This window comes from Marmota flaviventris, chromosome 1 (genome assembly GCF_047511675.1).
Source record: "Marmota flaviventris isolate mMarFla1 chromosome 1, mMarFla1.hap1, whole genome shotgun sequence".
Classification (NCBI taxonomy): domain Eukaryota; kingdom Metazoa; phylum Chordata; class Mammalia; order Rodentia; family Sciuridae; genus Marmota; species Marmota flaviventris.
Window position 1 is genome coordinate 202,102,944 of NC_092498.1, and position 259,543 is coordinate 202,362,486.

At 43.1% G+C, this 259,543-nt stretch overlaps 1 protein-coding gene and 2 long non-coding RNA genes across 9 annotated transcripts; 2 read left to right on the forward strand and 1 right to left on the reverse strand.

Annotated features, from left to right (window-relative positions):
* Nucleotides 1-49,763: 49,763 nt before the first annotated feature.
* LOC114089998 (uncharacterized) lies at nucleotides 49,764-56,685 on the reverse strand. Its single transcript, XR_003582291.2, has 3 exons — nucleotides 56,627-56,685; nucleotides 56,314-56,505; nucleotides 49,764-49,965 (listed from the first exon to the last, which is right to left on the reverse strand). It is a non-coding gene; the product is annotated as an uncharacterized lncRNA (long non-coding RNA).
* Nucleotides 56,686-60,333: 3,648 nt separating this feature from the next.
* LOC139705161 (uncharacterized) lies at nucleotides 60,334-63,944 on the forward strand. Of its 2 annotated transcripts, none has more exons than XR_011707015.1 (4): nucleotides 60,334-60,459; nucleotides 61,789-61,875; nucleotides 62,275-62,533; nucleotides 63,480-63,944. It is a non-coding gene; the product is annotated as an uncharacterized lncRNA (long non-coding RNA). The 2 variants fall into 2 exon arrangements; XR_011707016.1 differs by having other exon boundaries at nucleotides 60,335-60,459; nucleotides 62,275-62,436.
* Nucleotides 63,945-98,362: 34,418 nt separating this feature from the next.
* On the forward strand, nucleotides 98,363-237,935 carry Lars2 (leucyl-tRNA synthetase 2, mitochondrial). 6 transcript variants are annotated; one of them, XM_071600406.1, is made up of 22 exons: nucleotides 98,363-98,466; nucleotides 100,169-100,249; nucleotides 102,763-103,017; nucleotides 109,279-109,407; nucleotides 125,332-125,423; nucleotides 127,606-127,666; nucleotides 155,133-155,222; nucleotides 164,095-164,238; nucleotides 174,527-174,634; nucleotides 176,689-176,848; nucleotides 185,331-185,435; nucleotides 188,655-188,770; nucleotides 190,991-191,274; nucleotides 194,008-194,106; nucleotides 196,844-196,981; nucleotides 210,203-210,303; nucleotides 213,528-213,710; nucleotides 215,397-215,566; nucleotides 217,602-217,679; nucleotides 220,667-220,778; nucleotides 230,784-230,911; nucleotides 234,570-237,935. In XM_071600406.1, exons 3-22 carry the CDS (start codon nucleotides 102,784-102,786, stop codon nucleotides 234,747-234,749), a joined length of 2,712 nt encoding a protein of 903 aa, XP_071456507.1. In that variant the 5' UTR covers nucleotides 98,363-98,466; nucleotides 100,169-100,249; nucleotides 102,763-102,783; the 3' UTR covers nucleotides 234,750-237,935. The 6 variants fall into 6 exon arrangements, 5 of the variants coding, with proteins under 5 accessions (XP_071456507.1, XP_027788365.2, XP_071456510.1 ...); XR_011704029.1 differs by lacking the exons at nucleotides 100,169-100,249; nucleotides 230,784-230,911; nucleotides 234,570-237,935 and adding exons at nucleotides 222,733-222,836; nucleotides 222,982-223,146; XM_027932564.3 differs by lacking the exon at nucleotides 100,169-100,249 and having other exon boundaries at nucleotides 234,570-237,934.
* Nucleotides 237,936-259,543: the final 21,608 nt, after the last annotated feature.

Here is a 259,543-nt window from a genome sequence, read left to right on the forward strand (position 1 = left end):
CGAGAAGGGGAATAGCTGGGTCAAATGGTGGTTCCATTCCCAGCTTTCCCAGGAATCTCCATACAGCTTTCCAAATTGGCCGCACCAATTTGCAGTCCCACCAGCAATGTACAAGTGTACCCTTTCCCCCACATCCTCGCTGGCACTTGTTGTTGTTTGACTTCATAATGGCTGCCAATCTTACTGGAGTGAGATGGTATCTTAGGGTGGTTTTGATTTGCATTTCTCTGACTGCTAGAGATGGTGAGCATTTTTTCATGTACTTGTTAATTGATTGTATGTCCTCCTCTGAGAAGTGTCTGTTCAGATCCTTGGCCCATTTGTTGATTGGGTTATTTGTTATCTTATTGTTTAATTTTTTGAGTTCTTTGTATACTCTGGATATTAGGGCTCTATCTGAAGTGTGAGGAGTAAAAATTTGTTCCCAGGATGTAGGCTCCCTATTTACCTCTCTTATTATTTCTCTTGCTGAGAAAAAACTTTTTAGTTTAAGTAAGTCCCATTTGTTTATTCTTGTTATTAACTCTTGTGCTATGGGTGTCCTATTAAGGAATTTGGAGCCCGACCCCACAATATGTAGATCGGAGCCAACTTTTTCTTCTATCAGGCGCAGAGTCTCTGATTTGATATCAAGCTCTTTGATCCATTTTGAGTTAACTTTTGTGCATGGCGAGAGAAAGGGGTTCAGTTTCCATTTTGTTGCATATGGATTTCCAGTTTTCCCAGCACCATTTGTTGAAGATGCTATCCTTCCTCCATTGCATGCTTTTAGCCCCTTTATCAAATATAAGAAAGTTGTAATTTTGTGGATTGGTCTCTGGGTCCTCTATTCTGTACCATTGGTCCCCCCGCCTGTTTTGGTACCAGTACCATGCTGTTTTTGTTACTATTGCTCTGTAGTACAGTTTGAAATCTGGTATCGCTATACCGCCTGATTCACACTTCCTGCTTAGAATTGCTTTTGCTATTCTGGGTCTTTTGTTTTTCCATATGAATTTCATGATTGCTTTCTCTATTTCTACAAGAAATGCCGTTGGGATTTTGATTGGCATTGCATTAAACCTATAGAGAACTTTTGATAATATCGCCATTTTGATGATATTAGTTCTGCCTATCCATGAACAGGGTATATTTTTCTATCTTCTAAGATCTTCTTCTATTTCTCTCTTTAGGGTTCTGTAGTTTTCATTGTATAAATCTTTCACCTCTTTTGTTAGGTTGATTCCCAAGTATTTAATTTTTTTTGAGGATATTGTGAATGGAGTGGTTTTCCTCATTTCCATTTCAGAAGTTTTGTTGCTAGTATACAGGAATGCCTTTGGTTTATGCGTGTTGATTTTATATCCTGCCACTTTGCTGAATTCATTTATTAGCTCTAGTAGTTTCTTTGAGACCCTTTTGGGTCTGTTAGATATAGTATCATATCATCCACAAATAGTGATAATTTAAGTTCTTCATTTCCTATTTTTATTTCTTTAATTTCTTTTGTCTGTCTAATTGCTCTGGCTAGTATTTCAAGAACTAAATTGAATAGAAGTGGTGAGAGAGGGCATCCCTGTCTTGTTCCAGATTTTAGAGGGAATGCCTTCAGTTTTTCTCCATTTAGGATGATGCTAGCCTGAGGCTTAGCATATATAGCTTTTACAATGTTGAGGTAAGTTCCTGTTATCCCTAGTTTTTCTAGTGTTTTGAATATAAAGGGATGCTGTACTTTGTTGAATGCTTTTTCTGCATCTATCGAGATGATCATGTGGTTCTTATCGTTAAGTCTATTGATGTGGTGAATAACATTTATTGATTTCCGTATATTGAACCAGCCTTGCATCCCAGGGATGAATCCTACTTGATCATGGTGCACTATTTTTTTGATATGCTTTTGTATTTGATTCACCAGGATTTTATTGAGGATTTTTGCATCTAAGTTCATTAGAGATATTGGTCTGTAGTTTTCTTTCTTTGAAGTGTCTTTGACTGGTTTCGGGATCATGGTGATGTTGGCCTCATAGGATGAATTTGGAAGAGCTCCTTCTTTTTCTATATCTTGAAATAACTTGAAAAGTATTGGTATTAATTCTTCTTTGAAGGTTTTGTAAAACTCTGCTGTATACCCATCCGGTCCAGGGCTTTACTTGGTTGATAGTCTTTTGATGGCTTCTTCTATTTCCTCCTTTGTTATTGGTCTGTTTAAATTGTGTGTGTCTTCCTGACTCAATCTGGGCAAATCATATGACTTAAGAAATTTATCGATATCTTCACTATCTTCTATTTTATTGGAATATAGGGTTTCAAAATACTTTCTAATTATCTTCTGTATTTCTGTAGTGTCCGTTGTGATATTGCCTTTTTCATCCCGTATGTTAGTAATTTGAGTTCTCTCTCTTCTTCTCTTCATTAGCATGGCTAAGGGTCTGTCGATCTTATTTATTTTTTCAAAGAAACAACTTTTAGTTTTATCAATTTTTTCAATGGTTTTTTTGGTTTCAATTTTGTTGATTTCCGCTCTGATTTTAATTATTTCTTGTCTTCTACTACATTTGCTGTTGTTTTGCTCTTCCTTTTCTAGGGTTTTGAGATGAAGTGTAAGCTCATTTATTTGTTGGTTTTTTCTTTCTTTGAGGAATGAACTCCAGGCAATGAATTTCCCTCTTAAAACTGCTTTCATTGTGTCCCATAGATTCCGATATGTTGTGTCTGTGTTGTCATTTATCTCTAAGAATTTTTTGATTTCCTCCTTTATGTCTTCTGTAACCCATTGATCATTCAGTAACATTGGTGATGCAGAATTTTTCCTTCCTTCTTTTATCATTGATTTCCAGTTTCATTCCATTATGATCAGATAAGATGCATGGTATTATCTCCACACCTTTATATTTACTAAGAGTTGCCCTATGGCATAACATATGGTCTATCTTTGAGAAGGATCCATGTGCTGCTGAGAAGAACGTGTATCCACTTGATGATGGTTGATATATTCTATATATGACGGTTAAGTCTAGGTTATTGATTGTGTTATTGAGTTCTATAGTTTCTTTATTCAGCTAATGAAGCTCAAATAAAACTAAATATTCCTGTCCTCTGTCAAGCTAGCTAGGTTTCAGATGCTCAGAAGTCACATGTGGTTCATGGCTGCTGTGTTGAGCAGTGTGAGGACATTCTGGATACTTAAGCTCATCTTTATGGCACCGTGTTAATATGTGGTGCAGAGTGTACACTACAAGACTACAAGATTCACCTGGCCACAGGTCAATCACCCTAACTTCTCTCTTTTTTGGGGGGCACCCAGTAGACCACTGAGCCACATCCCCAGCCCTATTTTGTATTTTATTTAGAGACAGGGTCTCACTGAGTTGCTTAGCACCTTGCTTTTGCTGAGGTTGGCTTTGAACTCGTGATTCTCCTGCCTCAGCCTCCCGAGCTGCTGGGATGACAGTCACACACCACCACACCCAGCACCCTAACTTCTCTCAGTCCTCCATTTACTCATCTGTCATGGAATGGAGTTTGATCTCAAACATCTCTTCTAGTTCTCAGATGCTGCCTTCTTTCTCTCTTCTGAAAGAGGAAGAACGAGTTTTATCAAAGCCCTGAGCATACAAGGCATATTAAAATTCTTGTCTGCACCGTGTTTTCCTAGTTGTGACACGCCTTTGGGACACTGCTAGGAATGCAGGGGCCACAGGCGATGAGGGATGCCACAGTTTTAGAAGCACTGCTACTTCATTGCTCTGCTTAAATCCACTTGGACTTACATACCTAGATTCTATTGCTGGGTAGCAGATCACCCCCCAAACATGGTGTGTTATGTGACCATTTATTATGACACTCGTGGATTCTGTGGGTCAGGAATTGGAGCAGGAATTAGCAAGTACCAGTTTCCCCATGCTGTCTTAGAGCCTCACAGGCAGACTCGAAGGCTAGGGTGACCTGACATGCAGGAGCTGCCATTGCTGCAGGCCCAGTCAGTCACTCCTGTGTCTGGTGGTTGGGCCCTTAGGGGGGCTGTTGCCAGAACTCCTACAGGTGGCCTCTCCAGGTGACCAGGCCTCCTCTTAACATTGCATGGGTTCCAATACCAAGTGTCCCACAAGAGAAAGTCAGGCAGAGGTCTTTTCTAACCCTGCCTCAGTGATCAGATGGTGTCATTTTCACCCCATTCTCTTTTACCAGGTCATCTGAAAGGACTTCTCAAGTTCCATACGAGGAGAAAGCAACTCTACCCCTGATGGAGGAATGACAAGGTTCTGCAAGAGCATGTGGACCTCAAAATATTGCCGCAGACGTGTTGGTAAATGCAATCTGCCACTTACCTCCCCTGAAATGTCTGTTCTTGGAAAAACTACTGAAGCAAATGTTTCCCTGGTCACTTTGTGCCAGGCTAAAGGAGCTGGGTTGGAGGAGCACAATTCTTCTCATGCCCTATAGATTGACCATGACTTGTCACAGCAGGGGAGAGACCCATGTGCATTAGCACATGCCATGGGAGGGTCTGTGGGGCAAAGGGTGGGGGACCGAATATTAGGGACAAGACTTAAATGGAATCCTACATTATCTCTGAGAGGATGAAAAACCTCAGAAATTTTCATCCCAGTTCTGGTATTCTAAGACTTTGGTAAACACTGGATTGATAATGACGAGAAGAGAAAGGAGAGGAAGTTTCTCAGAGAGGAAAGGAAGAACCTAAATGAAAGTAGAGGCTGCATCACATCAAGACCTGCAGGAGAGAAGAAGCTTTGGGGACAGAGCTCTCTAATAGAGCACCATTGGTCATTGACTGGGGGAGGAGCAGTCCTTCTGAATTTTAGCCAGAATTCACTTCCCTGAGTTATGCTGCTGATGCTAAGACATTCCCAGGAACCCATAAACCCCTCAAAATAGTTCAGGTCCAGATTATGGGCCTTTATATTTCATTCCAGAGCTAGCTCACTAGGACATTAAACTAGCAAGCAATCAGCAAAAGTAAGGCATCCTATCTTAAAATAAAGCAGCCAGAGTGTTTTCTGGGCAAGTTTTCCTCTTGGCAGTTACGTCAGAGGAGCTTTAATTGAGATAAGTGTTCTGTGTCTTGCTCTGTGACTCTGGAAAATTGGAGAGGAGCTCCACAGGTATAACATCTGGATCCTTGGCTTCTGTAAAAGACACTGCAGGGCTGTCAGCACAACTTGGAACTTCTCTTTTCTGAAAACTCCCTCCCACCAACAGGGAGGCAGCATATTTGTGCCAACTGAGGTGCGACTCGAGTAGCCACGGTAGGTTGGACCAGAAGCTGCCGGATTCACACTTCCTCTCAAGGAGGGATTAAGATGCTCAGACTCTGCTATTTTCTGTGTCAAGGATGATAAGCCAAACACCTGAGTAGCTGGTTCTGGCTCTGTGTCTTTCATGAGATTCCAGACAGAGATCAGCCAGGACTGAGGCCATCTGAAGGCTTTGGTCATAGGTACAACTTGGTAATGGATATTGGTTGGGAGGTCTCCATGCCTCTCCACATGGTTGCTGGAGTATCCCCACCACACAGCGTGTTTGGCTTCCCCAGAGCAAGGATCCCAGAGGCCAAAGAGCTTTTATGACCTTGCCTCAAAAATCACACCCATCTGCTCCTGCCATATTCTGTCTATCGCACAGGGCAAGCCCTGATCTATAATTGGAGGGGACCATGTGGATGTGAATAGCAGGAAGAGAGGCTCCCATTTGGGAGGCTGGCTACCAAACCTCCTTACATTTGCACATATCCCATGATTTATAAGGATCCTTGATATATACCCATCTCCTCCAGATACTCAGAACAGCCCTGGCCCCTGCTTGTCTGTCTTCAGTCCTTCTATTTCTATCTACCTACTGTGCCTCCTAGGCCCAGCTCCTCAGTCTTCTAATTTCCTTACACACTGTGCATTTTCTCATACAGATGTTCCCCTTCCACAAATGCTCTTCCTAATCTAGAATGCTCTTCTACTATCTCTTTGCCCAATTAATCCCTTCTCTTCTTCGGAGCTCTGCTTTTGACACCATGGTCTTGGTCTTTGGTCATGAGATTGCCATAGAGCCCTTCCTGACCCTCCATGTCTGGTTTAAATGTCCTTCCTCTGACTCCCCTACTTCCCTCATGGGTATTACTTAATGACTCTAATATCTACTTCCTTGACCAGAGTGCCAGTGCCAGAGGTGGTCTCAGTACCACCCCCAGCCTCTGACACAGGGATTGATATGTTTGCCAGTTGACTGTATTAATGGGCTAGGTGAGCATCATTATTCCTATTATACAGAGGCAGAGGACAATAACATTCAGTCTGAGTCATGGTCAGTGTATGACAGAGCCGAGTCTAAGCCCAGTTCACACCAACCCCCAGCACCCCCGAGTATCTCAGAAACACGTCGCCAAGCAAATTTGCTGCAAAACCATTACTGCTTTGATCTTTGGTACCCTGACAGCTGTGTCCCCTATCTTTCCAGCTTGGACTTGCCAGGTTTCTGGGCCCATGGCCGAAGAAACCTGGTTATTAGCCTTTTTAAATTCATTTGCCTGTGAACCTCCCAAGGGGAGAACATGTACATGTTTTGTTGAGACACAGGACCCAAGCTCTATTCCCATCATTAAGACTCCTCCAAAACTCAAATATTGCTCTTCATTAAGAAACAATGCCTAGGTATTAGGGGACAGTGGCAGGAGGATGTGGGGACAACAGGCTGCCATGAGAAGACGGGAAGATGGCAGTTCCGTCTGTTGCCAGCCTTTTTTATATCCCACTTAGAGCCGTGACAAATAGTTTTCTTTTTGTCATCTGCGAAATTACTTCACTCAGGGAAAAGGAAAAAAAGAAAAAAAAAAACAACTAGAACAAACCTGACAGCCAGACAATGGGATCACCCTATGGCCTTAGCCTTAGCGGCTGCTTTGAACGGGTGTTGAACCCATACCTGGAACCCACAGACTTCCCAGAGTGGACACTTCCAGATGCGTGTCTCTAAGCCACAGGGAGCTGGGAAGGGAGGCAGGGCTGGATCCACCAGAGCTGGGCCTGAGAGACAGTAACCAAGCAACAGGCCCAACTTGCTCTGAAGGACAGGGCGGCCAGGAGCTTGGGGTGGGATGGCAGTCAGAAGGCAAGACAGTGGCCATCGAAGCAGGGAAAGAGAGAGGTCCCTGCTCAGGGAGCTGAAAGGTCCAGAAATACAGGAGGAAAGTGCACCTGGTTATTAGAGATGAGCAATGCAGACAGTCAGGCACGGGGATTTATGAATTTAGCAGCAACCAAATGATATGGAAGCCAGATCCCTCTCTACAGAGGAGCTTCCCAGACACTTCCTTTTAAGGATAAAGTTATTTTAATACTCAATAAATAACACATGAGAATGCTTAACAAAAGAAACTGTCCATGTGGCTTCTAAACATATGAGGTAGTCCTCAATTTTTTTTAGTCATCGGAGAAATAAAAAATTAAAATACCATTTCATGCTACTGGGATGGCTAAAATCAGAACAACGCTGGGGTTGGTGAACATGTGGAACGACTGCTGGTGGGAATGCAAGATGGTATGACCACTTGAGGAAACGGTTGAACAGTTTCTCATGAAATCAAACATATGTACAGCTTCCTTATGATCCATTAATTCCATTCTTAGATCTCCACTCAACAGAGACGGAAGCACAGGCCCACGAAGTGATTTGTATATGAATGCTCATGAGCAACTTTATTCAGAATAGTCCTGAGCTGAGAACAATCCACATGTCCATGCAGGAAAATGGATAAGTCATTTTTTCCACGAGTGAAATATACTCTGCAATGTATAATGAACTAATAGTATATGCAAAAGGATGAATGAATTTCACAGACACTACACTGAGTCTAAGAAACCAGATCACAGGAATCCCTATTCACTTTGATGCCATCCAAGAATAGTCAAACATTAATCCATGGTGATTGGAAGATGGTTGGCGGATGAGGACGATGACTAGGAGGTGACATGGAGGAACTTGCCAGGAGGCTGAAAATGTTCTATGCTTCATTTTGGGTGATGGTTCAAGGGTTGTAGATATTTGTCAAAATCCATCAAGCTGAACAACCAAGATCACTGCCCTTTGCTGTGTCCTAATTATGCCTATTATTTAAAAATTAATAAGCCATGGGCACACAGGTCTGCAATGGCAAAAACAAAGCTCACATACAGCTACTTCCACTTCTGCTCTTGTGGCACACTGTGAACTCATTTCAACATTCTGTGCCCCTGAGCTTCAGTGAGACTTAAAATACATCACAATGTAAGCCCTGCACAGTGGCACATGCCTATCATCCCAGCAACTCAGGAGGCTGTGGTAGGAGGATCCCAAGTTTCAGGCAAGCCTCAGTGACTTAATGAGACCCTGTCTCGAAATACAAAATGAAAAATGCTAGGGATGTGGCTCAGTGGTGAAGTTCCCCTGGGTTCAATCCCCAGCGCCAAAACAAAACAAAACCAATGTAGCTTTCTAAGCAACCCTATCAATTCACAGATCTGTTTGGAGTCAAAGCCAATGAGACTTACTACAGCTACTCTGACCTTCAACCTGTTTCTCTGGTTTGGTGAGACCTGGGTGAGTTCAAACTATCCACTAAAAAAAAAAAAAAAAAAATTTCATTACAGAAAATTTTTTCAATAATTCAAAATCCTTGGGCTGGGATTGTGGCTCAGCGGCAGAGCGCTCGCCTAGCACGGGCGGGACCTGGGTTCGATTCTCAGCACCATATAAAAATAAAAAGGCATTGTGTTGTGTCCATCTACAAAAAAAGATTCTCTCTCTCTCTCTCAAAAAAAAAAATTCAAAATTCTGTTCCCCAATGACTACCTCTAAAACCATTTAAATGTGCCTTCTTTCTTTTATGTTGTCATCAGCATAATTTAACATAGTGTGGGTCCTGGTTTCACTACTCTTAAGTATTTTTCTGAATTACTTATTAGTTTTCTTATTTCTTCTTTATTTTAATGGTGGTATAATTCTCTGAGCAGCCATACTATCAATGTCTGACCCTTCCCTGTGATTGCAACTATTCCTGCTCCTTTTTCATTTATACATTTGGGGGACAGGCTTTGGGTTATGCGCTATGGTTAACCTTCATTGAGCACCTGCATATGTAGGCACTTGATAGATATTTTATTTACTCTTTAAAACCACCCTATAGGATAGCTACAACTTAGGTCTTACAGATAGGGAAACTCTTACTTATGGTGGCTTGCTTAGGTGGGACATTTTATGATATTATATTGTGAGTTCATAAGGGATGAGACTTTCCCTGAGGGAACTTTATGAGGCCCGGGCTGAGGATACATGCTTGCCTGGCAGGAGCTTTGGGAACTGCAGATCTAGATTCCTTTTCTATTTTGTGGGGGTACCGGAGATTGAACTCAGGGGCACTGGACCACTGAGCCACATCCCCAGCCCTATTTTGTATTTTATTTAGAGACAGGGTCTCACTGAGTTGCTCAGTGCCTTGCCTTTGCTGAGGCTGGCTTTGAAATCACAATCCTCCTGCCTCAGTCTCCCAAGCTGCTGGGATTACAGGCCTGAGCCATTGCACCTGGCCATCTGGATTCCTTTAAATTAAGTTCTCATTTTGGAAATTTGGGGTATATTTCAGTGTACATATAGCTACATTCACAGAGACTGTATTCTATGAGAAGTTTCCTGTTTGAACTTAAAATTGTTGATGGTGAACACTCCTCCCATGATTAGAAGAGACACAAAATGGAAATAAAGATAAGCCTATAGGAAGATAAGCCAATGACCTTGAAATCTCAAGGGAAGCGGTTTTTTTTTGTTGTTTTGTTTTGTTTTTCCTCTCTCCTTCACCAGAATTGACACAGGAGTCTGTAGGTCTGCAATGGCAAAAACAAAGCTCATATACAAAGCTCACTGTAGTCAGCCTCTGGAAGACAGAATTTTTTCTACTTCACCTGTTTTCTCAAGACGTAACCCCTTTTGAATCCTAAATTTATGCAAGGTTTTGCTGCTCCAGATCTGTGTTACTGCTTAGGTGCAAGTCTTGATATATTGTCCCTGATCCCCTGTCCCTTCAATCTGCTGGCCTGTAGAGTAACTGTAGGCCAATTATCTCTAAAGAAAACCCCAAGTTATATGATACTTTTGGGTTCTTATCTACCTTCAAAGACTGATGTTCCTATTGATTTTCCAAATCATAGATTATGTTCTTGCAGACTATTTTATTGCTTGCTATAAGAGAGATCGTGTCTGCATGCATGTGTAGTATATCTAGAATATTAAAATATTTTTTAGCTAAAAGGTTTCAGGATGTTTCAATTTTTGTCTTTTTGGGGCATTCCAATTTTCTTTTTGTTGATCCATCTGTGTGTATAATATTATTATTCTCTAACTGCATTAATATCTTTGTAATTTTCCTTTGCATCATTATGATTATGATAGCAATTTGGTTTTGAACCTTCTATCTTCTGTTTCTTACTGTTTATCTTTATTAATTCCTTAATGGTCTTGTTTTGGTCCTCAATTTGTTTTCTTAATTCTGAGAGATCTATTTCGATTCAGTCAATGGATTTATCAACTCACCTTTCAGTTCTTGTCTTATTGACTTCATGTCTCATTAGAAGTAGCAACCCGTGTGAAATTTTCTTCTGTTCTCGAGTTGTGTTTTCTATTAGAATGTGTTCCTTAGCTATCTCTGGTGTGCCTTGTTCTTGACTTTCTTTTTGTTTATTATGAAATGTTTTCACAATTACCATGATGTTCCCATTGATTTGATCATGTACATATAGCTACATCCACAGAGACTGTATTCTATGAGAAGTTTCCTGTTTGAACTTAAAATTGTTGATGGTGAACACTCCTCCCATGATTAGAAGAGACACAAAATGGAAATAAAGATATTATGATTTTCAGGTCCTCGATGGGGAGCAACATACTTAAAGGCCACACACAGAGGTCAGATAGGGCAAGCAGAGAGAGAGAAAGAAAGGGAGGGAGGGAAAGGAACTTTTGGGACAAGGCTTCTACTGGATCCAAAATTTATTATCCAAACATGGTTTCTCATGAAGAATTTAAATTAATGGACTTAAGCAAGCAGATGTGAGTTCCAAGAGGTCACAGTGATAGACACAGTCACTGCTTAGTCCACAGGTGGTGTTCGGACTAGTGGGGGCCAAACAAGTTGCATTTATCTAACTGTCCTGCAGCGAAGTGGTCCACATCAAGGAACCGGAGGAAATTGCAGCTGGGGGTATTGAACTGGAAACTGTGTCAAAGGTGACTGAACCCTGGTTCCAATATGAGATAGTGCATGTTCTCTCTGCTTTTCTGGAAACTGAGAGCCTGGGGTAGGGACGAGTGTCCTATTTCACTGTGGAGTCCTGAAGCCCTTGCTTTTCTCTGAGAAATTATCTCCCCAGTTTTATGAGAGAAATTCTCTCTCCGTGACTGAGAAGCCCCTCTTCTCTCTCTCTCCCACTTCCCACCCAAATAGAAAGAGGAAAAGAGAATGTCGCTTCTCTCCAGAGGGGACTATGAGAATTCTCAGGATTGTTGTCCCGCCAGAGCCAGGGGGGGAGGGATGGATGACATCTTCTGAGTTACTTGTCCCTCTGTCCCCACTTCTTGAATTCAAGAATTCATTAAATTATACCCTTGCCTGACTCCTATTGGTAAAAATTCCTGGTTTATATATATTTTTTCACTGTTTTTGAACTTTCCCTAGGAGTGAAGACAGCTTCTGTGATCCTGCTTCTCTTTGCCAACCCACCCAGACTCATGCTTTCTATATTCCAGAATTCTCTCAAATGTCCTGTTTGCTGGAAGGTACCATTCTCACCTCCCAGGACATTTGTCGTTTCATTCCTCACACACACAAACACACACACCACAGACGCACACAAGACTCTTGTTACTTTTCAATGCAATATTAAGCGGAAGGTAGGGGACATGTCTTGGTCTCCATCTTGAGCTCAAAGGCTTTTGGCTTTTCTTGGGGGTTGAGACATTAAGGGATCATGGGAGGATCACAGTAGCATTCTGTAGATAACACTGTCCCTCCTGTTATTCAGCATCCTTTGATACTCTCGGGACATGTCCCTCTCAGAGCTACTGGCAGACCACAGTCCTTCCCAGTATTAGTCAAGGAGGCCTCAGTGTAATCTCTATTTCCTTTCCTTCTTTTCTTTGGCTACCAAGAAATTAAGATACATGTTTCATTTCTCAGAAGAAGCTTACAGCATTCTAGGGTTTTTTCCTATTATCATTACTTTTTTGTGACTAGGATTCTATATTTTATGCTTTTTGGGGGGGAAGGTAGTTTTCACTTGCTGCTACTAATCAAATCTAAAATATATGATATATGAAGACTATTTCCCCCTTTTAAATTGTCACACCTCCTGCAGCACATAACATACTATGTCCCTCAATATTTATTGAATAAACCAGCACACACGGAAGAAGGAGATTGATTAGTAATGTTTGATCTTAATCTTATGACAAGAAAGATGGTAAAGATTTCCGGACTGGGTAGATGTTAAAAGGTCTGCCTTCAGCCCTCTCTTTCTAACAACTACTAGCAGTCTTGAGCAAGTTACTTTTCCAATCTGGATCTCAGTTTCTTTGTCTATATTTCAGCCATCCATCCATCCACTCATTCATTCATGCACTCACTCATTCAACAAACTTCTTGTACATCCCTACAGCATCCCATCTCAGCTTTAAAACTCTAATAATTTAGCACACGTTGGTGTAGTTCATCCTCATAACAATCTTTTGAATTTCCATTTTAAAGATGGGGATACTGAGTCCCAGACAGATTATGCAACCTGACCAGGATCCCTTAACCCCAAGTTCAGTATCCTTTGCCAAGAACTGGAGGGGTATATCTGTTTAAAGCTTACTCACGGTTCCCAGCAAGAGGCTGGGCACCCAGAACAGGCTGAGCATTTGTTTGCTAAGAAAAGATCTTTTCTTTAAGATCTCATCAAAAGAAAGAATTACCTGAGTCTGTCTTCCTAATGAGGTTCACAGGACTTGAGAAAAGCAAACGCATTTCCATTGGCTGACTATATTTAAAGAGGCAACAACTTCTCCTTACAGAGCTGAACAGTGTTTGTGCCTCTTGAACAAAAGAGCTGTGTAAACCAAAATGCACAGGAGTAGTTGCCTGGCCACTCTTCTGCTGCCACGAGTCTGCTTGCGCCCTTGGTGGAGCAGCTGGAGAACAGGAGAAACACGAGCCACGTTGCTCCAGCCTCTGGGATTCAGGTTCAATCTGTCGCATAGCTCTAGCTGATTCTTTCCCCCAAACAGGTCCAGGCTAAATATAATGAAGATGCCCTATGGCACATCTTGCCAATCTTGCAGGTGAGTCATAGACCTTCCCTTAAGGTCGCTCCGGGGATACAGGAGGCAAAACCATACTGTTTAAAATAGCTACCATGCTGGGATCTGATAGCCCAGGTGGATTTAATGAGCCCACCTGGGTCCTCCAGAGACTCAGAGAAGCATGGGTTGAGCCTGGGTGGGTGGGTTGGCTCTGGATCCCCTCTGAGCCACCAGAGGCTTGCTAAAACTCACACAGGAAGCTAGGCAAGGGGTCAGAGCAGCAGGAAGAAAGCCCCAACCCATGCACTTGTTCTGTTCTGCAGAGTCCTCCTCCTGTGACAACCCCAGAAGAACACAGCCCAAGACAGGGACTGACTGGGGACTCTCCAGGTGAAACCAGTATTAAATAAGTTAATATGTAAAAGCTTTTGCAGCTATATCTTGTACATATTTGCTGTTATAATTTCCCTTTCTAATTCATACTGAAAACTCCCCAAAGGGAGTGAGAGACCAAGGGGGTCTAAATGGTGCAGAGAAGAAGCTGAAAAAGCATGTTGGTTCAGCTCAAATCTAGCTCAGTCTGATCCCTTGGGGAGCTCAGAAGCACTAGTTCTTCTGCTGCAGGTAAAGACTTTAGCTTTTTGACCCCATATCAGTCATCCCTGGCTGTGGACTTCCCCTGGGGCTTTTTGCCCTGGGAGGGCAAATCTGTGCAGATGTTATCAGCTGGGAGCCAGTGGTAACTGACACTCACTGGGGCACCGGTATGCTGGCTAGGTAAAGAAGAGCTAGTTGGACACCAGCTATATCTACCACCAATACCATTTCTAATGTGTCTTGGAGACCAAAGTGATGTCAAGCTAATCATTCATAGCAAATCATCATTGTCTATCTGTCCCAAAGACAGGAAGAAGCCAAGAATGGCATCTACTCATTTAACTTGCTATACATCTGATTTTTGCATGTACGGTGCAAACCCTGTGATTGAGGAGGAAGCAAAGCATAAATGCACTGACTCATTCCTCCCCCTTTCACACTGGGTTCCTACTGTCCATGCTCCCTCTCACAGGGTATATGTCCCAGGTTGCTCCCTTGCCCACATTCAGGTCAGTCACAATTGCCTTGGCTATAGTCAGAGGTCTGCTGAATAACACAATGCTTTCCCAATGTCCAGGCTTAATATTACTCCAGACCAAGTTCAAACCTAGAAACCTACTCCCTGAGCACTACAGCCCAGCAGCAGCCATAGTTGAAGAAAGAAGTAGCCCTTGACCATGGCATTGACAGCAGTAATATCAACCACTTTATATTAATGCTCACAAAGAGAAGGATCCCATATGCCAAGCCCTGTTCTGATTGTAATTTACTTAACTGCATTTATTTAGTGGAGCATTCAAGTATCAGTTAAGGCATATTTGGCCAGCATTAATTCTCTGAGTTTCAGATAGTGTAAATAATAAGGAAGAATCCTAGTTTACATAACAAGGAGTCTAGAAGTCAGATAGCTCAAACTGACATCAGTTACTCATCTAACTGTAAAGCCAGATTACCTGGGTAACACATATGCCCCCTCTGAGGTCCTCACAATCCTATTCTAACACCCTATTACCCATGGAAGAAATCATAAAAAACTGAAAGGGAACAGGTAAGGGGGAAAAGAACTGTAAAACATACATACATGGTAAAAAATATGGATAGATATTAGCCTTCATTTCTTCCCCCCGACCTCCACATTGCCTTAGTTGGTTTTTATGACCTCCATCTTCTCATGGAACTTACTGTATGTTCCCCCTCCCTTTGGGGAACCACAGCTGGATAGAGTTCTTGATCCAGGGAGGTGCTTCAAACTGTGCTTTGAGGAGTCAGCCTTTGGTGCTCCTACTTGAGTAGAGTCATCACAGACTTCTATTAATGTTTCTGTTTTTAAACCTCGGACCTGACACAACCAGGTGTTATGTTACCCTCCCTATCATGTGGGTGCAATTGCTCCCAGCCCCTATTATATAACAGCATCTGTCACGACAGTCTCGCTCTTACCCTCTTTATGCCCGTTCATCATATGGCATGGAGATACAGAGATGGACGGGAGGCAGCCTGTTTTAAATACAATGAAATTATTCTTTTGTCTCTTTTCTAAGGTCTTAGCCCTTGATGCCAGCAGAAATAACGTGTCAGTCAGGATTCCAGCAGGGAAACCGAATTCAACTCATTTGATTTAAATGAAGAGACTTCACTGAGGCATCACATATAGAAGTGTGGGCAGGGTTAAGGGAACTAACAAAGGGTGCGGAGGCACCCGGAAGCCAACAAAGAGCAGGAAGCCATTACCAGCCCTAGGTTTGAGAGGATATGCGGAGGAAATTGTGCTAGCTGAACCCAATGAGTAAGGAGCGGAGCTGAAAGTACCCAATGGTAGCTATACAGTTACAGGAAGAAGTAGCCCTTGACAAAAATGTAATTCTAAGCAGGTGGTGAATGAAAAAAAAAAAACAAAAAAAACACCCTGCTCACCCCTCTGCCCTGCACTTACCTGTGATGCTGATATAACAGAAAATGATTGACCTGGCAATCACAGGAAGAATGGGTCTGGGGGAAGAAATACAAGAGAACCAACAAAAATAGGAAATAAAAGCATTGGCCAATGCTCATGTGAAATACTAAGAACCACCATCCCACTTCTACCCACTGGCTCCCCAGACTGGTGTATTCCACCCGTGGGAGACTCTGAGCCTTAAACTGGTCTCTAGTTCAGAGCATGAACTCATTCTATAGGACAGCACCTCAACCTTGCATGGGTGTTTTTCTTAGAAAATGCAATCACTGCATTTTGTCAGCTACTCTAACCCTCTGAAACCCAGTGGATGCCCTGTTTTTTGTTTTTTTTTTTAAATCTCATTTCCTTACTTTTTTCACTCTGAAATAAATTCCTTACAGAGATACAATGCAGGATGGGACTATGGTGATGATGGACATGTGCTTGAAAGACATATGGCAGCCACAGAAAGCTAAGTCAAATCTGGAGTGTAACTAAGGAAGAACAAACCCTAGTCCCCTTCAAGATGAAAAGGGACCAAAGGGACCAATATAAATCATCTGCTACCAGGCAGCTGACTATTCTCCTGCAGTAGGTGCTAAACAGGTGCTCAGTAATAGCCTTTGCTGCTGGCAAATTGGGGAAATAGTAATGGAAGATCACTTGATACAGGAGAGTCTCTGTTAGAGATGTGCATAATCTCTGAGCTACCATGGCCACGTTGTTCAAGAGTCCACTTGGGTGGCAGAAATGATTGGCATCAACAGTCAGATTGTCCATCTCATGTTTGAAAGTACTTCACAGAAGGGCCCTTTTCCTGAATATTTACACATTGGGCGCCTACTGTCCATGCTCTCTCTCACAAAGTATATGTCCCAGGTTGCTCCCTTGCCCACATTCAGGTCATTCACAATTGCCTTGGCTATGGTCAGATCTTATATAACTAATCCAATGTTATCACATGCTCGTATCATTCTTAGAGTCCTGTTCACACACCTCCTTCCCAAATTTCCTTGAAACCAATTCTCCAATAGTGTCTCATCAAATGTCTTCTCTTGGTTCAAAAAAATATGGAACATGGTGTGCATGCGAGAGAGGAGCGTTTTACAGATAGCATCAGCCTTCCTGAATTCCCAGCATGCATGAGAGAAAGCCAGTGTTCTTATTTACCTAGAAATTCTGGACTGGACTCATTCCCACTGTTCCCTTGGCTTGGACGAGGTTCTTGAGAATGGAGAGGGGAATTTCAGGGACACACTGTTTTATTGTTCTCTTTTCTCCAAGGATGATACACCCATCAATGGAATTCTTAATATTTTGGCAAAGGCTGTCTTTGGTTCCCCTTCAAGAAACATAAGAAATGAGCAAGCAGATCTCATATAATTAATCCAATCCAATCCAATGTTCATCTCTTCTCTCTCTACATAATCTTGGGTACATATTTTAATCACTTGGGGACTTTGGGAAAATACTGATTTCCAGGCTCTGTGCACCAATATTCTGATTTAACTGGACTGATGGGGGACCTTGGCATCAGTATTCTGGAAAAGATCCTTCGGCCATGCTAATGAGCAGCCAGGTTTGAGAGGTGCTGTTCTACCTCATGCTGTGGAATTTCTGGAACTTCATTTCATTTTGGCTGCCATTAAATCTAGGATTCGGTTAGCTAATCAATTAGAACTGCAGCCACCTGTCGAGAAAGCATATTACACACAGAATCTGGTTACTCCTACTCATAAATCCAGCTCTAACTAAAGTATGTTCCTCTTTCCTTGGTTTAGCATCTTGAGAATCAATTTCCATACACACCTCCATGCTTATTTCTGGCACAAACTAGCAAGTATTTGCAATTCTTTTAATCTATATATGCACTTTCTTTCTAGGTTTGGCTTTGTATTGGGCCCCCTGTGATGACTGGGGTCTGATTCTAGGCCTTGAAGCTCTTAAGACAGGGACAGTGGCAGGGGTGTGGGGAGTTTGAAAGATATGGCTGTCCTCCTCAGTAAAGTCACTACTGTGAGTGAGGCATTACAGGGCCTCAGGCGAAGCAAGGAGAGCTTCTTGGAACAGGGCTGGAGTGGGTACTGTTATGACACAAGTGGATTAGTGGGGCTCGGAGCCTCTTGTTAAACTGCTCAGTGTAGCTGGAAGCATCCAGTTTATCCCCACAGGCCTTGAATCCCTCATTCTTACCATACCATAGATGGCTGCACCACTAGATCCCTCCTGAGCTTTGCCTTCAATGTGTACTTTATTCCAGGTCAGTTCATACCCACTAGGGCATTCTTTTTTTTTTTTTATTGGTTGTTCAAAACATTACAAAGCTCTTGACATATCATATTTCATACATTAGATTCAAGTGGGTTATGAACTCCCATTTTTTCCCCAATTACAGATTGCAGAATCACATCGGTTACACATCCACATTTTTACATTATGCCATATTAGTAACTGTTGTATTCTGCTGCCTTTCCTATCCTCTACTATCCCCCCTCCCCTCCCCTCCCATCTTCTCTCTCTACCCCATCTACTGTAATTCATTTCTCTCCTTGTTTTTCCCCATTCCCCTCACAACCACTTATATGTAATTTTGTGTAACAATGAGGGTCTCCCTCCATTTCCATGCAATTTCCCTTTTCTCTCCCTTTCCCTCCCACCACTCGTCTCTGATAAATGTTAGTCTTTTATTCCTGCTCTTCCTCCCTGCTCTATTCTTAGTTGCTCTCTTTATATCAAAGAAGACATTTGGCATCTGTTTTTCAGGGATTGGCTAGTTTCACTTAGCATAATCTGCTCTAATGCCGTCCATTTCCCTGCAAATTCCATGATTTTGTCATTTTTTAGTGCTGCATAATACTCCATTGTGTATAAATGCCACATTTTTTTTTATCCATTCATCTATTGAAGGGCATCTGGGTTGGTTCCACAGTCTAGCTATTGTGAATTGTGCTGCTATGAACATCGATGTGCCAGTATCCCTGTAGTGCGCTCTTTTAAGGTCTTCAGGGAATAGTCCGAGAAGAGCAATAGCTGGGTCAAATGGTGGTTCCATTCCCAGCTTTCCCAGGAATCTCCATACAGCTTTCCAAATTGGCGGCACCAATTTGCAGTCCCACCAGCAATGTATAAGAGTACCCTTTTCCCCACATCCTCGCCAGCACTTGTTATTGTTTGACTTCATAATGGCTGCCAATCTTACTGGAGTGAGATGGTATCTTAGGGTGGTTTTGATTTGCATTTCTCTGACTGCTAGAGATGGTGAGCTTTTTTTCATGTACTTGTTGATTGACTGTATGTCCTCCTCTGAGAAGTGTCTGTTCAGGTCTTTGGCCCATTTGTTGATTGGGTTATTTGTTTTCTTATTGTTTAATTTTTTGAGTTCTTTGTATACTCTGGATATTAGGGCTCTATCTGAAGTGTGAGGAGTAAAAATTTGTTCCCAGGATGTAGGCTCCCTATTTACCTCTCTTATTGTTTCTCTTGCTGAGAAAAAACTTTTTAGTTTGAGTAAGTCCCACTTGTTGATTCCAGTTATTAACTCTTGTGCTATGGGTGTCCTATTAAGGAATTTGGAGCCCGACCCCACAATATGTAGATCGGAGCCAACTTTTTCTTCTATCAGGCGCAGAGTCTCTGATTTGATATCAAGCTCTTTGATCCATTTTGAATTAACTTTTGTGCATGGCGAGAGAAAGGGATTCAGTTTCATTTTGTTGCATATGGATTTCCAGTTTTCCCAGCACCATTTGTTGAAGATGCTATCCTTCCTCCGTTGCATGCTTTTAGCCCCTTTATCAAATATAAGATAGTTGTAATTTTGTGGATTGGTCTCTGTGTCCTCTATTCTGTACCATTGGTCCACCTGCCTGTTTTGGTACCAGTACCATGCTGTTTTTGTTACTATTGCTCTGTAGTACAGTTCGAAATCTGGTATCGCTATATCGCCTGACTCACACTTCCTGCTTAGAATTGCTTTTACTATTCTGAGTCTTTTGTTTTTCCATATGAATTTCATGATTGCTTTATCTATTTCTACAAGAAATGCCGTTGGATTTTGATTGGCATTGCATTGAACCTATAGAGAACTTTGGGTAATATTGCCATTTTGATGATGTTAGTTCTTCCTATCCATGAACAGGGTATATTTTTCCATCTTCTAAGACCTTCTTCTATTTCTCTCTTTAGGATTCTGTAGTTTTCATTGTATAAATCTTTCACCTCTTTTGTTAGGTTGATTCCCAAGTATTTTTTTTTTTTTGAGGACATTGTGAATGGGGTGGTTGTCCTCATTTCCATTTCAGAAGATTTGTCGCTGATATACAGGAATGCCTTTGATTTATGTGTGTTGATTTTATATCCTGCCACTTTGCTGAATTCATTTATTAGCTCTAGTAGTTTCTTTGTAGACCCTTTTGGGTCTGTTAGATATAATATCATATCATCTGCAAATAGTGATAATTTAAGTTCTTCTTTTCCTATTTTTATGCCTTTAATTTCTTTCGTCTGTCTAATTGCTCTGGCCAGTGTTTCAAGAACTATATTGAATAGAAGTGGTGAGAGAGGGCATCCCTGTCTTGTTCCAGATTTTAGAGGGAATGCCTTCAGTTTTTCTCCATTAAGAATAATGCTAGCCTGAGGCTTAGCATATATAGCTTTTACGATGTTGAGGTAAGATCATGTTATCCCTAGTTTTTCTAGTATTTTGAACATAAAGGGATGTTGTACTTTGTCAAATGCTTTTTCTGCATCTATCGAGATGATCATGTGGTTCTTATCGTTAAGTCTATTGATGTGATGAATAACATTTATTGATTTCCGTATATTGAACCAGCCTTGCATCCCAGGGATGAATCTTACTTGATCATGGTGCACTATTTTTTTGATATGCTTTTGTATTCGATTCGCCAGGATTTTATTGAGGATTTTTGCATCTATGTTCATTAGAGATATTGGTCTGTAGTTTTCTTTCTTTGAAGTGTCTTTGTCTGGTTTTGGGATCAGGGTGATGTTGGCCTCATAGAATGAATTTGGAAGATCTCCTTCTTTTTCTATTTCTTGAAATAACTTGAAAAGTATTGGTATTAATTCTTCTTTGAAGGTTTTGTAAAACTCCGCTGTATATCCATCCGGCCCAGGGCTTTTCTTGGTTGGTAGTCTTTTGATGGCTTCTTCTATTTCCTCCTTTGTTATTGGTCTGTTTAAATTGTGTGTATCTTCCTGACTCAATCTGGGCAAATCATATGACATAAGAAATTTATTGATATTTTCACTATCTTCTATTTTATTGGAATATAGGGTTTCAAAATAATTTCTAATTATCTTCTGTATTTCTGTAGTGTCTGTTGTGAAATTGCACTAGGGCATTCTTTAATACTAGATCTGTTCCTGATCTAGTGTTGTGATTGGGATGTGAGGTGTCCCCCAGAAGCTCACATATGAAACAATTCAAGAAGTTTCAGAGGAGAAATGATTGGGTTGTGAGAGCCTGAACCCAATCAGTGAATTAATCCCCTGATAGGAATTAACTGAGCGGTAACTGAGGTGGTAGGGTGTGGCTGGAGGAGGTGGGAATTAAGCATGGTTATGGGGTATATGTTTTGTATCTGGAGGGTAGAGTCTCTCTTTCTCTCTGTGCTTCCTGATCACCATGTAAGCTACTTCCCTCTGCCACACTCTTCTGCCATGTTCCTATCTCACCTGGAGTCCTGAGGAATGGAGCTGGTTGTCTATGGATTGAGACCTCTGAAACTGCGCGAGCCCTCAAACTCTTCCTCCTCTACAGTTGTTCTTGTGGGTCATTTAGTCACAGCAGTGAAAAAGCTGACTAAAACACCTAGGTCAGATAACCAGGCCAATGCCCCCACATGGTTCGATGACTGGCAATGACTTCTGATCCCAATCTTGTGATGTTAGGCGTCTCATGGTGGGAAGTAGATTCTAGGTAGGAGTTTAGTAAGAATATCTCGTATAGCTCACAGAAGTGTTGTGAGGTTGGAGAACCATACCCAAGGCTAAGCTTCCAGAATCACACTGCAGAACTGACCTGGTGGGGACACCCCCACCTCTGGCTGAGAAGAACCCCACTGCACACTGACGTCCCTTCACCCCAGGAAGTGACCTTGCCATCACTGTTGACCTTGAAACTCAGAAATTTTTTTTAATTATTTTATTTAAATTAATATATATGACAACAAAATGCATTTTGATTCATTGTACACATCTGCAGCACAATTTTACATTTCTGTGGTTGTACATGATGTAGTGTCGCACCATATGTACAGTCATACATGTACTTAGGGTAATGATGTCCATCTCATTCCACCATCTTTCCTGCCCCCATGCCCCCCCCCCCATCCTCCCTCCCCTTTGCCCAATCAATGTTCCTCTATTTTTCCCATGCCTCCTCCCTCCCCATTATGGATCAGCATCCATTTATCAGAGAGAACATTCCGCCCTTTGTTTTTGGGGATTGGCTTACTTTACTTAGCATGATATGCTCTATGCAAATGCCATAATTTTATTCTCTTTTAATGCTGAGTATTATTCCATTGTGTATATATACCACACTTTCTTTATCCATTCATCTATTGAAGGGCATCTAGGTTGCTTCCACAGTTTAGCTATTGTGAATTGAGCCACTATGAACATTGGTGTGGCTGTATTACTATAGTATGCTGATTTTAAGTCCTTTGGGTATAGACCAGGGAGTGGGATAGCTGGGTCAAGTGGTGGTTACATTCCAAGGAATCTTCTTACTGCTTTCCAGATTGGTTGCCACCAATTTGCAATCCCACCAGCAAAAGTCAGAAACTTCTGCCACCACCCTGCAGAAGGTTCTAGATGCAGCCTCTTTGGGGTTGTTCATTTCTGAAATCTCACACAGATAAGTCTCAGAATTAGAAAATAGGTAATATGCCTGTGTTCCAGCAGCACAGGAGGATGGGGAACCAAGTTTTCTGGGTCCTACCCTGGATGGGTAGAATTAACAAGGCTGATACATGAGACTGAGTTCAAGAAATTGGCATATGTGATTGCAGGGACTGGCATGTCTGAACCCGTAGGACAATTCAGCAAGCTAGAAACTTGTAGGTAAGAACTATGGCTAAAGTCTTGATGCAGAACTTTTTCTTCCTCTGGGAAAATTTAGTTTTGCTCTTAAGAATTTTCTGTGGATTAGATAATCCTGCTTGAATCAATTAATGGTAGATGTTAACAAAATATACAGAACTCATCCACAGCAATACTATAGGAGTATTTGAATAACTAGTTACTACAGCTGACCACGTTGACACATAAACTATCCACATAGCTGGTTATTTCCCAAAGTTAGCAATGGTGTCCAAAGGGAAGCCAGAGGCATGGCTAGTGTTTAACCATATACTCCAAACTCATGGCTAAAGACAATGCTGCTGCTGGATATGGCAGTTTCTATTACGACTTTGCCAATGATTTGTTAAGCCCTGACTCTGCAGGAAAGGCCTGTCATATTATCTCAATCAATCTTTACAATAATCCCATAGAGTGTTCAAATTGTTTCTGTATTATTAATAAGGGATGCAAGGCTCAGAAAGGTTCATTTGTGGTCACAATAACAAGTGAGATCCACTCTACCAGAGTTTAAAGCTTATTGCTGACCCCACCCTGAATGGTGTCTCCCCATATGTCATGTGAAGCCTCTTTGGTAATTTAGCAAGTTCTCAATACTGAGCAGGGAAGGAAGGAAATTGCTTAAAACAGTGAGTCTCAAGCTTTAATGCAGATCAGTGTTGTCAGGTGAGGTCATTAAAGCACTGATTTCTGAGTTGATCTTTCTCCCAGTAAATATTTTGACCTAGGCTGGGTGTGGTGGCATATGCCTTTCATCCCAGCAGCTCAAGAGGCTGAGACAGGAGGATATTGAGTTCAAAACCAGCCTCAGCAACTCAGAGGGGCCCTAAGCAACTCAGCAAGAACCTGTCTCTAAATTAAAAAAAAAAAAAGTGCTGGGGATGTGGCTCAGTAGTTCAGTGCCCCTGGGTTCAGTTCCCAGACGATTTTGGCTTAGTGGGTGAGGCCTCTTAAAGGCAGAGGCCTGAGATTCTGAATTTTCAACAAACTCCCAGATGATGCTGATGTTGCTGCCCCTGGCCAGAATTTGCATAGCGGTTGGATAAAGAACTTCCTGTGTAATGTGAGCATTTCTCCCTGGTGACACTGTTAAGGGCGACACCTGTCAACAGCAGAAAGGCTCACAGGAGCGGCCTGTCTCCTCCCCTGCTTCGGGCTGACAGGGGTGATCAGCAGTCAGAGGGTGAACAAGGAAGAGAAGACGCGACAAGGACAGCTTGCTAATCTCTTCGTCAAAGAATGGTCGGCTGTCAGAGAGGGGAAAAAGCAGATTTTCAGATTTTTGTGAGTCTTTCTGCAAGCCAGCTCCTTGTTCTGAGGACCCCTCCCTGGTCAGAGAAGAGTTGACCCAGCCCCGCTTTCCCCACTGAAGAAACGCAAGGCAGATCAGCTCTCAGAGGAGAGAGAATGGGCTCAGTGCAAAGAGAAAGGTCAAAGCCTCCTCCGTTATGTTCTGTAAGCTGTAAGTGGGGCTAATTTCCACTTCCGTCCCCGATCTCCCAGTTCACAGACTGTTCTTTCTTACACACAGTAATCTTTTGCAATCTTTCTACCTTGATCTGATTTCAGTTTTTACCTCCCACATTTCTGCACAGTGTCCTCTAACCCTTTAGTGGCTACACAGGGCACTCCATGGTTCTTCCAATTCTGAAAGGGGAGGTGAGCTAGGACAGCAGAGGCTGGGCTGTGGACCACAGGACAGAGGGAAGAAGGCCATCAAGGAACCTGAGAAGGGGTACAAGGATCTCTCTGGACACAGAGCTCTGAACTAACTCATGTCTATGTTTCAGAATTGACTCCAATCACACCACAAAGCTTTATTCTGTCAGTGGGGAGGAAGCCTAAAGAAGAGAGCCCGTTCTGGACTCTCAGAACTGGGAAACTCAGTTTTTCTCAAAGGACTTTTAATGGCCAGGCTCCCCAACGTCCTCATCCTCATGGCTATGAGAGTCCACGCTTTTCAGACACAGACCCTTGATTTGGCCCATGAACTGTACCCAGAAGGAGGAAGAGCCTTATCACGGCTGCTCCCAGTCTCAGTCTTTGGCAAAGTTCATAAATTGGTCTGGAGGAGTCCCGGATCCTGATTGATATTGGCCATTCTTATCACAAAGACAGATCACAGCAACGTGAGCCCTCCATCGCCAGGTGTCACAAGTTTGCTTTACCATCTGTGTTCGTCTGCTAGGACTGCCACAATAAACCCTGTCTCATTGGGTGGCTTACACAACAGAAATTCATTGCTCATAGATCTGAAGGCTGGAAGTACCAGAGGCAGGTCTGGCAGAGTTGGTCTGTGCTGAGGGCTGTCTTTCAAGCTTGCAGATGGGAGCCTCCCTGCTCTATTGACACATGGCCTTTTCTTGCGGTATTTACCAGAGTTGGGGTGGTGTGGGGATGAGAGCCCCTCCAGTGGGTCTTCTAATAAGGTCACTAATTCTATGTGTTAAGGCCCCACCCTTGTGACTACATTTCACCTAATTACTTCCTTTCTTTAGGGTACTGGGGATGGAACACAGGGCACTCGACCATTGAGCTACATTCCAGTTATTTTTATGTTTTATTTTGAGATAGAGTCTCACTAGATTGCCGAGAATCTCACTAAGTTTCTGAGTCTGGCATGGAACTTGCGATCCTCCTGCCTCAGCCTCCTGAGTCTCTGGGATTACAGGCATGCTCCACCATGCCTGGCCTTAATTACTTTCTTAAAGACTTTATCTACATAGCCACATTGTGGGTGAGGCTTTCAGTGCATGGAATTTTCCCCCTTAACACTCTGATCAAATAAACCACATTATTTTATTGATTCAAAGAGTGGTCCATGAACCACTAGTTCAGGTTCTCGACAGAAGGTTTTTGAGGGGGATACAAATATTTGGTCTATAACACCATCCCTAGACAAGAAAGTACATGCACCATCTGACAGCTATTCCACAAAGCCTGCCAGAAATTGTTGAATTTCAAACATGTGAAGGGCATATATAAAGCATACACACTCTCTTTCTCCCATCCTTTGCCTAAAGCAGACATTGCTAATCAAACAGCATTTTCTCCACTGATGCAGGATGCAGCCTTAACTGAGCTTCAGGCAGCTGCTACCAATTGGCCGGTGTTGGCATCTACACGTGTAAGTGATAGAAACACCACTTACACTGTCTTAAGTATACAGGGGACTTTACTGGCTCCTATAACTAGGAACTCAAATGACATGATTAGTACCTCAAATACCACCATCTATGGCTCTTCTCTCTGATGGCAAAGATGATTAACAGCTGCTGCAGGCTTTACCAGCTAAGCAACATCACTGGAAACGGTGGGGTACATTTTCAGAATTTTCTGACAGCCTCCCTGGCTTTCTGGTTGGCCTGGCTCAGGTCTCACTGGCCTTCTTGGGTCATGTGCCTACAGCTGAACCAATTAAGAGGCCAGGGGCATGTAGCACTCTCACTGGCCACACTTGGGCCACATGGCCAACTAGGATTAGTCCCACTTGAGTCAATGATGAAGCAAGGATGCAGGACGAGTTCCAAAAGAAACTATGGAGTGAAGATTCCAGAGGAAGGGCAAGGGAGTCTTGGCAACCTAAACAAATTCAAGCTCTAGTGGCTAGCAAAGTGCCACCACCCCAGTGCTGGAGTCCTCTGATAAGCATGGGTCCCAACACAGTGGGGAGCCATAGCAGGGACCCCAGACCTGTTGCATATCGAATGGGATCTGGAAAGCTCTGGTTCTCCTCTGCCATTCCTACTACTTGTACCTCTCCCATTAGAGTATTGGCAGGGCACCTGCCCAGCCTCTGTCTCAGAAGCATTCCATGGCCCCGTGTGCTCTTTCCCTGCTCTCACATTTTGAAGGTGAAACCCAGTATTCACCCCAAATGTCTTATTGCTCATCTCTGTCCACTTCACCATTGTATACCAAACCTCGTAAATAATAATAATGTAAAAAAAAAAAAATGACTAGCCCTTACAGCCAGGGTTCCAATCAGCGGAAGTTCCTGTGTTCCAGAAGCAGGGACATGAGGGTTCAAACACTGGCTCTGTCATCTACCAACATTATAGCCTTGATCAAGTTTTTCTATGCATTGTCTTCTTATTCGTAAAATGGGGATGTTAATTAGAGATCATTGTGAAGATGAAGTGAATATTCATGTATGGAAGTCACTTGGTAGAGTTGATAAGACACAGTAAATTATTAATCGGTTATAATTAGAATCATGATAATCCCTAGCTCCATTTCCTTGAAGCTCAGAAAAAAACAATGGGAGAATAATAAGAGTGGGGGTTATGAGAAATTTTGAGGGAGAAGGTGAAAAACTAAGGCAGGATTATATCAGATTCAGAGCTTACGATACTGAATTAGCATCAAAGCAAAACGTCTTTCTTTAGGTGGAATGAAGAATTCATGAATTTTCGTGATTGTTCCAAGTAGACATTTATTGCTTTGTTTGCCCAGAATAGCATTTTCCTCTTTCTCCTGAGAAATGCCCTATGTCCTACTCTAACCAGGTGCTTTGATTAGGAGCTGCCATATTGGAATATGACTCATCCTCCCTAACCAGAGGAAGGGCATGATTAGGAGCTTTATTTGGGGTGTTCTACATTGGTGGGATTTTCTCCAACTGTGGACTCTCTCCCTTGGTGTTCCCACTAATGCAATGAATTGGGTATCAGAACCAATCTGAGCCAATAAAATAAGGATTTTGGCAATGAAGAGAGAGAGAGAGAGAGAGAGAGAGAGAGAGAGAGAATATCTGTCTGTAGAGGTGCATTTGGAGGATAATCCAATGGCACAGTTCTGTACACAAGGAGAAACAGGAAATGAAGAAAGAGATAGAGACCAAAGGTGGAGAGAAATCTGACAGGACTCAAATCATATTTCTCTAGCCTGACTGCTAAGGCAGCAGGATATGTATGGAATTGATAATGGGGCTGGAGAGAAACAGAGAGACACAGAGAGAGCACTTGCACAAATCCATGATTGTAGCTGACCCACATTAAATAATGTCAATTTAATCCTGAGTGAACAAACATAGCTGTAAAAATTAAAAGAGAGAAGTTTCCCATGTGGACTCTGCCATTCTCTTCATTTCTTTTTCTGTTCCCTCAATCCTTCTTCCCCTTCACCCTGCGTGTCCTTTTTAAAGTCTCCAGTCTAGAGTTCCAATATTCCCTTAAGCCATCTCTCTCCTCTCATTGAGCTCAACTTCTGTATAGGAGGAGTTTACAAGGTCATCTTCATGAAAGGTGGGGGAACGTGAGTGAGGGCTGCAAGTGTGTTTCACAGCATGATTAGGAACTTTATTTGGGGTGTTCTATGTTGGTGTGATTTTCTCCAACTGTGGCCTCTCTCCCTTGGTGTTCCCACTAATGCAAGCTAAGGGGGGAAAGGCTTTACCTCCTTCAGTCTTTTGTGTTTTGTAAATGTGGGCATCTCAGGCTTTGGCTAGATATTAATTGATGTTCCCTGGCCCTTTTAGTAAGGGCGATGGTGAATGCTCATTCCACTCCAGTGTCCCCACCATGAGAGCTACAGTTGGTTGCCTCAATAGTTATCCTTGAAGCAGGCAAACTTACCAAGGCAAACACTGGCCTGGTTTTCCTAGAGACAAATCCAGTCTCAATATTGGAAAAGTCTTAGGGCTGGGGCTGGGGCTCAGCAGTAGTGCACTTGCCTAGCATGTGTTCAATTGGGTTCAATTCTCAGCACCAAATATAATTAAAAAAATAAAGGTCTATCAACCACTAAAAAAAAAAAAAAAATTGGAAGTCTCTTCTTCCATGAGCACAACTGGCTTGGGCCCTGGTATAAATATGCCAAGGAGCTTTAATATTTTCTTCCCTAAAGAGTTGCCAAAATGGCTTTGCTATCAGCCACCCGCATGGGTGATACCAGCTTGGATTAGAGTCTTCTTTTTTGGGGGGTGGGGTAATGGGGCTTTAACCCAGTGGTGTTTAATCACTGAGACACATCTCCAGCCCTTTTTAAAATATTTTATTTACAGATAGGGTCTTGCTGAGTTGCTTTGGGCCTCACTAAGTTGCTGGGGCTGGCTTTGAACTCCCGATCCTCCTGCCTCAGCCTCCTGAGCCACTGGGATTACAACCGTGTGCCACTGAGCCCAGTTTAGAGTCTTCTTGATTCTAGTTCATTCTGATACAGTAGCTGATTCAAAAGATCTGTCCATCTCTCTCTCTCTCTCTCTCTCTCTCTCTCTCTCTCTATATATATATATATATATATATATATATATGCATATGTATGTATATGTATACGTGTGTATTTATTTATTTATTTATCCTTTATGACTCTTCTTATTTATGATTATGTTAGTGAACAAATCATTAAATAACCATCGTCTCTTTCTCCTATCATCTTCTGCCTTGCCTCTGCTTTTGTTTCCAAACTCATCTTTGTTGTTTGACCTTTTCTTTGTGATTGTTGTGTATCTATTATAATTATGAAGTGGATAATTGGTGTTCGATTCTTGGGAAATTCCCACCAGAGAAGATTAAGAAATTTAAGGTCTGCCCTCCCCATCTCACCAAGGAGCTTTGGTGCTGTTTGCATCAGTAGAGTTGTAGTCATAAAGGACTAAACAGCCCAGATTAATGCTTCAAACGGCTTCTATGTGGGTGGGAAAGGCAATTAAAAACTAGACATGCTCAAGTCTTTTAGCAGATGTCTAGGCGATAAAAGTGCTGTCAACACATCGAAGCAGAATTCTGCTAGCTTTTGTGGGAACCACACAGTTCTGATGTCCGCCAAGGAAATTCTCATCTTCTCATCAAGTCTAATGTCAAACTGGAAAGGAGTATTAGTGGGAGTGGGAGAATAACAAGAGAACAAAGACAGCAGGTGGCTTTGTATTTAAAGGACAGCCAAAGAAATACCCACTTAAATTGAGATTATGCTAACAGGACTTTTTAAACCAAAATTTCTGGATGGAAAAAGAAATGGGTTACTGTAGGATGTCTCCAAAGGCCTTCTTCAAACACTTTGAGGATCCTTCAGAACTCTCAGTCTGCAGCTTGGACTCATTCATTGTCATTGCCCTTTATGCTGTTGAGCCTCTTTTCTGAACAGGGATGCTGCCGTGAGTTTCATGGATACCCTCTTACCCTGCCCAACAGTAGGCATCACGGTCTCCATTAGGCAGATGTTGAGAGTGGGTCTCACCAAAGTTCAAAAGTATGACCAAAGTTACTCAGCTTCCAAAGACAAGATTCCAATCTAGGACTGAGAACTAATTCCAATGCCCTGGAGGTATTTGACATTTCCATTTCCTTTCCATAACTTTGTGTTTGGAGCCTCCAAGCTCTTCTCCTCTAGGTGTTTGTAACATACTTAATAAGTCATTGCAAACAATAGTCACTCCACTGTACCCTAATGTGACCAGTACATATTATGTACATGTATTGAAATATCATGCAGTACTTCATAAATATGTGTGATTTTTTACATTAGTAACTTTACAAAAAATATTTAAGGAAATGGAAATGTTAACTGCCCTGACTTGATCATTATACATTGTGTACATGTATTTAAATATCATACTTAGTCCTCCAAAAAAAAAAATATATATATATACAATTAAAATAATATTTTTTAAAAACCCTTCATGTTCCCATCTTATCCACCTGTGGAGGGCCATTGTGCAGACACCAACATCCTTCCTCAGGGGACCGACTTTTAGTGCTCCTGAATCTTTTAGGCTCTAGGAACTAGAGAGGAGTTGAGATTCTCATACCCGTATGTGCCACCCTCACCACCAGGCCATGAAGCAGCCCTGCTGGTCCCTAGAGCCTCCCTAAAGCGTTGCTTTCTGAGGAAGTTTCAATTTCTGCTTCTGTCACCTCACCCAGGACCAAGACTGGCCCAAGAGCCGAGCAGAGAACAAACCCTATTCCATGTACTTCCTTTAATTCATCTCTCTACTCCTCTCACCCAACCCCCAGGTACTGGTACCTCTTCCTTCCTTCAATAGGCATCCGAGAAGGACTTCACACATATCAGCTAATTTAAATGGATAACTTAGGCACCTTGAAATGTCAGTTTATTCTTAACTAAGATACCTCTTAACCCGCTCCATGCACACACAAAGATAAACATTTGTTTCTGTGTTTTACCAAATTGTATGTATAGTTTTAGATTCCTTTTCCACTAAACATTGTATTGTGAACATTTCCCATATAATTAAATATTCTGTAAAAACATTTTTTACTAGTTGTATAACTTTTTAATCTCATGGTTAAATTATTATAATTTATTTAATAATTCCCCATGACAATATATTTAGCCTTTTCTAATATCTAGTTATTATTCCAATGAACATTCTCTGGACATTTTCCATAGGATGAGATTCTTAGCAAGAACCACTACATGTAAGGATATTACCATTTTAGAGTATTTTAACAAATGTTGTCAAATAGATTTCCAGAATGATTGCACCAATTTGTAACCCAAAAAGAAATAAAGGAGTCCAAGGATTGAAAGTAGAGCTTAGTGTAAAGTACTTTCCTAGCATGCTTGAGGCCCCGGGTTAATCCCCAGCACTGCAAAGCAAGCAAGCAAAGAGTCCAGCCTTGACATTGACTTTGAAAAAAAAATCTTTATCAATTTTATGTGCAAAAGCGGTATCTTGATGTTGTTTTCATTTGTATTAATGAATGAAAATATAACAAACCCTTTTGTGTTCCCACTTGAAAAAGCTATTCTGCAGCTGATGAACATCAACATCACTTTTTCATGTCTCTATTTTGTGGAAAGCCTATATAAATTGAATGGTGGCAGTTGTGTAATTGTTTTTTACTTCACCCTGTTTTGTAAGAAAGATCTGGTTGGAGCAGCTGGTGACACTACATAGCTGTGTTTCAGGAGAGCTGCTCCAGTGGACTCAACAGCCAAGTGACAACTCTCACATATTTCCAATTCCTAGGACCAAAACCTCTTCTGAGTAGATTCAGTAACCAATGAACATTAGCTGATCCTATCCTCTATGACTCTTAATTTCAGAAGATTCTGAATGCAACTTGCATTATTCCTGTCTCTATCTCTACTTTTTTCCTGTATCACAGGGAGGACCAGGGTGAGATATCTGGTGAAGAATGAGTTCCCCAATTCCTACCCCCTCACCCAGCTCCTTAGAGCAGAGATTCTTCCCAGTGGAGAGTTGAAACAAGTCTCAAACCTAGCAACATTCTACCCCAGCCTAAAGGCTTGACTTCAACTGAATCAAACAGTAATGATGCATGTCCCAAGGCATCTTTGAAAAATAGTAGACCAATTTGCTAGCAATCTGTGGAGGCTAACAACTGGGTGTGATACCATAGGTATAGACCCAGTATAAATTTAATGGGGAGTTCAGGGAAAGAGATAGTCAAATAGAGCCCAGCTAAAACCATAATCATCCTAGTAATCAAGAAGAAAATGTGCATACCCAAGGCTATGCTTTTTGAAGAGCAACACCAGGGTCTACACACTAGGGGATGTAGACTTCACTGAACCAATCCAGTTAAGTCACTATACAAATAAGCAATTAATAATCAGCTCTGGGGGAGGGAAGATCAGCATTTGGAGTTGACATGTTTTCTAAAAATGTTCAGTTCTAAACAAGTAATTATCAGACATGCAAAGAAACAGAAAACTGTGACCCATATATACACAAGGTGGGAAAATGCAGGCACGAGACATGTCTTTGAGGGGACCCAGATGTTGGACTTAGCAGATAATGATTTCAAGGCAACTATTGAACATATACTCAAAGATCTAAAGAAAATAATGCTTAAAGAATTAAGAAAAGTTATTATTACAATTTCTCCTCAAATAGAAAATATCAGCAAGGCTATAGAAATGAATTTTTTAAAAAGGAGCCAAATGAAAACTTTAGAGTTAAAAAGTGCAGTGACTTAAATGAAAAATTCAGTAGCAGAGATCAACAATAGATTCAAGATGGCATAAAAATTAATCGGTCAACTTGGATATACATTCAAGTTGAATATGCAACTTGAATATGCAACCTCAAATATTGAAAGAGAAAGACAAAGGGAAAATCTTGAATGCAACAAGAGAGAACAACTCATTATACAAAGTCACTCCAATAAGACTAACATGAATTTGTAATCAGAAACAACAGAGATCAAAGACAGTAAAATGACATACTCAAAATTCTGAAAGAGAAATCTCTGAATCAAGTACCTTTGAAAAACAAAGGGGAAAAAGCTAAAATAAAAGCATTCCAAGATAAACAAAAGCTGAGAGAAATTGTTGCTAGCAGGCCCACTTTACAAGAAATACTAAAGGTTCTTCAGGCTGAAAGCAAGTGATACTAGACAATAATTGAAATCCACACAAGGAAAATAAGGAGTCTGGTAAATGTAATTATGTATGTAAATACCTCATCTAAAAAAAAAAACAGTATAATTTATCATTTCCTCTACTATCCCATAAAGCAATGTTTTACATAATTGCATTGCTGGATCTTTGCATAAAGAAATATAAACTGGGCATATGCCTATAGAGCCATCTACTTAGGAAGCTGAGGCAGGAGGATCAATTGAGTCCATGAATACAAGACCAGCTTGGGCAATATAGCAAGACTCTGTCTCTAAATATATACATATATTGTATATATTATTATGTATGTACTATGCATATTATAACATATGCATATTATCTATACATGTGTAGTATGTCATAATACATTATATTAATATATTACACAAGATATATTGTATACTATATATTACACATCATATATATTGTATGATATAGATGTAAATATGCTCATACTAACAATAGCAGTGCACATGAATGGCTTAAACAATCCAGTCGGAAGTCAGAGATAGTCAGAGATATTGCGTTTTTAAAAGGATCCACCTATATGTTCCCTATAGGAGACACACTTTGGATTCAGAGACATCAGTAAAAGAAAGAGATAGAACATGCAAACAGCAATTAAAGCCGAAGTGGCTAGATAAGTATCAGACAAAATATTTCCTAGGATTAGATAAGGACTATAATGGTAATAGGGAAGATACAACAATTATGAACACATAGGTACATAACAGCAGAAACCTAAATCCAAATTAACAGAATTGAAGAAACAGGACATTCAACAATAATATTTGGAAACCTCAATACCCCATTTGCAATAATGAACAGAACAACTAGGCAGAAGAGCATCGGGGATATAAGACTTGAACAGCACTACAAACATGTGGGTCCAACAGACATCTGTAGAACATTCCACCCAGAATATGCATTGTTCTCAAGCACAGGTAAAACATTTCCCAGGTTAAAGCACATGCTCCCCAATAAGACAAATTTCATTAGATTTAAAAGAATGAAATCATACAAAGTATGTTCTCAGCCACATCGTCAATCCCATTTTCTACCTATTCTCACATTACATCTTGACCCTCCCAAACATAGACCCTGTCCTCCCCTGGGCTTCCTGGGCGGCTTTTCCTACCTTAGTGAATTTGCATATATACTGCTCTGTCTGCTGTGGTGGATCTCCCCTCCTGCTCTGTTTACCCCCTACCTTTAGCACTTATGAGCCCACTCAGCCTTCATCTCTTCCCCGAAACCCTAGTTAATTCGCAACTCTTTTGTGTTATATCCACACATTTTACACATTTCTCATTGTATGAATTATGTTGTAATCATCTATATACCAGTTCTTCCTGGTGGACTGCTGGCTCTTCTAAGACAGGGACCCTTTCTTATTTACTACTGTACTCTAGACATTAAATATTCATTGAACTGAACCACATGAACAATATAGCTCTGTTCCTCTTGAACCAGAAAAAGCATCAAAGACCAGGTTGATTAATGCTTTGGTATATACTGGAAAGAGTTAAAGTTGGCATACTATAAAGATACCTTGCACGCCCATGTTTATCACAGCCCAGTTCCCAATAACCAAGTCACAGAATTAGCCAATTTTTGGACAAACAAATGAGGTATATAAACACAACAGAGTATTATTCAGTCATTAAGAAAAATGAAATAATGTCATTTGCAGGAAAATGGATGGCACTGGAGATTTCATGGTAAGTGAAATAAGCGAGACTCTAAGATAGCTATTACAGTTTTTCCCTCATATGTGGAATCTAGAGGGGCAGAGGGTGAGGGAAGATGACACCAAAGTAGAAAAGAGACCATTAGAGAAGAGGAAGAGGATGGAGGGGGAGGGCAAAGGAAGGGAGGGGATGAACAAAGTGTTATATGCATGTACAGATGTGCCACAATGTAACCCATTATTCTATATAACTAAAATGCTCCAACAAAAAAGGAGAGAACAGTAGGTTAGCACATTGCAACTATGAGGTTACAAATTGGACACTAACTGGCCATGATTGTCAGCAACTCGATATCCGTGAACATCAGCTTCCTAACCTGGAAATGGGGGTGATAATAGCAATCCCCAAAGAGCTGTTGTGAGGACTACACTGTGCATCAGTGTCTTTGACTCAGTAGCATTTGGGGAAAGGAATGAGATGCTTAAATGAGAGGCAAAGTCGACCCACAGAGTCTGCATGCCCACATGGTGTTGTAAAGACCTCTATTAAATGCAGTTGCTCTTTGGAGCCACGAAGGCCAAAGACAATAGAAGCCTGGTAGCAACCAATGCTACATTGTGTAGACTGAGATCATATCTATGACCAGGCATTTCTTGAAGCACCTCACATATTACTCATCTACCTTCACTGCAAGCCTATAAAGTACATAACCTATTATAATTATCCTATTTTCTGATGAATAAGTAGAAATGGGCCTAACTGTGTGATGCATAAGCTGAAACGCAGAGATGGGAAGTGGGTTGCTAGGGTAACACTGGAGATGGTGGTAGAGCAGAGATCTGAGCCCAGGCATCGTGGCTCCAGAGTCTAGGGCCTTAACAATTAAGCTAGTTAAGCAAGTTGAGCAGCTTCTCTGTGTCACAGACTGCACTGAGTGTTTTCCATAGACATATTGGCTCATTCAACACCATTTCTAACATCTTACTTCAGTACCTTCCTATATGGCAAAGTCTGGAAAGCTATCGCAGTATAAGTTCCATGTGCCAGATGCTCTTGTGTGAGACTTTTATTTAGAATTGAGTTACCAGAATAGAAGAGCAGGGTGCAAGACATCCATTCTGCTGGCACACCTTGGGCAAGAGGTGACATGGTTCTGGGAATCAGCAAGTGGCAGCCTCTTGACCCTATAATTCCCCCATTAGGAGCAGCTCTTTAGTGGTCCAGTTCAGCAATATGGTTTTAGTAGCTGTTCATGGAAGCCCAGCCCAGATTTAATTTGTCAGTTTTCTATTGTTCTTAATAAATTCCTCAGCTAGAACAGATTCTACTGTCTGCAACCAAATATTCATTAATATACAATCAAATATTCATTAATACACAATCAAATATTCATTAATACACATAGGGTTCCTTTCTCATGGGTCCAGAGCAATGGAGTTGGCCCACCATAGACTTAATCTCCAAAACTGAGCCCAAATAAGCTCTCTCTCCTCTTAAGTTGTTCTTTTTTGGATATTTTGGTCACAGTAACAAAAAGCTAATACTGTCTATCAACAGTGGAACAGAGGAAGGTGTATGGCACTGGAGATGGGAGTTATGGTGCTGGCTCGTCACTGGCTTTATGGCTCTGAATGAGATGTGTCACTCAGCCTCAATTTCCCCCTCAGTAGAATGAATGGATTGGATGGGCCATATCCACCATTGTTCTAACTTTGAATGAGACTTTGACTATGCTACTTGCCTTGATTATACTTTTGTCTAGAGCAGGAATTTTTAAAAAATTATCCTTTTTTCAAAAGACAGATTACCTGGAACACCAATATATTATTCAGAGAGAAAGAGAGCTTCTCTGGTTGGAGGCAGGAGAGGAGATGGGAGCCCAGTCTCCTTGGCTTGCTGTGTGCTATCCCAATTTCCTGGGGTGGCCCCTATAGGGTGTCCTGGGACCTTAGGTCCCTGTAAAGCATACTTGGAAAGCAGATGCTTAACCCACAATGGATGCCCCCAAATGTGAGTGCTTGCGTCTCCCCAGGTAACTTCTGGTTTCATTATTTTACTCCTTCTTCCACTGAATCTTACTGAGTACCTATTTAGGGAGTAGGAAAGTGTAACAGGCAGGTGGTGCCAGAACCTGGGTGTAAGTCTTGAATCTGCTATTTAATCACCAACAGATTGGATTTTGTGTACGTTCTTTATGTCTATTTCTGTTTTCTCCTAGAATACGGGAAAATGATGACACTTCTCATCAGCTTGCTCTACCTGCTTCCTCAAGTTATCTTTCTCCTTAGCTCAGAACACCTCGTATTACTATAGCATCTAATTTATTCACTCATCCTGCTTAGAGTCCGTCTCCTCCATCAGAATGTCAACTGTACGAGAGCAGCTTCTTCCGTCTGTTTTGTTCATGGAAATGGTGGCATGAACTCATTGCTCAGTACCTATTTGTGAAATGATATTGATAACCTTCAAGGACTCCTTTTTCTTTTTTCCAGTGGGTAGAGGGCACTCAAAGATGTCCTCTCTGAGGCAAAACTGTTTCAGCTGAGCCAGGCACAGAGGTGCAATGCTCCAGGCAGGGGGAGAAGTTTGTGGGGCCTCAAGGAAAGAAAGAAGGTAAAGGGATCTGAAGGAAGACCAATGGGGCTGGCACCCATTCAGGGAAGGAAACAGAGATAGAAAACAGTTGGAGAGCTACAGAACCCCATAATCACCAGAGGGCTGAGTCTGCTCAACAAGGGGTCCAGCGATTTGATTTAAGTAGAGGAGGATATGGTCATGTTCACAAGACCCTCTGGCTGCTGTGTGGAGAGCGAGCTGGAAGGGAAGAGGGAAGCAGCTCAGAGACGGCAGTTCCCAAGTTGTGCCATGCTCCATCTGTCACCCTTCTCTCTGTCATTTGTTTTTCCACAAGTTTTGAATTGCTTAGGCATAACTTTTCTTCTTAATGTTTACTATTGGAGTTCTAGGGCTTGATCTTGAAACTGCGGGCTTTTCTAACTGCTGGTGAAAGAATGCTCATCATAAAGAAAGAAAAATGTTGCCTCCTTCCCTGCAGCAGCAGAAAAGCAGACACTATTCCACATCCTAAAACCAACTTTGAAAATGCTATTGCTAACAAAGTATTTTCTAAGATGCCTAGATTTGGAAGATGGATGCCCTGCCCTATAAGTAAGTTTGACTTTTAGCTTCTAAAATGTTTATATTCCTAATCAACTGTCCTAGTAGATAAGATTTAAAAATGACTGCTTTATTTCTAAAAGCAATAGGGACCTAGGTATGGTGGCACACACCTGTATCTCAGCAACTTGGGAAGCTGAGGCAGGAGGATGGCAAGTTCAAGGCAATCCTCAGTCATTTAGCAAGACCCTGTCTAAAAAATCAAAAGGGATGGGGATGTAGCTAAGTGGTAGAGTGCCTCTGAGTTCAATCTCTTTTTTTTTTCAGTCAAAGCATATTAATTTTATCAAAGCACATGAACTTTAACAACTCCCAACCCACCAGAAAGCACTCAAAGTAATAAAAACCGTAAGAGAAAAGAAAAAAAAAAATCAGTTCATGAGGGTAATAATTTTCTTTTGCTGTTAGAGCAGCCCTGTTCTATAAAACTATCAGCCCCAGGCATACTGGAATCTCTCAGGCAACCTCCCTCCAACTCTGCCAACCCCCTGGGTTGAGAGAATCCTTCATTTCTCTCTCCTCAGCCTTATTCAAGAAGTGCGGGTGACCTAAGGGACATTAGACTCTGAGAGACCATAAACTTCTGAGACTAAGATATTATTCAAAGCACCCTCACTGTGAGAGCTCTTGCCACTGCCTTCCAAAGTCAAGTTAACACTTCATGCTTACTATGTACCAGGCACTGTGTACTTTATATGGATTATCTCAGGTTAGCCCATGAGTTATACTCCATTTGCCTTATTCTACAACATTAGAAAAATGAAAGTTGGACAACTGGCCCAAGTTCACAGAGCTGGTTCATCGCCCTGAAGAAATTTGAAGGTCTAATTCCATTCTCAGCACTATGAACCACTGTTCTAGTCCTTGGGGTTAGAGCAGGGTGTCTGTGGATTTCCGTGAAATCCCCAGATCCACACACAAGCACATACACCAGCCCAAGTCTGGCCACCAGCATCACCTACCATTCCTTAACATAGAGAGGCATCTCCCATTAAGGAAGATTCCTTTAAAGATTCAGACTGAACCTCACAGAATGGCTCTAATAAATACATGGAAAAAAAAAAAGTTCAAAATGCCTCACATTCAAAAGAGCCCAAGTTAAATACCACCATTTCGTATTATGGAACTGACTTCTGATTTCCTGAAATCCACCCAACAATGAAAAAACAAACAGGCCGTTCAGACCATTTGTGAGCTTACATGAGCTTTGAGACTTCATGGCTCTCTACAAAACAGCGGAACCATAAAGAAACCCATTCTGTTCTTGGGCCACGGAGCCTATTTCATTCACAAGGAAAAAACACCCCGGACTTGGGAAAATGTTTTTCAAGCATTGATTCTAAACAAAATGCTGATATCTCAGACAATGTCATTCAATAGTGGGTCCTCTTCACCTATAAAATTGTCTCCAGTGCAATTGGAAAGTGACAACTAACTCCATGTGCCAACTTCCAAGTAAACCAAAGTACACAATAGCTTCCAAAGGACAATTTTTGAAAAAAAAAAAAAAAAGACAGCTTGCAGACATCACGTGCCTTTGTTTTATATGAAGTTCTATAACCATATGCAGCATCCAAATGAAGTAAAAGGGAAAGTACTCGCTGTACAGGACAAAAACAATACCCTTTTATTTTTTTTTAAAACTCTGGTGAAATAGTTTTCAATATGACATCCCATTTTTTAAAAAAATTAATGTAAACCAACCTGTGGGTTAGTCACACTATACAGACTTCATCAGAGTGTTTACAGATGCCTAGGATATTTACAAATGCTATTTGTTAGGTAGTAAAGTTTTGTTGCAATTTTTTCCAGCACGTATTCCACAGTAAAAGAAAGGGTGTATGTAGGTGTTCTTGTATAAAAATTCTTAACAAATGGAGAAAGGCAAATTTTCCTGAGAGAAGATTTGTTCTTGAAATAGTTTTTCTATTGGGAATATAGAAATGGGATGTGGATGTACAAGAAGCATAAGAATGTCTAAGTTAACATTTTTCTTTTAAATTATTTTAAGTACCATTAAGTTAAAATGTTTACATTCATTATAAAAATGCTGTTAAATCTTATGCAAATGATTTAACACTGATTGCTGCAACGCAAATTGCACATTTTAAAAAAATTATTGTATACATGGAAGAAAAATATCTTGTTTGCTACCCTGTTTACAAATTCCGACTGACCTCAGATCAGTCACACAAGATGAACTTCGAGAAATGTCAGTCACAGTGTACATTAGAGTTTACTATGCAGTCTTGCAAATTGAGGAATTTTGACAAAGAGTTCCAGGAACCCACTCAGCCTCCAGGATGTGTACCAAATGGCCTCCAATGATCTTCTCCATGAACATTTGTGAAATCTGCGTGTGGAATGGGTTGAGTTCAATCTCTAATATCACACACACACACACACACAAAGATTAAAATAAAAATAAAAAAGAAAAGCAATCGGCACTGAGTTTTTTTTTCTTAAACCTAGAGAAGCATATTAACTTTCCCCTCATTTTTCTTTATAAGAAAAATATATCACTTCTAGTTCTTATTTAAATGGAGTTTGGTACTTTCTATTGTTGAACCAAGGAGATTCCTAGGGCGCTTTTGCAAAAGCAGATGAGAGGTGCTGCAGGTTTGGGGGTGGAGAGGATGAGAGAACTGGGAATTGGCTGGAATCAGGACAGATTTTAGAAGCAGAACTGATAGGACTTGGGGAAAAACTGAACTGAGCGTGGGAGGTGAGTGGGCAGTGAGGGATGATTCCCAGGTTCTTTGCATGAACAACATGGAGGAATGCCCATGGAAAGAAGTGGAAGACAGAATGACCCTTTAGAAATTTGTGTATCCCACAATCAGTGATATCAAGGTACTCTTTATGCAAAATTTCACTCCTCAGAGGCCCTGGATGAAACTTAAAGGTCATTGGCTATATCTGCATGGCACTAAAGGAGATGGAGGTGGGTGAGGGTGACTCAGGAGGTGGATTTTCCTCCACAGATGTCTCTGATGATGGATTGGGACTTGAATGGAGGGAGAACTCCCTTCCAGAGGCTCCAAAGAGGAGGAGTTTTGCTGGAGCTCCATTCAGTTGTCTCCTCTGAATGCTGGGAACTGGGGGTGGCATGAGGGTGGGGGAATATTTCACATGACATGGAAACTGTGACATCAGATTATTTGGGGGAAAAGTAAGAACAGGGCTGAACAGCCTAAGAGAAATGAATTCTCCTTGAAAGACTACATATACAAACAGATAATGGCCAGACCATATGTAAAAATAGAACTTGGGCTCACAATCTGCAACCGCCAGTTCAGGAAGTTATACCACAGCCCCTGTGACAATCAGCCCTAAATAGCTGGGACTTAATAACTGTCAGCTCCTCTAATTTGTGTCTTCCTTCCAAATTAGAACCAACCACGAAAAACCAAATATGTGCCCCTAATCAAAAGGATGCTCCACTTCTAGTTAGATTGCCCCAAGAGACCTCCATGCCAACCCCATTCAGTCAGGACACACCCAAAGCCTTCCTTTTGGTCCACTAAGCCTTTGAGTCTCTACCAAATGCAGGTAGTGGTAACTGATTCCTTTGCTATTGCAAGCTCTGAGTAAATAGCCTTTATTTGCTTTCATTGTGTGTTCTTCATTTATTCCACACCTGGCCCCATCTGGACCCTCATCAAAGCTACCTTGCTGGGGACTTGTGGGGGTGGAAGGCAGATGTTGGCCTTGAGCTCTATTTATCAAGCTGACTCTCCATCAGAGGCTATGTGGCAACATCTGGCAATCAGTAAAAACCTGCTCAGCATAGTAGAGAAGGATGACAAATAGTAGGAGGGCTGTCTGCTGGGACAGGCTCCAAGAAACAGCTGTTTAAAGGTGTGTGTGCACACCTGTGCTTTCCTGAAATCGTTTGCTTTCTTTGTGGAAAGCAACCCCATATGGATATGGGTATACTCCTAGTTGGAGCTATATGCATGGCTGCGTGGTTATGTTCTTCTCAGAGAACATGCAGAGTATGTGCGTGGCCATTGGAAAATGAGTCTTATTCTGGTATTATTATCACTCTGTGGGACTTTGGACCAGTCATTGGACTTGCTGGGTCTGAATTCTCTCATGCTTATTTCTATGTTGCAGTGTTGATCTAAGTGTGGTTCTTACTTCAGGTGCATGCGAGGTTCCTGAAGAACATGCTAAGCATTCCGATTTCTGGACTCTACCTCAGAATTAATGACAGAACTTCTGACAGTGGGCTGGGAATCAGCATGACTAGCCAGCTTCCCAGATGACTTGTCTGCCCATTCAATTTTGAGAACTTCAGGGTACACGAGAGATTATAATAATGATCAAGACCCAAGGCCCCTCCTCACTGAGGACTTATGTATGAATACACCCAAGGCAAAGCAAATAGCAATAAACCCAGAAATTGAGAACCAAGTGCTGTGGATGAGATGGATTTCAGCCTGGGAACTCTGAGAAGGTAGCATTCCAGGAGGAGGTATAATTTCATTAATCATACAGACTTGAGGAAAGACACAGAGGGGACCATCAAGCACAAAGACACTGTCTCTGTTAGCTTTTGCTGCCTAAAAAAATTATCCCAATACTTTGTGCTTAAAAGACCCACTATTTATTAGGTTCCTGAGTCCATGGGCCAATTGGGTGATTCCATGGATCTGGACCAGGTATGACTACTGATTTCTTTATTTTTTTTTCTTTCTTCCTTCCTCCTCCTCCTCCTCCTCCTGTTTTTTTGTTTTTTAAACTGGGGATTGAACTCAGTGGCAGAGCACTGAGCTACACCCTCAGCCCTTTTTATTTCTAAGACAGGATCTCACTAAGTTGCTTTAGGGCCTTGCTAAGTTGCTACAGCTGGCTTCAAACTTGTGATCCTCCTGCCTCAGCCTCCATTGCTGTGTCTCCATGCCTGGCTGTATGGCTGGTTTCAACCTGACTTACTGAAGCCATCTGGCAGGGCAGCTGGTGAGTGGCTGGTCTCGAATGGCTTCATTCATACCTGCAGGGTTGGGTCATTTTTAACTGAGGTGATTGGGAACCCAGACCATGTGGTCATCCAGCAGGGTAGCCTGGGCTTCTGCACATGGGGGAGGCAGAGTTCCAAGAGTCAGAGAAGAGCTTGCAAGGTTTCTTGATGCCTAGGCTTTGAACTTACACATCCTCACTTTTCTTGGTCAAAGCAAGTCATGGGCTAGAGCAGATTTTAAGTGTAGACAAATAGCCTCCTTGTCTTGCTGGGACAAGATGCAAAATATGGTAGCTCTTGGAATTGTACCACAGACCCTAAAGCAGGAAAATTCTGTGCAGTTTCCCAGAACACAAGAGAACAAGGTATTGGTGGCAACAATGAGAGATCTGAGGGCTATGACTGGGTCCAAAGCCTCACCATAACTGGCTCTCTCCTTTAACTGTTGAACATGCAGAGGGAGGGACAGCTCCGTCAGAGGCCTGCTAGGAGAAGGACATCCTAGAGGGGAGGAATATTTTATCATCGACAAAGTTTAGAATCACCAATGTAGGGATTCTTTGAAAAACTAGACCAACTTTTAGCCAGTCTTATTTTTTCATTTTAAATTCCCTACAGAATTGGTCCTTGTTGCTGGCTCCCAAAGCAGACCCTGTCCACAGAGCCTCCCTTGGTTCACTACTGTCAAAAGCAAGTCCCAATCCACAGATGGGAGCCCTGCCTAGAGAGCTGATATTAGGGAAGATGAAGGGCTTTTTTGTTTTTGTTTTTTTCCCTTCTTTAGTGAAAGAAACATAAATTCAATGCTTTGACCACAGGTCACTGATTACAGTTACATAAAGTTCGTTTAGGTGTTGGCTGCTCATGGGATGAACAATATCATCTCTTTCATGGATGAGAAACCTGAGGGTCCCAGGGGCTTGCCCAAGGGCATCCAGCTAAGGAGAAAGAAACCTGGGGTTTGACTTGGAATTGGTGAATCTGGAGAAAGGGAGGTGTTTCTGTCCCACAGACCATTTGAGGAAATGGGAGCCCCTGTAGATGTGGTTTGTGGGGCTGAGTTGATACTGTGGAAAGCCTGGCCTCAAGTAGGGGAGGCAGATGCACAGTTAACAGCCTGCCTTGGGGAGAGCAGTAGTCCTGGTTTATAGTGTTTGCTGGTCACTGTGGTGTAAATGCTCCCATCGTGGCCCATCGCGTACTGTCCACGTGATGCCCCTGAATGAAGCTGAGCCTGCTGCAGCACTGGCCGAGGGGTGTGGGTTAAGAAGTGAGCCTGACACCCCAGCAGGAATGAAGCAATGCTCCTGGCTGACGGTGGCCTCCAGCTGGTTCAGAGTGCCCAGAAGTCTCCAGCAGCCTGCACAGTCCGATGGCTTCTCGGTTACCCCTTTCTGAAGAGCTTGAACCATTGCAGCTAAGAAGCCCTGGCAGGGCATGGGGGAAAGAGGAGAGAGTGTCTCTTCTTATCCTCTACCTCAGAAGGAAGAGCATCCAAGATCCTGAAAAGTCTGAGTTTTAAAAAGAACTGGTTTCAAGATGGTGGAAAGGGAGGCAGGTCTGATGGAGGAGCCTGAGGAGGATGAGTTTCCAGGTTCCAGGGGCCCAGGAGGAGAAGGGGATAGACAGGCAGCTAGAAGTAATGGGAACCTCTGTTTTTACTGTATTTTCTTAGGCTCTGAATGTGTCTGAAACCCTCTCATTACAGGGTCAGTTGCATGAACTGTCTTCTTATTTCCTGTATTTTTGAGGTTCCTGGCATTTCTGGCCTTGTTGACTGAGGAGACCCTGCTCTTCCTAGGGCTACCCAATTCTTAAAGCTATCAAAGAGTTCCCAGAGTACATCTTTCATGTGTAAACTGACCATCCCAGAGCCCTGGGTTTATTATTACCCCTGTCCTAATCAACCGAGGAACCAAGTACCAGACAACTAGGGTCAGCTCCTGTGCCCCAAAGCCCACCAGGATGACTGAATCTCTCTAACCCCAAGCTGTTTACCCTCTCACGCCCGGCCTTACCCACAGAGGCCTCAGTGAGGCTCTGGCCCAGAACTTTCCTTCATCATTTGCTTTTGACTCAAGAATTACCTGACTTGAGGGGTAGTTAGGTAGCCCCAGGCCTAATGAGGGCTGTACAGGACCCTTGTGTAAGAAGTGTGATCCCTGGGGCTGTGAGGTCCAGGAGTCCCACCATAGTCCCAGGACTGGGCTTGGTCAGGGCTGAGGTGGGGACCACAGCAGCCCCCTCTCCACACCCTGATGAAAGTATGTTGGGGTGGGGTAGGGGCCCAACAAATCCTGTCTGACACAGGCTCAGTTGCTCAGCCTCCTCTAATAGCCTTAGTCCTGGTCTGTCTGGGAGCTGTGCTTAGACTAGGATCACTCCAAAGTCCAGGGGGCAGCTGATCCTCCGGGACCCCCGGACACAGCAGACATGACTTTAGATACTAGAAGGCGTGGTTCCAGTCGTTGACTTCACCATTTAGCCTCAGTGCCCCACACCCCACTCCATTTTCTCTCAAGGCCTCCTCACACGAGAACATTTTGTTCAATATACTCCCACGCACTGCTCCCTGTGCAGCATGTTCCTGCCACTTAGCTCGTCACTAGGTCCCCTCCCTGGCATTGAGACAGAGGCAGAATGAATGTTGTGTCAGCATCACGGGGGTGGGGGATGCAGTCCACAGGCCGCAGGACCCACGGTGGGCAGGTGTCTGAAAGATGCAGAAAGCTCCTCCCTATCCTTGCAGCCCTGCCCTGTCCTTAGATCCCTGAGGATCCCTGTTCTGTTCATTTCCTCCTTGTTCCCCAATAATTGACCGGGAGATGAAGATGAGCTCTGCCTCTGAGAAGGAGCCAGATGCTTCCAAGGGATTGTGGCTGCTGCTAACAGTGGGCCTGTTTGTCCTACAAAGCCCCGTCTGATTGTCCCCAGTGCAGGTGGCAGCTGGTGTGATGGGACCCTAATTGGAAGAGGATCCTGTGACCTCCAAACCAATTAAATGATTTCTCCAGAGCTGGGAACAGCTGGTGTGGCCCAAGCCTGTGATTGCTCTGGGAAACAGGTGATTTTTTTTTTTTTTTCCTCCCACAGAAGTCATCTCTGCGATCTTAGGAGGTATTGACTGTGGGTGCTGTTCAGGTCCAGAAAATTGGCCTCAGGAGGAGCAAGAAAAGTGACATTAGCAACTTGGCTTTTTCGACAGCGGCTCTAATGAGGCAGAGCTGGATTGTTGGGTGAATCGTTGCTTCCAACTCTCAGAAAAGTGGTCCACGCTAGAAATAGAAGGTACCTGGGACACATTTCTTTCAGGCAGAGGATTGGGGGTGGGGAGAATCGTGTTTGAAACCTAAACCGTGTCACTGGAACTGCATTGGAAAGCATCCCTTGAGAATATTTTGGGCATTAGAACTGATCCGAATCTTGATTGTAGCCATGATCACACAATTCTATCCATCCGTCAAAACTCACAAAGCTCTGAACATCAAAGGGTCAATTTTACTATCTGTAAATCATTCCTAATTTTAAACACACACAAAACACACATACACAGTGGTCCAGAGCCAGCGAGCCAGCGTCCTCACCCAGACCTGGGCAGACCCCGGTGTGGTCGGAGGTGAACCCTATGCCCTGCCCATACCTTCCAAGATTCCCTCGTGGACGTTTTTAAAAACAGGGAGGAGTAAGAAACACCATCATAGAACTATGAAAGCTCAGAGAGTGGATGTCCAGGCCACACCCAAAGGGTGCAGTCAGGATCTTGGGATTTTTAAATGCCTCTGCCCCTTGGTAATAGATTGAGGCTGCTGCCATGAATTTAAGACGCTTAGTCTCTTCCCTCCTTCACCATATGGTCCTTGAGAACAGTGTCACTCTCTCCCCTGCCATATTTACCCTCAACCTTTCGTCTATCCCCACCCCTGCCCACAGAGGCTGGGATTCTCATGGTAACATTATCAGGACACGTTCAATAGGCTCCTCTCTCTCCCACACAGGGGTCAACCTGGAAGTGTGGCCCTGGGCTTTGACTGCCTCCTGCCACCCCTCCCTCATTCCCTGGGAATGTGTATGTGTGTGTCCACAGAGGAAGGAGCATGGGACTTGGAATTGAGCTCTGCTCCAACCCCTCCGGTGGGTGAGATTCCTTGATGTTGCTGGGTTGGAAGCAAATCACTAAGCCTCTGGTTTCTCTTCAGCAGGATGCGGGGAGTTGGATAAGAAACCTCCTAAGGACTCATTGTGGAACACTTAAGCATTCAAGCCCTACTTAATATGTTTCACTGACAGCTCCCCAGAGGATGGGACCTCATGACTTTCATCTTTTGATTTCCTACAGGAAGCTCTGCGGTGTTCACACATGAATGCCCAATCGCTGTTTGCCAAATGAGTTATTAGTAAATCCATTTCTCATGGGAAAAAGAACCCAGCTATTGTGAGGCTGCTAGGGGTGAGCAGGAATGGGGGGGGGGGGCAACCACAGAGGAAGGTGACTATAAAAAGACCCTGATTGGCAACTGACCCAGAGGCATCCATACCATCATACAACTCTATAAGGACGTTAATTCCCCCTCCCCTGTATGGGTGGGACTACAGAAGGAGCCCCATCTTAGGAAGGTGGGCAGATTACTTAGAGCCACCAAAGGGTACCACTGGTCTTCCCCTGCACTCACTCCTGTGGTTTTACGCACATATGCCATATTTTCAAGGCAGTGCTGGTGCCCACAAGCTCCTCCCCCAAATGGTCAGCAGCTGCCCAAACTCCAGGCCCAAAGAGGCGTGGCTGCCTGCCACTCCACGGTTTCACACCACTGCAAGCTCCCACCCCCTCCTAATGCAAGCTTGAAACCTAACCACGGAGGCATGTTTCAGTCCCCAGCCGCCTGCCCACCCACTCTCTGAGTTATATCTCACTTTTTTCTTGCCTTTCTCTTGCCTTGCTGTAAACCACTCTCATTGCTGTCCCTGCCTTGCTGAGCAACGGCCCCAGTCTCAGGCATTCCACTCAAGGACCAAGGACCGCTCCGCAGCCGACTGGCAAACTCTGAAAACACTATGCCCCGCTTCCCAGTAAGAAGCAGTGGGTTAACTCAGAGCCCAGCGCAGGCCTCTGGAACAGCAGCCGGCTCCCCTGGACCATTTCTAACATGGCTGTATTTCTAAATGCTTCTGTCCTAATGGAAACTCTGGCTGTGACTATGCCCACCCATAGAAAGACAGACGGTGGCCCTGCCCTCCCCTGCGTTCTGTCCCTGGCACCAACACTGAATTATTCCATTCCCTGTGTAGCATTGATGGGGCCTGAGGTTGTCCCCTCTGGAGGGGAAAATTAGGAGGCACAGCAGAGAGCTATTTTGCAAAGCTTTCCTGGAATTGATTTGGCTAGGGGACATTAATTTTTAAAGTATCCCTTCTTGAACATTGGCAAAGCAGACAGACTGCCAAAAATATATATATATAGCTAGGATAGGGACACCTTCCTTCTGCCTTTTAGATTACCCGGGAGGCTGCACATCTCTTAAAGGCATCGTGATTCCCCCTGTGATTCAGGAAGTGAGCTGTACCCGGCACAGCTGCCCATTCTGCACCTGTGTTGGCTCCTTGGACTGCCGTCTGTCTGGTCATCGCAGTTCCAGAGGGTGAACGTTAAAAATCAAGTGTCCCATGCTTTTTCTTTTCTATCTCTTCCTCCCTCTCTCTCTCTTTCTTTCTGAACCAAGGGAGGATTCTCTCTCTTGAATCCTTCTCAAGAATCTTGAATTCTTCCTATCTTCTGGTGGTCACAGGCAGTCCTTGGCAGTCTTGACATCATGCCAGCCTGCATCCGTCATCATAGGGCCATCATCTGTGTGTTTGTGTCTCTTCGTTCACATGACTTTCTTAGCAAAGAATATAAGATTTAGCCGGGTGTAGTGGTGCATGCCTGTAATCCCAGCGGCTGGGGAGGCTGATGCAGGAGGATTGCAAGCTCAAAGCCAACTTCTGCAACAGCGAGGCCCTAAGCAACTCATTGAGACCCTGTCTCTAAATAAAATACAAAATGGGGTTGGGATGTGGCTCAGTAGTCAAGTACCCCTGAGTTCAATCCCTAGCACACACACACACAAAAAAAAAAAAAAGAATACAGATTTAGATTTAGAGCTCATGCTAATCCAGGATGGCTTCATCTTGACTAACTACATCTATAAAGATCCTATTTTCCAAATAGGGTCCAAGTTGACCTAACTGGGAGTGTGGTCCCATTCAACCTCACGCTGTCATCCTGAGATTCACTCACTCCAGGTCTGTGGAGGCTCTTGGCACCACATAGAGGTTATGTTGGAATCACAGTGAGGCAAATTGCTTGCCATGAGTGACTCCATCTTGTGAGAACATTTTGTGGGAAGCGGCACAGGGGGAAAGGGTTATGTCAGGTTAAGGACGTCGCTGCACATAGCCAAGATTTATCTAAGTTCTGCAAACAGAACATCCCAGAAGATAGAATACTGCTCCAGAGAGAAAGTTTGTTAGACTCAAAATATTAACATATTGTACTAAACCTTAGGGACGATGATTACCAGTTAGTTATTTTTGTCCTTCCACCCTCAAACAGAAGTTTTTGAATCAAATAACAGAAGTTAGTGAGATAAAATTGGCCACTTTATTGGGAAATTCTGGGCCTTCGACCAAAAGTTTCTACTGTTAATTAGAAACAGACACACCCACAACCTCTCCTGGGTCCACGATTGAGTTGGATGATGTCAGTGCGGTGGAGAGAAGCTGGTGTGGTGGTGGTGGGGTCTCCTCCATCTTCTTCTGGCCAGCCTCGTGCCTCCTGTCCCCACCATATTACGAGTCTTGGGAAGAATTACCTGTGCAAGCAGCTAAAAAAACTGATGTTTCATTGATGGGTACCAACGGAAAGTGTAGCAAATCTAAATTGATTTTAGGTAGGTCCTGATAGGTATATTACGTAAAATGGATAAGAAAAATATGCTAGTTTGAGGTTGTGCAGAAGTCTTGTCATGCTGGGGAACTTAATGTGATGGCTTCTCTGGGTATCTCTAATACGGATCATAGTCCTGGGGTGGGTGCAGGTCAGGGAGCTGCAATCTGTCGTGTGGCCGAGGGAGACAAAACATCAATCCACACTCAGGTCTCCTCCACCATCTCCACTGTGTCTTTCAGAGCTGGCTCTTCATCAGGACAGGACAAAGGTATAGATGCTTCATTGAAAACTGCCTTTCCTGAGTCATCTAGCATGACTCTCCAACCTGATTGTCCCTTGTCACACTGGTTTTTGGAACCAATGATCAGTTTCTTTATAGAATGTCCTGCATTTTGTGAGATTGTTTCTTTATAGTGACAGTGTATTCCTCTCATGCAAACTGAAGTTGGGACTCAAGTCTTGATTCGATTCATTTTTTTTTTTTGCAAGAATACAGATTTTTTAAAATGATCTTTTTCTGATAACAAAACTAAGTCAAATTCATTATAGGAAAATTTAAAGCGCGCACACACACGCACACACATGTGCGCGTGCACACACACACACACACACACACTAAAGATAGCCCATAATCCTACCATCCCAAGGAAAACTATGTTCAGTGAATTTCTTCCCAGTCTTTTCTTCTCTGCATGTATATAAAGACAGAATGGCAGAAGAATGAATAAATATTCTTTTAAAAACAAAATTATAACTATGATAGTTTCTCTGTGGCATAAGAGTGTGTGTTTTCTATCCATTGTTTGACCAGTTTTCCTACTGTAAGTTGTTCGAGTAATTCCCAATTTTTGCTCTGAAGATACAGATTGTATACTTTGATGAGAAACATCAATGTATACAACCTTATCTATCTTTTTTTACAAATGGAAATACTGGACCAATATAATGCATGAGACTTTCTATGCACATTGACAAAATGCCATTATTGTATAAACTGGTGCAGCTACCAGCCATGAATGAGCTCCTTTTACCAAAACTTCACCAAACTAGGATTTGCTTTAAAAAATTTATAAGAGATGAAAATATAATGGTGTCCAATTTTAGTTTTCATACCTGACTATTTAAGGAATCAGAGCAAACTTCCATATGTACATTAGATGTGTTTCTTTTTAGTCTAATCTATAGATCTTGTTGATTTGTGGAATCTTAACCATATAAGAAGAGTAAATCTGTGTAGAGGCATGGCACAGAGAAAGCTCTTGGCATGGTGCTTGGCACAGGTGAGATGCACACTGTCTTTACAGAGGTCCAATCAGGGGATCTCAGTAACCCCCCAGGACATGTTCCCTCCTGCAATCACAGGGACTCTGTAATCAACCCCCAGGATGAAGCTTGGCGCTCCTCCTGACCTTGCCTCCCCACCTCCCACTCCATTCTTTCCTCTCACTCCAGCTGTTCCTCCTGGGCTCAGACCCATCTGGATTTGCCTCTTGGCTGAATTGCAGATGAGCTGCCCATGTACACTGGCCTGATCTGCAAAGGTGCACCCAGCCCTGCCCTGAAATCACGGTCAGTATTAGTTGCCTGGCTGAGACGATGTCACTTCTGAAAGCAGCAGAGGGTGGGAGCTGGGGTGGGAAAGGAGGGAGGTGCTGATCTAAGGCACGAGGACATCCTGGGCAGCCCAGTAATATCCCACCAGGATACTTTTTAAAATTCTGTAATGGGAAGTAGAGAGAAAGTAATTTTCTATTTTAAAAAATAGCATGCCGAGAGAGCATTTTTTTCCCTCTGTGTTCCCAGAGTGGTTTCTCTACAGCTTTCTTCTGAGGTTTCTACACAGCAGTCACTGCCAACTTGTCTGTCTCCTCCAATCAGACTGTGAGTGCCAGGAAGATGGAGGACACTTTCCCTGTTTATCTTACAGTCTCTGTCGCCCTGTGCAGTATCTGGCACATAGAACATTCTGGAATGAATCACTGACTCTCTTTCTGTAAAAGGCTAGAGTAGTCAGAAGGCTTGAAGGGAAGAGCAAGAAACCCAGACATTACTGACGTCAGGTCCCTTCAGATGTGGATGCGCTGCTCTTGATGGCTGTCCATCTGCAAACAGCAGAGTGAAGTCCAGGGACCCCCGTGTCTCTAGCTGTTCCCAGGTCTTCACTTCCGCCTCCCAAGTCACATTCAGCTCATCTTGTCATGCATACAGCACCTCAGCTCGGAGAAAGAGAGGGACAAAGAAAGATGGGAGGGCAGCTAGGGAGGGCCACGGAGCTGCCCTGGTGGCCACCAGGAACAGGAAATTAGATTCAAAGCAAAGAATATGTAGGTGGAGGGGGCTTTGGAGAAGGCTTTGGGCCAGTTTGACAGCCTGATCCAGTTCTTCCCCACCCACCTGCAAGCTTTAAATCATTTAAGCTCTCTTCATAGTAAATGTTCTCCAAAGAAAACAGTCTTGTCAGAAACCCACGGTGGACAAAGAGAGAAATAGAAATCAATCAATTCCCTCTTTATTTTCACTCCTGGCCCCAAGTTGGCAAAATACTCTCCCCATATCTGGGCTCTTCCCAGGATAGAGTCCGGCTGCTAGGAATAGGTTCAGGAACATACCCAACATCCCAGTCCAGACCAGAACAATTCCCTCAACCTAAGAAATCGCCCTGCCTCAGTCGAGCTGTTCCCTCCCCCACCAGACTCAGGCTCCTCTGACCTGCTTTCTGCCATTAGAGTTTCTAGAATATCACATAAATGTACTCATGTAGCACATCATCTTTTGTGTTTGATCTCTTTGACTTGGGCATTGTGTTTTGGAGATTCATCTGAGTTCCATAGATTGCTGTCTTTTCCCTTTTTATTGCTAAGTGGTATTCCATTATGTGCATAAAATTTATTTTTAAACTGAAAATAAATCATGTTGTAAAATAAATAATTTCTGTTTAAATTTATTAAATACATAAAAACTATATATCAATGGGATACCATGTGATGTTTCAATACATGCATACATTATATAATATTTAAATCAGGGTAAACATCTATCTCCTCAGACATTTATTGTTTCTTTTTAGTGAAAAGATTCAAAATCTCTTTATCAAGGGAGAAGTGCTGGGGAGTGATATTGGACAAATTGTGTTGTTATTTTGGGTGCATACACGGATATGTAACAAATCCCATCATTATATACAACTGTAATGCACCAATAAAAATGTGGAAAAAATTAACCTATTAAAATAAAAATAAATCCCTTTTTCTAGTTTTTTAAAAAGTGTATAGTACACTATTATTCTCTGTAATTTGCAATTTATTGAATGATTCACCAGTTGATGGACACTTGAGCTCTTCCCGGTTGGGGGGGTGACTATTTCAGATGATTGGCCATTTGTATATCTTCCTCAGTGAAATGTCTGTTCAAATCTTCTACTTATTTTTGTGTTGGATTGTTTTTTTTTTTAAATCATTGAATTATATAAGGCTAAATTTTTGCCAACTGAATTTTCCCTGTGGCCCAGTCTGAGAAATAAATATCTGATTTCTGACTTACCTGCTTTATAGTACTTAAAGAGACAGATTTAATAAGAATAAAATTCAAAATATGTCCCCAGGCAAGTCTTGCTGACCTTCAAAAAGTTATCTCCAATTAATTGTGCATTTAAAAAACTACACACAAAATAAGTGTGTGATCTGAGCCCTAAACCTGGTCAACATGACTTCTGTTTCCCTTTTTCAAGAACAAACACATAACAATTACCTGTGTAGGAAAAACCCCAGTAGTCACTGACAGCTACTTTTTCTTATCTCAACAAATCTGACCAACCACTACCAAATCCCTCAGCTTCTTGGCATGCTGATGGGTCAATGCTGCAAGTGAGACAATTCTTAGCTGCAGGAAATTTATACCTTGGCTTACATTCCTGGAGTTTCTGATCTTAACATAGAGTCCTACACATTCCAGAGGACTTTTCTGTACAGCTCATCTCTGCCTCTGTGTTTCATCCAAATCCCTACATGACAGGACACAGAATAAACTTCGTAAGGTTGATAACTTAATAGAAGTTCCCATCTGCAGGCTGCTTACTGTGTGCCTGGCCCTGGGGACTTTAAGTTCACTGCCTCACTTTAGTCTTCACATAAACCCTGACCCTGAGAAGGGGCTGCTATTAGTGTTCCCAATCACAGATGTGGAAGCTGAGGGTTATAGAGAAGTAACTGACTATTCCAAGACCCTGCTTGGGGCAGGACCAGAGTTCAACCACCAGACTTCCCCCCCCCCCCCACCCCAGAGCTGCTGACCACTCTGGAGCACTATCTCTCATTCTGTGTATCACCATTGCATAATCTATTCAGCCAGACATAGCAGTGCTTACACGGTAGCCTCTTGTGATGGGCGCACGGGATGGGCTCTCCTCGCTTATTTGCCCTCACTGTATTTGGAGAGTTGGAAAACTGACCCTGCATTTCCCAGTCTGCCTGGCTGCAGATCTGGAGGTGACTGAGGTTCTGCGGGTGAGATGCTTCCATACAGTTTAGAAAAGATCCGTGAGTTAAATTGTGTCCCCTAGAAGGATGTGTTGAAGTTCTAAAGTCAAATGCCCAAGGATGTGACCTTGTTTAGAAATAGGGTTTTTGCAGTCGTAGTCAAGTTAAAATGAGATCCTAGGGTGGACTTCCATCTCATATGACTGGTCTCTTTATAGGAAGAGGAAAATGCCATGGGAAGACACATGGGGACAGTGCCATGTGATGACAGGGGCAGAGTTCAGAGCAATGTGCTGTAAATCAAGGAATGCCGTGATTTGGTGGCCACCCTCACACTAGCAAGAGGCATGGAAGGATTCTACCCAGAGTCTCTGAGGGTCTCGAGACGGCCCTGTGGTGACCTTGACTTCAGAGGTCTAGCCTCCCAAACTGTGAAGGAATCATCCCCTATTGTTTTAGGTCACCCAGTTGGTGGTACTTTGTTTTGGAAGGCACAGGAAAGAATCCAGGAGGTGGCATGGGACAGAAAGGGTGACGATCAAGCTGCAATAGGTTTGAGCAACTGCAGGAGCCAGTTCCAGCTGCTGTCATTTCAGCTTCATGGCAACAGTGTCCTGACTCAACCACAGGAAGTGGAAATCTCCAATCTAGCGCTGGCCCCTGGACTCCACTTCCCCACTGCTTCTAGTGACTTGTGTGCATGCCCACTTCACTGTATTAGAGAATACAGGGCTCTGTTTCCTGTGCTGAACCCTGACTGACACACACTCACGCTACTAAATGTCTGGAAGACTTAAAAGAGAAGAGTCTCATTCAGAAGTCCAGGTGAGCTGAAATAGAAACGCAGCCGTGGGGCGGAGGATGTCATCCCTGCCTTGACCTGCCGCTCTCCCCTCTCTGATTTCCAGGTGAAGCGTCCTTCCCTCCCTCTGACAGTCTGTAGACAGACTGCATTTTTTTTTTTCCAGAGCTCATACCCTAATCATGCCCCCACCCAGGTTTGCAACCTGGGCCGGCTTGTTCTTCTGTTAACCTGTTCACTCTGGAAACTATGTCTTTCAAAATCCGGCACTAGCAGGGCTGGGGATGTGGCTCAAGCGGTAGCGCGCTCGCCTGGCATGCATGCGACCCGGGTTCGATCCTCAGCACCACATACAAACAAAGATGTTGTGTCCGCCGAAAACTAAAAAATAAATATTAAAGATTCTCTCTCTCTCTCTCTCAAAAATAAATAAATGAATCTTCTCTGTTTTAAAAAAAAAAAATCCTGCACTACCTAGATGCGGTGGTGCATACCTGTGATCCTAGTGGCTCAGGAGGCTGAGGCAGGAGGATCGTGAGTTCAAAGCCAGCCTCAGCAACTTAGTGAGGTCCTAAGCAATTTAGCAAGACTCATCTCAAAATAAAAAGTGGTGGGGATGTTGCTCAGTGGTTAAGCACACCTGGGTTCCATCCCCAGTATCAAAATAACCACCAACAAATTCTATCCTTTGTGTAGTTTTAAGTTCCATTTGGCTAAAATGGAAGTTCTACATGATCTGAGAGGTAGAAGCAAAGCAGCAACTCTGAAGGTCGTTGTAGGGGCAGAGGTACAAGAAATGGACTGGGGGCACACTCCCGTCTGCCCCTATGTCCCAGTTCTCCCCATCAGTGCCAGACCCACTAGCCACACTGCCCAGTCATGCTTTACTGTGAACTCTGCTGTGTGGGTCACACTTTACAATGGCAAATCCCTTCTCTTGATGCCCTATTTTTCCTTGTGTCCTAAGACAAAGGGCTCCCTCTGCTTGGAATCCCTGTGTTCTCACCTTTTTCAGGGCTACATACTCTTCCTTCTGGAAACAGGATGCAAGAAGGTAGATTTAGTTTCAAGCCTTCATCTTTCCTCTCTTGGCTTCATGTGATTAACGTGGCTGTGACCCTTGTCGTATTTTGAGGTCAGAAGCTGGGTGACGGAGGACAAGCAGGAATTTAAGGGTCATTGTTGGCAGTAGGATCCACTGGGGGAAGATCACGGGGCTAATTAATGCAGGTTCTGCATCTCAAGATGCCAAGAAAGCACAAAAAGATTAGAGGGTTGAGAACCTGCCCCCCACCCCCCCGCGCCAAGAATCATCTCACCTCCTCATTATCTTTCTTGTTAGTTGCTGTTTTTATCAGGAGATAGGGGATGGAATAGGGGATGGAAAAGGCTGAATTAGAAAGGGTTTCTATTCAATGTCATCATTTATAGACATGAAAATAACCTATATGGGCTCTTACAAAGGATTTCTTCTTTGAGCTGGACCTGAGTCACGTTGCCTTACCACGAGTGGACATTAGCAGGGAAGAGGCTGTCATGTTGTCAGGATTCCAGAGCCAAGTCACCCTCTATCTTTATGGCATTGTCCCCAAACCCCTGGGGAGGAAACAGGAATGACAGATGGCCTTGTGACTAGGCACTGACACATTTTATCGGTCATTTTTCATGCCCCTCTTTGGACTCTAAATTGCATGCATTTTCATGGAGTGTGTGACTAAACTGGCCACAACCCCTGGATAAGGACAAACTGTTTTTGCTCACCAAAGAGACACAGCCTGACTGGAGAACTCACTTGTCAGGCTTGGGTCATCTGTCCTCAAAGAGATTCCTGGACTATGGAAATCCTTTCTTGATACCAAATTTATTTACCTGTTTGGAAATCCTTGGGAAATACTCGCAGTAGCGGTGGCCACACATCTGTCTCCACCTGCAATCTGTCTCCACCAGCCTTTCTCACCCTTGGTGTCCACGACTCAGAGAAGAACCACATCCCTCCCAGCTCCAGGAAGGCTTGGGCTTGCTTTGTGCACGATCCACTTGACTGCTGGCATTATCCTCGGGAGACAGAATCTGTAATTATACCAGTCACTCTGCCGGATAGACCTGGAGTATCCCCATGATTAATGGAAGAGATTTACTCAAAACACAAGATGTCTCATTTTATAGTTGGGTGTACAAGCAAAATACTGTAGAATCATAGCCCCCACTCTTCCAGCTGAAATGCCTCGGCAGCCTTCCTTTTGTTCTCAGGCAATTGAAAGCAGCAGGGATGTCTCCTTAGAATCCAGCAGCAAATTTAGGATGGTGGAGGGCAGTCCTTAGAGGCCTTTTGGGGGTGGGGGTGGGGTACCGGGGATTGAACTCAGGGGCCCTCAACCACTGAGCCACATCCCCAGCTCTATTTTGTATTTTATTTAGAGACAGAATCTCACTGAGTTGCTTAGCACCTAACTTTTGCTGAAGCTGGCTTTGAATTTGCAATCCTCCCGCCTCAGCCTTCTGAGCTGCTGGGATTACATGCATGCACCACTATGCCCAGCCTACTTTTCTTCTCCCCTCAAAAATTCTTAAAATATCTAATTTCCAAAGTCATTTTATATGAGTTCAGAATAGAAGTTGGAAATTATAGGAAAAAAATTTGTAAAATAGACTAAAAGTCCTCCATAATCTCATCCAGCCACAGATAACACTTATTGGCATTTTTGAATATCTATTTCCGTCTTTTTTCAGTATGTGTGTGTGTGTTCACATGTGTATGGATACGTGTGTATATCCTCACCTGTGTATATCCCCATCTGTGATCTGGCTTGCAGTGCCAGCTCCTCCACCAATGAGCTACTAAGTCTTGGTTCTGCTGGTCACAGCCCATCCAGGCCTGGTACTAAGGCCTGCTGTGAGAACCTACTCTATGCAAAGTGCTGCTCCTAAAATTTTAATGAAAGCATGGGCCTCCTCAAAATCTATAAGGAGACAAACACCATTTCCTAAAGCATGTCCTTGCTCTCATGGCGGGAAGCCAGGAAATTCATGGAAAGACTTCCACAGTGATTCTTGGAGGCGAGAGTGAGCGCAGGGACCTGCTGTTGAGGTGACCTCCAAGGCTGACCAGCAGCCCAGCTCTCAGTGCCTGAAAGGGGCTCTTGCTCTGAAGAGTTGTGGATCTTCTACGGGTCAACCTGGACAGCTCAGGGCAGTGGTGGCATTTAGAATTAGGTGATAGAAGTACCATGGTTCTGAGCGATCCATCTGTTGCCATGGTACCCAGACAGCAGGAGGGGACCAGCAAGAGACAGCACCCGCTGTGTCTTCTGCCCCTTCGGCAGGAGGCAAATTATGGGGGGAGGGCCAGCCCCAGGTAGGAGTCAGGGCCCAAATCCAACCCAGGGAGACATTCCTGGCCACAGTCAGGTCTCATACTGAGGACTCTGGAAGGCTGAGCTTCGTGTGTGTGACAAGGATGCTCAGAGCAGCCAGCACCAGGGCTCACCATACCACACTGCCAGTCATGGCCGGGCTGCTCTCCTTAGAGCCCACAACAGAGTGAGACAGCTCCCCTCTTCCATCCATGAATCCTACTTACCTCACTGAGGAGCTATGCAGATGACAGGAAGCGGAAATATGGAAATGCTTGGAACAGCTGAAAGTAGTCAGCCAACGAAAAGTGTCTGAAGGGGCACTTGCATCTGCAAAATGTAGGTCATCTTCGTTAATGCATGGCTCTTAGAAATTGAACCTGGTCCCTTCCAGGTGGGTGGCTGAGCTGGGTCCTCTGTTGTCAGGGAAGTGCTACTGTCAGGGAAGCATCTGGTGGCCATATGTTCCTGTTAGTAAGGGTCATGACGGTGGCCCCCAGACACTTCTTCCAGGTAGGCCGTAGGCCAAGAACCTTAGGTACATTGTCTCACAGGTACACAGTCTCCACACTCTCAAACAGGTAAGGAAATGAGACTCAGAGAAGCCAGGCTTCTAGGCCACTTGGTTACTGAGGGGCAGAGCCCAGACTCAAACCCGGAGCCGTCTGACCACAAAGGGCTCCCTCAGCTGTGTTGTGGGACTGTGTCCAAGTGTGACACACGGAGCGCCCTTCCACCTGGGAACAACCCAAAACTTAAAAGTCCCTCAGGCTCATTTGGGTTCCTCTTATTCAGGGAAAAGTGTTCCTGGGCCTGGAGAGGTGGTAAGTAGAGAGGTAGAGGGTGGGTTCTGTTTCCATCCATTCTGCAGGTACCTGCAATTCTAGTCCCACTTCAGCACCCCCAGTGGCTCCCAGGAGAGCTCTATCCTGGCCCATGTGCTCAGCGCTCCACCAGCACACACTGAAAAGAGGCTGCAGACCTTCCCATCCAGTGGCCAAGCTGCTTCTCATTCTGTGCCCCAAGTCCTGCTCCACTGAAAGCCATCTACAACCTACCTCTGTCCCACCAACTCCCTTTGCTTATGACATCCTTCCTACCAGGCACACCTCTGCACACCCTGTCACCAAGCAGAGCCCAGACTCTTCCTTCTGAACAAACTTGCCACCCGACTGATCTCTTCCACATGATCCTTGGCACACCTGTCCGGCCCATCCCTCCAGAAGAGCCTCTCTCTTCTCACTCCTCCCCTCCACCCTCCCACTTCCAAGGTCACTGTCACCATTTCCTTCTTGTAAAGAACTGGGCTTTGGAACTATTGTATTGTCACAGGAAGTAGGAAATTAGCAAGAAGCTGAGGAAACTATCAAGACACTGCATTTTTGCAACGATGTTTGCAGAATAAAACTAACACTCGGCATATTTTAGTCCTAGCTTCTTTTAAAAATAAGATTATACATTCCAAGACTAATTTTTATATACGCACTAAGAAATTTCTCATGAGCCTGCATGGGTACTATCCCCACTTTCCTGTAAGAGCCATAAAGTCCAATCCCAGTGCTTCAGGCTTACTCCCTGCCGGACACGCAGCCTCATGGAGATATCTCCAAACATACGCCAGGGCCTGTCTCTGTAAAGAGAGCTAAGTCAAAGCAATGAGAATAACACCCAGCTCCATTCACTCATTCACTGACTCATTCACCAAACATTTGCTGAGCATCTACTACGTGCCAGGCACTCTTGTGGGGACTCAGCTCTGAACGGATGTTCTGTCCAGGGAGCCAGAGAGGAGCAAGCAGGTGAGTGAGCAGACAGCTGGCTCTGGGAGGAAGGAGATGCAGAGAGCAATAGAGTCAGGGACACAGAACCAGGAGCCCCGAGCCCGGTGCTGTGGAGTGAAGAGGTCTTGCTGCAAGTCCCTGGACGGAGGTCTGAAGGAGTCAGGAGCCCATGATGCGCTCCAATAGAGGGATGCACAGGAGCAGAGGCCCTGGAGTGGGCGTGTGCTCTGAAAGCCAGGCACACTAGAAAGCAGTGAACCAGGTAGAGAGAGAGGCCTGAGCGCAGGCCAGGAGAGCAGCAGACCACCAGAACCTGGCAGATGCCTTGAAGCGTCTTTGGCTTCTGTCCACCTGAGCCACTGGAGGATGATTGCTGTCCATCCCCAACCCTCATGCTAGGGTTTGAACCCATGGTGGTCATGTTTTAATTTATACTTTAAAAAAATTTCTCTTGCAGCCCAGCGAGGTGGCGCACACCTGTAATCCCAGTAGCTCGGGAGGCTGAGGCAGGAGGATCATGAGGTCAAAGGTAGCCTCAGCAAAAGTGAGGCACTTAGCAACTCAGTGAGACCCTGTCTCTAAATAAAATACAAAATAGGGCTAGGGATGTGGCTTAGTGGTTAAGTGCCCCCGAGTTCAATTCCGGGTTTCCCCACTCCAAATTCCTCTTGCTGTTTGGTGGAGAGCAGACTTGAGGGGGGCAGGGACCCAAACAGAGATAGGAAATCCAGTTTGGTGGCTATTGGTGCAGTGCTACCTATATTCTAGGGACATCTTGAAGGTCCAGCTGACAGGATTTCCTGAGAACTTGGATGTGAGGTAACAGAGAAGAAGGGGCCGCACCGGTGATGCAAAAATAATTTTCAAAGTGCCCTGATGCATGCATCTACACTAAAGTCTAGGGTAACCCTGGGAGGGAAAGGTAGGCAGGGCATCTCTTTATAGATAGGGAAACTGGGGCCCAGGGAGTGAAGGGGCTCATCACACATTATAGGTTATTATAAGAGGTTGCCTAGGGATCAGAATGGAGTTTTCCCAGGATCAGGTACCTTGCCTCATTGCCTTGCTTTCTGTTTGAAAGAGCCCTGGATGCAGGGCTGTGCAGGGCAGAGAGGGGGGAGAAGAGGTTTCACAGGGGCCAACAAGTAGGACTGAGCACACCAAGGCAAGTTCTGAGGAGGTGGGGGGGGGGCATGGCTGGAGGTTGTCTCTGTAGCCCCCACCACACTCTGCAAATGTCCTTCCTCATCCATAGAGGGGCCACATCCATAGAGGGACCATCATCTTCCCCTGGCACTAGACAGTGAAGTAGACTGTACCTGTGATCACTCATAACTTCCATTCCAGAAGCTTCTCCACAGTGGCACAGCAGCACAATTGTCCACGGAAGTCCTGCTGATCTCGGAACAAATGGGGAAGCCTCGACCTTTGGAGGTAACCCAGGGAGCAAATGGGATACACTTGATACCTGATGGAGTCCCCTGATGCTGGCCAATGCTAAGAGGCTTCAGACATCTTGTCACCCTGCTCCTCAGGCAGAATTCTGCCCGGAAACAGAATCCAGCCCTTAGGGTTCAGAGACTTCAGTGATGGGGCTGTTTAGAGAGTGTGGGCAGGTTAAGGAAACCCAGAGTCCACCCACAGTCAGGGCTGCTGCCACTTCTGGTCCTAAAGACTCCAGAGAAGAAAAGATATTCTCAGAGACCTGAGAAAACTGGCCCCATGAGGAGGGAACCACCCGACAGGAGCTGAGATCATGGGGCCACCACCGTGGTCAGAGTCAGGACCCAACAGAGAAGACCTCTCTGACTTCTGTCTCCTCCTCTGTGCCAGTGCCTCCCATTAGCCGACTCTCAGAATCCAGAGGCAAAGGGACCCCTGGCATTGCCGTCCTCAGGCCTCCTGGTGCCCACGCAGAGCAGAGAACAGATGAGGGGAGAGGTGGAGACGGCATGACCAGCACACCTAGAGATGCCGTCGCCCTGGGAGAGAAATGTACTTAAAACCACGTCGATTATTCATTACTGCTTCCCATAGACCTGTGCTTAAGTCGCAGCTGGAGAAAATCAACTTCTCTACAAAGAACATCCTGGTAAGAATGGTGATTAGGTACTAAAAACCAGACACTGTGAAATCCAGATTCTGGAGGGCTTTCCAAAACAGAATTAAGCTGTCATTGGCTCAGATGTTGGTGATCTTCCAGGAGGCACAGGCACAAAAGCTGTCAGAAAATTGAAGTCATTCCTAGCTCCAATATTAGCATAGATGGGTCAGTGTTTTCCAAAATGGCCTGTATTATTTCTATATTTCTACAATGGAAATCGATGTCATTTTCCAGGCAAGTCATCTACTAGAGTATAAACTGAGACGGCTCTGCAAATCTTTTCAGGGAAGGCACATCTTGATAATCGGGATGGAGTAGATGGGTCTTCAAGTTCCTATAAATTCCAAATCATCAAGATGTTTTAAGACCAAAAGGAGCTGACACCGTGGCACAAGGCTGTAATCCCAGCGACTCGGGAGGCCGAGGCAGGAGGATCACAAGTTCAAAGCCAGCCTCAGCAAAAGCGAGGCACTAAGCAACTCAATGAGACTCTGTCTCCAAATAAAATACAAAAATGGGGATGTGACTCAGGGTTGAGTGCCCCTGAGTTCAATCCCCGGTAGCCCCTCAAAACCAAACAAACAAAAAACAAGAGGAGCTGGCACCATGGCACATGCCAGTGACTCAGGAGGCTGAGGCAGGAGGATCACAAGTCCAAGGCCAGCCTCAGCAATTTAGCAAGACTCTGTCTCAAAATAAAAATAAATAAATAAATAAAAGAACTGGGGATGTAGTTCAGTGGTAAAGCACCCCTAAGAAAAAGAAGGAGAAGGAGGAGGAGGAGGAGAAGGGAGAGAAGGGAGAGAGAGAGAGAAAAAAAAAAACACCAAAAGGAATTTATTGCATACTATGAATACATTGTCTTATTAGTTTAAAATATAATTTTTAAGCATAATCCTTTTTTAATTCCTTTTTCCCCCCAACTAAAATCTAGGTTCCCACAAGAGACAAGCTGGCCTTTGGATTTGAGCAGAATTTGCAACCGATTATAAAGTCAAAGATCAATGTCTAACAAAGATCAAGTCAGCCTGGAAATCTTGTCTTTTTGTGAGTCGCATAGGCAGCTTTCCTGATAACGTGCCCTTGCTCTCTGCTGGCATTTTGAAGGTGTTCTGCATCTGAAAAGCAATCTGATTTTCCTCCCAAGGCTCAGGCAGGGTGCAGGAGCACTTTCCATCTGTCCTTTCTAGACTGGTTCACCAACTCTGGACTCGCTGCGCAGATCCAGAGCAAGACGAGATGGGTCCCAGTGCTTCCAGAGGTGCATCATCTTTAGCTTTCCATCACCTCTGCCTTCTCCCTATTTCTACAGCACAATATTTCTATTTTCTCACTCATTTTTTAAGTTTCTCCTGTGACAAGCATTGTTTTAAGAAAAATAAAGTTTTTCTTTTTTTTATTTGTTCATTTTAGTTATACATGACAGTAGAGTGTATTTTGACATATCATACATACATGGAGTACAACTTCCCATTCTTGTGGTTGTACATGATGTGGAGTTACACTGGTCGTGTGTTCATATATGAACACAGGAAAGTTATGTCCAATTCATTCTACTGTCTTTCCTATTTCCATCCCCCCTTCCTCCCATTACCCCCCTGTCCAATATGATGAACCTCCACTCCCCACCGCCCCCACCCCCCACCCAAGCCTATTGTGAGTCAACATCTGCACATCAGAGAGAACATTCAGGCTTTGGTTTTTTGGGATTGGCTTCTTTCACTTAGCATGATAGTCTCCAGTTCCATCCATTTACCTGCAAATACCATACTCTTCTTTATGGATGAGTAATATTCTGTTGTGTATATACCACATTTCCTTTATCCATTCATCTATTGAAGAGCACCTAGGTTGGTTCCATAGTTAGCTACTGTGAATTGAGCTGCTGTGAACATTGATGTGGCCGAGTCATAGGATGCTGTTTTTAAGTCCTTTGGGCATACCACGAGGAGTGGGATAACTGGGTCAAATGATGTTTCCATTGGAAGTTTTCTAAGGAATCTCCACACTGCTTTACAGAGTGGTTGCACCGATTTGCAGTCCCACCAGCAATGTATGAGTTCCCACACCCTCACCAACATTTATTATTACTTGATAATTGCCATTCTTACTGAAGTGAGATGAAATTTGAATAAGAAAAGATTTTTAATCATAAGAGTTTGCACTCCAGTTCCTTCTAAGGAGGGAGGATTTGGGGTTGACAGATCAGCTGGGCACAAGGAGGAAACGGCCCTTCTCCCTAGTGCTATTCAGTTGGTGGTAAGTCCCAGGACTTACAAAAAGACAGGAAAGATGGACCTGGGACCAGCATCTCAACACACTCACTTTTTACCAAAACACTCAGTTGGACCCCCTTTCCAGGCCACCTATGCTTCTCCAGGTTCCCTTGCAACTCCACTACTGGTTAGCCCCAGGCCCTTGGTTCTACTGACCCCAACTCTAGAATCAAGAGCCCAGCACTTCCCATGAAAGCCATGTGATGATATAAAAAAACATCCATTCCCAATAGCAAATGTCTGAAGTCTTCTTAGGGAAGCCAGCCTCTAAAAAATACCCAGATGAACTTCCTGAGGGCAGAGAGGAGAGGCTCCAGGGGAGGAACCAAAGGGGATGGATGGTTGAAGGAACGGATTGTGCTCCCCGAGAGGAGAAAGGAGGCCAAGGCAGAGGGAAGACCTGGGGAGAGAATTTCTAAGAGCAAGATGCCCAGTGGCAGCCATGAGTGTGAAACTCTTCTACGACATCCCACCATTCTCCCAAAACACACACACACACACACACACACACACACGGATACAATACATTCACTAATGCCTTGAGCTCTTTTTTGGATAATGATCTCAGTCTCCTACCTAGGGTGAGATGCAGAGGCAGATCAAGATTTCACAGAACCTAAAGCTCATGCATTGGTGAGATCTCCATCAAAGAAAAAGAATATCAAAATGTCAAACTTGGACACAGCTTACAAAAACAATATGACCCACAGGAGCGCTTTGCTGAGGCCTCCCATCCGTGAGTGGCCCTAGAGTGACAGCCTCCTTATCTTCCCATAAATCTTCCTCTGAACCAATATGACCAGGGGAAAGCCAGGCCCCACCTGGAAATTCTCAGGAATCTCAGAAGGGGACTTTGGGCTGTCACGCTCCGTGCACTGGGGGAGTTCGAGCCAAGCTGACCTGGACCGTAGGGCCTGGCTGGGTACAAGTGACAGCTGGCTCATAATCATTTTCCTAATCTCAACAGCAAAGGATTATCTCCGAGGAAAGACCCAGGAGAAGGAGAAGCTAAAGCAGCAGTTGCATGCTGGGAGGGTAACTCTGAGAATTCATGTTTACAGAGGGGCTGACAGAAAGATGACCGGAGGCCTGCAGGGTGACATCGGCCTGCTTTTTAGCAGCTCTTACTGTCTTATTGGAAAATTGCTATGGAGAGATCCCCTGCCCTCTCCTCCCTCCAGCACACATGGTCAGATCTTTGCTCCACTCTGATTACCCTCGTTTTGGAGTTCAGGAAAAAAGCTAATCAGAGGGCTAACATCGCACAAGCTACTTCAAGTGCAATTTGGACTCCAGCCGGTTGAAGGGAGTCATCGGGTGTGTGATTGTAAGGAAGCATTTCCAAGTAATTAAGGAGGGAAGGTGCGGGCTCACTATCCAGGAATGGGAGAGCGGCTGGGGGTGGTCCTGAGAAAGGGGGACACAGCTCATCTTGATCAGATCCCTCTGCACACCAACTAACAAGGACAGCCAGCTTCTTTCATTCTGACCACATGTCTTTCATTCCTACAATTCTTGAGAATACCCACCATCTGAGATGGGTGTATTAGTTCCCCACCGCTGCTGTAACAAACTATCACAGATTTAGTGGCTTAAAACAACACAAATTATTTTTCTTAACATCCTGGATATCAGAAGGGAACATGAGTCTCACTGGGCTTAAAGCATCAGCAGGGCTGTGTCCCCTCTGGAGGCTCCAAGGGAGAATTTGTTTTCTCGCCCTTTCCAGCTTCCAGAAGCCACCCGCATTCCTCTGGAAAGCCATCCTGCAAGTGGGCAACATCATGTTCCTGTGGCACGTGCTCTCCTGCCTTCCTCTTCCACGTTTAGGGACCCTTGTGATTAGGTTCATCCCACTCGAATCATCTGGAATAATCTCTTTGAAGTCAGATGATTAGCGACCTTTGCTCCTCTTTGCCCTAGAGTCTCACATACTCACATGTTCGGGGGATTCGGGGATTAGGATGTGGACACTTTTAGGGTCGTTATTCTGCTTGTTATGATACTGGCAGTGGGTTACTGTCTCATCTTCCTGGAACGTAGAGTTAAACTAACCTCTCCTGGGACACTTGTTGGCCCCTTGTCCTGGAAAGCAAGGAGAAGCCTTGATTGACTGTCCCTGCAGAGCCTCTCCAGAGGACAGGGTGGGGTTCCCCAAAGAAGAGCCCAATAAAGGATAATGGGAATGGATGCCAGCAACATCACCCCTGCACTTCTTACACAGCCTCTCCAATCCAGGCCCCTCCTCCAAAACATTGGCATTCCCAGATTCCTTCTATTTTAAATGCAAAATTCTATTCTTAACTATTGCCATGAATTGATGTAATTAAGAAAAAATAAAACAAGAAAAAGGAAGGCTTCATGCTTCTTGTGCTTATGAGAGGGAAATATTTTATTTATGTTTCATTACAGAGCCCACCAAGTTTGGTCCAGATGGAACTTTTTTTAAAAATATTTTTTAGTTGCCAATGGACCTTTATTTAATTTATTTATATGCAGTGCTGAGGATTGAACCCAACCAATGCCTCACAAATGCTTGGCAAATGCTCTACCACTGAGCCACAACCCCAGCCCCCAGATGGGACTCTTAACATAGCAGCCTCTTGTTGAGTCAATCTGGAGGAAAAAGGAACTAGAATGTGCTTGGCTGTGACAAAGGTCAATCTGCCTTAGCTCCATACTTTATGATCCCAGAGGTTAAGTGACCTACTCAAGGTCATGCATCAATGCAGAGGCAATATCAGTACCAACTCCTTCCAGTGAACAACCTTGCTCTGTAGGGTTGCAAGTGCCTTATGGAGAGTAGGGCCTTCCCTTATCTGTCAGGTACAGCTTTGCCCCCATCATGGAGGAGGTTGCAGATGGCAGCAATATGGAGCGTGCAATATGAAAGCCAGCACTTGGGCCCATGGAGCTGGGTTAACTGCGCGTGGGGTTTGCACACAGGCAAGCTAGAGCCAAGCTGGGGGGTCCCAAGTCAGACCCACTGTCTTCACAGTCAGTGTCTCTTATGGTTTAAAAAAGGAGAGAAAGAGTTAGAAAAGAGGAACCCCTCCAGTCTCTAATCTTACTAAACAAGGCAAATCCTTTGTGGTTATAGAATCAAACCCAAATCTGTCTTACAAAAGACCAAAGGAAGAGACAAAGTTCGGTACATTCTTTTTTCCTTAAACACTTGAAAGGGAAAGGATTTCATTCTTTAGCAGGAGAAATAAGTAAAATAAGTATCCCTCTAACATCAAGAATTCAGAAGCATGGCTTGTCCCCATGTACCCAGAAACAGAGGGCAGGTGGGCGTGTTTCAGGGTGTGGTTGACAGGTCATTTGGGCAGAGTCCCTGAGCCCCACCTACAACCCTTGGGCTTAACTGTCTTGCTCCAAAATAGAGGGAATCTAAACCTGATCTCTAGGCTGTTCTTTCTTTCCCAGGTCACAGAGTCCACCAAATGTCACAGACTGGGGCTTATACTTAAGACTGGCTACTTAAGGCACCATGTCCATCAACTGATAATAATGGGTAGAGACAGTGCTGCGACTCCAATGGGACCAACCAGTGTCCTTTCGTGGAATTGCAAAAGCTTTGGGAGAAAGATGGACCCCCTCATGGTGGTTTCAATACAAGCCCACAAATTCTTTGTGACACTCCACCCTTAGAACGATAGCCTGTGTAGCCCACGGTGCTCTTCTTGAATCTGGGCGGAATTGTAACTGCTTGGACGGCAGAATATGATGGAAGTCAAATCATTTGACATTTGAGGCTCCAGTCTTAAAGATCTTGTGGCCTCTACTTTGCTGAAACACTCACTCTCAGAGCCCTAAAGCCCTGAACCACGGGCTGAAGGAGGGAGGGAAAGAGACATTTGTCATGCTGTTCATGGTGACAGACATAGAGTGAATAAGCCCTTAGGTGAAACCAGCCCTCGGCCACTTGAGTCTTCCCAACTGTCGGCTCTTAATGGCATGTACGCCCCCACCCCCTACAGGAATATGTTGAAGCCCTAGTGCCCGGTGTGATCAGTGTGACTGGTACGATCCTGTTTGAAGATGCAGCCTTAAGAACATAAGGGTTAGATTAGGTCATAAGAGTAGGGCCCTCATTTCCTATTGGTATGCAATTCAGACCATAGCATTTGTTATGTAGAAATAGGTAAAGAACACTCCCTTCCAGAACGTGGGTACTGAGGACCATTAGGGACCTTGAGTTGCCAAATATGCAGCTGGTCTAGGAAATAAGCTGGCAGGGAGCTAGTGAAAGAAAAGAGGAAAGATCCAATCCTATTGGAAGGTACCATTCAAACGTTTGGATCAAGCTGGACCAAATCTCCCCCTCGGTTCTTCAGTTACAGGAGTCTATAAATTCCTTTATTTGGGGAAAAAAAAATGTTGTTGTTGTTGTAGATGGACAGAATGCCTTTATTTTATTTGTTTATTTTGTGTGGTGCTAAGAATCAAACCCAGTGCCTGACACATGCTAGGCAAGTGCTCTGCCACAGTTACAGCCCCAGCCCTCCCAAAATTCCTTTTAAAAATTAAGCCAGTGTGATGGGTTTATGTGCCCTGGGATTGTGACTAAAACAAAAAGATAAGAGGGATACAAAGGAGCAGTAAAGAAATGGAAGATGGGGCTGGGAAATGGCCCAGGGGTAGAGCCATTGCCTAGCCCTTGTAAGGCCCTGGATTCAATCCCCAGCACTGAAAAAAAGAAAAAAGAAAGAAATGGAAGATGGGAAACAGAACAGACACATCCCATTTTCCACATAAATGTAAATGCTATGTATAGCAGACACTGTTGGTTGCCTACTTAACACCCATCTCCATCCTTCTCCTTCCTTAACAGAACCTTAGGATTTCGCAGGAGCCACCTTTGCCAATGATTCAGGGGAAGGTGATTCCATTAAATTCAGAGTGGTTCCAAGCTAATCAAATTGTCTCATACCCCTTGCCAGTGATTGGCTTAGGAGGAAGCCTGCAACCTCCTTCCTCCAGTGAGACGTGAGGGGCAATCTCTGGGAGGAGCCTTCATGATTGCCAGGTGAGTTGGGCCTCTCCACATCTGAACTATACTGATCGGAACCCAGTGTATTAGTCAGCTTTTTGTCCCTATGACAAAATACCCCCCAAATAGGCTACTTATGAAGATAAAAGATCTATTTAAACTCACAGTTTGAGAGGCTGAAGGGCATGTGCCTTCATTGGCTCAGCTTTGGTGAGGACCTCATGAAAAATGGTGGCCAGTAGAGCCTGTGAAGAAGAAGAATCATATTTAGAGCCAGGAAGCAGAAAAAGGACTAGAGGGGCTGGCCTTGCTACTTTAAAAAACAAAACAAAACAAAAAAAAACCTTCTCTGGAGACCTACCAAGGGCTCACGTGGGAAGTACCTATACGCCACAATGACCTAAAAGCTTCTCACTAGCCTCACCTCTTAAAAGATGCCACCACCTCCCAATAGCACCACCCTGGGGATCAAGTTCCCAGTACATGAACCTTTGGTGGGGTTGCGGGGGGGGATAAAGCATGTTCAAACCATAGCATCTGAATGGCCGGCCACAGCACCATGGGACCACAAGGCAATTCTGAACAGGATAGCTAGCAGAAAAGGAACCTGAACCTCTGATGACATCAGTCTGCTGATGGAACCCTGCCCAAAGCAACCTCTGGTGACAAATCAGTCTGAACTGGTTTTCCAGCTGCTTACAGCCCAAATGTTGCAGAACTGGAGGAAAGCTCACTCACCATCTTATTTCACTGAGAAAGGAATGAATGACCAGAGGGCTAGCTGGGTGTTCAGGTCACACAGATAACTATGGCAGCATGAGACAAGAAACTTTCCTCCCTTCTTCTAACACAGGCCTCATCCCATCACATCACTGGTTTTAGAATCTTCCCAGTCATTGTAATCCCCCATCTCCACTTGCACCCCAACAATCAGCCCAGGGCCTTCAGTACCAAGGGAAGTTCATCTGATTTGCATCCAACCAGCAATATTCCATCTTTGAGCAATTAGGAGTAGGAAGATTTCATCTCTGGAGACTTCCCACACTCTGTGATGTACCTCTATAAACCTTCACTGATTATGGGGGCTTCAGAGATCTCTGGAATCCTGCCGGGTTTCAGTGGGAGCTGTGGCTGTCCATAGCATCCAGTCTGCATATGGCTAATTATCTCCATGTGATTATCAGATTAATGTCACCTGGGCCAGAAGGTCTTTTTTTTTTGCTTAAGGGAGAAACAAACAAAAAAAACCCCAAACCCTCTGGAGATGCCCATTGACTGTGAACTTGGAAAAAGCCTGACTCCTAAAAGTTAGGGATCCACTGTGGTGAGGCCAGAGCACAGCCCCACGGTCAATGCCAGCAACAGCTTGAACAAGGGTGCTTGTGGATGAGTTGGGAGGAGTCAACTGCTTTCCTCTGACAACACACTTACCCACATCCATACACAAACACCAAAGTGTGTGAAAGCAGTGGGTTTCTGATTACGGTACCCTCTGTCATGGAGGACCACTGTCAAGAAGAATTCAGGCTGGGGGAGTCAGGAAGAAGATACTTGGGAGAAGTCAGGTGCTGGAGAAGCTACTTCCATCTTGGACACTAGAGCTATTGTAGTCACCCAAGGTCAGACCTTCAGCTCAGATTCATAGGCAGAAACATTCCAGCACCCAGGCAGGGATCCTTCCCTCCAAAAAATTCCTCAAAGGAACTTGTGCTGATGGTAAAGGCACAACCTGTCACTCACTTGGCCAGACAGACCAACGCTGATCTGTGGATTAGAAGCACCCAACAGATGCTCTCAGACAGAATTTTCTCTTGAGGCCAATGAAGAGGGATGAGGTCCTCAGGTAGCACCCCATGGAAAGGACTGAGGCATTGTGGACCCTTGTGACCCAGGAGCCTGTTTCCCTGGTTGGCTGTGCGTATGGTGTGGGCATATGAAGTAACAGGAGCAGAGGGTGTAACTGACTATTTGGGTTTGGATCTTAAATGTCCCCCAAAGGTTAATATGCCTAAGGATTAGTCTCTAGTTTGGAGCATTACTGGGGGGTTGATGGAACCCTTAGGAGGTGGAGTCTAATGGAGGGAAGTTAGATCACTGGGGCATTGAGGGCATTGAGACCCTGGACTCTTTTCTCTCTCTTTGTTTCCTGCCATGAAGTAAGTAGTCTTCCTGCCATGATGTACTGTATGCCCCAGGCCCCAAGCAATCAGGTCAAGTGACTATGAATTGACATCCCTCAAACCATGATCCAGAAGAAATCTTTCCTCCTTTAAGGTGACTTTTATAAAGGATTTTGTCATAATGACAGAAAGCTAACATAGCAACCCTGTATGAGATGGGATTGTGTGTTTGTGTGCATGTGTGTGTGTGTAACTTGCATAAAGGAACCTATAGGGATTTGTGTATTCCTGAATATGGAAAATGCCTGGTGCTTGAGGCGGGGAATCTCTAAAGGAGCCTAGAGCCACGGGTTGATAGAAACAGAATGTGAGCTAGATAATGTGACTTCTAATAGCTACACTAGAAATAAATGAAACCCCTGAAATCCATTTTAAAAATATACTGTCATTGTCATTTCAATATATAACCTATATAAAATCACAAATAAGATATTCTACATTCTTTTTTTTCTCCTTATTAAGTTTTCAAAATCTGGTGCATGCTTTGCACTTTATAGCAACGTCTCAGTTTGAACATGTCTCATGTTCAATAGTCACTGTGTGGCTCATGGACAGTGCAGGTCTGCAGACTCAAATTTGGAACCCCTGCTCTTTCTTTCCAACTTTATGACCTTGAGAAAATGATTTTTCTGTTCTGAGCCTCGCTGTCTCCATCTATGCAATGCTGTTCACAATAGCCTACCTCATGACAGGTGTTTTACTTTACTTAGTTTCTTTCTAATCCAACTGGGTTCTTGTTCCCTCTCACAGTCATGAGAACAATAAAAAAAAAAAAAACAAGGGCCAATTATGCAGTGAAGGAAAGTTTATTGTTTGGCTTGAGAATAAGGAAAAGCCCAGAGAAATAACTCGCAAATTAGCTTCTCACCTGAACAAAGGATGAAGGTTCTTTTAAGAGTAAACGGGAAGAAATCTTAGAGTAGTTTTGATTTGCATTTCTCTAATTACTAGAGATGTTGAACATTTTTTCATATATTTGTGGATCAAATGTATATCTTCTGAGAAATGTTTGTTCTGCTCCTTAGGCCATTTATTGATTGGGTTGTTTGTTTTTTGGTGTTAAGTTTTTTGAGTTCTTTATATATCCTGGAAATGAAGATTTCATCTCACACCAGTCAGAGTGGCAGTTATCAAAATACAGACAACAATAAATGTTGGCGAAGATGTGGGGGAAAAGGCACACTCATTCATTCCTGGTGGGACCACAAATTGGTGCAACCACTCTGGAAAGCAGTATGGAAATTCCTTAGAAAACTTGGAATGGAACCACCATTGGACTCAGCTATCCCACTCCTGGGTCTGTACCCTAAGGACTTAAAATCAGCATACCAGAGTAATGCAGCCACATCAATGTTTATAGCAGCTCAATTCACAAGAGCTAAACTGTGGAAGCAACCTAGATGCCCTTCAATAGATGAATGGATAAAGAAATTGGTATATGTACACAATGAAATACTACTCAGTATTAAAAGAGAATAAAATTATGACTTTTGCAGGTAAATGGATGGAGTTGGTGAATATTGTGCTAAATGAAGTAAGCCAATCCCAAAGCTGAATGTTCTCTCTGATAAGTGGATGCTGATCCATAAGGCGGGGGGGGGGGGGGGCATGGGAAAAATGGAGGAACTTTGATGGGGCAAAGGGGAGGGAAGGGTGGTGAGGGGAGAATGGCAGTAGGAAAGATGGTGGAATGAGATGGACATCATTACCTTAGGTACATGTATGGCTGCACAAATGGTGCAACACTACATTGTGTACAACCATAGAAAAGTAAAATTGTGCTGCAATTGTGCACAATGAATCAAAATGCATTATGCTGTCATATATACCTAATTAAAAGAAATTTTTTTAAAAAAGAGTTAAGGTGAGGCCAGGTGCTGTGGCGCAGTGGTACAAAATAGTGCTAGGGATGTGGCTCAGAAGTCTAGTACCCCTGAGTTCAATCCCCAGTACCCCCCACCCCCCCCAAAGAAAGAGTAAGGGGAGAAAAATCTATTGCCAAAAGATACTTTCAGTGATAAAAATAAAAAGAATATGGGGAGAAAGTAGAGGATGTTGTTAGTTAAAGAGCAGGACTATCCATGACTTCTTGGAGAGGAGGTTGTCTCTCCCGGAACTGAGGGCTTGCTTTTTTTTTTTTTTTTCCATCCTTTCATAGGTTGGTTTCAGTCTGGGTCAGAAATGAATCAGATTTAGAAAGCACTGGCAGGTGGGAATTTTATTAGGGTCATATATTACAGTGAGATGATAATTAGTCTGGGGTGAGTAGCGGGACCACACTGTGGCCTTTATGACTAGAACCCGTTCCACCTGGTTCCATTCAGCAGCCACTGAGTTCCCAGATGTTGCATGGCTGGCCAGGTGGGTATCTAGTCTGGAACAGAGCATTAGTTAGCAGAAAGAATTGTTTCTCAGGGTTTGAGAGGGTGTTTGTCCAATGACAAGTGTCTAGCATGTTACTTAGAATCTAAGGGGACCAACAGGTGCTATTGGACTGACTTGTACAATAGTGTGTGGAAGACAATTCATATAGGATCACAAGAACCCATTGTCAAAGATTCAGGAAATTTTGCAAATTGGTGTTAAAGTATTGGTCCCTTGAAATCCGCCATCGCGGGAGTACATTTACACCATGGAAATTGGCAAACACATCAGGCTCCATCACTCCAGAAAGAAGATTGTCAAGCCTTTATGTGCACACCACTGAACTTGGGGACGTGTGTGTGGGTGTGTGTGTGTGTGTGGCTGGAGGGGAGAGTGTGGGCAAGAGGCTGCTTTCCTGGCTGACTTTCCCTCACCAGGCCTCCTTGTCTCCTTGAAGTATGCCATTTAGTAATAGCCCCTTCCTAATTACTCTCGCCCACTTCCAGAGGCACCAGAAGTAAAGGCAGGCCTAGGGGCTCCTCCACACGCCCTGTCATCTGGCTTCCTGAATTTCCAGGGATTTCTTGAAGACATTTCCTAAACTATTTGCATGGAAAGAAAAACCAACCCATCTGGGCGACTCTGGAAACATTGCTGAGAACTGCAGGCGTCAAAGGGATTTGGGGCTGGAAATTTCCAGGCCTCCTCTTCTTTTCTTTCACTGTTGACAGCATCGAGTGGGTGTCTTGCTCTTAAAACTAGTCCTGCCCACTGGGCCAGGCTGGAGATGGAGACTCTCAGATTCCAGCCCAGCCCAGAGGATTGTCCCTTCCTTCTTCACCCTGCCCTGCTCCTGACCTACCCTCCATGCATCCTGTTTCCTCTAGGCTCCAAGATGTTTTTTTCCACCCAAAAGATATTGTCTTGATTATTCTTACCCATAAGAACTCATAAAGGAACCTCCACCTCCTACCTAACTTTTCCAGGAACTCTGGCTCTGATATTGGCCATTGACTGATGGGACAGGGAGACCTCAAAGAAGCTGAAGAGTTTTTCCTAAAGGGGCTTTGAAGTATGTTATATGTGCCATCATTGATTTTAAAAATGCCCAAACTAGAGCTGATCATATTCTGGTTTGTCTTCAGACCAAATAAATCTTTCACCTTTTAACAAATTAGAGCTGGTTAGAAAGCGGAAAACTACTCTATGCCAAACTCAGAAACTTACAGAGAGGACAGACTGTTCTGGTCAATTTGCTCCACACCCTGAATTCTCTTCCATTCCAGACCAATATGGCTCTGGGTGTCTCTCCCTTGCCCAGTTCCTTAAGGATCATTATTAGCATCTGAACAAAGTCCTGAGAATGACATTCTTTTTTGGGGGGGTGGAGGGGGAAACCGGAGTTGAACTCAGGCGCACTTGACCACTGAGCCACATTCCCAGCCCTATTTTGAATTTTATTTAGAGACAGGGTCTCACTGAGTTCTTAGTGCCTTGCTTTTGCTGAGGCTGGCTTTGAACTTGCAGTCCTCCTTCCTTAACCTCCTGAGCCGCTGAGATTACAGTCGTGTGCGACCACATCTGGCTGAGAATGACATTCTATCAGTGCTTCTATCCCCTTTAGGACCATTCTGACAATGACTTCTGATGTGGAAATGATGTTTTAAATGTAAACTTCTTAATTATGAAAATAGTTTCACTGAAAAAAATTTTAAATGGAGAAAAGGGGAAAAATCCACTCATAATTCTTCCACCCTAACACAACTCCTGCCATTGTACTAGGATCTTCTTTTGCATTCTCTATGAATACATTTTTCCCATAATGTCCTGATGTTTGCTTTGGCCTACTTTTCCCAAATAGCAGAGACTAAGACAATGATTTTTGTGCAGGAATTTTCATCAGAAATGTGATTCCAGCCAGGTGTAGTGGCGCATGCCTATAATCCCAGCGGCTCAGGAGGCTGAGACAGGAGGATCACAAGTTCAAAGCTAGCCTCAGCAAAAGTGAGGCCCTAAGCAACTCAGTGAGACCCTGTCTGTAAATAAAATACAAAATAGGGCTGGGGATGTGGCTCAGTGGATGAATCCCCACTACCAAAAAAAGAAAAAAAGAAAGAAAAGAAATGTGATTCCAGGGAGCAAGAATGAGACATGAGGAAACAAAGAGCACAAAGATGTATGATGGAGTAGACTGCAGCTGAATGACACCAGGTACTGTCTCTGGAACCATCTGGGGAGCCATATGAAGATCTCCAAGGGAGGAGAGAGAAAGTGGCATTTCCCATTGGCTGTCAATCCCCGTCACTCAAAGGCTTGCCCCATGGGGTGTTAATTCCCCACTCACTGGGTTTCCCTTCCGTGGTGCTGAGGGGGTTCCTCTAGGTACACAGACAATGGTATCAATAGAGAAGCCCCTGGGGCAAGAGGCAAGGGGCATGGGGTGTAGATCAGGCTACCCCTGGGGAAAGGAGATTGGAGTTGACACAGTATCAGTTTCCCTGGTAGTGACTAAGGGACAGATGGAGCCAGGAGGACCTGAAGAGCTGTCCAAAACAGTTGTCATGTGCACGTGTAATTTTATCCCTGCTTTTCCCACTGAAAATTATATATTTACATATGGATCAATAGTTCTCATGATTTTTAAATTATGAATTATGGTTGCTTAGTAATTTTCTAATTAAGTGGAGAGAAGATTTTGTGTGTGTGTGTGTGTGTGTGTGTGTGTGTGTGTGTGGTATCCAGGGTCTTGCATATGCTAGGCAAGTGCTCTGCCACTAAGCTGCATCGCCAGCCCTATTCAAATTTTTATTTTGAGACAGGGTCTTACTAAGTTGCCTAGGCTGGCCTTGAGTTTGTGATCCTCCTCCTCAGCCTCCCAAGTAGCTGGGATTACGGGCATGCACCATCACACCTGAATAAGAAGCACATTTTGAATATAACTGATTTCCGAACACTGTGAGCTTTCCCTGCCAAACCAATAATAAGTCGGCTCTCTGAAGTGACCTCTGAAGGGTCACTTTATACCTTTGTGATTTAGAAGGAAGTGCTATTCCTCACCCCAAGTGGGCTGTGGGAGGACATTGATTGCCTTACTAAACACACCTGCTTCTATTTCAAATACCTGTGGAACGCACTGATTGGAAATTAAAAGAAATAATGATTTCAGGGTTCTAAATATCAATCCCTTTTCCTTCTCCCCACTGGCACTGTTTTGTAGGTTTGTTTCAAATCCTACAAAGATAAAGATAGGTTTAAGAAGCTGGGGCTGTAGCTCAGGGGTAAAGCACTTGACTCGAAAGTGTGAAGCCCTGGGTTTGATCCTCAGCACCACATAAAAATAAATAAAGATACTGTGTGTCATTCTACAACTAAATAAATATAGTTTTAAAAAAGGTATAAGACTCCAATTCTCTCTCTGTACTCATCCATTCAACAAATATTTATTGAGTGCCTGCTGTATGTTAAGTATGACAGCAGATACTAGGCGCCCGGAGATAAAGGACCATCTCTGTTTTCAGGGGATACAGGCATGTAAACAACTAAATATGGTCATGACAAAGTTATGATAGGAAACATGGGGCACAGGAGGGGAAAATGAGGTCTGACATTCATTCATTCATTGTATTATTTATTTATGCACAAATTACCCCAATACTTAGCCACCTAAAACAACAAGTATTATCTCACACAATGTTAGCAGGTCAGGAATTTAGGAGTGGTTTGGCTAGGTCGTTCTGGCTCTGGGTTTCTCATGCTACTGAGACAAGATGCCAGCCAGAATGCAGAATGCTTGACTGGGACTCAAGGATCTGCTTAAAAATGGCTCCTTTCAGTGGCTGTCAGCAGGAGGGTTCCATTTCTCACCAAAATAAATAAGGAGAAGGGTCAGTTCTTCTTTACAGTAAAACTCCAACTAATAAATGTATAAGTAATGATGGCTACAAGAAATCAGCATCAGGCAAACAGCACAGTAGTAACTTATCAGAAATCATCACCAATGGATGTGAATCCATGGGTGTCCTTGTGACATAACAGCTACCTGTCCCAGAGCCAGTGATTCCAGCAAATGTGGCTGAAGTCACAATGCTTTTTATGACCTAGCCTTGGAGTACACACGCTATCACTTCCACCATATCATATTAGTTTCACAGGACAATATATGGAGCAACTCCCCAGCATGTGAGGCAGGAACTGGCAATCACTGCAGCCGTCTTGGAGGCTGACTACTACCCTGAGTAATGAACTTGCCTAGAGCCTGGCACTCTACTTAGGACCAGAAATACCAACACAGTGTTAATAATTGAGTTCAGGGAACAAGTCTTTGTTTAAGTTTTTATCTCCAGTGTCTGGAACACAGAAAGTCTCAATAGATGCTTATTGATTTGTCAAAAGCAAGCAAAATGTAGCATGTAGGTTCAAATCACAATTCTTCTTCCCCACCTGGGTGCTTTCGCAATAAACTTTTTTCTAACCCCAAAGTCAGTTTCTGTTGCTTATAACCAAGACTCTACTTTGTGTACAACCAGAGAAATGAAAAATTGTGCTCCATTTGTGTACTATGAACTGATTGCATTCTGCTGTCATGTACAAAAAAATTAGAACAAATTTTTAAAAGGGCTTTGACAAAAAATTATTCATTTCAAATGAAAAACAGTAACCAAGCAGACCTCACCTTAAGCAAGGTATCAAAGTCAACATCACCAGGAGTAAAACATATCGAGATCAGGTATCCCTGATATAATTCACAAATCGACAACTGTTGTATTCCTTTCCAAAAAGCATTACCTCAAACTAATCATGAGAAAATCTCAGATAAACCCAACCTGAGGAGAATTCTACACAGTACCTGAACAGGACTTGTCAGAGTGGCACGGTCATAAAAGACTAGCAAGATTGAAGAGGTGTCTTAGATGAAAGGAGACTCAGGAAACAAGTCAGTGACATGCAATGTGAGATCCGGGATTGGACCCAGAGCGAGGTAAAGGACACGAGTGGAAAATTCCCACCAGCGAGATGGGGATTAATAAAACCATGAACACGCCCTGCGGTCTTCTGTGCGTCCATCCCACACCCTCAGTACCCCCTCTACCACTATGTGCTGGGGAGGGTGGTGTGGCCAGTGCTGATCAGCCAGAGTAATGAAAGAATCTCAGTGGAGTGTGTCAGGGAGAAAAAGCGAAGCTAGTAAACAGGAGTTAAGCTGCTAAATTCAGAATATACGCAGGTCAGGCTGAGTTTGCAGAAAGTAGGAGGGAGAATGGAGAGGAGGAAGGAGATGTTATCAGAAGGGAGAAAACCTCCAGAAAATGTCAGATTTTTACATTCTTGCTACCAGAAAGGAGGGCAGCAGAACCCAGTGGGTGTTTCACCAAACAGGGTTAAGGTTTCAGTCAAGGATGGACTTCCTGCCTCCTCTCTGGGTTGCCCTGACAACCTCCTCCTTCTGGTATTGACATTAGAGTGAGAGAAGGAAAATCAAGCAAATGAAGAAATCAGTAATTAGAGGTGGAACCAGCTGTGGTCTGGCTCTTTTCATCTTGGAGGAGGGTGTGGGGAGGAGTTGGGAGCAGCAGGGGGCTCTGGGGCTGGTGTTGCAGAGGCCTGAGGACTGGAGGTACTGAATGGGTTTTCAGGACAATTGGTAAACTTGAATTTGTGTGCTAGGGTTGTCTGAGGCCTCTCTTCAAATTCCTGGGTACAGTCAGTCGGTGTAAATTAAATCTCAGTGGCTGTATATCCTCATTGTCTCGCCTGCTGTCTTTGAAGTAGTCCAAGATGCTCAGAGAGAAACCCCAGAATCCCAGGTTCATGAAGTGGCGGCTGCTCATTCTTCTGGGTGGACTCAGCTTGGGGCTTCCCTCTGTGCTTTTCCATCACCCAGAAGGGTCAGGAATAGCAGAGGGAGTCAGCAATAGTTTCTACTCCCCGCCCCCCCCCCCCCCCCCCGCAAATTCGGAAACTGAAACTGAGATGTTAAGTAACTCCCTAAGGTGACAAAACCAAGAGATGGTCAGGATTCAAAGCTAAGTCTGAGCAATTCAAACAATTTACTTGGTAATGACCTCCCTCTGTAAAATAGAGCAGCGGTTCTCAAACTGTAGCTTGCATTAGAATCCCCTGGAAGAATTTTTGATTTGGTAGCTATAGGGTTTGGTTAGAGAATTTGCATTTCTAACAAGTTTCCAGATGTGAGACCACACTTTGAGAACTACCTATATAAAGCAAGCCATTAAATCCTTGGACCGCTAGTATGTTCTTTGTAAAATAAGATATAGTTTAGGCTAACTGAACCCAAAATGAGGATCCTACATTTTTTTTTTTTTCAGAGATACCTTAGCCACAAGACAGGGATAAGGAGTTTGAGGGAAGTTGGATGTGGTGGCACACACCTGTAACTCCAGCAACTTGGGAGACCGAGACAGGATTATCACAAAGTTTGAAATCAGCCTCAGCCACTGATCGAGACCCTATCTCAAAATAAAAAATAAAAAGGATTGGGGATACAGCTCAAAGTGTCCCTGGGTTCAATCCCCAGCAAAATAAAAAATAAATAAATAAAGTTTGAGTGAGTTCCAGACCCTGCTCCTGACTCCTGACTTCAGGCAAAGTAACTCCTTTGGATCTCTTCATATATTAGGATTCCATGTGAGATTTTATTGGGAAAGAAGTTTCTGCTATAAAACATAAAACCAAGAATTATAAACAACTGAACTAAAAGATGTTAGAATACTGTTTGTTTCTGTTATTATCTCTTATCTATTAAAACTATTTTAATGTAGCTCATGCTTTTATGGGTGAGGAATTTGGGCAGGGCTCCACTGGACAGGTCTGTGTCTCATGGTGCCCAGGAAGGTTTTCAGTGTGGTCCTCAGCGGGTGTCTGGGCTGGTCTAGAGGGTCTGAGATGGCTTTGGGGCGGGGGTCATGTTTGGATCCTTGCTGGAGTAGTTGGATGACTGGGATCAGCAGTGACAATTGACTGGAGCATCTGTAGGTGGCCTCTTCAGCACAGTGGTCTTCAGGGTTATTAGAATGCAGCGTGCTTCCAGTCCAGAGGTAAGTGTTCCAAGAGACAGAGAGTAGAAAGCCCCAGTCTCTTAAGACCCAGGTCCAGCGTCACCTTGCTGTCTTCTATTTGTCAACATGGTCGACAGAGCTCCTCCTCCCAGGCTTTTTTTTTTTTTTTTGTATCCAGGATTGAACACAGGGTGCTTACCACTGAGCCACATCCCCAGCCCTATTTTGTATTTTATTTAGAGACAGGGTCTCGCTGAGTTGCTCAGTGCCTCGCCATAGCTGAGGCTGGCTTTGAACTTGTGATCCTCCAGCCTCAGCCTCCTGAACCACTGGGATTACAAGCATGTGCCACCACACTCACTTCCTCCCAGATTTAAGGGGAGAGGAGATGATGGTGGAAGGTGTTGTGGCCATTTTTGAACTGCACCTGGGAAGCCACATCCACACCCAACCTTATTAGATGATGAGATCTGCTCCTCACGCCTGACATGGGAGAAGGATGAGCCATTTGGGAGTAAGTGTATTTCACATGTGAGGAAAATATAAATAACTGAGTTCAGAGGATGGGTTGCAATATGTCATAGAACCTGTGAAGTCCCGTCTCCTTGCCAGAAGAAGCCCAGGCAGTCCCAGGAAGAAGCCCATGAGAGAAACTAGGCCAGCTGAGATCCAGCCCTCAGCCAGCTCAGACTGGCTGGGCATCACAGTGAGCCCACTTAGAAGGTTTGGCTCCTCCTGCCCCAGCTGGACTCCCTTACTAACACCACGTGCAGGAACATGACATGACATTAGGCACTGTGATGGTTAATTTTAAGCGTTAACTTTGGGTCCTGGTGTCTAGATATTTGGTCAAACATTATTCTACTGTGTGCATGTACAAACAGGTAACAACAAATCTCACCATTATGTACAATGATAATGCACCAATAAAAAATATGGAAAAATTATTTTAGCTATTTCTTGTGAAGGCACTTTAGATGAGATTAACATTTAAATCAGTGGACTTTCAGAAAAGCAGATTACCCTCTGTAAGGTTGGGGATAGTCCTCATTCAATTAGTTGAAGGTCTTAAGAGAAAAAAACTGGTGGGGGGACAAAGGTAACAAGCGTAGAAGAAGGGTGAATGGACATGATCAATGCACAATATATGCATGTATTGAAATATCATAGTAAATTCCATTAATCTGCACAGTTCATATGTGACAGCAATTCATAATAGCTAAGCTATGGAGCCAATCTAGGTACCCTTTGACAGATGAATGAATACAGAAAATGTAGTATGTGTACACAATGGAGTATTACTCAACCATTAAGAAGAATGACTTTATGACATTTGCCAGTAAATGGATGAATCTGGAGACTAAGTGAAAAAAGCCAATCCCCCAAATCCAAAGGTCAAATGTTTACACTGATATATGGAAGTTAATCCACAATAAGTTGGAGAAGGGAAGAATAGAAGATCAACAGATTAGACAAAAGGGAATAGAGGGATGGTGGAGGGATGGAAAAATAAAAAATAATGGAATAAATCTGACATGATCTTTCTAGGTACATATATGAGAACACCTCAGCGAGTCCCACCATCATGTACATCCACAAGAATGGCATCCTAATTAGAATAAGATATATTCCATGCTTGTATAATTATATCAAAATGGATTCTACTGTCACGTCTAACCAAATAGAACCAGTTAAAAAAAATGAGTTGATAATTTAGAAAATGGAAAAAGACCATCTTCCTTGAGCAAGAGGGAAATCTGCCAGCAGACTGCTTTTGAAATTGAACTTCAACTTTTCCCTGGATCTCCAGCCCACTCGCCTGTCCTGCAAATTTTGGACTCCACAGACATGTGAGCCAATCCCTTAAAATCTCTAACTCGAGCCCTGATTAATACTGGAAGCTAGGCAGCACCCCTAGAGTAAACTCTACAGAAAGCTAGTTTCCAATGAATGCTAATAAGTTCCTCAGCTATTTAAAAAAAAAAAAGGAAGGCTGGGGATGTAGCTCAGTGGTAGAGCACTTGCCTAGCCTGTGTGAGGCGCTGGGTTCCACCTCCAGCACCTTAAAAAAAAATAGGGCAAGATATTAGTGTATAGCAGCACAATCTATCACAGTAATATAGTCCCCCTCAATAATTATACAAGATAAAAAACCAATTCCATGGCCAACCATGTTTGGGATGCCCTTCGTTAAATGCTGTGTGAAAGCCCTCTGTGAGGCCAAGTTTCTGTCATTTGGTCATGGATGTCTTTCTGTATAGCACATCTGGCATCTCAAGGAAGGCAGGGCCAGGCTTATTTTCAGCTTCATGACACTGAATATTCTGTCGGGAAAGCGGTCACCTTGGTTCATTGCCCCTTTTCTGCAGATCTCCTTTCTAGGTCTCTTTGGGAAGCGGCTGCATTGCTTTGGGCTTGGTTTATCAGAGCAGTCCTCATGCCCCAGGGAAGCCTCCCCGGGCTGGGAGCAGGACAGCCTTCCCCAGCTGCTGAGGCTTGGCCCTTCTGCAGGGGAGTTCAGACCCCTTGGTTATTCTAGAGCAAAACCAATGAATTATTTACAAGCTGTCTTCTGGCAGAGAGTGTTAATGAGATGCTGGTGCATACATTAGTGTAATTTCAATGCAATTCCTGGAGACTTCTGCTCATGGCCACTATTGGTGGGGCAAGGGGCCTGAAGATGTCTCAGCCAGCTCTTCATGACTAGAGAAGCCAGAGTACTCTACAGACTTCACTACCCATCTTTTTTTTTTCTTAATCCTTATCATTTGCTCAATATTGTAGATACTATAAAATGAAGCAAAACTTCAACATCCAATATTTTTGCTTGAATATAAATGTAATTATTTGACTTTTAAGTATTTTGTGAAAGTACAGCTAATCATGTTTCCTTTTTTATAATAATATTTCCTATTATCTTATAATAATATTAAATTTGACAATGCATTTTTATTAATTAGTATAATATCACAAAAATGTAATATTTAATAAAATCATTAATTTTTATATTTATTTTTAGTTGTAGTTGAATACAATGCCTTTATTTTATTTATTTATTTTTATGTGGTGCTAAGGATCGAACTCAGGGCCTCACTCATGCTAGGCGAGTGCTCTACCGCTGAGCCACAACCCCAGCCCCAAACTATTAATTTTTATGTATAGCTTCCTTTTTAAAATTCTTTTTAGATATACATGACAATAAGAGTATGTTTTGATATATCATACATACATGGAGTATAACTTCCCCTTCTTGTGGTTGTACATGATGTGGAGTTACATTAATCTCATATATATATATATAAACACAGGAAAGTTATGTCTGATTCATTCTACCATCTTTCCTATTCCCATCCTCCCTCCCTTTACCCGTCTTCCTAGATTTCATTTCGGGACCTTGAAGAATGAACAGTCAGAATGGCCTTTGCTATCACAGGAGGGGGATTACACTGAAATGGCCTCCTCCAGGATGCCTTTCCTGATCTATACCTCCCCTGACTGCCCTCCCCATCATCCCCAGGTTGAGAAAAGTGTCCCTCCTCTGTGTTCTGACACACACTTATCACAGGTGAGGGGGTCCCATTGCCTGTCTCCACCATCAAACCCTAGCTCCTGAGAACATATGTCTCAGGAGTGTCTTCTTTCTTCGGATCCTCAGGATTGGAGATGGTGCTTAGAACAATACAAGATGTTGGGACACGGTTGGATGGATTGAATTGAATAGATGATCTGCGACTAGCACAATTCAGTCCAAATCCTGGTTATTTTGATTGGGATTAGTCGTGGTCTTCAGATCTGTTGAGCAGAGTCAATATGGGAAAAAGACCCAGGTGAAAAAATGGTAAACACTCTTAAAAAAAAATCCCTTCCACCAGGCGCTTTGGCAGTCTCCATTCCATGAACAGTTGCCTAATGTCAGACTATTTAAAAGGATTTATTCAAATAGGATCAACAGGACCAACCTCTACTTGGCAAAATTTTTGTCAGCATTTTTTCTTTTTACTGTTTGGATTTAGAAGTGATTCACTTACATTTGGTTTCTCTCCCTCCCTCCCTTCCTCCTTTCCTTTTCCCTTTTTAAAATTTCATTATTCAAGCTCCCCATTCATTCAGATGGGCCTTTCCCCCTACACACTTCATAGAATAAGGAAGCACTGGGAAGGAAATTAGTGCTAATGTATCTTGGCTTGACTTCTGCATTGCTTTGATTTTGCTGCTGACTCTGCCAGCTCCGTCACACCAGTGATATCTGTTAGCTCTTTGCTGCTGACAGCATTGCTCCTGGGTCATGTGCATGAATATAGACATTTGACAAGCAGAAGTTGAACCGAAACAAGGACCCTGCCCCAGCCCATGCTTTGTAGACGAGTGAGGACCTACCGAGGAGAAGGGTGTTGAATGGGTTTCTCTCTGCAACTTGTCATCCCGAATGATCCGGCACCTTTGCTCAAAGTACACACTGCAGGCCTTGCCTGCCCCACTCACACAGAAGGGACAGCCCGACATGAAATACCAGGGCTGGCCATATTGGGAGCTCCCATTGTGCCAGGCACTGCACCGACTGCTCCATATATGTTCTCTTGGTCCCCACCTGATGAGGATGGGAAGAAAAAACTGCTTATTATCTCCCAGTGCAACCCATAACCCGGCCTGTGATGGGGGCTCTATAATGAGGGCTGTTAACATCCTTCTCCTCCTTCTGGGAACAGAGTGGTCCAGATTTAAATGGCATTTCCCTTCCCTGGACTGAGGGCCAGGAGAGTCAAAGCTCATTTCCTGCCCCATGTCGTGGATCTGCTCTTCCTCAACCATGCCCGTCTTTTCCTTCTAGTTCTTCTCCTCCTTCCACTCTTTCTCCTCTTCTATTTCTTCCTCCTTTTCTTGTCTTCCTCCTCCATCTTCTCTTTTTTTTTTCCTTCTCCTCCTTTGACCAGGCATTGGACTAAGCTCAAGTTCTCTTTTCTCCTTCCCTTCCTTCCCTCCTTGTTCCTTGGGCTCCAGGTAGCGAATTGAGATGCTAATGATGGTGACAGTGATTTTGTACCTGTTATTGTTCCAGTCACTTCTTCTCCTTAATTCTTATCTCTCCATCCCCCGTGAAAAGGAGATCACTCGGCTTATTGGAGGGCAATCAATATTAGGAAGAGAGAAGCTGGTTTGTCTTATAGATTTAGAAACTATGTCGGGGGAGCAGGGAGGACAAAAGGGTCAAAAAAAAAAAAAAAAAGAAACTATGGGATATGAGAAGGAAGAGAAGAGACTAGAAAGAAGGGACTTCAGTGATCCTTAGATATGAATTCTGAAGGGTAATTAGTTAGAGGGAAGAAAAAGTACAGCCATATTTGATACTGTCCTCTCTACCTGAGATGTTTGTCATCAGCCACTGGGAAGCCACAGACAGGTAAGGGACACGCCAGAGCCCTTACCTGAAAGATATTATGGGGAATTGCTTTATTGTTATTATTAATTATTATTAATATCAACTGGCCAGTTCCCAAGCTCTCTCCATGCATCTGGCACTGGTTACATTCTTTGCACACCCAATCTCTACACCCCACAAATTAAGCAGAGTAGGAAACTGAGACCTGTGAGCTCTGTACTTGTCATTTGGGACGGACCACTGGAAGTAACCAGATCTTTGGAAGTAACTTTGTTGACCTCTGTGTATGAAATGATTGCTGATCGAGGATCAGAGGAGTGTGATAATGGATTGCATTAATTTATAGACTACTTGGAAGACAAGATACATGCACACAAATTCAAAGGCTAATTAGCTCTACAAGAATACAAGAGGTGCCAAAAGGTGGTATGACTGAATGCCAAATCATTAGTGGAAATATAAGAGCTACAGGATCTTAGGAAAATTTATTCATTAAAATTGAAGATATCACCAAAGAATGGGGAATATATATTTAATATCCTTGGGGGGAAAATGTGTCACCTATAGCCCCTTCTGAGACTAACAATAATGAATTCTGAATATCTTTAGGTCAAATGTAACTCAGTATTGTTTTATGAATTTGGTATATCTTCAAATAGGATTATCTTTTTCTAGAAGCAATCACAAGGCCTAAGGAGATTTGTGGCAATGGAAAGGATTTTCTCCTCCCCTGTAATAAACAGATTATAAGCTTAATCCCAAAGTCTGTTTCTGTGTCCAAGAATAATTGTGATGTGAGTCACTCAGTGAGTTTTTTTCCTATACACTCAAAAACTATAAAGCATTTGGGGGAAAATAACCAAAAGTTTTAAAAGTTAATGAAAGAGATAACTTTCGGTAGTGGGTCCTTTCTTTAGTATCAGGCTCTCAGGAAAACACAGATTTGATTTCTGTACCCTCAAGGTCCAGATACTTTGTAACAAATTTCAGAAGGGCACTCATCCTCATTTTCTTAGTTACTGACCTCTGGGACTTTAGATTTATAAAAGTCACCGTGAGTCTTTGGACCCATAGATGCCAGCCTTAACCTTCATGTCAGTAAGAACCAAGGTGAAGACACAGTTCACCCGAGCCCTGAGTTTACTTCCTAAGAAGCAAAGATGATAGCTAGTAGGAAACTGTTTTTTTTAGTCAGTGCTTAACAGTGATGGTTTGAAGAAGCTGAGGCTTGACTTGAAGAGAACCAGGACAGATGATCTTTGGAACAAGAAAGAAAGTGTCCCTTTCATCTTTGTCTTTGCCTGTGCAGGGGGCAGGCTGGCCGGGTGGGATGATGGCCAGTTGACAGGTGTGTTGCTTTCTTTTTCAGCACATATTTAACTCGTCTTTAACAAGCAGGTTTGTGCAGCAGCAGGAAGGGAGGCAGCCTGGTGCTAGTGGTTAGAGCAGAGGCTCTGGAGCCACACTGCCAGGGTTCAAATCCCAGTTCTAGCACTTAGTAGCTGTGTGCCCTTGAACAGTCTTTTAAAAAAATCTCCATGTCCCAATGTCTAATTTTCATAAAGTATCTGGTACAGTGCCGGATACATACTAAGTGTGCAACTAATATCAGTTGCTAGGATTTCTAGGTGCTAGGGCAGATATAAAGATAAGTGCAGAGGTTGGGATAGTACAGGACTTACACACAGTTGAACATCCAGACAGGAATTTCAACTTTAAACTGCTTCTTTCCTACCTCATGACTCTGCTCCATTCCTAACAAAACAAAAGAAGAAGAGTTGGGGGCTTTTCTGGAAGGGGTTCCTAGAGGAAGATGTGAGGGGGTGGCAGTCAGTCCAGCTCCTCCTCACAGGACAGTTTGCTGCAAGTTCAGCTCAGCAAGCAGGACCCCTAAAGCCCCATCAAGTCAAGGCACAGCTAACTCAGCAGATAATTTATTAAGTGAGGACTATAAGCCAGGAAGCTGGCTGGCTGCTGCAAGGGTAGGGAAACCAGCATTTATTGAAAGTTCCACATGTCAGACATTGTAGGGGATTATTGTAATGATAGTGACACTCTATTGTACTTATAGTGACACTGTCCCTACAGGATGGACATCATTATCCTGTTTATAAGTGAGAAAAGCAAGGTGATTTGTCCAAGTTGGCACAACCAGCAAATGACAGCTTCAATTCTACCCCAGTGTGTGCTCTCTCTCTCTCTCTCTCTCTCTCTCTCTCTCTCTCTCTCTCTCTCTCTCTCTCTTTCTCTCCCTCCCTCCCTTTCTCTCTGTCTTCTAAGCATACTCATTTGCCATGGTGTCTACCAAGGAATGGGCAAGACTCAGTTCTGGTCCTCAAGGAGCTTACAGTCTGGTGGGGATATCACAGACTCACACTCTGTACCACTTTCTCCTTCACTGAGCAGGTCAATAATTGCGGGGTGTGTGTGTGTGTGTGTGTGTGTGTGTGTGTGTGTGTGTGTGACTTCCTTCCCTAGACAACCTGGCACTCCCCAGCCATTTCGCAGTGTGTGCAGACTGACTCTGAATTCAATAAAACTAACAGAAGTTGTAACGACTACTTGTTGAGTGTTGACTCTCTCTGGAACTTGGCCAAGTTCTGTGATAATATTGTTTAACTCTCTCAGCACAATAATCCTCATTTTACCAAAGGGGCAACAGAGGCTCAGGCAAGTTGAGTGGCTTGTCCAAGATTGCTCATCTTGAAAGTGGTAGGGGCTGAGGACCGAGTTCAGTGGTAGAGCATGTGCTTATCAGTACGCACAAAGCCCTGGGTTCAACCCTTAGCACCAAAACAAGGAAGGAAAGAAGAAAGGAAGAAAAGAAAGGAAGAGATAGGCCTAGGCTTCAAAGCCAACTGTCTCCACCCAGAGTATGAGCTCTTGATGACACGATGTGCCCTTAGAAGGACGGGGTGAGGGCGTCTCTCTTAGTTGCTATATATAATCAATAGTCTCTTGTGGTTCATTGTAGTCACGATCTATAAAGTCACCTCAACTCTAAATTAGCAGACTCTCAGCCACTGTCCCTAGGGATACACAAGGCTAGGTTCCCATGAGCCTCTGCTCATAACGTTTTTGTCAATCAATCAGTTCATAACCTTCTTTTCTGCATGTTTCTGTCTCAGGACACCTTTTTAGTATGTGCTGTTGATTTGTTCACGGTTGGCAACAGCTCTGTACACGTATGTTCCTTCTCATGTTGCGGAACACCAGACTGCACTGCAGCACCAAGCTTGGGAACCATTTTAAATGGCAAAAATCTCTGACAGATATCACAAAAATGTAAAAACCATGACACGGAATATACTGCAGAAAGGACATTTACAGCATAAGAGCTGAAATGAAGAAGTAGAACGTCACCTTGTTCAGCTTCTGCTGAGAATATACACATCAGGGAACTCTTGTTTCATTTCTTTGTTCATGTCAGGAAATCACCCCGAGAGCCCATGAATACTATCATTTTGGGGGTCATGCATCATTTTTAGCAACTGGAGAAATTCCCAAAGACATCATCTTTGACTAATGAGAATCGATGTTACTTCCATTTTAAAAGATTGCATTTAAAAGACAGGTACCGAATACTAGTGAATGGTGAAGAGAGAGTCTGTTGCGACAGTCCAGGTCAAGGTGGGGGACAAAGGCCAGAATTGGAAGATTGTTACAGGTGCAGAAGGCAGTGGAGGAATACAGAAGATATTTGAGGGAATAGTTAACACAACTTGGAGACCAGTTCTGCACGGAAATTGGAGAAACGCAGAGACTTTGTTAGCTGGGTACATGGGTATAGAGGTATATTTTTTTATTGCGATAAACCAAAAACTCAAGTGAAGTGGCCTGGACAATTAAGAGATCGCATCAGCTCCTCTGCCTGGGAAATCAAGGGGCAATTTGGGTCTCAGGCAGGGCTTGATCCAGCATACCCTTTCACGGTGCCAAGTCCCAACTCCTCTCTCAGCTTCTTTCTTCCAACTTTAGCAGTCTCCTCATTGTGGCTCTGGAATGGTAGTTTCTGGGGGTTTTATTACCACACAACAGGAGAGAAAATCCAGGACCTACTATTCCCAGCAGAGGTCCTGTACTGTACTTGGATTGCTCTAGCTTTGGTCACTGTGACTAGTTGAACTATTGCCAAGTTCAGGGGTCGGAATGAGCTCATTGACTGAAGCCAGACCTTAGACCTGGAGGTAGAGGTCAAGTCCATGGAAGAATAGATGATAAGTCTATCTCCACCTTGAGTCATTTGATTATTATAGATATGGCATTTTAATAGAAAAAAAAAAAACTTCTGCTCGTTTAGTAGCATGAATTTTTGGGGCTTGGCTTCATCTCTTCAAAATCAAAGACTGAAAGTTATTCCCAGAAGATCTGAATCAATGTCTGCAATGTGACAGCTCAGGTAGGGATTTCTAGCCAACCATGCCAGGGATCTGTTTTTGGAATGGTCACAAAAGCATGGATATTAATATCCAGTTGGGATTTATTTATGACTCTGGCATTTCTAGGTTGTTTCTAGTGAGTTCGCCTTGCTTGCCTAGTGAGGTAAGAAGGGAGGAATAATCTTGCTTTTACACTCAAGGTAAGAATTGTCAAGGTGACAGAGACTCCCACTCCTGAGGATGTTTGTCACAGGTTTTATACTATAAGAGTGCAGAGAAGAAGCAGGAAAGGAAGGAAAATGAACAGAGGGGAGAGAAGTGACACTTGTACCACTTCAAATGACACTCCTGATGTTAAGGGAGGCCAAACAGAACTCAACAAATTGGCCATTAAAATTTTTATAGTACTACCTGTTGAGAGCTGTCCGTGGGCTGTGTTGCATCGTAGCCTAGTGAGGGGATAAGGCTGGCATTGATAACTTCCTGTGGCACCCCCACAGGGATAGATCGCCTGATGCAGGTGAACTTCCCCCTCACACTCTGCCAAAGATCCCACACAGCACCTGAGATGGGTGTGAGCTGCCGAGATGCCAAACAACCTGTTGTCGGCAAGACATCACAAGCAAGACTCCGCCCTTGAAACCTTATCCCTGCCTTTGATGTACCCCCTTAAATAAACCACTGGGGCCATCGTTCCTTTGTCTAGTTTCAGCATCCATGTGGACTAGATCTATCAGGGGCTCTGCTTTATGAAAATATATTTGTGACTATTTGTGTTTTGTTCTTCATTAATTATTTGAGACATTAAGTTTCCAGGTGGCTCACACCCTCCTCGGCAGGAAGAAGAACCCTCCAATGAGACACGGGCCAACACCCAAATTATTCCAGAATGTCTAACCTTTAGCATGTTCCAATAGGAAGAGGGTGAAGAGGTGGCAGGGTAGGGGAACAGATAACCTGAGAAGATGTTTGGAAGGAAACAGCGTGTGTGTGTGTGTGTGTGTGTGTGTGTGTGTGTGTGAGAGAGAGAGAGAGAGAGAGAGAGAGAGAAACTTGAAGGATCAGGTCCCATAATAAGGAAGACACACAGTTGGGGAGAAAGGCAAGGTACCCAGGCAGCGAGGAGAAGTAGGGAGGCAAAGACCCGAGCTTGAGTCTCCCTGAGGTCAGGGAGCCTGACCTTGTCAGTGTCCACCCACTTCCTGATCTGGGGCATGGCTGGAATGAAAACCAAGGCAGAGGAGGCAACCAGAGAAGGACGACAGGAAAGTGGAGGGGGACACTCAAGGGTGGGAGGAGTGGTTCCTGTTGAAGATGAAGTGCCCGAGAAGAAACAGGAGTAAACGTGTTGGGAGGTTTTCCAAGTGTCCACTGCTACAGAAGCCTCTTACGATATGTAAAGAAAGGCAATGCTATTATTTTTGAGAAAGGGCTGAGCCTAGAGTTAAAATAATAATAATAATATGCACTTTTGTCTTTTAATCATGAAAGTAGCATCTCTGTTGCAAACATCTTCAATGTCTTAATACAGAGAATAAAATAGTAAGTTCATGAGCTTCCAGTTCCTTTGAAATGCACCGAAAAAGATGCAACCTTCACTCTGGTGGTAGCACTGCTAAAACGAAAACTCAGGAGAGACACTCTACAAAATACCTGACCGGTCCTCATTAGAAGTATCCAGGTCATGAAGGGCAAATGAAGATGGAGGAGCTGTCCCAGACCAGAGGTGAAAAAGGAAAGGCAATAACCAATGAAAAGTGGTCCCTGGACTGGATCCTGGACCAGATGATAGAAGGAAACAGTGTACTTGTCTTTTTCGGAGAATCCAATTATCTCCAAAATGTAGCAGCTTACAAACTCTACAAATGCACCGTGTCTCACAGTTTCTGGGAATGGCTGAGCTGGTAGTTCTGCCTCGGGGTCCTTCATCAAGTTTTGGTCAAACTGTCAGCTGGGGTTGCTTGCAGTGTTTGAAGACTGAATGTGATTGGAGGGTTTCTCGCCTTACAGCTCTCTCCATAGGGTAACTCCTGGCAAGGCCGCTCTCCCGGCCCATGTATATGATGCAAGATGGGGAAGGGGGAATGCAAGATGGAAGCTGTAATACCTTTTTAAAAAAATCTACTCTAGAAAATAACATCCCATTACTTTTGCTTGATTCTATTGTCATGCCAACAGCCTACAGTACAATGTAGGAAGGATTGATACAAGTATTTGGATACCAGTAGGTGGGACTCATTGGAGGTTATCTTGGATGTGGGAAACCACATACACACAAAAACTACTTAAAACTTACTTATTTATTTATACTGGGGATTGAACCCAGGGGCACTTTATCACTTCGTTTTTTAAAATCTTTTGGGACAGGGCCTGGCATGGTGGTGCACACCTGTAATCCCAGCAGCTTGGGAGGCTGAGACAGGAGAATCACAAGTTCAAAGCCAGTGTCAGCAACAGTGAGGTGCTAAGCAACTCAGGGAGACCTTGTCTCTAAATAATATACAAAACAGGGCTGGAGATGTGGCTCAGTGGTTGAGTGCCCCTGAGTTCAATCCCTTGTAGCAAAAAAAAAAAAAAAAAAAAAAAAAAAAGGAAAAGAAAGAAAGGAAGGAAGGAAGAAAAATTGGAACAGGGTCTTGCTAAATTGCTGAGGCTGTCTCCAAACTGGTGACCCTCCTACCTCAGCCTCCTGAGTACTAGAATTACAGGTGTGAATGCACCACCACATCTGGCCAGATTGGCGATTTCAAAGTTACTTTCCTTCTAAGGCAGGGACAGAGAAAAGGAACACTAGGAAAATAACTGATCAGTTAACATCAGGTTATTTCAGGTTGTTTCTTTTGTGTAAGGATTAAAGCACAGGGAACTTGATTATCATTCCAATTTGGGCCTGTTTGGGAAATTTGCCTGTTACTTCTCTAATCCTGATTTCTCAGAACTCAGATAAATAGCTTAGTTTCAGTTTAGTGATGTGGAACTTTAGTGTGACTCCACTTCGATTTTAAGCCTGCTCTGTTGGGGCCTCGTGTAGGAGTTTTGTCCAAACAATAGCCTCTTGTGACTCATATTTAACAACAGGAACACGCTCCCTATGGAAGCTGCAGAAGATCTGTTTTCTTTTCTTTTCTTTCTTTTTTTTTGCCAGACTGGGTTTTGAATCTAGGGTCTTGTACATGATAGCTATGTGCTCCCACTGAGGTACACCCCCAGTTCTTCTTAAAATTTATTTTGAGACAGAATCTCACTAAATTGCTGAGGTTGGCCTGGATTTTGTGATCTTCCTCCCTCAGCCTCTGGAATAGCTGGGATTATAGGACGGGGCCACCATACCCAGTTTCTTTTGTTTTTAAAATTGTGATAAGCTACATAAACATGTGATTTACTTTTTTAACCATTTTTAAGAATACAGTTCAGTGACATTAATTGTATTCGAATTATTATAGAAATATCACCACTATCCATTCCTAGAACTTTTTGCCTTCCCCGACTGAAATTTTGTACCTGTTAAAAACAAACAAAAAAGCTACCCAGTCACTCCCAGTTCTTCCACCCTCTAGCGACTTCCATTCTAATTTAAGGTCTATAAACTTGACTGCTCTAAGTACCTTATATGAGAGGAATCTTAGAATACTTTTCCTTGGGTGCCTTAGCATTAGATTCATCCATGCTGTGGCATATATCAGAATTTCTTCCCTTTTTAAGGCTGAATAATAGTCCATTCTATGTATATACCACATTTTGTTTATCTGTTCATCAGCTGATGGACACATGGGGTTGCTTGCACCTTTTGACTCTTGTGAATAGTGCTACTAGTACCATAGTGTACAAACATATTTTTGCAATCCTGCTTTCAATTCTTTTAAGTGTATATGGAAAGCAGAGCTGCTGGACTGTATGGGAGAATCTGTGTGCTTGGCTTTTTCATCTTTTAGAGCAATACTCCTTGTCTTCCTTGGCTCATGCTCTCTTCCTTCATCTTCTAAGCCAACAACATAGTGTCTTGTGTCATGGTCACATTGCTTCTTCTTCTGTCTCAAATTTCCCTCTGGCTACCTTTTATAAGAACATTTTGGCCAGATGTGGTGGTGTACATCTGTAATCCCAGCAACCTGGGAGGCTGAGGCAGAAGGATTACAAGTTCAAAGCCAGCCTCAGCAACTTAGCAAGGCCCTAAGCAATTTTGCAAGATCCTGTCTCAAAATAAAATAAAATAAAAGGGCTGAGGATGTAGCTTAGTGGTTAAACATTTATGGGTTTAATCCCAGTAAACCCCTCTTCACAACCCCCCCCTCAAAGTGCTTGTTGAGCTGGGGAAGTATTTCAGTGGTAGAACATGTGCCTAACATTTTCATGGCTCTGGGTTCTATCTCCCAGCACCAGGAAAGAAAAAAAAAAAGACACTTGTGATTGCATTGTATTCAGGGCTACCAGTACAATCTCCACCTAAAGATCTCTAATTTAATCACATGTACAAAAACTTTTGGGGGGCATATAAGGTAGCATTCACAGGTTCTAAGGAATAGAACCTGGGTTTCTTTGGGGGTCATTCTTTAGCCCCATATAAGCTACTAAAAGAGTAAAAGAAATATAGATACCATAAAGGAAAGGCCCATTCAATCTCATTGTCCCTAGAAATTATCACAGGAAAAAAAAAGTAGTTTGAGACATTTATTTTTTTCTGTATTTCCTTCCATACTTATTTCATATTGTTAAAAAAGGTATGACATTCTATATAATCCAGCAACTTGTCTCTTTCATTTAATAATGTACCCTTGCAGCAAGCTCCTTAAGAGTGAAAGAATTTACTTCAATGCTACTGTGTTGTTTGATGTAAAAACAGCAACTTTTCTATAAGGCAAATGACTTTTAGAAAAATTCCACTTGAAATAATCTTCTAGAAATGTCAGTGTTATCTTTAATCCATAAGAAGAAAATGCTTTTGAACCAGAATAAGGGTAGAGGTTGTGGTTTGGGTACAATAGAGATAGGGGCAACTCTAGTTAAGTATGGATGCATGCCTTATGTGTGGCAGGTTAATATGCCAGTCAATTCCATAGTATCAGCTTAAATTAAGTACCCCATGTTATAGGATAGAGAGATCAACAGATCTGGATTGGAATCCTGGCTCTGCCATTAACTAGATATATGACCTTAGGCAAGTTGTGTCTGATCTTTGGGTCTTAGAATCATCATCTTTGAAGTAAGAGAATCCTGGCTCTGCCATTAACTAGATATATGACCTTAGGCAAGTTGTGTCTGATCTTTGGGTCTTAGAATCATCATCTTTGAAGTAAGAGGATTGGACTAGAAATTCTACTTATAATCTCTAATTCTTCTATTTGGTCAGAGCACTATTCTGGTAGGCACCATGACCTTGAGCAAGACAGCTCCACTGGGCCTCACTTTATACATCCTTAAAATGAGCAGGTTGGACTCCAATTTTCTTGGGCAGGTTTTTCAATATCTTTTCTAATTTTTACATTTTAGAACAGGAACCCTCAAACTTGAATGTGACTGAAATCACTTGTGGATCTTGTTAAATACAGACTTTGATGGTCTGGGGTACAGGCTGACAGCCCAATTTTTAGTAAGTACCCAGGTGAGGCTGCTGCTGATCTGGAGCCCACTTTTGGAGTAATAAAGTATATAGGTGTTGAACTGTCAGGAAACTTGATAAGCCTGGAAAGGGGCAAAAGAAATGACTGTGTATCCCTTGGCTGGAGTGTAGGTTGAAGTCTTTGACTACAAAAAGAAACTGCATCTTTTTCTTGACTTCCTAATGACTATTGTTCATCTTAAGAATAGAAGCAAATATATAGAATATAGATAATAATGAGCCCATAGGGGTGGCACACTCCTGTAATCCCAGCAGTTCTGGAGGCCTAGTCAGGAGGATAGTGAGTTCAAAGCCAGCCTCAGCAAAAGTGAAGTGTGTACGATGAATCAAAATGCATTCTACTGTCATATGTACCTAATTAAAAGGAAAAAAAAATAGAATAAGGTGAGGTTGGGCATGGTGGCAGAGCGGCTGGGGAGACTCAGGCAGGAAGAATGCAAGTTCAAAGCCAGCCTCAGCAAAAGCTTGGCCCTAAGCAACTCAGTGAGACCCTGTCTCTAAATAGAATACAAAAATAGGGCTGGGGATATGGCTCAGTGGTTGAGTGCCCCTGAATTCAATCCCCAGTATTATAATAATAATAATAATAATATAGTAATGGGATGAATTTTGGCTGATAAAGGTACAAATGACTTCAGAAAAAGATGGTTCTGGAACATTATTTTTTTTCTTGAACTATAGGATATCAACCATTTTGCATGATTAGCAAATTAATTTCAGTATCCCTGATTGCCAGTGTGTATGTGTGTGTGTGTGTGTGTGTGTGTTTTCGGTTTCCAAATTCTCCTTTCAACAGATTTTTTCCTTTTTGAAAAGTATACTTTCACACCACTGGTTCTCGGCAATTCATCACTCATTGATTTATTACAAACAAGAAATATTTGCTGGTGTGCATGCAGTAGCTTGGTGGGTTTGGATACAATAATTTCTCCAGAGGTAGATGGGTGGTCAGGTATCCTGCTTTCAAACCTCCCCTCCCATTTACTGGGTGAGAAAAGTATTTTGCCCCTAATCTGGTTTTGGCCAGCAATTCCCCTCCCAGGATTAGAAGATCAGAGAATACTGAAGAAGAAGATGCCTCCGGGATCAGGAGGTGGAGACCTGCCCAAGTCCAGTAGACGATTGTTGCTAAACTGGAGTTTTAATCCAGGTCTCCAGATTATCCCAGCGGTTTTCGCCACCTGTTGCCTTGTTTATCCTGGTGTCACCAACCTAAGGATTCTCACGCCATCTGCTGCATTGCCCCCCTGGAACTGGGGATTGAACCCAGTAGCGCTCTATCATTGAGTCCTTTAGCCTTCTACACCCCAGTCCTTTTAATTTTTTTGAGACAGGGTCTCATTAAATTGCCCAAGCAGGTTTGGAACTTGGTGATCTTCCTGCTTCAGCCTCGCGAATAGCTGGGATTACAAGTAAACACCCACCAGGCCCCGGCCACATTGTAATAATTTGACCCACAAAACCCGCGGCACGGCCGGTGGGCGGGGCAACCGCCAGACGCCCCGCCCCACCCCGCCCGCGTGCTGCTGGGAGCCGCCCACAGGCCAATATCCTCGTCCCAGGCCCCGCCCGCCTGTTCGTGTCTGCGACGGCCGCGACCGATAAAGTTGTTGTTCTGCCAAGATGGCGGCGCCCATGGTGACTGGCGGGGCCGTGTATGTCTAAAGGTTTGAGAAACGAGGCATAGAGGAGCTGCAGGCCAGAGCCTGTGAGCAGGTAAATCCCTGCCGGAGCTCAGCGGGACGAGAGAGGCCCTATTGATATTCTCATCCCGGATCGGGAGATTCCGTTTTGCTGGGGCAAGAAGGAAAGATGGGGGCTGGGTTACGTGGTCCTGAAACCTTGCAGTTTCCGACCTGGAAAAGTCTTTGAGATCCTAGTCTTCTGACGCTTTAAGCCTTGGATCCCGTTGCTCTGGACCCCTTCCCAGAGAAAACTCACATCTTCACATGGTTATATACTCGAAATTCCTCTCTCTGCAGCTTCTCTACCTTGGTTCATCCCTGGCTCTTTACCTCTGGACCGGATTGGGGCTTAGATCCAGTCAAAGATAATTCATTGCATCTTTGGGGGCTCACAGGTCATTGCCATAGCTTGTTAGAATCTGAAGCGCCTTAAAAATCATCTGGGTCCACATCTTTAGCTTACAGAGAGGGAAGATGAAGTTCCAGACAGGAAACAAGTTGCCTGAGGTCACACAGGGAACTAGCTGCAAAACACAAGCATGTCTTTTTAAAACTTAGTTTCATTAAGAGGAATTTTCCCAGAGACTTGCTTGCACTTTATTTTGGGTGTAAAGAAATGCCTTCCTGTAATTCTCCCATGTGGCTGTTTCTTTTTGTCTTCTACTCTTCTAGGTTTCTCTGTCTGTGTGATCATTATTTTGGGTACAGATCTCAGATCCCTTCTATTCTCAAAAACTTCAGCCTGAAGCTCCAAGTGAGATGAGGTCAGGACTGAGAAGGATGGAGTAGCAGGAATTGTTGCTTTGAAAGGAAAGAGAAGACAAGATCACAAACAAGTGAAGGAACTGGATGAGCCAGAGTTAGGGAAGATAAAGGCCAAGTTGAACATAAGCATAGGACATGAGCTACACCTTTCACATTCATTGTATCCACATAGTTCTCTGATACAATTATGGCTTCTTGATATCAGGAAGAGGCAGTACCCATTAGGCCTTCCATGGAGAGATATTTGGAATGACCTAGAACAGGGCCTGGAAAGTAAAGGAAGGGAATAAGGCAGAGACCCAGGAAGTTCTGTAAAAATCAGAACTATGAGTACAGACTGGTTCCTAGTGAGTGCTGGTAGTGTGTAATAATCTGAGAATGGTATGGGGACCTCTAAGATAAAGGGTGTGAGTTTATTTTTGTATGCTGGGGATGGAAGCCAGAGCCAGGCACATGCTAGGCAAACACCATAACACTGAGCTACTTCCCCAGCCCCAAAACTTAAACAGTATTTCCTGTGCATCTTTGTTCTTTAGTGCTGGGTATTGACCCCAGGGCCTCACAAATGCTGAGGGGGTGCTCTACCACTGAACCATACCCCTATCCCTTGGACTTTTATTCTTAAAAAGTGTGTGTGTGTGTGTGTGTGTGTGTGTGTGTGTGTGTGTGGTGTGAGGTATCAAATTCAGGACCTTGGGCATGCTCAGCAGTTCTACTACTGAGCTATACCTCCAGCCCATACCTTTGCCCATTTTTAACATTAGGTTTTGAGTGTTTCTCTTCTCATGTGAAATTTTTCTAGTGTTAGATAACCTTGTGTGATTGTAGTTTTGGTCTTTCAGAACTGTTTGCCCTCTAGTAATTTTGTTCAGATTTTTTTTTTTTTTTTTTTTTGGTACTAGGAATTAAACCCGGGAGTGGTCTGCCTCTGAGCTATACTCCCAACCCTTTTTATTTTTCACTTTCAGACTAAATCTCACTAAGTTGTCCAGCCTGGCCTCCAACTTGAGATCCTCCTGCCTTAATCTCCTGAGCTGCTGGGATGACAGGTGTGCACCACTGTGCCTGGCTTATGACATTTTGATATACAGACATTATTACATTTTTAGAGCTATGTTTATTAATATTTTCCTTTGTGAAAATTTCCATTGTTTTTATGATCAGGATAGAACATTGTGTGCCTTGTAAAAGTTTATTAAATACCCATCTGTTTTTATCTTGTTTTATGTTTAAGAAAAACATTCTTTATCTGGGATTTACCCCAGTGTATGATTTGAGGTGGGGCTCCAGTTCGAAAGTTGCCCCCATTCATTGAATAACATCATTTTCTCATCAGTTTGTGCTTTTTTCTTTATAAACTTCAAATAAATTTATATACCCAGTTCTGTTTCAGGATTCTTTAGTCCATTGATTGATGCAAAGGAGAGGTTATTAGGGAGTAAAGTTTATTCTTATGTAGACAGGGAGTTGTACTCTGTATTGCTTATGATTTGTTGTATAGAATAAGTAAGTTCTAGAGACAGGATTAGAATTTTGAGTGAAGGAATGCCCTTCATGTTACTCCTATTGGTGATCTGTCTACATTCTTATATTTCATTCATCACAATGGCTAACCAGCAATGAAACCAAAACCTTGTCAGATTGCAGTTCAGGTCAGTTTGTGTTTTTATGATTTTGTTACTTTTCATTCTTTCTGTTTGTGAGGACAGCCCAGAACACTCTCCTTACATAAAAGACAGGTATCTATGTGCCTTCTGTTAAACAGACATTGTTTGACTTACAAAAGTATGGAAATGCTGACTTAGCAAGAAAACCATAAACTCTATCACACCTCTAGATAATTCTAATTATATAGAAACCTAAACCCTAAAAATAAAATGTAACAGATGTCATTATACAAAGTCTATGTACATTAGGTTGGTTATATAGAATTGCTAATATTTAACCAGTTTCATGTGGTTCACCCTAATGCCTATAGTCCCATCTACATATTGTAATATAGTCAAACCCAGTTGATAGGGAGAATTTTTTTAGTCTGTCTCTGATTTCATCCCTAAAAAAGCAAGAGGTGTTAAATGCAGTGAGAATTGGTATGTCAAGAGCTTTGGCAGATAAACTAGTAAAGTGCCAACACTGGAATGCCATTTTATGTGAGTGTGAATCCCACTTTTATAAACCTTTAATGACCCTCCTGGCAACATTGTGATCCAGTATCTTTGTGGAATAGGCCAAACTCTAGTAGCTATGGAAAGAATTTTGAGAGAATCAGAATTAACGTCAGTTTAGCGTACCAACTTTGTTTTTCTTTTGTAATACCTATTTTCATCTGTTGTTTTTCCCCGCTCTCACTCTAGCAGCTCTCCAAGGCTATTATGCAAGAAGGCAGAAAGTGTAAGGTATTTACTCAAATTGTACCTCAACCCTTTAAACAGTAGTAAAAACAGAAAGAAACTTCTTCAATGAGGTCATTTCCAGAATTCGCTTGTGGAGGAAACCAATGACACACTAAAGTTAAATTTTGAATTACAAACAGATATTCTGGTGGGTCCAATATATGGGTTGTATTCTAAAATGTTACATAGCACTCCCCACTGCGGCACGTTATGTTATGTTTATTTGTAGGTTTCTCTTCTAGTATATGATTGTCCTGAAAGAAAGGACTTCATTTGCTTTTGTTTTTTTTACCATGCTGAGGGTTGAACCTAAGTCCTCCTGCAAGCTAAACACATGCTCTGCCACTGAGCTGCACCCGCAGCTTGGGACTATTTTTTTGTTGTTGAAGTTGTTCCCAGCTGTATCCATTAGGTCCATAGGCACTGAATAAATAAATATTTGGTAAATGAATGAAGAATCAAATGAATAAATAATTTTCTAAATAATGAGGATTCCTGGTAATAAAGTCTATTTAACTTAGAATATGTATGAAGGGGCTGGGGTTATGGCTCAGCGGTAGAGCACTTGCCTTGATTTGATCCTCATCACCACATTTAAAAAAAAATAAGTGAAATAAAGGTATTGTGTCCAACTACAACTAAAAAAAAAAAAAAAAAGAAGAAGAAGAATATGTATGAAAAAAAATGCTATAATAGCTTAGAATCTCTGCTTCTTCTAGGAGATTTGTGTTCAGATCTCTTCTGCTCTTTGAGCCTTGGGCCAAGGCAAATGTGCTTAGAGTTCTGCTGAGGCCAGGAGAGAAGGCAAGTGAAGCCTGCTGGACAGATCTTGGGCTGGCAGAGAGAGAAGGGAGGGAGGAGGCTCCATTGCCTTCCTGTAATCTGTGAGGTTGTGCAGGAGCTGGCCCAGGCAGCAGGCTCCCTTTGTTCCTATAGGTTATTTGTGTCTTTGGTGTTTGGGGGCATGAATCACTTTTATATTTTCCACTCAGGAATTTGTATGAGCTGAATTGAACTTCTAAAATATTCTTTTCGGGAAAAAACAAATGAAGAAGAAGAGGAAAAAGCAAGTGAGCAGTCAGGAAACACAGGGCTGTGCTGATGGGAAAGAAGATCCTTTGAGAAGGTTCTAGGCAGCTTGTGAGCTTGTCTTCTGTCCTCTTTTTCAGTGCCTTCCTGTGTTCTGAAGAATGGCTCCTGCTTGGCAGAGACTGGGTTTATATGCTTCTCTTCTGAGAAGGCAGCTAAAGGGTGGGCCAGACATCATCAAATGGGAAAGGCGAGTGATTCCAGAATATACCAGAAGTATTTACAGTGCCACGGGGAAGTGGACGAAAGAGTATACATTGCAGACAAGAAAGGATGTTGAGGAATGGTGGCATCAACGAATAAAAGAACAGGCCTCCAAAATTTCAGAAGCTGATGTGAGTACCGGGCTGGGGGCGTAAAGCAGAAGGCATAGGGACTTGGACTCTGTGGTCAGACTGCCTGGCTTCTGTGTTCTTATCTAAAACAAGCAGCAGCGTTCACCTGCTTCCTGGGTGGAATGTGAGGAATAAATGAGATGACACAAGGATAACGCTTAGAAAAGTTCCCAGCATGTGCATGTGTACGGGGCAATATTGTCCACAAGGTGCATAGCAGACAGCACCACACCAGGCATTTGGGAGTAGCATTTGTCAGGGGAAACTCATCAAAACAAGAGCATCAACAGGTTTGGGGTCCTTCGTGGTTCCTTGTGGGCAGCACACAGAGATCTAGCAGCCAGATGTAAGGCTCCAAAAGAGGAGCCTGGACCCCTCAAATGAGCACGTGTTGAACAGGATCTGCCCCTCCCCTGGCATGACCTTGGCCTCCAATCCTATTCTTTCACTTCATCCTGGTTTGGGTGGGGAGGGTCCCAGCCTTCTTCCTATGTGATCTGGAAGGCAAGTGAAGGCTGCTGGACAGATCTTGGGCTGGCAGAGAGAGAAGGGAGGGAGGAGGCACCATTGCCTTCCTGAATCTGTGAGGGATTACAGGCATGTGCCATCTTACAGAAGTGGTCAAAGAGTTAGTGGACCCTTGGCTTCTGGTCCACATGTACCAACTTGATACTCTGCCAGAATTGGTTGTGTTAAGTACTTGGCAATGGTTGATTTCCATGGAGAGCTCTTTGCTCCTCCTCTGGGAGGTCAGCCCATTGGGGAGGAGTCTTAGACATATTGATCCTTTCTTCTTGATATTGGTCAGAATGACAAATGGAAGATAATGGTTTGTTACATGATATATTTAAGGGTTTATTATTATTATTATTTTAGTTGTAGATGGACACAATATGTTTATTTATTTATTTTAAGTGGTGCTGAGGATCACACCCAGTCCCTCATGTATGCGAGGCAAGTGCTCTACCACTAAGCTACAACCCCAATCTGATCAGAGAAATGCACTGTAAGAGTTTTACTCTTAAATTCTGACTGTCCCTTTGTATTATTAATAGTCAAATAGTCCTGCTCTGTTGAATTAGTGATTAGGTCCCAGGCAAGCAGTTGAATGTGGCTATGCCAGACACACTCCATGAACTTGGCTTTCCCACCACCTGGTTCCCACCCCTGTCACACTCCTCCTTGTGAGATGGATGCTTAAGAAAAATGGACTTGAGGAGGGGAGCTACTGTGTTCACCTGATAGATAATTTTGGCACTGGGTAGGAAGAAAATTTAAAAATCAAGAGAGGTGTAGCATATAACAAAATGAAATAATAAAAAGATAGGCTTGAATTTATTGCATAATTTTACAGTAAAAGCTTGACTTTTACCTCATTAGGAAGTGAAAAGCTTTTGGGTCAACATGACCAGACTAACATAACTAAGTGTGTTTTAGACTCTAGGGAGCAGTTTAGTTCTGAACAAGTAAAGTAAGATTTACTTTTTTTTTTTTTCAGTTTCAGTTTAGATTATAATTTAGTGACTTCTAAACATTTTGAAGTTGTAGCTTACTGCCTTTGTGACATCTCATTCATCTTAAGCATATAATTTTTTAAAAATATTAAATGGAAGAAAATAAACTATGGTTTGATAATGTGGGAAATGGCCTAAGGGATATTGTGTGGGACCCTGTGGGTACTATGTCAGGAAGAGGGAAGTAGAGAGTGCACCCAGTGAGGACCTGAGGGGTTGTCACACTGCACATCCCAAGAAGTGATTTCTTATGATCTAGGGCTATCATTTTACCTCCTTGATTCTCAAGCTCTTTGCATTGTTTATCTCACAGAATTGTTTTGAAAATGAAATGAGAAAATGTGTCTGACCACATTTTACAAACTGAAGTGTTATATAAATAAAAGATACAAGTGGATAAAAGAACATGTAGTTTATCTTTATCAGGAGCTGAGACTCTGACTGGGTGCTGGGGGATTTTTGAAGCATTTATATATAGTCAGTCTCCTTGTGGTATTGGGTACATTTGAAATCCACCCCAGTGAGTCAGATGTCTTATCATCTCATCCTAATCACCATTTAAAAAAGAATTGCCATTTGATGAGCTCTTTACCATGTGCCAGGTGCCATCTTTCCATCAATTATTTCATTTTAATCCTGGAACAACCCTGAGCATAGGTATTGTTCTTCTCATTTGGGGAGTAAGAGAGCCAAAGCTCAGTTGTCATTTGCCAAGATGCACAGCTAGCCTATGGCAGGGCCAGGATACCACTGAGCCACATCCCCAGCCCTTTTTTATATTTTATTTTGAGACAAGGACTCATTGAGTTGCTTAGGGCCTCACTAAGTTGCTGAGGCTGGCTTTGAACTTGTGATCCTCCTGCCTCAGCCTCCCATGCCACTGGGATTACAAGCATGTGCTACCGCACCCAGCTGCTTGGAACTTTCTTTTGCCTCTCTTTTGATTAATAGGTAACAAACTGAGCCCAGAAAGGCACAGGAATTTGTCTAAGGCCTTACAGTTGGTAGCAAAGCTAGGATGACAGCTAGGGCCCTGCACTCCTGTGGGGTGCTCCTTTGATTCTGCCACCCTCTAGTCTGAGCGACAGCTTCAGAGCATGAGCCACACAGAGGTAGACGTCATCTTTTGAAGTCAGAAACTGACAAAAATAATAGGACCCAGTTATAAAAATCCTCCTTTCCCCAATGCTTATAATCTTAATTTATCTTAAAGGCTTAAATTTTTAGACTTTTATATAATTTTGAAAATTTCCCTTTCAATCAGATTTCTGCTCAATCATAACAAAGTCCCATAACTTCTCTCCTTTCCACCCCCAAATGATAGAACTCATTTCATTGTCACAGAGGAAAATGACTTAATTCAAATAGAAAAGCAAAAGGCAGAGACAGGCAGTAGGCTGAATACATTTATTGCAATAAACAAAAATATTCATGAATATTAAAGACTTGCTAGCAGTCCTTCTCTGTACATCTTTTATAAGTTTGGAGTTTGACTTAGTTTGATTTTGCTACTAATTAAATCTTCATTGAACAAACAGGAGATGCTAGAGAAGAAGATGTATAAGGAAAATGTTTGAGGCAAGATTGTTAAATAAGGGTAATGTAACAAAGTAAATGTTAGTATAATAAAATAAGGTGATTATAATATAAGAAAAATGTTTTAGGAAAAACTACAGGAAAAACTAGAAATAGCATATGTCAACAAATAACATTCTATTTCTTTCATTCCCAGAGAACTCTAACAATGTGTTTTCCCATATCCCTAAAATTCCAAAAGGAAAGGCAATAGGCCTCATCCGTTGTAGGAAAGAATAAGATTTTAAGCCAGGTGTGGTGGCGCACACCTGTAATCCCAGTGGCTCAAGAGGCTGAGGCAGGAGAATCATGAATTCAAAGCCAGCCTCAAAAAAGTGAGGCACTAAGCAACTCAATGAGACCTTGTCCCTAAATAAAATACAAAATAGAGCTGGGGATGTGGTTCAGTGGTCGAGTGCTCCTGAGTTCAATCCCTAGTACCAAAAAAAAAAAAAAAAAGATTTTGGGAAAAATGAAGAGTTTTCTTGCTTTGATTTTTGCATTAAGTTAAAGAATAAGTTGTTGCCTTTCCCTTGAGGGACTTGTTTATAAGCTGAGAGGATTTTCTGTCACCTGTTATGTTTGCCTGGTGCTGTGGATAGAAACCTGGGGCTCTGTGTGATAGGCACACGTTCCACCCCTGAGCCACATCCCCAGCCCCACTCCCCTTCTTAATAGCTGAATTCCCACTGACCCCTGAATCTCAGCTGTCACACTCCTGAGCTTTTTCTAATCAAAGGACATGACCTGTATCCTGCTCACCACCCCATTTGGTTGTCATTTCAGCAGTTTCAGATGATTTTCTAGATTTTCCAGATGCCTTATTTGTTCCCTTCCTCCAGGCAGTATTCCTTACCTTGGTAACTTCTAAAGGATAGTCAGTGCAAGGAGATGTTCCATTTTAGTTGTTTTTTTCCACATATTAGTGCTTCTGTTAAAGTTTTATACCTTCTTTGTTGAAGGAAGTCAAAGAACTTCGAAAGAACTGGGTGCCGTGGTGCTTACCTGCAATCCTAGCTGATCCCAGTCTCTCGGGAGGCTGAGGCAGGAGGATCACAAATTTGAGGGCAGTCTCAGCAATTTAGTGAGCTTTTTTTGTTGCTGTGACCAAGAGACCTGTCAAAAACAATGTAGAGGGGGGAAAGTTTATTTGGGACTCACGGTTTCAGAGGTTCTGTCCATTGGTGGCTGACTCCATAGCTCTGTGCCTGAGTTGAGGCAGAACATTATGGTGGAAGGACAGGGCAGAGAAGAGCAGTTCAGGACATAGCAACAAGGAAACAGAGTTCTTGCTCACTGGGAACAAAATGTAAACCCCAAAGTCACACCTGCAGTGACCTACGTCCCCTAGCCACACCCTCTCTACCTGCAGTTTTCACTCAGTTAGTGGATTAATCCAGTGATTAAGTTAAGGCTCTCACCACCCAATCATTTCACCTCTGAAATTTCTTGCATTGTCTCACACATGAGCTTTTGGGGGACACCTCATATCTAAACCATAAAATTGCCTCAAATAAACTGGACTGGGGATGTTGCCCAGGGGTGAATTGTCCTTGGATTTTATCCTTAGTACTGCAAAAAATGGAGAAAGAGCCGAGGATAAAGCTGGAGGGTAGTGTGCCCCTGGGTTCAATCTTCAGTACCACCAAAAATAGAAAAACAAAGGAAAGACAAGAACTTGGCAAGAGCCTGATTTCTTTTGTCTTCTACTCACCTGAGTACAGTTGGCTCTGTCTGTTGTCAGTTATGCATGTGCTTGGCAAACAATATTTTAAAACCATTCTCCTGTACCTGTACACAAGAAGGGTTATGAATATTCTGTTTTTCCTTTGTTTCTATTACTTTGGGGAAAACAAAGCCTCAAAGAAGTCTTGCAGTCCTCTGGGAAGAGACTAAGGACCAAAAGGGAGACCTAGAAGGCAGAGAGAAACCCAACAGAGGTAGCAGCAGATGGTCCCCCCTCAGTGACCAACAGAAGCAGTTCCTGTTGTCGGGGGACCTCCCACCCCCAACACACACCCTGGGAGGGTTTAAGGAAAGCCTCCCATTACCCAGACAGGATTTGTAAGGTTTTTCTGGGGGAAAATGCCCTTTGGTAAAAAGTGTTCCCACAGAGGCTAACAAAACATTTATCCAATGGTTATTAAACTCCTGTTGGGAGGCTGGAGAGGTGGATAAAGCAGTCCTTGGGCTGGGGTGGAACTCAGTGGTGGAGCACTTGCCTAGTATGCACAAGGCCCCAGTTTCCATACAGAGCACCACACAGACACAAACAAACAAACAAAAATGAAACCACAGTACTTGCCCTTGAACAACAGGTTCCCCTAAGAAGGTTCCCCAAAGAAGAATCAATTCAGTGACTCCCACCTTTCCCTTGGAGCATTTTTTCCTCATGTGTACAGATTCTTGACAGCATTTACCATTTTACCAATGCAATAGCCCAGGTACCAAAAGTCAGTGACCCAGTAAAAACCACCTGCTCTGTCTTCACTCTGTTCAGGCCAATGTACAGATTTCCTGTGTTTCTCATGATCTTGCTGCTTTGGAAGCTGGAGAGTTCCATAATTCTGTCTGTCATCCCTGGAAAACAGCAACCTTTAGCTTTTGTTGGTTAAGATTTTTCTCATGGCTTTCTACTTCAACTTTTTCTATTGAAAGATAAGCTCACAATACAGTGGGGAAATTCAGGATCCAAACAGGTATTTATGATCCTGCTCTTAATGTTGAATGCACCAAAGGGAATTTAGGAAGGGGCTCCATTTTTAGAGATGTCTCATCTATGTAATTCACCTATTGTTTCCTTGAATCATATGGATATATATGTTAGAGCTTCATTTGAAAAAACAGTTCTTTATGACCTAGATAGAAGCTGTCTTAAAAAAAAAAAAAAAGAAGCTTTTAGAAGAGAAAAAACAAAATTAAAAATATATACAGGTAATTAGTACTTTGAGGTTGTTCAGTGTTATTTTGGACATTTTTTAGCTTAAACCAGGGCTTTGAATTTTGGTTTTTAATGTTTTTGTCAATTTACATAATGAGAAGAGTTATTCAAAGGAAATTTTTTAAATGTTAAATTGTTACCTTGAATAAAGTGCCAAAGTATTACTGCATGCAGAGTTCCCAGAAAATGCTTAATAAATACTCATTGTCATCCTTTGTTATTCTTTCCTAGAAATCAAAGCCCAAGTTTTATGTGCTTTCCATGTTCCCTTATCCTTCTGGCAAGCTGCATATGGGCCATGTGCGTGTCTACACTATCAGTGACACCATCGCACGGTTCCAGAAGATGAGAGGAATGCAGGTAAGGAAAGATGCCTGCTGAGACAGCCCTCTTCTGCCACTCAGGACAAGAGTGTAGTGGCATGTGCTCAAGATAAATGATGACAGCCAACTTTAGTTATGATTAGAATGACTTTGAGGATTGAATTGAAAAGCTTGGTGTTTCCTTTTATGCATAGAAGACATCATAATCAAGCACTTACATTAATTGGGAAGACAGCCATGAATTGCATGTTGCGCTAAGGGTGGAGATACAAATGTGGGTAACCCTCATGTCTTCCCAGAAGGAGTCACCCCATCCATAAATAGTCATTATATAGGGGAATGAAACCCACAATAGAAAAATGAATCAAATCCTGTGTGTTAGTCAATTTTCTAGCACTTTGACAAATATCTGAGATCATCAACTTATAGAGAAGAAAAGGTTTATTTTGGTCGTGACTTTAGAGTTTCCTTCTCACCATTAGGTGGACCCACTGCTTTTAGACCTCTGCTGCAGATGGCAAATGGTGGGCAGCACATGGCACAGCATGGTTCATCTCATGGGCCAGGAAGTGAAACATAGGAAGGAAAGGGTCTGGGTCTCACTATCCCCTTCAAGGGAACACCCCCAGCCCCTGAAGACCTCTCACTAGGCCCTACCTCTTAAAGGTTCCATCAGCTCCCAATACCACTAATATATGGGCCTTTGGGTGACATTTAAGATGCAAACTAGAGCATGCTGTGAATGGCAGATGGGGCCACGAGAGAGATTTTTCCCTTTATGTTAGATGTTTTTACATTCTCTAATGAGCAAGCATTTATTTTATAATGGGAAAAAATAAAATTTTATAAGAAAATATATTTGGAAAATATTATTTGGGGAATTGGGAAAGCTCTGATAAAGAGGAAACTTCTGACATGAATCTTAAAGGCAAGGTGAAATTTATCAGGAGAGAGGAGGAGAAACGCCCTTCTGTGGCTGATGTAGGTCAGTCCTATTTACCCCACTGCCCACTACCCTAGAACCTGCTCTTTACTCTTTAGCAAGACATCAACTATAAGATGGGGTGATAGTAACCAAATTATCTTTTAACCACCTATGGAAAGAGGCAAGATGGAGGAGGAGCTGAGAGCTTGGACCATTGAAGTAGACTCCCAGGATTCAAATGCCAGTGCAAACTTTGACTAGTTAATTAACCTCTTCAAGACCAAGTTTTCTCTCATCTTTAAAATGAAGATAAAATTGTACCTGCCCTATTGGCCATGACTAGGGACCACAGTATGTTACCAATAAATATTGGCAGTTGTCATCTGTGGGCAGGATCCTACTCACATCAGATCCTGAAAGCTAGAAGTATACATCCCTGTTCGATTTTGTTTTTAGTCATCTGGGTAGTTTGAAATCCACTATGGTGGGAATATTTACACCTTGGAAATCAGCAAACCTACAAATGAGTGCTTTTCCCCCTGAAAGCCAGTTGTTCAACATTTACTGGCTCTCCACTGGTGTTTGCTGTTATTAACTTGTCAGGGTCTATACAGGTGTTATCTGCCACCTCCCAGTTTTTTTTATAAAGCTTTTTTTCTTTAGAGAGGTAAGTGCATCTTATGTCATAATTAGTTTGAAGGTTTTTGCTGAACTAAAATTGACAGCAAGAAGTATTCCTTAAAAATGAGGTCAAGTTGTGATGTGTCTGTCGAGGAGTTAATAGCTGTATACTGCCAAACTTAGAGATTTGCATTCTGTCTCAGATGGTCAAAAGATTTATGGTTATATCACATGTTATTTTTCCCTCATATTGCTTGCCATTATTTCTGTGGTTTGTTAGAAAGAGACAGGTCAGAATGAATTGGCTTTTTTACTAAAATAAAATTTCTTTTCTTCCTTCCTTCCTTTCTTCCTACCTTTTTTACTTCCTTCCTTCCCTCCCTCCTTCCCTTTGTTCCTTTCTTTCTTCCATCCTTCCATGACTGGAGATGGAACCTAGGGCCTTGCAGATGCTAGGCAAATACGCCATTGCTAAGCCACACTCCTAGTCCCTTAAAATTCAGTTCCTTAACTAACAGTGATCCTTCAACTAGATTTGTCTTGCTGTTATTGTTATTATTACTTATGCCAACTTATTTTGAACAATTAGTGAGTGCAGGCAAATTGTTGAAGGTTAAATATTTATAGCAAAGCATAAGCATTGATGATAGGGTACGGGGAAGGTTGAGGGTATATATGTGGGATTCTAATTCCTTTGAATGAGATGAGATGCTGCAGAAGAAGCTCATGGCAGAGCCCTAGGTCCAGAGGAGCTGGATCCTTCCAGGCAGCTCAGACTCAAAAGACAAGTGTTAAATGGTGTCTTCCTACCATCGCTGAAGTTCACAGTCAGGCTGGACCCAGGAATTGGACATGGTTTGAATGGTGTTGTACCACTTTCTAGCTGTGTGATCCTGTTTAGTCATTTAGTGTTTCTGAATCCCACTTTGCACATTTAAAAAATAGGGATGGACCAGGGCTGTAGCTCAGTAGTAGAGTGCTGTCTAGCATGTGCAAGGCACTTGATCCCCAGCATGAAAAAAAAGAAAAAGAAAAATGAAAGAAAGAGAAAAAGAAAGGAATGGAAAGGAAAGAGGAAAATAATGATAACAATAATTCCTCCCTCTAGGGTTGTTGGAAGGGTTAAATGAGATGGTGCATGTATGGTGCTTGTATCTAGCACATAATAATCCCTTTATCAAGTGATAGCTGTAATTATTATTTATACTGATCTGATTTACTCTGAGCTGCTCAGGAAAGTGATTCACTACCATTTAATAAATGAATCCCCGCTCTCTTCTGCGTGGTGCCTGCTGCACAAAGCTGCCCTCTGAGAAGCAGCTTGACTGCATATTCTTGTCTACAGTTCATAGTGTTTGTGCTCAGCCTGGATCTGGGCCTTATTCTTGAAGTCACTATTTGTTATTTGGTTTAAGGTATCTTAGGCTATGTGATCAGCAGACTCCTAGGTTTTTTGTTTTCTGTTCGTCGATTTAGTTGTTGTGTTTTAAGATGAAAAGCTGTCCTTTGGAGATGTCCTTTTAAGTTACATTGCAATTAATTTCTTGCTAATTTTCATACTTCATGTTAAGTCAGAGCATTCCATATGTAACCAGCAAACTTGGTCAGGCTGTTTTTAAGTGATGTAGAAAGGGGGGGGGGAAAAAGAGAAAAAAAAACCCACCTCAGTTTACTGTCAACCATATGAAAGAAGACTTATTGAACTTCCCTGTCATTTTCAAATCCTGCCCAGTGTCTGGACAAGTCCCTGAGATCATGTGGGCTTGAACTCAAGTTGAGCTTAATGATCCTCACTCTAAAGAGGGCAGAAATATCTAATCTGGGACTGCCAAACAAGATCTGAAATGTGTATTGATTAATTCATCAATAAATGGTCAATGAACACCAGTTTTATTCTAAACCCTTGGTTTTCTACTCTATTAAATAGAAACACTGGAATTTTAGGTTGAAAATCAGGCAGTAGGCCTATGAAAAATTTAGCCAACTCTACCCTATTAATTTGTTAGTTTGTTGGCTTGCTTTGTTCTTGAATGAAGATGTGTGAGGTACTTCTAAGACACACCAAGAACAGCATTATGGGAAGTATAATGTGGAGTACCTCATGTAGTGAGTCTTTCTGGCCACAGTGACCTCTGCAGATGTGTCCCCTGTCCTCATCTTCCTCAGCCTCGGCGATATGCAATCAGTGGCATGTTTCTTCCTTGAACCATTCTGTTCTCTTGGCATCAGACTCCACTCTCTGAGTTTTCCTCTTGTATCTTGGCTTCTTCCTCCCAACTTACTCCATAATTTCCCCTATTTCATTCCATCTTTGCATACTCACAGTCAGGTTCAGGAAGTTCTCTTTTATTACTAAACTTGCTAAGAATTTTTATCTTAATGTTGATTTTCATCAAATGCCCTTTGTTATCCATTAATGTGGTATATTATCTTAGTTTACTTTTAACAATAGTAAAACATTCTTGAGGAACATTACCTTTTTTCCATGATTTAAAGATGTTTAGGGGCTGGGGTTGTGGCTCAGCAGTAGAGTGCTAGCCTAGCACACACGAGTCCCTGGGTTCGATCCTCAGCACCACATAAAAATAAACAAATGAAATGGAGATATTGTGTCCAACTACAACTAAAAATAAATAAATAAATATTTTAAAAGATGTTTATATTGTTATATTCAATTTGCTAATTTCCCTGTGTATATGAGAAATATTGATCTGACATTTTCTTGGGAATTAAGGTTATGCTGGCTTCATAAAACAAGCTATGGAATTTTCCCCTCTTTCTAGGCAACGTAGAGGGGAGTCCTGGGGATTAAGTCCACAGCCTTATGCGTACTAGGCAGACATTCTACCACTGACCCACAACCCGAGCCCTTTTTATTTTATTTTGAGACGGGGTGTTGGTATGTCACCCAAGCTGGCTTTAAACTTTGAGATTCTCCTGCCTCAGCCTACTGAGCAGCTGGGGTTATGGGCATGCATCACTTTGACCTACAAAGTATTCCCTTCTTCCTATTTTCTGAAAGTGGTATATGTTATTATTATTTCTTTCTTAATCGTTTGTTAGCGTTCATGAGTGATGCTGTTTGGGCCTAGAGTTTTCTTTGGGGCAAGTTTTAAAATTACAAATTCTGTTTCTCTAATAGGACTATTTAGATTGTCTATTTCTTTCTGTGTCAGTATTAAGATTCTGTGTTTTTCAAGGAATTTGGCCACCCTGCCTCAGATTCTGTTTTGGAGCACTTCATCTTTTTTTCTCTACTCACTTTCCTAGGTAGTCTCATCTGTTCCTTTTATTTTAATGTGATACTTTTAAAACTACGGACATTTCCAACATAGAAGTATTCAGATCCACAGATACTCAAACCTATCATCCTGATGTAACATATAGTACCATTTAATCCTGTTAGCCTCAATACTTTAAAAAAAAAGTATTCAGCTATTCCTCTCAACAGTCACATTCCCATCCTTCACTGCTAAGTAACCACTCTCCCAAGGCTTTGCCTTTATATTTTCATGTGTTTACTCTATATATTGTTTAAGGATACACACACATACCACACACACATTTACATGTAGTTTTGTGTTTTTAATTTAATATAGAAGGTATCTGATTAGTATTTACATATATTTTTACTCACTAGTTCCAGATTTATCCTTTCTGTGGCTCTAGAGTTAGTTCATCCATTTTGGGTGCTATTTGACAATATTTAATTAACCATTTTCACATTGATTTTCAAGTTGTTTCCCAAGGATGTCCAGTGAATACCCTTGTGCTGGACCTGTCAGCCTGTGGAAGTGGCCTGGCTAGGTAGAGTGTGAACAGCCTCAGCATTACTACATCCCACCCAATTGCTTTCCAAAGTCTTGGTGATTTGTATGTCCATTAGTAAAGAATGATATATATATATATATTTTACTGTTATATATCCTTGACAACAAATACTAGTGTTGACTTTTTAATCTCTGCTATTAGTATATAGGAATTAGCATCCAACTGTGTTTGTTTGTTTTTTTGTTTGGTGCTGGGGATTGAACCCAGGATGCCCACTGAACTATACCCCCAGTTTTCACTTGTGCTTTTAGTTTATACTTTCCTGATTACTGTCTGTGGGAGACTGAGATGTTTTTCTTGTTTATTGTCTGTGTAAGCTTCCTCTTCCCTGATTGGCTTGCTCACATTATTTCTAAATTCCTCTTGCATTGTGTGTCTTCTTCCTATTGCTCTATAGGAGTTTTTATATAGTCTGGATTATTGATTCCTTGTTAGCTGAATGTAGTATCAATATCTTCTTTCAGTCTGTGGTTTGTCTTTGCATTTTGTGAGGCTGGCCAGACTATGGATCATAGTTTAGCTTTGAGAATGGGCAAGAATGATGACTCAAAGTTCAAGGTAGCTTTTTCTGTGGTTTCTTCCCATAGCAACTAATAGATTGTACAAAGGAGAAGAATGAGATCATAGTGCAATTAATTACCCTCAATCCCAGTGACCTCCTGTGCCTTCACAAACATGCCTGAAAGCTGGGATCATCTCAGTTCCCCCAGTGAAAGATGAGTCCCCCATCCTGCCACACCACCCAAGAGTGAAAGAGAACTAGGGTGTGACTCAGAGCTGTTGGGTCCCAGTGGTCCCGCACTCAAGCATGCTGTCATGCCTCATTAAAAGGCAACTCTGTCACTTGGGGAGCTATGTTACTTGGGCTCAGATTTCAGCCTTTGGCATTTTTACTGTGCCAGCAATGGAGCAGTCTTTCTTTTTCTCTGCCAGTAACCAGGAAGCACCCGTGCCACTCTCCCTAATTGCATCCCTCCTCTCTAGTACCCTTAAACTATGTCCTGCATGCTTCATATAAATATTTTTAACAGAATCCAAAGTTGTTCACTGCTTCAGTTTTCTTTTTGCAATGATCCTACCTAACCTGTCCTCCCAGGCCTTCTGAATCCACAACCCTTAACTAAGTACAAACTCATCTCAAAATAGAGGAATGTCCTTGTTCTCACTTTTGTGGTTTTTACCCGTGTTTCTCCTTCTTGGAGTACCTCTCACTGTCCTCTGTAAGCAAGCCTCATCATTCTTCAAGGTCCCTTAAAGTTATACTTCTATCATCAATTTATATCTCAATTCTCCAGCTCACATTTATCAAGAAGTACACTTACAGTCAGAACTGAAAACTCACTTTAGCTGAGTCCCTGTGTTCTCCATGTGTTGTTGTTTTTATCTGTCCAATAATATATTGTAAACTTCACAGGGGCAGGAAAGGTCTCTCTAACTCTTTTTGTGTTTAATGCATGTCAAGTGTTAATGGTCACGGGGACCATCATTTTTGGTATATCTGCACCCTATGGGGTCCTTTGTTGCTGTGGAGTTCACAGTTTGGTAAGCCTCAACCATTTTTGAGTTGATGGAGTCCCTGGATATTCTTTAAAGCATACAACTCCTTTCTTTAAGTCTAGAATAAGTTCTAGAATAAGTGTTTATTACTCAAATATAATTTTTTTTTTTTTTCAAATTTGAAAACTCTCAAATGCCCATGACAAAGTTTTTGGGCTCATGTATGGCAAATAATGAATGAAAAGTTAAACTCTGTGGGGTGCAGTGGTGCACACCTGCTGGAGAGGCTGAGGGAGGAGGGTCACAAGTTTGAGGCCAGTCAAGACCTGTTTTCCAATTAAACAAAAAAATAAAAAGGGCGAGGGATGTAACTCAGTGGTGGAGTGTTTGCTTAGCATGTGCAGGGCCCTGGAGTTTGAGCCTGTAACACAAAGTTGCTGCTGCCAGTTTGGGCATAGAGGCATTTATGCTTGGTCAGCTTTTCTGTGTCCAGCAGTGGTTCTTAAACATTAAGTTCTTAAACATAATGATCCTCTGAGGAATTTGCTGGAAAGGCAGGCATGGGGCCCAGGAATCTGCAGTTTAAATGATCCATCAGGTAATTATGACACAAGTCCTCCTCCAGGTTTGGCACTGAAATGAATAAGATGGAGTACTCTGCAGGGCAAAAAGTGGATGTGGTTCTCTAGGTTCAAACATAGCTCACAGCCGGGCATGGTGGCACACTCCTGTAATCCAGTGGCTCAGGAGGCTGAGGTAGGAGGATTGCAAGTTCAAAGCCAGCTTCAGCAACATAATGAGGCCCTAAGCAACTCAGTGAAACCCTATCTCTAAATAAAATACAAAAAAGGGCTGGGGATGTGGCTCTGTGGTTAAGCCCCTCAGAGTTCTATCCCCAGTACTTTTAAAAAAAACAAAAAAGCACACAGCTCACATGGAAGTGAGAAAAAAACTAAAGGTCATAAACAGTTAATGCTGCTGGGGACATGGATGAGATGTGGACTGTGCAAACCGAGTGGCACAGGTCAATCAGGAATCAACAGTGACGACACCTGCCTTACCCATCTCACAGATTTGTTGCAAGATTTGTGTGAGACAATCGATGAGAAAACCCTTTAGAAACTGTAGTGCACTTTTTGAGGATAACCCAATTAATAATAGCCATCAAAGGGCGTCTTGAGCTCTGCACATTTGAACATGGCCATTTGAAGCCAGAGGTAAATCTCAGTAATCAGCGAAGGCTGCAGTGCCTGCCAGTCGGTTGCTTCTCAAACTCATAGAACGTCTGATGACATATTTAAAGCTCAGCTCCATATGGTGATTTTGTTGTGTTTTCATATGTTGTATGCACAGATGGTTAGAAAATAAAATTGCCCGCCTCCCACCTCGGCTGGTCTCCCCAGCACCTTCTGGTCCAGAATTCTGGGTGATGAAAGCATCAAAGTGCCAAGTCCCCCTCACAGAGTTGGGCTTGGACTAATTAGTCTTAGGCAAAAAGCCACCAGGCATTGTCCAAATAGTTTTCTGCTTGGGCCTTTTTGCTATTCACTGTGGAGGAGGAGGAAAATTGAGGCTATGAGTCTGGCAGCTGCATAACCATAATGTAATTACCCACAAATATCAGGAAGCGAGGGGAGTTCTTAGCGAGTGAACGGTAGTGTACATCTCCTCGGCCTTTCAGTTGCCAGTGAACAGGTGTTTATGAAGTGCCCAGAGAGTGCAGCGTATGGCATTTAGTTTTCAAATCTCTGTAGCATCAGAAAGTAGATAGTGGATTTCCAGGGCTTATCCTTGCAGATGTAATTTCAAGGGGAGGCTGAATTGCCAGTCCAGGCCCTTGTTTGGAAACTGACTGATTCATCTGCCCATCACGTCCCTCCACATTCCCAGAGGAGGTCTGCTGCTTTGAGTTTAGGTACCGTCATTTGTTTTGTTTTTTATTCTGAAATATTCATTTGATTTTTATATCCAATCTGTAATAATGCAGGTTATTGTACTTGCTAACAAAATTAAATGTTCTGTTTCTTATTTCTTGGAAATAGTGTTGAACCTACTCCAAAGACGCCACGGTACTCTGAGAATAGCCGTTTTTGAGAAGCAGTAACCATGGTTGCTCTAAGTCTGAAGCTGCACTGATTTCAGATGTAAAGTTTTGTCTTATGATGAGAGGGAGAGAGCTGGCTATTTCCAGGGAACTGGCTGGCCCTTGGTAGTGAGTGACATGGCGCTACCTCTGTCCACCGGGCAGTTTCCTTCCCATTGGCCTCCACACTCTTTCGCTCTCTCTGATCTTGCTTGCTTCCTGTGTTGGAAAACAACTGTCCATTTGCCTGTTTATTTTTTTTTTCTTCTTAAAGTATTTTTAAATTGTACGTAAAATTCTGTAGTGCCCCTGTTAAAAAGAAACACAACGTAGATAAGGCTTGGCTTCCTTTGACCACCCTCCCACTTTGAGCAGACTCCTCCAGCCAGTGACCCTGGCATTTTCCACAGCATGTCCTGCCAGAGTCTTTTCTGTACTCTTTCATATGGAACGTGCTCTCTCCTCTGTCCCTCTCTTCTAGACTGCTTGTCCTCCAACCACCTGCCAACTCTGAGACACCCTGGCTCAGCTGTAGGAAGGCAGGCAGTCTTGCCTGGATGGCTATTAGTCAGCTTCCAGGCCTCTCCAGGGCTGGACCCTGGGCTCTGCCCTGGCCTCTCCAGGGTTCTACCACCATTTGCCTCCATCCTTGATTTCTGGCCTGCATCTTAGCTTTCCTGACTCCTCTGAGATCTCACATCATGGTAGGGTTGTGGTCCTATTAGTGTTCCCACACTGTCCTTGGCCAGTTTGCTGTCAGAGCCATTCCTTGCTTTGATTTCTGTGGCAGAAGGCTGACCCCTCTGGTTCTGTTTCCCAAGCTGTGATGTCCATTGGCTTCTAGCTGGTTTTGAACAATAGGAAATCTGGGTGAGATTGGAGGGCAGGAGGAAGGGAGAATCCAGGGAATTTCTGGCCCTCCCTCCCTGCCCTGGTTCCATCTCTCCCACTAATCCAGTTCTATCCAGGAGCCTGTTCGAGCTACTGAGCTGATGTCACCCTTTGGGCTCTGCTGAATGCTTCTCCCTTTGTCTCAGTGCAGACATTGCAGTGGTATCTTGTTCTTCTGACTTTCTGGGTGGTCCCCTGTCCCCTTGGCTTCTCACTCAGTTTAACATACTTTAAGTATTTGTTATAAGAACTTGGTGGAATTGATGGTTTTTCAGACTTTGGAAGTTTATTGTATGGGTTTTTTGTTCAGCTATTGGGACTTCTTAATTCAGTCTCTGAATATTTTTGCATTTATTATTTTAAAATTATCATTCTAGTCATCTGCCACTCTCTGCAATGTCATGTTCCCGTTGTTCCAAATTGATATGATGTATGTCTCAAAGTATGTCTTCTTCAATAGATGTAAAAAAGAAATGAAATATCTGGAAAAATATTCTACAGCTGCAGAAAGTACTCATACCCAAGAATAGGTTAACTCCTAGGAAACTGAGACCACTCAGGCGAGCCCTAGTGTATAAATCCAGATGCCAGTTGTTTTTTTTTTTTGGTGGGAGTGGGGTGGTGTAAATTGCCTAGTTAGCACATGTAAGTTAGAGGTGTAGTTACTTCTTTTTAAAAAAAAAATTTTTTTTTTAGTTGTTGATGGACCTTTTATTTATTATTTATATGCAGTGACTGAGAATTGAACCCAGTGCCTCACACATGCTAGGCAAGTGCTCTACCACTGAGCCAAAACCCCAGCCCCCTGCAGTTACTTCTTTAACTAAGGAAGAACTAAAACAAGTTAGGGTGATAGAAAGGATTATGAATTTTAAAACCAAAAGGAGGGTTTAAAGTTTTGTTTTTTCTTTTTTTTTTTGTTACTGGGGATCGAACCCAGGGCCTTGTGCACTTGTGCATGCAAGCAAGCACTCTACCAACTGAGCTATATCCTCAGCCTGAGGGTTTAAAGTTCTAGTGAATGATTTGGACAGTCTTGGTATAGAGAATCCAAGGACAAGAAACTGAAGAAACTACAGTTTTTGTTTTTGTTTTTTTCTGCAGGGCTGGGGATCAGGTCATGGCCTCTGCATGCTAAGTACATGCTCTACCACTGAACTACTTCCCTAGCCCAGAGCAGCATCTGATGCCTAGAATGGGGTAATTAGTCTGAATAACATTTAAGAGACCAAGACATGAATGAGGCTGGCAAAGGAAGCATCTGTCACATTGTCTCTCACGTAAACGAGCCATAACAATTTTACCAGAAAATAGAATCTGCTGTTTGAGAGACAGAAGCAGGTTTGAGTATGTTGTAATCCTGCTGCAGGTCCTCGGTTTATCCCCCACCCCAACAGGAGTGAATCATTTTATAGCATAAGAGTGAGCTCTGCACCTGCTTATGGGGCTCTGGGAAGCCAGGATATAAGATCAAGGAGACCCTTCCCAGATCACTGGACCTTTATTTCAGTGATCTGACCTGTGGTGGACAGAACTGCTGTTTGACTTCATGATGCAGAAGGTCTTTCTCATACTCTGTCTTCTTTTCTTCTGCCTAGTGTGATTTTTTTTTAAATTTCAATAAGAATCTGAAATATTAAGAAACTTTGAAGATTTTTCTAACTTCATATTCATAGACAGCTTGGAAAACATGTGAACTAAGAATATCTTTTCATGTTCATTCCATCTGAAAACAGAAATAGAAGTGAATAAGTATATTACGTAAATCCAGACGGGTTTTTTGTGACAGTCTCTGTATTGACTTTATTTAAAAATATGGATGGCGCCTAACAGAATGTTAATAGGCAGAAACATTGAATCCGTGCCATTTTGGCAGTTCTGACAAAGACACCAAGTGGTAATTAAGTTTTCCCCTTTCTGTGGAACAGTTACACAACAGTTACATTATTCTGCCAGTGAAGCAGTCCTAAGAGACTCTCAGCGCAGCTGGAAGCAGAACTCAGGTGTTGTCCGTGGAAGTATTATAGAACTTTCAAGTAATCCAGCACATGTCCCCTAGCATTGGATTTTTTTTCTTCTGAAACTTTAAAAGAAAAAGAGAAAGAAGTGCAAAACTTAATTGCAATCACAGGAGAGTGTTTGTCATCTATGGATCAAGCAGTATTCAAGGGAAAGCTGTGTCCCAAAGGGTACTTGTCTTAGGATTCTTGGCTGCCAGGGATTGTAACCCAATTCAGATCAGCTTAAGCAGAAAGGGAAGTTTTGATTGTTTGGTTTTACAGATCCTGATGTAACTCACAGGATCCAAGGAAATGCTGTAGGAACAGGCTCACCAGGATTGGGACCAATTCCTTGAAGCCAGCTGCATTCTAGCTCTCCTAGCTCCTTCTGTTTTGTTTTCTCAGACATCTCCATGAGGTGAGGCAGAGTCACCTGGAGCTCTTGGGGAGCCACCTGGACTAAGGAGAAAAGAGAGTCTCCTCCTGTCCCAGCACTCGGCCTGGCTTCAGACCAGCCTGGAAAAGGAAGGATTCAGGCATATGCTTCCCCTGTAGCCAGAGGAAGGGTCTTTATGATTGGCGGTCCAGGCCAGAACCCTGTGAGATTGGAAAAACAGTTTCCAGATGAAGAGATGCTGTTTGGGAGGATGAAACCCCGGGTCTGTCACATTTCACAAGAGAAAAATAGACCTCAGGTTCTCAGCTGAAGTGGGATGTGTCCAATTAGGTTGCTAAAACTGCATGGATCTGTTCAGGGATTGGTAGAACTTTAAATAAAAAGACATATATGCATATTTTCAGATTTTATAAAGAAATCCACAATATAATGTTAAATGAAAAAATGCAGGTCATAAAGTGATATATTATAAATAGATTCTATTTCCATAGACATAAGCAAGTTCCTATACATGTCTTCATGTTTGTGTCTGTGTTTGAGGGTGGAGGCTTTGAAGAATACAAAGGCTGGGGTTATTGGTTATATTAAGGAGCTGGGAATGGGCAGAGTAGTGGGTAAGGGTCAGCTTGGCCTTGATTTGTCATTGTGTTGTGTTGTTCTACTTGTTAAAAGCAGTTTGTTCACGCTAAGTGAATAAGCCAGTCCCCCAAAACCAAAAGCTGAATGTTCTGTCTGATATGCGGATGGTGACTCACGATAGGGGTGGAGGGAGGAGTGGAGGTTCACTGGGGTGGACAGGGAGGAATCGGGGAAAGGTCGGGGGTGGAATGGGAAAGATAGTAGAATGAATCAGACATAACTTTCCTGTGTTCATATATGAATACACAACCAATGAAACTCCACATAGTGTATAACCACAAAAATGAGAAGTTATACTGCATATAATATGTCAAAATTCATTCTACTGTCATGTGTAACCCAAAAGAACAAATTAAAATTTTTTTTTAAAAAAAGCAGGAAATATGGATTCAGCAACTGAAAATAGTAGCTTAGGAGTCATCTCAGGGAAGTCCAGGGCATCCCTGATGGCCCAAACTGGGAAATACAGCACAGAACCTGGCAAACCAGGCTGCCCTGGAGCAAGAACCAGCATGAGAGATCCATAGCATGTTTGTTTACTGAGCCTGTGTCCCTTCCAGAGAGCAGGTCTGGGTGAGACCAGTCTCCCACCACCTCCAATATGGTGACATCTACTTCAGGGCAGTGTCCTTGCCCAGGGCCATCAGACAGGCTCCTCCCTGACCAATTCACAGATGGCTGCCTTCTGCTGATGGACTGCTCTGCTCCAACCAGCTGCGACAAGAACAGCTGGGCTGCTTTCCATCGAAGCACCTGGTGTGAACCATTAACTATGTGGGAAAGAAGAACTGCTCGGTTCCTTTCCCTGAAAGGAGGGCCAAGGACCTCTCCCTTTGAGCCTGTGTGGTCTGCTCTGTTTAGGTAAAAATTTCTGATGCCTGGCACTAACCTTCTTCTGAGGCTCCCTGTAAGCAACCCACCCTTAGGGAAGTACATGGGTGTATCTCACATGAATATATGTGAAGTAGAATTTTAAGTGAGTCTTATTTCTTATGGTGTATGTCTTTAGTTGAAAATGTCCCATCCTGATGTAGGGGTAGGTGATGAGGTGGCGCCAGCAAGTGCCTCTGAATATTCATTATCCCAGGAAGTGGGAGCATGAGCTCAGGTTCTCTGCATGGTTACACACACTCCTGCTGGTGGCAGTGGACAGCCAGTCAGATGGCCCACTGGAAGGGGCTGCTTTCTAGAAATCCTGGAAACTGGCTTGGAGAGAAGCTGTGTCTGTGGCATTGTGGCTGGATCATTTTCCTAGACTAGTGGGGAACTGATGGGGCAGAGACCTGGCTGTCTGAGGCCATCCTTGGTGTCTGTAAACAGTGTTTCACGTCATTGTTTCTATATGCAGCATGTTAAGTTAGGTTTAGAGAATTTGCTGTTGAAGCTGCCAACTACACTCTAACTAATCATCCATTTGGAGAAAGGAGTTTCTTAGTGGCCTATCCTGGCTCAAAGTGGTTGCTCCTCAGTCTTGCTGGGCCACAGTTGCTTACACTTCAAATAAGGGGGTAAAATAGAGGATGTGTCTCAAAAGAATCTTTAAGCTCCAAGATCTTGAGATTTTGCTCTTAAGAGAATGGAAATATCTTATAGGAAGTGGTTTGAAGGCAGTAATCTTTAGGAATAAAAGTAATAATGGTCAACACTACACACAGCACTTTACTTACTACCTGGCAGGCACTATTCTCCGTGCTTCTCCTATATTAACTCATTTAATCCTCACGATGATCTGATGAAGTTACCAATTTATCCCCATTTATAGAAGACAGACTGAGGAAAGATGAGGAAACTACATGTAGAGCATTCCTTATGCCCAAGTAGTTTGCAATTAATTTAAAATATATAGGACATTTTACAAATTAGTATAAATGCTGCATAGGGCTTGCTCAAAAGATCTACTTAGATACAGTCTCAGTGGTTATTATGTGGAGGCCTACTGTCTGCTGCTATGTGTTCCCACATCCCTGGTAGTGGTGTATTCCCTTCCTTACTGTAGGAAGAAAGGGATGGATTTCAGGAAGAAATGGGGAGGGGGCCTTTCAAAAGAGTGTGTTGGTTCAGGTAGGGGAAAAAGAGGGAGAGGAAGAGAGAGGAACAACAGAATTCTCGGATCTGGAGTGAGCTCAGGTAAGGTGTTGAGTGATACTCAAAAGATGGGAATGGGTGCTGAACTCAGGTGAGTTCAGGAGAAAGACAGTGGCCTGGGCCTCTCCAGATGGACCTGCTTAGGTGAAGGTAGAGCTGGATCTCTGGTTATCAGTCATGGTGCACATTCAGTGCAGCTCTGTCCAACAGGACTTTCTGTGGCGATGGCATATTTTATATCTCCACCATCTGATTATGTAGCCATCGGCCATTGTGGCTATTGCATATGTGGAAAGTGGCTAATGAGCCTGAAGAACCAACTTTAAAATTTTATTTTGAGGGGCTGGGGATGTGGCTCAAGCGGTAGCGCGCTCGCCTGGCATGCGTGCGGCCCGGGTTCGATCCTCAGCACCACATACAAACAAAAGATGTTGTGTCCGCCGAGAACTAAAAAATAAATATTAAAAATTCTTTCTCTCTCTCTCTCTAAAAAAAAATAAAAAAATATTTAAACAAAAAAATAAATAAATAAATAAAATTTTATTTTGATTAAGCTTGAATGTATAGCCACATATATGGCTACCATATTGGACAACACAGCCCCTTAACTGGAAAATTCTGACATGAATGAGTATTTTGAAAGTCTATAAATTTTATGTGCACATATTTTTGAAATTGAAGAAAGCTTTTTGCAATTTCAGAAAAACAGTTTGGGTTCATTACAGACAATACAAACAGGAGAAAGTAAAAAGTACTTATGAGAACAACTAAGGACTCAAGAGATGACTGCCATTGGCGCTTTGGCGTATAACCTTAATTCTCTTCCATGCGAACATCACAGGCAGCCTGCTGGCTCTCAGACACATAGTTAGAAATCACCCAGAAGGAATCAAGAATGTTAGCAGGAGGGGATGCTGTTTGTTGCCCAGAAGAGAATACCCACATAGCTGTTAGTGATTTGCCGTGGCTGATGTTTGTCTTCTCGGTGCTAGGTCATCAACCCCATGGGATGGGATGCATTTGGATTGCCTGCTGAAAATGCTGCCATAGAGAGGAATTTGCACCCAGAAAGTTGGACCCAAAGGTATGTGTTGACAGGTATATTCAAACACTTGTATGCAAAAACCTGAAACATTTTTTTTTCAGGCTATGCATGAAAAATAAAGCAAGCAAACAAAATACTTCAGCCTGCCAAGAAATAAACAGGATTGTCTGTATTGGTGTTTGTCTTCTAACACACTGTGTTCTCATCTAAGAAATATCAAAGAAGGAGGGGTGTTTTCATGAAGATGCTCTTTTGATGTTTGTTATTTACCAAGTTACTCGTCCTTTGAGCGTTTGCATTTGGGAGAAAAAAGGACAGTTACATTTGTTAAATTTCTCTAATGCTTCTTGTCTTGTTGATCATAGTTTGACCTGTATTCAAACACTACATTGTAATTTTCTCTAAACGTTCATTTTGTCTTCATCATTGACAAGCAAAGGGAACTTAGTCAATATGGAAATACATGGTACTTGATGCTGGCTGTGGCTTTCTCCCAAGCACGCCCCCCCACCCCCATCTTCCATGTACAGTGGGCCAACAGTGTCCATCCCTCTTCTTCCTGGTAAAATCTTGAGCGCCTCACACCAGAACACAGCAGAATCTTCTGGGCCCACAGCATCAGCCCCTTTTACAAAGACTTGAGACCTTTTTCTCCTCACTCCTCAGAGATGTAAAAGGGCACTTCCTGGGTTTGTCCCCAGTGTCTTTCACCTCCCTCTGCTTTCCCTTGCCCAAGGCTACTTTCTAGAACTATTGGACTTCTACTGTTATATCTACTTTTCTTTTCTTCTTCTTAACCCCTAGTTTCTATTCTTCCACTTATGGTGAATTCTAGATTAATAGGAGTAATAAAAAAAGGAGGTGATATTTTAAATAAAATGATCAAATATACCTCAAATTTGATGTAAGCTATAGTAGGGATTGGGAAACTATGACCTATGGGCCAAATCCATCCCTACTTCTTAATATAAATAAAGTTTTATTGGAACACAGTTATGTGCATTTATTTACATATTGCCCCTCACTGCTTTCATGATACAATGGTGGAGTTGAGTAGTTGTGTCAGAGACCATGTGACTTACAAATCTAAAAACATTCCTCTAGCCTGTTACAGAAAGTTTGGTGCCCCTTTAGTATAGTAGTTAGCACCTAGATGCGAATCCTGCCTTTCCTTCTTGCTAGCTGTTTATTCCGAGCATACTTCTTAACTTTTCTGTGCCTTTGTTTACCAGCTATAAAACTAGGATAGTCATAATTCCTACCTCATGTGACTAGATAAAGATTAGCACTTTTCTACAAAGTGTTTGGCTCATAAATAAGCTATTATTAGCTAATCAGAGATGACAGAAGACTTTTCATGGTTTTTCATATTTTCAAGTCTGCTTGAATTGAAAGAGGCAGCATTGAAATGTGTTAGTCCTTTTAAAAAATGATGCATTTCCTTATTCCATATTATAAATTAATTAACTCAGTTTCCTCCCTACTTCATAGATATTGGACAGTTTTAGTTTTCGTTTTCTGATTGACAAAGTACTCTTATGATTTTCTTTGAATTCCCACAATTTATTCATTTAGATTTTTAATTTTCTTATAGTTCTTGGGATTGAACCCAGGGCCTCATACATGCTAGGCAAACATTCTATCGCAAGCCATGTCCCCAGCTACCTGCCACACTCACACACATTTTTTTTTTTTTTTTTAAATTTTGAGACAAGCTCTCACTAAATTGCCCATGCTGGCCTCAAACTTGCAATCCTCCTGTGTTGTCCTCCTGAGTTGCTGGGATTATAGGCATCCACCACTATACCCAGCTCTAATCACTTTAAGACTTATAATTGTTTGACTTAAATCTGTGCTAAATTCAGGCATGTGGATGGGCCAGGAGTTGTTGTCTATCTGAATGGCCCAGGAAGGAGCATCTCCCAGGGCCAAGACCACTGTTATTTCTATTGATTGTGTATGTCTCCAAATAATGAGTCTCTTCTAATCCAAGAAGATGGTAACTCTCAAAAAAGAAGAAAAAAAAAAGTATTTTCTAATACATTGGTATTTTCACTGATTCTTAGTGGTTATTTTATTTCTTTTTTGCCAGAGCAAAATAACACTTAGAGCCCCTCTGAATCATCTATACTTTTCCAGTTTCCCTCCATGTTCTCAAAGAATAGTTTCTTTATGGTTTTAACCCCTCTCAAAATCAAACTTGCTTTCCTTTGTTTCACAGTAATATTAAACACATGAGGAAACAGCTGGACCAACTGGGCCTGTGTTTCAGCTGGGACAGGGTAAGTCAGCCCTTCCTCTTGGGAGGTCAAAATTCTTAGGAAGGGCCTGATTTCAGGGGACTGTTCCTCTTGTTTGGATTGGGAGAAGAGAAGGGAGGGAGGTGGGGAGCTGGAGGGAAGGACTAGCTCTCCACAAATACCAAAGTATCCTGAGTGGATAATTTGTCTGCAAACAAGTAATTTTCTGTGGGATTAAGCTAAGAGAATTAACTTCTTATTTAACTATGTTTATTTTGTGTGTGTGGCAAAAGCTTTGAACAAGGATTTCTTTTGCTCTCTGCAATGGTTTAAAAAGTCTATTAGAATCTACATAAAAGTGATTAAATACCAACTCACTGGTCCTTTAGGTGATTAGTGTTCTTGATTGACCATTTAGTTACATTTTTGTACCAAGTTCATAACTGAGGCTCATAACAGCCTATAATGATTCAGTCACATATTACCTTTTTGGTGTATAACAGTTTTACTGTTATGCCCCCGCAAACAGTGGAAAATTCCAGACCCAGGAGGAATTCATGGAAGACTGTGAAGTGAGTCTTTCAAAGCTCTGGTCAGAGACCACTTCTTAGACATGAAGGAGTATCTGTTAGATATGGTGGACTGCTGCTTGTCCCCTCCACAAAGGGCCCCTTCCATGCCATGATACCTCTCAGCATTTCCCGTACTCCACAGAATATTGGGGATTCATTGCTTGTGCCATTAAGTTTATAGCCCTTTACTCAAGAGAGCCCTGAAATAAACCTAGGTGAGATCTCTTCTTCCCCAACAATTTCTTAAATGATTAAAATTTAATGAGTACAGTGAAAAGGCCTTGAATTTTTTTTTCATCACTCCTTTAGATTAAGGAGGGTTTAAATCAATTTCTAATTGCACCTCTGATGCCCTTTCTGTCATCGAGTTGCAAGACCATCAGTGTTTCATTTGACAGAGGTGTTAAAAAGGCCTGGTGTCTGGGCCAGGCTATCCTAAGGTGCCAGTGGAAAATCATTGATAGAGAATGAAATACAATCTCATGCAGAGAGAGCTGAGTCATGTCCAGAACATGTTACATGTTAATATTCCTTAAGGGAAAAGGTAGATTCTCTAGCCTCCTAGAACGATAACTGACCTAGTCCTATACAGGAGAGTTAAACATAAATGACTTGAGAATTGTTTTCCTGATTATCATAGAATATTATTCAGAAAAGTATAAAGAACATAGTATAGCTAAGTTAATATCCTGGTATGGTTCCTTGCATTCTTTTGTTCTGCAATTATAAACATTTATATGATTTACTTTTATAAAATTTAATTTGTAGTGTGTGTGTGTGTGTGGTACTGAGGGTTGAACCCAGGGCCTTGTGTACTTAGACAAGTAATCCATAACTGAGCTGTGCCTTTCCTACATAATGCATATTTTAAAATCTTGCTTATTTTACCTAGTATTCATGAATATTTCACATTTTGTTAAATATTCTTTGAAAAAGCTATTTTTGCAGCTATGTATTTTTCCTTTTTATGAATATAACTTTTAAAATCTATCCCTTATTCCTATGCATTTAGATAAATTCTAATATTTCTGCTATAAATACAGGTTCTCAGTCCCTCTTGTGCAAATCTGAAGTCCAGAAAGCTGTGAAAAAATGAAAGTATTTTTGTAACTTATTGGACTGCAACACCTGACCTGAATTGATATTTCACTTAAAATTAATATTCAAAGATTTTTAAATAGGAATAGTAAAGTTATCAGCTATTACCCCAGACCTAGTTAGGTAATTGTACTGTTATTTTTGTTTTAATATCCAAAAAAGGTCTTAATTCTAAAGCATATTAGACTGCAGGGGTTTCACATAAAGGATTTTGAACCTCTAGTGCTATGGCCAAACATCACTGTTCTCTACCGCTGTCGCCCACGGTTGCTGTGCCAGGTACCATGTAGGTTATGATTATCTCAAGGCTCTAAAAGCAGATACTTTTACTGATGTCATTTTATGGCTGGTCACCCAGTTGGCAGGCTGGGGTAATCCACTGACCACACTATGGCTGCTCTGCACATTCTCCACACTTGGAGCAGAAATCTAAAATCTCAAAAAAAAAAAAAAAAAAAAAAACCACCAAAAAACAAAAAAACAAGAATAGGCTTAAGGCTGGTGGTACTTAGTGCCAAATTATCCTCCATAAAGGTTGTATAGGCTTACACTCCCAAGATACTGTGCAGTGTTTCATTGGTATTTCTTTTTTTATTTGTGCTAGGAGGGGTGTTTTTTTTGTTTGTTTGTTTTGTTTTGTTTTTTTGTTTTTTGTAGTGCTGGGGATTGAACCCAGGGCCTTGTACATGTGAGGGAAGCACTCTACCAACTGAGCTATACCCCTAGCCCTTGATAGGAAGTTTTTTTCATGTGTTTAATGAATATTTGAATTTAGGGTGTATGTGAATGATCTAATCAAATCTTTTGCCCATATAGGTAGAGGGTATTTGTCCTTTCCTTCCTTTTTTTTTTTTTTTTTTTGGTATTGGGGATTTAACCCAGGGCTGTTTTACCACTGAGCTGCATCCCCAGCCCTTTTTTATTTTTTATTTTGAGACGGAGTCTTGCTAAGTTGCTTAGGGCCTTGTTAAATTGCTGAGGCTGGCCTAGAACTTGTGATCCTCCTGTCTCAGCCTCCTAAGCCACTGGGATTACAGGTGTGCTCACTGCACCTGGCTTATATTTCCTTTTCTTAATGATTTTTATTTTGTTATGAATACTATTTTTTCTATATTATCAATTGTTTCTGAGTTAGGGTTTTATGAGTCATTTTTGTATTTTCCAATAATCCTTTTTCTCCTCATTGACTAAAAGGCTACTTTTATTGTAGAGTAGAATCTTTTATACTATCATTAAACACTAAGTTCTATTTCTATTTATTTGATCTACTTGTTATGTCTTTATGAAACTACTTTTTGACTATAATTGCTTTATAACTCATTTTAATACCTGACAATAAAATAAACAATTTGGGCTTTATTTATTAATTTCTTTTGGTATATCAATTGGTAGATGTAATTAATCTAAAATACAAGCAAAATACATGGGGAAATCTCTTGACTAATCTGGAATCCTTGTGTCTAATAGGAAAGTGAAAATTATTTTCACAACATACTTATTTTCCAACTAGACTTTTTAAAACATAGTTTTAAGTGTTCTTCTTTTGTCATAGTATTTGAAATTTGGATTTTTTTTTCTCTAGAGATTTAAAAAATATTAATTCTATTTTGTACTCTGCTAAGAGATAATTTTAAAGGTTTTTGTTTTGTTTTGTTTCATTCTTAAACAACACATCCTTGGTATCAACATAAAAAAATAAAGCAGTGTATTTTTCTTGGTCCCCTTGTAACATAAAGAAAGTAGTGGGCTGGGGATGTGGCTCAAGCGGTAGCGCGCTCGCCTGGCATGCGTGCGGCCCGGGTTCGATCCTCAGCACCACATACAAACAAAGATGTTGTGTCCGCCGAATACTAAAAAATAAATATTAAAAAAAAAAAGAAAGTAGTAACAGTTCCACTTTCCACTTTCTTAATCTATTCTAAGGGTTTGTTTTTGTTTGTTTTTATATTCTGAGATCCTAGGCCTAATGTACTGTTGTGCTACAATTTTTCAGATCATGTCTATTTCTTTAAACATTATATTTGATATTTGCTTCCAGTTTTATAATCATATCCATAACAATTAATTAAATTTAATGATCTTAAATTCATTGCTTATCAGTAGACCTTTTACATCTGTCCTTTAAAAACTGTTTTTTGCATCTTGTTTTAAGTCTTCCTTCGGATCCTCTAATATTACTCACTGTTTTCATAACCAAGAATGACTCTCTGCTGAATATGAATAGCAATATTTTGGTTTTATCTTTTTATATTTTTTCTTTCACATTTTTGTGGTGGATCTCAATCAATTTTCTTCTTTTTTTTAATACTTACAGGCTCACAGGAAGTTGTCAGGATCATAACAGAAATCATTTGGCAAAATATAATATTGAAATCAGGAAATTGATACCAGCATAATACTAGTAACGAGAGCACAAATCTTATTCAGATTTCTTCAGTTTTTACTTGAAGTCACTTGTGTGTTCATATTTATGATAGTAATAGTAGTTGTTTTATGCAATTTAATCACATGTAGAGATTTACCTAGCCACCACTACCTGATCCATTGTCTTTTGATAGAGAAGTCTAAGGCCAGCCAGAATTAAGTCTGTGTGTATTGTACTCTTCTACTCCATTCTGATCCTTGTTGGGTTCTTTCTTTCTCTGCCTTGGCCATTTGACATTCTCATCAGAATGTATCTCAGAGTTGGTCTTTTGGCTTTAATTTGCCTGGGGCTTGGTCTATGAACTTGTGATCCATAGTTGGGGGCGGGATCTTTCCTGTGGATCTTACATGGAATCCTTTGCAGAGTGCTGACCATACCTGTGCACTCACTGACCTTCATGAATTTGATTTCCCAGGTCTGTCATGATTTTGGTCACCTTGTGCTCAATTTGGCAGCACATACACTAAGATTTTGATCATCTTTTTTTTCTCCACCTTCTAGAAGAACTTCTCATGCTTGGTTTCACTGATTCTGTTTATGTAGAATCAGTGTTGTTTAGCATAGCTTTTAGTAGAAATATTAATTTTGCTGTTATATTTTTAGATTTATTAGAATTTTTCCTTATCTTGTTCAATTTCCATTTTCTTTCTCAGGAAAAGAAGTGGTGCTTTTTCTAGACCAGCTCCTGCTGCTGCTTCCCCCGCCCCTCCTCCTCTTTCTCCCCTCTTCATCTCCACTTCCTTCACCTTCTCTCCTTCTCCTTCTCCTCTTCCTTCTCCTCTTTCTCCTCCTCCTTCTTCTCCTCCTCCTATTCCTTCTTCGTCTTCTCCTCTTAGTCATCTGTTAAGACCATTTATCTTCAAAAGTATTCTTTAACACAAGGAGATGCTCTTGAAAATGTGTTTTGGCTTCTTGTAATAAGTCTTTTTTACAGTTTGCAATGCTATGTTCTCCTTATTTGTTCCAGAATCCTGTAGACACTTCGTGGACTGCTCCCTTCCCCCATTCCCAAGTAAGGTGGACTAGTATGCCAATTCAGAGATCCCTTCAGCCCCAGGGGAGGGGAGGGGAAGCTCTGTCGTGTTCTCTGCGTCATTTCCTTAGGTCTGGGTTTGGAGAACTTACTGCTGTGGTGCATCGTTCTCTTAGGTCTGATCTTTGCTCAGTATGAGTTGGTGTCATGGATGTACTCTGAACATGAGTGCTCAAAGTGTTGCTGAGCTACCATGCCAGAGGGGTCCAATTTATAGACTTTGCCTCTGCCCAGAGCCCCATGGCCTCCTCTGCCTTCCCCTTTGAAATAGGGGCGCCAGAGCCCTGCTTCTCAAGAATCAGCCAGTTCCTAAGAAGGGGATATGTTTTTGGCTTGTGGCATTTTTCTTCTGGACCTATCTGCTATAATTCCTTGGCATTTCTGGCATGTTGATGGCACCTTCTGTTGTTTCCAGCATTGGCATAGCCCTGTTGAACACCCTCACCTCCATCTTTATATTCTGTTAGTCATTTTAATGAGAGTAATGGAAACAAGTTTAGATGTGTGTGTTCATGATGCCCTCTTGCCCAAAAGTCCATACGCATTTTTTGATTAAACCTTTGCCATCTGCTTGGTGCATACAAAGCAGAAAGTGAGGAGAGAGAGGAAACTGTTTATTGAATTGTTGAGGCAAATCTGTCCCCTTCACAAACAATATTCCTAAAGTCTCATTAAAAAAAAAAAAGATCATTCAGCAGATGGCTAGCCAACAATTAGAAGAGTTTTTAAAATACAGTGGCTCAGAAATGTTATCTTCCTCCTCCAGACAGAAAGCCATCTTTAAATCCAACTCATGACAGCCTTCCTTCTTCCTGCCTCTCCTTGGGCAAGGAGTCCCGTAGAGTTGTCCTGCTCTTGAACTGCATCCTCATCTTCCTTACATAAAAGCTTAATTCTCTGGATTGAAAAACATGTATGCATTCCTGGAATTAATGCATTTCTGGTGAGCCAGAATGATAATCAGAGATCCTCTCTTAGCATGGTACAGTGTTTCACTTTCTCAGATGTTAGTCTCCAAACAGCTTGTATCATACTGAGGAGAAGGAAAGTAACAAATTGGAAGCTGAATGTGAATAGTTGAACATCTACTGAGAGAAGAGTAAAGAAGAAATGAAATTCCAAACTGTGCACTGAGAGAGAAAGGTGGGGTGGAGAGTAGGATGTTTCTTTGTGGAACACTCAGTCCCTTTTGGGAATAGTCAGCAGCCTTCCTGAGAAAGTGTGAATTGCATTTGTGTTAGTCAGCTTTGCATTACTGTAACAAATACCCAAGACAATCAACTTACAAAGAGAAAAGGTTTATTTTGGTTCACAGTTTTGGAGGTTCTAGTTCATGATTTGATGGGCCCAATACCACTGGGCCTGTGGCAAGTCAGCATGTCATGGTAGGAAGCATGTGGCATGGCAAAGCTGTTTATCTCATGGCCAGGAACAAAAGAGAAAAGAAAAAGCAACCAGGGACCCACAGTCCTCTTTGAGGACACCCTCTTCCATAACCTAAAACCTCCCACTAGACCCTGCCTTCTAAAGGTTCACCCACCTCCAAATAGTGCCAAACTGGAAATGAATACCTGGTCTTTAATATATGGGCTTTGGGGGACATTTAAGATCCAAACTGTAGCAGCTTTCTATATTTTAAGGTTCAATTATAATTGGGTGATAATGAACTGACCCACGGGGATGGTTTTGTGAGTTCCATTTCATGTTACAGAGTTAGCTTCTAAGTCATTTGATGAGGCCCTTTGAAGCAGATGTGGCTCTGACTTTGATCTCTGCCACCTCCCCAGTGTCCTGGTGCCTGAGGTGGTTCTGGTGATGATTCTTGATTGGAATAGACTCAGGCCTGGTTTTCATCAGGAATCATCTGAACAGTCATTTTAGGAACAGTCCCTAGGAGTTCCCTTCAAAATCAGACAAGTATAAAAAGAAAAAGAAAAAAAAAAGCTCAAACCAAATAAGATTCAAAGTATTGACTGTGGAACTTTCCAGAGGAGAACCTTGTTGTTTATTTATGGTGCTTACTGAGCAATCTCCACACAGCCATACTTCATTGAAAATTAAAGCAAAGAGGGAATATTCCAGGACTGAGCATAAATGATGTTTGGATTAACTCAACTCTTCTGGTTTTCTGTCAATGACATAATCAAAAGTTGACTATTTTCTGAGTTTATTGCAGAGATCTTGCGTTTTTATTTGCACTCATTTTCATTGTGTCTGTGTCTGATTTCTTTCTCTTACTCTGTCTCAGTCTTCTGTACATTCTTGTGCCCAGCAATAAGGTTGACTGCTTTGCCCATTTCTAGGCCAGGCGAGCACAGAATTGCTGCCCCCTAAGACTATTATCCATTAAAACAAACTGAAATGTGACCTTGTACTCTCCCCATGGGCCACGTGGGCTAAGAGGGACTTGTCTGCAGAACTGTGGGTGAGGTCACATGTGAAGGGAAGCCAGGGATGGCAGAGCCACATGAGTGCTGTACTCCACCCGCATTTCTCATGAGAACAGGGCTTTGGGTGACTTTGACCTCTTCCAGTTTTTGGCTATCAGTACCTTAAAGCCTGCATAAAGTAGGGTAGCTTCTTAGGGTCATGGCATCCGTAGCACATGTATCTTCATTTCTGTTTCTCTCTGATCATGATACAATTCCATATGTAAAGAATTTAGTATATGTTGCTAAAAATGCAAAGCCTCTTATCTGTCTTACTTGCTCGTTTTCTTGTAATCACAACTCGAATATCATAGCATAGAACAGTTAACAGTACCTTAGGTCATGGAATACCAGTTTGCACATTTCTGTAGTTATGTTAGATATCTTTTTTTTTTTTTTTTTTCCCTACTGTGGACTCATTTGCTCGAGTCTGCAGGTCTTTGTTTGATCCTTTTCTTTCCCACCCACATGTTGTTACCATGGTGGAGGAGCATACCCTTTTTCCATCCCCAAAACAGTCTCTTTGCATCATCCATACCTGAGTTTATTTTCAAAGTCAGCCAATTTATATAATTGCAAAGTTAAGATTATTATTGTTTCGGAGTGCTTACTACCTTGGCACTTCATGTAGAGGACTGGTCTGATAGGAAGGACTCAACTCTAAGAAATAATGAGGCCTCCAGAAGAATAGGGAGATATATTTTTTTAAAATTTTTTTTAAGTATTTAAAGAATAGCTTAAAACAAAAAGAACTTGGGAGCCGGTGAGCACCTGAAAACATGGTCGAGAAGCTTCCATTGTGAGAGCCCTGAGCTGGTTGCCTTGACAACTGGTAACAGGCACTGGGAGTGCTTTACTCTCCTAGTCCCCTTTCAGAAATCCTCACAGAGGTGAAGCAGTTTGGCAGATCTCTGGCTCTGGATTACTGGTTCTCCCTCAGAGTCTTTTACCAGAGGATTTCCCTTTGGTTGGGACCGGATATTGGGAGGGGACAATGTTACCTTTATTTTAGCTGATATGATTTGGCTGGTTTTCTTTGGGCACTTACCTGTTTATTTACAGGAAAGTCCGTGCTGCTACAGAATGGTTGGTGTTCCGATCTGTGCCATCATCTTGAGGTCAGGACCTTGTCTCCTCATTAATAAGTGGCACCCACCCAGTTGACCTCTGTGGTCAGGCCAGCTCAGTGCTTGCCAGTCTGAAACATGGAAGGTGGATTTTTCTTCGCCTCTGCCAAGGTAGTAGTTTTCTTGGACTCTTTGACCCTAACTAAAGAAAGAGGTCTCCTGAGGATACTCAGTAAATGTGGCCATTTAAGGAAATTCTTTTGTTTTGTCCACAGTCCCCGCTGGTAGTCATGAGCCTGTCCCTATCAAAGGGGACATCTGACTAATGGAAGAGAACTTCCCCATTTAATGTTTGATACTTGTTTTCAGGAGGCAAGACCTATGCCTATCTTGAAGGCCTAGGTTTTGGTGATGGATCGTGCCTTTAACACATGGTCAGCATGATCTATTTCCCCTCTGAGTCATGGCTCTTTTCCAGGAGAATGCTTCTTGTTATTGGGAGACATTAGATTACTCTTTAAATGCCTTTGAAAATAAGTGCACAAAACCTCTCTCCCTACGGCTGAATTAGCCTGCAGATTAGTTTTGCACATCAGCCAGCTACAAGCTCTGATAGAATGCATGAGTGTGAATGGATGGTACAGTGAGCTTTAGGTATGGTGGAAGCAATATTTAAAAGGTCTGGAAGATGAAGTCATTATTTCATGAAAATAACAAAGATGATTTTTTTTAGTGTACTGAAACCAGAATGAGCACCAGAATCACCAGGAGAACTTGTTAAAACTTAGATTTCTGGGCTCCACCCCCCAGAATTTCAGTGATTTTGTTTCTCTTCTTTAGAAAGAAGAAACATAGGAAAGAGTAAATATAAACAAATAATAAAATCAAAACTTAAAAAATAAGCCTGGCACAGTGGCTTATGCCTGTACATAGTCCCAGCTACTCTGGAAGCTGATGTAGGAGAGTCCCTTGAGCCTAGGAGTTTAAGGACAGCCTGGTCAACACAGTGAGACCTATCTCCAGAAAAAGGAGGGCCAGGAGGCAGATAAATATTAGACAGTATTTTTCTAAATACAGGGATTATTTTTATTTATATTTATTTTTATCACTTCCTTTCACTATAAAATATAGACTAGAGCATAAACCATGTACATATAGCTTAATACATTGTCATATAGAAATAAGCAAGGCACAGTGGTGCATACCCATAATCCCAGCAGCTTGAGAGGCTGAGGAAGGAGGATAGTGAGTTCAAAGCCAGCCTCAGCAGCTTAGTTAGGCCCTAAGCAATTTAGCAAGATCCAGTCTCAAAATAAAATATAAAGAAGGGCTAAGAAATTGGGGCTTAGTGGGTAAGTACCCCTGGATTCAATCCCTGCCACCAGAGGGGGAAAAAAAGAAAGAAAGAAAACATCACCAGCTCCCAGAAGCTCAAAATATGCCCCCCGCCCTTTTATACTCCATCTCTCCTCACTGCAGGTGACCTCTGTTTTGACATTCATGATCATTACTGATAGTACGATCAATATAGTTTTACCACCTACATATGTGTTTCTTTTAATTTTTTTTCCAGATGATTTTTTGTTGTGGTAATATGCACATAACATAAACTTGACCATCTTAACCAGTTCAGTGGTATCAAGTACATTCATATTGTTGCACAGGTCTCTTTACCTGTATCTCTAGAACTCTTTATTTACATCTGTGTTTTGTTTGATTTTTTTTTAAACAGATGTTAACAAAAGTTACAGAAATTGAATTACTTGGTATGTGTTCTTTGATGTCTACCTTCTTTACAACAATTTTTCTTCAGTTTTTTATTGTAAAAATAAAATTTTTTCAAACATTCAGAAAAGTCGAAGAAATAGTGCAACCACCATATGCTTTCTGCCTAGATTCAATAACTGTTGCCGTATTTGCTTTTGTATAAATTCATTTTATTTTTTTTCTCTGAATTATTCAAGTGTAACTTGTAGACCTCATGGCGCGTTACCCTGTGTACTTCAGCATTCCTGTCTCCTATTAACCACAGTGCTGTTTAGACAACCCAGGAAATTAACAGTAACTCCATAATATCTAATCTCCAGTCTATATGTGAATTCTCACTTGTCCCAGGAAAGTCTTTTATTGCTGGTTTTAATCTAGACAGGTCCCCTGCATTTGTTAACCATTGCCACCACAGCAAAGTACCTAAGGCTCGCCTCTTAAAACAGCGTAAACTTATTATCTCACAGCTTCTGTAGGTCAGAAATCTGGGTGGGCTCATTGGCGACATCTGCCAGGGTCTTACAAGGCCACATTCCAGGTGTAGACAGGTGGATACTCTGGGGGGGAATCCACTTCCAAACTCATTTGGGATATTGACTGAATTCATCTCTTCAGCATTTGTAGGGTGGCTCTCTGTGTCCCTGCCACTATTAACCAGGGCTGGTCCTCGCTCCTGGAGGCTGCCTGCATTCCTCCTCCAGCTTTCCACAGGATCCTCTAGTAATACATTCATTCCCTCTTATGCTATAAATCTTTCTGACTCCAGTTAAAGAAAGATACCAATTTTTATAGGCACATTTGATTATTATGTGCTCACCTGGATAATTGAGTATACTCTCTATTTTAATTATAGCTGTAAAATCCTTTTTGCCATTTTATAATGGCATGAAAGCTATACACATTCATTTGAAATGGCACTTTGAATTTTGAAATTTGGTCTCTTCCCAGGCTAGCAATATGCACCATGATACTCTCTGTAGATGCTGGGTGGCTACAGCAAGCAAAAGTTCCCAGTCAGCTGTGATCACAAGAGGAAAGAGCTGATATGTGCAGTGTTACTAAGCTGTGCTCTTTGGTAGTTTAGATGTATGCATTTGCATTTGATTTTTTTTTTTTTTAAAGGCAGGGCCTTGCTAAGTTGCCCAGGCTGGCCTTGGGCTTGTGATCCTCCTGCCTCACCCTCCTGAGGTGTGTGCCAGCAGCTGGCACCACTGCCTCTCTTAAAGAGTTATTCCATCCATCACTTTCTTTTTATGTTTAAAAGTAAGTTTTAGGGGGCTGGGGTTGTGGCTCAGTGGTAGAGTGCTTGCCTAGCGTGTGTGAGGCACTGGGTTTGATCCTCAGCACCACATAAAAAATAAAATAAATATATTGTGTCCATCTTTAAAAAAAAAATCTTAAAAAAAAAAAAAGTAAGTTTTAAAAGTGGCTGATCATCTCCTGGCTCCTTCAGCTTTAAAATAGTAGTTAGAGGCCATTTCTAAATCCTACCCATCTTATCACCCAGAAACTAGCATTGCTTTGCTAACAATGATGACTCCACCAACCACTAGGGCCAAGGCAGTGGCTGCAATGCTACAATGAAACTTTACATACATGAGTTCCTGAATTTATAAGGCAGATAGCAGCTGTTGCCCAATGTGCCACCTTCTTCCCTAAACCACCTCAAGCTACAACCACAACTGCCATGGTTCCTCGTTCTTTCTCTTCTCCTGACTTTGCATTTTTGAATTATCATATTTTCAACTTTGGGTAGATTAATTAGGACATATCTCATTGTAAATCAAGGAGTATCTGTATATGTAGAACTCCCAAAAACTCAACAAGAAAAACCTAAACAACCTTTTTCAAAAATGAGTCAAGAACTTGGATAGATGCTGCTCCAAAGATAAGATGTTCAGCATCACTGATCATTAAGAAACTGCAAATCAAAACCACAGTGAGATACTACCTCACTCCCAATTAGGATGGCTACTATCAAAAATGAAACAAAACAGAAAATAACAAGTGTTGATGGGGACATGGAAATATTGGGATCCTTGTGCACTGTTGGTAGAATGTAAAATGATCCAGCTTCTATTGAAAACAGTATAGCAGATCCTTCAAAAGTTAAAAATAGAATTACCAACAATTATCAGCAATTCCACTTCTGGATATATCTCCCCAAAATTGAAATCAGGGTCTCAAAAAGATGTGTACACTAATGCTCTGTTGCATTATTCACAATAGCTAAAATGAGAGGTAACCCAAGTATCCATCAGTGGACAAATGGCTAAACAAAATGGCATATACATACAGTGAAGTATCATTCAGTTTTTAAAAGAAAGGGATACTGGCATAATGGTACATCATAGATTAAAATTGTAGACATTATGCTAAATGAAATAAGCCAGTTGCAGGAAGACACATTGTATGATTCCATTCATATGAGGTACCTAGAGTGATCATATTCATAGAGATTGAAGGAAGAATGATGGTTGCCAGGAACTAGGGGGAGAGGGAAGTGGGGACTTACAATTTAATAGGCATGGAGTTTTAGTTTGCAAGATGGAAAGAATTCTGGAGATGGATGGTGGTGACAGTTGCACAATAATAAGAATGCACTCAATTCCACTGAACTGTACACTTTAAAGTGGTTAAGATAGTGAATTTTAAGTCATGTATATTTTACCACAACTTAAAAATATTGATAGGCGGACACTTTGGGCTGTGAAAATAAAATCTGGAAAGCTGTTTCCTATGCAGAAAGGATAAAACTTGCTCAAGGACATAATATTTCAAAGTCCACAATAAGCTGCTAACTCCATAAGATTGTTTAAGGTGCTCCAACTCAGCCCCCTTTCTCTTCTTCATATTCTTGTTGCCCTCCCTCTCCCCTCATTCCTCCATTTTGCCTACTTTGACTTTTATAATTTCTCTCAAAGAAATAGTCATTTGTATATGTTCATTTTTCTATCCACTTTTCTGTTTTATATTAATTTCATAACCAGAAATCTTGCTAACTCCTTACTAATTCCAATGTCTTTTGCAGATTCTTGACAGTTTTCTGAGTCCATTAATACAGATTTCTCTTCATTTTTTTAGGTCTTAAATTGTTGTTACCAATGTTTGAAAAAAAAAATTAAGTCTTTTATTATTACATGATTTCAGTTTGGATAGATATTCTTCATCAAGTTGAGATAGTTCCCTCTGTCTGATTTTCTGAGTTTTTATCATGAACGGGTGTTGAATTTTGTCAGATGCTTCTTCTGCATCAAATGAATTGATTTTTCTTTAGCCTCCTGAGACGGTAGATTGATTTTGAATACTGATTTAACCTTTCATCTTTAGTATAAGCCCCACTTGGCCAGGGTATATAAATACTACAGTTTGCTCAATTCTATTCACTAATATTTTGTTGAGAATTTTTGCATCTGTATTCAAAAGGGGTATTGGTCTATAGTTTTTGGTTCTTGGGATGTCTGTCTGGTTTTGGTATTGGGGTAATACTGGCTTCAGAACAACTTGGGATGTGTTCCGTCTTCTATTTTCCAGAAGAGAATATGAAGATTAAGAGTTAATTCTTTAAACATTGGGTAAAATTCTCCAGTGAAATCATCTGGTCCCAGGGATTTGTTTTTCTAGAGGTTCTTAATTATGACTTCAATTTCCTTAGTAGCTATAGGCTGTTCCAATTATCTGTTTCATATTGGGTGAACTGTGGTATTCTATGCTCCTTGAGGAATTGGTCTATTTCATCTTAGATGTCAGATTCATGAAGGTAGAGTTGCTAATGGTATTCTGTTTTCTTTTGATGTCTATGGAGTCTAGTTGTCTTATTCCTGATATTAGTAATTTGTTGCTTCTGGTTTTTCTTTTCCCTTTTTCTTTGTTAATTTTATTGATCCCTTCAAAGAAAAAAATCTTCTTGTTTGATCAATTTTCCTATTGTTTTTCTATTTTCAATTTCATTGATAACCACTTTCTTTATATTTTCTCCCTTGTTTACTTTGAGTCGATTTTGTTCTTAATTCGGTCACTGATTTGAGACTTCTAACATAAGCACTGCTTTAGTTGGGTCCCACAGAATTTTATCTATTTTATTTTATTCTCATTTCATTAACTATGTTCTGAAAATTTCTTCTGAAACTTCCTCTTTGACTCATGGATTCTTCTGATATGTGTTTAGTTACCAAATATTACCTGATCTTAATTTCTCAATAATTTCTCGTTTGATTCCACTATGTGAATCAGAGAATATAATGTGTATGATTTCAAGGTGTTTTTTTGAGTTTGGGTTTTTTTTTTTATTTTTAAAATTTTTTTTGCACAGGGGTTGAACCCAGAGGCACTTAACCATTGAGTCATATCCCCAGCCCTTTTTATTTTATTATTATTATTTTTAAATTTTTTTTTTTTTTTAGAAACAGTTCTTGCTAAGTTGCTCAGTGCCTTGCTAAGTTGCTGAGTCTGGCTTTGAACTTCGATCCTCCTGCTTCAGCCTCCTGCACTGCTGTGATTACAAGCGAGCACCACCACAACTGGCTATGATTTCCATTGCTGAGGTTTGTTTTATGGCCAGGGATATGGTTTGTTGTGGTACCTGACTTGAGAACAACGTGTATCCTGCTATTGTTGGGTGTCTTGTTCTCTAAATGGTCAGTTAGATCTTATTGGGTGATGATGAACTCTTCTGTTTCCTGTCTAGTTAGGTTGTATTGATTGTCGAGAGAGAACTGGTGAAGTCTAACTGTAACTGTGGACTTGTCCATTTCTCCTCTCAGTTTTATCACTTCTTGCTTCACATAGGATTGCTCTGACTTCTTGCTGATTAATCTTTTCATCATGGCATGATGCCCTTCTGTCACTGGTTTTGCTCTGAAGTCTGTTTACCATATTTTACTGTGAAGTGCATTTTTCTTTGAAACATACATGCAGCATACTTTATGATATGCTAACATAACCCCTCCCCTTAGTTTACTTTATCTTACATTAATATAACCACTGTTTCTTTTGATTAGTTTTTGCATGGCTTTCTTTTTTCAACCTTTTAGTTTCAGTCTGCCTATATCATTATATTTGAAGTGGGTTTCTCATAAACAGAATATCCTAGCATGCACAAGCCCTGAATTCAGTCCTCAGCCCTGGGGAGAAAAAGAAAGGAAGAAAAAAGTCCAAAAAAAGAAACAAAGTAACAGCAGAATATGATCAGAGCTTTTTTTTTTTTTTTTTTAAATCCATTCTGCCACTCTTTTAATGGGTGTGTGTAGACCATTTATATTCATTGTAATTAAGTCTAGGTTGGTACAGTGCTTGCCTCGAATAGCACAAGGCTCTGGATTCAATCCCCAGCACCACAAAAAACAAAACAAACAAACAAACAAATAACCTGGAAATAATGGCTGAAATATTCTCAATGTGGCACAATAACATAAAGGGACAGATTCAAGAAGCCAAGTGAATCCTAAACCAGATTAAGTCTAGCTTAAGTCCAGCATTTAATTTATTTTTCTAGCTTTTTTGTTGTTGTTTTTATTTTTCTGTCTTTGTATGGTTATTTGAATTTCTTTTCTAGAGTTTTATCCTGACTTAGCTGTAGTGCTTTGTGTATCTCATTGTATCAGCTTTTTAATGTCTGCTTAGGTATTGTATTGTATTTATGGTATCACAGCCTACTGGTAGAACACTTTACTATTCAATTGAAATGTAGAAACTTTGCTTTCCTTTACATACCCTTCCTTAATCTTCCCTTTGGGTATTATAATTAATTATTTTAAATGTACATTGAGAATCACCTGCAGCAGCATTATAATTTTTGCTTTAGCCATCAAATATAGTTCAGAAAACTCAAGAGAAACAAATTTTATTTATATACTCACATTATAGCTTCTCTCCTTCATTTTCGGTGTTCTCAGGTTCCTTCTTTTATAACATTCTAAATAGAGGACTTTCTTTTTTTTTTTTTTTTTTAAGAGAGAGAATTTTAATATTTATTTATTTTTTTTTTAGTTTTCAGCAGACACAACATCTTTGTTTGTATGTGGTGCTAAGGATCGAACCCGGGCCGCACACATGCCAGGCGAGCACGCTACCACCTGAGCCACATCCCCAGCCCCTAGAGGACTTTCTTTAGCCATTCTTTTAGGGTAGATCTAATCATGGCAGAGTCTGTTTTTCTTTGTTTTAGTCTTGATTTCTCCTTCATTCCTGAAGAATATTTCCATAGAAGACAGTTCTGGATGGACAGTTCTTTTCTTTCAGCACTTGAGAAATAGTGTACCACTTCTTTCTGGCCTCTGTGGTTTCTGATGACCAATCTATCTTTCGAATTGTTTTCTCCCTAAAGGTGATACATTATTTCTGTCTGGCTGCTTTCAAGGGTATTTTTTTCTTTGTCTTAATTTTAAGAAGTTTGATTATGGTGTGTTTTGGAGTGGGTTTCTTTAGGTTTATCTGGTTTAGGATTCACTTGGCTTCTTGAGTTTGTCACTTTATGTTATTGTGCCACATTGAGAATATTTCAGCCATTATTTCCTTTGTTGTTTCTTTTTCGAGTGTGTGTGTGTGTGTGTGTGTGTGTGTGTGTGTGTGTGGTGTGGTGCTGGGGATTGAACCCAGGGCCTTGTGCATGTGAGGCAAGAATTCTACCAACTGAGCTGTATCCTCAGCTATTATTTCTTTGAGTCGTTTCAGCTTTACTCTTTTATCCTCACCTTAAGAGACTCTGGTGACATCCTTGTTAGATCTTTTGTTATAGTCCCACATGTCCCTGAGCTTCTTTTATTTTTTTTTCCCCAGTCTTTTTCTCTCTGTTGTTCAGATTGGGTAAATTTTATTGATCTGTCTTGGAGTCCACTGATTCTTTCCTTCATCCCTTCCATTCTGCAGGTGAGACCATCTGTGTTTGTCAGCTTCCCATTCACAAATACCTGAGATAAGCAACTTAAATAGAGAAAAGGTTTATTTTGGCTCTGGGGAACAAGTCTTCAACATGTGGGTCTGTGGGGGACATTTCCAGACCCAAACTATAATATTCTGCTCTGGCCCCCAAAGGTTCATGTCTGTCTCACAATGCAGAAAAATACATCCAGCCCATCCCCAGGAGTTACCAAAGTCTCAACTCTCAGCGCTGCTTAAAAGTACAAACCCAAAGTTTCCTATGAGATTCAAGGCAAACTCCTAGCTGTAAGCCCCTGTGAGAAATTAAAAACATAACTTACATACTTCCAAGATATAATGGCACAAGATAAACATTCCTATTCCAAAAGAGAGGATTAAGGGAATAGAAAGGAAGAATCAGACCAAGGCAGATATGAAAAACAGCAGGGCAAACCCTAAACTCTATAACTCCTTAGCCAACACCTGGGGCACACTGTGGCAGGATGTGGGTTTCCAGGGGCTTGGGCAGCCCATCCCTATTGCTCTGCTGGTTGCAGCCCATCCCTATGGCTCTACTGGTTGCAGCCCACATGGTCTCTCTCTTGGGCAGGTTTTGATGCTGCCTTCAGCTTCCCTCAGCAAGCAGTCCCATTCCTAGCATCTCTTCCTTCCTGGGGTCTCTATTGCAGCTTAAGCTTCACTCCTAACATTCTACACATCACCCTGTTGGGAGCTGCTTGCAGGGATGCTCATGGCTGCCACAGACTGCCTGGCCTCCCAGGCTTTCCTCTGAAATCTTGGTGGAAGCCTCTTGCATTCTGCATGCCTGCAAAACCAGCATCACATGGCTGACACTGGGGTCAGCCACCGTTGCCAAATGTACCTGGTCCCACTCAAACCACAGCTGCAGCAGCCTCTCTATGCTTGGGTAGCTGAAGAAGGGAAGAAGTATCCCCAGGTGCTTTGGGGCATATGGGGCATCCCCAGGGATCCCTTCTCAAATGACTATGACCTTGAAAGTCTTTGAAACAAATTTGGTTTTCCACCTTTGAACCTGCAGTGGGTGTGGTCTTGCTGATCCCTGAGATGATCCTTTGAATATGTAATCCTCGTGCCCCTCCCCCTTGCCTGTTCTTTCTTTTCTTTTTTTGCACTCACCTGTGTTTCTAGAGTATTGGCTTCATTAGCTATAATTCTGGGACTTATGGGGCATTAAAAAAAAAAATCTATGGAATTCAACACTCTCATTCCCTGGATTCTAAGGTCCGTAAACATTCTTCCTTCTCTACCTTTTAGGATGTTATGTTTATTCATACTTAGTGTATATGTATGTGTATACACACACACACAGATACATACGCACTATACATGTGTGTATTTGTGCACACACGCCCACAAGCATGTGTAGATACTAAGCATAGCTAATAACTCTGGAAGAATATAGCCCAGAGTTTTGGGTTGTATTTGGTAGCAAGAACAGTGAAAAATACAGCTACTCCATCTTCCCAGAAGCAGAAGAAGGTATGTACAGTTCTAAAAATCCACCCCCTACCACCTCCTGGGAGATTTTGATCTAGGCTTCCCCATTCCTGCCTTGACCCTTAAAAATCACTGGGCTAGCAAAATGATTTTCTAAGTTTCTGGTTTTATTTTTTGGTCTACGTCTCATGAAATCTTTAAGCCATAGCCAGTTTCTACTGCTCATTGCTTAATGGAGCTTGCAGACAGCTGAACAGCTCCTTTTGGGTTCTGCTGTCACTGTTTGCTTCCATGGGATTGATGGATTGGTATTTCCTCTTCCTCTGAATCCATGTCCATATCTAACAAGTAGCCCGCATATTACTCAGGAAACTTAGAGGACAGGCCTCATGAAAACATTTTTCAGATGATTCTGTCCTATCGATGCTGAAATTTTTAAGGATGTTGCAGATTACAACTAATGCTCTTATCCTTCTAGAAAAGAGTTCATGTTGCTTGGGCAGCTGAAATACTGGCATCTGCCCAACTAGACCGATAATAAATTACAACTCAAACCAATTAATCTCATCTGTAGCTTAATGGAAGGGTGTTTTGTTCCCAAATGTCTAGTTAGAAAAGCTGTCTGTATTGTTAAGCTTCCTTGATGAGATTCTTGTCAGCTGGCAAAGAACAATTACCAAGAAATTCAACAAATTGCTGCTTGTCTGACTATGGATATTCCATAGAATCTCATGTAGTGTGCGTGGGATCACTTTCAGGTCACCGTAAAAATGATCATATTCAAAATATTGATCAAAAATATACCAGAAAAAAAGGGTTCTCTGATCAAGCCACTTTCAGTAAGAAAGACAGTATCTTTAAACTACAAAGATCATGATTGCCCTGCCATTAACACGCGCTCTAAATTGGCCTCAAGAGCCTGTGGAACACGAACCTTTCAAATTACGTAAGAATTTTGCTTGTAGCCCTAGATTTGAAAAGCAAGACCTTTAAGAATAAAATGCAGACTCTATAAAAGCACAGTGTCTAGCACTTGTCATTTGCACTTTTCTTTAAACGCTCATTTTCAGTCTAAAGTTGGTCCTGAGTAGAGGAACATAATGGCATAAAAATGAGCTGCTCGACAAATGTTAGGTTCAAGATTAATTAACTACCCTGATCTTAACACTTGTTCCCTCGGTTCTGCAAAGAGGGGAACATGGAAGGTAAGAGAGGCCAGAGGCAGAATCTTGGCAAAAATGGAACCTGAAAAAAGAGAAAAAGGAGAAGAGGCCAGACAGTGAGGCTGAGAGCGCCTGGCCATGGGACACGTAGGGATTCATAGTTCAGAAAGGAGGAGTGGGTGGCCAGGTGTTCTAGGCTGGGGACCCTGGCTGTAAATGACAAGGGAAGATACAAATGAGATAGAATGCCACAGAACCTGGAGAGGTAGGAGGGTCCAGGGCCCAGAGTGCTGGTGGGGGTGCAGGTGTGCAATAGATTGTCTCTCTTTTCCCTCAGAAAGAAATGGGAAGGAATGGGATGGGGGGAGGATCAAAATGCTGAGGGACTTTGCTGGAGAGTGGTGAGACTGCAAAGGCCTACTGTGGGTGGCTGATCTGCTCAGTAATGGAGGAAGCTCATCTTCATGTGCCTAGCCCATGTGCCTAGTTGAAATTCAGTTAGTCTGTGGAAGGACTCTGAGCGAATGAACATGCAAAGCCTTGAGTTAGGTAGAAAATCTCTTTCAGTCTCTGCATCACCATTTTCTGGGCAGCAGATCCTTGGTGATGTTCTCTCATTGGTGTCCTAAGTGGGGGAGGACATAAAATGCTACACCAGTATGACACCAAGGCATTGAGACCTGCTCTAACTGCACCCTCCTTCTGAAAGGCCATCGTTTTTGGTGGTGTGGAAATTGTTAACGGAGATAAATGTGGTTCTCTCATTTTCCTTTGGAGTTTTGAAGGTTTTTGTTTTGTTTTGTTGTTTTGTTTGCAGAACTAGAGATTGAAGCCAGGGGCACTCTACCACTGAGCCACATCCCTAGCCCTTTATATTTTGCATTTTGAGATAGGGTCTTTTTATGTTGCTGAGGCTGGCCTTGAACTTGTGGTCCTCCTGCCTCCGTCTCTTGAGCTGCTGGGATTATAAGCCTGCACCACAGTGCTGGGCTCAAGTTTTAGATATTCTGCACCCAGGTTTCCTCAAGCACTGTGTCTGAGTGTGAATTGAGATGGCATTTCTTATGTGAACCTATATTTGACAGTCATCAGTGTTCCAAGAACAATGGCCCTCTTGTTTAGAAAGCCTATTATAGTTAAGAAGTATAAATCCTGAAATCCTGTCTCTAGGATTTCATTTTATTTTTTAAAATACGGTGACTCTTGCTCACCTAAATTAACCTTAATTAATTAATTATTATTATTATTATTTTCTTTTGCTTTAATGAACATCTGTTATGCACCTATAGGGGCTGCCAGTGTTGGAAAGGCGGGCCAACCCTCTTCAGATCCCTTGATCCTTACAGCATTTATAGTATCTTGGTTTTCAAATGAGGAAAGAGAGGCCCAGAGAGACAAGTCATTTTCTGGAATAGCGGGTGAGTCCCTGGCAGAGCCAGTGTGCAGGTCCAGCCCTTCAGCCTGCCCACCCTGTATTCCTTCCCAGTGTGCAGGCCCAGCCCTTCACCTGCCCTTTGGAGCTGACAGCCTGTTTGAGAAGGTGAACGAGATTTGGAGGCTTAAATGACACAGCCAAATGGTCTGTTTTAGGTCCCAAATGAGGAAAAATAGTTGGCATTTAAAACCTAGCTCAACTGGGCAGGAACCTGGAGTACCAGGTCTCCTGTCATTTTTTTGTACCCTGGGCAGCAAACTGATTCTGCCCCACATATTCTCTTATCCTTCCCAAGATTTTGTCTAGTTATTGGTCCCTCTTACTAATGTATCAGTATATTGATTCAAGCTAAATTGTAACTTAAATTTAGTAGCTTAAAATAATAAGCATTTATTACGTCCCAGTCTCTGCAGACTGTGAATGCAGCGAGGCCTACCCGGGGCCTCCAGTACAGGCCCCTCACAGGGCTGCTGTCAAGGCTGAGGCTGAGGCTGAGGGCTTCTGGGAAAGCTTGGCTTGGGTGGATCTGCCTCCAGGCTTGTTGCATGGTTTTCAGCAGCTGACTGAGAGCTGGCTCCTTGCTGGCCTGTTGGCTAGAGGCCTCTCTTAGTTCCTTGCCACATAATCATCTCCCTAGGGCAGCTCATGACAGCTAACTTTCTTCAGAACAAGAGAAAAAGAGAAAGGCCCAGATAGAAACCTCAGGAGGGGCTCATTCAGATTGGAAGCCAGGGCTGTGGGAGCTGTCTTCTCTCACTCTCTAGGTCCCTCTTCTGCCTGAGGATCATTTAGGAGCATATGAGGGAGGAACTAACCATCTTCTCACTTCCTCTTCTCTGGAAGCCCCAGGCCAGGCTTCTCTTCCAGGAAGAGAAATGAGCTGTCAGAAGGTGCAGCCTTTTAAACAGCTAGTCACTGAGTACAGGTAGTTGCCTAGTAAAATTTGTGTATCTGTTGCCGTGAAGGTGGGCTTAAAGTGGTTTTTCTTATTTATATACTTGGTTTTCTTATTATATCCATTTTCTGAAAACAGGGTAGGACCTAAGAGAATCTGAGTTGGGATGGGGCTGAATCACACAGGGAGCGTGTGGATCAAGGGCAGGCTCATAGAGAGACCCTTAACACAAGTCCCAGAACCCTGGTGGAAATGCCACAGGGATTGAACAGTGCCCTTAGCTCCTGTTGAGCTGGACTCTGCTTTCAGAATCCCTCCTCTTCAGAATTGAAGAACCGGGGACGGGATAAAAGCCAAGCTCATCACCACATGTCTCCTTTTGATCTGTTGCAATAGAGAACAAATGACAAAAATGCACATTACCAAAGATCACTTTTTAAGAAAAGTCTGTGAGTATCTTTCTCCTGTTTCCAAGATTCATTGTTTTGATGGCAGGAGGCTCACAGGGAGGAGACGGGGAGGCAGTCTTATCACTGGGAACAGTGATGCATGGTGGCTGCTCAGCTTTCTAACTGTGCTTATTTTCCAGTGTACAGGGCCACCAAATGACTGGCTTGATAAACATGTTGCGTCAGGTTTTTGTTTGTTCTTTTAGATCCCTGATAGATGAATCTAACTATTGTGAGGTGGCGATACCTTCCTAATGCATGATGGCCTTGAGTGGTTTGGGCTGTTCTGTGATCTGGGACCAATCACTATCGAAGATACAAATGGACCAGGAAACACGGACCCAATTAAATCTTGCAAGAGCATAAGAGGGTGGGGGCGGAAGTGATCTTGTACCCTCCCTGCAGTGGGTCACCATCAGAGCTGCCTGGGAGCAGCCTGGGCCACGTGCTTTGGTCTTTGCTCATAAACACCATCTTTTTTTTTACTGAGGAAGCCAGTGCCTGGTAAGGGGTATTAAGCTGTTTTTCTCCCTCTTGCCTGGCCCCAGGAGCCTCACGGGTACATCAACCCTCCCTTAGGTGGTGTGGGGCCGCACCAGCTTCACCCTGTCATAACACGTTCTGACTCATGTCAAGAGGATGGCACCCCTTGGTCCCTCCCACGTGCCCAGCCTGTGCTTTACATCCGTTATTGCATTCTATACCACCTCTGTTTTCTAGACCATGTGGCATGGCCACCAAGCTAGTGATAATGCAAGGACTTGAACCCAAGTCACATGACTCCAGAGTGGATGTCTTTCCCCAGGATCATGTTCTTCCAGATACTTCCAGGTTGAAGAGATCCCATCTGGGTACTCAGACAGTGGCCTGGAGGGATTCCTCCTCACAGAGCAAGTGTTGTTTTCATCAGCCTACTTTCATGAAAGTAGGCTCTGTGGCTGAGCCTTCCTGGACTTTGTCATTGTCACATCACTGTGCCACAGGAACTACTGGCCAGGCTGGCTTAGTTATTAAATTATGGGAACAGTGATGCATGGTGGCTGCTCAGCTTTCTAACTGTGCTTATTTTCCAGTGCACAGGGCCACCAAATGACTGGCTTGATAAACATGGTACATTGGGTTTTTTCTTTGTTCTTTCTTTCTTCAATCTCTGATAGATGACCTAAATATTTGGGCCACTGAGGTGTGGGCAGCCAGGTGTCTGTTCAAAGAGCATGCATTGAGCCTCTCATGTTCTGAGAGAGCTCACTTTCTGTGTTGGGCTCTGTATTTGCCTATAAATATGCAAAATATTTTTAATGCTAAAACCAGATATTGTAGGATGTAAAATTGCAGTGTGGAGGAATCATTTTAGTTGAGATCCCAAATGCGTAAATTGAGTCTCTTGGCAGCTAGATTGCACTTTCTAGAGCTCAGGAGGATATAAAGTTGACACCTTGATAGAAATCTATGTGGAGTGTGGCTGAATCGCAATCGCTTTTAGAGCCATAGGTTTGAATTACCTGACTTTTCGTATTAAAAACAATGGTACCTTTACATAGATGTGGGCTTATTTGAAAGCAGGAAAAAGGAAAGTTCAGGAATGGAAAGAGGTTTTGGAACACAGTGAACAGCACTGGTCTTTTTTTGTAGCCTCACCAAGAAGTCTTACCAAGTTGGTGCCATCTCACAGCTTGTAGACAGAGGTGGGCAATAGAGAGCCCCCGCCCCAGACACAGAACTCCCCCTTGGGGATGCAGGCAGGGTTGGGTTTGAACATATGGGTATGGTGCCAGATTTTTTTTTTAATTTCTAGTTATAGATGAACACAATAATCTTTATTTTCTTTACTTATTTTTTATGGTGCTGAGGATCAAGCCCAGTGCCTCACATGTGCAAAGCAAGTGTTCTGCCACTGAGCCACAACCCCAGCCCGGTGCTGGATTTTTATGGATGATCTTTTTCTTCTTTTTTTTTCTGGTTAAATGGATGATCTTTAAACAGTTCAACAACTGTTTCATGGGAGGGATAAACTGTCGTATCAAGAGAAACCATATGCCTCTCTCACTTCAAAATAGAAAATTTATTACATGAATCTATTATGTGAAATTTTCCAAGTCAGACCACTACTTGGAGGCATATTAAATGATTTAAAATCTAGATGGTAAAATCAGTCGCTCATTCTCAGCGAACAGCATTATGCATGCATAATAGAGCTTCAGAATTGTATCCATCTGCACCTCCAGCCCTGACTGTCTGTCTCTGCTTGGAGTGTGTCTCGGAGGAGGGCTGGTGGTGGCATCATGCAGCATTTCCGTGTGCATTACAAGTCGTGCTCAAAGAAATAGGACCACATCTAATGGAGAGGCGTACTAAGTTAACTGACTCCATATTTCCACTTTGCCCAATGACACTTTATCCTTTGATCACTTTTTTATGAAATGCCCATCAGAGAGTTGCCTGGTTAATTCTCCTTTAATCTGCCTGTGGTTTCAGAATCAAATGGAAATAGTTTAAACCCTTAGATCAAGATTTCTCCTATTTCTCCTCTCTCTATTAACATTTACAGCTGGTTAATTTTTTTGTTCTGGAAATTGTCTTGTGCATTACAGATTTTTTATAGCATCTCTGGTTTCTACCCACTACATGATGGATAGCACATGTGTGTACACACACACACACACACACAGAGTTGTGACAAAGAAATGTTCCCTGGGAAGGACTGTGAACATCTCTGTGGGCACTAAACCCGCCAGTAGACTCTTGTCTATGGAATTGGGTTTGAATAAGTAGTTCCTAGTGAAAATATGAAGAGGGTCTCAATTTCTAGCCAGTTGGGTAAAATAAAAGCTTTTAAGCAATTTAATTCAGAAGGATGTCTTCAAGATAAAGTGTTAGAAGTCTAGAAATAACTTTTTGTTTTGTTTTAATGAACATTTCAGGGAAAGTTCCAGAAGGGCTGTATAACTCAGAAACTGTGTCTCTGAGCAGTGTCTATCCCTGACCATGTCCCCAGCCTTCCTAATTAGACAACAGCCTGATTCATATAATGTAATACCTGGAAAATAATGAATCTACAGGAGCCACCAGCCCCAGTTACATGTAGAAACACAAAATTTGTTTTGAAATAAGGACTATGTGAATCAACAAATGGGACTTACTCAAACTAAAAAGTTTTTTCTCAGCAAGAGAAACAATAAGAGAGGTAAATAGGGAACCTACATCCTGGGAACAAATCTTTACTCCTCACACTTCAGATAGAGCCCTAATATCCAGAATATACAAAGAACTCAAAAAATTAAACAACAAGATAACAAACAACCCTATCAACAAATGGGCGAAGGACCTGAACAGACACTTCTCAGAGGAGGACATACAATCTATCAATAAGTACATGAAAAAATGCTCACCATCTCTAGCAGTCAGAGAAATGCAAATCAAAACCACCCTAAGATACCATCTCACTCCAGTAAGATTGGCAGCCATTATGAAGTCAAGCAACAATAAGTGCTGGCGAGGATGTGGGGAAAAGGGTACACTTGTACATTGCTGGTGGAACTGCAAACTGGTGCGGCCAATATGGAAAGCAGTATGGAGATTCCTAGGAAAGCTGGGAATGGAACCACCATTTGACCCAGCTATTGCCCTTCTCGGTCTATTCCCTGAGGACCTTAAAAGAGCATACTATAGGGATACTGCCACATCAATGATCATGGCAGCACAATTCACAATAGCTAGACTTTGGAATCAACCCAGATGCCCTTCAATAGATGAATGGATTAAAAAACTGTGGCATTTATACACAATGGAGTATTACGCAGCACTAAAAAATGACAAAATCATGGATTTTGCAGGGAAATGGATGGCATTAGAGCAGATTATGCTAAGTGAAGCTAGCCAATCCTTAAAAAACAAACGCCAAATGTCTTCTTTGATATAAAGAGAGCAACTAGATCAGAACAGGGAAGAAGAGCATGAGGAAAAGATTAACATTAAACAGAGACGAATGGGGGGAGAGAAAGGGAGAGAGAAGGGAAACTATGGAAATGGAAGGAGACCCTCATTGTTACACAAAATTACATATAAGAGTTTGTGAGGGGAAAGGGGGAAAAAAAAACAAGGGAGAGAATTAAACAACAGCAGATGGGGTAGAGAGGGAAGATGAGAGGGAAGGGGAGGGGGGATAGTAGGGGATAGGAAAGGTAGCAGAATACAACAGTCACTAATATGGTATTATGTAAAAAGGTGGATGTGTAACCAATGTGATTCTGCAACTTGTATTTGGGGTAAAAAATGGGAGTTCATAACCCACTTGAATCAAATGTATGGAAGATGATATGTCATGAGCTTTGTTATGTTTTGAACAACCAATTAAAAAAAAATTAAAAAAAAAAAAAAAAAGAAAAACCAACAACCCCCCCCCCAAAAAAAAAAAAAAAGAAATAAGGACTATGTAAAAGTGGGCAAATATTCCTCTTGAATTTTGTGATTGTTTTCCAAATGAGCTTATATTCATGGCCCCCAATGTATGTTTATGCTGACAAAACTGTAATACCTCTTTTCCTACAATATAATTCACCTTTTAATTGCATGGGTGGGGTGGGCAAGGGATGTACAAAAGACTTGAAGTTGTTTGTCACCATTGAACATGACTTAGGAAAGGGAGGAGGCGTGTCCACAACATCTCTCCTTCATGAACAAATGACTGTGTCTCATACTTTATGAAGAGGAAATACTATAGGCTGATAGCTATTTTTGCAATTTAATTGTTTTCAAAACTGAATAGCAAGGGTGAAGCATACATTGCAGGGGAATGCTTACAAAGGCCTTTACATGTTGTTTTTTTCCCACATTGACAGGAAATAACTACATGTTCACCAGAGTACTACAAGTGGACTCAGTACCTATTTATTAAACTCTATGAAGCTGGTCTGGCTTATCAAAAGGAGGTAAGTTAAAGTTAGCTGCAGCTGGAAAAATTTGCAATTGTTCTCCTTGTCCTTGAGATACATCATTTTTATGTAAGAAAAGAATAAACCTTGTTTGCACAGTAGCAGTGAAAATGGATACTACTTCAAGTTCATGGGATCAATTGCAGCAGACCCAGAAAGTAACTACTGCCTGGCCAGTTTAGTGCCTCCAACACCGGGTCTGGGTGTCTTTCACTCTTGACTTCCTAACACACGACACAGTGTCTGGTACTTGTGATGAGATCAAAGAGACAGAGTATAGGAGGAAATGCAGGCTTCTTAGCTCTGTTTCCTCTCCCAGCTGTGTGACCAGTTGAGTAACAGAATCTTCAGGAAACATGGTTTCCCATCTGTTCAATGGGAGTGCTAGCATCTTTCTTTAGGGTTCTTGGGAAAATTAGAGGTACTCTTTATTTTATTTGCAGTGCTGGGATAGAACCCAGGGCCTCATGCATGCTGAGCAAGTGCTCTAACTCTGAGCTATATCCCTAGCCCTAGAGGCACTCTTTACTGAACAACTGCCAGGCTGCAGGTATAGCTGAGTGGTAAAGCACATGCTTAGCATGCCTGAGGCCCTAGGTTCAATTGCCAGCACCACCCACTAGACAGAAATCCCAGTACCTACACGGAAATGGACATGTATGTTATGGCAGGGAGCTCAATAAGTAGATAAAGCTTGGAATGGTGGGAAACAAGACAAGAGTATCATAGAGGCTTGGAACTGCACTGTCATGTGATTTATAGCCACTAGCTGCATGTGGTTGTTAAATTTAAATTTGAAGTAACTAAAATTAAATAATGTTAAAAAGCCAAGTTTTTAGACACACTAGCCAAATTCCAGGTGCTCAATGCCCTCATTGCTGGTTGGTAGTGTTGGGCAGTACAGATGTAGAACATTCCCATCCTCACAGACCATTCCATCAGACAGCACTGGTCTAGAAGGTTGAGAAGTAACAAGTAGGAAATCCACTCTGCCTTTATGCTTGGCACATTCTCCTTTGATCAGGGGGATTTGATGGCACCGAATCATGATTTCTTTCTGTGAGTCCCACTGCATTGCTTGTCTTACGGTGAATAATATGTACATAATTATTATGTGCTAAGATTTTAAATTTAATTTTTTGAGAGTGAAAGGAATAGGATTTATTTAAGTGAGAAGAAAAGAAACTGTGTGCTTACCTGGTGAGGGGGACCTGATAGCAGGTTTTCCCAGATTTTAAAATTTTTGGAATTGATATGGAGATAGACACAGAATTTCAAAATAAAACAAAAATGTCCTAAACCTTGACAATATAAAAATAATAACAGAAATCTAAGGGAAAGGAGAGGGGTTAGAAATAGGAAAGACAGTAGAATGAATCGGACACATAACTTTCCTGGTTGTATATTCATATATTCATATACAACACATAACTGGTTGTATATTCATATATGAATATACAACCAGTGTAACTCCACATCATGTACAGCCACAAAATGGGAATTTATATTCCATGTATGTAGGATTGTCAAAATACACTCTACAGTCATGTATATCTAAAAAGAACAGAAAAAAATATATTAAAATAAATAAATAAAACTTTCAAACTCCTTTAAAAAAAAATAACAAAAATCAAGAGGTAAAATGGGGAGAGAGAAGTAGAAGAAAGAATGATGACAGGAAAGACTAAACAATTCTATGAAGAGTGTGAACAGTTGTGTGTGACATCAATAAGATTATCTAGTGTTTCCTATCCTTAGTTGTCTGGGTGCCGCTTATTATTTTATATGCATGGAATATGAAATGATGTGACATATTAATATAATAGCATCAACATTTCTCACAGGGAGCCCTATATGTACATTTAATATTCCTGTACGAGACAGTTTATTTTTGTGTCTATTACATATATAAGTTGAATTTTGAATTTATTGCATATTTATTATAATTTCCCTTTTCAGGACACTTGCTTCTCTCTGTCTCTACACTCAGGGTTTGTGCTTGCTACCTCAATTCTACAGCCTTCAAACCCAAATAGTAAACTGAACCTCATCACTGTTGGATTAGATCCAAAGCCAGCCTCATTCAGCATCTTAGGAGCTGAGAAACTTTTCTAAAGATGTAAGAGGTTTTGGGAGGATCCCATTATGCATGCACAGCCTTCTGGCTGGCTCCAGAATATCTTTCTTGTTTTCCAAATCAGTGTGACTGACGCTCCTTCCACCTACCCCAATAGGGGTGCCCTGGGGAACATAACAGTTGCATTCTGCTCACCTGGGTAATGAAGGACAGTCTCCCCATCCCAAGAGCCTTCACTTTATCACATCTGCATGTAGGTAATGTGTTTATAGGTTCCAGGGATTAGGACATGGACATCCTTGGGAGGTTGTTATTCTGCTCACCACAGCACTTTCTCCCTATTTCGTAGAGTTGTTTTTGAGGACTAAACAAGTGAATGCTCATGAAGAACCCAGAATGGTGCCTGGAACAGACTAGGTACTCAGGAAATGCCCCACCTGAGCATACCGTTGGAGTTATGGTATGGAGTGCTTATGGTGTTTAAATTGGAAAAACAGGAAACAAACAAACCAACCTAAGGTTACCTGGCTAATTCTGAGGCAGCCTATTTATGGACAGATATTAGGAAAAAATAATTTAGATTATTTTATTTTTATTTTTTTTTAATTTAAACTATTTATTTATTCTGATTTGTTATACATGATGGCAGAATAAAATTCCATTTTTTTTTAAATGATGTTTTTGTTATCAGTTGCTGATTTAAATTGTTTTTGGAGCATTGATTTTCTTTTTTTTTTTTTTTTTTTTAGTCATAGATGAACACAAACACAGTATCTTTATTTTATTTATTTATTTTTTGTATGTGGTGCCAAGGATCGAACCCAGTGCTTCATACATGCGAGGCAAGTGCTCTACCACTGAGCCACAGCCCTGGCCCCTGGAGTGCTGATTTTTTAAAATTTATTTTTAAATTTTAATTTGTTATATATGACAGCAGAATGCATTACAATTCATACTACACATATAGAGCACAATGTTTCATATCTCTGGTTGTACACAAAGTACAGTCACATCATTTGTGTCTTCGTACGTGTACTTAGGTAATGATGTCCATCTCATTCCACTGTCTTTCCTGCCCCCACTCCCCCTCCCTTCCCTTTTTTCCCTTCCCCTCCCTCCCCTTTGCTGAATCTAGAGTTCATCTAATCCTCCCATGCCCCCCTTAACCCCATTATGAATTAGCATCCTTAAATCAGAGAACACATTCGATATTTGACTTTTGGGGATTGGCTAACTTCACTTAACATTATATTCTCCAACTCCATCCATTTATCTGCAAATGCCATGATTTTATTCTCTTTTAATGCTGAGTAATATTCCATTGTGTATATATACCACATTTTCTTTATCCATTTATCTAGGTTGGTTCCACAGTTTAGCTATTGTGAGTTGTGCTGCTATAAATGGAGCACTGATTTTTAAGTCACCATTGAAGTATCATGATCTTAAGGGAAAAAATAATAAACAGAATGTAAAAAATGTACCTTTGGTGCATTGTTCAAAGATCAGTCCTGATTCAAGATATTTTTATCAGGTAGATCCCCTTTTATTGGATAACTATCTTCAAATTGACTTTAAAACATAAAACATTGGGCTGGGGTTGTGGCTCAGTGGTAGAGTGCTTGCCTAGCACTGGGTTTGATTCTCAGCCCCACATATAAATAAATGAATAAGATAAAAGTCATCAACATCTTAAAAAAAAGTATTAAAGAAAAAAAACATAAAACATTTCCATGAGCATTCTCAGTTTGTGGTTTATTCCTAACTATAAACTTTTGAAATTAATTTTAGAAAGTTAGTTGATTTTAGAAGGTACCTGATATACTTTTTATATATATATAAAGCATATTCAACCAAAAGTAAATCAAATATTAGTACTTTTCCTTTAACAACATTGTCATAACTTTTTGTTTTTTAATAAAAGATAGCTTCAGCCTTTAAATTTGCTTCTCACATGGCTGTGTAAATAGCATTTAGGGTAGGGATTAGGTCAGCGTTACTGAATGTACTGGGAGGCAGTAAGTATTTTGTTCCAAATCGGTATTGTCCATGGAATACTCAGTTCCACTGCAAAAGGAATCTACTCTTGTTCTCACAAAACAAAAACATTTTCAGTAATAAATATGAATGTAAAGACCTTACTTGACGCAACATTAATTGCACCTCTGGTTTAAAAAAAAAAAAAAAAAAAGGTTTTATTCTGTGGACAAAGAAGGATGCTTGCATGTTATATGTGGACATCCTAGGAGATTGTAGAGAATCCCTTGATGGGAGTTTGTGTTTGACTGTCTCTGTGTTTTCAGTGGCAGCTGGCTAGTGCTAATTCACCCCCCTAAGCTAGGTCTGCAGCATGGCTCCAGCTTCAGGAAGTGCCCTGAAAGATCACTTTGCAAACACATCCTCTTCCACTGTACACCTGTGGCTTAGGGAAGTGGCAGTAGTAACAGATGAATGGTAACCTTGGGGACCTCTCCTGAATTCAGGCCCATTTTGGATGGAATGGAGCAGGATGGATTTTGAGAGCAAGGTCCTTGAATGAGATCAACATGATGTTACTTAGTGAAGCATGCTTTTATCAAGAGGAAGCAAGTTGATCTAAATCTATTTGCTAAAATATATACTTTACCAGACTTCTGGAACCTGAAACTGTTTGACAGTAGATTCAGAAAAGGTCTCAGGTAGGGAAAAAGCAGAGTTTGAGGAAAAAGAAGCAAGGAGAGCAGTGGTGAGTAGCCAAGGGCCTGGGAGTGATGTGTTCATTGCCAGGGACCAAAGCATGCTGATGTTTATGTGTGCTGGGAGGCATTGGCGCCTTGTGCAAAGGCTTAGGCCAGGGAGGCCAGGACCCTCAGCAAGATGAGAGACAGCAAGGGTTGGAACAGGAGATCTGACAGTGGCCACAGGCACCACAGTTACTATATAGTGAAATAAGGATGATACTGCCCAGATAGTTCCCAAGGGAGTCCAAGGAGTCCCCAGCAGCAGAGGACAGAGGGAAGAAACAAAAGTGATGGGACCGAGCTGGCACATGCCTGTAATCTCAGCAATTTAGGAAGCTGAGGCAGGAAGATTACAAGTTCAAGGCCAACCTGAGCAACTTAGCAAAGCCCTGTCTCAATATAAAAGAAAAAGGGCTGGGGGTGGGGGGTGACTCAGTGGTTGAGCACTTGCCTAGCATGTGCAAGGCCCTAGGTTCCATCCTGAAGACCACAAAAGAAGTTTTTAAATAATGGATGTGGGATATCACTGCAAATTTGAACTCTTGTGAACATGGCTTCTTCACATTTGCAATGGTGTGCATTTCTGAAATGCTTTCAAAAAGCTTCTGCTAACATATTAATCTAGTGTTCAGACCTTGATTAACTGGGAAATTTTCTTATTTGGAATGACTCATTCTGTGACATTGCTTGGTAACTGTTAAGAGGGAGGCAGTGGGTAAACCTACTCAGAGTTCAGTGTGCTTTCTTTTTGGTTTTGTTTTGTTTTCTTAATTTTTTTTTTCAGTATGCTTTCAGATGTTTTAATGACGTCCATCTTCATGAAGATTGATTTCAAAATGCAGATATAAAACAGTATTTTACAAATAAGACTAGTTATCAACCACGGAATATAGAATTGGCTCCAGTAGGTGACAGACAACTTAGATGTCAACCAGGGAAACATGTCATTAGTAAAATTGTATACAAATTAGATCCTATTTGCCAAAACTGTATTTGCTTAAAAATCAGGGTGTCCATCACAGTAAATATTCAAAACTGAAACTCTAGGCAAAGGGAAGTCCTGACTTCAAAGGAAGCCGAAGGGTGGAAACAGTCGGAGGAGAGGAGACCTGGGGGAAGGGATATGGAAGATGACTTCTGGGGTTCTCAGGCTGCACCCACTGTGCTTCCTGGACCCTGGGGGCCCTGGATTTTGACCAGCCCTACTGCCAGTCTCAGCCTGCCTCTGCGGCTTCAGTTGAGGTGGACCGAAGCCTGTGGCTTCCTGTAGCCTCCAGCCTCTGCATCTTTCATCTGAGACTGTTTCCTATGGCATTTTGCCTCCTCCCTGGAGTCTTTTATTGGGGAAAAAACATTGCTTTTGTGTCATGCTTTGATTTGTCTTTCATCAACACCCAGGGTTTATCATAACGTGTAAACCTCTTAGGAGCCCCTCTTCCTCCTTGCGCTTAGTTACCTACAGCCTTAGAGATGCCAGCCCGTGTGGGAAATGTCCATAAGAAAATAAAGTCCTATTTGTTTTTGCAAATCTGCTAGTACCAAGCATTTGCTTCTCCTGAATCCTCTGAGGTTTGCAGAGAGCAGGAGGTGGAGGTAAATAGTGCTTTCCCCCCTCTTTTATATATTATACAATTTTAGCTGTGTGTGGGTTTGGTATTTTTTGTGTGTTTGAGTGGAGGTTTGTTCCTTGTATAACTTAAGTTAATACTTGCCCCTCCCAATGCTTTTTGCTTTTTTTTTTTTTTTTTTAATGGTGCTGGGGATTGAACTCAGGGCCTCGTGCATGCTACACAAGCTGGTGAGCTACATTCCCAACCTTGGGTCTTTCTTTTCTACCTAAGTAGAACCTTTTTCTCCAACCCCTTGATATAGGCAGTGATAGATAAAGAAGTCATCTTTGGTTTATTAACCTAGAATTTTTAGGTCTAAAGTACTTTGTCCTATGTTTTATCTCTGTTTATTTATCAATTCAAGACTTAGGGGGGGCTGTATTGAAGGAAATAAATTATTCAATGCATGTCTTTCCTACCCCAACTCTAGACTTCACAACATTAAATTTTTCCGTGGATGTACTACTTTCAGTTGTAAAATCACGCCCTGTAAATCACAACTCAGAGATAGATTAGACTCCCTAGATTTTCTGTAATTGTTGGTTAGCTATGTCTCTGAATCAGCCAGTTCCCAGCAGGAAATAGAGGGTGCACCCAAAAGGAGTCATTGAAGAAAATGTAATAAAGGGACTATTTGTACCAACTTCAGGGAGATTCAGAGATGCTGGAAAACAACTGTCAGCAGCAACAGAAGGAAGTCTGTACCACCCACTGCTAGGCTCAGGGACAGTGTCAGGGAACAGTTACAGGAACCTGGCAGAGTAGGAGAGGCAGCAGCAGGAAAGGTCTGCCCAAAGGGGCAGTGGCCTTTGGTAGCAGGAAGCAGCCACTGCTAGCCCACAGCCCTATCAGGAAGAAGCCAGGGCACCTTTCATGGGTCAAACCCAGACAGAGGGAAGTATCTAAGTTAACCTGTGTTGACAGGTCAAAGAACATGATGGAAAGAGGGCCTGGAGGGGCAAATGGATAAGAGTTAGCACCTTCTCTTATTAGAATGACTTTTCTTTTCCCCCCTTACAGTACTAGAAATTGAACCCCTGGGCGCTCTACCACTAAGACCACTGAGCTACATCCTCAGCTTTTTTATTTTTAATTTTGAGACAGGGTCTTGCTAAGTTGGTGAGGTTGGCCTCCCTTGCAATCCTTCTGCCTCAATCTCCCAATTTACTGGGGTTAGAGATACGCACCACCATGCCTCCGCAGAATTATTTATTTAAAAAAAAAAATTTGTGGGAGGATGGGGCTGAGGATTGAACCCAGGGCTTTGTGCATGCCAAGCACATGGTATACCATAAAAAAAACATTTAAAACAACTGTATCAGGTCAGAGTATCTTAATGCCCAATCACATCTTTCAGTACTCACCTTCTTGGACCCAGAGGCACCTGAATATCATAAAGCAATGGATGTAGATGACAGAGGTATTTATTTTAAATAGAGATAGAAACTAACTAGAACTCTGTGAGGGAATTTTCATAAAATTTAAGATTGCATATTCTATTGGCCAAATGAATCCTAGAGCCAAAATTCCAGAGTAGTTATCTTGTGGGGGGCAGATGTTGATTGATAGAAAGCCTAAGAGTTTCCTGTGGTTTGAGTGAGGGTTATGTGAGTGTCAACCTATGCAAAAATTCATCAGTTGTACACTTAAGAAATTTTCATTTTATGTATGTTACATCTCAATTTAAATAAACATAAAAAATTTAAAATTTAAAAAATTGCTAAAATAGTTTAGTTTCTAGAGACCTGAGTTTTGCCCCTCTCTGTCACTCACTGAGTGGGTTGGGTAAGTTAACTTCTCTAGTCCTCAAAGTCCTTATCTGCAATATGAGGGTAAAAATATACTTATCTCAGAGGGTGGTTGTGAGAATTTTAGACCCACCCATAGTCACCCACTCAGCACAGCAACTGGTACATGGTAATCTCTCAATCAAAATTAACAATTTTATTAAAATTAATACATGTATTTCCTCTACAATAATCCCAGTTTGCTAAATGCAAAGTAGGTTCCATTTTTTTTTTCTTTTTTCTCTGTTTACTAAAATATCTAAACCCTTCTAATTCATTCTTTCTTTCAATAAGATACAACAGGTCTGAGGGCACAGCTTACTGGTAGAGTGCTTGCTTAGTATTCTTAAGGCCTAACCTCCATCCCTATCCCTGCAAAATAATAATAATGATAATGATGATGGAAGAAGAAGACATCAAAGTTGAGTTAGACACATGCTTAAAGGTTTCCTTCCCAGTCCTTTCTAATGAGATGCAAGAAAAGAGGCAGTCTACCTCTTCTTTTGGCAGCTAACTAGTGGTTTCCTGGCCAAGCAGGCCTTCTGGGAGATGCCTTTAGGCCTCAGAGCAAAGCTGCTACATTCACAGGTTTCTTTTCGTGTTAGAAAACACCTTGAAATGATCCTAGTAGCAGCTGTCACCAGAATACATCATTTTGTCTCCTGAATTTTCCAGGCCTTGGTTAACTGGGACCCAGTGGATGAGACAGTGCTTGCCAACGAGCAGGTGGATGAACATGGCTGCTCGTGGCGCTCTGGAGCAAAGGTGGAACAGAAGTACCTCAAACAGTGGTTTATTAAAACAACTGCTTATGCAAAGGTGAGTGTCCCTGGTCCTGCCTGGTGAGTTGGCAGTTACATCAAGGTCTTCTGAGTGTTGGGAAGCCCATGGGGAGGGTGCTGTAAGAGGGGCCACCAGAGCTGTGGTGGACAGATGGGAAGCAGACAAACCTCAGCTTCACCCACTCAGAGGGTGATGAGTTTGGGTCACAATTTTAAAGTCAAGAATGGCCCACTGTTGTGCATTATTTGCTGATCTTGAACTCACTGCCACAGAGGTTAAAAAAAAATCTGTTAATTACATCAGCAATTATATATAAAAGATGAATTGTATATTTTAAAAAGTGAAAAGTGTCTTTCTCTGTCTGGTTCTGATAAGACCTACAGAAGGAGAGAATGACATTTCAGAGGGTCCAGCAAAGATCCTCTGGAAGGACTGAAGACATGGCTGTCTCCCTTTGAGAAGCCAGAGTGAGGAGGAAGAAGCCGAAGACCAAAGTTCTGGTGCCAGCTCCTCCTATGTCCCTGGTTGACAGTGTAAACTGGCCCCTGGCCTTGGTTTTCTCATCAGTAAAATAAGGGTTTTGGGCCAGCTGGCTTTGAAGGTGCCTTCTGGCTTCTTCTATGTTCATAGATTTAAGGCAAAGCCATTGTAAGCAGGGACTTGGTTATTAAATCACAGTCACCTGAGCAAAATGATCAGTTCTATATGTACTGGAATCACTCTGGGGGCATTCTGTGAGCTCACGCAGATCCCAAGTTAGTCACCACAGCAGCCCCTGGTTGCTCTGTCAGAGACAGGGTGTTGGTCTGAAGTGGACTTTGGGTCAAGTCCAATACTGCAGTTCTCATGTGCAAGGAAAACACAAAGCTCTGAATAACCTCTGATCACTGCAGAACTGCTCAATTAAAACTGCAGTCCACCTCCTCACAATACCCATGCCATATGGAAGTGTGACCTCCAGTTTTCACACTCAAAGACACATCTTAAATGAGGCTCTTTTTCCATTATAATTTATTCAGAATGCAGCAGAGACTAGCATATGGACTCAGGAAAGTGCTCATTAGAACTTGTTAGCACAGTGCCCTGCTCCTTTTGAGCACAGTAATATTGGAGACTGAATGAGAAGAACAAAGCTGGGATGTTGCTTTCTGTATCATCCCAGGCAGTGCACGCCCCTGTCTGCTGGCAGTTGGGGTCTGCTGCATTACTGAGAGGATGCCAGGGCATCTCCTGGACCTGTCAGATGATTTTGTAATAGGCATTATTGGAAAGGCCACCTGATTAGCTCTTTTGTTTTGACCTCTGCCTCTAGTTGGAAATGTAATAACCTAACTGAGAGGCATTATTCTTTAAATTGTCAGCTGTGAATTTTCAGCTGTTCAGCAGAAATGGTTAGTTTCCATGGTGACTTGCCTGGTTCTTACTGAACTCCTGTGCAGATTTATTGAAAAAGCAGTCTTTGGAGGTCAGTGCTGAAAATCAGGAGAAGAGCGAGCACAGGGCTCCAAAAGGCCTAACAGAAAACAATTGCTATGGGGCTGAGAGCAGAACAGAGACACCAGAGGGCTGCACAGTACTGGAACACCATGGAGTGATGGCCTAGCCAGTGATATAATTGAGACCCCACAAAGGTCATGTATTAGAAATATAAATGACACCCTAACACTGAAGACAAAATCAAAACAGACTTGCCTTAATAAAAAATAAAAGCAAAGCTGAGAGGTTCAAAAGAAATTTCTGTAACAAAAATCAAATCTTTAAAGGGGGACAACATAATTCAGACTGCCTACAAGGTTTCATCTGCAATGTCCAATGTGTAACAAAAAATTACTAGACTTGCTGAGAAGCAATAAATATTGATCCCATAATCAAGGAAAAAAACTTAGCCCAATGGAAATAGACCCTGAGATAACCCAGATATTGGAATTAGAAGATTAAGCCAAAAGCATCTGTTATATAAATGGCCTGAGACTTAAAGGATAAGATGGTCTTAATGAGTGGGAAGATGGGGACTCTCAGAAGAGAGTGGAAACTATTTTTAAAAATGAACCAATTGGAAATCTAGAGCAGAAAAGCACAGTATTTGAAATAAACAATTCACTGTTGGGGCTGCAGAAGGATAAGTAAGAACTAAGTAGACCATAAAGCTGGAGGAGCACCCCCCCACACACCCATAGAGGAAAAAGCATGTGTGGTGTCTCTAAAACAGAAATAGAGGAGATGGCTTTGAGAAGTTGAAAGGGCTCTATAGCTTCCAGAGAGCCAGGTGGGGAGAGGTGCAGAGGGGTCAGATCAGGCCTTTTCAGTCTTGAGGAGTTTGGACTTTACCATGGGGAGTGTATGTAATCATTAAAAGAGTCTGAGGAAGAGTAGGACATGGTTAGACTTATGTTTTTGTATGATCACTGTGGAAAGTGCAAGGTGCAGAGAGAGCAATTAGAGTGCTGTTATAATGGTCCGGGTATGCACAACTTAGACTCGAGTAGGAGCCTTAGAGAAAAGTGAGCAGCTTAGGAAAATATTCAGGAGGCAGAATCCAGGGAATTTGGTGATATGGTGGATGATAGGTCAGCAATGGCAGCCATCAAGGAAGACCCTGGCTTGAACAGTTGGTGGATGGTTAATGCTACTCACTGGAGGTAGGGACTCCTGGAAAAGGCATCATCCTGACCCTTTTGAGTTTAAGATGACTATCAGACATTTGAGAAGAAATGTAAGATTAATAGGTCCTTGGAAAATTAAATAGATCCAAAATTAATAAAATTAATAGGTCCAAATTTTCAAAAAAAAATCAAATGAGGGAGAACATCTGCTCTAACACACAGTATATGGATTGAAAGTGTAACTCAGTGGTAGAGCTCTTGCCTACCATTCACAAGGCTCTGAGTTCTATCCCAAGCAGGACAACAAAATTAAAATTAAATAAGTAAATAAATGAAATGAAACAACTTAGAATTAACAAAGAGGTGCTACTATATAGACAAGGATGAGATGTTGAATTGGTTGCAGTGCTTTTGGCTGGAAGTAACTGAAAACCCAAGTCATGATGGCTTACATGGATAAGTTGCTTTTTGCACTTAGCAAGCGTCAGTTGCTGGGACTGAGCTAGGATAGGGCTCTGACTTTCATCTCAGTGCTTCTCTTGTCCTTTTCCTTCCTGCTTGTGATCTTATGGTTGCATGGTGACTGCTGCACCTCTAGATGTCACATCTCCATTCAAAACAGAAGGAGAAAAGGAGCAATGCTAGTGAATTCTTCTTGTCTGGAAAGCAAGAACTTTTGCCAAAACTCCCAACTGATGATCCATTAGCCCCAATTGTGTCATATGGCCGCCCTCAGCTTCAAAGGAGAATAGGAAAGTAGGCTTGTTTTTTTGGGTTTTTTTTAGCTTCTGTGGTTGAGGTGAAGGGGTAGGGGAATGATGGGCAGTGGGTGCTGGGATGGCCAGGGAGTTGTGCCCACCACAGTTGTATCTGCACCTGGTTTTCGAGCTCTGAGGGCTGCCTCTGTGACGTATGGCTGGTGGTCGTCTTGGTAGCACGGCTGTGTTGAGGAGCCCGCCTTCCCTTCCCTTCCCTTCCAGAGAAGTCTGAAATTAATAAAAATGCTTTATTAGGGCTACTCTGAGATACATATGTGATTTTTCTCCTCTTACCCCCTCCCACTCTTCTGGATTGTTTGCTCTGTGAGAATGAACGTGATATTGGCCTCCCATTCTGTGCAAAAGCAGCTTGCAGTAGGAGGCTCCAGAGCAGGTGAATTAATCTTGGCAGAGCTGTGTGGGCAGCAGCTGGTGGGCGGCAGCACCAAGGTTTGCCAGGGGAGGGTGGATCGGAGCCTTCTATCCAGAGGGGAAAAGGGATTCCTACAGCAGGGTGACAAGTGGCCAGAGAGACTTGAGAGGGCTGTCATTTGAACTCCATAAAAACCTGGGGTTTGGTTTCCACTGGTGCCTCCTCTGCCCTCTGCTGGCTATACCACAGGCCTGCACCCTGGGTATCATGAAGAAGGACACAGACAAACCTGGTGCCAGCTTAGTCTCCACACCAAATTGGTAGTTATGTTTTCCAAGTTTTCAGGAATTACCTGGAAACTGAGGAAACGTGGATGAAGTCTGTGTTCACCTTTCGTTCCCTCTCTGGTCACCCTCTCTGAGCTCAGGTCTTTATTGACACCGTCTTACTTGAACCTATACAGTCATGCTTAGAGGGTTTGTCCTGCTGTTAATTACAGCTCTGGGATTCAAATCAGAGTGACCAGCCTCTTCCCTGGTGATCTCTACTGTTTCTATGCATTTAGAAACTCATGGTGTTGCTACTTAATAGAGATGATAGAGGCCATTAGCATTCTCTCCCTAAGTGCAGGCCTTCCTGCCCACCTCTGGAATGTCCCCTCAAAGCCCAATCCCATTTGCTGAGGTTGCTATTAGATCCGCTCTCGCAGACTATTTTGTTTCCCTTTCTGTCCTTGCTTTCAGTCCACACCTCATGCTCTCCCTGTCAGGGAAGTAAAGAAAGACAGCTGTGTGTGCTACACCCTCTCTGGAGCCTTCGAGAAGGAGAGAGAACTTCTGCAGGGAGCTCAGTCTCCAGATCAGCACATACGCTGTGAACAGGAAGGTTCTCTCATTTTGTTTTGTTTCCAAGAGGGAAGGAATAACTGCAAAGGGAAAAATGGAACAGATAAATTAATGGTTTAATTCTCAGGGTATATTGTCAATAAAATAAATAGTAAAGTTATGTAGAACTTAACATTAGGGCTTGCTTTAAACCCTAAGTAGCCTTTCTGAGCTGCTGGCCAGGTCCTTTGGTGCGTGGAGACCTCCTTCCTTCCTGAGGTGTTAGCTTGTATCCAGGGGAACAAAGAGATGGATTTACCACCTCAAACTCTGAGGGATCTCGGAGTTTCCAGGGGGGGCTGGCAACTGATGCCAGTGAGCCTCTTGAGTTTGGAGAATCATTTTAATTTTAAAGGTAGAAGAAACTTGAGTCCCCACAGTTCTTTAATCCGTTTCCTTATCTGAAAACAATAGGAGACAAACAAAAAACCTTCATGCCTGCGTTTACTGCTGCTTAAAATTACAGAATCCATATGTTGTCTAAAAACAAATTTTAAAGGATTGGGGCTGGGGGTGGCACTCAGTGTTGAGCGCTTGCCTAGCATGTGCAAGGCCCTGGTTTCCATCCATGGCACTGCAAAAAATCAAAATCAAAAACTAAACGGGTAAGATATTACTTTATTTTAAGCAGCCCACATCCTGCCCTCCTCCCTCAGGGTGACTGCTGCATCCTTGCAAGGAAGTGCCTGCATTTTTGAAGACGACTGACCCAGCCCAAGCCTCATCATATAATTGAGGCATCCAAGCCCAAGACAGAGCCAGGATCCAGCTGGGTCCCCTCAGTCCCAGTTCTGCATCCTTCCCACCTGCTCCTGAGGACTGGCTTCTCAGCAAACAAGCATTTTTGAGAACGTGTGCAGACAGTAGCTGGTACATTGTGGGAGGGCGGTCATTAGCAAGTTAGGCAACACAGCAGGCCTGGGAGAGGGCACCAGTGGCCTGTTCCAGTGGCCAGGTAATGGCAAGTACAGTGATGAAAGGTTTTCTGGTTTGTTCTTATTGGCCTCTCAGAGCTAGAGCTGTGTCATGCTTTGCTATGTCATTCTCTGTTTGAGCGCCCTGTCCTGACCCCAAGGCCTTCTGGGCCCAGCTGCTTGGAGAACAGAGCGACTCATCCAGTGGCTGCTGCTCCCTCATCAGAAGCGAATAGTCATTAACAGACATACCCATAGCCACACTTTTTTTTTTCCCCAAAATAAGTGTCATAGAAAGGGACAATTTTCCACGGTATCATTCTGTTCCACTCTATATTTTGCATACTATTTCAGGATGGCTGACTTTTAAGTATCAAAAATGTTTAAAATATAGAATTATTCTTTTTGGAGCTGTAATAAGTTGAGAACTTGGGTAAAGTGCACTCCAGAAGTTTTAAGAGCATTTTAACATGATCTCCACTGTTAAAAACATGTACACAAGCACACACGTAGGGGAAACAAAAAGTCATCTCACTGGACAGGTAGGTGGCTGTGTTGTTGTGGCAGTTTAGCCTCTGTCATCCACATTCTAAGAGTGTGGTGGTGACAGTCAGAACCTGTAGTCACCACGTCCTGGAAGTTAGTGGAATTTAAAAGGTTCTGTTGCTGAAAAGTTGGGATGACCAGAGTCAGTGGCAGAAAGAAAAGAAAGACTGGCAAGTTGGCCTGAGTTGCATGGGTGCGTGGATAAGAATGAGTCAGATTGGCTGCTCCCATGGCTTCCTGGGTCTCTTTATTTCTTCCTCTCCCACAGCACACACGTGGGGCTCACATTATGGCCTCTGATAATCACCCTCAGCAAGGGTGGTCCTTCTTTACAGCATCCCTGAGTGTTACATTGTTATGTATATTCAGTTCTCTTTATTGGAAGCTTGTGTGTAGTGTGTGTGTGTGTGTGTGTGTGTGTGTGTGTGTGTTTAGGATTGAGCCCAGGCCCTCAGGCATGCTAGACAAGTACTCTACCACTGAGCTACACCCCCTGCCTTGGAAGCACTTGGTCTGTCCCTCCCATTCACATAGTTCTGAGACATGCACTTGATGGTATATGTGAACTGGTTGGTCCCTCCTTTCCTCTTGCCCCTGCAGTCCCCTGGATCCACACCTGGCTGGCAAGTTATATATTAGCCACAAAATACCTTGCTCAGAACTGATTCTTTCCCTGTAGATAAACAGCACCTTTACTGGAATTGAAACTTTTAGCATATAAAACTCAATACAATAGTATAGTTGTGTTTGTAAATAACTGTTTTGTGTGAGATGCCACAATAAGTGGATATTGCTAAAAAATGCATATCCTATTTTAGATAGAGGTTAAAGGAGAGCTGTCATAGGAAGGGTATTTTTTGTATTTACTTGTCATGCCTTTTCTAAATTTAAACATGGTAGACATCATGCCAAATGAAGTTTTTTGTTTTGTTTTGTTTTGTTACTAGGTATTGAACCCAGGGACCCTCAACAACTGAGTCATTTCCTTAGCACTTTTTTTATTTTGAGACAGGATCTCACTAAGTTGCCGAGACTGGCCCCAAACTTGCTATCCTCCTACCTCAGCCTCCTGAGTCACTGGGATTATAGGTGTGGCGGCTGGCTTCCAAATAAGTTTTTTATAACAAATAAATCCTCATGCATAATTTCATGCCAAAATCAAAGCAGGAGAGAAAGACTAGGTATGAGTGAAAGTTTATTCCTCTAGAATATATTCCCAAGGGGCTATCTGGATGTTTCAACTCCTTATTGCCTTCACAATTGGTTTTCCTTACTTAGACCTGAAGCACACACCGTGTCTTTAAAGTGATTGGATGGAAATGATTCCAAAAGGAGAATAAAGAAATACTGGCAACAAGAGTATGTTTTAGAAAAAGACATACAAAGTATAATTCAAAAGGAATTGCTAATCAAATCATACTGATTCAGAAGTATGCAAGCTTTTTCAAAACATCCATTTTAGCTGCAAGTTGACATCAGACCTTCTCCCTTCCATTCCATCTCAAACTGTGTCAGCTCTCAGGGTTCTTATTTCTCAGTTGTCCCCTTAGTAGCTAATACAGCTTCTTGTTTTAAAAAGATCTGTTCTTCTCTATTTTTACAGGTCTCCTAAAAGTTGATCATTTTTTAAAATCACTTCTAGAATTCTTACCGTGGTCAGGTTGCATCTTGGTCAGTTCCTGAGTTCATGTACTTCCTCTTTGGGGAAGTATGGATTTATCCCTAACTTTACTTTCTCTTCTTTGAAGAGAGAGCCAGAATAGCCATGTTATATTCAATCCTCTTTTTATCCCCAGCTTTTTAGTTTTAGAGTTCCTCTTTCTTAGTTCTGATTATATTTTGTTACTCAGACTGTTTGACTGGATGTTGCTTCAGCCTGTCTCACTGGTTCATGTTCTTAAATGCTGGCTCATTCTCAGACTCAGTAAGCCAGTAGGATTTCTATAAGTTGGAGTTGGCCAGGATGAGGAGGAGGGACACTGCCAACTGTTTGCCAAGTGTGAAGACATGAATCGAGACCAGTACCATCCACCTCATTCAGGTGTGCACCTAGCAACCAGCAGCACCTGTCTTTTCAGATCATCCTAGTGAAAATGACTACACAGTCTCTTTGCAAACCCAAAATACTTCTATGTGTGTTAAATAAGAACCATGGGAAACTCCCCAGTGTTGCTTCAGATAAGTTTTTTTAAATGTTTTATTTGTTTTTTTTAGTCATACGTGACAGTAGAGTATGTTTTGACATATTGTACATACATGGAGTATAACTTCCCATTCTTGTGGTTGTACATGATGTGGAGTTACACTGGTCATGAACACAGGAAAGTTATGTCTGATTCATTCTACTGTCTTTCCTATTTCCATCCCTCTCTCCCTTCCCTTCATTCCCCTTTGTCTAATCCAGTGAACTTCTACTGTTCCCTCCCTCCACCCTTATTTTGAATTAGCATCCATATATCAGAGAGAACATTCAGCCATTGGTTTGGGGAGATTGGCTTATTTCATTTAGCATGATAGTCTCCAGTTTCATCCACTTAGTGGCAAATGCCATAATTTCATTCTTCTTTATGGCTGAGTAATATTTCATGTAACATTTCACATGTTCTTGCAGATAAGTTTTAAATATAGTAATTCCTATACTACATTTAATTCTTAAAATAGTATTCCCACTTTTTGCATCTGGAAGAAGTTATCTTTTGTTTAATTTACATAAATAGAGACTCCTGAAAACTGAGCACAGTAGTCTCAGAATAATAAGAACATCTGGATTATTTGTCATGTTGGATCTGCTGTTTGTTGGTTGAGTCAGATGACCTCTTAGAACCCCATGGTTTTCATTGATTAAAAGAGGGAAGTTCAGTGAGGTAATGGTTTCCAAATTGTGCCCAAGCCCTGGGAATCAGTGGGGGAAATTAAAGGGAGAGATGCTGCTTCTTTCAACTCTGACACATCGGGTTTCTCAGATTTTATTGAACAGGGATTTCATAGCACTTTTAAAAGCGAGTCTATAAACCTGCTGTTTCCCCCAGGTATTTGGATTCTGTGAGCCAGTAGGATTTCTTTAAGTTGGGGTTGGCCAGGATGGGGAGGAGAGACATTGCCAACTGTTTGCCAAGTGTAAGGACATGAAATGAAACTAGTACCAACCACTGTCACTATAATTGCAACATCCAAAAAATCATCATTAAACAAAACAAGCTCTTTAGGTTGAGCATTACAAATCCTCTGTAACTATCCGCATCATTCCTACTCTGGTGGAGCCCAGGCTAGGCCAGCCCTGGGATGAAGGAGAGCTAGTTGGGAGCTGGTGGGCAAGGTGCTGTCGAAAGCCCTGTTTCATCAAAAAGCAGCCATGAATAATGTGTTTATTAGGCAAGTGGGATAAAAAGAGCTTGCTGGGGGGTTCAAGATGTTGGTTTCATTTGGCCAATTCTGAAGATTTCTTTTGGTTTTAAAAAATATTCATAGGTTTGTTAGTTTTAAGCAGGCATCTTTCCAGAATTAGCATATGAAAACATTCATATTTCATTCTATTTGAATCTTTTGTGCTCTTCCAGATCTGAATATTTTAAGCAAAGCACCTCCACCAGAAGTTTCCCAGCTTCAACAATTCAATCAAGAAGAAAAAACACAGTGATGGTTTCTATAGAAGTGGTTCAATAATGCAGGGAGAGGGTGGGATGTCAGAACTGAACCCAGTCAACTCCAAATTTTCTTTTTTTTTAATATTTATTTCTTAGCTTTAGGTATACACAATATCTTTATTTTATTTTTATGTGGTGCTGAGGATTGAACCCAGTGCCTCACACACATGCCAGGCGAGTGCGCTACTACTTGAGCCATATCCCCAGCCCCAACTCCAAATTTTCTATGGCAGGGAAAGATAGAGCAGGAGGTGGAACCAATCTTCAGATCCTGGTCTTATTTTAGTTCCAGACCATGGGCGAGAGTGCCCTAAACACACTTGTCAAAGACATGAATTATGATCTTTCTTTGTTAATTTTCCTTCTTCCATGAAACTCTGGCTTCCTCTGAATAGAGAAAATGTTCAAACCCATCTCATGCAATTGAGTCAAGATGGGTACATCTTTTTCTAACCTTCACTGGCCTCTTCCAACAGCAAGCAACTGAGAAGAAGCTAAATCCTGAACCTCCTCTATGACCTACCTTAAAAAACCCAGATCATTTGCTTTCTCTTAAACAAGCTCTGTGCTTTTATTTCTCTCTCCTCTTTTCATTCCCACAGGCCATGCAGGACGCGTTGGCAGACCTTCCAGAATGGTATGGGATAAAAGGCATGCAGGCCCACTGGATTGGGGACTGTGTGGGCTGCCATCTGGACTTTGCACTAAAGGTGATCAAACAATAGCAACTCCAGTAATTCATGCTAACAAATCTCTTTCTGTATTTTGGTGCTCATTGAGTAAACCAACTACTTGGAATTCTGAGCAGGACTGTCCAGTAGAAAGACACTGCAAGCCACATGCATAATTTTTAAATTTTCTAGTAACCACATTTTTCAAAAGCACAAAGAAACGGATCACATTAATTTTAATTTAACCCATTTTACCCCAAATACTAACGTCTCAAGATGGGATTGGGAGAAATTTATTAAAGAAATATTTTAAATTCATATTTTAGTGCAGTCTTCAGAACCCACAGTATTCTCTGCATACAATGCACATTTGCCACATTTTAAGCCATTGCTGCACACATGCAGTCTTTTGGAGTCCACGAGCCCCCTGAAATTATGCTCATTAAACAAAAGAAGCTCTTTAGGTTGAGTTTCAACCTAAAGAGTGTTTCCCTGAGCAGTGGGTCTGTTGCTCTCGTATTCTCAGAGGGGTTCATGTCACAAAGCAGGTTGAAAAGCAGGGGAAGAGACTAATCGGAACTTCCTTCCTAACCTAGACAGATCTCAAGCTGCTCAGGGTTATGTTCAAAACAGGCAGCCTATGGAAACACTGCTGAGAGGTCACAATTTGGTCTCTATCCAAACCTTTGGGAGGAAGAAGCAGCGGCCAAGAGACAAAGTTGGCACACCTTTCTAGACACGTCTATACTGACAACCATATCTTTTTTTTTTTTTTGGGGGGGGGGGGTACTGAGGATGGAACCCAGGCCCTTGCTCATGTCAGGCAAGTGCTTTACCACTGAACTATGTCCCCAGCCACTGATAACATACGTGCTGTCTGTTGAGTACCTGCTGCTTACTGCTGAGCTCATAGTTCTCTGTTCAGTCCCTTCACAAAAATGATCCAGCTCACTTCAAACACATACAGGGGAGCACAGGAGGCTTCCTGTAAGGAACAACAGCTTTGGAAACCTTTCAGTAGCAAATCCTGAGCTGAGTTTTTCCTCTTACTGCTTTCCCGAGAAAATAGCAATAGTTCTCAAATTCAGTCCAGCATGACTTTTGCTTAGACTTGCAGAACCTTCTCTTTTGGGTTCCCGTGCATTAGCCTGGGTCTGGCTCCCAGGTCAAGGGTCTTTGCTTCTCAACCAAGATGAAGGACGTGGTCTCCGAGCCCCTTGGCTGCTGTAGCATGGGCTGTCTTCTGCACACCTTCCCTTGTCCAACATTCAATTATGCAGATGATTCCATCTCCATTCTGGACCCACCTGAAAATGGGATGGGGACTTGCTGTCTCTAGAGAGGAAACATTCTCAGTCCTACAGGGCAGGCCATTGTGGCTGTGTTTCTGCCTCTGTAGGGACCCCCATTGGTCCTAGAGCCATATTTTGGACTATCTTTTACTTCATCACTAATCCCTGTCAATGCATGAAGTACCACCTGTCCTATGTGTCCTCCATGGTCTGTACATAATGGACACTCAATTTGTGCCTAAAAATGCCACTTTGAAAGGCATTTTAACCAGCTAGGGATATTCAATTGTGTACACAGATCAGGCTTTTCTTTCTCTCTTCAAAACAGTAATAACCTCAGTTAAAACCTCAGTAATAACCTGTTTTTCTGGTTTGGAAAATAAAGATGCCTTTATTTATTTATTTATTTATAATATCCCCTGAAGTCCCTAAGGAAAATAAAGCTCCATTCCCAGGACAGAAACAATATAACACTGACAGTGATGTTTTTTATTTGTTGCACAAAGAAGCCAAGAAAACTAGGAAAGTACCTTTCTGAGCATGCCCAGACCGCCTTCAATTTGGGATCCCCAACATGCCTGGTGCGGGGAATGGGGGTGGGAGCTCCGATAGAGGAGCTGCAGTTCTCCTCCCTTTCTTCTCAGCACCTGCCAGGCACCATCTCATTCCCCCACGTGCCTGGCCCTGTGGTCAGAAGCTGTCACCACTGTTTACAAATGAGGGAAGGGCCAGGGGATGTGGCTGAGGAGCCACACAGCCCTGAGGAAGGGAGGAGAAATTAAGATCTATTTCATCTTCCAGGTTGATGGACAAGACACAGGAGAAAAGCTGACTGCGTACACGGCCACCCCTGAGGCCATTTATGGCACTTCCCACGTGGCCATCTCTCCTAGCCACAGACTCTTACATGGCCACAGCTCTTTGAAGGAAGCCCTTCAGAAGGCTCTCATCCCTGGAGAAGGTGAGTTGGTACCCCTAAGCAGAGGTGCTTGCTGCCTTCCAGCTGGACACCCCTTCACAGGTCAAGGTCTTCTCACTTGTGGCGTCTCCTGCTCTTTGTTCTTCACCTTGGCCTTACTTCTTTTTTTTTTATTTTAATGTTCTATTAGTTGTTGATGAACCTTTATTTATTTATATGTGGTGCTGAGAATCAAACCCAGTGCCTCACACATGCTAGGCAAGTGCTGTACCACTGAGCCACAACCTCAGCCCCTTGGCCTTACTTCTTAATTTTTTATTTTAAAACAGGAGGACAAAGAACTCAGGAAACATTTGAGTCGTTTACCCCTGGTTTTGCTGTGGGTTACTAGTTTGTCTGCGCCTGGAGCTTGTGACTGAAAGCTCAGCTCTTTCTCTTTCGGTATAATCTCTATTTAAACCGCTTTTCTAATTGGAGTAAAATCTTCTCCTTAATTTATAATTCCACCTTCAAATAAAACCATACCAAAAGGGACTAGAGGGAAGCCAGTGAGAGTGAGAGAGAACTTTTCCAACAGCTTAACTTTATTATTTTAAAGAATTCAAGTGGTCTTCTGCACAGACGAACAGTCCTGCTCAGGACAGGTGTCTAACAGATCTGCTTGTGAGTGGGTCAAGCTGACCTAGAGTTGGCGTGTCACCTTATTCATCAATGATGATTTCAGGAGTGTTTACGCTTCAGTCAAGATTCTGTGGTTTCGAGCAACAGAATCCATCTGTGACTTGTCCATAGGAAAGAAGGGAAATAGTGGAAAGCTGTGGGAAGTTTTCTGGCTAGAGGAACAGCTAAAGAGCTAGTCTAAAAGACTTGGACCAGGCAGCCACTGCAGGGGACAGAGGATAGCAACAGGAGCTAATAGACTGTTCCTCAAGTGCTTCTGCCAGAGTCTCTTCTGATTCCACTGCCAGTGTTTGGAGCACTTGGTGCAAGATTTGTAATTTCAGGAGCCAGACAGGAGGCCATGCACCTGTAGGGTAGCTATTCAGGAGGCTGAGGCAGGAGGATCACTGGAGCCCAGGAGCTTGAGACCAGCCTAGGCAACATAGAGGGAAAGGGAGGGGAGTGGAGGAGAGGAGAAGATTTCTATTAGAGGGAAAGGTGTCTAATTGGTGTAGTGGGCTGCCTGGCTTTTTCTTTGGCCAATGCAAGGGTGGGCACCTTCCTTGATTGAACCAGTGAGGGAAGAGTAGCTCTCTAAAGACGAAGTCAGGATGCTCTTCCCAGAGGAAGGAGATGTGAGGATATGGAGTGAAAGGAAGTCTTTTCTCAATGAGAAGTAGGTCTCTGGAGTAATATAAATATTTCGGTATAATATAAATATACCGAAACCTCATCCCTATTCTCTTTCATAGAATATAAACTTCAGCCCAGAGTATCCAATCTGAGTGACTGGAGGTTGAATAATAAGTATGATTTGACTAAGAATACTGTTTTGATAGAGATGTAAACTTGCCATTTTTGAAATAAACAGAAGGAAACGTTTCCTGGAATCAGATTGGAGAGACAGTGTCATCATAGATGACCTCTGCTTCAGACTTCTGATTGCTTACTAGGAACATTAAAGCCAGCATTCAAATCAGTGAGTGCTTCCTAAGAGCTTGCTGTGGGCCCACCCCTTAGGGATACATGGAGGAGCCCCTCTCAGTCCTAACTGAGAGTGTTTCTGCGGGACAGCAGAGAAGACAGCCGAATGGATGACACAGGTGGCTTGCTGCAGCTGGTCCCACCTCTTTTCCCCACTTCTATGTGGAAAGAGAGAAGACTTTTGAGTTAAAACTTCAGTATATGCTTATAAGCTCACTATAGCTTGCTCTCTCTCAGGTTTATTTTCTCTACTTACTGAAAAGAAAAATTGGATTCCTTTCAACTGTTTAGTTTAAATGGAAAACTCATAGATAGTTTCTACCCTCCTAAGCAATTCGAGCTTCCTTGAGGGCTATGATGGTTGAATAATATCCAGAATTGAAAAACAAAACTATAAATGTCTGGTCCTTACATTTTTTCTTATGGTTCATTTGGGGATGCAAATTAAAATGAGGTAATTTTAATAGGAGATTAATGGGCTAATAAATTATAGAAGATGGAGTTCCTGAGATGAAAGACATTATAAATTAAAAACATTTCCATATGTAAAAACATTGAGAAATCACTTTAATATATGCTCAGAACAGTGTTTTCATGACCACTTGGGCATTGGCACACCTGACTAGCCTGGCCGTTCCATTTTGGTAAATTTAGTGCCAAGTGTAGTGTCTCATTTGGCATGGCTCATAAGCTGATTTTTTCCCTATTTTTAATTGTCTCTGAAATCATTCCAAATGGAACATTATACTTGGCACTAAATCTTTCCAGTTCTAATTTTCAGAGTGGAAATATTCTTTTTGTAGATGTCAATTTATTCAAAGTCTCTAGATTAATTTGTACAGCAAGACCCTGGATTTTGTCATGTGACTCTCTAGTCACCTAAAGCCAGTGTGGAGCATCTAATATAATGCAGTTTTCCCAAAAGGTAAATTAAATGACCCTAGGAATAAGGACTTAGCCTCCTCTGGCCTTTAGGATTACTTTTTAACCATGAATGTTGTATCACTGCAGTCACTTAGTATTACTGGTTGGCTTGTTTTTTCCTTGAATGTCAGGTTTTAAGGGTGACTAGTGTTAAAGCAGTGACCACTGAGGGTCGTAGCAGCACACAGTTGTTTTGAACTTATCACCGCAGGAGTTTAAATTCTCAAATATCAGTTCCTGCTGTTGTTGGATGGGTTTCTATATATTATCTCTTTGTTTGCAACAAGATGACCAAATATCGGTCCCAGATCAATCCTTATGACCTAAGGAGAGTCACATAACATAACTTGTGAGTTTAGCATTCTCACAGAGCAAGTGATGGGGCTGTCAGGCATGGTGGTCTTGGAGGGTCTTTGGGAAGAGAAGGATCCCTGAGAGGCTGTGAGGAGGAGGGTGACACTCATGGACATGGTGATGCTAAAGTGGCAGGGTGGAAGCAGGCAGACCAGCTTATCCCATTAGTGATGGGAAGAGGTGGTGAAGACCACGGAGCCCCGAGAGTCAGAAGGGAGAGGAGGGACCAGCTCTGAGAAGTGTTTGGAAGGCAGCAAGGGTGAAGCATCCTGGGAAATTCCCTGATTGCTGGCCTGGATGATGGGTTGTCAAATGTTATTGACTAAATGTAGAGTTTTCTGCTTAGCAAATTTGGCACAGATTCCTTTAAGAGAGGAATTACATACCCTGTTTCCCTAGAGTTCTTAGAATTTAGTTTATTTCTACAATCACTGACATTGCCTCCTTCTTGGTGGACCACCTCTGACTTGAGTCTTAAGATGTCAACTCTGACTGTGTAGTCACCAGAAAAACATCAATAGGGAATTGTCATCAGAGCTCTAGAAGCTGTTCTATCTTCTCCAGTAATCATTTCTGTCCAGACCCTGGGACTCTGGGAGTCACACATTTCAGCTCTGACTCACAGACTGTCTACATGGTGCTTTTTTGTTTTGTTTTGTTTTCCTCCAAAGGGTAAATGAGGTCTCCTTAAAGGGTAACTCAGAACCCTGCTGTTATCAACATATTGGAAAGCAAGAACCTCCCTAGGAAGCCCCTAGATCATTAAATAATTCATTGTTCACTATCATTTGCCCTGTCTCCATAATCTCAGCCTGGGGGGTGGCACAAAAGGGTGAGAAACAGATCCATATTCTCAGGGCAATAGTTTTGTTTGGGTTTTTGTTGTTGTTGTTATTGTTGTTTTAGTTGTCAATGGACCTTTATTTCATTTATTGATATGTGGTGCTAAGGATCGAACCCAGTGCCTCTCACATGCTAGGCAAGCTTTCTACCACTGAGTCACAACTCCAGCCCCAGTGGTTTGGTTTTTATCCACTTTTTCTGGCATATTCTTTCAGCACATCTTAATAGATGTTCTATAGAGAGGAAAGCTTCTGTGCTCCAGAAATCTGGAATAAACCAAAATATTCAGGTCTCTTTGCTCCTGGCTTGAAACCTTTGCTGTGCTGTTATGCACTGTGAATGTCCAAGGGAGGAGATCTTCTGTGACATTTGTCACCTTCACTGAGCCACAGAGCCCCATTGCCACAGAGCATCCCTGAGAAGTGGTTGCATGAATGCTGCTCTGGTGAACACCAGATGAAAATCATGTGTCTGTTTTCTCCCAAGGGCAGGAGAGACCTGCCTTCTTCACAGAGGGCACCCTGAGAGCAGAGGGCACCTTTGGGCCTGGAATGTTTCCTTTGTAATTACTAAAATATTCAACTGTTTTCTCACTGCTCTGTGAGATGGTTCTTTGGGTTTCTCCATGACTCTCTTAGATTCCTGCCTCATGATACCAGCACAAGATTTAGGAGAAATGTGGAGAACGCAAGACCTAGTCAGGAATTTCAGATTTTAGTTTCTTTTATAAGAAATAAATTTTGACCAGGTACAGAATGCAAGTTGATATTATTGTACATTCAGTGCAAACCTATTTAAATATTTAGGTTTAAAGACCAATTTTTCCCCTAATTGAAAAACTGGCATAACTAAACTTTAATATGGAATGGAAAATCCAACCCTTTAATGCAATTCTCTACGTTTTTTAGCATATTAAAAATTTCCGGGCTGGGGATGTGGGCTCAAGCAGTAGTGCGCTCGCCTGGCATGCGCAGGGCGCTGGGTTCGATCCTTAGCACCACATAAAAATAAAATAAAGATGTTGTGTCCACTGAAAACTAAAAAATAAAAAAAAATTTCCCTTATAACAAGCTTATTTAAATAAAATTAACAAACATACAAGTCATCCACTCGATATTCAGTGGATATGATTCAGTGGTTTTTAGAATAGGCACAGAGTTGTGCAACCATCACCACAATCAATTTTAGAACATTTTCATCATCCCCAGAAGAAATCCCATATCCTTTTAGCAGTCACACACCCTTATTCCTTCCTAATTCCAGCCCTAGGCTTTCTGTCTCCATTTATTTGCCTATTTGGGACATTTCATGTAAGTGGAATCATATGACATTTCTCCTTTATGTCTGACTTCTTTTCATTTATCATAATGTTTTCCGGGTTCTTCCTTGTGTAGAATGTGCTTCATTCTTTCTTTCTTTCTTTATTGGTGGGCGGGTGTTCACTGGGGATTTTAACCCTGGGGGTGCTTTAGCACTGAGCCATATCCCCAGCCTTTTTTTTTTTTTTTTGAGACAGGGTATCACTAAGTTGCTTAGGGCCTCGCTAAGTTACTGAGGTTGGTCTCAACTTTGCAATCCTCCTGCATCAGCCTCCCCAGTTGCTGGGATTATAGGCATCTGCCACCACACTGGGCTCATTGTTTTTCTTATTTCCAATATGGATACTCCAGCATATGGCTATTCCTCATTTTATTTAATCACCCATTAATTGATGGACATTTGGGTTATTTCCACTTTTTTACTATTATGAATAATACTGCTGTGAACAGTCATATAGATTTTTGTGTGGGCATGTATTTTTATTTCCTTGAGTATATACCTGGGAGTGGAATTGTGAGGTCATTTAGGAACTATTTGAGGAACTCCAAGACTGTTTCCAAAGCAGCTTCAAACACCAGCTGTGTGTGAGCATTCTAGTTCCCCCATACCCTTGCCAACATTTGCTGTCATCTGTGTTTTTGATTATGATCATCCTAGTAGGTGTCAAGTGCTGTCTCATTGTGGTTTGGGTTTGCATTTCCTTGATGGCTAGTATCATCAGGAATCTTTTCATTTATTAATTGGCCATTTATATGTCCTCTTTAAAGAAATGTCTTTTCAGATTTGACACCTTTCAATAATTCTTTACATATTCTAGACATAGTCCCTTATCAGATATGTAACTTTCAAAAGTGTTCTCCAGTAATAGAGTTGTCATTTCATTTTCTTGATGGTGCCCTTGGAAGCATAAAAGTTTAATGAAATCCAATTTATATATTTTTTTCTCTTATTGATTTTTTTGCTTTGGATTTTAAAGCTAAAAAATAATTTTACATGTATGCTTTCTTTGAAGAATTGTAGTTTTACTTTCTTACTTTATTTATTTGTTTGTTTGTTTGTTTATTTATTTTTGGTGGTGCTGGAGATTGAAGCCAGGCCTTGTTGTGCATGTGAGGCGAGCAGTCTACCAACCCCAGCTTGATGAATTGTAATTTTTGATCTTACATTAGGTCTTTAATCCCAGTGGCATGAGGTTGGGGTCTGGCTTCAGCATGACATGAAGCTGGAGTGAGTTTGACAAGTCCACTGGGTGAGGTGATCAGCCCAGCGCTCTTTCTGTCATCTTCTTTGCCCTTCAAGGGTTTTCCAAGGTGCTCTACACTTCCTCGTTCCAGGAAGTAGGCAGGGACCTAACTTGATGAGAAGGACATGCCCCTTTCCTTTGACGGCATGACCCAGAAGTTACTTCTGCACATACCCAAATGGCCACAGCTCATTGCAAAAGAGGTGGGCCACTGCAGCCATTGCTGTGCAGCCTCAAGTCCAACTATATATTCTATTGCTGACCCAGAAGAGGAGGCAGATACAGGTAGACTGTGTCCCACACTCTTCCCTGCATCGGTCTCCATATCTGAATAACACACTTCTCCTGCTGTATATCTCTGCACCAATTCTAGGTGTTACTTAGGTACTTTTACTCTTACCCCCCAGCTTCCTAATAACATTTTATCATAATGGCACAAGTAGCCAATATACATCTCATCTTTGAGAAGGGATGACAGGTAATCAGAAATAGGAGTCTCCACTTTGAGAAATGAGTCAGTACTGACCAGCAGGTGCCTCACCCCCATCTCATCTTTACCATCACTGCTGGGACCTCCTCTTCGGAACCGGTTTAGGTCACATGTCACTATGTCTACTATACCCCATGCTTCCTGACATGCAAAGTGAAAGAATTAAAAGTGGTCTTGATGCCTACAGAATCTATCTTTACCTCTTTCAAATATAAATCCTTATTCCTGGACTGGTGGATTTTTTTTTTTTTTGCGGGGGTGGGGGTGGGGGGGTGGGATACTGGGGATTAAAGCCAGAAACTATCACTGAGCTACATCCCCAGTCCTTTTTACTTTTCATTTTGAGCATGGTCTGGGTAAAGTTGCCAAGGCTAGTCTCAATCTTGCAATCCTCCTGCCTCAGCCTCCCAACTCACTGGGATTGCACCTAGCTTTTGGCTTATTTTAGTTTGGAGGTTTATATCTTTGAACTACATGAAGTCTTAAAAGTGTAAGTCTCCGTATCCATCAATTATAACTGCTGCTAATTGATTATGTTGTTAAATAAATTCAGCTGAACCCATCCATTATTTGTTTAACATTTCTCATCCCTTCTTCCTTTGGGACTTTATTTAGGTCTTTATGCTTCTAAATCTACACATCGTCAGTAAAGACGTAAGCTTATATGGCTTGTCTCCCTGTTGTGGGAGTTGTAATAAGCTTCATTTAAAATGATACAAAGTTTGAATAAATCTAAATTAAGTGTTCTATTAGACCACATAAATCATTCACAACTGAGCCAACTATATTATGATTGCATTTTCCTTCTTTCTGTTTTTCCTGATATTCATAATGTCCCTTTTTTTTCCCCCATTTGCTTTGTGGTTTTTGAATTTCTGGCTGAGTCTTCCTGACACCACTTGAACTCCTCTCAATACAGTTTTCTGTGAACAACCTTCCGTATAATTATTAATATATATTAATAATTATATATTATAATATATATTATGATTATAATATATATTATAATATATATAATATCAATATATATTATAATTCCATATAATAATTATTGATTTCCTTATCTTCCTGAAAATGTGTCCCAGGGCTCTGTCTCCTGCTTAGACCTAACCTGGTCCCTCTCCAGGCCACTACTGTACTTCTGTCCTTCTAAGCCCTTCCCTCTGTCTTCATGCTATGAACGTCTCTGTTTCTTGGGTCCTGTGTCTGCTCTTTTTCTTCATCCTCCCGTATCTTCTAAGAAAAGAGTCCTGGCAAGGAGCTATTTTGCCTTAGCATTTCTGGAAGCCTCTCCCCCTTTCTTCTCAGTCATTCTCTCTACCTTATTCGTGACCATCTTCATGTGTTATCGTCTGGGGTTTCGGGTGTCTCCTGCTTTCATTAGAGATAGATTTTGTGTTTATTCTGTACGTTGGAGATAGTTTTCAGAGGGAAAAGACAGGAGTGAGAACGTCTTTACTCCACCATCTGGAAACCAGATGCTGTCACTGCTTTCCTTAGGAGCAGGAGGAACATTTCTCATGAGCCTGTTTAATCTTTTGGTTTTCCACTCGTGTGAATTATCTATGAATACCCTTCAAAGGACACGTTCTTTAACAATTAGTACCAAGCACAGAAGAGCTCTTGCTTGCTTCTCTCACATGCCTCCTCTGAGATTCAGGTGGTTGGTGTCACAGTTGACTAGCGCACAGTGTTCTCATTTTCAGATTGCCTCACGACCGTCACAGCTGTCAACATGCTCTCCCAGCAGGAGGTCCCTGTCGTGATTGCGGCCCGAGCTAACTTTGAAGGCTCTCTGGATTCAAAAATAGGTAAGCAGCTATTAAAATGTCATCATAATAATATATTTCACAGGTTTAAGATCAAGGTACTTGCCTATTGCTGTTACTTGAAAGAGCTGTCAAGTCCAAGACTCTTCATAAAATGAGTACTTTTTTTTTCCTGCTTTTTTTTGGCAGTGCTAGAACTGAAGCCAGGGCCTCCTGCATGCTAGGCATATACATGTATATGTGTGCTCTACCATGAGCTACATCCCCAGCCCCTTACTTTTTCATTTAATCATTCCTTATTTAAGAACTATATATTAAAAACATAAGTATATCACAACTGGCCAGTTGCTGTTGAGAATAATAAAAAAAAATGTCTGGCCCATGGATCAAGAGTTAGTTGGTGAGACTTAGGCATATGATGCAAGGAACAATACAACTCAGATGGAAATCCAGTTCAAAACTGGTAGAATCGTCAGCAGGTGATGAGATGGGGGTTCCAAGCACACATGATCAACGTGGGCTGGGCTTTTGGTGAAGGCTTTGTGGAGGAGGTGAACTTGAGCTATTCAAGAAAGAATTGTGAAACAGCAGCAAAATTGGAGGCATATTTAGAACTGCAAATTGGATGTCCTTGGCAGCCTTACTCATTCGTGAGTGTTCTAAACTATCACCATGTAACAGGAAGTCTGGGAATGAGCAAAGGACAGGAATCTAAAGACAGCTCTGTCCAAAATCATCTTTCTTTAGGGCAGGCTGCGCATCTCTCTTCCACAGTAGATTCTAGCCGGTCTCCAAAATGCCAAAACCTTCAGAGACAATTATTTCCCTCTGTTTTCCTAGCAGAAGAAATAGTGTTTCTTATTAAAATCACATTTCCCCCCTATAATGCCCAGGTGGGTTTTTGATGAAGTGGTTTGAAGGGACATCAAAGCAGAAAAGCAATACTAAGCCATCTGGGTCATCCTCTTCTGACCACTTGAGCCTAGAAAGTGTGCGTTGGTCAAGGAAATACCTCCATTACCTGAAGCATTTTATAATCTAAAAATTCATAATATGACCAGCCAGGACAAATATTAAAGGAAGCTCTTGTGAATATGACTATTTGGCATTTTCTTGTTTGTTTGTTGGGTATTTTGAGTTAGATCACTTGATACAATGTGGGGAGCTCTAAAGAAAAAAAATAGATTTTTTTTTTTTAGATGTGCATGGAAAATTGTTTTTCCTATTGTCCTGATTTCCCACAGTTACGTAATTATCATTTTCTAAATTATTGCTTCTTGCCCTCTAAGAAAGACAGAAGCAAAAATAAATAAGAGATAAGTGACATTTTTGCCATCTCACCTGCACTGTTGCAAGCAATTCACATTCTACTGAGTTTCATAGAACCAACACCAGGTCCCAGATCATTCTTTATATGGCCAAATAAGTTTTGTGGTCACAGTGTCTCCTTTCTTTTTTTTTTATTATTAGTTGTTCAAAACATTACAAAGCTCTTGACATATCATATTTCATACATTTGATTCAAGTGGATTATGAACTCCCATTTTTACCCCGTATACAGATTGAAGAATCACATCGGTTACACATCCACGTTTTTACATTCTGTCATACTAGTGTCTGTTGTATTCTGCTCCCCTTCCTATCCCCTTCCTATCCCCCACAGTGTCTCCTTTCGAACATCAATCCTTCTAACTCCTACTCGTACACATTAGAATGTAGTAAATGACTTGTTTCCTTCCTTGACCATGAATACTTTAATTTATTTATACTGGAGGTTGAACCCAGGGGTTGTCTGCCAGTGAGCTACATCCCCAGCCCTTTTTTTGTTTTGAAACTAGATATTGCTAAGTTGCCAAGGCTGGTTTCAAATTTTTAATCCTCCTGCCTCAGCCTCCCAGGTAGCTGGAATGACAGAAATACACCACCACATCGGGCCCATGAACACTTTTTGATAATATTTATTGCTTACCATTTATTTTAGCCCTTCAGGTCACCCAACATTATTCACTTTCTTAGGTGCTTTCTGTCATAATCCCATCTGGAACAACACAGAATTTTCCATCCTATCACAAAGCCTTCTATGATTCCAAGGAGAATCATGAAAAAAATCATTCCTTCCAACTTGTCTCCCAATCATTAAATCACCCTTCTAGGACAATGTTCTGGAGAAGATTTTCCAAGATCTTACTCAGCCTTCTGCTCATTACCCTCACTTTTCAACATAAAATGTTGAATCCACAAATATGGCAGCAGTTTCAACAGATAGCTCTACAGCAGGGGTTCTCAACCAGGGGCTCTGCCATCAGGAGACCTTTGGTACTTTGGTAGACTGTCCCAACTGCCAGTGCTACTAGTAAGAGCCAGGGATGCTGCTCACCATCCCAGAATGGACAGAACAGCCCCCACATCAGAGAGTCCATAATGCCAGCAGTCCAGAGGTTGAGCAAATCTATGCCTGCAGAATCAATAACTAGGAAAACCTGTTCAGCAAAGCAGCAGGCCTTGGCCCCTCTGCTGAGTGAATTCTTTATGCTCAACTTGTTTCCTCAACGATGTATGTGAGTGAAAAAATGCATTCAGAATGTACTATTGGGCTGGGGATGTGGCTCAAGCAGTAGCGCGCTCGCCTGGTGTGCGTGCGGCCCGGGTTCGATCCTCAGCACCACATACAAAACAAAGATGTTGTGTCCGCCAACATCTTTGTTTTGTATAAAACTAAAAAATAAATATTAAAAAAAAATTCTCTGTCTCTCTCTCTCCCTCTTTCACTCTCTCTTTAAAAAAAAAAAAAAAAAAAAGAATGTACTATTGCCTTCAGGAACAAAACACAGCTTTCAGCTTCCTGAGTGGATTTTTGTGGGGTTCTAGGAAATGCTGAAGAAGTCATCTGTACTTACCAACAAAAAACTCAGTATCCTTTGTCACTGAGGGAATTTGAAGAAAAGGTTTCCCTAAATGCTCATGTCATGTTTCATTGACCAAAAAAATAATAATAATAATAATAATAATGTATATTTTAAGATGTACATTATTTTTTAAAAAGAAACTAAGCAAAGGAAAATAAAACCAACATGGTAAACTGATCATATTAGGGTATTAGAGTGTGTTCCATTCTCCCAGTGAATCTGATGCAATTTTACGACTTCTAAATTAAATGAGATCGTCTCCTTTAAGAAGCTAAATCCAGATGTTGAAACCATCAATTATTTTGTGATTTGGGTGCTTGCAAAAAAGGTGTTCTGTTTCTCCCCCTCTGAATAGGAATTCCCAGCACAAGCTTGGAGGACACCAGCTTAGCCCAAACCCTGGGCCTGGCCTACTCTGCAGTCATTGAAACTTTGCCAGATGGCACAGAGAGACTGAGCAACTCTGCTGAGGTTGGTGCCCCATGGCATGTACCTATGGACCTTCTTCTAAAATCCTGACCTTGACCTGACCTAGAGTTCTGTGAGACATTTTTCCTTCAGGTGCAAATTATAATCTGCCCTTTCAATTATCCTTGCACCTAACTGTCTTGCACCCTTGTTTCTCTATGAAAACAAAACACTTATTCTTCATCAAGATCTAGAAGTTTATAAGCTCTGAATCCATCCCAACCCTAGACTGCTGCTGCTGGTGGTGGTCCAGGGACTATATTTTTAAAATTACCAGCTTGGAACTTTGTTACTCAAAGTCTGGTCCCTGGCCCAGTATCATTGGCATTACTTGTTAGAAATGTGGATACTGGGACCCCACCCTAGTCAAGTAAGATCTTTGTGTGATTTTTATGCACACTAAAGTTACAGAGTACTGGCTTAGAGCACTCTGCATTAAACTAGACTGCACACTAGAAACACCTGAAATACTTAGGTCCCACCCCAGAGATTCTGATGTAATGACTATTGATGATGAGGGTGTGAATTGGACATCAAGAGTGTTCAGAGATCCCCAAGTGATTCTTCTGTGAGGCAGAATCTGGGAACTACTGGCCTAACATGGTGATTCCACATCTGGTCATGTCTCTGAATCACTGGGGAGGTGCTTACTGGCCCCACCCAGGGTGATCCTGATCCAATTAGACCTAAAGATTCAGCTTTTACAGGTTTGGGACCACTGTCTATCGGTTGTTTTATTTTTCTATAAATAAGAGAATTGTGACCAGGTTTTTCTTTTTCCTTTATAAGGAGTGACAGCATTTTCTGACCTCATATTTGTATTTTCACTTCATAAATTGCATCTCCAGACATGACTCACACTCTAAAATCGTGAACCTTTATTTAGACCTTATTGAGCGGGCCCCCTGGAGGTGGAACAGAGCCAGCTAAGGAGTTGTAAGGGACCTGGGCTAACGCTCTGCATTAGGGCACGAGAGAGGATATCCATGGCCAAAATGAGGCTTCACTGCCCAGAGAAATATCCACTCCTTAATAAAGACTCTGAGTGTTAGTTATACTCCTCGGCTTCTTTCACATAGCTTCAGATGGCCTGTTGAATCCTCTCCTGGCTCTAGGCTAAATAGCTGGGATAGAGGAATTTCTCCAATGAATAGAAAGAGAATGGATGGTCAAAAGCCATTTCCTCCGCGAGCTTCTGGATCATAAAGATAGTGGTGCGTGGAGAGACAGACTTTCAAGAAAGCTTTTAAAAGTGCATCATAACTATATGGTAACAGGAGGATGGAGCTTAGTTAGAGACTGTCCCCAGGCGCAGGTACTTTAGACAACACATCAAACTGCTAAAAAAAAGCACTGCTCTTGGTCAACATGGCTGTATTTTCTTACTCTTTGTGTCTCATGACTATGAGCTCCTTGAGAACATAGACAGACCGTATTTATCTTTGTGCCAAGGCCTAGCATAAGCCCAACACATAGTAGGTACACATTATGCCTTCACTGAACCAATTCCAGGGCAACAGTCTGGTTGTTCACAAATCCCACTGGCTCACTTTGTACAATTAATTTGGCTCTCTGAAAAGGATCAGTAAAAAGAGAATTTCTCTTTTGTACTATTCCTGTTCAGCCCTGCTCTCTGTGAAATTGGAGCATTTAAATATAAAAGGTGTGATCTGTGTCTTTAAGCCATGGTACGGATTGTCTTTATAATATTGCCTTTATAATTCCTTCTCTGGATATCTTTTCCTCTAACAGGGGATGGGTCATTAAAAATACATATCATGCAATTCTTCACTGGCAGCAAAATGCTGATATTTGATTATCCCTATAGGTATCACAGGGTTCTAGAATAAGGAGAGCCACAGAACCAGGGCTAACTTACCAACCGGATATAGACAGTATACATAGTGCCCAGGCCCATAGTACTTTAAGAGGGTTTTTAAGTTCTTTTAAAATTTAAAGAGAAAAAAATGAACTTTTTAGTGTCAAAAATTATACTTGTCTTTATATCAAAGCAGTCATAAAATATAATTTTTGATATTATCTTAAGGAGGAAGGGACCCACAAGGCAAAAGCACTTGGAGCTCAAGAGAGTCCAAATGCGACCCTGCATAGAACCGATCCCTTGGGAGAAACACACGTAAACACAACAGTATGGGGTGGCAGTGTGGGGGTGGTACCTTGTCTTACGCAGAGAAGATCAGCCATCTCTCCTTTGCCTCTCAGTTCACAGGTATGACCCGGCAGGATGCCTTCCTAGCCCTGACTCAGAAAGCCCGAGGGAAGAGAGTGGGTGGAGATGTGACAAGTGACAAACTGAAAGACTGGCTGATCTCACGGCAGCGGTACTGGGGCACGCCAATCCCCATTGTCCACTGTGCAGCCTGCGGCCCAATACCTGTACCCCTGGAGGACTTGCCCGTGACCTTGCCCAACATCACATCTTTCACCGGCAAAGGAGGCTCCCCACTAGCTGCAGCTTCGGAGTGGGTGAACTGCTCCTGCCCACGGTAAGGAGCCACTTCCTGCAGCGGTGACTGAGCCTGTGACCCCAGTACCCTGCAAAAGCCTCAGACCCCCTTCCTCTCTCCTGGTGCTAACTCAGCTCTCTTTTCCCATGACTTCCACTGCCTAGAAGGAATGCCACAGGTCTTTTGGGACCCTTGAGAGAAGGGTCTGGAATCTGGCTCAGTCACTGTGACGGGTGCCTTCCCCTCTCCTCTGAGTTTTTTTTTTTTTTTTTTTTTTTTCTTTTAGGTACTGGGGACTGAACTCAGGGGCACTCGACCACTGAGCCCCATCCCCAGTCCTATTTTGCATTTTATTTAGAGACAGGGTCTCACTGAGTTGCTTAGTGCCTCACTTTTGCTGGGGCTGGCTTAGAACTCGTGATCCTCCTGCCTCAGCCTCCTGAGCTGCTGGAATTACAGGTATGCACCACCACACCCGGCTCCTCTGAGCCTCTGGAAGTAGCCATGACATTTCAGATCTTTTCTAGAAACATCTGATCCAGGGAGTGGAAAAGCACAAGTTTTCATCATATTTGTAAAAAGGCCACTGTCTTCCATTTCATATTCCTGAGAGCTTGCTAGAGACGAGAGGATGTGTTCTCTCGTGTCTCTGGTTTCCTTTCAGTGCTGTGGCAGTGGAGATCTTATCAGCAGTGGCAGAGCAGGGGCGAAGCCACCAGTGTTCTCTAAGGCCCTGAAGCAGCTCTGATTTCCCCTCTCCCTTTCTGGAAGTGGATTGTTGTTCTGTCGGTTCACAGGGATGTCTCAAGTGTGATTTTGATGGTGCCGAATCAGCCGATTAAACAAATAAGTCACAGACATGAAGCTCCAGTGTTTTCCTCTTCCTTCTGTGGAGAAACCATTTTTCTTTGCTCCTGGATTATGATGGGGAGGTTTTAAAATAGTTTAGTCTTCTGCCAGAGGGGTGCTGAGTTCCTGGTGGCAATCAGGTGGCCACATGGAGCAGGTGAAAGGCTCAGGCTGAGGAATTAGTCAGTAATGGATTCAAGTCCTGGCTCTGTGTCTGAACTTGCTGTTTGGCCTCAGGAAAGTCACCTGACTTCCCACAGCTTCAGTTCCCTCCTCAGGAACTAGAGTAACCTCCTCCAAGGGCCATTCTGAGGACCAGAATGAACACAGGTGAGGCTACACAGAGGCACCTAGTGGGTGTTTTGTAGGTGAAGCCTGACAGTTGTCCTCTGGGGCCTCACCCAGGTGGTTCTGAAATTTGAAATGGAGCTGGTAGGGAGGAACATAAGAAGCCACAGGCCACCTTAGGGTGGAAATGTAGACTCCAAGCCAGGTGCGCGTCACATGTCTGTAATCCCAGCGGCTCAGGAGGCTGAGGAAGGAAGGTTGTGAGTTCAGAGCCAGCCTCAGAAAGTTGGTGAGGCCCTAAGCAACTTAGTGAGACCCTTTCTCAAAATATAAAAAGAGCTGGGGAGGACTGGAATTGTGGCTCAGTGGTAGAATGCTTGCCTGGAGTGTGTGAGGCCCTGGGTTCGATCCTCAGCACCACATATAAATAAATAAAAGATCCATTGACAACTAAAAAAAAAAAAAAGAAAAAGAAAAAGAAAAGGGCTGGGTTTTGGTTCAGTGGTTAAGCACCTCAGGGTTCAATCCGGGTACCAAAAACAAATGTGGACTCCAGAAGGAAAATAGCATACCCTCTTTGTTGATAAGCAGCGACCATGGGCTTCCCTGCCAGAGCCCTCAAGTCCCCTCTTGTGCTTGGCTTGACCAACGGCACCTCCTCTCAGTTTCCTAGAGGGAGTGGCTTCTGGAACCTGGCTCTCTTTTTAGTCCCACAGACTTGGAACCTTAAATTAAGTAGTGTAGCATATGGTCCTTGTAGGCCTTGGTGCTCCCCAGGCCCCTCCATTCCTAGAACAGGGGCTGCATTTTCTTTTCAACCCTTTACACTCCAAGGATCTCACTTCATTCTCTGTCTCCAACGCCAGGGATCTCTTCAGCTTGCAGTAAGGAGCCCACGGTAAGCAGTGGTATCCTTACAAATGTGTAGCAGCCAGCTCACTGCCAGGGGCTTCTGATTTAAGATGTTTGCCAATTTCTGTGGTATCATACTCCCACCAGAGCTAATTTCAAGTGACCAACTCAAAGTCACTTGTCATGGAGCTGAGAAGATATGCTGGTAATTGATTCCCACAAGCTGGTACCATTGGGCTCCAGCCAGCACTGCCCTTGGGCTTTCCAAGGTAATATATCTCCTCAGATTGTCCAGGTGGATTTCTGTATCTTTCACCCTGGAGCAGAAATAGAAAAAAAATCTCAAGTTCATTTTTCAGCACATCTCATTTCTTTTGGTTTTCAATTTCTCTTCGTGCATTGATTTGCTTCAGAACCATCATAAAGTAGGTGGTGGCTGAAGGCAGTCTTGACATGCCTGAAATAGAAGATAATGCACAAAAGAGACAATCCCATCTTGTCCTTTCAAATGATGAGATTTTGTACTGGGTTAAATTCAAGAGAAGTGAAGAATAAGGCTTTTAATTGTAGAAGATTGAAATTTTTATTCTATAAATTCCTTCAAAACATCATGTACTGTACAATCCAAAAAGAGAACCTTCTCTGAATTGTCTTTTTATGATGTGGCATTATTCTTATGACATTTTATATTCATACTCATTGTCATGACTTTCTCAAATGCTAGTAGAAGACTGCATTAAAATTTAAAGAGAAACCAACCGATGAACTTCATTTATTTCTTAGATGCCAGGGGACAGCCAAAAGAGAGACAGACACCATGGATACCTTTGTTGACTCTGCTTGGTACTACTTCCGATACACAGACCCTCAGAATGCTCACAGGTAATGCCCCTGCTCTGGTCAGCCTGGGTCCTCCAGCAAGAAATGGTCCTCCAAGATGAGGTTAGCTGCGCGAGAGGTTTGCTGGGGGAGACGCCTGTGCAGGCCAGAAGGGAGAGGAGCAGGGTAAGCAAGGAGAGCCCTTAGCTGCCATGCGGGTGACAGGTACCAAGGAGGAGCAGAAGGAGAGATAAGGGGAAGACCACAGTGCAGCCTTGAGAGCATCAAAGCTGCTGGGAAGTTCATCTCGGAGTCCCAGGCAGGCAGAAGTGGTTTTGCCCTAGTGCCTTCCTCTTGCCCTTGGGAGCAGCTGGGAGAGCAAGGGCTGGCATGAACACCAGAGTGACTGAAGGTTCAGCAGCCGATGCTGTTGGATAGCTGTGCTCCTAAAAGCAGGCTCTCTAGGACTGGGAGATGCTACTCAGCGGGTGAGCAGTTGCTTGGCATGTATGAGGCCCTGGGTTCCATTGCTAGTATCAAAACTCAAACAATCTCTCTTAGAGTGTGTTGAACTATTAAATAAGATTTTACACAGCCAAGTAAATCCCAAATACAAGACAAATAAAAGTCCAAAAGCAAAAGGTAGCGCTCTCATGATGCTTGCCTTGCAGGACACTGCATTTCTATGATGGTAAGAGTGCTGTGCTATGTATTTAACTAGAAATAATGATGTGACTATATAGGGAGGGTGGGGTGAGGAGTGTGAAAGAGCTAGGCAGCATCTCCTGTTATCACATATAGTCACTAGATAATTCAAAAGTATAAACATGGTTTTTTTAAAAAATAACTGCCAGAAGAAACAGCTAAGAATTAAAAGCAGCTAAGGGACATACCTGGGTGGGGACATTGGGACTGGACACCATTGTTCTTCTTGATTAACCTTTCAATACTATATGATTCTTCAGTTGTATTTATGTTTCTTTGCCAAAAGAAAGGAAGGGAGGGTGGAAGGGAAGAAGGAAGGAAGAAAAGAAAAAAGCGAAAATAAAAAAAAATATGAAGGGAAAGAGCATTTGGTAACTAGGCAAAAAAAAAAAGAATGGGAGCTGAACTATTCCAGAGCTCAGGAAAAAACGCAAATACTCTGCTTAAAAGGACCTTGCCAGATTGCTTTGGTCCATGGTAGAAATATTCTGGAACCCTAAACTTTACATAAAAAATGCCCTCTTATTGGTTGTAAAATACTATATTTCTGGAGAGATGGATGCTCCTGTCCTCCCCCACCATCATCCTGACCTGCAGAATTATGATTCTGTCATTTGAGTTCATTTCAGAAATGAGTAGGATCCAAAGTCAATAATGCCCTGCAAAGGTAGAAAGGTCACAGTGACTCCTGAGGCTGTGAGTCACCAGGGTGGCCCCATCTAACCCACAGAAGGGCTCCTCTCCTAGACCTTCCCCCTGGAAGGCATCTCATTTGGTAACATCTGGCTCAGAATGCAAGGAGGCAGGCTCTTCCCCTTCCCACCTTTACAGATGGCAGAGACTAAATTATAAGAGGGATCCTCGACTGGTACCTGGCCTTCATCCTGGGCCTTCAGAGCCCCTCTTTGGTGAAGAGCGCAATGCACTTCATTTCCCCCCCTGCTGTTGCTTTCTGCAGCCTCTGGCTTGAGCTCCCACTGGGATGGCTTCCTGGGTGGATCATAAATCCTCTCTACAGCTATTTTTGTCATTTCACACCTTAATTCTTCCCAAACAAGTTTTTGAACTAAATACCATCCTTTGCTTTCCCTTCTTTCCCCTCACCTGGATCAGCAGTTGGATTTCTGTAGGGAATCATTTTTCACAAAGGAAAAAATTATGTATTATTTTTTTTTAATTTACCAAATGCTGGCACAGTAACGGGAGGTGAGAGACTAAGCTACACTAAGATGCAAACGTGCACTGGTTGGCCAGACTTCCACCTGCCTGAGCTGGAGCCGCCACCTCCCTGCAGAGAAAGTACCTAGAGATGAGGGGAGAGAATTCACAAATATCTGAAACCATGGAGCACACATCTTCAAAAGGCAAAGGGCCACTTGATTGGCTGACCTCAAGAGAGGGGCCAGTGCCTCTCTTTCCCAAGGATCCCTGCTGAACAGAGGGAAATGGAGTTTCTCGTCTCCCCATGTCCACCAGGTCCAAGAGTCTGAGGAAGCCTGTCTTTCAGTGTCTGTGCTGTAATGGCACATGGTAGGTGAGAGTGTTATTGAGCTATTGACTACTTATCCTAAGTAGTCTTCATTGCATTCAGTAAGCCATGCACAGGCTCTTTCTGACTATTTTAAAGCTACTTTAAAAAATAAGGTTGAATTTTTGTTTTAAAATGAACATTTAGTAGCTGCATGTCAGTCTGCATCGTAAATGCCACATTGCCCTCTCTTGGTAAGAACTCAGAAATCTCCATTGTCTAATCATAATAAAAACTGAAATAAATCTAGATATTTAAACGTGCATTGTACTGAGATGCCTTTTTTTGTTGATATGTTTTTCTCTTATTCTCATTTTGTATGAAAATTGCATTTTTTAAAATATTTGTCACTAATGTCTTCCATAGCTGTTATTGTAAATTTTCTAAGTTAGCACTGATCTGATTTTTCCTCCCTTTATTACATAAGCTTTTCTCTTATTCTTAAAAGAAAATCTCTGTTTTTCCCTGCCCTGATTCATTTCAGGGCATATGCAAATTACAACGTTCTGTTTAATTTGTGCAGTGTGGTGAGCAGGTTTTTTAAATGCCCATTTCTCTTTCTTCCAGCCCTTTTAGCACAACACTAGCCGATTACTGGATGCCTGTGGATCTGTACATTGGAGGGAAGGAACATGCCGTCATGCACTTGTTCTACGCAAGATTCCTCAGTCATTTTTGTCATGATCAAAAAATGGTCAAACACAGGTGAGCATTTATACTCATTCTAAAAAGAATTCAGTTCACAAAGAGCAACTTGAAGCAGGTGTCTGAAGCAAGGTCAATGTATGTGGCAGAAAGATATTGTTTTTCAAGTGTACTCCAGAGGCCATTTAGCCTTAACAGTTTGAAGTGCAATATGTATAATATTGCTTAAGAGTACCGGTGTATGCACTGAGTGCTCACATGAATCTAGCCTTCAGTGCGTCTCTGCTTAAGTGAGTTAGGTAATTTGAGATTTTTACTTGTGAGGCAGAGAGAAGTGGGCCAGATGGTCCATGGCCTTTTCTAGCATCTCATATGAGGTCATGTTTATCATCTGAGGCCTCTGTACAAGCTCTGTTTCTAAGCTTGGCTGAATCCTGCCTTAATATTGCCACGCTGATAAGTGTATTATTGGAGTGGAAAATAGAGAATCACATTGTAAAGCACTGATAAATCCTTTCCCATTGGCCTATAAACTTCTTCATGTTCACAAGACATCAGTGTGCACTTTTTCCCCCATGAAATACATCATATATGTATAGGATGTATTTAGTATATCATATAATTGAAAAAATTATATTGACATCCATGTCCCATGGCTAGGTGTAAGAAGTAGAATCTAACCCAGGCACCCCTCTCCAGTCCCATTAGCGTTCTTCCCACACCCACTGCTCTTCCTCCAGGTAACACCCTGCATTTTTTATTTATTTTCTTGATTTTTCTTTGTAAACTTATCCCTACTGTATATATAGTTAAACAAAAGATATTGTTTGGTTTTTCCACATTTGAACTGTGTAGGATCGTATTTCACACATTCTGTATTGCTTTCCTGGCCCAACATTTTTTGAGAGTCGGTGTTGTTCTTTTTGGTTTGGTTTGGTTTGGTTTTTTTCAGAGTACTGGGATTGAACCCAGGGCTTCATGCATGCTAGGTGAGCACTGAGCTATATCCCCAGCCTTTCTGATTTTGAGACAGATTTGCACTAAGTTGCCCAGGTGGGCCTTAAACTTGTGATCCTCCTGCCTTAGCCTTCCTAGTTGGTGATTTTCATCAGAACAATAATCAGACTCTCTCGTCTCCCTTGCTGCTAGTAGTAGAAATCCTGGAACATCTTTTAGCATATTTTTTACTTACAGAAAAGAAAGGTGGTGGAGGGGTGGTGTCCTAGTATCTCCCAATCTAGTTTACCCATGACGACAATTTTAAAAAATGATCCATGCCTAAGATGAAAAGTTTTGCCTGCATAGGAACTGAACTTGGTCAAGTCTCCTTCCCTGCAGGCCACCCTTTACCCCTTTCTTCAACTTTTAAATTTATTTGATTTTATGCAGAAAAATATTTTCCTTATTTCCATCTGTATGCTTTCATTGATACACTCATTTTAAGTGTTACATGTCGCACATAGGTTTTTGCCTTTTGATTTAACAATATAGCTTGGTAGTCTTTCCAAATCAGCACATACGGATCTCCCATTCTTTTAAATTTATGCATAGTATGCCACAATTTATTTAGATAGTCCTCTACTTTTCTATTATTATTATCAAAAAAAAAAAAGTGACTTTTTTTTTTTTCTGTAGTACTGGGAATTGAACCCAGGGGTGCTATACCACTAAGCTACATCCACAACCCTTTTAATGCTTTATTTTATTTTAAGACAGGGTCTCACTAGGTTACCCAGGTTACCTTCAAACTTTTGATCCTCCTACCTCAACCTCCCAAACACTTGGGATTATAGACATGTACCACCATGCCCAGCCTGTGACTCTCTCTAGCTATATTCTTAGCAAGAATTGAGGAGCCTATCTCTAGGGTCAAATCCAAACACTGGGGTATCTTGGTTGAAAGCATACATGTTCTTTACTTTTTGTTGGATTAAAAAAAATATATTGCGGGCTGGGGATGTGGCTCAAGCGGTAGCACGCTTGCCTGGCATGCGTGCGGCCCAGGTTCGATCCTCTGCACCACATACAAGCAGATGTTGTGACCGCTGAAAACTAAAAAAATAAATATTAAAAATTCTCTCTCTCTCTCTCTCTCAAAAAAAAATGTTTTAAAAAAATTATTGCTATTAAAACCTCTGAGCCAGGCACGGTGGCACACGTGTGCAACCCTGATGACCCTGGAGGCTGAGGAGGGAGAATCACAAGTTCAAGGCCAGCCTCATCAACTTAGATCCTTAGCAACTGAGCAAGACCCTATCTCAAAATAAAAAATAGAAGGTACTAGATGTATAGCTCAGTGATAAAATGCCCCTGGGTTCAATCCCCAGTACTAAAAATAAATAAATAATTTTTTTAGAAAAAATAAAACCTCTGTAATACAGACAGAACTTCAAATTGATTATAGAAAAGTATATTGAAAGCTCCCTCCCCACTCACTGACTCTGCACTGCACACATGGATTAAGAGAAGTCATCTGTTCAGAAAACTAATTTAGAATATAAATTAAATGCTTAAACTAATTTTCTTCTCATTAGTCCCAGAGACCTCCATGTATAAAAATAAACTGATTTGCATCAGAAGGACACTAAACACATTAACAGCCCTGATCCTCAGGTAAACAAATTAGTTAAAATGTTTGCATTTAGGTTATAGAACCTACCAGTTGTGCTTGGCATTTCTTACATATAAAGTGAATTTACCTAAGTAAACATTACCCTTGAAGATGGGAATGGTGTCCTGGTCCTGTCACAGTCTCATGGACATTATACATTCATAGGATATGTTTGTTTAGTTTAATGCCTTGATGTAAACAGTTAAAGTTAATGTTCTATAGAAATGGCCTCCACAAGATAACAAGAATTGGATAGAGGTTCAGTTTGTTTGATGTTTGTTTTAGTACTGAGGATTGAACCCAGGGGTGCTATACCACTGAGCTAAATCCCCAGCCCTTTTTATTTTTTATTTTGAAACAGAATCTTGCTAATTGCCAAGGCTAGCCTTGAACTCGAAATCCTCCTGCCTTGGCCTCCCAAATTGCTGGGATTACACATGTGCCTGGCAATAGAGGTTCTGTTTAAAGATAAAATACAACACAAGAAATATTTCATTCTTGCATAGGTCTAGAAACAGAGACCATATGTAAGTGACTTCTGGCTCCTTAACAATAAGGCATATTTCTACCAGTTTCTGAATAATTATTTGTGGAAATAATCAATCAACCAATTATTTAGTGGTTAGCTATCCTAAGGTATAGCACACACAAGGTCTGAATTTCTTATGTATTTTTTTTATATGTTAAAGAGCTTTTTATATTTTTACTAGTGGATTATACATAATAGTGGGGTTCATTGTGGATTCATACATGCACATAATTTGCTCCAATTCATTCCCCAGACTTCTCTTTTCCCTCCCTTCCTTCCTCACCTCTTCCCTTTCCTCTCCTTCTTTGGTCTTCCTTCTGTTTATTTGCATACTCTTTGTGTGTGTGTGTGTTTGGTTGGTACTGGGGATTGAACTGAGGCACACTCAACCACTGAGCCACATCCCCAGGAATTTTTTTGTATTTTATTTAGAGACAGGGTCTCACCGAGTTGCTTAGGGCCTAGCTAAAGTGGTGAGTCTGGCTTTGAACTTGAGATATTCCTGCCTCAGCCTCCTGAGCTGCTGGGATTACAGGCATGCACCACTGAGCCCGGCTTATTTGCATATTCTTTTCATCGCTGCATTGTAATTATACATAAAGATGGAATTAATTGTGATATATTTATGCATGCATATAGCATAATTTGGTCAATTTTATTTCCGTTTTCCCCTTTCCTCCCTTCCTCCCTTCCTCCCTCCCCCGGATCCTCTAAACCCTACTGATTTTCCCTTCTATTCATGAAGTTTTAAAACCATAGTTGAGGAGGAAAAAAGCTTTGCTGCACTTGGATCTGATTCTGAAATACAGTTTCAGGTGTGGCTTTGTTTCTATCCAGATGGTTTTCTAATCTGAAAAGCTTCCGGGTACACCTAGAATTTGCTTTACCATCAGCTTTAAGGGACAGCTATATGATGTAAATAGAAATAGAGCTCTTCAGGTATTTGGGTTTTTAAGAATTCTTTTCTAGATGGTAAGATTCTGTTCCCTGTTCCCCTCCCTCAAGAGATTGGCTTTCAGTTCTCAAAAGGCCAATCTTTTGGAAGAAGGGACAGAAGGCTACTCTAACCCTTGCTCTGCCCTCCTGTGAGCATTCTTCCTGTTGAATCACATCAGGACAATGGCAGCCTCTGAAAACCATCCTGAGCATTACTTCTTTGTCAAAGGTGTTGGTAAAGCAGTGAGTCACAAGTAAGAGGAAAATCAGTACTTTCTGCTCGGAGTAATTCAGAATTTTTCAATTTGAATTTTTTGGTACTGGGGGTTGATCCCAGGGACACTTTACCACTGAGCTACACTCCCAGCCATTTTAATTTTTTATTTTGAGACAGACTCTCAAGAGACCCTGAGGCTAGCTTTGAATTTGGCAATCCTCCCACCTCAGCCCCCCAAATTGCTAGGATTATAGGTGAGGCCACTCCTGGCTCCAATTAGAATTTCTAAGAACCTCTAAACAACTTTATCAAGCTGGGCTGGAGGAAACATGAAGGCCTGTCAACCACATGTATGTTTATGAAACCCATAAAAGTCAGAATTTTTAAGTTTATTTCTGTGATCTTTTTGGTTAGCATTGTCATTTCAATAGGGACTTGAAACTGTAACTATTTCACTTCAATTTTACATTTCTTAGCCCTTGGCCCCTGTTTCAAGTAGTAACTCTGGACCAGTAACCAAGGATCTCTGTTCATGCTAAGCATGCTACTAATTAGCTATGTTGACAAGAGATCTGACTCGTTTGAGTCTCAGTGGCCTCATCTGTTATGAATTCAGTCATTTCTGAGCCCCCTTTTCTCTCTATGATTCTAATTATACATTTCGTTTCCTTTTTTTTTTTTTTTTTGATACTGAGGATTTAAACCAGGGGCACTTTAGCACTGAGCCATGTCCCTAGCCCACCTGCACCCCACACTTTTATTTTTGAGACCAGGTCTTGCTAAGTAGCTTAGGGCCTTGAACTTTCAATCCTCCTGTCTCCACCTTGTGAGCTGCTAGGATTACAGTCATGTGCACCACACCCAGCTAATTATAAATTTCTTCACATACAAAGAGCAAATGTTTGCACACATCAAATATTCCTTCTTATTTTCTAAAGAGCCCTGGACATTTCACCTGATAGTTATACACTTAGATTTGCAGCTGGAACTTCAGAACGTCTCCTACTACTCATATGAGGCTGGTTTCTGTGTTGGGTGTGCCACCCCACAAGACAGTAGGCAGGTATAGGTACTTTGGTGGTGTATGTGGAATACCATGAGTAAATAACCTGGAATTAACATCAACAGGAAATTCACAAAAGGAGATATACAGATGGTCAATAATCATTGTATAAAATGTTTCCCTCACTTGCAGTCAAAGAAATCCAAACTAGTTAGCAGTGAGATGCCATTTTCCATGGAGCAAAGAGGCTAAGACCAGAGCAATACTCTCCCAATATATAAAGTAAGAACCTTAAAGATATTCTTTTTTTTTTTTTTTTTTGGTACTATGGATTGAACCCAGAGGCGCTTAACCACCGAGAACATCTCCAGACCTTTTTATATTTTATCTAGAGATAGGATCTTGCTGAGTTGCTCAGTGCCTTACTAAGTTGCTGAGACTTGTTTTGAACTCAAGGTCCTCCTGCCTCAGCCTCTTGGACTGATGGGATTATAGGCATATGCCACCGTACCCGGCAATAAGATATTCATTTTGGACACACTAATTGCACTTCTAGAACTCTAGCCCAAGGAAATAATCAGAAATGCAAACTTGTGCACCAAAATGTCCTTGTACGTGTTGTTTCAAGTAGCTAAAAATGTGAATACAGCCTCAGTGCCCCAGAATGAGAGAAGGGATAAATTGACAATAGCCTACCTATGTGGAGGACTCTTATTCAACTCTTCAGAAATTAAATTACAAAGAATGTTTAAAAGCATGAAGAAATGTATCTGAAGCACAGAGAAGTGAAAAGAGCAAGATACAAAATTGTAGATAACAATGTGTTCATCTGCCTTTCTATATACATGCACAGTGACACACATCTGTTCACTTAACACAAGAGAAAAGATTAGAAAGAATTATGGCAATGCTGGTCATCTATGAGCAATGAACTTCTTAATGATTTTATTATTTTTTAATGTACTTCTGATTGTTCTCAGATTTTTTTACAATAATTTAGTAACTTTATGATTTTTCAAAAGCAGTCATTTGCAGATTGTGTTCTGCAGAAGGGAAATGAGGGAGCCCGGGGTTCTATTCCGGGCATGGGGCAGGCATGGGCTCTTGGCTTCCTTCACTTGGGCTAGTAGCACTGGGATGAGAGCCCCAGAAGGGGCACAGGGCAGCGGGAGTCCTTATCACAGTTCCTCTCACAGACCCAAGATGAGGGGGCCTTTCCTGTCTTTCCTCTGGACTCTTGCCTGTTCTTTTGTTGTTCTTCAATGCCACCCAGAGAGACACTGAATTCCCTGACCTGAAATTCTCCTTGCAACTTGCTGCCAACAGAGCGGTGGCCAGCAGAAACTGCTCCATGGGGAACAGCTGCTGGTGTTCCCTTTCTCTGATCACACCAGAACCAGGGCTCGTGACAAAAGGAGCGGGCAGAAGAGAGAGATGCTTTGCTGGGGTCTCAGCCTATTAATACGGTCTCCTTCTCTGCTCCTGGCTTCTCTGCAGTGATATTTTAAGAATGAGGGTGGCTAACTTAGAAACAGGCCTCACTGTGTGGACATAATGGCCCTAGGCACCAAGCAAGGGAGAAGAGGAAAGTCTGTGACTTGGACTGGCACGGGTCCGTGGCCCTCTGCTTTCTCCTTTCTAGCTCTACATAAGTAGCTGCCCAGCCAGGTCAGGAGAATGGGCAACAGGGTGCCCAGAGCTTCATAAGTGGGCAAATATCATCTCAGAGACTAGTTAGGGCTCTGCCATGTCCTGAGATTGTTTGAGCCACATCTTAATTGGAACATTCCTTGCAGATGATGATTTATACCACACTTAAGTAGCCTGGCAATCCATGCTGGGAATTTCCTTGTTTGTTCTAATAATGAGCAGCCCTCCCTCTCAGCTGCTCTCCTTCCTTCCTTCCTTCCTTCCTTCCTTCCTTCCTTCCTTCCTCTCCTCCTTCCTTCCTGTCTCATGAGACAAAGGTGGCCTTCAGTGCTCTGCAGGTATCAATTATAATTTCTGAATTCGCAGAGTCCTAGCTAAGCTGGAAATACTGACGATTCCATCACTTCTCCTCATTCTGTTGCACAGTGGGCTCAAACATCATCTCCCTCCAGGGCGGGCTTGAGGGAGTAAGAAGAACACTGACTCCAAAAAATCCTGGGCCTTCAGGGCAGAAGTCCCTCTGCCTTTGATGATCCTGGAGTCAGAAGCAGTTTGTTGGTGGTTTCAAGTTGCAGATTTTTCACTCTCTCATAAAGGTCCCTGCTGTGCAGTCTCTAAAATGAATGAATAACTCAACTGCTTATGTAAGTTTGTTCCTAGGTGCCATCTGTTGAGTGAGTAGATGAATGAACAAATGGGAAATACTACACTGGTTGTGAATTTGATCATGAATATAGTGCGGTGTGAGTGAGCTCTACTCCAGCAGGGCTGAGTTCCAAGTTCAGCAGTGCCCCTCATTCCCCTGCACCTCACACCCCCATGTTGCACCTAGCACCTCCATGTCCGACCTAGCACCCCATGTCACACCTAGCACCCCGTTGTCACACCCAGCGCCTCCATGTAGCACCTAGCACCTCCATGTCGCACCTTGTGCCTCCATGTACCTTCATGGAGATTCCCTTCCTCCTCCTTCTCTCAAGAGGACGATGGACAGGTCAGCCACATACAATAAAATTTAAAAACCACCCAATACAGTTCCAGGTATCACACTGGACACAAATACCAGAAAAGAGCAACTAATTCTAAGCAGGAAGTCCCAAGACACCTTACCAGTAGAGGTAGCATCGGAGCGGATCCTGGAAGATGGAGTTGAACTTGACAGATGGGTGGTATGGATAGCAGTTTGGGGAATAGTGTGAGTAAGGATGTGGACACATTGGAGGGAAATAGCGGAGAATGTTAAAAGGAAGGGGAAGGAGTCCTTAATGACCAAGCTAAAGAATTTGGACTTGATTTGGAGGTACTCTTCAAACATGACTAGACTTTCTTTTCCTTCCTCGCATTTTTGAGAATGGCCAGGCATTGGAAATCACAAATCAGTGACGGCAAATAGACTTCCTCCCCTAGGACCAGGGTCGCTTTCTTACCATTGTATCCCTAAAGCCTAGTTCCTTCAGCATCAGTCACATAGCAGGCACTCAGTAAGTACTTATAGAATAACTAAGTAACATACCTCACATAATAACTCTGTGCTTTCTGGTAATATGGTACTGAGTTCCAAGACCCCACTGGCATGGGCCAGGAAATGCTGAGATCAGTGATGTCTGGATGGTCACAGGCAAGGGCACTGAGGCAGTCATGTGAGTTTTGCTATCCCTGCCCAGAAGATCCATCTGAGATGGCTTTGCCTTACTGTACCCGGGAGGAGCTACAGCTTGCAGATGGGCTCCAGTGTGGCCACCTCTTAGAAATGAAGATGCATTCATTTAACCAGGACTGGGTTCTGGTGCACTGCTGTTTTATGAGGTGACACCTGCCAGTTCCAGGGAAAGCATGTCATGGTGACATACCAGATACCCCTCATTCAGCAATGGTTGGAAGTGATTCTGAAGCAGGCAAAACTAGACCATAGTGTTAGCAATCAGGCTCACAGTGCCCAGGGTGAGGAGGTAGCAGCTAGGGTGGGGGATTGGGGAGGTTGCGCTCAACCTCTGATTGATGTGGGTTCTGATTACACAGCAATGTTTAGTTTGTGAAAGCTCACCAAATTATATATCCCAAGGACTCACGCTTTTCAATATGTGTGCCATCTTTCATTTAGCAATTTACTTTAAAAGAGAGAGAGGGGTGGCTCAGTTGTAGAGCACTTGTCTAGTATGTGTGAGGCCTGGGATTCAATCCCCAGCAGAGCAAAAAATAAATGAGAGAGAGAGACTGAGGGGATGAGAGGAAAGTCAGGAGGAGTGTAGTTTTAGGGCAGAATCCCAGCTGCCCGGAGATTGGGATGATTCTGGCCCATTGCAATTCTACACATTCCCAGAAGGTGGCAGTGGTGGGCCATTTGACAAAATGCAAAAAAAAACCAAAAACGGATTCTGTGTTTCCTCCTCCCCTTGAGTCTTAATGCTGCTGATTTTAATCATTCTACTCATCTTTATCTTTGAGTCCAGATTCTTCCTTCCTTCCTTCTGTCTCAAAGACATTTTTTTGCTTTGTTTTTGAGGTTCTTTGGGTTTTTTGCTGGGGAGGTACATATGCTAAACATGTGGCCTGCCACCCAGCTACAGCTCCAGTGCTCATCCTGAGAAGGGGGTGGGGGAGCACCTTAAATCCTGAAGAGACAGTAGCGCCTAACACCGTAACAGCAAATTGAGCCTGCTGGCACCAAGTGCATCAGAAAAGGTCACTGTCTGTTTCTTTTCTGTTAGGCATGTAAAGTCACCTGAGACAAAAATTCTAATCTAAAAAATTAACAAAATTATGTGCCCCCATGTGTACAAATCAGCCCCGGTTGAGCCCAGCAAGGCGCCCTGGGTGTTAGAGGACAGCACCGCATCTTGTAGAATACGAGCTTAATTTGTTTTGTGTATATACCCAGCCTCGTCCCTCACCTGTTCGATCTCAAGTAGCCACACAATGTTGTCTTTTGCTGAAATCTATTGTGTTATTTATGAAATGAGATGAAAAATTCAGATGCATGTCAATTTAGCTGGAATGACTTCAGGAACTAAGAAAGAGCCCACACCCAGGCTGTTCCTCTTCCATCCCACCATCCATTTACCTGTCCTTTTATTCATAAAACCATTTGATGTTTTTAAACAAGGCTTCCCTGGGTTGGGCTCAGTGCCAGGGTTGGGAATGGAAGGAGGATTAAGAGAGGGGTCCTTGCCATGGGGAGCATAGAGCTGGGATGGGCTGGTCTTTTCATGGAATCACAAAACATCCTGGCAACATGCCTCCCGGCAAGGTGTGCTGGCTGCTGAGGACACAAAGGAGGGCCCAGAACTGTGAGAAGGGGAGTGTGTCCAGAGGATAGGGACAGCCAGCCAGGAAAGGGAATGCCTGAGTGCAGAGATGTCTAAGAATGAATCTAGGCTTCTTGAGCCCGAGCTGGGAAGGCATTCCTGCAGAGGGACACAGAGTGCTGAGGAGCATGGCATGTTCCAGCAGCCACCTCCATGTGGCCTCGGAAGAGCAAGTGCATACGTGGCAGAGAAGACAGTCAATAGGGGCTGGAGGAATGGTAGAGAGAAGCCCACATCTGGTCTGTTGGTATAATTTTCTGAGCCCCTTGTGCGGTTTTATTGACTGGCTTGCTTTCCTGAATCAAAGAGGAGCCGGAAAATATAGACCTGAGTCCTCGTGTGTCAAAAGTCTGGGGGACTTGAAAGGCCTGAGGATACAAGGTTCCTTATGATGTCTGGGTCAGCCTTCCTTCCTCAAAAATAGCTTAAACATAGCAGCATGGCCCTTCCTTCGTTGTGCTTCTGTGCTAAAAAGCAGTTTAAGAACCAAGTACCTTTGATTCATAAATCCTTCTATGTAAAGGAATCACAGTTTCTGGGAATCTTGCTGGGGACATGAACTGTGACACAAGATGACATCATTCTCCTGCCAATTGTGACCTTGCCAGAAGAATATATTAGAGGAAGTGGGAGTCACAGAAGTTTAAAGACTAAAAAATTTATTTTAGGCCAGGCATAGTGGCATACGCCTGTAATCTCAGTGGCTTGGGAGGCTGAGGCAGGAGGATCCTGAGTTCAAAGCCAGCCTCAGCAAAAGAGAGGCACTAAGCAACTCAGTGAGACCCTGCCTCTAAATAAAATACAAAATAGGGCTGGGGGTGTGGCTCAGTGGTCGAGTGCCCCAGAGTTCAGTCCCTGGTACCCATCTCCCACCATTTTTTGGAGCTGAAAAAATGGTGTGATTACTTTTATGTGCACATGTGGAATTTCTTCCAGATTAATGCATAGTATACTCAATGATCCTTTGACATTGAATAATGCAACCATATACTGGATAAGGTCTCTATTGTATTACGTTTCCATTTGATGTTAAGTATGTTGGATCTTTCCAACCTTGGAAAATGTACCCCCCCTCCTGCCACCACCATTAATGACAAACATACATTTACATACATGCTCATAACAAGATTGTTAAATGCAAAACAGGAATTCTTTTCTTCTACTGACACTGCATTTCTTTTCCAGTCTCTTAGTTGCCTTCTCTATCCTCCTGAATCTACTGGAGAATTTCCTTCAAATCACCTCTTTCCATCCACACAACTGTTCAGTACACAAATCAGGCAGAACCTTATCAGTATCAGTGTCCATCTGAATCAGATATTCTTGCATGGAAAATTAGGAGCCTATTAACAAAGCCAGCTCCTGCTACCCATAGCACTGGGTGTGACCTGTGGGGCCTTTTCAAGGTCACTGTTTTGGGACCTCTAAATAGAAGATCCACCCTACCACCACGTAAGTGAATTTGAAGTGCCTCAGGGCTTCTATGTTTGGAAGGCATGTCATGCTGCTACTGATGTTCCGTGAGGCCTTCACTTTGTGAACAGTCCTCCCCCTTCCCTGAACACCACAAGCTTGTGTACGTGTGAGCATTCGCAATAGCTGTTGCTGAAACATGTCAGAACTAAATCGGGCAGGTTCATAAGAATAAGCCATTTCAAATTTAAAATAATTTCAGCCTGAAGGTTAATCTCAACTTGTCCTCTTAAGAGAAGTTTCTGCTTCACTCTTCAGTCAGTAAGAGTGTGATTAAAACTACTTTTTAGTTGGACACAGTGGCACATGCCTATAATCCTAGTGGCTCAGAAGGCCAAGGCAGGACGATCACAAGTTTGGGGCCAGCCTCAGCAACTTAATGAGACCTTGTCTCAAATTAAGAAATAAAAAGAGCTGGGGATGTATCTCAGTGGTAGAGAGCCCCTAGATTCAATTCCCAGTGTGCCACACACACACACACAAATTAAAAACACCTTTCTAAAAACAGACACTATAAGTAAATTATAATTCATCTAGACTGTAGAACACTTGGTAGCTGTTTTAAAAATGAGATGGATCTATATAGACTATTATGGAAAAATTGTTTCATACCATTATGTAAAAATACCACAAAGTAGTACATTTGGCATGATCCCACCTATTTCAATCAAGAAAAATCTTTAAAGCCATATGCAGGTATCTACACATTCATGAACATAAACATGTTGAAAAAGTCTCCAGACTTCCAGAGATATAAACAAAACAACTGCCTCCTCAAAGGGGCATAGACCCAGCAAGGATTTGAACAGAAAGGATATGTTCGTGTTTAACTTGTATGATTTAAAATGTTTTTAGAGAAAGTAGGCAGGCCCTGTATATCAAATTAAGGAACAAAGCAAGGAACCCTCATCCTCTGGGCCCTCCCTTTGTGGAGCTGGGCCTGCAGCTGATATTTGTGCAGTTCTTGAACGTACAAGTTTTTTCATGCGTTGTTCCATTCCCTCATCCCAGAAACACTTGAAGGCAGGCTTTCCTTTTCCATTTACAGATGAACAACTGGACTCTCAGAGCAAATAAGTGACTTGCCTGAGAAGCAGAATGAGATTCAAACCCAGGCCTTCCAAATCTGAGGCTTTCTACTTTCGGTAGTAGCAAGTAGGACTATTGCCAGGTATGGTGGTACATGCCTGTAATCCCAGCAGCTAGGGAGGCTGAGGCAGGAGGATCACGAGTTGAAAGCCAGCCTCAGCTACTTAGTGAGGCCCTACAACTTAGACCCTGTCTCAAAAGAAAAAAAAGCTGGGTATGTGGCTCCATGGTTAAGTTCCCTGGGTTCAATCTCTGGTTACCAAAAAAGAAAAATATTAGGTCAGTCTTTAAAGAGGGCCAATCTGACTTAATGTCATCACGTTTGTTCAAGCTGGTCTGCAGGTTGGTCGGCAGACTTGTTTTCACGAAGGGCGGTTCTTTCCACTCTTCAACAAGGGTGGCATGTGTTGCTGATTTCTAGATGCTTCGTATCCCACCCCTTCTTCTCTTGTCCTGTTCTTTCCTCAGGGAGCCTTTTCATAAGCTGCTGGCCCAGGGCCTTATCAAGGGGCAGACATTCCGCCTAGCATCTGGACAGTATCTGCGGAGAGAGGAGGCAGACCTCACAGGTAAGCCCTGTCCCATCTGGTCCAGGCTATTGCAGAGAGCCAAGGCCAGACTGGGAGCTGTTCAGCTCGTAGGCATCTGCCCCTGGCCCTGGCTGGGTGGGAAATGCAGGAGATCTGTTGGCTCCCTGTTCTCTGCAGCTCAGCTGGTCCAGGACTGGGCCCTCTGCAGGCTGCTCCAGCCCACGGGTCACTTCAGCTCCTGGCAGGGTTCTCCTTCCTAGGTAACCCAGCATCCACTTGGGCATCGCCGGGTTAACAGCTTGTCTCAGGGGCGGAGCCCCAGGCCCAGGAGACATTCTTCTATGACTGAGGCTCTCCCAGCATCTCCCCACGAGGCCTAGTGGTGTGTGTCAGAGCCTTGGGGCCTCCACCCTGCCTACTCCGTCTGCAGCCCCTCAGCCCCTCGCACTTCTCACTAGACCCCTTTTCCCAGCTGCCCCAAGCCCTTTCCCTCCACTTTGTGTCTTCAGCCTTCTCAAAGGCATCTCCTCCTAGCAGATCTTTAGGTGGCATCATGAGGATGTGTCACGTGCACCCAGCACACAAGTGACATCAATGACATGTTAGGAAATCAGGGGAGGGGTGTACATAGAGGGAGCTGTTAAAACCCCCATCCCTCAGCCACTCGATTCAGAAAACCAGCACTTAATGGATGACATCAGGTTAGGATGTGGTGAACTTGTTGTAAGCCTCTGGGGAAGGGATCGAAAGGACACAGGACAAGACTCAGCCTCTTTCTTTCTTTCTTTCTTTTTTTTATTTTTTAGTTGTATGTGAATACAGTATCTTTATTTTATTTATGTGGTGCTGAGAATCGAACCCAGGGCCTCTCACATGCAAGGCAAGCGCTCTACCGCTGAAGGCTCAGCCTCTTTCTGAGGAACTGGAGCTGAGAGACCCAGAAACTGTTTTGATGTTGGGCACTGAAACCATCAGGCACTAAGGAGTTAGGGCAAGACTTGCCACTGTGGCCACCCAAGGCCACTTTGTAAACTGACCCATCTGGACTTAGATAGTACAGAGTCCCCCAAGCCAAACACTAAAGAGACGGTTTAGGTGGAAGTAGTTGATGGAATTATCTAATCAAAGTAGAAATGTGTCAGGGTTTGTAATGGTTGGTGCAGTCCATGGGAAGCTGGAGAAACAAACAGTCACTGTCTTTTCAGCACAGACCATAGTCATATAAATTTTAGCTATTAGTAAAGTGCTCTCTGTGTTATGGGCAAGGCTGCCCACGTATAGCTGTACAGTTTGTGCACTGCACAAAGGCACCTGGCCAAGGGAATCAACAGGGCCTGATATTCAGACACTGCCAAACCGTACCTTTGGGGCCTCATCTACTGAAAGAGAGCATCCCTCATGTGTATGCTTGTGGGACTTCTAGTGGAGATTAAACCCAGGTCCTCGTACATGCTAGGTGAATGCTCTACCCCTGAGCCACATCCCCAGCCCTTTTTAGTTATATTTTGAGACAGGGTCTCCCTGAGCTGTCCAGGCTGGCATCAAACTTGCAATCTTCCTGCCTCAGCCTCCTGAGTCACTGGGATTATAGGCGTGTGCCACTATACCCAACTAAGGGAACACCATTTTCTATCTTCTCTACTTCTCTACTCAGAAAGATATATTTTCCTAATTTGCACAATAGTGCTATAAAAGCTGGTCCTAGCCCAGGGTGGGGTAGAGGAGGGAGTGGTTCCCTGAGCCTCACCACAGCCTGAAGGAAATGTGCTCCAGGACTTCAGGCTCCCTTTGCCCTGATGTCCTGGGGCCAATCAGAGATGTGAACATCCTTTCCCTCCCCAGGGACTTGCCAACTGGGCGAGAAAGCTTCAGTCAGCAAGGACAGGTTTCCGTTGTCTTAATAGACGGACTCTCAGGGCGTGTCAGTTGGCTTTTAGGTATATACATCAGTCCCTTGGGAGTTTGGTTGCTGTTGGAGTTAGGGACAGAACTCACCCAAAAGTGAGCTTAATACAGGGATAAGGGGATCTGATGCAGACTCAGCTGCAGAAACTGCAGCCCATCCACAGAACACAGGAGGGCCCCAGCCGCTTTTTCTCCATCTCTTCCCAAGCCTGCCTACCCTCCTCCTGCTGCTCTCTGTTCTTCTTTCTCTCCTCTGCCAGACTTGGACTGTGCTCTGCCCTGGGTCAGTTTACAAAGTGACCTTGGGTAGCCACAGCGGCAAGTCTTGCCCTAACTCCTTAGTGCCTGATGGTTCCAGTGCCCAACATCAAAACAGTTTCTGGGTCTCTCAGCTCCAGTTCCTCAGAAAGAGGCTGAGCCTTGTCCTGTATCCTTTCAGTCCCTTCCCCAGGGGCTTACAACAAGGTCACCACATCCCAACATGGGCCTCTTCTTTTGGCAGCATCTGGACAGTGGTGTGTGGGTAAGGGAGAAGACACTTTCCAAGGAGGGGTGTCATCATACCACAAAGGGACCACCACAGTGAGTCGCCCCGTATGCCCAGATTGCACAAAATCAAGTTTGTTTGGTTTTTTTTCTTTTTTTCTTTTTGGTACTGGGGATTGAACCTAGGGGCGCTTCACCACTGAGCAACATCCCCAGCTCTTTTTATATTTTGAGACAGGATCTCACTGAGTTGCTCAGGGCCTTGCTAAGTTGCCGAGGCTGACTTTGAACTCATGACTCAGGCCTCCTGATCTGGAAGGATTACAGGTGTCCACCACCATGCCCAGCCAAGATCATACTTTGATGACTATGGGATAAATAGAGGCAGCAGATCTCAGAGTGAAGTGACCACTTAGAGGACTCTGCTTTTCTAAGACCCTGAATCCATAGAGAAAACAGCAACTTGTGCAAGTTTCTGTTTTGTTTTGTTTCTGGTGCTGGGGGTGGAGCCCAGGGCCTTGTGCGTGCAAGGCAAGCTCTCTACCACAAAGCCACACCCCTAGCCCTTCTTATTCTTTTTTTTAATTTCCTATTTTTTTTTTACAAAAATAATTTACTTACAAAGGGGATATTGTTTTGTTTTGCCAAAAAAGCTGGCACAAGCCATCATATCTGTGTGTTTATTTATGAAAGGAAGGTTTGTGTTTTTATTTTAAAAACAACAGCACATATTTCATAACACGCAGAGGGAGAGAAAGAGGCGCGTTGACTGAAGGAGCGCCATTCTTGCTCCCTGGGATTTCTGATGGGCCCTGTGTTTGTGGGAGCCGTTCCGGATCACATAGCATTCTATGTGTTCTTTTGGCCTCTAGGTTCTGCTCCTGTTCATGCAGAAACAAAGGAGAAGCTGGAGGTGTCGTGGGAGAAGATGAGTAAGTCCAAGCACAACGGAGTAGAGCCCGAGGAGGTCGTCTCTCAGTATGGCATCGACACCATTCGGCTCTACATCCTTTTTGCCGCCCCTCCAGAGAAGGATATCTTGTGGGATGTGAAGAGTAAGTCACCTTCCCCTTCCTGGCCTGCCACCCTTGTGTTCTGCCCTGGACTGCAGGAATTGGGGGAAGGAAATGACTTTGCTACAGACTGTGGTGGAGAATTCTAGGACTCGGCTCCATAGAGCAGGAAGCTGTTTGCCCAGCCTCCTGTGGTCCCCTCAGGCCAGTGTTCAGTGTGAGCAAGTCACAGGATCATTTGGGGAACTTGCTACAAATGTAGGTTCCCAGGCCTCACACCAGACCTGCACAGCCTCCACAGTGGGGCTCAAGAATATGCCTTGCAGGGGACTCTGTGGTGATTCTGTAACTTCTACAAGGACCACCCCTGGAGAGTGGTTGCCTCAGACACAGATGCCTTCAGTGCTGCTCCTAGGCCTGCTGTGGTACTGAGGCCTATCTCTGAATCTGCTCTGAAGGGTTTTTCTCTTTAAAAAAAAAAAAAAAAAAAAAACTGGGTGAGGTCAGTCCTCCCTTACCAATGCAGAAAACCTCAAGTGGGGACCTAGGTGGGATGTTACCTGTGGTCTCCCAGCAACCCCAGTACCTCCATCTCCCCTTGGAGATGTTTCTTTCTGTAGTGGTTCAGATTTAAGAGGATGTGAAGTAACCTAATCTTGAGCACCTGGCTATCCTAGGGTCATCAACTTGTCCTTCCTGTGATCTGCCCCAAGTGTGTTTGTGGGAGAAGGAAAGGAAGTGCCTGGGACCTTGACCTTATGTAGAGCAAGTGTGTTATTTAAGGAACCCCCAGTTGTTTCAACACACCTGTCCAGTGGGAGTGTGGTCCAATGGTGATGGATGCTAGTCCTCTCATACACCGCATCAGAACCACAGGGGACTTGGAAAGCAGAGACATAAGACACAGGTCTGGCTCCCCACCTTCAGCCATGGGACAGGTTCCAGGAACCTATTTCAATAAACTTCCCAGAAAGCTCAGCTGTGCACCCAGGCTTGAGAACACCTGGCCCAAACAGTACAGAAACCTGGACTGGCCTTTGTTTGGCCAGTCGTGTGACCAAGGACCACCAGGTAAACCATTTGACTTCACCAGGTCACATTAACAGATTTGTCGAATGTGGCCAGTTGGGGCAGCACAGTCCTGTAATCTCAGGGGCTTAGGCAGCTAAGGCAGGAGGATTGTAGCAATTTAGCAAGACCGTGTCTCAAAATTTTAAAAATTTAAAAAGGGACACTCAATGGTAGAGCATCCCTGGGTTAAATCCCCAGCACCACACAGAAAGATCTGGTGAACGTGTTTGAACTGTGTAACGTATGTGTATCTGGCAAGGACGGGGATCGTGTTAGAGTTCTTCCCTCTACAGCAGCGTTGTTCCCAAGTGTCGGCTGTAGGCCATGCCACCATGTATCCCTGCCCAAGCACACCACTGGCTCCTCAGCAAGCTCACTTAATCAAGGAAGCAGTGTGCTGATGCCCTTCCTGACTGATCTGGGCCCAGGACAGTTAGCAGGCAAAATTTTGAGTAGCTCTGCTGTCCTGTACTTGGAATATCCGGGAGCTGAGAGATGCCCAAATCACTCCTGGTCTGACTTCCCAGAAGCTGGAGACGTGGGCACAGGGAAGCATCTTGTCAACTCACAGGTGCATTTCTTGGCTCACTTATCATCAAATCGACCCTTCTTACAAGTGCCCTCTTTCTCTGTCTCCTTTACTGCCACTAAATCCAGCCGACGCTCTCCCTGGAGTGCTGAGATGGCAGCAGCGTCTGTGGTCCTTGGCAACCCGATTTATCGAGGCCAGGGCTTCTGGGAAGGACCCCCAACCCCAGCTGCTGAGCAGTGCAGAGAAAGCTGAGGCCAGGAAGCTCTGGGAGTACAAGAACTCTGTCATCTCTCAGGTCAGAAACTGCTGTGGACACTGACTGATCCTGTCATTGGGCTCTCTGTGGGAGACGTGGCCCCCTGCCTTGGGCTGAGCCATCCTGGGGCTTCTTCCTGCTTTGTTCCTACTTGTTCCTCCTACTGTGGATATTTCACAAAAACTGGGCAGCAGAACAGACATTCTACTGGAAAGAGATGGCCTCAGGAAATGGTTCTCTAATGCTGTGTCATGGAGTCCACCAGATCTCAGGGAGTTGCCCGCTTCCCCATGTTTCATATCTGACACTTCAGCTGGAGGAGCCCATCCAGGACCTCACTGATGACATGTTGCTTGTGGTGTATTAACAGAAACAGAATTCTTTGTTGTTGCTGTTGATGGACCTTTATTTTATTTATTTGTTTGGTTTTTTTTTAAATTATATGTGGTACTGAGAATCGAACCCAGTGCTTCACCACTGAGCCACGGCCCAACCCTAGCAACAGAATTCTTAATAGATGTCTCTGACCCCAAATTCTTAGGCTTTTTTTTTTTTTTTTTTTTGTAAGATGTGCTGATTCAGGCCTGGGGGTGTAGCCCAGTGATTTGAATGCTCACCAAACATGTGCCGGGCCCTGGGTTCAGTCCTCAGCACTGATCAAAAAAAAAAAAAAAAAAGTTGGGTTGGGGGTATGGCTCAAGCGATAGCGTGCTCGCCTGGCATGCGTGTGGCCTGGGTTCGATCCTCAGCACCACATAGAAACAAAGATGTTGTGTCCGCTGAAAACTAAAAAATAAATATTAAAATTCTCTCTCTCTCTCTTTAAAAAAAAAAAAAGTTGTGTTGATTCAAACTTTGTAAGTTCAGCCATGGTCACTCATCTGGACTCGGGTTCAGATGACGGATGCCTTGGTGCCACAGCAGGGTTTTTCCTCTGTGGTTTGTGTAACCTGAAGTGGCACTGGGTCTAGCATGGTCTTTGAGGACACTTCTTCTGCCTTATCTCCACCCTCTGTCCCTCTCTGTGTGGAGGAGTAGAACTCACTGAATTGAACATAATGACCTGAGTGAGGCCCAAGCAATTGTTTTCATAGCACATATTTTCTCTCTGGATCTGGCAGATTCTTCTCTTCTGTCAGATAATAGACTTGGGTTCTTGAAATCTTAAAGATGTGCTATTTTTCTATATTTTTGCCCATGGTCAGAATTGAAACAAACATGAAAAAGCTGACAAATCACATTAGTGTTTTTATGTTTTCTCTACATTTCAAAATGTAAAACTAACCGTGTCCTGAACACCAAGAACCTTCTTGTGAACTTAACCAAGGAGGGTGGGGTAGAGGGCTTGCTTAACATTCATGAGGCACTGGGTTCCATCCCCAGCACCACATAAAAAAACTAAATAAACAGCCGGGCATGGTGACACATGCCTGTAATCCCAGCAGCTTGGGAGGCTGAGACAGGAGGATCGTGAGTTCAAAGCCAGCCTCAGCAAAAGCGAGATGTTAAGCAACTCAAGTGGTCAACACTGAGGGTCAGTGCTAAGCAACTCAACAGAATCAATGAGACCCAGTTTCTAAATAAAATACAAAAATAGGGCTGGGGATGTGGCTCAGGGGTTGAGTGCCCCTGAGTTTAATCCTTGGTACCCCCCCCCAAAAAAAAAAAAAAAACTAAACTAAATAAACAGAATTTAACCGAGGAGAAGTGACATCCCTGACCTGTTTCTGTTTACTGTTGTTTTGATGCTTGCTCATTGGTGGTCCTGCCTCCTATTGAATAAACAATTAGCAATGTTTTGTAAGCACCTATTATGGGAACCCAAACTGTCTCAGATATATGGAAGATATATGGTCAGTCTTACATAGTGAAAAAAGTCTTCAATAGTGGAAACAGCACTGTCTTTAAAATATATTTGTGCTGATGAAATATAGTGATGATTTGAGATAGTAAATACATTTATAAATGTCTTTGCAGTCATTTAATTTCACTTTTTTGATAATTTGAGTTTATCTGGAAAGTTTAAAGGAATTTTTTGAGAAAAGTGAATTAATTATTAAACTTTTACCAATAGGTGACCGCCCATTTCACAGAGGACTTCTCACTGAACTCTGCAATCTCTCAGCTGATGGGACTCAGCAGTGCCCTCTTGGTAAGTGCCCTCCAGGCAAGTGATATAGCTCAGTGGTAAAGCACTTGTCTAGAATGCATGAGATCCTGGGTTCAAGCTCCACTACCGCAAAAAAAAAAAAAAAAAAAATGGTGGGGGAGGGTTTGTTTTTTTTTTTTCTCCATAGTCACAACCTTTTCTTATTGCTAGAATTTTTTTAAAAGATTGCATGATGCAAACCCATTTTTCCCCAGGAGTTTGCAGATAAAGACATGGAGGGTCTGGGATTGTGGCTCAGAAGTAGAGTACTTACCAGCTTGCATAAGGCTCTGGGTTCATCCCCAGCAGGCACACACAAAAAAAAGAAAAGAAAAAAGAAAGAAGCCCAAGGAAGTTAGATGACATGCCCAGATCAGGCTTAGGCCTCTCTCCTCTCATCTGGCTCTTCATTCCCCTACTGCCTGAATGAATTGTGATACTTTCCTAACACTGTTATATTTTATATTTACTTAATTTATTTTTTTATTTTTTATTGGTTTTATTTTTTAAATACATGACAGCAGAATGCATCACAATTCTTATTACACATATAGAACAATTTTTCATATCTGTTTGTATATAAAGTATGTTCACACCAATTCATGTCTTCATACATGTACTTTGGATAATGTCCTATATTTACTTAATTTAGATGGATCAGAATTATTCTCATTGAAAACAAAAACCAATCTTTCAAGTACCATTCATCTTCCTGCTACACAAGACTCCCATTTTTCTTGCCAGCAGAAGAATTTGTCAGCATATGAGGTTAGCTATTAGAGAGCAAAAAGTGTGCATTAAAACTGTTAGCATCAGGCAGGCCTGTAATCCCCACCACTCTTAGTGAGAAAAAAGAGAAAAAAAAAAAGGGCTGGGGGTGTAACTCAGTAGTAGAGTGCACGTGGGTTCAATAAAAATAAAATTAAAAAGTAGGACTCATAAGCTATATTCTTCTAGGTCCAGAGATACCAAAAATTTTATACATGATTTTCTTTTTTAAAAAATGAGGGTATGCTGGGCATGGTGGTGTGTACTATAGTCCAGCTATTTGGGAGGCTGAGGCAGGAGGATCCCTTGAGCCCAAAGAGTTCAAGGCCAGTCTGGGCAACACTGTGAGATACTGTCTCAAAAATGAATAAGAAATAGAGGATGTATACATGATCTTTGTAAAACCACTTAAAAAGTTTGAACATAACTTCATGAGTAAAGGCATAGAAAATTCCGCCAGAGAGGCTGTGGACAGAAAAAGCTGCAAGGGGGCAGACATTTCATTTTTAATTCAGTTTTTTATAATATTTGCCTCATTTTTTTTCCTGACTAAATAACAACACATAGCCCAAAACACTTGAGAAACACAAAACCACTCACAATTGTACCACCCAGAAAAAATATTTTATGCCGCTCTCCAAAAATGTGAAACTTTGTGTGTCTGTGCACTCAAATGCAAATCATGTTCATGACTGAGATTTTTAATCAAATGGACACTTTTTTTTTTTTTTTTTTTGCAGTGCTGGATATGGAATCCAAAGCCTTGAGCATGGTAGGCAAGCTCTCCACCACTGAGCTACATGCCCAGCCCATAAGGACCCTTTCAAATCATGTTTTTACTTAGGCCTATTTCATGAACAGTTTCTGATATTAAGTATTCTTGGAGGAAATCATGTTAATGATGGGGGCATATTTCCTTCTTATTGATATGACAAGTCATTTTACTGTTTACCCATGGGAGAACATTTGGAGTTCCAAATCCTGTAATTAGAAATCATCAACAGGGGACACCTGGGTTGAAGGGTATACACAGGCACAGACTAAGGCCCTCACAGCTGGAGTATCCTGAGTTGAAGGATATACACAGGCACAGACTAAGACCCTCACAGCTGGAGTATCCTGGTTGTAAACTGGCTATATCCCCAGCCCTTTTTTATTTTTTGTTTTGAGAAAGGTTCTCATTAAGTTGCCCAGACTGGCCTCAAACTTGCAGTCCTCCTGCCTCAGCCTCCCAATCTCTGAGATTACAGGCATAGCCACCACACCCTGCTGGATCCTACTTTCAAGTTTTACAAACATACCATACCATTAAACCAAAGTCATATTTGTCCTGGGGTGTTTTGAACGTGTTCTGATTGCCACAACCTGGCCAGGCTGGTTTCTAGCATGGCTTCCCCAGGGCCATGAGAACTGCCCATCTCCTCAAAGTCCTTCTGGCAACATTCTTTATTGAACCACTTCAGAACAGCCTCTCTCCCTGGGCCACTCCTTGACTACACACCCAACTCACACCTGGATATGTGGACCAGCCTGCTCCCTCCCACCTCCACCGAATCCTGTGACATCCCTGAGTCATTTGTCAGTTTCCTCCTTGAAAGCAGAGTCTGCCCTCTGGTCCTCTCATCCTGAAAGTCTGCCTGGAGTCATCCTCTGTGAGCTGAGAGGCTCTGACTAGAGTAGCTGATAAGCCTTGGGGAGGAATGAATGCTTACTGTATCTGGCACAGCTGTGTAAGAGAAGGGGTCTCTGAGATCCCTGGGAGGTGGAGAAGACCCCTGCCCTGGGGGGGTCGGGGAATCTTTGAGCAGGTCTTGTGCCTTTGTCTGGGCCTGCAGTGCACAGGAAACCCGCAGAGAGGTTGGGAGTTTGACTAACTGCCTGCCCAGAGGCAGGTAGCCCTCCCTCTCTCTGATGCTCAGCTTATTCACCTGTCTACCAGGGTAAGAATACTGCCCTTGAAGGGTGTTGTGAGAACTAGGTGAGTTCCCGTCACATCAAGGGCATGGTCAATGCTCAGAAGAGCAGTGTATTTGAGGTTGCTGCTCCTGTGCTATTTATACTGCTGATTAAGTGGAGGAATCCTTTGTCCTGAGCAAAATTGGGCAGTGAGGAGGATTTCTTCCTATCTCTGTCTCTGAACTTCAGATTAGTTAATGGCTTTTCTTAGTCATACTTATTTCAGACACCTCAGTCTTCTTACGCTGTTCTTTTTTCCTTATTAGCAAGCCTCTCAGAGAGTTGTTCTCCACAGCTCCGAATTTGAGGATGCTCTGTGTGCCCTGCTGGTGATGGCTGCCCCGATGGCCCCTCACATAACCTCGGAGCTTTGGGCAGGTAGGTGGGAGAGTCCTGTTTGACTGGTTGCTACTACCCCAGGAGTGCCCCCCTCTTCCTGGAACATTATTCAGGGCTCTGATGTTCTTAGCCATGGGGCCCAATATGTGGCAGGTACACTCAGCACTCTCTCTGTCTTGTACTTTGTTGATGTGTTCACCCCTGCCAAAGAGAAAGACACTTCCACTTTGGGATAATGTGCTCAGACTAATGCGAGTATTGATGTCACCACAGAACATTCTTTCTAATGACTCAGCCCCCGAGTGTCCACACACCATGACCTTGTATATCCTTTTAAGATGGAAGCAAATGTTTGGTCCTACTTTACAGTTGGAGAAAGGGCATATCTGAAATTAAACTACTGGTCTAATATGTCATTTATACCAAGATTCAGTTCTCCACTCCAGATGGTTACTACTAAACTAGGCACCAAAGCAGGTCTAACTGTTCAGTCCTTAGAATGCTTTCCACATCAGTATAGTGTTGGCCCAGGGAGAATCAGGAACTTCATATAAATCCTCAAATTGGGATTGGGCCAAATGCATAGGGATAGGCAAAGAGATATGTATTCAAGCCACCAAAGGTCATGTGTGGACGTCTTCAGATATTTCTAGAAATAGTCCATTGGTAATGCATTTGACTTAGCAGTTCATTTACCAAAAAAAGAGTTCTCCTAATTAAATTTATTAACATGACTTTCTAGCATGTGTGAGACCCTGGGTTCTATCTCCAGCTCTGCAATCAATCAATTTTTAAAATTACTAATTTAATGACACAGAAAAAAAAATGCATATTGACCAGTGAGGAAACCAAGAGTCACATTTGGTATCTGAAACCACTTCAAAATGGTCAAATGCAGTGGTTCTCCTTGATCTGTGGTTTCACTGTCCAAGGTTTCAGTTACCCATGTCAACTGAGGTTCCAAAATATTAAATGAATCTGGTATGATGGCACACGCTACTCTTTCATCCCAGCTACTCCCAGCCTGAGCAAGAGGATCACAAGTTCAAGGCCAACTTGGACAACATGAGATCCTATCTCAAAGTAAAATTGAAGAAAAGGACTTAGGATATAGCTTAGTATGCAAGACTCTGGGTTCAATACCCAGTGCAGTTTCACAAAACAAACAAAACCAGAAAATATTAAATGGAAAATTCCAGAAATGAATAACTCATAGCTTTTAAATCTCACATCATCCCACTCCATGCCACCTGGGTTTTGCTTTCTCTCACTTCATCATGGTTTCAGTGTGACCTTGCTGATGTTGGTGTCTGAGATCATCTGTGTCTAACAGGAGAATAATGTAGCCCAGCTGTGAGCACCAGGCAAACTTGTAATGACTCTGAGGCCAGCTGTGATTGCCAGGCCAGTTCTCAGATGCCAAGGACTGAAAATAAAAATTCCCTTCCTTTTACCCTCTAGATAGAAGCAACCCCCGTCATATCCTAATGTTGGGCAGTGGTTATAGCCATGTACCTAATTTAGTTTGGCTTAGTTTTCTCATGTATCCTTTATAAAATAAAATTTATGTAATGTGAAATTCACCCATTTTTTATATATGGCTGATGATGTAAGTACATCTGTACTCTTGTGTTAGCCTCACCATAGTCCAGCATTAGAACACTTCCATTTCCCAAAAAGGTCCTTCCCACTGTCAGTCCCATGCTCTCTTCCACCCGCAGCATGACTGATGTGCTCTCTGTCTCTAGAGTGTACCTTTTCCAGAAATGTCCTATAAGTGAAATCATACAATATGTAATCCTTTCTGTCTCACTTCTTTAGTATAAGATTCATCCATGTTGGGTGTATAATGCTTGGTTTCTTTTTCTCTTTTTGATGATTTTGCTTTTATTGTCTTGTTTTTATCTAGATGTCATATTATAACTGCTTTCATCACTTAAGTATTCCGTGAGGATACTTATTTCTGAGTCACTAAATATTTTTCTATTGGCAGGTGTGGTAGTGCACATCTGTAATCCCAGCAGCTCAGGAGACTGAGGCAGGAGGATCGCAAGTTCAAAGCCAGCCTCAGCAACTTAGTGAGGCCCTAACAATTCAGTAAGACCCTGTCTCTAAATAAAAATATACAAAAGGGTTGAGGATGTGGCTCAGTGGTTAAGAGCCCCTGGGTTCAATCCCCAGTACCAAAAAAAAAAAAATTTCCACAACATCCTTTTTTAAGTTTTTGTTTTTGTTTTTGCAGAACCAGGGATTGATATGAATTATGCCCAATTGATTGCCTAATATGAAGATATCCTGGGATAAATTCATCTTGACCTTGATGTAGTAGACGTTTAATAAACTGTTAACATTCAGTTTGAGGGGAAAAAAATCTATTTGCTGGTGTTTTATTTAGAATTTTACAGTTATTTTCCTAAGACCAGTTTTCTCAGCATGTTCTGTCAAGTTGGGGATTGAGTTTTTTGCTGCTGACTTCGTGGAGTGATCTGGTGCCTCTGTGGTCTCACTAAGTTGCCATGACTGGCCCTGAACTTGTGATCCTTCTGCCTCAGCCTCCTGCATCATTGGGCTTACAGGCATGCCACGTTTTTTAAAATAATTTATTAATTAAGTTATTTTTTTGGTACTGAGGACAAACCCAGGGCCTAGCACATGCTGGGCAAGCGCAGTACCACTGAGCCACACCCCCTCCCTCTCTCCTGTACATTTGCACAGGCCCACTCCTTGCAGCATAGATAGAACCTCTGTGGGAGATGGTGGTAGGCCCTGCCAGGCTCTAGCCATATGGTTACATTTTGTAGTCTTTTATTATTTCCTTAAACAGGAGACATGGGTCTTTCACTTAGCCTCTGTGATCTAAAATGGCACACCACTTCTTCCTTAACTTTTAATTTGTAATAAACTCCCCTACTATCATCTAGCATGCACACGTCTTTCCCCTTCATCTTCTTTGTCCCACACTATCTGCTGCTGCCTTCCTTTCAGTTCTTTCCAGAAGGACTCATGTAAGTAGGATTTCAGAGGCTTCCTCCTACACTGCCCTCCATCTCTGCATCTGGAATGGAGACGGGGGGACAAGGATCTACTCTGTCTAGGTCCCTGTCCAGTCTGTCCTTCATTTCTGTGACAAATCTCTGGCATGACATATGCTAAAATGATGTGACAGAAACTAGCCCGTTTTATACTTTGCTCCATGGTTTTTCCTAAACGTGACCCCGTTGTGGGTTTTTCAAGCTATTTGATCCTGAAGAGTGGATCAGATTAAAACTTACTTGTTCTACAGTGTTCCATTCAGTTATTTTACAAACACTTACTGAGCACACACTGTATGCCAGGTTCTGATGTGAGAATTGTGGGAAAGCTGGGGCAGGCAGTTGGAGGAGTGGGCACTGCAGTCTGTTCATTCAGTGGAGATCTTTCTTAAAGCTTTACAAATCCATAATGGCTTATTTTTCTGAATTCAAGAAAAGCAGCATTTAACTTTTGCCTCCCACTCTTCCCAGTATGAGTGCCATCCTTTCTAAATGAGCAGCTGTGGATGCCACCAGCTGAGTGGGGAGTCCCATGCACCCAGCATGTCACCCTGGTCATTAACTCATAGGTGTAGTCAGGTGCCCTCAAGAAAGAATGGGGACATGATCCCTTCTTGACTCTCCCAGCAGATGATCAAGGACAGGTAGCAAGATGCTGATGGTCCACAGCGAACAGGAGCACTGTATCGTCAGGACGTCGTTATCGTCATCCCTCACTCTTAGGCATTTTCATTCTAAAGCTCTGGACAGTTTTTAGGCACCTTTCACTTATTCCAGAAGACTCACCTTTCACGTAGCTTTTGGTTGATTCTTGCATCTTAGAAAGATAACCTCACAAGGACTATAAAGTGAATGTGGTAAATCAGCAAGGCATATTCCAACTTTCTAGAGTCCCGGATGAAGCTAATTTTCCCAGGAGAGATTCTCCCTGCAGAGGAGCAGAAGTGAGATCTGTCTTCCAGGGCAGACTTGAAGCCTGTTGGCACAGTGGCCATCACTGCCTGGATGGAAGGAGCATGTTGGAGAAGCCCACAGTGCTTGGAGCCTCACAGTTCTCTGTCAGTTGCTAAAGGGTAAATGGGCACTTTGAATAAGAAACAGAATCAGCAGCTTGGCAATTTGCAGACTGGAACAGGAACAGGATGAAGAAATCTCTTTCTTTTACTTCCTGAAGCCTGAAGCTTTGGGAAGCTAAAGACACCACATCTGAATTTGCAAACTTATCTTTTGTTTATGACTGTAGAATTATCCTATCCTGATGAGGGTGTTAGCTGTTTGCTTGGAAAAATTTTGAGTATTCAGAGTCACTGGTTCTGTTTTCAGATGGAGGGATACTCAAGACTTCCTCCATTTGTGGACAGTAAGGAGCAGAAAATTGGGGGTTGGAGGTAGGGCTCAGTAGTAGAGTACATGCTTGTCTTGTGCAAGGCCTGGGCATTGATCCCCACCAAGAGAAGAGCGGGAGAAGAAGGAAGAGAAAGGGAGGGACGGGGAGAGAGGAAGGAGATGAAGAGAAGAAGGACAGATCCAGGCACAGTGGCATATGTCTATAATCCCAGCTACTAGAAGTCTGAGGCAGGAGGATGGTGAGTTTGAGCCAGCCTTGGCAACATAGCAAGACTCCATCTCAAAAAAGAAAGCAAAAAATCAAGATACTCTGTTGGTCAGACTCTTGTTGAAAATGCAGTTTCATCATTGTCAAAAATGAACCATCTGGCTGGGTATGGTGGCATAAGCCTATAATCCCAGAAACCTGGGAGGCTGAGACTGGATGATCACAAGTTCAAAGCCAGTCTCAGCAACAGTGAGGCACTAAGCAACTCAGTGAGATCCTATCTCTAAATAAAAGACAAAATAGGGCTGGGTAGTGGCTCAGTGGTCAAGTCCCCCTGGGTTCAATCCCCAATACCAAAAAAAAAAAAAAAAGATCTATCTGACAGGAACAACTTGGATGAGTCTTAGGGGAATATGCTGAGTGAAAAATCCAGGCTCAAATGTTTTTGTATTGTTATGATTCCATTTATATAACATTGCTGAAATTTCAAAAATCATAATGGGCTGGGGATGTAGCTCAGTGGTAGAGCACTTGCCTACCTGGGTTCCATCCTCAGCACTGCAAAAAAAAGAGAATTATAGAGATGGAAAACATAAAGGTAGTAGTGAGGGGTCAGGCTGAGACTGGATGATCACAAGTTCAAAGCCAGTCTCAATAACAGTGAGGCACTAAGCAACAGTGAGTGAAGGGGGCAGTGGCTGCTGAAGGGTAGCACAAGGGTACTTCCTTGCAGTGCTGGAACAGTCCTAGGTCTTGACTGGTGGTGAGCATGTGAAGCCACATATGGTTTCACTAAGCTACACACGCACGCACGCACGCACGCACATGCATGCGCACGCACACACAGAATTAATTCTTATAACTCTAATAAAATCTGAACAAACTCTGTGGATTGATTATACCAGCTTCCTGGTTTTGATTTTGTGCTATAACTATGCCAGATGGGGAGGATAGATGGAGGGCACAAGGTGCCTCCTTAACATTTCTTTGCAACTTCTGGTAAATCTATAATTATTTCACAATTATTTTTATAATTTTTTATAAAGTTGCTGCTGTTTTTAATTGCCTCTCTAAACTCACAAGTCCTGAGTGTTGAGATTCTAGTTCTGAGACATAGTGGGTCATAAGAGAAGAAGAAAGGGAGAAAGGAATTTATTTCTGTTTGCAGGTTTTGATTCACATGCTTGCACACACACACATCACACACCTGGCCAGATGTCGCCATTCATCCCACTGCATCCAAGGCAGCCTCACCTCCTGCAATCCTGCAGCAGGGCCGTATGAATTTCCAACAGGAGCATTGAGACAGGGACAGGCTTATCCTGGTGCCCAAAGAGCACCACTGCCTGTGTCTCTGAGCTTTTATACTGTCTGCTTCTAACGTGCCCAGAACCAGCTGCAGGAAACAAGTTCAACTTACTGGGGAGGAGGTGTCTCAGAGCACATGCCCTGAGGATGGGGGGAGAGAGGGCTCTGCAGAGCACTGGTTATTCATCCTCATGATCATGTGACTGGGAGCTGCAGCTCCCTGAGACTACCATGCCACATATTGCTAGCCCGGAGAAGGTCAAAATTCAAAATGTGGTTTCTGATGGATATACATGGCTTTCATACCACTGTAAGATTGAGCCACCGCAAGCCATGATGTTTAAAATGTGGTGATAGAGGGACTGGAGTTATAGCTCAGTTTTAGAGTACTTATCTAGCATGTGTGAGGCACTGGGTTTGATTCTCAGCATTGCATGTAAATAAAATAATGGTCCATCAACAACTAAAACATAAAAAAAATTATTTAAAAATATGGTGATTGGGCTGGGATTGTGGCTCAGCAGTGCGCCTAGCAAGTGTGGGACGCTGGGTTCATTCCTCATCAACACATAAAAAGAAATAAAATAAAGGTATTGTGTCCCACTACAACTAAAAAAAATATATATTTTAAAAAAATGAAAATGAAAATGTGGTGTACATTTCTGTTTTTCTGGCCCTTTTGGAACTCTACGGTGATTGTTCTTTCTTGACGTTTGCCTCAGTGTGCAACATACGTGATCTCAAAGATGTCCTTCAGTACTTTACTGTCAAGACCATAGCAGGGAGGCCCTGGAAAGAGCTCTTCCTCTTGAAGCATCAGTTTACCTACCCAAATCCACTTTTCTTCATAAAATAATTTGAGATAACATTCTTTGTAACTTTTTATAAAAATGACTGTGAGGCCTGGGGGGTGCAGCTCGTGGTAGAGCACTTGCCTAGCACGTGTGAGGCCCTGGGTTCCATCCCCAGGACCTCAGAAAAAGAAGATATTGGCTGTGAAATCTTATAGCTATAGTGTTTTGTTATACTCATTAATTCCAACAAAATTATCAACATATCAATCATGTAGACATTTGTGTATGTGAGAGAGAGAGAAGGCTTAAGAGATTATTTCAAAGGAGAAAACATATCTGTTGATGCTCTGATGGTTTGGGCAGGGGTTGTTTGTTTGTTTTGTTTGGATGTTTTGTGTTTGCTGTGTGGATGATGTTATTTCAAAATCATGTCAATGAAACCATTTTTCTGGCAAAAGGCTAAAGTAGAGTAGCCTCACTTCCTGTGCCTTATTTGGGAATTATTGTCAAGGCTAATGGGGGAGACCACAGGGTGACCAGACGCCACAGAGCCCTTAGATCCCCCCTTCCAGTGTATATGAGGACAGGGGCCAGGGAGATGGGGGTGGAGGCAGACCCCAAGATGGTTATCAGGAGAGGACTGCCACCCCCACAGGAGCCATGACATGACACACACTCACCAGTGCTCACATTGGGGTGCCAAGGCAGCATGGTGACCTCACCAGCTCTCAGAAAGGGAAAGGCTGAGTGTCTTGGTTATTCCACAGGAAACTCAGCTCTCCCCAAGGAGGGGAAGGAAGAGGGTGGGCTGTGGGCCACAGCATCCCTGCATAGTGGCCTTGCATTGCCAGGGCCATGCCACTTCCCAGCCTGAGTTCAACTTTCCCTATGTGCTTCTGAAAGGCCAACCTTCCACCTGATCTGTCACTTGGTTATCTGCAACGTAACGAAGCCCTTGTGTTTGCCATGCAAATGTCAGGTATTTTTACTTCCCTAAAAAGAACAGGGAGGCAAGAACACCGTGATAAACCAGGATCCTGAGTTTCTGTTCCCTGCTCCACAGGATGGCCCCACTCCCATCTATATGGAAATGCTGGCAGGGGCCCAGGCAGCTATAAATAAGTATCCTGGTTGCTCCAGGAAGACTGGGCTTCCTCATTTTTTTCAAATGGAATTTATAACAGCTTCAGCCCAGAACATTTGTGTCCAAGGTCCTTTTATCTCACAGGCATCCTGTACAACTTCCATGCAGAGGTTCTGGAAATCTTCCCACTGCAGCTGGGTCACGGGACAGGCCACACTGGGCCAGCTCACTAAAATAAAGAAATGATTATCTGCCTCCTGTGACCTCTGTCTCATATTTAGATAGGAGTTTTAATAGAATCCCCTCGGAGGAGCAAGCAGGAATCTCCTTTCTGTTTTAGCCAAAAGGCACGTCTGTTAGACATGGACTAGGTTCATTAAGAAGCGCAAAAGCTTCAGGTCACAGGAACCAGCTGGGCATCAGGAGTATGTCATGTGTCTCTTAAACCACTTGATCCTCAGCCCGAGCCTTCGCTTCCCTGCCATTGACCCATTAACCAGCAACACAGGCTCACAATGAAAGTGCCTGATGGTGAGACATTAAAAGCTGCAACAAGTAAGTCTCTGATACTAGCACAGAAATCAAGATGGAGGTCACTAGACTAGAATGGCCAACTTTCCTCCTGATCTGTCACTTTGATTATGCCACACAAAGAAGCTTTTGTATTTGCCATGCAGATGTCAGGTATTTTGGACCAGCACTATGCTGCTAGTCCAGGGACCCAAGGCTGGCCTGGGAACTGTCAGCTCCATTCTATGACAAGATGAGGAGCTTGGGCCGGGATGTAAACCACCCACCACGGAGCACAGAGTTGAGGTGGGCTGGCTCTCTATGAGGAGGGGTGTGTGTATACATGTATACAAAATAAAACTTTTTATATGTATTCTTTGTGTCTTTTCATAGAGATATAAACATACATACACACACACACACACATATATTATTATTTTTTTTAACATAATAGGACTTTCTCAATGAAGGAAGCAGTATGTTAATTTACATTCTGGCCCAAGTTCTTTACCTCACTGCACACATGCACATTGAATAGCTCTGAAACAATCCCCCTGGTATAATATATTTGCACCAATATAAGGATACAAACAATAGGGAAGGGAAAATTTGTTCAGCCAATTGGGTTGACTGTTTTTTTTTTAATGATTTGTTGCCATTATAAACAAAATTAATTACTAATAAATTCAAATGGTAACTTGGGAAGAAAATGAAACCTTTTAGAGAGACCAGAAGAAAATCTTTACTTCATCTCACAGTATGGAAAAACTGTATGTGTGTGTGTGTGTGTGTGTGTGTGTGTGTGTGTGTTTGGTACCAGGGATTGAACTCAGGGGCACTCAACCACTGAGCCATATCCCAGCCCTATTTTGTATCTTATTTAGAGACAGGGTCTCACTGAGTTGCTTAGTGCCTCTCTTTTGCTGAGGCTGGCTTTGAACTCAGAATCCTCCTGTCCCAGCCTTCCAAGCCACTGGGATTACAGGTGTCCACCACTGTGCCCAGCTTAAAAACTTTATTTTAAAACATTTTTCCAAATTATAAAAGAGCTGGGGATGTGACTTAGTGGTAGAGCACTTGCCTGGGACCTACTCCTTTAACAAGGTCCCACGTCCTATCACCTCCCATTAATGCCATCAAAATTGTTAATCCACTGATGAGCCCTGGTGATTCGAAACCCACCTTTGAACATCACTGTACTGGGAACCAAGCCTTCCACACACAAGTTTTTAGCAGACGCTTCCTGTCCTAGCCATAACAGAGGCCCAGAGGAAGTTTAGCCAGGAGGTTAGGCTTTCTCTGAGAAGGTCATGTGTCCACTGTTCCCTGTATCTGGCTCTAGCGATTATATGTGAGGGGCTAGGTGGGAGGCCTCTCACACCGCAAGTATTTATGGGCATTACAGAAAGAAAAGGCCACTCAGTACTCAAGCTGGCTCCAAAGCATTCCTTCCCCATGAGAGCTGCAGAGAAATAACCCAGGAAAATCAGCAGCCTCTTTTTCCCAGATGCTCTCCCCAGAGCAGCATGTCCCTTCATCATTACAGCTCTGGGTGCTGTTTGCAAAGAGTTGCCTATAAACCCAAGATTATGAACCAGGCCAAGGTAAGTGGGAGACATGGCAGGCTGCAGAGGCATGGCGTGGCCTTCCGTACCCTCCTCCAATAGCTCCAGGCTGTGTCCAGGCCACAGCCTTCCATCCTGCTCTCATCAACCTCCCCTGTGTACAGAGTGGCCGATCCTTCTGTGTCTTGCATTGCAGGTCTGGCACTGGTGCCCAAGAAGCTCTGTGCCCACTATGCCTGGGACACTGTCGTGCTGCTTCAGGCCTGGCCCACGGTGGACCCGCAATTCCATCAGAAGCCCGATGTGGTGCAGATGGCAGTTCTGGTAAGTGTCTCTCCAGCCCCCAGCCAACCTGACCAGGCACAGCGCACAGGGCTTCTTGCCTTTGCTGGTGCCCTTGGTTTTCTGCATCACCATGTAACAGAACCGTGTGAGTATTGTACTCTGGTGGCCATCAAGGGACTAGAAGGGCAGAAATCAACCTGTCCTGCTTTACAGGTTCCATTTGTCTTTTCCAACTGAGGACTATGCTCATTTAGCTGAGCCTAAGTGTGGGTTTTGGTTGGGGTGGTCCAAGGCACAGAGAGGGTGATGGTGAGGTCGCTGGCAATGCAGGAAGACTTCGCACCGTAAAATCCACTTTAGAAAAAATTCATAAAATCCATTTTCTTTCATCCTTTTTTTTTTTTTTTTTTTTTTTTTTTGGTAAATTGGAACAGCATAAATACATGAGTAGTTTATTGTTTAAACCCTTTATGTCAGAAATGACTCCCTTAGTCTCTTTATAATGTTGTATATTTGATTATTTAATATGAGACACATTTATAGGGAATGTCTCTTCTGTATGCTGATGTGGTTGAAAAGGGAAAGAGGCCAAGGGTGGACTTTTTACATCACTGCCTCTGAGTCCCTCGTGGGCCAGGTAATTTACAGCCAAAATGTAATGTGACTCATGTCACCCTACAAGCATTACCATTCTCTTTGCAGTTGAAGAAACTAGCTCAGAGAAGTGGCCAGGTATATTTATTTACTCTTCAATAATTATTATTATTATTATTATTACTGTGTGCCAGGCACACAGTGCTAGGTTGTGGGGATACAGAATCAAATAAGATAGGCATAGTGCCAAGGGTTAGAGGTCTAGGGCATGTGAGTTTTCACACACACAGAGTTCCTACCCTCATGGAGCTTAAAACCCACTAAGATAGAAAAGAATAAAAGGGAAAGAAGCCAAGCATAGTGGCACACACCTATAATCCCAGCAACTCGTGAGTCTGATGCAAGAGAATCACAAGTTCAAGGCCAGCAACTTAGTGAGATCCTGCCTCAAATATAATTTATATTTTACAATTTTAAATTTAAATGCTATTTTTTCAAAGAGTTGGGGATGTAGCTTTGTGGTAGAGTGCTTGCCTAGCATGTGCAAGGCCCTGGGTTCAATCCCCAGCATCACACACACACACACACACACACAAGGAAAGAGAAAAATAATAAGATGAAAGCATGTTGTACAAGGTGCCACAGTCAAACCCACCCAGGGGTGAAGGGAGAGCATGCCCCATAGAAGCTCTGCTAGCCAGGCCCCAGCCCTTCCGCACCTGTGCAAACCTGGGCCCAGTAAAAAGGTCATCATTTGGAAAGGCAGCGTTTGGCCCTAGAGTTGGGTTCTTGACAGCAGCTCAGTTCCCCACCACCTGCTCTGGAACTTAGGTCCCTGCCTCACCCACCTCCCTTCTGTCCTACCACAAGGCAAAAAATGTGGGGTTGCCTTAGAGGCTTCTTCTAAAACATCCTGTGGTACAGAGAGGATTCTCCTCCTCCTCCTCCTCCTCCTTTTCCCCCCACCCCAGCTACCTGACTAGTCTTTTTATTTTGAGACAGGGTCTTGCTAAATTGTTGAAGCTCTTCCTAATTACTAAGGCTGACCTTGAACTTCCAATCTGGCCTCAGCCTCCCAAACTGCTGGGATTACAGGCGCCACCACACCCGGCTCAGGCTCAGAGAGGACATTTCTTTAACTTGAGTAATGTTTATGAGAAATTAGTAACTCACGTACCCTTGAGAACTTGGCCTCACACAGCTGAGAAGCAACAGCTTACAATTTCCGTTGGTGGAAATGTATTTCTACTTTAAATTATCACAAAATTTCTGTTTAAAATATCACCAAAGTGAGTTGTGATCATTAGTAAAATAATTTTAGAAGAACATTGGACTGTAAACCCCAAATTAAAAATGCATGAAGGCTCCCTGCATGTACCCAGCTTGAGAAGGTAAGGTGGGGCAGCACTCCAACACAGGACGTCTGGGGAGGTCTCTTCTGACTCTGTGGAGAGATTTCAGGGTTGGTGCCTCATCTTGAAAGAGAAGCTGCAAGCACCGTTCAGTGCAATGTAGTGTAGCTGAACCCCGTGTGTTCTCTGTACCCAAGACATGCTGGACTCTGCCAAATACCCAGGGAGCAGAGAAAAGGGCCTTCTCTTAGAGCATAGCGCCAAGGGACAGAGGTCTAGGGCATGTGAGTTGTCACACACACACAGTTCATGCAGCAGCAAGGTTAAGATGTAAGAGCTTGGGATTTGGACTGTGCTGCATGAGGGTCTCAGACACTCACCAAGCCTCAGTGTCCTTCATTATAAAATAGAGACAAGCCCGTGCCAACATTACCCGGTTGTTGAGAGAAGTAGGCAGGATAATGGCCAAAGTACTTCCCCTGCTTTTGTACATGCCAACGATGAGACCCACTAACTTGAAACCAGTGCAAACGAAGGGCCAGGTATGGCCTAGGGCTTTCCAGATAGAAACTCATTTACTCCATACAGTGGCCCTGGGGGCGGGCCTGGACTCATCCCCTTTTACAGGTGAGGAAACAGTGGCAGAACAGGGCTTAATAACTCGCTTGCTGAAGGTCCCGCAGCTAGTCCAGAATTCGCTCAGTAAGTGGTGACTGCTGCCAGCTCGGCATTGCTGTTTCTGGCTGTTGGGAGATTAGAAAAGGTGTCACGAGGAGAAGAAGCTGGGTCTTGGCTTTGAAAGAGGAACAGCATGTCCCCCGTGGAGACAGAGATGTCAGAACATCAGGAGCCGTGGGGGCAGGGGGCCGGGAGAAGTCCCCAGGGACCCTGGACTGTGAGCCATGGAGCAGCTAGGGCAAAGGGCACAGGAAGGATGGCTGAAGGCTGGGAGAGTCCCTGCCTCAGAGGCCAGCCTCCATCCAGAGAGGCCTGGGGGCTGGGCAGGAGGGAGAGGGTTCAGCAGATCATCCACTTTCCAGTACTTGCTGTGGGACCTTGGACAAATGACTTCTCCTCACCTACCTCTGCTTCCTCACCTGAAAAATGGGGTGGGATAGTCACGCATCTCCCCACAGGCTCATACAAGTAAATCGTATGGCACGTGCCTGGCACTCAGGCAGAGCTAAGGGGATGGCCCATTCCAGCCCAGATTTGGACTTAAACCTGATCTGCAGTGACCTGGTAATACTTCCCTCTGGATATGGGCCAAGCATATGTTTTGAGGGGTTTTGTTTGGTTGGTTGGTTGGTTGGTTTTGGTTTTGTTTTGGTACAAGGGGATTGAACTCAGGGGTGCTTACCACTGGGCCACTTTCTCAGCCTCTTTTATTTTTTATTTATAGTCAGGGTCTCACTAAGTTGCTTTGAACCTGCAATCCTCCCGCCTCAGCCTCCTGGGATTAATAGACTTGCAGCACTGCACCCAGCCTGTCTAAGTTTTTAACATCCCACAACAACTGTGTTTGGGGAAGTGCTCAGGAAACTCAAGGTGGTAGTCACCTATAGGCAGCACTGGGGTCTCAGTGTCTGTCTGTCTGTCTCTCCCAGGTACCCTCCTCCTTCCACCCCAAGGCAGGTGCCAGCTTCCCTTTCTCCTTCCTGTGGTGGCAATCCCCTAGCAGGCAGTGGGGATTGGGACATCCCCAAGACAAGCTGTCCTCATGGTTCGTCTCTGGCTATTTTTCTTCTCAGATCAACAACAAAGCCTGTGGCAAGATCCCTGTGCCCCAGCAAGTTGCCCAGGACCAGGATAAAGTCCACGAACTTGTTCTCCAGAGTGAACTGGGAGCCAGGCTCTTGCAGGGGAGAAACATCAAGAAGGCCTTCCTCTCCCCCAGAACTGCCCTCATCAACTTCCTGGTGCAAGAGTGACACCTGGGGCCTTAGAGAAGCCTCCTTCCAGGCCTGGGTTGGGATACTGACCTTCATACTGTGACAGGCTGGGGTCAATAGGGTGCCTGTGCAGGGGGCAGGGTGAGCGTAGGCAAAGGAGAAATCACAGGGAGGAAGAGGGACCATGTAGCTGTCTCTTGCCCTCCTGCACCCCCATGTCAGGGTTGAGGAAGCCATGCGACCCCATGTGAAGCCACCAGAGATGCCACTGGCTGGGAGCAGGAAGGAGAAGAGAAGCAAGTGAGGACCGTGACTCTGGAACAGCCCAGGGGCTTCTGGATCCTGAGATGGCATCGAGTAGATGCTTCTCAAGAGCTAAAGGTGGACCTGAGGAACCCCACAGGCCCAGGAGCCATGTGCCAGTCACTCTGAACCAGGAACTCTGGAGAGTGGTGGATGGTCTCCTGGCCTTCAGACTAGGCCAAGAAGCATTCAGGTTATCCACAAATATCAGGCGTGTGGGGTTGGACACTGGGTCCTTTTGGAGTGGCTCTGAACGGAAGACCAGCAGTGCTGGTGCCTCTGCACGTGTCTCCACCACGCCTCAGCTCTGCCACACAGGCCTCTTCCTCCCCCACCCCAGCTGGACGTGGCTGCTGGGCCTGTCCTGATGCTGACGCATGGGTGGGCGCTCAGGCAGAGCGCCACTCCCTAGGATGATGAAGGAGCAGTGCGTCAGAACCAGCCCTCAGCGTGTGGAAATTACCGCCCAGGGAAGCAGGTCCACTCTGGCTGCTGGCTGCCGACCTTAGAGCCCACCACAGCCCCCCAGGGCAAAGGCCCCAAGGGCTCACGTGGATCCCAGATGGCGATGCCACTGTGGTGGACAGACTCAGAAGAAGAGCAAGTGTAGCTGTGGCTGCTCAGCGTCGCCTCCTGTGTCTAGGCCACTGCCATCTGGCAATGAGGAGGTGGCCAGGAATGGCCCAGTGAGTGGGTCCAATCCTGGTTCTATATGAAGTAAACATAGATGGGCTGTTATTAGAACTGACCTAGCCATTGATTTAATGGAGGAAGAATGGAAAGAATCTAGCCATTTCATGATGTTGAAAATCTATATTTGTTATTTAGTGCGATTACTCTGCAGCAGCTTCTGATGTGGTTCCCTGCGGTTCATCGGTTGAGAGATGACTTCTTTTTTTTTTTTTTTTTTTAACTGTAATAAAATGTTTACCACTTCAGGACATATCTGTGATCTTGGAATAGCCGCCATATTCCAAGTCTTGGCATTAATCAGGAACAGACTGAGGTCTGCCATCATCATCAGAAGCTTGGCTGTATGCCTGGCCCACATGGAATGCTGTGGAGATGCATGTGGTCCTTTCTCTCTGGAACTGATTGCAAGGCAGACAACACTGATTCAGGCACATTATCACAGCAATCAAGTCACAGGTCCTCAAATTTTCTATTATGCCAGTTCCCGTGTCCAGAAATTCCAATTTAATTGTCTGGGGTGTAGCTTGGCCATCAAGGTTCTTTTAAAAGTCTCCAAGTGGGGCTGAGGGTGAAGCCTAATATGCTTAATATGCATAAGCCTTGGGTTTGATGCATAGCACTGCAAAGAAAGAGAGAAAGAAAAGAAAAGGAAAAGAAGGAAAAACTGTACAAGTAATACTAAAATTTGAGAACCACTGGATTAACTGATGCATTTGAGCCATAATTTTTATTTACTCTTTCCTCTCCCTAATCTTCACCTTAGGGCTGGGGGCATAGCTCAGTGGTAGAGCACTCGCCTAACATGTGTGAGGCCTTGGGTTTTAGTCCCCAGAACCAAAAACAAAAACAAATGTCTATTTTCTGACCTTTAGCGTACCCAGATAAAATTTGGCCCAGAACCATGATGAAGTAGAGTTGAAAAAGAGGGAAGCCAGAGGCCAGAACTCTAGAGTGGGTATTTAAAATGTTCCCAGAGCTGACCTTGAATGTGCATAATCCCATTGCATGTCAGAACAAAGGTGGATTAAATATAAGCAAACAAGGAATTTGGTATAAGAAGGGGGAAGTGTTTCTGCTTGATTTTCTTGTTTTTTCCTAGGGTAAGCTAAGTAGTATTAAATGAGAAGAGGGTAAGAAGCCCTTTATTTGCACATTATTGAGCCAAAGCAGTGGACCAAAAAAGTCTCATGGCTTCTGGACTGACCCATTGGCTGTGCCAGCATGGCCTGGGAGAACCTTCTCTCCAAGAGGATAAAATTGTTGAAAGGGAGAGCTCACTGGTACTTACTAAGAGGTACTAAATATCATGGAACAATTGGACTGAAAGCTCTGTCCCTGCGGGCAAGTAGGTGGGGAGGGGAATGATCTCAGTCCTTTATTGGCTGCTTCGATGAGGTCAGAAACAACTGGACAAGTTCACATGCATTATCTCATTCAATTCCCATGAAAACCCTAAAGAGAAGGAATGATTCTGTCATGAAGAATCCCAGGCTCTGAAGGTCAACAAATTGCTCAGTTTTCACAGCTTACAATTAGAAGAGGCAGGATCTAGACCTACATTTTCTGACTCCACTTAGGCTACCCTACCATGTCTACCGCCATGTCCCTCACCTGATTGCTCATCTTGCTTGATGTCTGGCAATCAGGTGAAATGTTAACCAAAACTATTAGCATTTTGAGCAGAGGCAGGCTAGGGCTTCCCTCCTGTAAATCTAGGAAATCACAGAATCAGTGCCTTCTCTACAGAGGTGGGTGGTGGGAAAGAGGCCAAGAGCCTGGGTGTCACAATATGTCACTCCAGGTGGATTGGGCTGGCAACAGAAAAACCACACAAACACAGAAAATAACTTTTTCTGGGTTTAGGACGGCCCTGCAGCCTCACAAATCAAGTTCCCACACTGGAAGGCAAAGAGAGCAAGGGAGGCAAGAGAACAAGCACACCTGAAAACCCCCTATTTATTGGGGTGAAGCTATTCACAGAATATCCCAACCAAATAAGGCAAGGAATTGGATTTTGGAGGGTGGAGTCTTACTTGGTGATGTCTTGTGGTCAGCAGTTTGGCTGACATCTTGGAAAGTCACACCTATCTCAGGTGCTGTGTCACACCTATCTCAGGTGCTGTGTGGGATCACAGGCAGAGCAAGAGAGACTGCACACATGCATCACACAGCCCAATCAGGCAGTGACGTCAATCCAGTCTCCTCATATGCTCAAATGCGCATAGCTCACACACACAGCCCATGGATGGCTCAAAACACTTGGGATTGGTTCCATGAAGCTGGCGGGGGGGTGGGGGGGTGGTGAAGCCCTTTAAAGACCCAGGCTCAAGTGCAGATGTCTAGGTTATCTCTGTTGGGAAAAAGAGTGAAGAAAGTAGTGCCCCACGGCAGATACTGGTACAATAGGAGTCTGCCAAAGAAACAAATCCCAAAGACTAAAACAGTGAGTAAGCTGGGAAACAGCATAGGCCTTCTGCATCCCAATAGGAAACTGGTCAAAAAAAGATAGGGCACATCTAATCAAAGATAGGCAGAAGCCAGGGATGGTGACACATGCCTCTAATCCCAGCCACTCAGGAGGCTGAGGTATGAGGACCCCAAGTGCCTGGGCAAACTAGCAAGGCCTTAAGCAATTTAGCAAGACCCTGTCTCAAAATAAAAAATAAAAAGGGCTGGGGATGTAACTCAGTGGTAGAATACCCTGGGGTTCAGTCCCTAGTACCAAAAGGAATAATGAAAAGAAAGACTAGGCAGCCAGCAAAAGATGGCTTTTAAAAAACATGTACCAGCTGAGTGTGGTGGTGCATGCCTATAATTCCAGCCGCTTGGGAGGCTGAGGCAGGAGGATCCCAAGTTCAAAGCCAGCCTCAGCAAAAGTGAGGTGCTAAACACAAATAAAATACAAAATAGGGTTGGGGATGTGGCTCAGTGACCAAGTGCCCTGAGTTCAATCCCCAGTACCTGCCCCTGCTAAAAAAAAAAAAATGTACCATAGACATTTTTTCATGAATAAAGCAAGATACATACACAATGTGATCCCAACCATAATTCTTTTTAAATTATTTTTTAGTTGTAATTGGACACAATATTTATTTATTTTTATGTGGTGCTGAGGATTAAACCAAGGGCCTCGAATATGCTAGGCGAGTCCTCTACCACTGAGCCACAACCCCAGCGCCCCCATGAACCATAACCCCAGCCCCCCAACTAACTATAATTTTTAAAACTCGTAACTCTTATAAACAAAAATGAGAAGAGGAAATTTGCCCAGAGATCATCGAATGGGAGTTCTCCATGTTATTTTTTTCTTTTCGGTTTACTTTTTGACATTTTTAATTTTTATTGACCATAAAGTATTTCAATAATGAGGGAAATATCAAAATGTACAATTTTATAAAGATCCATATGAACTTACAACCTGTTTCCCTTGATATTTTTTTTTCTCCCAGTTGGGATATCTAGCTTCCCTTGAGGACGTGCCCTCTTAGGAACCAAAAATCCCCTTGAAGCTGCCCTCTGCACAGTCACTGGTTCTGGGTAGAGGGGAGGCTCCTCCGGCCTTAGCCTTTGGATCTTGCAAACCACCCTGCTCAGGGCTCACTGCTGACGGAGAAGGTCATGAATAAGACCAAAGCAGAAGCCATAAACATCCTGTTTTGCAAACTGGCTCCAAAAGGCCTGTGACCATCTCAGTAAGTGAAGAATTACTGTGACCCCAGTCTGCACATTCCACTTAAAGCACACCCTCGCTGTACTGTAGGAAAACCCTGGCGCTGCCCCTCAGACCTGAGGTGTACTCAGGTAAATGTTCTTGAAGGATGAGATCTGCCACACCCTACAGGTCAAGGAAAGACAGGGTAGGCAAGATGAGAAGAGTTTGCACCTCCCTTTCTTCCCACGAGAAGAGCAAGTGAAAAACAGAGGGTCAGTGTGCTGCTGGGCCCCTGCCTGATGCTCAGAGGGTAGGCTGCCAAAGGCTCTGATCCAAGCTCATGAGTTTGGAGAATGGAATCTGGGGTGAGCAACAATGAGCAAGTGGGGATTCCCCTAGGGCAGGTAGTGGGTGGGGACATCCAAGGAAAGGCCAGTCCTGTGGGCAGAGACCTTAGATCCAAGGGTGGGGCACTGACGACCCAGAAGAGCTGACTTCAGTTAAGGCCTCCATCATCTTCACCAAGCTAGGCTTCCCACAGGACCGAGAGAGGGAGGGAGGGAGGGAGAGAGATCAGGAGGCTCAGGGATAAGGCCCTGGAGGGGAGGTGGTAGCCAGGCCAGCGGAACCCAACCCCTATGACTCATCTCCCTGTGCCTTAAGCCCTATGCTTGAATTCCAGTTCCCCCATTCGACCTCTGGAAAAGATGTCTGTGCCAGACCCCAGTGTGTCAGGGATGCGGCATGCGATTCCCCCCAACCCGACACCAGCAGCAGCAATGCTACCTTTCCTTTTAATGAGAAGTAAGTATGTGCTCAGCCCGGCTTTACTATCGTTCAACCCCAGGGCAGCAAAAGCCCCAGCATACCAATCCCAAAGAAACAACTTGTAGGACTCAAGAGACAGGGTTTGGACATTTTCTTACTTGCTCTTTGTGGGGGGAGCAGGCTGGGGTACAATGGAGGGCTACACCACACCTACCATCTGGAGAACATAGGGATAGGTCTTGTGCTCACGGCACAGGTGGGTTGCTTCAGATATTTTAAGTACATTCTTATACTTTACATCCAAGGCAACTCTGCTTTCATATCCACCTAAAAATTGGAAACAAGGGACGTGGCCTGCTTCTAGATCCTTCACTGTCACCTTCTTGGGAGTCCCTCTCATCTCACTGCGCTGAACAAGCTTTCCTAGGCTCTGACTAGTGTTCACCCCAACTGTCCACCCCTTCAGTGCTCTAGAGGCCCCTTAATGTCCCCCTCCATCTCATGCCTCCTGTCTTCCACAAAGCCCTCGGGTCAGGGCTCCAGAGGCACATCGCATACACATCCCACAGCAGCAGAACAAAAAACAAGAGCCTATCAGCAAGCATGCCAGGCTCAGTAAGACGACGTAGAAGGCCCGGCGCCATGCGGAAGGAATGGACGTCAGCCAACTAGAGAAGGGATCCACAGAGAGGTCCTCAATCGCATTCATCTGTTTAGACACTTGGGTTAAAGCCAAAGTGATATTGTTCTCATTATCAGGTATGTACACACAGCATTCTGTCCCCAAGATGGCACATACCCCGCCTTGGGCAGCCATGAGCATATCTAGCGCCATCCTATTTTGTAACACCACCTTTCTTATCTGAGTGGTTTCCTCGGTTAACAAGGTAATGGCGTGTTTGGTCTGGTTGAGAGCTTGAGCCGTGTGGGAGGCTAAGGCGGAGACCTGATTTTCCACGTCGATCACCGCAGCTTGCGGGGAGAAAACAGCGAGTGTGTAGAACCACGAGGAGGCCCGTCGCTGTCTGGTGTGGCGAGCCTTCACGCTCTCCCAGTTACTAGGCATCTGGGGTAAAAGAGGCCTAACTCGGGCCGGGATGTAAGGCCAGCCCCATGTACATCGTCCTGTCCAGTGGTAAGGTAGGTAAGGCCATCCATTGGACCCACATATCCACAGTGCACCCCACGGCAGGGGGAAGGCCCCATAAGTGACATTGGGTGTTGAGGACAGGATATCTGTTGAGTTGACTGTGTTCTTACACAGAGGGTCAGGCATGAAGCCCACTGTCCTGTTGGCATGACCAGACTGGGTGACACAAAGGGAAGCCATCGTTTTAACTGTGACATGAACTGCTACCTCCCATGAAAGCCCATTCCATACGTAAGTGTACCCAGGGACTCGAGAAGCATTCAATGTCTCTATAATTAAAGCAAAAACCTTTTGTGTCGTGTAATTATACGATGGCCATTTTGGCGGGTGAGTGTTTTCACTCCAATTCTGTGTCAACCAAGTCCATTCGGTCTCATTTGCAGGTTGGGCGACCCAGGGAAGTCCTTGGGCTGCAGTCACAGGGAGTTCTGAGCAGATCCAGCAGTCAGTCTGGTTGGCATGACGTGCAACCTCCGTTGCCCAGTCCAGAAATAGGTTACTTGTTGCCAACCTATGGAGAACATGACAGATGTTTAATAGGCACCAAGAACAGCAAATCAGCTCCATGAGGCCACTGTACCATCTTGTGTTAGTAAAGTAGCCTGCACAGTAGGCATGCCTGGGCAAGTGTACCAGACCAATCTTCAGGGAGGCAAAAAGAATAAGCCCCTTCTGGAATATATGACCGTCATAAACTAGCCTCGTGCGGTGGCAAACACCTATAATCCCAGAGTCTCAGGAGGCTGAGGCAGGAGAATCACAAGTTCAAAGCCAGCCTCAGCAACTTAGGGACACCCTGTCTCCAAAAAAAAAAACAACAACAATAAAAGGGACTGGGGATGGAGCTCAGTGGTAAAGCATCTCTAGATTCAATCCCCAGTACCAAAAAATAAAATCATTGCCATAAACAAATACAAGGTGTTCCTCACCCTTGGGTGTCATCACCTGTACTTTAGGGGCCTCGTTCCCAACACAGTAGGCTTTACTTGTAAATTTGGACATTCCCCCATCCCCAAAAAGTCAATAAGGCAAACCACCAGGGGCTTGCTCCATGGCCAGACAATGCTTCTGGTATCTGATGTGAAGTCTTGAGGAGGTGGCAACAGTAGCTTGTTCCCCATGCCCTACGCTGGTTTAAGAAAATGCTCAGTGGAAGTGTTCTTTATCTGTCACCTTAATGCTGGCAGCCATGGGCATGTCAGTGTAGAAAGGACTGCAGGCTGCTGATGTCTGGGTTTTCATTCAGTGTCCTCAGTGCCTCAGGCAGAGGAGCAGCCCGCCCTGCATGGTACCTCTGAGACCTTAGGCTGGACCAGCAAACCATTCATTCTTTCAATTAATCCAGCTCCTGTTGGGTTGTACGGCCAGTGGAAAATCCAGGATACGTCCTGGTCTTAGGCCCACTGTTGTGAAATGGGTTCCTTGGTCACTCTCAGTGACCACATGTGACAGTTGGATTAGCCCCTGAATAGTGGGCTTTGCTTTGCTCTCTTGCTGGGGGAGGCCTTCCATAAGCCTGTAATGGTGTCCACACAAGTAAGCACATTTGGCCCCTTCTGAGAATGGGAGAGGACCCATTCTTCAGTGCCATCTATCTTCCAGCACTGAAGACAAACATCACCTCCCTTAACAAGCTCTGCCGTGGCATCCAGTCATCATGGTAGCACTGAGAACAGTTCTGAGATGCAGCAACATCACAAATGGGCAGATCTGGGGACATAGCTCGGTGATAAAGCACTTGCCAAGGATGGGTGCAGGCCCTGGGCTCCATCCCCAGCACCACCACACACACAAGAAAGAAAACTATGGGCAGCCCCCACTGGGTCAGATGCCCCCATAGTCTTTTGGCCTGCATGCTTTAATCTAGAATGTAGTCAAATGGCAATTTCCCCTGCTAGCACTTCCTCCTGCCATCTTATCTTGGCCAGTTGGTCCGCCTTGTCATTGCCTAGAAAATGGAGATGGCCGCGAGCAGTCACATGATACACTGTGACAACTTTGGTTTGGACACAATGCCAGATGTCTTCCAGTACTATTTTCCCCCAAGAAGTCCTGCCATGAATCATCTGCTCTTGTTACCACTGAGGCAGCCATATTGTAAGTCCCCTGAATATGGCTCAGCAATTAGTGCAGATTCTTAATGCCCACCTTCATGAGCAATAACCACCCATACCCGTGGGCTGCTGTGTCCTTGTCCTTTATTGATCCACAAAGCCTCAGTCACTGGGTGGTATGGCTCTCCACACTGGGGGTTTTCCTTTTGACAATCTGTCAGTGTGCCAGGCTGACTCTGGTGTTGGAGGTTGGCCTTCTGGTGCACAAAGAAGGAAAAGCTGTGTCTCTGGTATTTCATCCTTTTCTGCTATGTACATGACCTGTCCCCATAACATATGTGACCTGTCCCAGTAACTGTTGAAGTTGTGAGCCGAGAGGCGAGGTGTTGTCCATTCCTCACTGTCCAAGGTACTCACCCCATTTCACAATGGTCACCATCTGAGCCACCCCTGATGGTGGGGCCTTAGGCATTGCTATAGCCATCCACTGCTGGATGGGTGGTCATGACCTTGACTGGAATGTCCCTGGTGGTGGCTCCGTGGCTGGAAGAGCAGCTTAAGTGGCACACAGTTGTTTTTCCAACAAGCTATAACATTCCTCTGTCTCCTTTTATAACTGACCAAAATCCAATGGGAGGGTCTTATGTCCCTTCATCCACTGCCATAAGCCTTATCCAAAGCCATCTGGAGTGACATGGAGGGTATACTCAGCAGACTTCAATGTGCTGGTGTTCCAAGGGCTTGTGCCTGTTTATTTGGCCTGATTAAATATCTCAGTATGGTGGTCAGTTCAGCCCCTACTGTGTCCTACGTGGATTATACAGGGGTCCTAATAGCCAGATGAGGGAGGAAATGCCCACAGTAACCCAGGAGTCCCACAAACTCTTGTAGTTGCATTACTATGTTGGGAAGTGGGGACACCTGAACATTCTCATGGCCTTTGTCTTACCCGATCAGACAACACCCAAGGATTTCTCTGGTCAGCCAGAGCCCAGCACTTCGGGGTTCACGGCCCATCCTCTCTGCGGCAAATGAGTTAAAGGTGTGGGCACAGCCTCAGTGAATGCTGAAAAAGATTCCAAAGTGAGAAGTAGGTCATCAATATCATGAAACATTTTTCCCAGCAGAGGTGGGAGGGTATTTCCACATGTTGCACTATCACACTGTGACACACGGTGGGGCTGTGGGGATATCCTTGAGGTAACACCATCAATGCCCATTGTCACCTTCCCACATGAAGGCAAATGGGTCTTGACTCTCAGGGGCTGCCTCTGGGCTAAAGAGGGCACTAGCAAGGTCCAGCCCAGGGATGTGTTCCCAGCAGACTGCCAAGGTCTTCTAGCATGGTGGCTGTTTGGGAATAGCTGCATAGAGTGGAGGGATCACCTCATTTAATTCCTTGTAATCTATTGTCACATGCCCAATTCCATCCAGTTTACTAACAGGCCACATAGGAAAGTTAAGAAGACTGTGTGTTGGGCGAATTATGTTTACTTTAGCCAATTCATGTGTGGCCTCCATTATCTCTTGGTGGCCACCAGGGAGCTGATATTGTTTGGTGGCAGCTGTCCACCTGGACTCAGGCAAAACAGCCAGGGGGTGTTTATCATGCCCCTTACTATTGGCCTTATAACTAACTGGCACATGCTCCTGGAAACACAAATGGACTCCCTTACTGTAGTTTGTAGACAGTGACTCCATAATGTAATATACTCCACAGCTGTAATGTACTCAGAAATGGGAGCTATGAACACCAGGTAGGGGGTGGGAGGCAGCGTCCAAGCTGTAGTGTGAACATCTCAACTAGAACTCTCACTGTTTTTCCTCCACATCTATCAACAGCAGTTCACCTGCCTGAGATTGGCCAGGATTGCCACATGTCAACGTACACTCACTTCCTGGGTCCACCAATGCCGTCACTCCATGTATTGCCAATTCTATATATGGCTCCTGGTCTAGAGACATGGCTCAGACCCCTGAACCTTGACCTCACCCCTAGTCTTCCCACACCCAAAGGACCCAAAGACGCCTCAGGGAGAGCTGACAACTCTGCTTTCATTACAGCTCCTAATGCAAGAAGCTTGTCATTGTCTCCTTTTGGAGGAGGGATCTGTTCTACCTTTATCTCTCCCTTTCCTTATGGAGAGGTAATGGCTGAAACCTCCTGTCCTTTGGCAATTGCTTCCATACCTGCACCAGGTGTCATTCAGTTGTTTCTCTGTTTTCCTTTCAACACTCCTGTTGCTATTAAGTCCACCCAGGTCCATCTATGGGAGACTCAAAGAGGCCCTTACGGTCTCAGCTCTGGTTTTCTGCCCCAGTCTTTCTGTCTCTCCTAGATCAGTTGTGCTGCTGGCTGGAGGGACTGCCCTACTAATGGGGATAATACTGATACCACGGCACCATAAATGATGGGGGAGTCACGGGTACACTGCATCCCTCAATCTGACAGTGAAAGTCATTCTGTTTGGACCTGGGATAGGCTGCACACAAATACCGTATTTTGCCCCTAGCTCTCACAGTAGGCTTTCCACAGAGGCCCAGGTGACTCTGGGCATGGGAATACTGCAAGTGGCCAGAAGCAGCCGAGCTAGTAATGATCCCACACTTTTTTAAATGACACTGGAGTAAGGATGTTATTGTAAACAGGACAGGCAGTTACTGAAGCCATTTTAGAAAGTTCTATTCCGTTTATCCCATCTGCTCCAGGGTCCCACAGTGGAGCAACCATATAGGTACGCTTTCTTTTGTTTTCTGCCTGAACTTGGACTCCAGTTGACCTCCAGGAACAAGCCTTCCAAGGCACTGACAGGGGTTTTACCCCATAACCATATACAAGGCCTTGCTGGATACCACACACGAGAAGATGGCAGAGCCCAATTCCAACCCACTCCACCTTCTACCAGCTTCCCAAAGACAACTTTATGTAAGCCAGTCCTTGTACCTGGATTTTCTAAGACAGTTCTAATTTCTAACTTTCTCTCCAAGTGTCTCCTAAGTTCTCTAGAACTTGCCCAAACCACACTTCCCGATCAGTGTCTGGGAAAGTTGGTCACTACAGGTGCACACGGGGTTGAGCACATCCCAGGGCTCTGAGGCACCCGCTTGGGGCATGTGCCTGGGGAGAGGGCTGGGCTCCCTCTGAACCTAGGACTGACCACTTCAACAGTTCTGGCATGGGCACCGTCGCTGGGATCTAGAAGTCAGGAAAGCAACTTTGCTTAACTTCACATACCACCAGGAAAAGCTCATGGAAGAGAGAAGTCAGGAGAGCAGTGCTGGGCCTGCCATCTTGATGAGAGCTCCACAACCTCACAGTAGCCCATCCAGACTCTTCCAGATCATCCTTCCCATAATAATGGGAGGACCTCATCTGGGACTCACAATATTTGGTCCACCTCAGGCCCCATCCAAAGGCGTACTCACCCTCATCTGTTGCTACTGCAATGTCATGGCCTGCCCTCAGAACCAGGTGTCACCAGGGTCCTGGGCCAGAGGGCTGACCCTGGGGATCCAACAAATCAGGTCCAGCCACTCGCCCCCAGAAACAGAAGAGCTGACAGTGAAAAGCAGGAAAGGAACTTCCATAAATGTAGCTCCACCAGGAGACAAGGGCACCCACCTCCTGAGCCCTGTCTTTGAGTGGCTGACAGTGACATTTAGCTTTTATAGAAAAGGGAATGAGGGCAAGGGTTGGGGGTTTGCATAGCTGGGGGCTTCTCACAGCTGCCGAAGCAGGTGATCCTGATCAGGTGTGGGCTGTCCACCATTCTCTCAGGATTGGTCAGGAGGAGTGTTGTCACCAATGGGAAAGTTGCCATTGCCTAGGGGGTAGCTTCCACTCATCACAAGACCTTTATGATCAGGCCTGTTATTCCCAGAATCCAAGGTGACTTGGAGCAAAGGAGATGGACGCAACCTGGAGGCAGAGATGCCAAGTCCTGAATCCTGCCTCAGCCACCCATGGGACATCTGCAGGCCATAGTGAAGAGTCTAAGTCCTTGTTACAAGAGGAAAACTGGATTCTAGGGGAGGGATTCCCCTTCCTCAGGTTCTGTGGGGTCAACAGGAAGCAGGTCACCCAAAGAGTGATGGTTCATCAGGGTACGGATAAGTCCTCTCCACTAGAAACAGGGCCAGAGGGGCTTTGTCAGTGGGACACTCGCTGTGGGTGGGAAGGAGTATATAAAAGCAGAGCCACCTCAGGGACAACGGCTGAGCGCTCAGAAGAGGGCGTGTCAACAAAGTGTCACCAAGTATCACCATCATTAATTATCAACTAATGCAGCTGTCCATTCACACCTTAGTTTCTGGGAAATTTCTGTCAATGTTTAATTAACTAATTTAGTCATCATCTAAGTCAAACATCTTGGGTGTGAGGGAAGGAGCAGACCTTAGTCTTCTGTTACTTCACTATTACCCGTGACACCTTGCTTGTGCACTAATATCCGGTGATGTGCCCATATCTTGTTTGCCTACCGATCATCTTCAGCAATAAAAATGTTGTCATTATCTGCTAACTGCTATCCAATGGGCTATAACAGGTACACTCCCACATCTCAGTGATCTAACACAGCCGACTTCAATTCTCATTCTGGTAAGTCTAATCCTCTAGAGAAGAGAACTAAGGAGAAGGTTCTGTTTTGTTCAGTTCTGGTGTGGCTGGGGACCTGGGATCGTGGAGGCTCCTCTGTCTTCAATTTAGGGCTTCCATTGCCTAGACAGCAAAAGCCGCTTGCAGAAAAGGGGAGAGAGGGGTGTGGAGTGGAAAGGAGGATGTGTGGGCCAGATCTGGAAGTGCATCTAGCACTCTGCCCACTTCCTCTTGGCCAGAATTCAGCCTTGGGGGTTGGGGGTCAGCTGATTGCACGGAGCTGGGCAGCCACTTCCCAGCAACAGCTGTGCACCTATCAAGGGGAACCCCAGTCCTTAGTGGGCAGGTAGCTGCCTCTGCCACATGGATGGCTTTGTTTTCAAAGTCTTGTCTCTGTTCTTTTCTGTTTTCTCCAAAATATCTCCAGGGTCTGCTAACACCCTATTTTATAGACACCTCCTGAATGACAGCTGTTTGCCTTCTAAATCTGTGAACGCTGCTAACCGTGAGTCCAAAATAGCTGTGTGACCACAGGCTCTTCTTGGCAGGCCAAACCAGGATGCCTGTCCTGCCCTCTGTCCAGACTCAGGTCCTCACCCCACAGAGTGCTAGTCACAGACATATTCTGTGCCTTTCCATGAAATGTCATCCTTGATCTCAGGGTCTGCCGATTGGTCCCCCAAATCTCCCCACTCTTCTTCTATGAGTCTCACACAGTGGCTGGAGGAGAGGCTGTAGAGCGTTCTGCAGGCTTGCTGGCGGGTTAGGCACCTCTTTCAAGGCAAAGAAGAGCGGGCTTCCCAGATGCCCTGGGAATTCCTCACATCCCAGCTCACAGGGACAGGGCTGTTCACTCCTGGTGGAAATGTGACACCTCCCTGAATGCTGCAGTGTTCTGGTCCTGGAGACTCACACCCCAACATGCACACACCACACACTCACACTACACACCACACACACACACCACACATACACACCACACACCCACACACACCACCACCACACAAACACACCTCACTACATCAACACACCCCAACATGCACACACCCCACATACCACACCATACACACATACCCCATACCACATACACACACCCCACCACATCAACACACACACTCCAACATACACACACCCCACACCACATACCCCACCATAACCCAACATACCCACCACACCCCACCCCATCCAACATACACACCACACCACAGACACATCACATCTACCAAATATGCATCACACACGCCACACACACATAGCACAACATACACCACACCACATGTACACACCTCACACACAGCCCACACTTCACATGCCACACACACCACTCCACAAAGACACACAGAATACACATACTGCAGCACACACCATATACATACTATACCACACATAAACACATGGCACGTACGTGCCACACCACACACCCACCATACTTCACATACACCACTGACACCATACCTCATATACACACCACACACACATCACACCACATACACACACACTATACACACCACACATACAGAAGCCACACACACCACATACATGACACTACACATATATAAGCCACAACACACATGCCACACACACACCAAACCACATGTACATAAACACACATTCCCCACCCACACACTTTGCACATGCCACAACACACATACACACACCACACACATGCCATACACACCATACTTACGCACAACACACAAATAATCACAACACATAAACACACGCCACACACACCACACCCCTCAAAGGAGGACCTGCTTTGGGGGAAGCTGTGTGGTAACAGGAAGGGACGTGCCTCACCCCACGTGACTGGAGAGGTGCTGGGAGTGCAATTTAGTTTTGAGAATTAGTCAGTCACAGCCATCAGGCAAATGCCCAGGCCCGAGGCCAACGTGAATGGCCAAACAGGAAGGCCCCATCCCCGTTCAACTGGGCCAGCACGTCCTGAGGCCCCCAGGACAGGCACCAGCTCCTCCGCAGCACAGTGCTGATAACAAGCACTCCTCGTGGGGCCTGCTGATCATGGAGCATCACCTCTGTGCCTGATGGGGCTGGGGACTGAGCTGTGGAGAGAGGAAAGGCAGATAGGGACATTGCCAGGGGTCCCGGAGGCATGCGGAGGGAAGGAGAGGAGAACTGTGCGCTCCACCACATCTCAGGGTAGAAGGCGCTCCGTGGCAGCCCAACAGGGGCCCCAGTGGAAAAGTCACCCAGGGCCTTTGAGCCCACACCTGATCCTGCTTTGAGTTGAGACCTCCAGGTCCTCAGGGTAGGGCCAACCTTGGAGTGCAGTCAGCTTAGCCAAAGCAGGTCAGCCAGAGTGCATCTGGCCCAGGGGCAGAACGTGGTGAGAAGGCAGGAGGGGAAAGGTCCCCGCTGTGCCTCTCCTTGCATCCAGTGCAAGGACCATGGGACTTGGGCTGCAGGGGCCCTTACAGGTCTCCAAGCCCAGGGATGCTCAGCAGCCCACTCCATCCCTCCGTCAGCAAATCTGCCACCTCAAGAGGAAGAAAGCACCTTTCAGAGGTGGTTGAAGGATGTTTTACAGGCTCTCATGACAGTAGGTGTCATGCCCAGGGAGGGTGAAGTTCTCCAGCAACCACTCAGTGTATTTGCAGAGCCAATACAACCTGTCCTCCCGCAGCCAAGTCACTAATGTCACCAATTCTAAGATGCACAGGTCTCTGCAGTCTAGCATCTTTGAGATCAAGATGTGTTCTGGTTGTGGTGGTGGTGGTAGTTTTGGTGGTGCTGGGAATTCCACCCAGAGCCTCCCAGATGCTGGCCAGCGCTCTACCACTGAGCTACATGCCCAGCCCTTTTTATTTTTTATTTTGAAACAGGGTCTCACTGAATTGCTGAGGCTGACCTTGAACTTTCGATCTTCCTGCCTCAGCCTCTATAGTTGCTGGGATTATAGGTGTGCACCATCGTACCTGGCAAAAGGTATTCTTTAAATTTGTTTGTAGTACTTGGGATGGAACCCAGCATCTCACATAAGCTGGGCAAGCACTCCACCACTGAGCTACATTCCCAGCCCACAAACACGTTTTTATTTTTTCAGTACTGGGGATTGAACCCAGGGGCACTGGGGGATCAATGGGTTCATTCCTCAGCCCCTAAGCAAAATTGTCTCTGTAGTGCTTCTGATTTTAGGACTCCTAAGCAGCTGCTCAGGATGGGATAAAAGATTGACCTTAAAACTGGTCCAAAGTCTGGAAGTGATTCCAAGGGTCATGAAATGGCTCCAGGGTGGAGGTGTCTATTAGTGGTCAAGACTTGCCCAGCATGCACAGGGCCCTTAGTATAATGGGCTGGGGGTGGGCAGGGGGCATAGGGGGCGGTTGGGGTGAAGCTTGGCAGTGCTGGACAAATTCTGATTCTGACCCTAAGTGGACTCTCTGAACTTGATCAAGTGGTTAAAGACCGAGAATGAGATTCTAATTGCTTTAATTATAAAGTGGACCAGCTGGTGGGTGGGGCTGGTGTCCTGGGAGGAAAACTGCTGAAAATAGTTGGAGGATATTTCGAAAATTGAAAACTGCTGAGCAGCGCTGAATGACAGCCTGGGGGATTTCTCCACAGGGGACAAAAGCCTAACAATTGAATGGTTTCCTGCCAAGCCCTGGAGTTAGGACTTCAGTTTTGGCTCCTCTTGCTCAAGATGCACAGGATGACTGATTGTGGAGGCCTCGCTGGGGGCGTCCTGAAGCAGGATGGCCTGCAGCAACATAGTCCCACAGGTTTTAAAGACAGGGCTGACCTCTAGGCTAGAAGCCTGCCAGGGAGGGGGCTTTAAGCCAAAGGCCACATGGAAAGAGCTGTTGGGGAGGGAGGGAGCCTGCAGGAAACACTGGGGGTTATTTTAAGATTGGAAAAGAGGAACACTCAGAGGCACAATGAGCCTCAGTCATCCAGGCTCAGCAGTCCCTGGCCTTCACTTGGATTTTTTTTTTTTTTTCCTGAGGCAGGAATGGAAGAAAGGGAACTGAACTTCCTTCTTGACCAAAATGCTGAAGCCAGAGCCCAAAAGAAAGGGGGTCAGGGCAACCCAGGGTTTAAGCCAGATAGAGCCTGTTGGCTAAGGTTGTGGCCCAGAATGGCTTTCCTTAGCCAGAACCCCAAAACCACCCTAATGGTGGAACAGTGTAGAGATTGAAAAACTGTGGCCTGAGGGTCACATCTGCCCCACTCCCTGTTCCTGTCAGTAGTTTTATTAGAACACTGCTGTGCTCCATCATTTCGTATGGAAGGAAGAGTTGATTGGTTGTGACAGAGATTCTGTCCTCTACAAAATATATAGACTATCTGGTCTTGTACGGAGAAGGTTTGAGGGTGTTTGGGAGAAGGGAACCTCCCTTCAGCCCTCTGAATTCCTGAGTGCTCAAGCTGACATGCTCGTTAATTAAGTCACCACTCGGTGTAACCTATAGCCCAGTCCCCTCCTTTGTCCAGTGGTTCAGTTTCAGTAGGAGAACAGGTGGACGAGTTTCCCCATGCTGGGGCTTCCCAGGCAGTGAGTACCTAATGCCCCAGGGGTCTTTAGAAGCTTGTGTGCCCTCTTTACAGGGAAAGGGCAGTGGAGGAAGGTGGATAATGTAGGCGAGATGAATGGTGATTGCACAGAAGGACCCAGCCAGACGCAGACTTCACGGATCAGCCAAAAGCCTTTATTCAGGAATGGGGTCATGCCTCTGATGGACTCACTTTCCTGGTGGAAAATGAGCCACTGGACAAAGGAGAGGGACTGGGCTTATATAGATTACACTGAGTGATGACTTAATTAATGAGCGTGTATGCTTGAGTACTCAGGAATTTGGGATCTGCTTTACAAATTAATGAATGTGTCAGTTTGGGCATTCAGGAATTTGGGATCTGTTTTACTGGGCGAAATGGGATGGGGTCTGGGGTCAGTGGTCAGTATCTGGGATTTATCTTACTGGACCAGATGGAGGGCCTGGGGTCAGTGGTTGGTATCTGGGAAAGGATTTGTTTAGGAAAAGATCAACCAAGAGGCTTTGGCCTCTTCCCAGAGACTGTCATTCCAGACTTGATGGATATCTCCTCCCCAGGGCCTGTCTGGTCACTGGGAAAGAATGTATTGGGAATGCTCAATGCTATCAATGTATGGCTTTCCTTTGCACTCCCTTTCCTAAGGTCTCACTATTTGGAGGTTTGTCATTTTCCATATCTAATAAATGGGCCCGAAGAACAGAGAGCAGCCTGGGGCAGAATTCACCTGGGTTCCCTGCCTGTGCTTCAGAAGGGAGAGGAACAAGGAAAGGCCAGAGACCTGGGTTCCTCTTTATTCCCAAAGCACCCAGCATTGCCTGAGCACTACACTGTGGAGTATTGTTTTCTGAGACCCAATGGGGGTTAAAAACTTGGGTGAGGTGTCATATCTGGTGCTGGACAAAGCTTTAGCTTCTCCAAACCTGTTTCCTTGTCTGTGAAATCAAGTGGGAATGCCTGTCTTACCTGGTTATGAGTATTGAGTGGGTAATATGCTGATGGCATCTTTTTTTGTGTGTGTGTACTAGGGATTTGATTCAGGGGTGCTTTATCACTAAACCACATCCCCAGCCCCTTTTAATTTTTTTGAGACAGGGTCTCACTAAATTGCTGAGGGCCTCTCTAGGTTACTGAGGTTGGCCTTGAACTTGCAATCCTTCTGCCTCAGCCTCCTGAGTTGCTGGATTTACAGGTGTGAACCACTGCATCCAGCTAACAGTAGCTTTTTTTTTTTTTTTTTTTGGTATCAGGGGTTGAACTCAGGGGCACTTAACCACTGAGCCACATCCCCCTATTTTATATTATATTTAGAGACAGGGTCTCACTGAGTTGCTTAGCACCTCATTTTTGGTGAGGCTGGCTTTGAACTTTCGATCCTCCTGCCTCAGCCTCCTGAGTTGCTGGGATTGCAGGTGTGCACCACCGTGCCCGGCTAATGATAGCATTTTTTTTTTAAATATTTATTTTTCAGTTTTCGGCGGACACAACATCTTTGTTTGTATGTGGTGCTAAGGACCGAACCCGGGCCGCACGCATGCCAGGCAAGCGCGCTACCGCTTGAGCCACATCCCCAGCCCCAAATGATAGCATTTTTAATGGTTATTTCAGACATTGTAACACGCAACATTAATTCACAATATGTTCCTCTAGTTAATGTTATACCATTTCACAAACACAATGTAAAAATTAAACCATCCTTACAACAGAATCCCCTCCTGTCCTTTGACCTATTGGCAAATACTACGTATGTTATAAAACCCACATAAATTGCTTGTTATTTTTTCTTTAAACAGCTGAGAGTCTTTAAAGAAAAATTTAAAAGAAAACTATAGCCTTTCATATTTACCCAAATGCCTACATTTCTGCTGTTCTTTATTCTGCCTGCAGATCTGGCTTTTAGTTGGATATAATTTCCCTTAGCTTATAGCTTACAGTTTAATATTTCTTAAAATGGGTCTTCTGAAACTAAGTTATCTCAGGTTTTGTTTGTCTGAAAACAATTTTTTTTTCCTGATTTTTCACTGGTTACAGACTTTGTGGCTGGCAATGTTTCCTTTTGGTATTTTAGATGCTACCGTTGGTTTCTGTATTATTATTGTTTCAAATGAAAATTGGCCTTCATTTTTTTTTTTCTGTTCCATTGAAGATAGTGTCTTTTTTTACTTTGGCAACTTTAAAAATGTTCTCTTTAGGGGCTGGGGATGTGGCTCAAGCGGTAGTGCGCTCGCCTGGCATGTGCGGGGTGCTGGGTTCAATCCTCAGCACCACATAAAGATTAAAAAAATAAAGATGTTGTGTCCACCGAAAACTAAAAAATAAATATTAAAAAATTCTTTCAAATAAAAGTTCTCTTTAACTCTGAATTTTAGTAGTTTGATTAGAATATATCTTGATGTAGGTTTTTTTTTTCCTTTATACTGCTTGGAGTTCTTCAGATTTATGAATTTATGGGTTGATATCTTTCACCGATTTTAGAAAATTCTGTTATTCAATTTTCCAATATTTCTTCTGTTCGGGTGTGGCGATGCACACTTATAATCCCAATGACCCTGGAGGTTGAGACAGGAGAATCACAAATGTGATGGCAGCCTCAACAACTTAGCGAGACCTGAGGCAAATATCTCAAAATAAAAAATAAAAAAAGGACTGGGATGTGGCTTAGAGGTAAAAGTACTCCTCCGTTCAATCCCCAGCACAAGGAAAAAAAATATTTTCTTCTGCCCCATTTTTTACCTCCCCCTCTTTCCTGTATATCACTTTCATTTATATTAGACTGTTCAATAGTATCTCACAGTCCTCTGACACTGCTCTGCTCTTTTTTTTTCTTTTTCTGTTTTTTTGTTTGATTGTTTGTTTGTTAATAGATTCACATGTAGTTGTAAGAAACAATACAGAGCACCAGGTGGGGTGGTGCACATCTGTAATCCCAGAAACTCAGGAGGCCAAGGCAGGAGGATCACAAGTTCAAACTCAGTCTGGGCAACTTAGCAAGACTATATCTCAAAATAAAAAAATGGAAAAGGGCTGGGGATGTAGCTCGGTGGTTCAATGCCCAGCACAAGAAAAAAAGAAAAGAAAGAAAGAAAGAAAAAATAATAATACAGGGCCATCCTGTGCCTGCTTTACCTCCTTTCCCCCAGTGGTAACATGTTGCAGCATAGTATCACAACCAGGATATGGACATTGATACAATCCACCACTCTTATTCAGATTTCCTAGTTTCACTAGTGTTGATCCGTGGGGTGGGAGTTGGTGGGGGGGTGTGTGCACGTGTGTGCAGTGTGATCACAGTACAGGTACCAGCACATCCAGACAGGGTGGTTCCATTCCTCTGAGGATTCCTCACTGGACCCACCTGCACCTCCCTGCTGACACCCACCCCATCCCTAGCACCCAGCAACCATTGATCTGTTCATCTCTATAATTTTATCATTTCAAAAATGTTACATGGATGGAATCACATAGTATACATCCTTTAACATCTGGCTTTTTGGATTCAGCAGAATTCCCTAAGATCAACAGTCTCGAGGTGTTGCATTGATTGATAGTTGATTCCGTTTATTCCTGAGTAGTATTCCACAGTATGAATGTTCTATTGTGTGTTTGACTACTTACCCCCTGAAGGACACCTTGGTTATTTCCAGGTTTTGGCTTTTGCCAATAAAAGCTGCTATGAACATTGTGTACAGGTTTTGTACAAATGCAAGTTTTCATTTCTCTGGGATAAATGCCCAAGAGTATAAATCCTGGGTTGCAGAATAACGGTGTTTTTACTGGTATTTTTGTTTGTTTGCCCCAGGCTTAATGCCCAGTATTAATAAATAAGTGAAAAAATAACTCTAACAATAAATATCTGCTCTTGAAAAAAAATTTTTTTTTTGCTAGTGGTGGAACCAGGTCCTTACATATGCTAAGCATGCTCTCTACCACCGAGCCACACCTACAGTCCTTCAGCAAATATTTGTTGAAGGAACAAACAAGTTTCTGGAAAATGAACATATTAACAGAGGTGTGGCGGGTAAGCATGGAAATTAGAACAGGGTTTGGCACTGGGTCTGCAATCAGAGCAGAGACGGTCCTGAGCAGAGTGACTCTGTCCAGGAGAGAGCAATGTCATCAAAGGCCTGGGAACCAACACTGAATACTCCACAGATTTTTTTTTTCCCCCTTTTTAAATTTGCCATCCTGGAAGTCAGACACAGGGCCTCAGGCACACTAGGCAATGACTACAGCCCCGGTCCTTTTTTATTTTGAGATAGGGTCTCACTGAGTTCACCTCTAATTTACCATCCTCCTACTTCAGCCTCCTGATTACAGGTTTGCGCCACTGTGCCCAGCATTGCTGTACAGATCCTAAGGATAGTCGGTGTGGAGAGGAAGAGCCATATTTGGAGCATTTTGGTACATTTCTACATGAAATTAAGAAACTCCCTTGAGGAAGAAAAGGAGATTCACGTGTCACCTTCTCATCACAGAGGCCTGGAGAGCTTCACGCACTTGTGTACTTGCCTCCGCTCATCTGGAGGCTCCAAGGGCAGGTGGCACATCATCTGTTATGGTGTCACTGGAGCCCCAGGCCAGAGGGCTGACCCTGGGGATCCAACAAATCAGGTCCAGCCACTCGCTCCCGAAACAGACAGAAGAGCTGACAGTGAAAAGCAGGAAAGGAATTTCCACCAATGCAGGGCCACCAGGGGGCAAGGGCACCCACCTCCCGAACCCTGTCTTTGAGTGGCTAACAGTGACATTAAGCTTTTATAGAAAAGGGAATGAGGGCAAGCGTTGGGGGTTTGCATAGCTGGGGGCTTCTCACAGCTGCCGAAGCAGGTGATCCTGATCAGGTGTGGGCTGTCCACCATTCTCTCAGGATTGATTGGTCAGGAGGGGTCTTGTCACCAATGGGAAAGTTGCCATTGCCTAGGGGGTAGCTTCCACTCATCACAAGACCTTTATGATCAGGCCTGTTATTCCTGGAACCCAAGGTGACTTGGAGCAAAGGAGATGGACGCAACCTGGAGGCAGAGATGCCAAGTCCTGAATCCTGCCTCAGTCACCCATAGGACATCTGCAGGCCACAGTGAAGAGTCTAAGTCCTGTTACAACAGTGGTGCTCCCAGCACTTGGTGCAGCCAGCATGGAGTAGCACTGAATAAATACACTTGGAATGAATGAAGTGTCCTCACACTGTCTCCCCAGCTCTGCTTCACTGGGGATTCTAAACACTCAGGAAGGAGCTGGTTGAAAGGGAACTAAATGACTGGTATGGGCCACTTTGCCCCTGCAGTGGGGTCTTGCCTTAGTTTCCTGGAGCTGTCAGTGACAGAGTACCACCACAGGGCAGTTTAAATGAAACACACCTCTCACAGTGCTGGAGGCTGAGTCCACCTGAGGAAGATGCCTCACATACGGAGATCTCTCTAGATGTCGCCTCCCTGACAAAAAGGAAGCTTCTTCAAGCCTCTGTGTCTGTAGCTTCTCAAAATGGCCAGCTCAACCTGAATATGGTGGCACATGCCTATAATATCAGTAACTTGAAAGGTTGAGGCTCTTAAATTCAAGGCCAGCATCAGCAACTTAATGATATCCTGTCCCAAAATTAAAAAAAAAATAGTAAGGACTAGGGATACAGCTCAGTGGTAAAGTACTCCTGAGTTCAATCCCCAGTTTTGTTTTGTTTTTTTTAAAGGACCACCCGTAAATAACCAACAGGCCAAGGAGGTCTGTGTTTTGGAGTGGCATGTTCTGTTCTCCTATAGGCACATTTTGGAATGATGTGTCCTAAGCCCAGAACATTGAACCCTTCCCTGGGTGTCTGTGTCTCTCCTCTGATATTTATTTTTTTTAGTTTTCAGTGGCACAACATCTTTTTATGTGGTGCTGAGGATTGAACCCTGCGCGCCCCGCGCATGCCAGGCGAGCGTGCTACCTCTTGAGCCACATCCCCAGCCCATTCTCCTCTGAGAATAACAACACCAGTCACACTGGATCCAGGGCTCACCCTGCTTCTGCATGACCTCTGTGGGAGACCAGCATATACCACCCACCCCAAAACCTTCCTCTTTGGCAGGAGGGTTATTTTGAGAAACAGCCTATACAAGAGAAGCCCTGAAGACAGAGCATGGATTTCCCACTTGTGAGGGAAATCTATATCTATAAAGGAAATTTCCATTTGTAACAGCATCGCCCTAGCTACTCCAGAGAGAAAAACAGTACTCTACTCAGGAGAGCTTTTTGTTTTGCGGTGCTGGGGTGGAACAAGGGCCTGCCACAGGCATTCTACCACTGAGCTGCACCCCTGGCTCCCGAGAGTTACTCACCAATGGAGAAGGGCATTGACTTAAAGCTGCAAAGCAAGCCTTTCCATTGCTGATCATACCTTTCTCAGCCATCATCCTTTAACTAACCTCTCCCTCCCAGAAGCCCCAACCCATTTTTCTTTTATGCCTCCCTTCTTCTTTTTTCTTTTTTTTTTGGTACCAGGGATTGAACTCAGGGGCACTCAACTACTGAGCCACATCCCCAGCATTTTTTGTATTTTATTTAAAGACAGGGTCTCACTGAGTTGCTTAGCACCACCAAACTTTGGCTGGGGCTGGCTTTGAACTCGGGATCCTCGTGCCTCAGTCTCCTGATCCGCAGGGATTACAGGTGTGTGCCACCGCACCCGGCATTCATGCCTTCCTTCTAAATACCCCTTTGAATGACTCATCTCTGAATTTCTCCCATGGATATATGAGACATGCATGCTAGTAAATTTATTTGCTTTTTTTTTTGTTCATCTGCAAACAGTTCAAGACTCAACTGAGAACCTTGAAGGATAGAAGCAAAAGATGTTTTCCCCCTGATCCCCTACAACTCATCTTAACTAATTACATTTACAACAATCCTATTTCTAAGGAAGGTCACATTCTGAGGTTTGAGAAAGTATATGAACTTGGAAGGGATGCTATTCAACCTAGTCAGCTGCTCTTTTCTGATTTCTGTGACTTCCCCATACTGGAGTTCTATTTACTCTCATCTCCTTGAGAAAGGAGCTGATACATTTTCCTTGCTATATGTAAAATTTTCTTGTATGTAAATAGCAACAGGACTTCACAACCCATTTAG

Bases quoted from the DNA above. Each gene is read 5' to 3' on its own strand.
- Lars2 (XM_071600406.1), top strand. From the start codon at position 102,784: ATGGCTCCTGCTTGGCAGAGACTGGGTTTATATGCTTCTCTTCTGAGA. The intron at 155,223-164,094 runs GTAAGTTAAAGT...TGAATTTTCCAG, and splicing joins GTCTGGCTTATCAAAAGGAG to GCCTTGGTTAACTGGGACCC. The intron at 213,711-215,396 runs GTAAGTCACCTT...CACTAAATCCAG, and splicing joins TATCTTGTGGGATGTGAAGA to CCGACGCTCTCCCTGGAGTG.